The 288,358-nt window shown below is 40.8% G+C and overlaps 3 protein-coding genes and 1 long non-coding RNA gene across 6 annotated transcripts; 2 read left to right on the top strand and 2 right to left on the bottom strand.

Moving 5' to 3' along the window:
• Positions 1-8,102: 8,102 nt before the first annotated feature.
• LOC140707741 (uncharacterized) lies at positions 8,103-10,209 on the bottom strand. The gene is made up of 2 exons (XR_013545634.1): positions 10,079-10,209; positions 8,103-9,042 (listed from the first exon to the last, which is right to left on the bottom strand). It is a non-coding gene; the product is annotated as an uncharacterized LOC140707741 (long non-coding RNA).
• Positions 10,210-63,494: 53,285 nt separating this feature from the next.
• On the top strand, positions 63,495-268,412 carry SEMA3D (semaphorin 3D). 3 transcript variants are annotated; one of them, XM_020800516.3, is made up of 18 exons: positions 63,495-64,401; positions 142,197-142,390; positions 167,207-167,367; positions 178,345-178,407; positions 181,118-181,237; positions 183,014-183,107; positions 189,330-189,458; positions 197,492-197,634; positions 213,567-213,681; positions 216,309-216,378; positions 218,894-219,038; positions 239,266-239,488; positions 243,983-244,071; positions 247,439-247,480; positions 249,531-249,688; positions 250,735-250,799; positions 253,688-253,827; positions 264,859-268,412. In XM_020800516.3, the coding sequence occupies exons 2-18, from the start codon at positions 142,240-142,242 to the stop codon at positions 265,282-265,284; spliced, it is 2,334 nt and encodes a 777-aa protein (XP_020656175.3). In that variant the 5' UTR covers positions 63,495-64,401; positions 142,197-142,239; the 3' UTR covers positions 265,285-268,412. The 3 variants fall into 3 exon arrangements, with proteins under 3 accessions (XP_020656175.3, XP_072856906.2, XP_078250360.1); XM_073000805.2 differs by lacking the exon at positions 63,495-64,401 and adding an exon at positions 64,502-65,758; XM_078394234.1 differs by lacking the exon at positions 63,495-64,401 and adding an exon at positions 65,520-65,826.
• Positions 118,079-119,017, top strand: LOC140705790 (uncharacterized). Its single transcript, XM_078394235.1, has 2 exons — positions 118,079-118,525; positions 118,655-119,017. The coding sequence occupies exons 1-2, from the start codon at positions 118,079-118,081 to the stop codon at positions 118,805-118,807; spliced, it is 600 nt and encodes a 199-aa protein (XP_078250361.1). The 3' UTR covers positions 118,808-119,017.
• Positions 133,425-134,564, bottom strand: LOC140707612 (uncharacterized). The gene is made up of 2 exons (XM_073001828.2): positions 134,343-134,564; positions 133,425-134,236 (listed from the first exon to the last, which is right to left on the bottom strand). Exons 1-2 carry the CDS (start codon positions 134,562-134,564, stop codon positions 133,766-133,768), a joined length of 693 nt encoding a protein of 230 aa, XP_072857929.1. The 3' UTR covers positions 133,425-133,765.
• Positions 268,413-288,358: the final 19,946 nt, after the last annotated feature.

Genomic DNA, 288,358 nt, shown 5'->3' with positions numbered 1-288,358 from the left:
TTAGCCACATTCCTCTTTGGATGAGGAAGAGTCTTGTTCCACATCATGTTCCATCCAAGGCAGTGAGAGCTGGCTCTCCCACTTATTTACCTGCTTGCCTGCTTAGGATGGCTTGGACATTGTTTGGCTTTCTGCACCTTAGTCCTTGTCTGCACACAGGGTATCAACTAAAAACTAGAAGAGGAACCATCTTGCAAGTCAATCATCAGTCTGTTTGGAAAAATTTGCTTTTCTCCTTCTCCTTCACCCAAGTCCTCTTGTGTGTGCTTTACAGTGTCGTATTGCTGAATCCGGGACATCCAGATCTTTCTGGTATAATTCCTTTGTGTATTCTTGCCACCTCTTCTTGATGTCTTCTGCTTCTGTTAGGTCCCTCCCATTTTTGTCCTTTATCATTTTCCTTTAATATCTCCAATTTTCTTGAGCAGATCTCTGGTTTTTCCCTTTCTATTATTATTCTATATTTCTTTGCACTGTTTATTTAAGAAAGCCCTCTTGTCTCTCCTTGCTATTCTTTGGAAGTCTGCATTCAGTTTTCTGTAACTTTCCATTTCTCCCTTGCATTTTGTTTCCCTTCTCTTCTCTGCTATTTGTAAGGCCACGTTGGAGAGCCACTTTGCTTTCTTGCATTTCCTTTCTTTGGGATGGTTTTTGTTACTGCCTCCTGTACAATGTTACGAGCCTCCATCCATAGTTCTTCAAGCACTCTGTCCATCAAATCTAGTTCCTTAAATCTGTTCTTTGCTTCTATTGTGTATTCATAAGGGATTTGGTTTAAATTATAACTGACTGGTTTTTCCTCCTTTCTTCAGTTTAAGCTTGAATTTTGCTATGAGAAGCTGATGATCAGAGCCACAATCAGCTCCAGGTCTTGTTTTTGCTGACTGTATAGAGCTTCTCCATCTTCCGCTGCAGAGAACATAATCAATCTGATTTCGGTATTGCCCATCTGGTGATGTCCATGTGTAGAATCACTTCTTGTGTTGTTGGAAAAGAGTGTTTGTGATGACCAGCTTGTTCTCTTGACAAAACCCTACTAACCTTTGCCCTGATTCGTTTTGAATTCCAAGGCCAAACTTACCTGTTGTTCCTTTTATCTTTTGACTCCCTACTTTAGCATTCCAGTCCCCTAGAATGAGAAGAACATCTTTCTTTGGTGTCAGATCTAAAAGGTGTTGTAAATCTTCATAAAATTGTTCAATTTCAGCCTCTTCAGCATGAGTGGCTGGTGCATAAACTTGGATTACTGTCATGTTGAAAGGTCTGCCTTGGATTTGTATTGAAATAATTCTATCATTTTTGAGATTATATCCCAGTAAATAATAACAAATTGCTGAATCTAGAAGGAGAAGGGACTGGGGTCAGAGCACTGGGGAGAGGGCATAGTAGGAAAGCCCTGGCAGCAGCTGCCGCCGGCTCATTTTGCAATCTTTGAAAGGAAAAAAAAACAGAGGGGGCTAATTTCTGGATGGCAGCTTCTCCTTTCCCTCCCGATGGATTCCTGCTCCCAGTAGTTGCAGATGGCATAATTTTAAGTGTGTGATTGTGTATGCACACATAAATAGAAATGTTGAGCAAGAATTGAACAAGTAACTAACAACTCCTTTTTACTGCACACACACGGCACTAAGAATCAACCAAGGGAATCAGGCCAAGTAAAGTTTTTCAGGTGGAGTCTGAAGCCCTGGTCATGGTGCTGTCCCAAAATTTTGGAAACTACAACTCGGGCAGTATATACTATTCTGCCACCATGACAATGACCACAGGATTTCTGCACTGTCTCAGGTACCAGATGGTCATATGAATTATCAGACCCTTTTGTTGTTGTTGCTTTAACATGTGTTGAGGTTCAGCTGCAAGTGGACAATATGCCACTTGCGGCTCCAGAAGCCATACAAAGCAAAGTGTGCTGCTTATATACTGCCCCATAGTGCTTCAAGGACTCTCTGGGTGGTTTACAAGTTAATTATGCACGCTACACATTGCCCCCCCCCCCAGCAGGCTGGGTACTCATTTTACTGACCTCGCAAGGATAGAAGGCTGAGTCAACCTTGAGCCGGCTACCTGGGATTGAACCCCAGGTCGTGAGCACAGTTTTGGCTGCAGTACAGCAGTTTAACCACTGTGCCACGAGGCTCAATACAGATGCATATCAGTCTGGACAGGACTCAGCATGACCCAGAGCCAGCTGTGAGTTTGGATGCCTCTTCATCAACTCCAGTGCACGACTGCTGTCAACCACCCAAAGCCATGGTTCATTTGGTTCCTTTTTGTTGTCTTCAGGGCTATGTGATGTGAGGGAAAGGAGCATCACATATTGGTCCTCCTGCTTTGTCACAGGGGGAAGTCCACTGTTGGGCACTGTGCTTGCAATTTCCAGTTAATTCAGCAGCCTGTTGCGTGCTCTATTATCCGTAAGCCTTCCTTATTATAGTTGTTGCTACTTTGTTTGCTCTGTGTGGCCTTTTCATTGCATTAAACTCCATTCTCATGTGAAGGTTTTGGAAATGGATGGCCTTATTCCTGATGAGTAAATGCTTTGTGGAAGTATGGGTCCATCTTGACTATGTTTAATCACTCTTATCAGAGCCCTTGGGACAGAGTGGACCACAATTAAAAATAAATAGAATAAATGTGTTGCTTACCTACAGGCTGACACAGCAAAGGCTTGATGAGAACCAAACCATGTTTGAGAAATAAATTAGGTGCTGATTTAATTACATTGTGATCCTTATCAGGACCATTTGGTATCAATCACTGAAAGAAGGGGAGAGTGAACTTGGAAGAATTCCTCTTGTTGCTCAGTAAAATCATCCTGTCTCATTTTTGGGTGCATTTTCTGCATTTATTGACTTTGCAGTTACATACCGGCCAGCCCTGTTCATATGGAAGTATCTGGGCTTTTTTCTTCCCTTAACAAAATACATCAGGGCTACAAAAGGGCTGTAATGGCAGTAACATCAGAAAGTGGGGACAGAGTTTGCAAAGTTACTTTTAGAAAAAGAGTTGTCATGGTCCCAATATTTAAAAAGTAATTCTTTCTCCATTTCTCTAGACAAAATAGACACTTTTAGCATCTTAGGTTGTGACAAGCCCAGTGATTTGAGTGATTTGGCTTTGCTGTGGTTTGATTTGCAGTCTTTCTTCTGCTTCCATTTGGTTTGAATGATCACACAGGCAGGGGCTATGGATTCATTTGGAGACGGTGTCCACACTGACGTCTCATTGTGCAATCCACATTTCAGCCCACAGCCTCCTTCCTTCCTTCCTTCCTTCCTTCCTTCCTTCCTTCCTTCCTTCCTTCCTTCCTTCCTTCCTTCCTTCCTTCCTTCCTTCCTTCCTTCCTTCCTTCCTTCCTTCCTTCCTTCCTTCCTTCCTTTGTTCTTGGCTCTGCCAATCCTTTTATGTTTCACATTTTCCCTACACGTGATCTAGCACCAAACTAATGCAATAACTCATTGCCAAACTGATTTAAATAAATAAACAAATAAACAAGCATACATGCATAAGGGACACTCAGGGGCAGATCTCTGGGCTGAGTGTTCCTGCAGTCCTTAAATATCATGTCCCAATTGCCTATGTCACCACTACTCAAACTACAGACAGAATCCACCCTCTCATCCTTTTAGCAGAATGAAAACATTGATCACATGGGGCAAAATCCATTTGAATTCTTTGACCATGAAAAAAGTAGAAGCCCCCAGCAGCAGAGAAAACACTACATGTTGGGAACAAAGAGGGCTGGCCTGATTTGAATGTGATCCGTTTTTTAAAAAATTGAATTCATCTGTTTTATAACCAAAGCAAATTCTGTGGCATTTGTTTATGTATTAATAGCCTTAGAAATACCTGAACGATATAAGACTTTGGCCTCCAGTCTAGCACAGTTTCTTCCTGTTTACCTCATCATTGCCTTGGCAACTGCACCAGAGAATGAGCCAAAAGAAGTGGACAGACATAACACTGATGTATGCAGTATTCCTTTCTCTACCATTCCGTGAAGCCACAAAACTATCAAAGGAAGTAAAAGGATACAGTTATGTACAAACTATGAACTAGTTATTCCTTGTTAATTTACAGTTGTAACACCTTCATCACTGGGAAAATGAATCAATTACAAGTAATGGATTATTTTTAGCTACTTCCAAGATCTGAGCTTGGAAGATCTAGGCTGATGGGTACAATAGAAGTCATTCTCTGAGCCTTTCTCTTGCCCTATTCACTGGTGGTCACAACTGAGCCTTGCTAACCTGGAAGGTTGAAGAACTAACTACTCAGGATGTACCTAGAATGCACACTGAAATCATCTGGGGGAATTTTGGGCTACACTCCTTGTACTCCTTGTTCAGAAGATTATAAATTATGATCAACTACAAAATCTGAATTTCCTTGTGGTGTCAACAAGCCTAAAAAATTGAACCTGCCTCTGGCTAGCTGGGATAGGACAACCAGGTGAAATAAGAGGACAAGGTCCCTGTACTTTTAATAGTTGTGTGGAGAAGAAAATTTGAGCAGGTGAAATTTGCATTAAAAGCAGCCTTGGCTGATGTGCCGTTCACCCTTATTATGCTGAATAGGTTACACATTATTCATTTTCTATGCTGATGTGGTTGAGAGTTGGGGCCACCAGAGATGTTAAAAAGGCAGAGCCTAAGAGGAGAAGGGGGAGTGGAGTTCAGTCAGAGACAGACACTTTGGGAATCTGAGGAGTGATTAGTTTGAGGAGGGAATAGTAACCTGTAAGATAATATAGAAGATTGTTATTGATGCTTGATGAACCTGAAGAAGATACTTATGAATTATTATAGAAACATCTGTAATCAATAAACCTGTTTTATTCAAAAGACAGTGAGGAATGGACCTTCGTCTTTCCTAAGTAAAGCATGTTGATTTAGTAATCAACTGGTGGCAGTGTGTGAAAAGGTGGTTTTTGGTTTTTTTTTAGTTTGCCTTTGTGAGCTCTCTGTGTTTGGAAGACAAACAGGGGCCACGAGGGGCAAACGTCGCAGCTGAAATTTCCACTTCCAAGAAATTATGAAATGCACATGAAACTTCTCCTCGTTTTCATCTGGTCACCTTAAACTGGGGAGAAGATGAAGCTTCCATGTTGGACTGAGGTGAGCTGAAGACTGTAGTAAGAGACATGGCATGTTTGTCCACTTACTACAGAAAGAAAAAGATGGAATCCAGGTTTTCCTTCTAAGGGCTGTGTTGTGCCACTTGTGGAAGGAAAAAGTTCTAGGATCACCCCCTCTTCTTGGGTTCTCTATTAATTAATTAACTCAAGAAAAAGATGCTGGCTTCTATGTCTGCCTGCATGACATCCTGTTCTTCCCTTAGTCCATCACTGGTCAATTCTGAGATTCCCCTCCTCTGACATTTCACATTTGAAGCTGTAAGAAACGAATAATCTTTCTAGACCACCAAGGAAGAACTGTTGTTTTTACCCCCTTCTCTTGCCCTTGACCCCACTCGTGTTAATAAAGTTAGACTTAAGGTAATTTCTTTGGTGATTCCCACCCTTCATATGTTTCTTGTTTATACGTTAGAAAGAGCAGAAAGAGCAGGTCAGCAAGCAAAAGTGATGAAAATGTTAAATATAATACTGCAATAGCATTTCTACAAAGTCATCAAAAATATCCAATGTAAGATTTTAATAGTAAATATTGTGGCTTTAATCAAGCAAGTATGTATTTCCTAATACTTTAGCTTCTCTCTCTCTCTCTCTCTCTCTCTCTCTCTTGTTTAGATTAGATTTACATCATGATTGTAGGCCGAATAACCTCTAAAATTAAGTTCCATAAGAACCGGATGGAATAATCTCCATTTTCAATAAGTAACCAGGAATTTCTGGAGTTCCTTTTTGTTGGCTCAGGTTAGTAAGAAACCTGTCAAGTGCTGTGCATAGTATTAAGCCTGACAGATCAGTGCTTCCCTTGTCTGTGAAAGGCTTGAGTGTTTTTCAAAAATAATATTTACTTCCTTTAGTTATTTGGATAACACCGGGATTTGAATTATTTAGTACAATTTCAGTTGGTATACCCGTATTAATAATAGCATTATTTACTGGCATTGTATTTTGGTGCTGTGCAGCAAAAGCAGTGAATCTAAATAACCAATGAGGCTAACAGAAAGAAGTGCTGGTAGAGCAGCACTTACAGCCACTAGCGAGAGAATCATGGCCATCTCCTTAGTACTACACAAAATTAGGCGGTACCACCAAGAACAAGATTTGGGGAAAAATACAGAGCCCCATTCAACAAGAGGTATACCAAACACAGTGTGAGAGTCCCCAATACAATAGGGCTGGCGTATCACCTTCTGAAATAAATGGGTTATGACACTGCACCACCTAAAGAGCACCTCTTATATTTATATATTTACAGTACATGCAAGGCACTTGACACAATAAAACATCTAAGCCATTTACTCTGAAGACCATCACGTTACAGTATCATTACATTCCATACCACAAGACCATTATTTCCAGATTTACAAGTTACCTGGCTGACTCCCCAACAAAATGTGTATCTTGTAACCAAAGCTGCAAAATCTGAGTGCATCAGATTGATAATAATCACTCAAAGGTGAAGATTCGTAGCAGCCCAGACTCCAGAAACATTTTCCCACACAATGGTAGAGGTTTCAGTGATGCCCTTCATAAGGTGGATTATGATTCTTTCACATACAAATAGTTTTAGGAACGATGGTTGTTGTAGGTTTTTCAGGCTGTTAGGCCATGTTCCAGAAAACAGCATGAAAAACCTACAACAGTCATTGGATCCCGGCTGTGAAAGTCTTTGAGAATACAGTTTTAGGAACCTTCTCCTACCCTCCAAATTTTGTTTGAGTTTATCTTTTATATTTTGGGCTGCCTTTCTGTAGTAACAGAATGTATTTTAACTTTGTACATTGCTCTGTAAACACAAGGGGCAGAATCCTGTCACACCATAATCAAGCATAAAGCTCTACTGGAGGAGCATTGTGAGCTCTCTCCAGTTTGCCATTGAGCAAGCCAGGGGTTACTCCACACTGAGACCAATGGGATAAATGCTTGTGCAGGCAGGTACTGAATGCTTCTTTATATAGGCCTGAGAAAAATCCAGCCACTTACTCAATGGACTGTTGCGCAATTAGACTGGATGGAGATGCTTGTGCATACCACCTTGGAGGCTTTCGAGGACAAAGGTGGGATAAAAATATTTTGCATGAATAATAAATAAATGAAAGAAAGAAGATGGATACATTTGTGAAGGAGGCCTGACTTCCTGAAATTCCACTCACATGGTACTAGGTTTTGTGCTGTTGTTTTCTGACCCAAAAGGGAAATCATTCAACCTGAGAAGCATTTTTTAAAAAAATTTGAGAGGTGCGCTCTAGGACAGACTCCCACAGATGCTCTAAAAGAGTCATAGTTCTCGAGTAAGTATACATAGAAATTATCTGTGTGCTACAAAGGTTAGGAGAAATCCCGTTAGAGCAAATATGGGCACCATGTGATCCACAGGCTGCATGCAGGACCACAGTGCCATTTTGCATTCCCTCAACATCACTAGCACACCAAACACCTCTAGGCAAAGGTTCCCCTTGACATTTAGTCCAGTTGTGTCCAACTCTAGGGCGAGGTGCTCATCCTTGTTTTGAAGCCGTAGAGCCAGCATTTGTCCATAGACAGTTTTCCATGGTCACATGGCCAGCACGACTAGACACCTTCCCACCAAGGTGGTACCTATTTATCTACTCTCATTTTTACATGCTTTTGAACTGCTAGGTTGACAGGAGCTGGGACAAATGACAGGAGCTCACTCCATCGCATGGATTTGATCTTATGACGGCTGGTCTTCTGACCTTGCAGAACAGAGGCTTATGAAGTTTAACCCACAGTGCTACCACATCCCTTAAACACTTCTACTCCTTTCCAATTTAAAAGCATTAAAAAGGATGGGGGAGGGGAAATACTCAAAATGGGAGGAGTTTCACTAAATTTTGAGGAGGGACAGCACCCCTGCAAATTACTCCCATTTCGTTTTAAATCAATTTTAGCGTAATTCTTTGTAACTAGGTGACTCAAGGAGACTTTTCCAAATAAAAAAAACCACACACACTTTTCCCCCTCTTTAATTCATTTCTCAGTTAACAAGTATCCATTGTAGCAACCTTTACAGCACAAAACATCTGTATTAAATGGTTTTTTTAAATGAATAAAATAAAATAAAGATGCAAAATGGTTTCTTTAGCCGCAGCCCTCCCTCCTAGACCTGATGCTCTGGGACTGTGGGCCTCCAGCTGCTGGCAAATCTGAAGAATGGTCCTCAACCCCACCACGATCCCCTGCTGCAGTTTTAGAGGAAACACATGTTCACAGGTTCAGTCATGCTCCAAGAGAACAAGCTTTATTTCTGAGCAGATGATACGTAGTTGCTTTTGCCAAATAGTTGGGTTCTGTGTGGTTCCCTTAACTTCCTGGTTCGTGTTATGATATTCATTGTTTACTAGCCAACGGAACAAATAGTTATTCATACAGGGAGGAGGACTTGAGGAATTGTAATCCCAAGGAGTAACTTCTCCAAGCTCTAGATCAGATTGTTTATTAACCGGAACCATTCATCTGTAAAGAAAGGGGGCGAATTTTCCCAGAGTCTTCAACTGAGCATCCAGGATGGCAGAAAGCTATGCAAAACACCACATGCTAATGTGCAGATATACCCATCGTTTCAGTCGGTTAGCCCTGGCGCGCACATCTTCCAAATGGGCTGAATAACAAGTACGTCATTTGGCCAAATTCTTCCAGTCTCCTGGCAAGAAGAAAGAATTCCCTGAGGCACCTGGCAGCATAGGGAGGCTTCCTTGGAGGTAAAGCTCTCCACAAGTGTTTGCTTTCTCCTTTCTTCCTCACAGAGTTTTCACTCAAGAGCCAGAATCCCTCATGCTCTAACTAAGGTCCAACGTACACAGCCAGAGAAAGCAGACAGTACGGTCCTCCTTCTGGGATTTCAATCTGCTTCAGTATGAAGGCAAGGCATCACACATTTGGTCTTCTACCTAAAAAAACAACAACATGGGAGTGAAAATGCCAGTCTAAGTCCCTTTCCTCTGACATGCAATATTTTCCACATGATCAGCACACCCAGGACAGAGCTGTATTATGAACAAAGCAAAGCAGAGTATGCTGCTTATATACTGTCCCATAGTGCTTAAAGCACTCGCTGGGCAGTTTACAATTTAATTATACAGGCTACACATTGCCCCCCCCCCCCACCAGCAAGCTGGGTACCTATTTTACTAACCTTGTAAAGCTGAGTGAATCATGAGCCGGCTGCCAGAATCCACTGGAATTGAAGGCTGACTGTGATCAGAATTTTGACTGTAATACTACAGTTCAGCCATTATACTATGAGGCTCCTCCAAACTAAGAGGCTGCCCTATCATCTTTACAAAGTCATGCCAACTTCTCCTGTCCGCATGGTTTTTAGCATATTAAAGACTGAGTAGCATTTTGTGTCTCAAGCCAAAGAGATCTGTATTCTTGCTTAGTCATGAGGCAACAGCAAAAAATAAAATAAAAGGGAGGATTAATGTATAAACTAATAGGAAAACAAGAAAGTAATGAAATTGATGGGCTGGTTCAGAAGAGTTCACTGTACTTTAAGAGAACTTTCAGCCAATGACTTTCAACCAGTGGCTCAAGCATGGAGCAGGTTTGAGATTCAATGACATCACTATTTCATTTAAAGTTCAACCCTAATGAGCTTCTGGCATAACATGAAAGTAACTAGATGCTTTCCCTTATTCATCCAGTTTATTGAACATCTGCATGCAAATCAAGTGCATCATAAAGAAACATTATCCCAAGGCACATTTGAATAGGTCGTTACAGCTGTTTTGGGATGGGCGTAAATGTGGATTCTCTGTTCATTCATGAAGCTCACTGAGTTGCCCTGGGCTTTTCTCAGTTTACAATATTGTTAGGAGTTTTAACATATAAACCCATGTAAAATATTCTTTGTTCCTTGCAGTAATGATAGAGATTCAGATAAAATAGAAATAATTATGTGCTATCAAGTTGATGTCAACTTACAGCAACTCTTTCCAAGGTTTGTTAGATGTAGACTATTCAGAAACGTTTCTTCTGGGCATGCTCTCGGACCATGAAGCTTGCCCAAGACCACACAGGCAGGCTCTTCTCCTACAAAGAACAGTGGGGAATTGAACTCCCAAATACTCCAACTCACTGAGATGTCCAGCAAGCTAAAGATTCAGATACCAGAACTAAAATCAGTGGTGCAGCTAGGTAGTTTGAAACAGAAATCTGAAGGACCGAACCTTTTGTGTGTGATCTGTCATAACTCAAAGGTCATTCCCCTTCAACAAACACTTTCAGGATCCCTACTGGTCAGCAGGAAGAGGCTTATTCTTCAGTCAAACATTTCTGTGAATCACCTATTTTATTTCACATATATATGAAGCTGCTGCATTAGAGAGTTAGTATACTGATGATACCCAGCTCTTTTTCTTCTTATCACGGTAGATGGTCAGATGCTGGACCAGTATGTAGATGCTGTAATGGACTGGTTGAAGGCTAATGGACTGAAGCTATATCCTAATAGCATGGGGGGGGTGGATCAGTGATTCCCATGTCCAACAACTAGATAGGTAAGCTGTTTGGGACATGGTTGCACTTTCCTTGAAGAAGCAGGTATGTAGTTTGAGAATCCTTTTGGATTCGCATTTATCACAGGAGTCTCAAACCATCTGGAAAACTTGGAATGTTTTCGCCAAACTTTAGTTAATCTGCCAGCAACACAGTAGTTAATCTTAGGCAAAGTAGTTAATGCACTGGCAAATTCCTATCTAGATTACTGCCATGCCCTACAAGATCATACAGAAGCTGCAGCTAGTGTGAAATGTCATAGTTAGATTGCTGTCAGTATGATCATATAGAAACCATAATAGCCCATGTTAGAACAAATCAGTCTTAGGAGACACAACACACACACATTCTCTCAGCCTCCCACACATAGACCCATTTTTTTCTTTCTTTTTTTTTTTATGCTGAGGGAATTTTGTTCTCTAAAACCAGTTTCAGTGATATTGTAAAAGCTGCCAATGGTCATTTAGTTGAAATTCAGAGTGCTGTTGGCTGCTTTCAAAACCCTAAATGCCATGGAACCTTAGTACCTGAGGGAGAGGCTTTCTTAAAAGATGCTCCATCTCATGGAATGTCTTTGTGCCTCTCAATGTTGGGAGAAGTTCACCAGGACGAGACATGAGAGGGCCTTGGAGCTATATCACTCTGGTTGAGATATGTCTTTATCCTGGAGGTCTACATGGGACCAAAGTCAGCTTCATTGCAGTACCATGTTCATCCAAGCACGTGTGGTTTGATGACCATAGGCTAGATTTTGGTCTGTTAGATTTCAGGTCCTATTTTGATTTTGATTGTTTGGATATAGGGCTAGGTTGATAGATCGATAAACCCTATGTTCTGTTTTTCCAACCCAAATTGCTCATCTTTAGTTGTTTTTCTTCTCAGAGGAGCTCTTATATCTTTTATCATTTTGAAATTTGATTGGGAAAATACCCTAAAACAGCCAGAAAGGAAAGAATTGTATTCTCTTTTGTTGCACTGATTATGAAAAAGAAATACAGATACATACGTGGGGGACATTCAATGGGCTTCTTGCATTACATCAAAGGATCACCTATATTTTATGAAGGAAGAAAAAGTGTTGTAATAATATGGAATGAGCTGAAGACATGGTACATGAAAGAGAACTAAATAAGTTAGATATTATAGCTCCTCAAATGTTATTTGAGTCCTGTTGAGACTCATGGGTCTGAAAGTGAACCATATGTTCTGTCAGGCAACTGCCTACTCTAAGGCAGACTCTCATTAGAGCTTTTACAGATCAACCCACACCCTTTTAGATTATCCATGTGCCACAATCAGAAAGCAGAAACAAGCAGGCTGCACCATGCCAGAGCTGTCTTCAACGAAACAATGCTTTAATAAAACAGATAGATCACACAAGGGATTCAAGCCGTTGGCTGCTACTGGCAAGGCAAACCCAAACTAATGATAAATCTCAGCCTGTAAATGTGATGTGGTGGAGTTTATATATCATGTCTGAGAACTTTGTTAAAATGCTAGGAAAAACTTCTCCACCACATCACATTTATTACAAACTGAGTTATATATATATATAGCTATAGAAAGAGAGAGAGTTAAGAATGTCCAAAGTACATTTTGCAAGCAGTCCTTACAATCATTCTGCAAGGTGAGGCAGGAATGCTTCCTCAAAATTGGAAACCTGGGGATAAGTAATCTAACCCCAAATTGTTTGTTTGGATTTTGGTTCAGATTTGAATGGAAAAACTCATGTTTCACAACTGAACTACAATAACATACCTCCAGAGAAATCCAGCCATGTTTGGGTTAATTCTCAACATGAACCTGCCACCCTCAGAGGAAAATATTTTGGCTGTCTGGGTCATTTGCCACAGAAATTAGCTGCATGAACACACTTGTGAAAAGACGAGACAAGAAATTACAATGGATGCATAAGAAGTGTCTGTCCAGCAGATCAAAATTCGAACATATTTAGAGTTATAAAGTCACTAAACATGGCTATAAAAACCCATTTTCTTTACAGAATAAACCCAGTTGGCTTATAGGTCTGATGTTTCAAGTTTCACAATAATTCAGTTCATGTAAATTTTAATGAGAACATTATAAGGCAGCCATGTTTATATAATGGGCAGTCAGTTTAAAAATGTTACAGAAAACTGATCTTCCAAATGAATATCAGAATGTACATTAGGTGATACACCATACAGTTGTGTGTGTATATATATATCCAGAAATACATTAAGATTTTTTAATCGTGTGCAATTTCAGAATAGGTGGATTTTGTATATCTACTGTTCAGATATCTAATTCCTCAAAGTCAATAAGAAGAGACAAGGTATCCCCTCTTCCATGATGACCAGGCAGATTCTTTTGGGACACCTACATCTTGAGCATAAGCCAAAAAATTCTCCTCCCTTTCCTCCCAGTAATTGGAGCACAGGGTCAGGCAGCCTCTGATAATGGAGATAACATGTAGCTATCACCATAACCACTAGAGATGGGGACGACTCACCATTTTGGCGAGTCGTCCCACTTTGTGAGTCATCCAAAGTTGATGGCTCACGAAGCATGAAGTTGCCCCCATAAAGCAATGAATAACTAATATATTTGTCGATTTGTGGGGGGTTATTTAAAAATAAACAATCTTTGCAAAGGGCGGCCTGGGTTCCCTTAGCCTGCCTTAAGGGAATCCAGGCTGCCCTTTGCAAAGATGGTAGCTGCAGCTTCCCTACCCTAAATGAAGCCAAAGCCACCATCTTTGCAAAGGGCAGCCAGTTTCCCTTTTTACATGCCGTGGCAGCGGAGGCCTGATGGAGACCTCGGCAGCAGCAGTGACGATTACGGTAAGGGAGTGTTGGCAGGGGTGGGGGATAAAGTAGGGAGAGGAAGGGGGTGGGGGTAGACTGTGTGGGTGGGTAGCCACGTGGGTGGGTGGCTGCTGATCGGCCTGCCAATCAGCTGAATGAGTTTTGTATTATAATTGTTACGAAGGGACAAATAAAATGGGGAAATATTCATCCCTTCATATTTGTGGGGTCTCTGGAACCCACAAATATGAAGAGACGAATATTTAACACATCTGCGATTTTCCACAAATATTGTGATCCATTTTTTTTTTAATTTGTCCCCATGTCTAATAACCACCAATAGCCTTATTCTCAATGTATTCCTCTAATTCTGTTTTGAAACTAACTGTGCTGGTTGCCAGTGCCACCATCAGCAATTGTGGTGTATCATCTAACAAACAACTCTATGGTGTATCATCGAACATAAATTCTGATATCCATTTGGAAGATCACAGGTTTCTGTTACATTTTAAAAATCCTTTATCTAGCAGTCTAAAATGCCTACGCTTTGCTTTCGTTGTTTTAATCACATTGCTTTTGGTGGTTTATTTCGCAGCTGCTGACCTGGCTCTGCTATCTTGCTTTGACCTTCACTACTTGGTCTTTGATTGTAACTCTTTATTGTATTTGCCTTGGGCTAAGACTCTCTAAATTTTGGATTTTAACCTGCCACTCACCTTACCCGGTGCCAACCACAGACTCCTGGCAGCAACACACCCATCCCTTATGAAGTTGAAGAAAATTATATGTCACATAATATTTGACAGACTGCAAGAACAAATGTCTGATTGTCAGTCAGCCTTTCCTACTTTGATCCAAGAATTTCTGATCACCACCCACATCCAACTACCAGGGTTTGTCAGTCCCTCCCCTGAGGCACACTGTTTTGGCATTGTAGAATGCAGCATTGTGTGGAAGGGAAATCATGCCAGCTCTGCAAGGGAAAGCTTTTATTTATGTATATGAGTGAACACAATATATTATGGAAAGATCTTCAGCATTTATGAACTGTATTCTAAGAAACAACCACCTTGTCCGACAGAAAGCAATTTATACTTATAACCCTCCTTTGCGTGGAAGAAAGAAAGCACCTTATTGATATGATATTCAGATCAAATAGATCCTTTTAAAGTTGTTGGCTTGGCTTTCAAGCTGTTAACTCCAGGAAGTTCTTGAGAGGAAAATTTCCTGGTCCCTTGAGGCTACTGCACTCTCCATAAGCCTCCTCCAGAGAATCAAAGAAATCTTCTAAGCAACATTGTTGGGTGGGGGGTTGCAAATGGAGAACTGCTCTGAACTACATGGTAAATAAATGACAGCCTGACTCAACATGTTGGGAGGAGTAAGTGATGGAAATACTCTCCTTCAAAGGTGGTAGTCTGCTGTTACTCTAGGTGAATTTATTCATTTACTGTATTTATTTATTGCACTTATATGCTGCCCATCTAGACATTGTCTACTTTGGGCGGCTCACAACAGACAAAATAAAAACAGTTAATATATGTTAACAGTTTTACAGCAATATACAATGAAAACTATAGATCAAGATAAGAAGGAGAAAATTAAGTAATATAAAATTGTGTATATTATATAACTGATGGCCAATGTATAGAGAGTAATGGCTAGACCATGGACAAGACTCGGGAGACACGAGTCCAAATCCCATCCCCCGTGGCAATGGAAATCCACAGGAGCCTGTTGATGGTAAACCACCCCTGAACATTACACATACTTTGAAAGCACTACTTTTATGTATGTATGTATGTATGTATGTATGTATGTATGTATGTATGTATGTATGTATGTATGTATGTATGTATGTATGTATGTATGTATGTATGTATGTATTTTATTATTTTATTTTATTTTATTTAAATTTGTATTCCCCCCTATAGTGCACACACTCTCTGGGCATTTCACAAAATGTTAAATAACATGTATAGAATAATACAAAAACCAATACAGCAAATACTATAAAATAGATAAAACCCATCATTAGCTAAAACCTATATTTAAGTAGAATTAAACAATTTAGGTTTGATCATCCCAGGTGTTTATAGCATTAATAACAGGCAGCTTTAAATAATACTGCTTTAACTATTTAAAAAAAAACCTGAGAGGGAAAGTGCCGGATGAACCTCTACTGGAAGGTTGTCCCAAAGGAAAGGGGCAATGACTGAAAAAGCATAGTTCCTGTTGTTACTGCTTTTGGCCTCTTTAGGTGTCACCATTTTAAACAACATGGACTGTAAGGAGTGGGTGAGATGAGTAGCTGTTTTGTGGGAGAAAGGTTCTGACAAATAGCAAGGTCCTCAATCACTGCTTTATAGGTGATGACCACGACCTTAACTTGGACACAGAAACTAACAGGGGGCCAATAAAAGCATGCCAAGTTGGTATCTATGATCTGACTAGGCACTGCATTTTGGATCCACTGACGTTTTCATACTAAGGTCAAGGACAGCTGTGCATAGAGAATGTTGTAGCAGTATATTTTAGAGACTGCCAATGCATGAACTACAGTTGTTAGGCATTTCTTTTCCAGGGAACAGAGGATATGGGCAATCAACCAAAGCTGATGAAAGGTACTCTTGCCCACTGCAGATATTTGTGCCTCCACAGAGAGATGTGGGTCCATGAATGTGCCCAAGCTATGAACCTGATTCTTCAGGGAGAGTGTAATCCCACTGAGGCCAGGTGAATGTCCCTCTAACTGGTCCAAAAATCCTCCCAACAATAGAATCTTCATCTCCATCCATGTATTGATTTCAATTATCCAGAAATATGTTGGGAGGCAAATTCTGCCAAGTATGGCCCTTCCAAGAAATTCCTGGCTTGTATGGCTGATAATTTTCTATAAAAAGTGGAGAAAGAAATTAGAGGATTTGCTATCTGTAACTTGATTCTGACCAACAGAGATGACTTGGTGGGGGGAGTGGCAGTAAGGGGAACTCTAGGCGAGAGTGAGCATGTCCTTCTAGAATTCTTGATTTTAAAGGAAATGAAAGCAGAGTGTAGCCACAGACTTCTGCTGGATTTTTTTAAAAGCCAATTTTAAGACTCTCAGAACAAGAATAAGTAAGGTCCCATGGCAGGAGATCCTAACAAGAAGAGGAGTCCAAGAAGGGTGGAAGCTTCTTTTTAAAAAAAGTCTAAAGGAACAACTACAAACGATTCCAACAAGAAAGAAAGGTGGGAGGCGGCCAAAAAAGGCCAGTGTGTCTTCGCTAAAAGCTCAGGGATGAACTAAAAACCAAAAAAGAGACATGTACAGGAAGTGGAAAGAAGGCCAGGCCACCCAGGATGAGTACTGACAAGTAGCAAGGAAATGCAGGGATGGCATTAGGAGGGCAAAAACTGAGAATGAGTTGAGATTTGGACACTAAAAGCAATAAAAAAGCTTCAGGGATGTGAGTAGCAAAAGACAAACAAAAGACATAGTGGCACAGCTCTGCAATGGAGATGGCAAAATAATAACAGAGGACAAAGAAAAGGCAGAGATGCTCAATTCCTATTTTAATTCAGTCTTTTCCCATAAGACAGACAATAAACTTCCAAACAAATTAGAAGGGCAAGTGGAGGGGGGACAGGATTGCAGCTGGAGATTTATAAACAAATAGTCAAGGAATCCCTTAGTACCTTGAATGAGTTCACATTTCCAGGGCCGTATGAACTGCATCCGAGACTACTGAAGGAACTGGCTGAAGAACTCTCAGAACTGCTATCCATTATTTTCTTGAAATCATGGGAAAGGGTGAGGTGCCAGAGGACTGGAGGGGAGCCAATGTTGTTCCTGTTTTCAAAAAGGGCAAAAAAGAGGGACCTGGGAACTACAGGCCAGTCAGCCTGACATCAATCTCAAGCAAAATTCTGGAACAGATCATAAAGCAGTCATTGTGCAAACAATGCAGAGAAAACAATGCAGTACTAACTAGGAGCCAACACGAATCTGTCAAGAACAAATCTTGCCAAACTAATTTGATTTCATTTTTTGATCAGGTCACCTCCCTGGTAGACAGAGGGAATGCTGTAGACGTAGTATATCTTGACTTCAGCAAAGCTTTGACCAAGTGCGCCATGATATCCTGATACGCAAGCTAACTAGGTGTGGGCTGGATAGATCAAGTGTCCAGTGGATACACAATTGGCTACAGAATCGTACTCAGAGGGTGATGATTAATGGGTCCTTCTCTAACTGGGAGGAGGTAAGTAGTGGGGTACCCCAAGGCTCAGTCCTGGGCCTAGTGCTCTTCAACATTTTAATTAATGAATTGGATGAGGGAGTGCAGAGAATGCTTGTCAAATTTGCAGATGACACTAAATTGGGTGGAATAGCTAATACCCTAAAAGACAGAAACAAAATTCAAAATACCTTGATAGGATGGAGCACTGGGCCGAAAGCAACAGAATGAAATTCAGCAGGGATAAGTGCAAAGTACTGCACCTTGGAAAAAGAAACCAATTGCACAGTTACAAGATGGGGGATACGTGGCTCAGCAAAACCACGAATGAGAAAGATCTTGGAATTGTCGTAGATCACAAGCTAAATATGAGCCAACAGTGTGATGTGGCTACAAAAAAGGCAAATGCTATTCTAGGCTGCATTAATAGAAGTATAGTTTCCAAATCCCACAAGATGCTGGTCCCCCTCTAGTCAGTACTGGTTAGGCCGCACCTTGAGTACTGTGTCCAGTTCTGGACACCACACTTCAAGAAGGATGCTAACAAATTGGAACAAGTTCGGAGGAGATCGACAAGGGCGTTCAGGGGGCTGGAAACCAAGCCTTATGAGGAAAGGCTGCAAGAATTGGACATGTTTAGCTTTGAGAAAAAAAGACTGAGGGGTGATATGATAGCACTTGTCAAATACTTGAAAGACTGTCATACAGAGGAGAGGCAAAATCTGTTCTCGATCATTTATTTTATTTTATTTATTTATTAGATTTTTGTCCCGCCCTTCTAGAAATATGTCTACTCAGGGCGGCTCACAATAAAATTCATCCCAGAGTTCAGGACACGCAACAATGGGCTCTAGTTAAAGGAAGCCAGATTTCAGTTCAATATCAGGAAAAACTTCCTAACTATTAAAGCAGTACGAGAGTGGAACAAGTTGCCTTGGGAGTTGGTGAGTGCTCCAACACTGGAGGCATTCAAGAAAATCTCAGATAGTCATCTGGCAGATATGATTTGATTGTATTCCTGCATTGAGCAAGGGGTTGGACTTGATGGCCATGTAGGCCCCTTCCAACTTCACTTTTCTATGATTCTATGATTCTATTGAATGGAAGTTTCTTCTTTGTTCAGTCAGAAACAGAATAATACCAAACTGTGAGAAATGGCTTTAAAAGAGTATTATACAATAACAAATCCATTCAGATGACTTTCTCCCAAGGATCCCATGGCTGCATACATCTCAGAATGTGGATGATTTTATATGTGTTTCTAGAGTGGGCGCTAGTTAATGATCCTCCTGTTGGATCATTGTTTATATGCTGAACTGAAAATCAGTTTTTTTTTCTTATCTGATAGGACTCAGTACTACTTATTATAGGACTATAATTACCATGCCAGAAGATTAATTTGACTCCTGTTCAGTCATGAACAAAACTGTAATTCCGTACCTCCTGAGGCTAATACAGGGCTGACATGAAATAGAATCTAAGAATGTCATATTTACTGGTAAACAGTGGAGATAAGAAAATGCTTGGGAAGCAGAATGTTTTGGAAAGAAAAAGAGAAACACGAGGAGCTTTTGTTTTCTTTCTCCAGAAGGCAACACAGTTCAACTGCCTACAAATGAAAGCAAGAAAAATATGGAGCAATTAAATTTTTTTTAAAAGAACAGTTTTTGATCGTGGTACCGCACCATCTCTTCCCCGCCCCCATTATAACCAACAAACCTAAAGACTGGAAATGCTACTGTTTTGAATCATAAGAGAATAGTGTTGGCATGTGAAAATGATTCCGCACTGAGAAAATACAGCATGAGGCGGTGGAGGGGGTGGTGATAATTACTGCTGGTACTACTGATTATAAGGATATAAATTCTTCCAAGGATGCTGTAGTACAAAACTAAAATCACACAATGAAGCAATGTGAAAGCATGACAACTAATCAAGATATTCCCCACAAATTACAGTTAGCATCAGCTGAGAATGGAAGTGGGGTGTGTCTGAGTGAGGGACTAATCCAGATGGATCTGGCTTGGAGATTGTCTTCATAGGCTTCTCTCCTTCTCTTATTTCTTCTTTCAGGGCAGTTGATATTCTGGTGGTGCATGTCTGTTTTCAGACAGGCCCTCCTTCCAGCCTGGAAGCCTAATTCTGCCGCTGCAAGACATTGAAAAAGGGAAAGCTTTTAATAGGTCTCTGGTAAAGGTCACATAAACACAGTGGGATGAATATGCACTTTCTGTCCTTTCTCCGCTCACGAAGGAGTGGGATTGCCATAGCGTTGCATTCTATTCCTTGCAACTTCACAGCCAGAACTTGAGACCTAAAGTGAGCATTTGTTGCATCAAGGGGCAGAACTTTTAGTATCAACTGCAAATGTAGAAGCTTCCATGGAAGAAGTAATGTTAATCTATTAATCTATTGCAACAACAAAAGCAAAAAGCGTGCTGCTTATATACCGCCCCATAGTGCTTCAAGCACTCTCTGGGCAGTTTACAAGTTAATTATGCAGGCTACACATCGCCCCTCCAGGGAGCTGGGTACCCATTTTACCGACCTCAGAAGGACGGAAGGCTGAGTCAACCTTGAGCCGGCTACCTGGGATTTGAACCCCAGGTCGTGAGCACAGTTTTGGCTGCAGTACAGCGGTTTAACCACTGTGCCACGAGGTTCTTTTGACAACAAAAGGAAAAATTGAGTATAGCGTCTTAAGAATCAACTACGGCCTTTGTTTTGTTTTTTTTTGTTTGTAGATTGTAAGCCATCTGCATTTGAAGAAGAGAGTTAAAGTCCTGGAATCTTGTTCCAAGTAAAACTTGTTAGTTATATTGTGCCACTTGATTCTCTCTCTCTCTCTCTCTCTCTCTCTCTCTCTCTCTCTCTCTCTCTCTCTCTCTGTGTGTGTGTGTGTGTGTGTGTGTGTGTGTGTGTGTGTGTGTGTGTGTGTGAGAGAGAGAGAGAGAGAGAGAGAGAGAGAGAGAGAGAGAGAGAGAGAGAGACACCAAAACCAAGACTGTGACAATTTGGAGACATAATAATAAATGTAAAGACCAATACAGTGGTGCCTCAAGCTATGACCATAATCTGTTCCAGAAGATGGACGTAATTCAAAATGATTGTAAATCGAAGCACCATTTCCCATAGGAATGCACTGAAATGCAATTAATCCATTCCGGCTGAAGAAAAAAAAGCACAAAAAATAACTGCAAGACTCATTGGAAACACAATTAATCCCTTCCGGCCAAAGGGGGTGGGGGGGGAGAAAAGCAATCAAGCGTGCAAGAACCATTGGAAATGCACAGTAAACAAACTGAGCAGATCGGAAATGCACAGAGAAAAAAGGGGGCAGGTTGGAAATGCAAAGAAAACAAAGGAAAAAGCAAAGGAAGCATGCAGGGCCCATCAGAAATGGGGACCCCCCCAAAAAGTAACCAAACTCCCCAAGACCCATCAGAAGTGGGGGAAAAACCCAAAAAGCAACCAAACCCCCAAGACCCTCAGAAATGGAGGGGAAAGCCAAAAAAGAAACAACCCCCCAAGATTCATTGAAAATGGGGGGAAAACACTCGAAAAAGCAACAAAACCTCCCAAGACCGATCGGAAATGGGGGAAAAAAACCCAAGACCTATCACAGCACAGAAACATAATCCCTCCAGCTCAAAACCACGCTGCAAAAACACCCAGAACAGTTTTTGAAAAGCAGAAAACAGCACCTTACCTTACCAGGCAGCCCAAAGCCTCCCTGCAAACACACACTCTCTTTCTCAGAAGCAGGAGGAGGCACTCCCAAACCTCCTCCCACGCACACTCTCTAACTGCTGGGGCGAAAGAGCTACAAAGAAGCAGCCTCATCACCACCTACAGTTAGCAATTTGAATTTCCTGCCTTTTCCCCACCACCACCTTTTTCTGTCCATAAGTGGAAGCTCCGGTTGCAAGTAGAAGCAAAATTTTGTGGCCGGAGTTGGTCGTAACTCAAAATGGTCGTAAGTAGAGACGTTTGTAAGTTGAGGCACCACTGTAAAATGCTGTGACCAAGTGTCTGCCACCCAGACTCTGCTGGGAAGTGATTTTTTGAGCCTGAGGGCACATAGTGGCTATCAAGTGCATTGCTAAATGGAATACTTTTTTCTAAATCAATAATGGGCAAAAATGAAATTTGGATCTATGGTAGATAGCTAGCTGATTTGTAAGGGTTTTTTTTTTAACTCTCAAACACATGCATTTTAAGAACAGTGATAATAACGACATGACCCAAGACTGATGAACGCACAGATACGAGTCTCAGGGCCAAAATGTGGGATCTGGCAATTCTAGTTGGAAAGAATGAGAGATATCTGTAGGTTAATGTTAATATGATACAGTTATATCTTTCTTGTTGGGAAAAGGAAGTAATTGCAAATAAGGAGTTTGTAATCATTTATTCCCAGCTCCATTTTGCCTCTGCATGGCAATTTCATTATCAAGATAAGCCAATAATATCTGTTCTGAAGTAAATGCATCTCAGTGGGACTTATAACCAGATAGCTGGGAATAGGATTGCGGCCTTCGTCTGTAATAAAAACATTGTTAGACCTAATCCTTTAAAATGCTAGTTTTAGTAGTCATCATCATATCTTGTTATGGCATGTGCAACTTCATTTTCCTTCTTCTTTTCCCCCTTTTCCTCTGGCATGGAATTAATTTGGACCTCTTACAGTGAGCAAGCCAAGAAATCTTCCTGTTCTCATTGCATAGACACTTAATGTATTTTTAGAGTTTTCAACCTAATCTTAATGAACAAGGCCGGGAATTAGTTGGACAAGTAAAAGCCTGAATCAGGGTCACCAAAAGGGTAAAATAATCTGTGAATCACTGAGGCGCTGGAGAAGTCATGTTCTCAAAGTTTTGATAAATGGTGCTCAAAGATAGTGAGTGACATTCTTTGCGGGCTATCTCTTTGTGCAAATGCAAAGTAATCCACAAGTTTAAAATTATAAAGTGCTCGACAATAATTCAACTCTTTCTGGGTAAATAAGCTACATTTTCTTAAAAAACTGAATAGTGAGATGCTTGCCAAGTCTGTTAGCAAGCAAGTCAGCACTTCACAAATCTATTTCTTTTATAGGGTGTAGTCAGGTTTCACATAGATAGCAACAGGTGCGCCCCAAAGGGGGTCAGCCGATGAGAAATCTGAAGCTAAAAAATAAAGAGGCAATGCCTCCCTTTTTTGTCATACAGAAAGCCCTGGTGTTATTTTTTGTTGTTGCTCTGTGCCATCAAGTCGGAACTGACTTACAACAACCCTAACAGGGCTTTCAAGGTAAGTGAGATAATTAAGGAGTGGTTTTACCAGTTCCACTCTGCCTGTGAGCTTCCATAATTGAATGAGGAGCCCCAGTCCATGAGTCTCTTCCACTAAACCAAACTGGGTATCCCTTATTTTAAGTACAGTGGTGCCTTGCTTAGCGATGTTAATCTGTTCCGGAAAAAAAATCGCTAAGCAATTTAATCGCTAAGCGATTTTTAAAAGCCCATAGAAACGCATTAAAATTTGTTTAATGCGTTCCTATGGGCTTTAAAACTAACCTTATGCAAAGATCTTCCATTGCGGTGGCCATTTTCGGTGCCTCTAAAGCGAGGCAACACAGCGGGGTGGCCATTTTGTTTTCCAGCGACTATTTTGAAACCGCCGATCAGGTGGCTGAAAATGGGGGCATTGCGGTGATCGCTTCTCCGCAATCATTGCAAAGCGATTTTTTCCCATAGGGGCCATCGCTAAGTGGTTGCTCTGGCGATGGCCAAAACCCCATTGCTAAGCGATTTCATTGCTCAACGGAGCGATCGCTAAGCGAGGCACCAGTGTACTAAGGGCTAAATAAGAAGGCTCATGGTGCAGTGGTTAAACTGCAGTATTGTAGTCAGGACTCTGCTCACAACCTGAGTTCGATCTGGATGGCCTCATGTAGCCAGCTTAGCCACCATCCTTGTGAGTTCAGTAACTTGACTGCCCAGCTTGGTGGGAGGGGCAATGTGTAGCCTGAGTAATTAAATTGAAAACTGCCCAGAGAGTGCTGCATGCGCTGTGGGCAGTATGTAAGCAGCACACTGTTTTAAATACAATAGTAATCTTACCTAAAGTAGGAATCTTTACATAGGCACAAGTTACATTTGTTGTGACTAAGAAATCTTGTTCCTTGCAATGTATCTAATTAAGCATGAGCAGTGTTGGATTTAGCCCTCAGTTTGTACCTTCCTTTCTTTTTAGTAGAGTTACACAGTCACAAAAAGGTGCAGGACATTTCAATGTTATTACACTAAAACAATAAACCACTTCTATAACAATAATATCAAACAGATTAAATGCAGCAATCCCAGCACTGTTCAGATGCTTTGCCAATTGGAGATAGGCTTTAAATGGCAGCAGTAAAGGAGCCTGCCTTGAAAAGGATTTCTGACAGATGTGTTCCCTCATGAGGATATCTCTGCTTCTCTTCAAGAAGGTAACCCCAAACTGATGACTGCAGCACTCAAGAGCAAACTATCAAGGCTTGGCTGTGGACTGCAGTAGGGACCAAGGATCTGGAAACCTGACAGGAAGAAAGAAAGGGAAACAAGTCAAAAGCCAAGTCAAAAAACTAAACAAACAAACAAAACAGAGAAATGCTAACACTTCTTTCTGAATTAAGGTACCAGTGGGTATAGGAAGCCCTATACTCCTTCTTACCCAATAAGAGCCTTGGGTGAGCCTGCAAGGGCAAAGCTAGACTTGAACCTGAAAAATTGTTCACTAAAAGATTGACAGGATGGGGACCACCGCATAAGGCAGTGGCTAGCAATTCTGCCTGACAGAGAAATCTTGCAATGATCTCATTTCAAACTGCTGGGCTTGAGAGGACCTTCCTAAGGACCATCACCACCTTGGGTAGACTGTGGTATAAAAAAGCTCTGTCAAGCTTTGAAATTTTGTATGTATAGAGGCTAATATAATTACGGGGACTATGAAAGAAACCCTCACAATCCTGAAAATGTATATTGTGCTTTAAAAATGAAGCTCAAACAGGAGTTTACCAGAAGTCTCTTCAAAACAGCCAGCTCTCCAGCCAAGTCTGAAAGCAAGGTTAATGTAAACATTGTGCGCAACAGTATACCTTCTGCAGCTAGCTGACAGTTCAATGTATAAATAAATGATAAGAAAATAAAAACAAAGGAGAGAAAAAAGCTCTTAGTGTCCTAAAATGAGAGAGTTAAAATTAGTACCTGACCAACTTAGTTCACAGCACCTTACACTCAAGTAACTTACTATTCCCACAGATGCAGGAATCCAATAAATCAAAATAAAAGCTATTATCTGCTATAGTAGCAATTTGCACACCTCATGTTTTATGAGTATAGTACTTCACAATCCTAGCAAAAGGAACAGAGATTTATCTAAGAAATATTCTGATCATTTACAGAGACTGGTAATTTACTACAATGGCAAAACTGTTGTTTGCAGTTGAAAGGAAATGTAAACAACTGAGATAAATATAAATATAGGGAATCAAGACATACAGACACAACACACTTGTAACACACACTGAATACCAACAATACAGACAATAAAGAGCAGCATCATATAGCAGCAGAGATAATTGTAGCAAAAGTATCATGAATTTTCCTTTATAGATTCAAATTGAATCGGCTGGGCAAGCACCCAGAATATTTTTCATATGTCTCCAATGATATGATTAAAGGCTAAGAAATGTGCTTTCTTTAATATATTCTTTGACATTTTAAAAAAGGTAATTTCTGCTTTTTAGGCTATTAGCTCCTGCATTTTAGAGTGTAATTACATTATTAATTTTTGATATTTTTACTGTATCTTTTATACTCCTGTATTTTAGATTGAAATTTGACTTATGTATTTGCTGGAAACTTCAGTTTAGTCTCACATGCTTTTACGGATTTGTGCCTACAATTTTGATAGATGTTACAATGTTTTTAATACATTTTGAGTTGTTATTTTTGGGGTTTAATTTTTCATAGAATCATAGAAAAGTGAAGTTGGAAGGGGCCTACAAGGCCATCAAGTCCAACCCCCTGCTCAATGCAGGAATACAACCAAAACATATCTACCAGGTGAGTATCTAAGTTTTTCTTGAATGCTCCAGTGTTGGTGCACTCAAGGTAGTTTTATGCATATAGAACATAGAAGCAGTGCAGATAAATAAAGCTTGCAGAAATAGACAAGCTGATATAGCCTGGAATTATTCCAACAATGAAGCAACTTTTACCTTAATACTCAGATGAATTTCAAGATAACAGATAGTAGTTATCTGGTTTCATTCTGGAATTAACCCTAAATGGGATAAATGTGTGATAAATGTGACAAACACAGGCTTCTGAATCTTCCTAAAGATCTATAGAGGTTCTTTAGAGCTCTCTCTATATATACTGTATATATCTTCCATATACACACACACACACACACACACACACACACAATACATATGGAAGACTAGATCTGCATTCTGCAATCTATATACAGTATATATATGGAAGACTAGAGTTGAATTCTGCAATCACATATAATCTTTTTCTCTGGAAGAATTTTACTTCTACCCTGTCTTAGCCTCATATACAAGCATATTCTAATAGTTGAGCCAAAATGCTGTTGAAATGTTTTGTAAAGTGCATATGCATTCATTCAAAGTATCCCAGAGTGGATTTCTTTTGCTTTATTGTTATTGTTAGCATATCAGCATGTATTTTAGAAAATGGAACCTTGAATAATAATTCACAAAGGAAAATGATGAATTGGAAGGGGAGGAGAGAGAAACACACACATTATCAGCTCAGGAAATACTATAGTGTCTAGCATAGATGGTGGGATATTGAGTAACAGAGAATTTTTATGCATTTAAGGCTATTTGCATTGCATGAAAAAATAGAACAAGAAAAGAATATCGTCCATATAAGCATATAAGAGGCCAGCTCTTCAGCTGGTATATACTGTATTTGGTTTATCTCCACTATGATGGCTAGAGCAGCACCAAGTTCCACGAGGTGATGCTTTGAGCAGAGTTGTTACTTGCAGGCATCATAGTAGCATTTGTACTTTTTTGGTGATTTGTCTGCTTTAATAGAATGTTATAGAACAATACAAATGCTTTGCACTTACATGGGCTAATTTACGAATTAGCATTTAACTGCCATCCTCAGTTACATAGCAGGAAAACAGCAGCTGGCTTTTTGAATGCTGGGGTTATTTCTACCATGCCTTATTTATTGTGTGAATGTCCCCAAGGTTTCTGCTGTGCCAGTCAGTATGGATCAGAGTCATTCTTTGAAATTTGACTTTTTTTTTCTTTTGAACTACATATCTCAGAATTGTTTTTGAACAGGTCTAGCCCTCTGTTCCAAAAAAAGAAGAAGCTCCCACCAAGCCCTATGGAAGCTTTCTTTTTGAACAGCATTAATATAGCACTGTCCCACCTCAAAAACACATGCTGTGTATACAAAATTCCGCTGCCATCCCACACAGTGATTTGAAATCATGTGTACTCCCCTTCACCGATATGCTGCAGAGCTGAGAATCAGATTACAAGTTTCCCCATTAGGAGACACACACACTGATACAAAGACCAAGTGATTACCATGTGATGCTAAACTGACTTTCAGTACCCCAATCCAGCTCTCAATTCATTTCAGTACTATAACAGCACCCTTAGATTACTTCTTTGCTAGTCCTTAATTGTTCTGTCCAAATTGTTAGTGGCATGAAAATTCATAGAGGAACAAGCAGTAGCAAAAAAAAAAATGCTTATAGTAGTATTGATGTTGCCAAATGCAAAGTAATCAAACAATGAGAAAACAGGGAAACAGCATCAAAGTAAAAGTAATTAGGACTGCCAGTCAGTTAGAATGTTCATTTTTGGGTCATCACATTTCATTATCCCTTATAAATGCTCAAAACTCGTATTGAATTCTTTGTAATTGAAATGTAATTAAATAAATCTGTTAATAATGTTGTGGTCTGTATGTAGCCCTAGTCTGTGCAGGTTTACTCTGCAGTAAGGGCAACTTTGTTCTGTATGATTTACTTCTAAGCAAATGTGGATGGAATTTCAGCCATGAGTGGTGGTTTTGTTCCACAAAAGAAATGCTGAAATTTTATAGCATATGTCCACCACAAACTGGAAATATGTTGACTGAGATTTCTCCAGAAACTATGTAGATGAATGCCAATCTTTTTTTCCTTTTCTGTATAAAGATTTGTTTTTTATTCTTTGGTGGCTGGATGACGGGCTATTTGTCCTGAAGGCTAGACTTTAAAGGTCATTAAGCTACTATGGACCATGTAATTTAGCAGTCAAAATGCACAGCTAGTTTGACAAATTTTATAGATAATATACTATTGCCTGTCTGGCTGGAAATTACAGAACCACAAGTTTTGATAGCTTGCACCTGCAACATAAATGTACTGGATAATTCAAAACCTGAAATGCTATGTTATATGTACCCAAATAGGCAGAAGCCTCAAGTTTCATTTCCTTTGGAACAAAGCTCCAAATCAAAATTGCCAGAAGAAACAGATTTCAATGTTTCAAAAACATGTGACTTTAAAAAAAATCACCATGCTGATGAATAGAATTCTGAGCCCAAGTATATAAGGTTCAGGATGGGCTTTGTGGTTCAAATTTGGCACATATGATGAAGATGAAAGAGGATGAACATTGGGACAACATGAACACCCACGGGCTGATCTAGCTGGGAGTTATGTGCTATATTCCTAGCCGGATAAGAAAGTGAGCTAAGAAATAGAGATGGGGAAGACTTAAATTGTGTTGTGTTGTACAAAGCTGTCAGCACAGCACCACAGGTGCCACACTGACCCACTCACCATATGTCACAACCCACTGGGGTCTCCATTCTCAAGCAGTACTCCAGTCTGGGCAGGAGCTCAGGCTGCCCTTCCCCATCGCCTCTGGCAGCTGACCACTCTGATGAGGAGGCAGGACAGTGATTCTCCCTGTGCAACCAGTGAATGGTCAGCTGCTGGAGGAGGCACAGAAGGGCAGCCCGAGATTCTGCCCAGACTGAAGTGCTAGTGAGATGGTGAGTGGGTCAACAAGTCTGCGGGGAGGGAGGCTTCAGTGGTGCTGTGCTAAGAGCTTCGTACGATGCAGCATACTTAGGTCGTGACCATCTTTACGAATGAATGCTTCTTTCAATAGAATTACTAGATTGCCTTTGTGAAAAAAATTGAAATACTACCAAACATATATTTGAGAACAAGCTCCTGGAGTGCATTTTGATTTACTCCCCTCTCAGATGCTCAGCAATCTGTACTATTCACAAAAAAAAAAAAAAAAAAAAAGCAAGGCTAGAAACCAGTACAGTAGTTCTACAACAACCCTTCTCTCTTTCAGCTGCCTATGTACAGTTTTGGATATAAGATCTGCTGTATCTGAATAATTCTCAACTTGCTCTGGTTAAAACCATTTTTAAAAAACATACAAGAAACTGTCATTTTCAAATAAGTCTATCCCTCTTAGTTTTCTAAACAGCCAAACATAAATCAAGGATTCCGTCAACGCTCTTGGCAAAGATAAGCAACATTATTGTCTGACTGTTGCCAAAATATAGAGAAATCAACAGTTAGATAAGTGGTGTAATGTTGTTCCTTATGTAAAAGAAAAGAACCTGTAGTATCTGTTACAACAAGCAGAGTTATGTACTCATTTAAAACCTCAGATTGGGTTTTTCAGAGATCTTCCTCAACTGAGATAATATTCTTTAATTGAAATGCCATTTTTAAGTTGACTTTTGGGTTAATATTACATTTGTCCAGACTAAATTGCCTTAATAAGTTTTAGTGGGAGCACATACAGACCACAAGTAAGTATATATCAGGAACAAACTATCCATCTAGCCAGCTCATTAATTCTATCTAAGGAGTGGTGATTCTTATTACAAACAATTATGTATTCCCAAATACTTGGTATGCATGCCAAAGGCACAAAGCCATTTTGCTTTATTTAAAAATACAAAATGGAAAGAGAGGAGGGGTGCAGTAACTGTTGACTTTTCCTTTCTTGAAAACATTGCTTGAGTTACTGTATAATCTAAAAATAACCACAATCAAAAATGCACCCCTTGCACTACCACCGCCCGACCGCTTGCAATTTAATCTTGAATAAATCTAACAGCTAGCCTTTTAAAACTTGTAAAGAACATTGCCCACTCATAGTTGAAACTGTAACATGGCATTCTTACAACTGCTTCATTTTGGATTGAGCCTTAGGTTTAGAGTTGACTTCAAATTGAATTTAGTGGTTTGTGTATGGAAAAAGCAAGCTTCTGTGGAATTCTAAAGGAAGCTAATGTTTGATAAGGATAATGAAATTCCTCAGCCTCCATCTCACGTGGAACAAAATTGGCTGCATTCTAGAATAGAGCTAAGATGGAAGGATGATTTGGCCACCCTCAGCCCAGTGGTGTCATGAGTCTAGTTCTTATTCATGTGATAATCTGTATCTGGACCATGCCAGTTCAGACTGGGGGCAAATGGAGGCTGGCTAGACATAACACTTATGCATAATTGTCTTTTTCTTTTTTAAATCTCTACACACAGAAAACTAATGTGTCAAAGACTAAGCGAAAAGAATTGTTTCCTCTGACATGCAAGTTTTCTGTGAGCGAGGCATTTTTGGTAGGGAATGATGTTCATTTAGGTGAACCCCCAACAGGAGTCCAAAATCATAATGCTGCTACAAAGATTTGTCACCTCATTGAGAGAAGCATTCCCTTTTCTTTCTCAAAATAACAATTATTCACCTACATGCATCTATAAAATTAACTTATTATAACTAACTTGGGTTGTTTCACACATATAGTCTCAAGAGAAGTCTAAACTAGACATGGTGAATGATCCTGATCAAGCCTCATGTTATGTCCTATTTTGCAGGACCCAGCCTAGAGGTCATCCTCAGGTGAAGAGGATTAGTCCCCAAGGCTCTTTCACTTAAAATTTGCATTTTCAATTGCAAAGGAGATTACCATTGCAGAGCCTAAAGGATGAAATAGCCTGAAGGAGTCCCTGGGTGTGTACACTGGGGAATTGCTCAGGGAGATAGCCCATCTGAGGAGTCTGCAGCATAAGGCAAAACAATGCATTCCAGGCAGTCACACTTTGCCTTTATGGACCTTCCACAATCATCCATTGGACCTCATGAACAGATACAACAATGAGTATGAGCCAAAGTCTGAAGGAAGAAGAGTCAGGAGCCCAAGTGGCTTCTGAATCAGAGCTCAAGTACTGTAATGCCTTGTAAAGGGTAGAGAAGCAGAACAGCCTATAAAAACGTCTGCCTCATTCCTGCACCATACTAGTACATCTCTAATGGGATCAGTCCTTTGGTATTAGACTTTGATGATAACTTGATAAAAGCCTCGATAAAACTGGATAGCTTTTCCTGTCTCAGCAACTTTGTTCTGAAGCATCTTGGCCCGCTAAAAATGTCTACTCTTTTGGTAGTCAAGGACATCAAAAGATATCACTCTTTCATGGGGAAATGTGGGAATATGGTGCCATTTTCAAAATAGCTTATCCTTCTAAATGAGAAGGGGGAAGGATCAGTAATGGGATTGACTGATTGGTGAGAGGGGAGATGACCTCTTTGCCTCACCCTTCAAAACTAGATGCTTCTAGAATGTTCAGAAACATATCCTATTATGGAAGTAAAATGAATGGCAATTTCCAGTGTCTTCTGGATTCACAGAACCTGGAGGGATAGGAAACTAGATGTTTTGGAGAGTGCTAAAAAACATTCAGACCTTACTGATAAGATTTACAGGTTTTCTGTTCTCTGAACTTTCTTGCCATTGGTTCCCTCCCTTCTCAAGGGTAAGGGAGTGGTGGAGCTGGCTAGTGGTGTGCCTTTTATAAACAAGACTTTGAATGATAAACCTGGGAATGATTCATGAGGAAGTTCAGCTGTGAAATTCTAAGCCACAGGAGGAAAAATGGCACATGGCATTGGGAGACAACAGTGCAGTGAATGGCTCAGCTTCCTTCAACAAGGATGTGCCAGGAACTCCTGCAATATGTTGTGCCTACAAACACGCACAGAGAAAGAGAAAGATAGAGGGAGAGAAGGAGACTTATACTGAAAATACCTTTTGTAGATTTTCAGTCACACTTGCCCCAGACATTCAATAGAGATGGACAGTTCAACATGAATGCAGATGGTTTCAATGTGCCCCGGCTTAATAAATTATGCATTTTAAAAAGATATCCCCAAAGACTGAAAGGCAGCCAAGCATTAGCCACATTCTAGACATGTTGCTAAAGTAAACTGTATTCAAGAAAAGGATCTTTGTGCTAGAAAATGGAATAAGCAACATAAATTAGATGTGTAGCTTGTGTAGCTTGAACCTAGAATGTTTGCTTTCTGATGAGTATATAAACTTTCACAAATATTAAATGATCTGACAGATACAACAATGAGTATGATCCAAAGCAATCAAAATGAGGGCAGTGTGGTGGAACTTGTCTTGCAGATAAACATGGCTTTCTATAGCAATTTAGAGGGCAGCCACCTCACCTCACCCACCCACTCCCGTTTTCGGTCCGGTGACAGCACAATGAAGTGCAATCAATTTTTATGTGACCACATGACATAAAGCACATTGTGAACCAACCTGGCTCTTTTTAATATTAAGACTGACATTTTTTGGATCAGTAGCTGTGCCTCCTGTTTCCCTGATGTGAGTTGCAACACTCCATTTTAGTTCAGTTTCCACCAAATGGACCGCTTGAACCTTATTTGATCCTAGCCAAGCTGAGATAATTTCCCCTCTCCCTTCTTTTCAAAGTAACAGTATTCCATGCCATGGTAGTCTGTCCTTGCAAAAACAGGAGAGTTCTGTACCACCTTCAAGAAAACACAGCTTTATTATAGTATGAGCTTTCACCATCATCTAGGATCTACTGCTCACTTTTTGCCATTTTCTGCCAGCACTGTCCTTCTGCATTCAACACAGGGCAGACAAACAAATCTCTACGTTGGAAATAGCAAATGGATAACAATTTAACCTCAGGAATAGCAATACTGAAAGATATCAAATACGTGACTTTTATATTTATTCATGTGGTTGTTCATGACTTTGTGTACCTGGGCTCAACCATCTCTGACACCCTGTCTCTGGATGTCGAGCTGGATAAACGCATTGGCAAAGCAGCTACCATGTTCTCTAGACTCACAAAGAGAGTATGGCTCAATAAGAAGCTGACAACACATACGAAGATCCAGGTCTATAGAGCCTGTGTCCTAAGCACACTCCTGTACTGTAGTGAGTCCTGGACCATTTGTGCACGGCAGGAGAGGAAGCTGAACACCTTCCATATGCGTTGCCTCCAACGGATTTTTGGTATCACCTGGCAGGACAAAGTTCCAAACAGAGTAGTCCTAGAACGAGCTGGAATTTTCAGCATGAACACATTACTGAAACAGCGACGTCTACGTTGGCTTGGGCACGTCGTGAGAATGGCTGATGGTCGGATTCCAAAGGATCTCCTGTATGGAGAATTAGTGCAGGGAAATCGCCCCAGAGGGAGACCACAGCTGCGATACAAGGATATCTGCAAGCGAGATCTGAAGGCCTTAGGAATGGACCTCAACAGATGGGAAACCCTGACATCTGAGCGTTCAGCCTGGAGGCATGCATTGCATCACGGCCTCTCCCAATTTGAAGAGACCCTTGCCCAGCAGGCTGAGGCAAAGAGGAAGTCACAAAAGCAACAAAACCAGGGAGCTGGACAGGGGACAGATTGGATTTGTCTTCAGTGTGGAAGAGACTGTCACTCTCGAATCGGCCTCCTCAGCCACACTAGGCGCTGTTCCAAGTCCTCCATACAGAGCACGGTACCATAGTCTTTCGAGACTGAAGGATGCCTAACTAAAATATTTATACACAATCAAGTGAGGATACAGATAACGGAGAAAGTGTCAATGGATTATGCACAGTATTTGTATTACAGAGTCTAAGGAAGCTGATTTCGATCCAATGGAGCTGACATTGAAATAAGATCACTAGTTTTTAAAGTGCTATAGTATTTTGGTTCTGTCGTTTTCTTTTGCCAACATGCTGAGGTAAACTAACAGAGCTACTTCTTTGGAAGCTTGAATCTCAAGTAATGGTTGCTTATTATTTCTATATTAGTATTGTTTGTTATATTATTTATTGTTTGTTTTTCTTGGACTTGAATGAATTTTTTAAAAAAGAGAGAAAGGGAATAAAATAGAATATTTCAGCCTTCTATGACATACAGTTATTGACTTTACAGCAACTGTTAGCGGGCAAAGAAACTTTAAAAAAAGAGATCCTATCAAGAGACTGCTCAGTTACAATTCATTAGGAATGTCCAGGCTATTGCCGAGCTAATTATCTTATTGAAGTTTATTGTGTTATACACTTATTGGCTGGAATCCAGTTCATGGTAGCATGACGTGGATAATGCTGGTGTCACATTGCCAGGAATTATGCCCAGGCAAAGCAGACCGTGCAATTTGATTGCACAATCAGTCATGCAGTTCTGTCACAACCAACTATGCACTGTGCCAGTGGAAATGCTTCATCGATAGCATTTCTGCCTTGGTGCTGTTGTAGCTACCATGTCAAATTATGTCACATAATGTCAAATTATTCCCACATAGCTAAACAACAGGATTCTGGATACTGCACTACAACTTATTGTTTTAACAGATCAATTGCCAAGTCATTTGTGTTATCAGTAGCAGTTTGGTGAATGGCTTAGGTTAATAATGCCATAGTTTTTGCCACTGCTAGTATTTTTGTCTTCACTTTCTCTGATCTCATTGTGTACGATTACAACCCCCCCCCCAAAAGGTGTGCTGTACTGTATATGTATCAGCCCTTCTAGATAACACTTTGTGCATTTGATGAAGTGGGCTATAGTCCATGAAACCACATGTTGTAACACATTTATATTAGTCTTTAGGGTGCTATTGGTCCCTTCATTGTCTCTCCAAAGAATGGCCTTGCCCCTCAACAAACAATATATGGGTGGATCTTGAGAAATTCAGTGAAAACTAGTCACATCTAAGACTGAAACCCAATACAGTACCTATTTACTTGGGGGTAAACCCTCTTTAAATCAGTATGACATATAGTACATCTAAATAAAAAGTGTATAATTACACTGTCAGTCACCTGGTATGGACATTATAAGTGTTCATGTAACAAGGTAGTCAGTGGAATATTCATTTACTGATTTCTTTCGAAAAATCTACTACCAAGTCTCTACAAGCAGTGCATAAATTTAGAGGGAAAAGATCTGATTAATGTATAAAACCGTAAGGACTCTGGTGGATGGAAGGAGAAATTATGTAAGTTCACATAAATGAAAATCAAGATAAGCCTAGCTGAATGCTGAAGGACGAGTACTTCATTGCTTCAACTCCACCAATGTTATGACAAAAGGGAACATATTGCTTCTTCAGAGTCACCTCCTTGACATATGGGCTTTTCTGGGGAATCTTTTCCATGACTTAGACACCATCATGAGGAGTCTATCATACTCTGCCCACTAATAGATCTAGATAAGTTGACCCAAAGGAAGGATACATTTATGCCTCTCTAAGCAACCTGAGGTGATGAGGAAACTCATGGTTTAATATGTACACTATCCATGCTTCTTCAGGTAGCATATTCAATGTAGATGCATTTCTCTCTGGAGCAGCAGTTATGATGGCAATTATATCGCTTTAGGAAACTTTTAAACAAGCTCCACGTTACTTGAAATCAATGGCATATGAATGTAACCATGTATCTTGGCACCATAAATGGAGATGAGTGTCCCATCCCATCTTTGCCTTATATAGGAACTGTGGTTTGGCAGCAGTAGCTTGTGGCAATCTATTTGGCCCCAAAGTACATGGATACGTTTGCAGTCCTATACCACCTCACCTCAGTAAGCCCTCTTGAGTGCAATAGGACTTCTTTCTGACTTATGATAGGATTGTTCTGTAAATGTTTAAATCTCTATAAATTCCATGAAACCAAATCCAGTTTTCTGCCTGCTGGGCTGATAAATTAGACAGTGCTTGTGTGGAACTGATTCTTCTGAGGCATCATTGCCACTTGCTTGTGGCTAAATCCCACATCCAAACTGGGTAGTCATATGAGATGGATGAGTCACGTACGATGTTCCACATCCACATTCCCTTACTAGGAGTTGCCAGCTGTTACTCAGTGACATGCCCAATGATCCCATCCCACATACATAATAAGGGTGCAGAGTGTCTGCACATACCATGAACCATACAGAACCGTATTTTTCTCAGAGATAAGCTGACTCTGGTATTTTAGGCAAGTTTGTTATCGTCAGCCTCATCCTTAGACCAATAAGCCATCCCTGCCAGTTTCTTTTATTTTCTTTCTAACATTTTAAAATGCTCAGGGTGTCCACACAGAATTTAATAGGGCTACGTATGCTAAAAGTGTTAAAGTTAAGACTGCAGCTTGATAGGTGAAGAACATGAAATTGATTTTAATTCATACATCAAATCAATGGGAAAATATTATGTTGATATATTTGCTGTGCAATATACTCTCCTCAGGTCCCACCCTTGCTGTTTTAAGGGAAAGGTAGGAAAACATTTATTTTCAAACTGGCCATTTAAACAGCTTCACTGGTTACTCTAATTGTTGCAGCTGTAATGGTTGTGTGACTTTCATGGTTTTCTTGCCTAAATTGTTTAATCTGTTTTTAATCTGTTTTTAATTATGTTGCTTAACAGCCTTGAGTGATATTTTTAATGGAATGACAGAACAGAAATGGAATAGTTATTTGCACCGTTCCTTTTTGATCCACATTCGTACTCAATCAGTTCACAAATCAGCTGGCAATTTTGAAATAATCACACAGAAAATGTTAAAATAATAATTTTAATATAAAGCATTGAAAACATTTACACTGCATCCTGTTTTTAAAAAAACACATCTATTTAATTGCTTACTTATTTACTGGGTTAATGCTGATTTTGGAATCATTTTATCATCATTTTTGTGAGGCATGGGTCAAATTTGTATGATATTGCAAATAATTTTTATTCTTTTTTAAAATAAAAAATCGTGTGGGGATAAGATAATAGTTTGCAGTGCATCTCAATATCAAGTTTTGATTGCGGATCTTCTTTTAGCTAAGGCTGTGTATAAACCTGCCTAATGATGTGGTCTTGATAGTTAGAGCATGTGGTTTTGTTTAGCAGATATTTTTCCTTGAAAAATGATCAGGTTGTAAGTACCTTAGCTGTGATTCCGGGTGGGATGTACACCACACATACAATCACTGAAAAATAAATAATAAATAGAAGAGCAGAAATGTATCTAGAAGCCACAAAGAGCTTTTCACCCCCCTTTTGACTGTTGCTTAGATGATTATTTGACTTTGCCTCAGCTACATATTTTTATTATTTAAAATGTTACTTCCCAGAGCACAAAGGAGGTCAACATGGTAAACCAAAACAGAGCTGACCATTCTCCATTTGGGCAGAAGGAAAACTTGTTAAAACATTCCATGTTTGGCCAAGTACCACTGGAAGACACTGATATTTTAATCACTATTATTAACAGAAAAAGGGCAGCCAAAAGGATCATGGGGCTGGAATAACTCCACTGTAGGTTTCAGGCTGGTTTGCTTAGCAAAATGATAAGAGTAGATGAAATTTATAAAACTTTGTATGGTGTGGATAAAGTGGATAAGCAGACGTTTTTGTCCTGTTCTTCTAAAACATGTGTTTGTCCTTGGAAAATGAATAATGGAAAATCGAAGACACAGAAGAAGAAATGTTTTACACAGCTCACACTCAAAATATTGCATTCTCTACTGCAAAATATGGTAACGGACACCGACTGTATGACTTTAAAAGGAAATTATACATATTTGTGGCGAATCAAGGTGTTAGGGCTATGAGGGGTGAAGACAAGCAAAGTATGATATTGCATTCATGTCATACTTGTAAACTTCTCACATGCATCTGATGGTAGGTTTCCCACATGTATCTCCCAGAATGCTGACCCAGCCCTTAATAATAAATAATAATTACCTGTCATCTAAATGATTCCAACTTATGGTAACCCTTCTCAGGGTTTTCTAGGTATAAAATATTCAGAATTGGTTTACCAATCCCTTGTTTTGGGGATATTCTGTGACCATGTAGCTTGTCCAGGTTTCCTGAGCGGCACAGTGAGAAACTGGACTTGCAGCCTCTGGCTCCAGAGGCAACAGCCCAACTCACTTATTTAATTTTCTGTTAAAAATGCCGAGGAAGCACGAACTTGATTTTGAGGTCAGAAATGAATCAGGAAAATAAATAGTAGAATTCTATGAAATCACACATGTGTTTATGAAAATTACAACCTTCAAGGAACCCAACAGATGATTTTACACATGGACGTCAAGGGTGGCCCATATAGAAATTGGACAGACTTTATAAGTGGAACACAAAAGCGACACCACAAGCAGACTGAATTGTTAATATCAAGAATTTGAGTAAAGCTGAATACTAAGACAACCATAGTGGCATAGAATAATTTAAATAACATACCTGACAGATTTAAAGACTGTGGAAAGAACAGATTTGGATTCATAGAATCATAGAAAAGTGAAGTTGGAAGGGGCCTACAAGGCCATCAAATCCAAACCCCTGCTCGACTCAGGAATACAAATCAAAGTATATGTGAAAGGTGATTATCCAAGTTTTTCTTGAATGTCTCCAGTGTTGGCGCACTCACCAATTCCCAACATAACTGGTTCCACTGTCGTGCTACTCTAACAGTTAGTAGGCTTTCCTGATATTCAACCAAAATCTGGCTTCCTTTAACTTGAGACCATTATTGCATGTCCCGCACTCTGGGATAATAGAGAACAGATCTCTCCCCTCTTCTGCATGACAGCCTTTCAAGTATTTGGCAAGTGCTATCATATCACTCCTCAATCTTCTTTTCTCAAGACTAAACATGCCCAATTCTTTTAGCCTTTCCTCATAAGGCTTGGTTTCCAGCCCTCTGATCATCCTTGTCACCCACCTCTGAAATTGTTCCAATTTGTTAGCATCCTTCTTGAAGTGTGGTGTCCAGAACTGGATACAGTACTAAAGGTGAGGCCTAACCAGTGCTGAATAGAGGAGAACTAGCACCTCACGGGATTTGGAAACTATACTTCTATTAACGCAGCCTAAAATAGCATTACAATACAATAATAGCATTTGCCATTTTTGTAGCCACATCACACTGTTGGCTCATATTTCACTTGTGATTTACGACAATTCCAAGATCCTTCTCATTCATGGTTTTGCTGAGCCAGGTATCCCCCATCTTGTAACTGTGCAATTGGTTTCTTTTTCCAAGGTGCGGTACTTTGCCCTTATCACCCACTGGGTGAGAGGCAGTGGAACTGTGGTCGGGCCCCTGTTGGATGCCAGCCCTTTCTCAAGGGAGCTGGCTCAACCTTCCCCTGTGCTGGCAGGATCAGGCCCTGCTGCTCCCGGCTGCCTCATCCCCTACCAACACCGGCCACCTGGCCCAGGGGGAGAGAAAGGTTTTAACCGGAGCTTCCTTTGGGACCTGACCGGACGAGCGTGCCTGCTGACAGAGGGAACAAGAGACCATCTGCCGGCCACAGCCCACTGGGTGAGAGGCAGTGGAACTGTGGTCGGGCCCCTGTTGGATGCCAGCCCTTTCTCAAGGGAGCTGGCTCAACCTTCCCCTGTGCTGGCAGGATCAGGCCCTGCTGCTCCCGGCTGCCTCATCCCCTACCAACACCGGCCACCTGGCCCAGGGGGAGAGAAAGGTTTTAACCGGAGCTTCCTTTGGGACCTGACCGGACGAGCGTGCCTGCTGACAGAGGGAACAAGAGACCATCTGCCGGCCACAGCCCACTGGGTGAGAGGCAGTGGAACTGTGGTCGGGCCCCTGTTGGATGCCAGCCCTTTCTCAAGGGAGTTGGCTCAACCTTCCCCTGTGCTGGCAGGATCAGGCCCTGCTGCTCCCGGCTGCCTCATCCCCTACCAACACCGGCCACCTGGCCCAGGGGGAGAGAAAGGTTTTAACCGGAGCTTCCTTTGGGACCTGACCGGACGAGCGTGCCTGCTGACAGAGGGAACAAGAGACCATCTGCCGGCCACAGCCCACTGGGTGAGAGGCAGTGGAACTGTGGTCGGGCCCCTGTTGGATGCCAGCCCTTTCTCAAGGGAGCTGGCTCAACCTTCCCCTGTGCTGGCAGGATCAGGCCCTGCTGCTCCCGGCTGCCTCATCCCCCTCTCAACATGAGCTACATGGCTGGGAGGGAGAGAAGGGGCTTTAGAAAAGTTTTATTTTATATATGTTTTAAATGTTTTTAAATTGTTATTAATTGCCATCAATGAAGAAGAGACCCACAGTGGATCTAATGGAACAGGAAGGGGGGAGGGTGTTGGAGGGGGCAGCCATTGAGGTGGTGCTGGGTAGGGGAAGGAATGGCGGTGGGGGTAGGACATGCCCGCGTAGGAGAAGAGAGGTTAGATATCTTACATCTATCCCCTCTTCTAGTTCTACCCCCAACCAGATGGTATCAGGCGACCATATCAGCAAACCCTCGAGCCACACGGTGCTGTTGATGAACGCCAGGTCAGTACAAAATAAAACTGCCCTCATCCATGATGTAATTCTGGATGAGGGGTCTGACCTGGCGTGCATTACTGAGACCTGGGTGGGAGAGGAGGGTGGTGTTCCCCTCTCCCAGCTATGTCCGCCTGGGTACTCAGTCCAGCACCAGGGTCGCTCAGAGGGTCGGGGAGGGGGAGTTGCTATAGTCTATAGGAGTTCTATCTCCTTGACCAGGCTTCCTGTCCCTTTGAGAGGAGGTCTCGAGGGCCTGTATTGTGTGTTGGGCTCGCGAGACAGGTTAGGGATTCTGTTGGTGTACCGCCCACCCTGCTGCGTACCAACAGTCTCCCTGCCTGAGCTGACAGAGGTAGTCTCGGACCTGATGTTGAGGACTCCCAGGCTGTTGGTGCTGGGGGACTTCAACATCCATGCCGAGGCTGCCTTGACTGGGGCGGCTCAGGACTTCATGGCCACCATGACAACCATGGGGCTGTCTCAATGTGTCATCGGTCCGACGCATGAGAAGGGCCACACCTTGGACCTGGTTTTCTCAACGGGACTGGAAGATGGTGGTTTGGATGTGGAGGGGCTGGTCGTGACCCCATTGTCATGGTCAGACCACTTCCTGGTCAAGTTCAGTCTATTAGCGTCTTCTTCCCTCTGCAAGGGTGGGGGATCTATTAAGATGATCCGCCCTCGGAGACTAATGGATCCAGATGGATTCCTGAATGCTCTGGGGGATTATCCGTCTGATATGGTCGGCGCTCCTGTCGAAGCTCAGGTCACCCTATGGAATAGGGAGATGACCCGGGCAGTTGACACGATTGCGCCTAAGCGTCCTCTCCCTGCTCGCCGAGCCCAGACAGCTCCTTGGTATACTTCTGAACTGCGGGCGATGAAGCGAGAGGGGAGACGGCTGGAGCGCAGGTGGAGGAAATCCCGCTGGGAGTCCGATCGAACACGACTTAGAGCCCATTATCGGGCCTATTTCGTGGCAATACGGCTGGCGAAACGGCAATATTTCTCCAGCCGTATTGCTTCCTCAGAATGTCATCCAGCAGAGCTGTTTCGGGTGGTCCGGGATCTTCTTCAACCGGGAAATCCGGTGGAGGTCCCGGACTGCTCATCAGCTCGCTGTGATGAGTTTGCTATACATTTTGAGGGAAAAATCGCTCAGATTCGCAGTGGGTTGGACTCCACAGTTACTGCAGAATCAGAGGATGTGTCCAGTGCGCCGTGCTTAGGTCCAGTATTAATGGATGAGTTTCAATTGTTGAGACCTGATGATGTGGACAGGGCGCTTGGATCTGTCCGTTCTACCACCACTCCGCTCGACCCTTGCCCATCCTGGCTAATTGGAAGATCAGCCAGGGGGGTTCGCACCTGGGTCCAGGAAGCCGTGAATGCCTCTCTGAGAGAGGGAGTGGTCCCTACCGCCTTGAAAGAGGCGGTGATTCGACCACTCCTTAAAAAGCCTAACCTGGACCCAAGGCTGGTGGTCAACTACCGACCAGTGGCGAACCTCCCTTATTTGGGCAAGGTGTTGGAGCGGGTTGTGGCCGGGCAACTCCAGGCGCTGCTGGATGAAACGGATTTTCTGGATCCATTTCAATCGGGTTTCAGGCCGGGTTTTGGTACAGAGACTGCCTTGGTCGCCCTGTACGATGACCTTTGCCGGGAGAGAGACAGGGGGAGTGTGACCCTGTTGATACTCCTGGACCTCTCAGCGGCTTTCGACACCATCGACCATGGTGTCCTTCTGGATAGGCTGGCTGGGTTGGGAGTTGGGGGCACTGTTTTACAGTGGTTCCGCTCCTTCCTGGCTGACCGTGTCCAGAGGGTGGTGCTGGGGGACAGTTGCTCTGCCCCATGGCAGTTATGTCATGGGGTTCCTCAGGGCTCAATACTGTCCCCCATGCTGTTCAACATCTACATGAAACCGCTGGGAGAGGTCATCAGGAGGTTTGGGCTGAGGAGTCAGCAATATGCTGACGATACTCAGCTCTACCTCTCGTTTTCCACCAATCCAGGTGAGGCAGTTTCTGTGCTGAACTCGTGTCTGGACCTGATAATGGACTGGATGAGGGTTAATAAATTGAAACTCAATCCAGACAAGACGGAAGTGCTGTTAGTGGGTGCTTCGCCGGACAGGCTGGAGGGCCATTTCCCCGCCCTGAATGGGGTTACACTCCCCCTAAGGGACAGGGTCCGCAGCTTGGGGGTGCTCCTGGACCCCAGTCTAACACTGGAAGCCCAGGTGGACTCGGTGGCCAGGGGCGCCTTCCTTCAGCTGCGGAAATTATACCAGCTACGGCCCTACCTGGACGAGCAGAGTCTCATGACAGTCACACATGCACTGGTAACATCCCGCATAGATTACTGCAATGCGCTTTACGTGGGGCTGCCTTTGAAGACGGTCCGGCGATTGCAACTGGTCCAGAATCGAGCTGCGCGGCTGGTGAGTGGTGCAGCTGCCACGGAACATATCAAGCCGATTCTGTATAAGTTACATTGGCTACCAGTTGCTGCCCGGGCCCAATTCAAAGTGCTTGTTTTGACATATAAAGCCCTAAACGGCTTGGGCCCTGGATACCTGAAGGACCGCCTCCTTCCATATGAACCTACCCGGCAGTTAAGATCTAGCCAGGGGGCCCTTTTGAAAGAGCCGTCCCTTAAGGAGGTAAGAGGGACGGCTTGTAGACAAAGGGCCTTTTCGGCAGCTGCCCCCAGACTATGGAATGCCCTCCCGACTGAGATTCGTCTGGCGCCGACGCTGATGACATTTCGGCGCCAGGTCAAAACCTTCCTGTTCCAGAAGGCTTTTAATTGAAATTATATTAGCTGTGGGTCTGATGGCAATTTTAATTGTATTTTAATTGTATTTTAATTATTTTATCTTTTGTTATATTGAATTTTAATTATTGTAAGCCGCCCAGAGACCTCTGGGTAGTTTGGGCGGCATATAAATTGAATAAATAAATAAATAAAATAAATAAATAAATTTCATTCTGTTGCTTTCGGCCCAGTGCTTCATCCTATCAAGGTCATTTTGAAGTTTGTTTCTGTCTTCTAGGGTATTAACTATTCTGACCAATTTGGTATCATCTGCAAATTTGACAAGCATTCCCTGTACTCCTTCATCCAAGTTAAAATATTGAAGAGCACCGGGCCATAATTTAAAAAAAAAAAAAAAAGCAGTTCTGGATAGCAGTTCTGGGAGTTCTTCAGCCAGTTCCTTCAGTACTCTTGGATGCAGTTCATCCAGCCCTGGAGATTTGAACTTGTTCAAGGTGGTAGGGGATTCTATCTCCAACTGCAATCCTCCCCCCCCTTGCCCTTCCAATTTGTTTGGACATTCATTGTCTGTCTTATGGGAAAAGACTGAACTAAAATAGGAATTGAGCACCTCTGCCTTTTTTTGTCCTTTGTTATCATTTTCCCATCTCCATTGTGGAGCTGTGCCACCATGTCTTTGGTTTGTCTTTTGCTACTCACATACCTGAAGAATGCTTTTTTTATTGGTGTCCCTAACTAACCTCAGCTCATTCTCAGCTTTTGCCCGCCCCCCCATGCCATCCCTGCATTTCCTTGCTACTTGGTGGTCTGGCCTTCTTTCCACTTCCTGTACATGTCTCTCTTTTTTTGGTTTTTAGTTCCTTACTGAGCTTGTTGTGAAACCACATTGGCCTTTTTTTGCTGACACCCACCTTTTTTCTGATAAGTTGCATTACTAAACTCAGCTGACCATGAGCTAGAAGGTATGAAAGCAGATCTATTTCCATGGAATAATGCAAACAACAATAACAACAAATGTTATTCTTCTAATCAAAAGAAGAGAAAAGCCTTGATGGATGACTGATCAAATTCTGCAGATTGTTAGCAACAGATGAGAAGCAAAAGAAAAATTTGACCAAAGTAGGGCCACAATCTTACATGCAAGTTTTGAAGCACCTGAATGCAAGGACACAGAGAAGTATTATAATGTGTAAATAAATAGAAAAGGACAAGAAGAAAGGAAAAGATCAAAGACAAAAATTTAAACCTGGATTGGGGATGCTCAGAGATCAACAGGGGAATATATTATCTGGTAAATATAAAATAAAGAAATGTTATGAACGATATACTTAACAACTATATAAAAAAGATGCAAAAAACCCCTCACATTCCTTCAAATCAAAATATTTTGATAAAGAAACTGCAGTTTTGGAAGACAAAGCACACACTACTCTCAGAACACTTCAAAGAATTAAATAAATAACCATTAATACACGGGAGACCAATAAAGCTATTTCAAGCTATAGAGACTAACTCTATCAAAATCCTAACAATAGTATGCCAATAAATATTGGAATGGGGGAAGCAATGGCTCACAGACTGGAAATATTCAATGGATAATCTAATCCCAAGTGCAGGAAAGGCCAAAGACTGCAATAACTATAGGATTATTGCATTAATTGCAACAACCCTAGAGTTTCAGCAAAGTGACAGATTCAGAAAATGAAGAGATACTAGAGATCATATTGAAAATATACATTGGCTACTGGAGCATAGACAGGAGGGCCTGACGTGGTTTGGTCCATAGGATCATGAAGAGTCGGACACGACTTAACGACTAAACAACAACTAGAGCATATGAAAGGATTTCAGAAGAAAAATTAGTGTGTGCCTTATAGATTACAGTAAAGCCTTTATGTGGATCATGAAAAGCTACAGATTGGTTTTTTACAAAATTAATGTTCCACAACATAGATTGTCTTGATATGTAACATATACCATATCTGCTAGGACAGAATATGGAAAAGTAGGACAGTTTCCAATTTGCAAGGTGTTAGACAAGGATGTATTTTATCCCTCTACCTTCAGTCTATATACAGAATATGTCATATGAGATGCTGAATTAGATTGAGACAAAGGAAAAATAAAATTTATAGGAAGAAACATAGCTAATTTAAGGTATGCAGATATTACCATATTATTGGTAAAAAAATAGCAGTGACTTGAAATGGCTACTGATGAGGTGCCAAAGTAGTTTTACAATTGAACCTTAACTAAATGGAAATCAGGAAACAGAACAGAATATTAATGTTGGCAATGAAAATATCAAGATTGTTAGTTTTCTATACCTTGTTTTAATTTTTAGTCTAAAAGGGGTCTAAAAATTAAAAGATATAGAAGGGCAGCTGTGGAAAAGTTAGAAAAGATTTGTAAGCATAAGAATATGTTGCTGAAGACCAGATCCAAAATTATTCATACTACCATATTCCTGATTACCAAATATGAATCAGCGGCCAGATTAATCAGCGGTGTGAAAAAATACCAACGTATTTCACCCACTCTGGCCGCCTTGCATTGGCTGCTCATCCGTTTCCGCATCGACTTCAAAGTGTTGATGCTCACGTATAAAGCCCTAAACGGTTTAGGGCCTCGATACTTGGCGGAACGCCTTCTCCCGCCAAGATCTACCCGTGTCACCCGCGCGAGCCAGGAGGTGAGGTTGAGGAGCCTAACGCCGAGGGAGGCCCGGAAGGAGAAGACAAGAAATCGGGCCTTCTCAGCGGTGGCTCCTCGCCTCTGGAACAACTTACCTCCTGTGATCCGCAGGTCTCCCTCGCTGGGTGTCTTCAAGAAGCAATTGAAGACATGGTTGTTCCGGCAGGCCTTTCCATCATTCTCCTCTTGACCCCCCTTCTTTGTTTTTGTTTTTTGCTTTGTGTATTATATGATTTAATGTAGTTCCTTCTTTTTTAGAATTGTCTGTCTTCGTTGTTTTATATTATCTTTATGGTTGTTAGCCGCCTAGAGTGGTCCGTTTGGACCAGATAGGCGGGGTATAAATCAAATAAATAAATAAATAAATAAATAAATGAAAGTGAAAAATGGAAAATGAAGAAAGGTGATAGGAAGAAAAACTTGTTTGATTTGTTGGAGGAAACTTTTATGGATACCATGGACCACTAGAAAATCAAACAAGTGGGTTCTGGGTCAAATGAAGGCTTGAATTCTCACTAGATACTAAAATGGCTAAACAAAGGCTATTATTTTTGGCCATAATATGACAAGACTTGATTCAGTGGAATAGACAATAAAGCTAGGAAAAACTGAAAGTAGTAAGGGGAAAAAAAGGAAGAGTTAAACTGAGAAGGGCTGACTCAACAAAGAAAGCCATGGCCTTGACTTTGCAAAACCTCACCAGGGCCATTCCCAATATGACCTTCTGGAGGACTTTAATTGGTAGGACATCCATTAGTTGGAAGTGACTTGACAACACATAACAATAGAGATTAATTATATTAGAAGAAAACATGTGAAAAACAGATATGGGGCCCCATGGATCATTCAGATTAGCCTAAAGTCAAAGATGGTGATGAACCTCAACATTATCTAAGCACAGGAAAGAAGACTTGCATTGTTCTCTTCAAAACAAAGCATGAATTAAGACTCCCAATTTTTTTTTATTTTTTTTTTAGCCTGTAGGGAAAAAATGAGCTTCCTCCATTTTACCTGGAGTTCACTCTACTATGTACCCAATGTCGTGCACACTCCCTGCTTTCTAGGCCCTTTCTACTTGTGCATCTTTTTTTGCCCCTCACTTTCCCACCCACTTTCCACTGACTGCTGTGGCTCTATGCTGTAGACAAGGATGCTGATAAAGCCTGTCTTCTCCAAACCACTCAGCAATACCAAAAATCCTGGGAAAACGGAAGAATTCTTGCATCTGAGGCAGAGGTAGTTCTACTATTCAATCAATAAGAGTGATGCCAGAGAAGAGGCCTGCAGCATCAGGGAGGACTGACCTCTCTTATTTTTGTCTCCCATTGAGGACATGGTCAACAAAAATGTTCTGTACAGAAAACTGGCATTGAAAACCACTCAGAGGTATCATAAGAAGTAGAGTTTATTACCAGATGATTCTGGTGCGTGCCTTCACAGCTTTTTATCCACAAGTGTATTCTGCATGTTTTGAATACACTTCAAGGCTCATATTAGCATTAACATATTGATGTGAATTATGAGAGTTTTTCTTATGCAAAAATATAGTTCACAGATTACTGGAATACAGTTGGTACAAAACTCAGTGAATGTGTTATTGATTAGTTACATACATTAGTTATATTGAATTTTATTGATGTTTTCTCTGGTTACCTCAAAGGTAGCTAGAGTTCTCCACTCTTAAGAGAAAGAGAAAGACCCAAGGACATCTGGTGATTTCCATGCTTCAGAGAAGACTTGGACATGGATCCCCCAAGTTCCTGCCCAAGTTTTGAAGTTCTGCAATCAGATTTAATATGAAAAAGCTGCTGCCAAAGGGGAAAATCCAATTTTTTGGCCCAGCTGAATAAATCTGATGAAACCAACCGGATTTACATTAGTGTTATCTGACAAGTACTATTCATTCTACTGAATCTATTCAGGCTTAAAAACAGCATTCTACTTGGGGGCTAAAGTTTAGCCAGCAGTTTAGCCCTGTGACTGTAAAAGGTATATCTGTTCCAAGGGCATCCAAGGGCAAACAAGCAGTAACAGTGAAGAATTTGACTGTAACAGCTCCAGATAAGAAACCCTGATATAATTTCTTATTTCTAGTTATGTTTCCTCCTTGTAGGAGGAACAGTTGCATCCGGCATTGCAACGCAATCCCACATGGAACTACAGTGAAATGTCACGTTCAGCAATGATTTAAAACATGGTATTAGGTATGGCAGAACATTTTGTCCAGCAAGAGCATAAAAACATAAATTGTACAGGCAGTGACTACACCTTTTCATCTTGGTTCTCATTCGTGACCTGCCATAACCTTCTGGTGGCTGTACAGCCATTTCTAATTTAAGAGAGAAAGAGGCACACAACTCATTCTTCACAATGCACCAAGAGTTTTATTAGCTATTCCAAGTTCTTCTGCGTCACTGGAAAAATCTGATAGATAGCCACCAGAGGGCATACATTTTTCCCATTTGATTCATACCTGTTATGACTGTATGAATTAACTTTATTAGAATCTATAGAACGTTTTAAAAAAGCAGGTTTTTTTTCCTGGATTTTATTTTGTTTCAGTTCACCTTAGTGTCATGGGCTACCAAGCATATAGAAAGAAGATGCTATTCTCACATAATGCACAAGACAAGAAGTTTACAACATCATACTATTTGGACGTGAGGCATTAACAAATACATTTAGCCAAACAAGATTCTATAGTTATGCATGCATTGTGGGTAGTCCTTAATTCCAATATTTAAAAAAAAGAAGACAAGCAATACCCCCCCCCCCCAAAACAGCAGTGGAAATTAATATATATGAAAGCCACTGGAAGAAATGTAGTTTTATTTTCCTAAAACTGATCTGTAGGTTTCCTAAATGAACTACAGTGGTGCCTCGCTTTACGATCACTCCATTTAATGATGAAACCCCATTACCATGAACTTTTTGCGATCGCTTTTGTGATCGCTTTATGATGTTTCCTATGGGGGAATTTCACTTTGCGATGATCGGTTCCCTGCTTCAGGAACCGATTCGTCGCAAAACGATGATTTTTGGACAGCTGATTGATGGTTTCAAAATGGCTGCCGGGTAAACAAAATGGCCCCCAGTGTTTTCTGGGATGGATTCCTTGCTGCACAGGCAGCAAAAATGGCTGCCCTATGGAGGATCTTGGCTGGACGGTGAGTTTCCAGCCCATCGGAATGCATTAAACGGGTTTTAATGCATTTCTATGGGCTTTTTAATTTCGCTTTACGACGTTTTCATTCTACAGCGATTTCACCGGAATCAATTAACCTTGTAATGCGAGGCACCACTGTATGTCTGCGGATTCAGATACTTGGAGATTCTAACAGAGTATTTCTTGGTTTAACATGACCAGTTATGTGGTATTCTGCTGTTCAAGATATTTTAACAATGTGCAAAGAATGGCCTTCTTCATATATAAATTGTTCTCTTGCAAAAAGGGAGAGGATTTGCTGCAAAAGTAATACAAAACCAGAGCTGGGCTATAACAAGAAGGTAAAAACAGTGCAAAAATCCAGATGGTTTGGCACACAAGGTTGAAAGAGCACTTCAATACATTTCAATACAGTTGTTTCCATTTTTCATATTTTCCTGTTTTAGGTATAAAGGTGACTCATAAACAATTGTGTAAAAATTGTAGTGAATTTTTGGCATGGCCAATGGAATTTCCAAATCAAATGTAAAGAACTGGCGGCAGTATTTGACCTGGACTTCAGCTGTGTGCATTTGAACTACAAATTTCGCTGTGGCCTTTTATACGAAAAATATATTGCTGATCTTTTGTGGTGGTAAGCAAATACTTTTTATTAAAATATTTCTGGACCAGGATCCTAAATGCATTTACTCAGATATTTGCTCCACCTCTCAAATCATTCAGCTTTCCATATGGTGTTGAAGACTGGGATCTTCTGCATAGAAATGGTCTGTGTACAGCTTATTTACTGCTGCTAATAACTGTTTTTATTTGCACATAGTAGCTGTTCCTGTCAAAAGGAAGCAACACGTTAGAAGTGTGTCCAGCTGCTCACATTTAAGGTGAATTAAAATGGTTTTCTGCAAAGGAAGAGGAGAGTTCACTCTTTTCTATAGGTAGAAAATACACAGAGAAAAGAACGGCAAATGTTACAAGCAGAAAAACCACTATTTCCACTTTGTTTCTCCTTTATGGAGATCTGATTTTTTAAAAAATGGGATCCTTTTTCAAACTAGAATTCACTTTTTTAAAGGGGAGGCAGTAGAAGGGATGTTCTTCTCTTTATTTTATCTTGGTTTGTTTTTCAGTTGGTCTTTCAGCATTCCTAGTCTAGGCTTAAATTTCCCTTTGATTTCTTGATTCTTCTGGATGAAGTATCTTGTTTTCCTTTTGTTGTTGTTCTCTATTTCTTTGTGTTGGTTATTGTAATAGTTCTCTGATTCCTATAACCATGCAAACATTTTTTTTCTAACTCATATAATCATATAAAAAAATCTACTAATACCGTATATAACTTGCTAATCATCGATGTAGTCGCTACTAGTGGGCTAATATAATCCTCCTCTTTCCACGATTAGGGACATGAAAAGAATCATTCGTTCTTCTTTTATCTTCATTTCTTCCAAAATGGAGTTTATAGCAGGGGTTGCTTATGAATGAGTCTGAAAAAGGGTATATTTCTTCCTGCCCTTTAACTGTTGATCAGACATGCTTGTAAACAGCAACTTACTCAATTGCCTTCAGCAAGTAAGAAATTAATGATGTCACCAGAGTTCATGGTTACCCTGGATCTGAGTGGCTCATACCAGTTACATAAAATGTGAGGGAAACATTACAACTCTGAGCACTGCAAAGCATCTGAAGTCTCATGGACCTACCTTAGTTAGTTACTGGACTATATCCAGAGAAGTCATGGCAGGTGTATATCATGGTGCGCTCCCCTCCCCCCCATCATTGTACGTTCCACCTCTGTTTCTCAACCTCTCTGATACTGGAATGCTGCTACAGCCAAGATCAAAGTGCAAAAGCCATGGGAAGTATTGTTGGGATAATCATCTTCAGTTTTCCTTCATCATGTCAGTGCCTTGCTTGGAAAGGGTGGAGAGTGGTAGAGGAAAACATCATGGTGTGGCTTGGATTCTAAATAATATCTATATGCATATGTGTGTGTGTTCTCCCTTCTGGCTTGAGCAACAAATTGTGCATTCAGCTGCTGCTGTTGGAAAGTTCAGTGCTCATTGAGGTATACTCTACCCCTTAAAAAAGGCAGTAGCATAGCTTTCTCTTTATGCAGCGAATCCATTCGCAATACATATGGAAATGACAAGCAATTTTTAAAAACTCCTCAGCAGTGCATGGGGTATTTACACTTACTGCAGAAGGGAGGGATAGTCCGCCCGGTTTCGCACAGCAGCAGTGAAATGGGTGACACACACACACCTTGACACACACACACACTCAATGAATATTCAGGAGCTCCTTCTCCCTAGGAGCTGATAGTGACAAGACGTTTATAGTCACCTTCTACCCGAAAAGGAGAAGGCAAGAGGTAGTGGTAGGGAAAGCTAAACACAGCTTCACAGCTGCTTTCGTCAGCCTTTTGGGTGCAATTCTCCAAGCTTATGCAAGATGGTGCACATCCAGCCCCATCTCATTTGTCTCTGTAAGCAGAATGCATGACCGCTTTGGGCGTCCAGCTGCTGATGTATTTTTCCTCTCCAAAAAATAAATCAGATAAAATTAGACGTAAGGAGGGCCTGGATACTTGTCTGCATCAGCAGAATTGCAAATCTCTCCATCAGAATCACACTGGATAGATTACTGTGGCATTCCTAGTATTTGCACAAATAACGCACATGGTTCTTTTCAACATTTTAATAACAATTTTGTTATTTAAGCTGTATTGATTTTAACATTCTATCCTACATTCCTTATATTCTCCATGTCTTTTGTTGCTTATTATAGCTTAGAAGCCACTGTGGGCAAAAATCTGTTCTCTTATTTCCTTTCTAAGAGAGCCAAGGGCGCTTTCAGGAAGCATAATACATAATGCATTTATCGCAATCACTCGGAGCTCACGCATTGACTGCAGGCAGGGTTCAACCCACTGTCAGGAAGCACAACAACTGTCTAAAGCAAAAGGTGATGAACCTGTGGCACTCCAGATGCTTTGCACTGCGGCTTCCACAGTCCTTTATGATTGGCAATAGTGAGATTTTGGAAGGTGTCATCCAAAACATCTGCAATGCCAAAGGTTCACAACCCCTGATCTAAGATAATGGATACTGGATGTATTAAACCATCTGTATTATATGCTTTCTTCATCCTGATACATCATAGGTTGGAAAGTTCCTGAGCTGGGAAAGGCTGCCTCAGTGGCCACGCTGGCTGTGGAAATCTGAAAATGGTGGCACAGCTCTTAAAATTCTGTTGCTCTAACAAGCAGGCTGCAAGGAGGCCATGCCAGGCAAAGACAGGCTGTGTGTTTTAGTAGGCACAGCAAGTGTGCACTCATTTTTCAGGCCACAGGTCAGATGCTGCAGAACATGTATTTACACGGAGAGCAACCGGGCACTTCTCTGGAGTTGTTAAGCAATGAGACAATGGAGGCAAGGACAATAAAGCCTGCCTTCAGCCCCCTAAGGTAACTTGCTATCGTCAGAGGGAGCAGATGATGTTATCTCCTTATTTCCCACTCAGATGCTCTCAAATCCCGCCCCAATATTTGCTTCTCCCCCCATTCATTCATTCATTCATTCATTCATTCATTCATTCATTCATTCATTTTATTTATTTATTTATTTATTTATTTTATTTATATGCCACCCACTCTACCCAGAGGTCTCTGGGCGGCTTACAATAATTAAAATTCAATACAATAAGATGATTAAAATACAATTATAATACAATTAAAATACAATTAAAATTGCCATTCATTCATTCATTCACTTACTTACTTACTTACTTACTTACTTACTTATACCACCAATCTGGCTTCAAAAGCTACTCTGGAAGATCTACAAACAAAATAAAACAATAATCAACAGTTGTAAAGAAACAACATTAAATTATATCAGCGTGGACATCAAATAATGTTACGGGATCTGTGGAATCTGCAGTGATCCTGGGGGGAAGACAAGTGGCCAGTGGACCACCAGAATGTTGTTGCCAATTTTGTTGTCAAGCCAACTAACTTTTGAATATCCGTGGAGAAAGTCCCATGTTTGCTGTTGGATAACCCAGAGTCTAGAGCAAAGCGTGTGCAAGTGTGTGTTTTTCCATAAAAGATGCACTGTTGATTATCTAGAAGAATGATTGCTCAACATGCTGTTGGGGGTATATGAGACTGGATTGTAAATGGCACCAATACAGAAACTGACCGGGCAATTTATTCTGGTAACAACAGCATGTTCTTTGTATGGATGTCAAGCCAATAATAATAATAATAATAATAATAATAATAATAATAATAATAATAATAATAATAATAATAATAATAATAATGATGATGATGATGATGATGATGATGATGATGATGATGATGATGATGATGATGATGATGATGATGATGATGATGATGATGATGACAAAAACATTGTGGTACCTTAAAGATTAACTGCTATATTTTAATGTGAGTTTTTGTGGACAAGTCTACTTTCTCAGACAGCCCACTTCTTTGTATTCATGTCAAAGGAAAAAAAGAAGTGTATCAAAATACCACATCTCAAAGTTATACAACTCCCTCTACATCAACAAACTGTGCAACTCCCTCTGAGATCTGCACTCAATTACCAAGTTGTTTTAAGGATATACATTCCAGTGATATATAAGGAAAAGAAGTTAGACAAAAAAAAAACCTAGTTCCTCTTTTTAAAGAAAGCTTAATACTCTTACTAGAAGTAATTAAGCCTCAGAAGAGGCATTTCAATCTTGTACAGTTGAAAACAACTATGAGGGAATGGGAAGATACCAAAGACTGTTGTCATGAGGAAGGAGATGTGGCCCTTGCTTCCCATGTCTGCTTTGCAAATTAAGGGAGGCAAATATTGCATGATCAACACTGTGATTTACTGAGTAGAATCCTATTGGTTATTTACACTACTGTACATGCAATGGCAAAAATCGCAGCAACAAATTGGCACTCATTTTAATGAGTTACAATTTGTATTCTTCATCGTGCACCAGCCCTGTGAATTGTTGCAGAATATATACAGCAACTACATAAATAGTGTCAATTTACTCCTGTGATTTATGTCACTACCCTTAGTATGCAGTGTAAATAACCAACATAATTCTGTCCATAGGATTTAGAATTTATCAGGGCTTCTCAGTAACACTAGTTCAGAACTGTGTTATTGACCTCATTTCACACATTCCCATGCAATGTATTTCACATTCTTTGACTCTCATGGGACTTAACCACTACCTGTCAAGTAGCAAAATTTGCTTCAGTGGTGAAAATGAGACATGCCAAACATCAACAGCCTTAAGGAAAGAGGGACGCCATCTTACTTTATATTTATGGGTAAATATGTGTTGTCAGTGCCATATATGTTTTGTGGTGTTATTGATATATTGTGATAACCTACGGTTTTAAGTAATAAAACTTGTTCATTGCATTTCACATTCTTTGACTCTCATCTTCTTCTGTTGAACAAGGATACTGATTAAGCTGGTGTTTAGATGGAAGAATCATATCCTAAGAACACATAACCGATGGAAGAATAATATCCTAAGAATGCATTTTTCATCCATGCATCCTAAAGGAAACGCCATATTGCACATCGTACTGTGGAAAATAGCTGTGGCAGTTTAATAAATGTTTTGAACCTGAGATGTGAAATGGGATCTTGAATATATACACCAATCTCCATCTTGCCGCTTTTCAAATGTCATGGTATATATGGCAGTAGAGGCAAAGGCTGAGCAGCTGTCTGGACATCAGCTGAAAAATTATGCTGTATACACACATTTTCCTGAGCTTTTTCAAGATTCTCACCAGACACTGAATTGGTCACCTGACACCTTTAATGTCATTTTGGCACCAAATGCAAATGGTAAATGCCTTTTTATTTTCTTAGGCTGTTTAATCTGATTTGTTGTGTCTATGCTCTCATATTGCTCTGTATTTGTTTTATTTATGCTGACGGCTTTTATGCTGCTCTTTCAAATTTTTATGTTCCATTGTTTTAAAACACTTTCTATTATAATTTGGGCTGTCACTTCTGGAACACGCTGAAGAGCAGGGAATAAATCTTTATATGTGAATGCATAAATAAATCGCCGACTCTTTACTGCTCTCCCAACTCTCTTAAACTGAGAACAAGGAATAAATAGGGATTCATCCCTAAAATGCAGAATGTTACCCTACGAATCACCTTCAATTTAGATGTCTCAGTTTTCAACACAAATGACACTGTGCTATATTTTGTATTTTTGTCCTCCAAATGAAAACTAATACAAGGACTAAGTAGGATCTTTAACCTGAAATGCACATTTATACCCTGAATGTTCATGCCAAAGGTAATGTTAATATTTGCATGTTCAGTTGACTGCAAACAAAATGTTGTTGATTACAAACAAATCTTCCAGTCAAATGGAACACTAGATATGCTAGTTAAGCCAAACACTTTGGGTTGTTTGGCCAGTTAGAAAAATCAGTATGGTTGATATCTTGCCCTATGGAATATAACCAATTGCAACATGACAAATGTTGGAGGTGCAGTGGTGAGATATATGTAAAATACTGTTTTAAGCAGTAGTTTTAGGACTGCATTTTTATATTTATTCTGGTGTAATACCATTCTCAGAATGAATATAGAAGAGTAATATATTAATAATACTGTACTGTTGTGATTTTCTGAGATGTTCCAGGCTCCAGCATTTGACAATGTTTCACCTCATTAGTAGAGCATATAAACAATGGGTTACATTATGTTGTTAATGCATAATAGAATTAGAGGGCTAGAATCTCAGCCAAATGGCTATTCATCTTCCACTTAAAAATCTCCAATAAAGGAGGGTCTATCACTTGCTGAGATGGTTCATATTTTGTTGAACATTTCTTACCTTCATGAACTCCTAATGTTTAGTGAAATCTCCTTATATTTAAAATTTGTTATTTTAGTCCCTACCCTATGGAGCCAGAGAAAACCAGTTTAATTCATATTCCACTATCTAGTATATTAAGATATTCAACTATCTGAAGATGGCTGTTACATCACCTGTCAGTGCTGACTCATGTTATGTTTGTGGTCTAAGATCCCTAGATCTTTCACACATGTACAACTGCCAAGCCAGCTGTCACCCATATCCATTTATTCTCCTGTTTAACTGCAGAACTCTACGTTTTTCCCAATTGAAAATCTACCTCACATACAAATCATTTATATTGGTTATTCTATATTTGTAGGTTAGGAATATAGATGGGCATGAAACACTTCATGCCAGTCTTAAGTCATTGACACATGTACCTTTTTTCCACACACCCTGCCAGCTCCACTCACCAGCTGGCACATGATGCTTGTTCTCTCCCCATTGCATGATCTTCCAGTCCCAGCAAGAGCACAGCCTTCCTTCTCCATCACCTCCAGCAGATGAGGAGGCAGGGCAGGAATTCCTGCAGCACTGCCTGTGAGTGGGCAGCTGCTGAAGGAGGCGGAGAAGGGAAGTCTGTCCTCTTGTTGGGACTGGAAGATCACATGATGGGGAGGGAACAAGCACCACATGCTGGCTGGTGAGTGAGGGAGCTGGCAGGGTGGGTGTGGGTAAAAGGAACACACAGCACCTATGTGCTGATGACTTAAGACCACCCATCATGAAGTGATTTGTGTCCATCTCCAGGTAGGAATTAGCAACTGGAGACAATAAGGCTATATTTGGTCCCAGTGAAGGGGAGCACAATAAGTGTATATATAGATTTTTTTTTGTTTTATTTTTAATGTATAATAATAATAATAATAATAATAATAATAATAATAATAATAATAATAATAATAATAATAATAATAATAATAATAATAATAATAATAATAATAATAATAATAATAATAATAATAATAATAATAATGGTGAAGCCATATTTGGTCCTTAAGAAGTACCAGTTGATTTTCAAATGCCAGACTAGAGACATGAATGTCTTTCTAAATAGGAAAGGGAAGCTTTGAAGTTTTTACCTTAGAAAAAATGATATATAAAACTGGATATGATAACAGCTGTATAAAATTCTGCATGACATGAAGAAAATAAGAGGGGAGGGATAATGTTTTTTCTCTTTATTTCTGTGGTAATACTGGAAACTGTGGTCACCTACTGAGGCTAAATGGTGGAGTATTAAGGACAAATAAAAGGAAGCAGTTCTTCATATAGCTAGCCTATGGAATTTATCTTATATAGTGATGGCCAGTAAGTTGATAGAGGACAGAACTACCATCGGTTAGAAGTCATGACAATATGTAGTACCAAAAGCATGGAGAACATGAACAGATCTAGCTTATTGCACATGTTCTGCTTGTTGGGTTCACGTATGCATCTGGTTGGCCACTGTTTAATTAAATGGGTGTTTGAGCTTAATTAAATGGGTGTTTGAGCTGATCCAGCATGACTTTTCAAGCGGACCCAGTATAGGTAGAGTTAGTGATAGTTAATAGTAGTAATAGGTGCCAGCAGTTTTTCTTGGGGTCTAGGCTACCACCATTAGCTCCTTCCCTAAACTGTCCCTCTTCTTAAATCTAATTGTTAATCAGACGTTTAGAACCTTAAAGTATTGCTGTTTTCTTAACAGGAGCAAGAATGGAGGCTGGTCAAACTCAGAAAACCCTCAAATCTGATTATGTAACTGATAAGAAAGACTAGCCACATGCTTCACAGAGAAGGAAAAAAAAACCAGATAATACTACTGTCAGAAAACATTTTTGACATTTTGCAAGGATAAACAATGAGATAACGGTAAAACAGCATGCCCTACCAACAATGCTTTAACACTTAACTGCATGCTGTATTTCTTAAAGATAGATATTGAGGATTCACTTTGAACTACTGTACATGTATATGCCTCTAATACTTGCTTGGTCAGAAGGAGTCACTTTTCTTATGATAGCACAGTAATGGAAAAACGTTTCACCTGCCAAACATCTCCCCATGATGCATCTACAAAGAATAGAGAAGCCTTCTTTAGATAACATGTTTGATATGTTTGCAAGTACCAAATGTTGATCTGGTTTTCATGACAGTGCCAGGTACATAAGGATGCATTGTGAACTGCTAAGCGTCACTTAATTGAGCCAGTCTGTATATTTCACAAATCACAATAACAGACAGTTCCTTGGACATTTCCATTTCAACATGCTGATGTGGGTTTATATGTCTGAATGCTCCCACATGAAAACAGTCACCCTACACATAGTAAAACAACATACCAGAGAGGAGGTTTGGCTGAATTCTTCCCCGGACATGCCAATTTTTTACTTGCAGAGGAGTTTTCTTTCTTAAATATATGCAAGCATGTAAACATGTCATGCCCTGGCTGCAACAAACAGTAATACATTCCAGGAAAAGATATGTCACTTGATGCTTAGTGGCATGAAAGTAAAATCTTTTCTCTTATTCCATAAAATAATGCTTTGGGTGTATTTTGATTAAAAAGGAGTTTATCCATTCGGTGTTCTTTGTCATAAGTTAAGGACAAAGAAAAATCAACTTCATGGATCTACCCTGATCAGCTTTTAGAACTTCATGGTTTCTGCAAAATCAAATCTGTATCATCTCTTGTCACTATCTGTACTTTAGATTTTAATTTCATGTGATCTCATTGCCTACTATAGTTCCCTTCTCTGTGTGTCACTGCTTTCTCTCTCTCTCACACACACATACACACATACACTAAGCAACATACATCAGTTTGTGCATATGATGAAATGGCCTCTGAGCCATGAAACCTCATGCCAGAAAAAATATATTGTCACAAGTTATATGATTATTTTTGCTGCCACACATTACAACAGATACCAGCTTGGGAACTGTTGCCAATACAGTACTCAACACCCATGGCATCTGTGATTATTAGTTAAATAGTTAGAGGCCCTCTTTTTGGGCCTCTATGAGCAGTCCCAATTTTATCATAGAAATCACAGTAGCTCAGAAAATAAAATGCAGTAGCCAACTGCAATGGAGGTACCAAGAGTGTCAAGTACTGTAGATCTTTGGCTACAGAAAGCTGCATGACTCCCATCTTTTGCTATGGATAACTGGAGTTCTGTCTTGGGCGGCACAATAGCTCTCCACAGAGACTGCATAAGCAAGTGTTAGTGTCATGTAGTTATATGACGGAGGTCACTATTGATCAGAAATCAATGCATGATTTCTTATTCCCAGAAAGGCTAGACCAGAGCACAGAGTGCTGTCCTCTGAAGATTCCAGCCACAGAGACTGGCGAAACATTAGGAAGAACAACCTTCAGAACACGGCCAAAGAGCCCGAAAAACCCACAACAACCACTAGACAAACACTTTACAAAAGGTGGGTTCTGGGCCAGGGAAGACTGCTGTAGAATAACCCCATTCAAACGATGGTCTCATCATGGTCTACTATTTCAGGGTCTGAGGGCCTCACTACATGAGCCACTGTTTCTGATCTAGAGTTATTTTCACTCTAGAGGAATGGAGTTGGTGGACAGAAGTACATTTAGAAAATGTACACCAAATATCATGTTCTTTCTCAGCTTCATTACTTTTTCCTGTATCACTGGCTCTTAGTTGCAAACACCTACATGCAGGAACAGAGACAATATACCTCCCAAGACCAGCTACTGAGAAATACTGAGGCAGACTTTCTGCTGTCATGTCATGTGTGTGGCTTTCTATAGGTATCAGAACAGCCTATGTGGATAGAAAGATCATTCTTTCAATCCTGCTGGACTCATTGGATGTACACAGCCTCCTTAATCACTTCAGTGATGAAGAGACACAACTCATTCCTGTTCCTTGAGTAACTGGAAGTGAGGAGGTAAACTCAGAGGAAAAACAAGCCTTTTCTGGCCAGAGTCTCTGGCCATACCACACTCAGTTAATGAACCCAAAGGGACTAAGATTGCTCCCCTACTGCTTCCTTCTCTCTCTCAGAGACTGTTTCTGCTACTCTCTGCACACCCTAGTTTGATAAAAGTCTTTTATTAGTCATTAGCTTTCACTGCAGCACTGAGTAGTCATTGTTTTCTGGTACAACTCTATCCCCCACCAGCTGAATTTACAATAAAAATGAATCATATATGTAATATATGCAGTAAAGAGTGAATCATATATGTGCATCAAAGACCTTTTTTTTTGGAAGATTTATCAAACCTAGGGAAAAAAAACCAACTAAACAAAAGCCCTTTGTCTGATGACACAAAAATTTGCTGATGGTGCTCTAGGCACTCTCAAAAATAGAGATGGGTGTGAATTAATTTATTTTTAAAATACACTAACTTGCCAAAATTCTGACATTTCTTCAGAAATGTGATGGTAAACATGTGGCATTTTGAAAAATTATATGTGATGAAAGCCAGTCCAGGTTCAGGGTTTTGAGGATTTAATTCTTAGAATTCTGGCTTTGAATTGTTGCATGTTAAACGAGTTTGTGGTGCAAAAACAGGGTTGCCATCTCTCCCTCTCCTTCTTTCTTTGGTATGTTTCTAATCTACGCTACAGGCAGGTACAACATGATACCCAGCATTCTGGGAATTTGATTGGTGCAGATGGATGAGAATGTTGTCTGATTCATTTTTGATAAGAACTTATTAAAATGTGCAAATTTCTTTGAATGTTCAGTTGACAGAATTTGAGATTTAAAAAAAAAATAAAAATGTAGAGAAAGTGACACTAACTTCCTTTCTTGAAAGTTAAAACTACTGCAATACTGCCGATTACATTTCCTTCATGCTCCGCTCTAAATTTTGGAGTTAGGGAATTTGCTTTACGACTAAAGATATGCTCCTCCACTTTTGTACAACTCTGTAGGGAACAAAAGTAGCAATAATTAATAGAATAATTTACAAATCTCAGTTTTTCTGAGTTTTCCATGGGAAAAAAATGTTTGACAAGGAGAGGAGCCAGAAGCTGAAAAGAGGAGGTGATAAATACTCTTATAAATTCTTCCAGTCTCAGCAATCAGGAGATTTCTTCTCATTGTAAGGGATTACTATCAATACAGGACCCAACTTCCAACTGATAGGGCCAGACCTACAATTAGACAGAATGAGGCAAGTGCCTCTGGCAAGAGATGCTGGGAGACAATCCATCAGGCTAGCACCAGGTCCAGTGCACTAGCAGTTTAATGATGCAAGAACAGAGTCCAGCACAATAGTCCATTGTACACCACCAAAGGCATCACGTGTTTGTTGTGGCATCAGCTGGCGACTCCAATATTGAGGTGCTGTGAATCCACTCCAGGATTATGCTTGTAGTTTGTCGGAATTACAGGAGTTACAACTGTATTTGGGGGACAAGGTTCAACATCTTGTACAGTACAGACTAAAGCCCACAACAGAGTCTCAGCACCCCTGAAATCAGAGCTACCAGCCACCACTGCTTATGTTTTTTTCTTTGTACAATGGAGAAATGAAGCACACTTATGCTTATGAAGATTTTTGCTTGTATAGCATCACACTGGCTGATACCCTGTTGCTTGGCATAGTAAGTCACACTATAGTAGGGCCACTAGGTCAGTGAGGATTTGGTGAGTCAGTTCTATAAGTTCCATTGATTCAAATTGGCCTACTTGAGGAGGAGGCTCTTGAGAGTCCCCTGGACTGCAAGGAGAACAAACCTATCAATTCTAAAGGAAATAAACCCTGAGTGCTCACTGGAAGGACAGATCCTGAAGCTGAGGCTTCAGTACTTTGGCCATCTCATGAGAAGAGAAGAGTCCTTGGAAAAAACCCTGATGTTAGGAAGGTGTGACGGCAAGAGGAGAAGGGGACGACCGAGGATGAGATGGTTGGACAGTGTCATCGAAGCGACCGACATGAATTTGACCCAACTCTGGGAGGCAGTGGAAGACAGGATGACCTGGAGTGCTCTGGTCCATGGGATCACGAAGAGTCGGACACAACTAAATGACTAAACAACAACAACCACAAGTTGTGGCTTACTAATTCAAGCCACTAGAACAGGCCCATTTGAATCAATGCAACCTACAGAAGAGTTGACTCACCAAATTCCCACTGATACAGTGGGTCGATTTGAAGTATGTTAAGCAACAGGATTCCAACTACTGGACTGAAGCTGCGGTTGCAGCCTCTCTGGCTATCCATTTGAATTTTCCAGGCATTCCCCTGTATTAGAGGATACAGAAGTATATGAACATGAACTGACTGAATAGCTCAGTGGTTTAGGTATCTGGCTGTAGAGACAGAGATTGGGAATTCCATTTCCCACTGTGCCTCCCAGGAAGAGTCAGCCTGTGTAATCATGGGGGAGCTGCACCCTAGGAGAAGGGAATGTCTGTGTATTCTCTACCTAGAAAACCCTGAAAAGGGTCACCGTAAATCAGAACCGACGATAGCATACAGTTATTATTACTGAAGTATATGCCAGCCTCCAAGATTACTACTTGGTGGTGTTTAAGAAAATGCCATGTCTCTCAACTTCCAGTCCTTGCTGCCATTAAATTAGAAGGTGGCTCCATCTTGCCCTTTGCATTAGGTGGCAAATTACATACCTTGAGCAGGTTTGCCACAGAAGTAGCCAGCAAAAAAACATGTTTTCTGGCATTTGAAAGGGTTAGGTTTGAGAGCTGCTGATTACAAACCTAAGGAGATCTAAGCTTCATCTATTCCACTGGTTCTTAACCTTGGGTTACTCAGGAGTTTTGGACTGCAACTCCCAGAAGCCTTCACCACCAGCTGTCCTGACTGGGGTTTCTGGGAGTTGCAGTTCAAAAGCATCCGAGTAACAAAGGTTAAGAACCACTGATCTATTCCAAAAGGGAGGGACCAGCCAGGAACCTCAGGACAGCCTTCTTGAATGCTAGGATGGAAGAAAGGAAGGGAATCCATATGTAATTAATAAGTACATTAATTAATGGCGGCATAAGCTTCAGTGGACTAAAGTGCACATGATGAAGTGGACTAATCTGTACCATTTCATCCCACAGAGTTACTTTTTGGATGACAGCCTATCTGCTGATTTCTGGGAGTTGTAGTCCAACAAGTAACTTTTCCAAGTTCTAATAAAATGTCCTTAAACGTGACAAGGTACCTTGGGGGACTGTTGTCCAAAAAAGTAACTTTTCTAAGTTCTAACAGAAGTTTGCTGGAGGATGTCCTACAGCTCTTCGCTCTTTATTGCTGCTTTTCTTTCCAGCCTGATAGAGGAGATGCTAAAAACACAGGGGAAGTGTGTGAGAAACACCCGTGTACTCTTATCACGGGGCAAAGGTCTCTCTAGAAGAACTCCCTGCATTAAGAAAGAGAGCCTTCAAAGTGGCGATCGCTGAGGGCGGGGTTGAAATTTCACCCCAGAAGCAAAACCAAAACAAACAAGCGCGCAAGATGCGCCCGTGTTTTTGCTCCAGGCTTTGGCACAAGAGAGTTCAGAGAGGGTGTGTGTGTGTGTGTGTGTGTGTGTGTGACATTTTCCTCTCCAACTCTGGAGCACAATTTCTAAGTGTGTGTGTGTGTGTGTGTGTGTGTGTGTGTGTGTGTGTGTGTGTGTGTGTGTGTGTGTGTGTGTGTGTGTGTGTGTGTGTGTGTGTGACATTTTCCTCTCCAACTCTGGAGCACAATTTCTGAGCCTAATGAATGACTCCCGTTATTAAATTAGAATAAGCAGAAAACTAAGTTAAGAGCGCCGATCAGCCAAAACGTGGAGGGACTCCCCGCCCGCCTCCGCCAGCTGCCTCGGGCCACCCCGCCGCCGCGGCCTCAGCGCTTCGGGAGCCAGCGCCGGCGACCCTGAACGGCAGGACAGGGAAAGCGGCTTCCCCACAACAGCGGCCGCCGCCGCCGCCGCCGCCCCCGCTCTCCCAAGGGAAGAAGCTGCTGCCCGCTTGCCCTTTCCAGCCGGGCCAGCGCGGGGTGAGCCGGGGCTCTGGAAGGCGCCCAAAGGCGGCCACGGCCGCGCGGGCCGCCCTTCTCCGGGTCGCCGCGGCCTCTCCACGTGGAGGCAACGCGTCGCCGGAGCGGAAAGCTCCGGCCCAGCGGCGGGAGGGCGTGTGTGCGTGTCTCTGTGTGTGTGTGTGTGGGAGGAGAGGCGGGAGTGCACGAGTGGCGGAGGGAAGCGGGCGCGGCGAAAGCACGCCGGGGCAGCTCGCTCGGCCCGGCTCGCCCGTCTTCCAGTCTGGCCAAAAACGCACGCCAAGCAAACTCGGTTCTCGCATCAGGAGTTTATTGATGCCTGGCTTGAAGGACGCCGGACTCGCGCACCCGCGAGGGCGCTTCCGAAGAGGCAGCAGCGGCAGCGCCTCCTCTTCTCCGCCTGCTCCGGAGCTTCCCCTCCCTCTGTTTGTCTGTCTCTCTCTCACACTCACACACACACACCCTCCGGCCCGCAAGCGGAAAGAAGAGCCTCGCTTCTCGGGAGGCGCCGGGGCGCGTGTCTCTTTCTCTCCCGCTCCCGGCCGACGCCTGGCGGCACGGACGCGCACCGACGCCCGCAAGGACCAGGAGGTAAAGGACGCAAGGCTTTCCTGGCGGGAGTCTGTGGGCTTTCTCGGGAGAAGGCTCCGGCTCCCACTTCGGAGCGTGGCGCGAGCGGGGATTCCCCCCCCTCCAAAGAGAGAGCCGTCAAACGCCCTCGGGTTAAGTTGGAGGGGAGCCCCATCGAACCGAGTGGGAGTTCCTTCCGAGTAAACTTAGATAGAATCCGACGAGCGGGGTTTTGGTAGAGAAGTGAAAAGCCGGAATAATAATAATGACGACGAGAGGCATCATAAATCAGTAGTGATGGCAGTAGTATTAGCTAATCGTTAATAGTTATAATTAATAGTAACTCAATAATACCGCTGTGATGTAAGATTAGCTGCAGGAGCGCTGGCTTGCCCGCGGGTCGCTGGCTATCTTTTGACACTTTTGCAGTGTGATTCGAAGCCGCACCTGAGTTTGTGCTCGATCCTGTGCGCCGATTTACTCGTAATGCCGCCGTCCTGTTTTCAGAGGACCATATATATATATTTTAACAAGTGCGTCCCTGTATAGAATCGATACTTTGGGGGCGATAAAGCGAGCACAGGAAAGCAGGGCTGCGATCCTGTGCCTGATTACCTGGAAGTAAACATCCCGGAACAGAGTTGGACTGACTCTGGAATAAAACGTGCTTGTAGTTATATACCGGAGGTCACATATAGGTTTAGTTGGTATAAACAGTGTTTCTGAGTCTGACAGGTTGAATTGCGCCGCAAGAGCTGGCGCTCTCCTTGGCGGAATTGCCAAACCCTGGAGGCGAGTTCAGTCGGATTGCTGTTGGAGAAACGTAGTTGCTTCTCCTCCAACCGAGATGAAACGGAGAGATTATCTGTTCTCGCTACTTCCCCGCCCAGTTTTGTACCACCCGGGCGTTACCTAAAGGTTCCCTGTGGAAACGTTGTGTAAGGTTTCGAATTCCGATCCCGTGTGTACCCTTTGCGCGGAAGTAAATGCGCATGGTTTTCTTCAGCCGGTGTCTTTGTACGCACCCTCCCTGGATGGGTGTGTGTGTGTGTGTGTGTGTGTGTGTGTGAGAGAGAGTCCTTTTATGTGGTTTGCAGCGTTCTTTAATTGGCAAGTCTGGGTCTTCCCCGCAACCTCTATTCTGATTTGTCCTTTTGACTCTCTCACACACCCATTTATTTGTGGAGTCGTCGTGAATTTTAAGGCGAGGGGGCTGGAGATTTAAGCCTGCCCTGTTGGAAGCATCCTAGCTGCGGCGGATTAAATCCCGTCGTTAAACGGTGGGAGATGCTGCTGACGACCTCTTTGTAACCTGGTTCCAGAAATCACCGGAGCAGATTGTCCGGCACTAAGAGTTGGAGCGCGCTGCTGATGCAAGGTGGGCGCCGAAACGGGGAAAAGCGCCTTGGCTGTGCTTGTCACAATTGCTGTGCGTCGACAAACATGGTATAGTCCTATGCGGAATATCGCCTCGTTCTTGCCGGTGTGGTTTGCAGCGATGTTGAATTGGCAAGTTTGGAGGGGGATTCTCCCCCGCAAACTCCATTCTGAGTTGTGGGAGTTCGAGAAATGGGCTTGCCGATCAGCGTCTTATCTCCCGGGAAGGTGTCCGGGTGGCATCCCCAGGTGTTGGGAACTCTCGCTCACCAGTTTGCGAGAGGGTGGATGCCTCTTATGTCCGGCTTCTTATCCTGAAGGAGTGAGGAGACAGAAAAGTGCCGCTTTGTCTCCGATCCCTGGCAGCCCTTTTCAGCTTCTTAGGAACTCCAGTGGTAGCCGGAGATACACCTGGCGAGGGCTTGGAGGAGAGAACAGCCATTCACTGATAGATAACAAGGGAGGTCTGACTGGACTTCTCTTGTCGGGTGTGTATACTATGGGAGAGTAGGAAATCGTAGAATACAGGGGAAGCTGCTCTGGGAAGACAACAACATTTGGGAAAGTTAATTTTGGGTGATGACAGCTGCTGACTTCTGGGCATTTTAATCAAAAAGCAACTTTTCCAAGCTCTGATGGAATGTTGGAGTTAGACTGTGTTATGAAAAGCTCAACGTTATGCTTGCTTCCCCCCCACTCTTAAAAATGTGAGATTCTTACTCTTCATTCTTTGCACAGAAAACTGCATCAACGCATTTCAAATGTAGCTGAGTAAAAAGAAAAACCGGAACTAGAAAGCCCATAAAAAGGATATTAGAACAATATTGTGTCAGACTTCTGGTTTTAAAACCAAGTAACAGATTTCACTATAGCATTAACAGATCCTTCCTGTTGTGTGCTTACTAAAACAAGCATATCCAATACATAGGTACAAAATGTTAATATACAAAATTATTGTGAGAGGTAGGATTCGAATCCTAGATAAGGGTTTAGTGGAAGTAGAAAAATGGCTAATCAAAGAGATGCTCTCCTTAATAATTGATTTTTCTCTTACAGCATGACTTTGCTCACCTCTTTGTGGTTTCCTTCCTCTGACATCCTATGGCTCTGGCAGTCACAGGGGATTGTGGGAGCTGTCCTTGAAAAAAGTAATTATCTCAAGTTTTAGTCTGAAGAAGACTCCTGGCCACAGAGCCCTTTTGCATCCTTAGAAAGGCATGAGCCGCATCTCCTGCATGCCAGATATATGTGTTCAGATGATGCTTACCTGTAGGTGTGAAAAACCTTCACCAGCACTCCTGCCTCCCAGGGGGTTGGAACATGGTTTCCACCTCCTCACTCATGACTGGTGGATCTAGCTGCCTTTCCCACTCTCCTCCAGATTTCAAAAGTCCAATAAAAGAAAGATTGTCAGATTCTATCAGTATCATCTATGCTGCCTCCATGTAAGTTCAGAATGCCATTGAGAAGCTTAGATATTGATTTAGTTACATAGATGTTAAATTTTTCATGGTGATTAATTTCCATCTTCTCTGTATAGACTCTCTGGCTCAGGATAAAACACCTTCCCCCCTTCTTTCTTAATTTGATGGTTGAAGGATGTTTTTTTCTGAATGCCAGACTACCTTTTTGTGCTGCTTTGCATTGATCAAAGACAAGTATGAGGTTAGTTTATCCTACAGAGACAAGAACATCTGAACTGATTTGAGTCTCTGATGGAGGCTCTAAACCTGCCTTAGGGCTACAGCCCATTTCTATAGGAGGTAATGACCTAATTGCAGTTTAAGGGATTAGAAAGGGATCAGAATTGTAGCAGAATGTGGTGTTCCTTTGATTCCTATCTTGCTCTCCCAAAGTGTGGGTCATCACAACTCTTTCTGGTCACTAGCAGCACAACACCTGGATACCCAGCATGACATGAGAAACCCTCTCCCCATCCTGGAAACATTTGAGGGGCTTGGGTATGAGGTGGAAGCTTATCCCTGAAAAACTATGGTCTGACACGACTCAGGAGGCAGTGGAAGATAGGAGGGCCTGTCGTGCTTTGGTCCATGGAGTCACGAAGAGTCGGACACAACTAAACGACTAAACGATGGCGACATACAGTGTTTGCTGTTCAGTTGCAGGCCACTTCCTATTCTTTCTGTCGCTAGAGCTTAAAGGTAATAATGTTAGATATAACTTTTGTTACATTATGGAGTAATGAGAGCACAATGACCTCCCTTTTTGCAAAGACAGAAAGACTGGTAAAGGGGGACAAGTAGATAAGGAAGCTTTTCTCATTTCTTTGGGAGGTATCTCAAGTAAAGCTATCAATATGGTTATCATTTCCCTTTAATTATCTTTGATTTACAATTTTGTAGTGGAAGACTCTTGTCTATGTTTGATTCTGCAGTGCTAATGGTCTATATTAATCACAGCAACTTTAAAAGCAACAGAACACATAATATGGTGTGGAAGCTTTTGTGTTACGCAGGGTAGAGTCTTGTACAGAGCTCACAAACCATTCTGGAGCAGAAGAGCTCACATACTATGCTGTGTACTTTGAATGATTCATAGACAGTATGTAGTAAATTAATATATCTCTCAATAAACCCATTCTCTTTAGGTTTATCTGCTTTGTTTCAGAAATATATCTATTTTGTTCAGAACAAATTTAACCTACTTTAGCCTTCTGGAGTTTTATGCCTGCTGGAAGGCAGAATTTTAAAACATTTCAAATTCAAGGGATATACAAGCCTGAAACATGGACACACTCATTACCATGGAAGTGGATGTCTTGTAGAGCAAGCCTAGAGATGTTTATTCAACATATATTTTATTTCATTGGAAGTACTATTGTTTTCGTAGGGACGTGGTGGTGCTGTGTGCTAAGCCGCAGAAGCCTGTGGTGCAGGGTCAGAAGACCAGCAGTCGTAAGATCGAATTCATGCAACGGAGTGAGCTCCCGTCACTTTGTCCCAGCTCCCGCCAACCTGGCAGTTTGAAAGCATGCAAATGCGAGTAGATAAATAGGGACCACCTCGGTGGGAAGGTAACAGCGTTCCGTGTCTAAGTCGCACTGGCCATGTGACCATGGAAGATTGTCTTTGGAGAAATGCTGGCTCTGTGGCTTGGAAACGGGGATGAGCACCGCCCCCTAGAGTCGGACACGACTGAACAAAAATTGTCAAGGGGAACCTTTACTTTAATATTGTTTTCTATGGGTCTTACTCCTAGGTATATTTGTGTATTATTTCAGTCTACATCTGATTCCAAACACACTTGATTCAAATCACCCTTCACTCTGGGTTTGAGAGGCAAAGGAAAATGTAGTAGAAAAAGGCCCATAGGGCTATAGGTTTATTTCTCCACCTGTTATCTTGATCTGCTGTACCTCAGATTCTTCCACAGTTCAGGCTTGTTTAGGCAGGAATGATAAGGAAAACATCTTTTTTTCCATTTTAATTTGTGCCTGCTTATTTGTTTGTTTGTTTGTTTGTTTAGTTAGTTAGTTAGATCGTTAGATCTTTAGATAGTTAATTAGTTAGTACACAGCCATCTAGCCAAGGCTATTCTGGACAGTTTATTATTATTATGAGTATACTATCTCTGGAGGCAAAAAGGTTGAAACTGAGGCTGTCCTACTTTGGGCACATCATGAGAAGACAGGCTTCCCTGGAAAAGATAATAATGTTGGGAAAGGTGGAAGGCAGCAGGGAAAGAGGAAGACCAAATATGAGATGGACTGACTGCTGGGAATTTCAGTCTAAGGATACCTGGGTTACCTAAGGTTGAGAACCACTGCATTAGAATGATACTGTAGGGAAGATTCCTGCCGGCGAGTAGATTCCTACTCAGGAGGCAAAGCTATTGTTCAAAACACAGTGCAGGCTCCCAAGATCTATCCTGTATAGAGGTAGTTAGGTTGCATTCATGTTGCCCTCTTGCAAGATTTTTATCAAGTGGGTGGAAAGCAGCAGCAACAGTGTTAAGTGGAAACATAACAAATGCTGCAAATGTGTAACTCATTTGTTTCCTTGCTTTCCTGGGATGCAGTGAATGGGCTACATTTTTCATAAGGAAGAGAATGAATGAGCCTTGGAAGTCATTTGGAATGGGAACAGCAATGATTCTATTGAATTTCTGCAAAGTAGCCTTTAACTTTATCTGAGCCATTTTAAACTGTTTAAAATAGAGTTCCACCTCAGACCATAATTCATTGGGGGGGGGACCCTAGATTTTTGCCTGGATTTGAAATACTGTCTAAACATGAGGATGACTGTACTGGAAATAATCCTGGATGATAGCTTTCTTGTTTCTGTTTTTCCCTTGTTTGCTCCTTTTTGGGGGATGTGTCTTCATATTATATAGATTTGCTCCTCACAAAGTGGACACAGCCCAGTTAATCTCCTAACTACTTCCTAATTTCATCTAAGGAAGAACCTTCAGTTCCTTTTCCCATATCTTGGTAAGTAAAAAACTGGTGATTGTCTTGGGATAAGGGAAGCCCCCACTCATTATCAACACTGTTGGTTGCTACTGAAATTTATTTTATCATTTTCTTGAAGGAGACTTTTTAAAATTCATTTATTTCAGGAATCTCTTGGCTAGCAGCTCTTACTCTGGAACACTGCATTTTGTTATTCCACTTTAAAAAAAAAATCAAACAGCTAGTTTTCAATGTAAATCAATCTTCCTTGGGCTATGCACCAAGATTTGGTGGATAGTGCAGGGAAAAAATATATATGAGGGTCCCAAAAATTCATGACATTTGATTCTGCCAGGTCTGCTTCTTAAGGTTAGTTAAATGCAGTCTGCAAGGGCCATTGAGGATGTGGTTTCAAACTCCACCCAGGTAGCAGTTGACTAGATTTCTCTTCTCAGCTCTTCAGAGAATAATAATAATAATAATAATAATAATAATCATCATCATAATTATAATAATAATAATAATAATAATAATAATAATAATAATAATAATAATAATAATAATAATTTGCATTTACTCCCTACTCTCCAGTACCTTCTTTGAAAAATCAGGGCTCCTATTTTGTTTGGGGGAAAGGTAATACAGTGGTGCCTCGCTTAGTGAGGTTAATCTGCTCCGGATTAACCGTCGCTCAGCGAATCCATCGTTAAGTGAAATAAAAAAGCCCATAGGAACGTATTAAAACTGATTTAATACGTTCCTATGGACTTAAAACTCACCGTTCTGCGAGTTTCCTCCATTGCGGCGGCCATTTTAGATGCCTCGTTAGCGAGGCAAAACAGCGGTCGCCATTTTGTTTTAGCGGCGGCCATTTTGGAACCGCTGATCAGCTGTTCGCTATGCTTTGATCGCGTCCGCGCGATCATCGCATAGCGAAAAAAGCCCATAGGGGCCATCGCTGAGCGAACGCTCCAGCGATGGCCCGGGACCTCTCGTTGTGCGGTTTCAGGAAAATGGCGAACCTCCATCAGAGAACTGGGATTAAAATTTAGTCTACCCACTAGGAAAATTAAAGTCAAATTGATAGCATTACTTAGTGGGTAGAAGCAGATGCTTTCTTCAGTTTGCAGTCCTGCTTGGCTGATGTTCAGAGTTCATGTTATTTATTTATTTATTTATTTATTTATTTATTTATTTATTTATTTATTTATTTATTTATTTATTTGACTTCCACCCAGCCCATCTAGACCAGTGGTTCTTAACCTTTGTTACTCGGATGCTTTTGAACTGCAACTCCCAGAAACCCCAGCCAGCACAGTTGGTGGTGAAGGCTTCTGGGAGTTGCAGTCCAAAACTCCTGAGTAACCCAAGGTTAAGAACCAGTGATCTAGACCAAAGGCCTACTCTGGGCCGCAGGTGCTCTTCATGACTATTCAGGGCAAAATGCAAATTGAAGAAAACATATGCCTCCACCCACTAAGTGACACAATTAATTTGGGTTCATTTGGCTTCTCTGAATGGGTAGACTAAATTTTAATCCTAATTTTCTGATGCAGGCTTGCCACATTTCTCTGTTACTTTCCCTCCAGCCAAATAGTTACCCTGAATTTCAAAAGAAAGTAATGGAGGGTTGTGGTAGTAAATGGAGATTATTTGGTGTGTCTTCATTTGAAGAGTTGAGAGGAGGAATTCAGCCCATTGTTACTTGGGGTGAAGTTTGAAACCACACCACCAGTGGCATTTGCAGACTGCGTTTTAAATCACCTTAAGAAGCAGATTTGATACAATAATCTGCCACCAATTTTGGGGACTCACCTTTCTCCCCCCCTGCATTATCCACAAAATCTTGATGCAGAGCCTGAAGAAGACATATGGACACAGAAAGCTAGCTGTTTGCTCAGTTTATTGTTGGCCTAAGAAAAGTATCACTCACTATTGCATTTATATTATTTAAATACCATATAGATTTTTATTTTTATTTCTTCCTGAACTGTGTTCAGTGTTGGGGCATTTTGTTGTTTAGTCATTTAGTCATGTCCAACTCTTCGTGACCCCATGAACCAGAGCATGCCAGGCCCTCCTGTCTTCCACTGCCTCCCAGAGTTGGGTCAAATTCATATGCCCAATATCTTGGTAGGGAATGCATCTGAACAGTTTGAGCTGAAGTTCTTGGCTCCAGTTTTTGATCATCACTTTCCCAAAGTTTGGACATCCTTTACTATTTGAGTTCCTTTTGAGCACGAGCTGTTGGCTTGCATTTGGTTCTGTGGTTTTTGGTTTAGGTCTGAAATCAACACAAATGCAGGTTTAATTTAATATTCCATTTACCCAATTGCTATGCAAGATGGAGGAGTAGTCATATTTTCAATTGAAAAAATGTAATAGTCTGTAATTCTTCATTGAATGGGTTTGACAGCAGGCTGATTATTGTCAATTGGGCAAGCTATAGGTACAATGTGGCTTGGGAAAATTTCCGTCTCATTTGTTCTGCATACAACATTTTGTACCTGCCAGGAAACACTATGGAATTTTAAGAAACCTGCCTCTTTCTAAAATTTGGTATTATCTACCATGAGTCGGGAGTGCATCAACTCAAACTTCACCTTGACCACAATTGCTTGCCCTGCATATGCAAAGAAAGTGCCTAGTATTTTTTGGAAGACATTCTAGCCCACTCCACAGCCTCTGGATGCATCATTTGATTCTTGCAAACCGTCCAGAGTGAATTTGGCTGACAGATGGGTAGTATATAAATCAAGTCAAATCAATCAGTCAATCAATCAATGTGATTGTTGGTTTGTTTTTTACCTCTCCATTACAAAAGCAACACTAAATTAAATGAATCTAAAATTCATGTGAATGAAGTAAGGTAAAGCTAAAGGTTCCCCCTGACATTTTTAGTTCAGTTTTGTCCGACTCTAGGGGGCGGTGCTCATCCCATTTTTCAAGCCATAGAGCCAGCGCTTGTTCGAAGAGAGTTTCCATTGTCATGTGGCCAGCGTGACTAGGGAACGCCGTTTTTACCTTCCCACTGAGATGGTACCTATTTATCTACTCGTATTTACATGCTTTTGAACTGTTAGGTTGGCAAGGAGCTGGGACAAAGTGACAGGAGCTCACTCCATCGCGTGGATTTGATCTTACGACTGCTGGTCTTCTGACCCTGCAGCACAGGCTTCTGTGGTTTAGCCCGCAGCGCCACCACGTCCCTCAATGAAGTAGCAATGCAAATAACTGCCATGGAGCGGGGGATAAACAACATCTTAACTATCACCTCAAAGCCATTACTCTGGTGATCTGTCCACTCAAAGCCTTTACAATAATGATCCTACCAGAGTCACAGAGACAGTCAATCTTCATAGTGTAATAATGTTTTAGCCGTGTTTGGCAAACCGAGGATGTCCTGGACCTCATGTGGTGTGGTCCGGCACGAACTATTTCTCAGCAATCACACAGTGTTCTGACAATAGTGATCCAGCCCCACACTGATCTGTGCCCAAACTGGACCTTTCGGGGCTTCCCTTTTTTGTGGCTGGGTTGGAGTAATTCCTGCGAGGACAGAAGGGGTGCTCTTAAGTGACCCTTTCAGGTGCAATGAGATGTGATTTTTTTTATTTTTTATTTTTTGCTGTCTGATGGCACAGTTAGTTGAATGAGAAATGCCGCACTTGATGCAAATGAGACCAGGGAGTTGGCCCTTGAGAGGTTCGAGTGTTGGAGGAGGCAGAGAGCTGGAGGACTGAACTGGGCCAGCTGATTGTGGGAAAGGACAAGAGGGGGATCGAAGTCAATGGCCTGAATTTTGATAAAACCAGCTAACCAAGTATTGTACTGTAGAAAACCTGAGGCAGGAGGAAAAGCAAATTCACTTTGTTGCCAACTGGGAAATGGTGATCATGAGCACTCGTGCATTAAAACTGTTTCACGCACAATAATCAGCCTCTTTCATCCTCCAGTGCTCCTTATCCTGAAATTTGTCTCCCTGCCTGGAAAGCCTGGATTTGTGTGAGACTCTGGCTGGTTTCTGACAATCCTAGCCATTGGATTGTGATTGCTCTGTCCTAGAATCTTCCCCAGCTCATTTCCCATCTCCAAGGAAGCATGTGTCCAACCGTGACAATACAGGTTTGGCTTTGTGTTAGAAATGTGCAGAAGCCTCCTGACCAACTTCATATCCAAATGAAGGATATTATAAATCAGACTGAATCCACCTGAGTACCGGTATCCTTTAAGTGCCATTATGGGTCCATCCCCAAATGCATAATGTTATCCATGCATTTCCAGATCTCACTTTTAAAAAAAATCCAGTGGGGATGGGGGAGATACCTTACATATGGGAATGTATATGCAACGCCTTAAAATTGTTGACTTGCCCACTCAAGACCCATACAGCAGCAAACCTTCCATAATCACACATACACTTAATCCCAGTATTGTAGTAATATTTCAGTAATGTTTAATAAACCAAGCTTAATGAATGAATGATCAAAAAGAAGAATATTTCAGAATGCAACAAAGTTATATAAAGAGAATTGAAGTCTTTCTTTTCATCGTAAAAATGCTCCAATATATGTATGTATGTATATTCAGCTGTCACTTTCCTTCTGCTCAGTTTGCTGAATTATTCTCCCCCCCAGTTCCCCAAATCAAACTGCTGCTCATCTTTTTAACCCTTTGAGTGCAAAATGGGATGCAAGGGATCAATTGAGGTGCTGCTTCACTCCAGGGGTAAACAGCAGCTCCAGGCTCTATCATGCAGTCACTCTAGAATCTCACAGATACTCCTGATTCAATCAGATGTTGTCCTCTGTCCACATGCTTACTAAAAATCCTCAGGTTCAAAAATCTATGATTTTTTCCATCTATAGTTTCAAGTAGAACAGTCCAGAATGAGCCTAAACCACATTATTCTGCAGATCATAAAGCTTGTCTGTCTCCTAAATAAGAGCCAAATAATCTGTTGATATTGCTGCTTCTAGAATGTTCTTTCATGTCGTAATTACTTGCTCACCTTCAAGAAACCACTCCCACTGAAATTCAATAGCAGAGTATGCACCACATAAGGCTGATGATGTAAGGTGTGGTGTTTTGTTGAAAATTAAACAATTATGTCTTTTCTCTTCCTGCCAGGTCCCAGTGCTCCCTTGGGATCTCTTTTGTTTTGGGAAAGTCTTGGGGGGCTGCAGGATGGGGAGGGGGTGTGTGTCTTTATTTTCCAAAAAAATTCTCTGTTTTATGATATCATCCATAATTTTTGGAAATAGGATTTAAGCTCATCTCTTTTAACTGCACTTCCAAGGAAAGCCTTGCTCGTTCCCTACATCCTCAAGAAGTCTGAGAGATGCTGGATGGCCTGTCCTAAGGTTCATGACAGGATTAGTCACATGATGAATATGCCATTTAAGTAGAAAGTGACCCATTGCTTTTCTGAAGCTCAAACCTTTTCATATGTTTGATACCGAACTTTCTTCAGGGAATCTTGTCATTTGTCGTCGTTTAGTCGTGTCCGACTCTTTGTGACCCCACGGACCAGAGCACGCCAGGCCCTCCTATCTTCCACTGCCTCCTGGAGTTGTGTCAAATTCATGTTGGTTGCTTCGATGGCATTGTCCACCCATCTCATCCTCTGTCACCCCCTTCTCCTCTTGTCTTCACACTTTCCCAACATCACGGTCTTTTCCAGGGAGTCTTCTCTTTTCATGCGATGGCCAAAGTAATAGAGCCTCAGCTTTAGGATCTGTCCTTTCAGTGAGCACTCAGGGTTGAGTTCCTTCAGAATGGATAGATTTGTTCTCCTTGCAGTCCAGGGAACTCTCAAGAGTCTCCTCCGGCACCACAATTCAAAAGCATCAATGATTCAGTGGTCAGACTTCTTTATGGTCCTGCTCTCACTTCCATACATTGCTACTGGAAAAACCATAGCTTTGACTATGCGGACCTTTGTCGGCAAGGTGATGTCTCTGCTTTTTAAGATGCTATCAAGGTTTGTCATTGCTTTCCTCCCAAGAAGCAGACATATTTTAATTTCGTGGTTACTGTCACCATTTGCAGTGATCATGGAGCCCAAGAAGGTAAAATCTGTCACTGCCTCCATATCTTCCCCTTCTGTTTCTCAGGTGGTGATGGGACCAGTGGCCATGATCTTAGTTTTTTTGATGTTGAGTTTCAAGCCGTTTTTTGCACTCTCCTCTTTCACCCTCATTACCAGGTTCTTTAATTCCTCCTCACTTTCTGCCATCACTGTGGTATCATCTGCATATCGGAAGTTGTTGATATATCTTGTCGTTACCATTATGCTAACTTGGGGACTCCAGGGTTCCCAAAAACACACTTTCTTCTGTTCTGGTCTCTCCTATAAATATATAGTTCTTCCATCTGTGCACATGCATGTGTGTCTAATCTTGAAAACAGCAAGCAGTTAAATTGTTTCCAAGTGGCTTGGTAAATGCATAAGCATTACTTCAGGAAGCAGATGTCTTGCCAAAATGACCAACCCTTTAGAATCTTTATTTATGATTCACTGGAGCTTTTTGGTGGGGAGAAGAGATAGATTGCGATTTAAACCAAAGAGGGGAAATTGTTGGATTTCCTGGAATATTTTAAGTTCAGCATTTCCTTTTGTTTTCTTTCTTTTTTTAAAAGGTTGGACAAAAGGCATCACATTGAATCAATGCTGTGATAACTTCTGAGAGCCACACGGGCAATGTGCTTTTATGTATGGCTGATGAAGGTGACCGAGTCATCATTGCACCAGATTTATGTTGATGGATGTACACTAGAATGGTGCATTAGGTAGGATAGACTGGAATGGTGCAAATGCATAAAAATACAGTGTTCTCTAAAATGAAAACACTTTTAGCAACTTGTGACTAACACTGCTTAGCAGTTCACTGATGTACCTTAATTTCTCATCATTTGATTACAATGACTGGTAACAGAACGTGTGATTGGATGCAGATCCAAGCCAGTGTGAGTGAGGAGGGATGTACGTTCATTCTTCAATGTTATTGTTAATTTATTTAAAGGATTTAAAAAGGCAGTTAATTTTTTTCAGCATTGTTGATGCTCTAGAAGCATGTAACCAAAACCACTTGTCTGTTTGCAGAAAGAACTTCCTCCTTGGTTTGTGTGATCTCATCCCTTCACATTGAGATCTAGGGTTAAGATCACACAAACCATGTGTGTAGGTTTAAATTGCAGTACTACGGCCAAAACTCTGCTTACAACTGGAGTAGCTGGCTTGAGGTCTGCTCACCTTCCATCCTTCTGAGAATGATAAACTGAGTACCTAGCTCACTGGGGGAAGGGGGCAATGTGTAGCCTGCATAATTAAATAGTAAACCACCCAGATAATGATTAAAGAACTTTGTTTTTGCTTCAGAGTTAGGAAAACTTTCACACAAATGCTTCTATAACATAGGTATATGACTTGGCCCACAGAATTGGATCTTTTTGTTGCTGGGTGATTTTATTTTATTTTTAAAGGACTGTTCACTAATAATTCAGTGGTTCATTGCAGAGGTTCCTGTGTATGCTCTGTCAGAATGTGGAATAAATCTTTTTTTTTTTTTTGAGCTGTATCTCCTAGAATCCTCAAATCACATGGCCGACGCTCACTGGGGGAATTCTGTGAAGTGTAGTCTGAGAGGTTAACTTTCCCCTGGCCCTGACTGAGTTTTGTTTTACAGCTGGATAAGCTCTCCTGTTCAAAGGTCATTGAGCAAGCTAGCCTTCCTTGAACAGTGGCACCAGCATCGTGCATGTGGCTCCCACCTTCAGAGCTGGCCCTACCATTTGGTGGACTTAAGCAGCCAGCTCAGGAAGCAGTTTCTGGAATGCAGGAAGTGATGGCAAAGAGTTGGAAAGTAGATCTGTGATACAAAATAACCTGCCTTGTTACTGCAATCTGGCAATATCAGTGTTGAATTAAATTTGAAGCCAACCTGATTGGTTGTTTTTTTTTTAAAACATGGAATAGGGGTAGGTTCAGTTTTGTATATCACCTCAAAATGTTTTGAAAGTGGAGAAACCATTAATGTGGGGACATTATATGTGTGTCAAGAATCATCCCTAAATCCCTTGTTTCTATTAGCGTAGGCTTTCTTGATTGGATGGGACATTTCCACAGAGAATTTGCCTCCAGATGAGAAGGAAGGAGAAAAAAAAGTTATTTCATGTCATTGTCTGTGGATTGGATGAATGTTATAAAAATGATGCAAACAAGTCCTGTGAGGCTTCTAATCCTGAAAATTAATAAAATTACCAAGGCAACCATCATTTGTAAAATTTGTGTTAGGTTTGCACAGAATTGTTCTCATTCTTTTCTCTTTTGGGAAGGCCACGAATTGCCTTGCCATCATGCAGGACAAGGAGAATAATTTTGCAATTCTACAAACTTATATGCTAGCATGAGATAATTTACATCAGAGCACCCATTGATCCTTGGAGTTCTCTCGGGCAATTATCTTAGTCACATGTGCTGCTGTTCCACAGTCATGAATACATTTATTTGCTTGGAAATCCTATTAATATCAGTGTAACTTTTTTGCATTCTAGAAAACTGACATTTTTATATATGCTTACTTGGAAGTCAGTTTGACTGTTTCTAATGAAGCATATTCGTAGGAAAATATGAAGTAGATGAGGCTTGAGGCACAACTACTTTGGAGAAAAAGCCATTAGAAAAGGACTTATAGCTGAGTGAATGCAGTTTTAAGTTGCACTGTCACAATTACATTAAAATTACTTTTTTTCAGAATGGCAGAATAGTTGCCTATTTCCAGTGATGATTTCTCTCTGTTACTTACAGTATATACTACTATGTTCTAGTGCAAGCATAAAATGGTGCAGATAAAAGATATTTCAATACCTATGTTGGATTTCTTTTGGGTTGTCATGCAAGGGTACAGAGGTACAGTGCTGAATTAAGTAAGGTTAAATTTAATCTGCCCAGATTATTTATAGTGCTGCTAATAATACACATGGTGCTATTGCCATCATCAGCTCTAACATCGTAATCCGTGTAACCAAATATTCCAGCATGGTTTTCAGCAAGTGTTCAACACTTCTTTTATACAATAGCACAATTGCTTGTGGCTCATCCCTGTGGTTGTTTCACATTTATATGAAAGCAGTCATTTTGGCAGCCATTTGTGGGCTACATCCAGTGCAAGCAGTTTCCCTTATTTAATTGTTTGTTTGTTTGTTTGTTTTTGTTTATTTGTTTGTTTGTTTAACTTACATGCCACCCACTCTACCCAAAGGTCTCTGGGCGACTCACAACAATTAAAATACAATAAAAATACAATACAAAGATAAAACAATTAAAATACAGTGGTGCCCCGCATAGCGACGATAATCTGTGCTGAAAAAATCATTGCTATACAGATTCATTGCTATGTGAGGCAAAAAACTCTATAGGAACATGTTATGGGGGAAAAACTCACCTTAAAGCGAAAATCCTCCATCTGGCCAAACACATCGCCATGTGGATTCGTCGTTAAACGAATCGCTCGTTATGCAGGGCACCATTGTACAATTAAAATAGATACTCTAAAAGTATTTTTCTTTTCCTCTCATGCCATCTTCCCAAATTCTGCTTCAGAGAATCATCCCACTGTCTACAGTAGATTTAGAGGTACAAGGGGGTTCAGGTTAAGGGAAAATTTGGTCTGCCTGGGATCTCTGTCTCACCAGCAGAAGGATAGCATTGGATGCAGCCCTTTGGAATGACACACCATGCTGTTAAAAGTTGAATTTCTCTCTAGCTTTATCTGTTATAAACTTCATTTTTAAAAGTACTTAAATATCTCATCATAAAATGAAAAAGAAAACTTTTATAGCTCCTGTAGAGTTTTATTCTCAAGATGTTTCAATTCTTCTAATCTTTTTTATGATTTCTCAGAAAGCTCTGTAAAATAAATGCATGAAAGTGTTTATTTTGCCAGCACTTTGATCTAAAAGGAGATAACTAGATACACCTACATATTTCAGTGGAAATGTTTTAGCTATGCCTTTGATGCATACCCTTCTCTTAGATCCTCCTGAAGCATATTGATGTAGGCTGGAGTTGATCAAATCTGCCTGTGTGCCCAGAAAAACATGGACAGGGTCTGCTATGCTGTACTGACAAAGCCAGAAATATTTTGTTTTTTAAAAACAGCAGCAATGGCAAGTCTAACACCATTGTCATTTGACCAGACTGTCTTTTCTTTCTTTCTTTCTTTCTTTCTTTCTTTCTTTCTTTCTTTCTTTCTTTCTTTCTTTCTTTCTTTCTTTCTTTCTTTCTTTCTTTCTTTCTTTCTTTCTTTCTTTCTTTCTTTCTTTCTTTCTTTCTTTCTTTTCTTTTCTTTTCTTTTCTTTTCTTTTCTTTTCTTTTCTCTTCTCTTTTTGGGAAATGCTTCATGTATGTGTTCCTGTGTACTACTTTTGCACACACAGGCATATGAACAGGTTTCTGGCACATGTTGGTGTATGCCCTTCTGAGACATGATGGACATGCCTGGGATGAGACTTAGGGCAGAAATAGATGATATACTTAGTGTGCAAACTCCTGTTGCTCAGTTTTGCCTTTGGGAAGCAAATGGTGTTACTCCCAGTAGCTTTCCCCCCATAATGAATGAGTCTCCCCTTGGGTTTTCTGCCTTGAGCAAAACCAGCAGATGTGTGCATGCCTGAAAAGTAGAGACTCATTAATTGGCAATGGCAATGTGCCACAAGTTGTGATATTTGCATTCCACAGACATAACTACACAGGATTTTGGCCAGCATGTTGTTAGAAGTAAAGAATGTGTGTGTATTCTAACAACAGTTTGTCTCATTCTACTTGTTACAAATCAGCTTGTTTTTTATTTGCGATTTGTCTTTGAGAGGTAAACATAGTGAGTCTGATTGTCCAAGCATGGACCTGTGAGGGAAAAGGAAAAAAGTAGCAGGAAATGGACATTTTACTTAGTGATTTGACCCTGCAAGACAGTGTTTCAAGGTAGCAGTGGCCCTTCCTGGAGGAGCAAGTTCAGAATGTGTGTTAAGTATAATCCCTGTCTTGTGGCAGCTATCAGATTTCCAGGTAGTTCTTCATGCCATTTGACATATACTGTACATGAAATCCCTGGGACAGGTTATTTGGATTGTGTACCATCAGCATGCTAATGATACCCAACTTTATCAGTGTTTTCCATCAAAATCTAAGAAACCTGTATCAGTTTTGAAACTGTGCCAGAATCCTATTGGTTATTTATTCTAGTTGGTTAAAGAGTTGCTGCTTTTATTCCTTGTCTCCTACCAACCAAGTCATGCAGCTGATGCCCAATGAGGAACGCCAGTAGTAACTTGTTGCTTAACAGGAGTTTGCCACTGTGCTTTATTCTGCTACATTTGTGGTGGTGTAAATAACCGGTAGGATTTTGGATCATATGTAGTGTCAATAATGGAGAAGATGAGAGTGAACAAGTTGATTCTTAATCCAGACAATAAAGAGGTGCTTGTGGAACTCCTACAGAAACTTCAGCTGATCCACAACACTATGGCCAAACAGTTGAATGGGGCTGTTCATGAGAAATATAATTCCCTTGCAGCAACAGCTTCATTGGTTACTGGCCTGATTGTGAGTACAATTCTAAGTGCTGGTTATCTTTAATAAAAGGGCATGCGTGTTGTGTGAGTGTGTGTGTGCATGTGTGTGAGGGAAAGACAGAGAGATAGAGAGATTTGCCATAGTTCTGAGGCTGTGAAATCTCAATGCCTGAAATTTGATGTTCATACTAAGGGAAATGAGTCTTCAGCTTCTATAACCCAGGTGTCTGATGAAGCTCTCTCTCATTATGAATGTATCTGGGTTGGAAGAAATGAGAAAGGCCAATGAACAGAGGGGAAGGCTGATGAGCAGTGTGGTGGAGAAAAAGACAGTATTGAGAGAAGGCTATTAAAGAAAGACAGGAAAATGAGTAACTTAATTCTCAAGAGATAAAACAGGAGGTAAGCCTCAAATAGTCATTATTTCAGATAACCTGTAAACACTCTATATACTATTTCTGTACAGCGGGACCTCCAGATTGTTCAAAGAGAGCATTGGTTCCCAGATGGAGGGGGATGTCCCCCAAGGATATTTGAAGAAAAATCATGGGGGCATGGGAATAATGAGATCAGACATAATCTTTCCCATTCAATTTGTTTGGTTTCTGCTATTTCTTAAAGTAAAACCTGTTAACTTTCTGCAACAACAAAAAACCCATTATGGCTGCAATCCTCTTGGTGTAACTGCTTGCAGAAGACTGAAGGTGTCATCAGAAGTTTTTCAGGAACATTTCCTATTTCTGTCCTGAGAATTCCTTGGCTCCTGTGTAATCTCTTTCATCAAAAGAGGAAAGATGTGAGAGCCATTATTTGAAATTTTCAATCACAAATTTAGCTTCTGGTTCAGACTAGTTGGTTGACGTTAAAGAAGAAACAGGGAGGTATGAAGGTGTCTCCAAAAGCAAAATGATTGAGGTCCTAAAGTTTGTCAACTGAAAGAGCTGGTGCTACTGCCTAGAAAGACATTGTAGCCTCATTGGTAGGATCCTCTTCTGAACTTTTGGTTCTTGTTTAAATGTCCTTCTGAACATTTAAAAAAAATTTTTCATCATACTTGCTTTCTATTACAATTCTATGGCTAAAATGTTGTGCCGTTCCCCATGTGCAGTGGGAACTATGTCATTAACAATGGCAAATTGCTGTTGATTAAAGAATTCCTTTCACAATTTTGGGGTGCCTGCAACTCATACACAAAATGACAAAGCTGTGTGTGCTCAGAAATTGTCAAAGGAAGCCTTTAATCACCAGCAGGTACCACTGTTGTTGATGTCATTCCCAGTACACATGTGCAGCTGTGCATCAAGGTTTCAGCCTATGTAGGATATTGAGATTGTCACTTTCTCTGTTGTTGAAAAAACATGAAAGTAACGTACCTTTTCCTGGAAACTGTATCTAGTACTGTACAGGTTTTATATTACCTTATGAGGAAAGACTCTGTGTAATATGCTATCAAGCCACATTGAAGTTATGGTAACTCTAGTAGGATTTTAAAGTATGTGAGATATTTCAGGAGTGTTTTTTTTTTACCAGCACCACACCCCAGTGAGTCACACCCCATGGCTGATCAGGATTTGAACCCATGTCCCCTAAGTCCTTATTTTTCACTTTATCCACTACACTGCACTGTGAAAATGAGTGTGTTTACAGTTTTTCTATCCTCAAGGCTGTGCAAGAAGCCAAGAGCTGTGCGTGTTATGGCACCAAAGATACGAAGCTGGGTCATACTGATTATAGCGTAAGATAGGATATGCTTTTCTGCAACTATAAGGTCTCTAGTCAACTTAGGAGACAAATAAGTCTCAAGGACATTAGCTCCTTTGGCTTTCTCTTTCAGCATTTCAAGACAGTAGTGAATATGGATGGTTTGGAGTGGAAAAATAGCTATATGAGATGGGCAGAAAATATAGGAAAAACATTCATTGGCCATATTTTTGGAAATATTTTCTCTTCATTGAATTGTTTCTACACACATTATGTCCGCATTCTTCTTCCCGTGATCTCTGTAAAACATTTAGCAGTGGTAGGAAATATCTGGCCCTTCCAGGTGCTTCGAGGGATTGGTGTGCTACTGGTAAGACAGAGTAATAAGACCTTTTGTATGCAGATTTCTTTTCCCCTTGTGGACAGCTTGGCTCCAGAATAAAAGCAGAACAAACAGCAGTGGCTTTTATTACCTAGTTCACATTATCAGCCAGGAATCTTCCCATGGGCTTAATGTGTTTTTTTGGTCTGGGTCTTTTCATATGTAGCCAAAGTCTGAGGTCTATTGGAGTAGTATACTAATTCCTTTCAAGAGAACTTGTAAACTCTGAAGAACCATGGAGCTAGAGATGGGTTTATTTCCAGACTGATTGATGCTGATGGTCTAAAATAAAGCATGAGTTTCATTATTTCTATGTCGATGAAAAAGAGATGTCTATGAAGAGTTATATTTTTATGGTCCTATTCCTTATGAACGTATGGGTTTTGCCCCTGCAGTAAATATAGGGGGAGATTATTAGAAGCATGGCTCTCTGTATGGTGAAATAGTGCTCCCAGGGCCCCAGTCTCTTTATGATCCCCTGCAAATGTTCTGAAGAACAAGCAGGTTCTTTAAAGGTTCTAATAAAAAAGGTATGATCTATGCCTTCTGGATTAATGTATGAATCAGATCTTATTCGATTTGCATTTCCTGGATAAAACCCCTTTTGAGAAAAAGTAGCAAAATAGGTGTAATATTAAGATCAAGCTAGAATTATGAATGCAACTTCAATGTTTTCCCACCAAAGGCATAATTCTTTCAAGGTTCCATGCCTGGGTGATCCAGCTTGCAAGATGAATTCCACGTAAACTAATCACAAAACAAGGCAAACTGATCAGCAATATGTGGTGGTTGAAACATGCTTTTATACCTTAAGGGAATTTGGTTTCTAATGAGATACTGTGTTTAGATTAACCACTGCACTGAGAGTCAAGACACTTGGAATTTTGAGTTAAAATGCTGTTAGTTCCAACTAGAGCAGCCCAGTTGAATCAATGGAACTTATATTATGTGCTGGCTTAAGTTCCATTCATTCAGTGGATCTACTCTGGTTGGGACCAAATTAGATTAAACTTTCTTTGTTTAAATGCAGTTGTTCAGATATTGTTAAGCACTTCAGATTAATGCAGTAGTATAAGTTAATTTTGTTTCTGATCATGGGGCATTCTTGGCAAAGATACTGGAGTGGCATTGCCAGTTCCTACTCCGGGTGGATTGCATTTAGTTGGAACTCTCCGCTATGTCCTGTCCGTCTTGGGTGTCCCTGCACGGCATAGCCCATAGCTTTTCTGAGTTACTCAAGCCCCTTCGCCACGACAAGGCAGCAATCCATGAAGGGGACTCTTGAGAATCCCCTGGACTGCAAGGAGAACAAACCTATCAATTCTAAAGGAAATCAACCCTGAGTGCTCACTGGAAGGACAGATCCTGAAGCTGAGGCTCCAGTACTTTGGCCATCTAATGAGAAGAAAAGACTCCCTGGAAAAGACCCTGATGTTGGGAAAGTGTGATGGCAAGAGGAGAAGGGGATGACCGAGGATGAGATGGCTGGACAGTGTCTGCAAAGCAACCAACATGAATTTGACACAACTCTGGGAGGCAGTAGAAGATAGGAGGGCCTGGCGTGCTCTGGTCCATGGGGTCACGAAGAGTCAGACACGACTAAACGACTAAACGAAAACGAAACGAGAAGTTAATTTTAGGTCCATGCAGGTTAATGCAGAAGTAAGAGTTGAAGGCAGCAGGAAAAGATGAAGACAAAATATAAGGTAGATTGACTACATAATGGAAACCACAGCTTTAAAAAAAAATGTTTAAAATTTAATAAGATACAATATGCAAAACCACAAATCATTCATCAAACCCCACACATAAACACACATAAACATATCAAATTGTATTGCTAGTTAACATAGATTTCCATAAATCATCAGGCTGGGGTTTTTTTGCTAAGAATATGGAAGCCAGGTATTATAAAACAAGTCTATACTGGAATTGTGATGCTTCAGTCTCTGAGATGCTCTGAGTTTACAACAGCTGGGCAGGACTGTTGAGGACAGGATATTTTGGAAGTCACTTATTGATAGGACAGCCATAGGTCAGAGATGACTTCAGAAGTTAATTTCCTGCATCTTTGCGCTAGAATATCAGGTCAAAAACAAAAGGAAAAAAAAAGAAGGCCTGAGGAAGTGGACTTGTTCATGAAATCTCACATTGATCTACTGTATAGCAGTAAGTTTTTAAGTTGCCACTATGTTTTTGTCTCCTTTATTGTTTATTTATTATTATTTTTTTACCTGATATGCTAGGACAGACTAATACAGCCACCTATTCCAAAATTACTACTTTGCACTGGAAATAATTGAACAATCTAGGAGGCAAAGTCACAGGAGGAAAACACAGGGGGTTATTATTTCCTGGTGGAAGTGGTGGAAGAACCAGAGAATCATGAGAAGAAGCAGTAGCCCCCTAAGATTCTTTGGGTTCACAACAACCATTAGTGATTAATGTATTTCTTATAATCAATGACCTCATCATGAAATTTGGGAATTACTGGTAGAAATTTTAGAGCATGCCACTGTTATACATCCTAGCTGCGATCACCTGCAAATGTTCTACAGCTTGTGCCTTTCCCCTTTCCTATTATCCTAATGTGGGAACAATTTTTCTTAAAAATTAAGTTCTGTGGGGAAATGTTCCCTCTTTCTAGTGGCTCTGCCTTAATGATTCCCTTCATAAAATTTGCCCTGAAAAGATTTTTGTTCTCTTTTGTGTGTGTTTTAAGTTGTCAATTTGGAGATGCTACGTGTTGATTTGCTGAATTCACTTATGGACATTTGCTTTTGTACAAGAAAGGAGAATAGGGTTGGAGGTTGACTGATGAAAATCATAGCTTTACTCAGAAACTGGGAGGTCCATATGTGGAGCATCTGTGAGGAGCAGGCTTTTTGAAATTAAGATTAATGAAGAAAGGCTTCATAACAACAATGCGGGGGACATGGAATGACCTCGGTGAAGACCCCTCTTGAAGTCCTCAATAGGAGTCGTACATCTCTTCAAAGGAAGCTGATCCAAATTGGTCCAACCAGTTTAAAATATGTGATTCAGTCAGCTGAATCCTCATATGAGTTATGGAACAATAGAACTATTCTCACTCATTAATTTCAGCATTTGTGCCTAGGGAACTTTTGTTTTGTTTTTTGTTTTTAATAACATGCTGTCTTGCTTATAGTGGTGATTACCAAAAGTGACTGCATGAGCCAGCAGTTTTCACAAGCTGGTTCCATATTCTCTTAGCAGTGTACCTTTATGTTCTCTGAATATACCTTGTATACCAAAAATATTTTGTCACGGTATAGCTATAGCTTTCAACTGCATAGTTCTTCTGCCAAGCACTGACCTTGGGAAGAATATAGGTGATTCATATTCCACAAATAAGGTAATACTGTAATATACGTCAGTGGGAAGATGATTGATGATGGGAGAATGGGGGTTTCTTATGGTCCTGGAATACAGTAGTAAAGGTGAAAGAGCCACTAGCTCCTTCAGGACTAGACTGCATCATGGCTATTTTGACTTTAAATGAGGTAGCTGTAAGTAATGTTTTGCCCATTCAAAATTCTCCTTCCAATATGTTCTTCTTCCTATAGTTGTTCTCCCTTTTATTTTACTTTCAGTGATTAGCTCTAGGAATCCATACTTTTTTCTTTCACATGATGTGACAGAAATACAGTACTCTAGCTTTCTGCAGTGTATATATTGTATAATTCATTAGTCTGAATTCATTCAGTTTAGTACTTCTTCATTGGTTTTGCTCTTGATCCAGAAAATTCTGAGCATCCAGCAACACATCCATATTTCACATGCTTGTATGTTTTTGTAGCAGATTTTCTTGAAATCCAAGATTCCATGCCATGTAGTAGAACGAAAACACATAGCATAATCTAACCTGAATTAAAACCAATGTTAGGTTTTTGCTGGCCATTACATTTTTGTCTCAAGGAAGTTGCTCCACACTATTATAATTTTTGTTGCATGGCTGTGACCCCACCGTTAATTCAACCAAATTCAATTCTTCAAAAACCCTCCGTTTTATGAATGTGAGATATTCTGCTTCTGTATCCATTATTTAGAATGCCAAGAAATGGCCCAATATTGTCACACACTATTGTGTCTGCATAGCCTGCGGGAAAAAGGATGCCAAGCATAGCAAAGGGTAGCCTGAATGTTGACAGTACCAACAGCAACAGTCAAGATGGTCTACAGGGATAACCTATTGTGCTCACCACCATTCGCAAAGTGACACCACGCAAGGGAAAATCCCAGAAGTTTACTCCTTTTGTCATTCAGTTAACCACTTCTCACCCAAACACAAAGTGATTCTCAGGGTTGTTTTTCAACAAGTGTGAATGGTAATGAGCACAAAGTGCTTGGTGGTAATTTGAATGTAGTGTTAGTGAGTACAAGTTCTTCTTCCCACTTTGTACCATTTGTTCTCTATAGTAATTTTCGTGTTCTGAACAAAATCTTTGCAGGCTCCTTTCACTGTCTTAGCATTAAGCCCCCATTAAAACACAACTGTGAAATGTGAGTGTTGCTTTTTCATACATTTTCTAATAGATCTGAGTTTGTTGTTGAACTTTCCTGTGTTTTATCAGTAATTGGGACACATACATATTGACATGTGGGGTTTCCTGCAATAGAATCGGCATTGTCTGGTCTGCGTATAGAATAGAATTTATAACAGCTGCATGTGTGTCTTTTGTTACTGTAATTGCAACTCCATAATAATGCTGTGTGTCATTGTTGCCCAAATAAAATAGAGCTTGACCAGCATCTGTCTGTGCTTGTCTGCATGCTAGCTAACAAACACTTAACTTGCTTCAAATACCTCAATGTTCATCCTTTTTATTTATTCGCTGCATGATTAGTTATTTTGTTCTGCATCCATAATTCATAACTTATGAGTTCTTAATTTAAATTTCAACTAAGAGATTCTTAGCACTCTCTATCCATCAGGGGCTTGTTCATATTTGTCCAGGTATGACAAATGTATCTGGAAGATATAAGATTGTGTTTTTTCTACTTCTTTTCACATTTCATTGCTACACTCAGTTGCAACGACTATCATCATGCCGACAGTTTTCCATACTAAAGTCCAGTTAGCATCCTTTGACTCTGGCCTCTGGGTTAGGGGCTAAGAGGACATTTAGTCCACCTATGCTTCACAGACTATCTGCTTAAGCTCCTCAACCTGAAGTGGATGGTTTTTCAAGAGAATGGATTCGTAACTGACAGGCCTCAATACATGGTGGAATTACTTAGCCAATACCAGTAGGCTACCAGTTATTCAAATATCTTTTGAATCATGTTTTTGTTTGTTTGCTTGTTTACCAGCAATTCTGTCTTCTTGCCATGTTGGACTTTGTCAAAATATTAAGAAAAGCTGAAACCCATGCTCCATCAAATTTATCATTCTATAGTAACTACAAGTTTTGGAATTTTGGGGGGTGATGTGGTGTAATAAAGGTCTGTCTCAGTAAAATTTCAGTATTGACTCTTGTTCCATAGATTTTGTAGAGAATATTTCATAGTTTTGACTGAGACAATTCTGTAGATTTGATTGAGAAGTCTCAAAAAAAAACCATTAAAGTTATCATATTCCATGTAATACGTGTGAGAAAACATCACTGAGTTCATGAGCTTTGTCATTTTTTGTTAAATTTATTCATACCTATAGATATTAAAATCCCAGCAACAGCAGACCTGTTGAAATGAATGTGTTTTTTTTAAAGGCACCACTATGATTAATTTTGGTGGGTTTACTCTAATTGGGACAACTGAATTTAACCACCCCAGGTTAATTTAGAACATCTTAGGTATAAATTTGGGGGGGAAAAGGTAAGAAAAAGCCCTGTGTCTATTGAAAGCATGCAGAAAAAAGCAGTCCATACTTACATCTCAGCACACACATTTGACTATGTGAGTCTTAACTTCCCACTTTGTACAGATAGAATCTTAAATTCTGTGCATGCCAGTCCTACACGTGGAACGTAAAGATTTGAAGCCAGTTGGTTCTAGCTGGAGCTTGGGATTAAGGTGAAGGTTATGTTATGGAAAATATTTGAAAAGGCATGCTATTCTTAATGTCATATTTGTGCAAAGCCATCTAATTACAAGGAATTGTTCTTATTTATCAGCTGTTAGAGATAAAATGCATGTGAAGGCATTCTGCACTGTATTAGAATTGAATGTGAGGAAGCAATTTAAAAATGTGGCTGTTGATGTTGGGGAGAGCTGTCAAGAGAAAAGCTAAATTTTGATAGCAAAATAATTCTTCATGCTAGCAAAGGACCAAGCAGAACTTCATAGACCTTCTGGCCTCTTCCTCTGAGTACTGTGCTCTGAATGCATCCTGTTATGTCATTATACATTTGGGCTTTAAGGAGAATGTAAATTGATCATGGCTGGACTCCTGCAGGGGTTGGCATGAAAGGGGGATGGGTCATCTGGGGGAACCACTGAAATGGGACACAAAGTCAAGAACCTGTTTCCTTTCATTATGGAGAGAGATAGTTACCATTTATGCACTGTGAGGCTATTGCATCCTGTCTATGGGAAGGCTGTGTAGAGGAAGTTAAATGGGGAACAGCCACTGGAATTTTAATAGACAGAAGGAGATATGCAGAGTGAGGTGAATGTAGTGTAATCAAGGTGTATGTTGCCCACATGCTGTTCCCTAGTTCAGACACCCTGGGTAATCTTGGTGACACTCTCATTGAGTTGAAATATACTGCTGCCTAATGGCAGGCCAATGAATGGGGGAGAATCATTTGGTATTATCTGCTTGGTCTAAAGTGGGGATGGAGTAGTCTTTCTCTTAGACCACTTCTGTATTCTGCAGCAGTGGAGAAGATCTGAGGGGAAAGGAGGTGGGGTTTGCACGAGCTATTGTGATTATGTCTCTGTTATCTGATGCCCTGTCTCACAGTCTGCTGGATATGAGTGCATGCATTTGCAGTTGAGTGGACAAGACAGAATAGGGATACTGTTGCTGTAGTGACAACTTCATTGCTCAAATTTCCTGAGCTAATTATGTTCTGAGCTAATTATGTACCTAATTATATAGTGCAAAAAAATGGTCTGAAGCTCAACATCAAAAAAACTAAGATCATGGCCACTGGTCCCATCACCTCCTGGCAAATAGAAGGAGAAGATATGGAGGCAGTGACAGCTTTTACTTTCTTGGGCTCCATGATCACTGCAGATAGTGCAGCCACGAAATTAAAAGACACCTCCTTCTTGGGAGGAAAGCAATGACAAACCTAGACAGCATCTTAAAAAGCAGATACATCACTTTGCCGACAGAGGTCCATATAGTCAAAGATATGGTTTTTCCAGTAGCGATGTATGGAAGTGAGAGCTGGACCATAGAGAAGGCTGACCACCGAATAATTGATGCTTTTGAATTGTGGTGCTGGAGAAGACTCTTGGGAGTCCCCTGGACTGCAAAGAGAATAAACCTATCCATTTTGGAAAAAATCAACCCTGAGTGCTCACTCAAAGGACAGTTCCTGAAGCTGAGGCTTTAATACTTTGGCCACCTCATGAGAAGATAATACTCCCTGGAAAAGCCCCTGATGTTGGGAAAGTGTGAAGGCAAGAGGAGAAGGGGATGATAGGATGAAATGGTTGTACAGTGTCACTGAAGCTACCAACATGAATTTGACCAAACTCTGGGAGGCAGTGGAAGAAAGGAGGGCCTGGCTTGCTCTGGTCCACAGGGTCACAAAGAGTCGGATATGACTTAATGACTAAACAACAATTATATTCTCAAGTTGATAGTGGAATCCTATTGGCTAACTGTGTTGAAAGATTTCATCATCCATGCCAAGACGACTTTGTCAGAAGTGGTTCAGGGCTTTGTGTCCTCTGTCACACCCATGTGTCTGTCCCAAGCAGTGTTTGGTTCCATTCATGCTGCAGGGCACACAATAGTTCTGGTTTAATATGCTGAATTGTGTGATAATGATATGGATGTGGAGCAATTCTCTATCATTCGATTATTACAGATAAATTTCTCCCCACTTGCATTCAGTTTCATTGGAATTTGAAAGTTGTACAGTGGTGGAGGGCTGATTAACATGATCTGCTTCAAGAGGCTAATGGATGTGAACAGTTTCCTTCAGGTAGATCCTCTCAGCAGACAATTCTATCACACCCCTGTCAGTCTCTGGAATGGGAAAATGGCTGAAATAGTGAACATGATTGCTCTTGAAATGATGTGAGAAGGTGACTAGAGCAATGCTAGTAGGAAAATAGACCAAATCTAGCAGAACGAACCCATTTGAAGGCCCATTCTGTGGTGATGGTGAGGTGGAAATAATTCTTTTTCACCACCATTGCATCTTCAGAGTTGCCTGGTGGAATATTCTTGTCTCTTAAACTCTGGCTCAGAGGAAGACAGTGAAGACCACTAAAGATTGAATTGTGAACAATTTGCATGACACTTTGCAGACAAACTTCTTTGGATTTTTTCTGAGTAGGGTGCTGTAGTTGATGCAGGTCTGACGGGTGTAATTTTGCTCCTGTTTGTCCAATGATAATGCATACTTTTCCATTTATACAGCCTGAGGATGCAAACAGATTCCTTCGATTGGTGAGAACCATTACAGGTATGCTGGACTTTTACCCTTCCTGGCTCATACATATGTAGTGGAGACAATAAGGGGAGTAGAGTAGCGGAGACAATAAGGGGAGTAGATAATGCCACCTGCAGCAGGGCATAGTTCGAGCATTCCTAAGGGAGGCAGTAGGTAGACCACAATTCAAAAAGCCCTCCTAGAATCTCTCTGTCCTGGGCATCTGCTGGCCAGTTAGCAATATGTCATTCTTGGACAAAGTATGGTGGCTTTCTTAGCTCCAGGGGTTTGTGAGTCAAGTGGATCATTTAGATCCACATCAATCTGCTTTAGGCCTGGATAAGGGATAGAGATGGCTTTGGATGTCTTGGTGGATGGTGCATACTAGGAACTGGATAGAATATGTCCTTTTAAGTTCTGAACCTCTTGGCAAGTCAACTGTGGCTCCTTCTGGGTGTCTCTGAAATGGGACTTGAAGGCACTCTTATGTTGTGTCTCTGGTCCTTCTGGAGGAGAAAAGCACAAAAGGTAGTGCTGGGGGAGTACTGTTTATGTTCTGGATATTAGCCTGTGGGGTCCCTGATGGTTCTGTTCTGTCTTATGTTTACCATAAGAATGAAACATCTAGGGAAGATCATCTGGAGTTTTGGTGTTCAGTATGTAGATGGCACCCACCTCTATTTCTCCTTTCCATCAAAATCTAAGGAATATGTTTGGGTTCTACACTGGTGTCTGGAGTTGGTACTGGATTGGATGAAGGTGAACAAATTGAAGGTTAATTCAGATAGAATAGTGATGCTGTTTGGCAGATGAAGAACAGATAAGGGGATAAGGATTCAACCTTTGTCGGACAGAGGTACACCTCCTTGGGAAATTCCGATTTACATCCCGGGTGTACTTCTGGATTCAAACCTAAGCTTATTTATGCCCAGGTTTTGACTGTGGTGAGTGTCCATTTGACATCTCCAAAGGTGCTGTTGGGTCTGTGCAGCTTTCATTTAAATAAAAAGGGTCCATTTAGTGAGCCAGCAAATAAGTTGAAAGAAGAAATAATTTCTCTCCGCATATATTCATGCAGCTTAATACGTTACAGAGGACGATTCGTTTTACATTAAAGGACACCAGCCAAATTGTAAGCATATTTACTGCGAAGCAAACTTAGCTGATGCTGGCCTTGGTGCATGATTCTGTCCCTCTCACTTGATCCAGATGTAAGAACATTACCAGAGGGACTATCTTGGGATCTCACGCAAAGAAATAGTTCACAGACCAAGCTGTTTAGTATGCTTAAATGGATGCACATTTTGGATCGAATTAGAAAGAGGATGAAAGCCTCACTGGAAAGGAACTGTCAGAGAACAGTCACAATAGTTAATGGGCAAAATTCTGATCACATAGTTTTGCTGGTGTAAACAACTGGAAATAATGAACTTTGAAAACAATTTGAATGCTTCCTGTTCCATCTTCCCCATCTAGAGGATGGGGGTGTCTTTAATAGCAAAAATTCACTGCTAGGTCATTGCCATTTTGATCAGGACTGCCAGTGGTGACCTGGTAGCAATACTTAACCATTAAAGGCTGCTCCCCTCCATCCTAAGACTCCCAAAGGCTTCCCCACAGCAAAAATGAGCCCTAGAAAGCCTCAGAACCTAAAAGGGAGGACAGGAAGTTTTCTATTTGTTTCAGATCCAATTTACACTGATGTAACTATGCGAACAGAATTTTGCCCATTATGTTGAAAAGTTTTAAATCTTTAGATTAATGGGTCTATGAGAATAATACCTGTAAGATGAATTTTTGGCCCAAAAACATGCCTCCAAGTGGGGGGGGGGGTCGTCTTATACGCCGGGTGCACTTCAGTTGGGCCAGGAAGGAGCCGCTGTTGCTGCCATTGAGTGAGTGACACGGGGCCACACTGGCCGGGGAGGAAGGCAGGCAGGCGGTCGGTCCGGACGGAGGGAGGGAAGCAGAGCCGGCCATGCCTGAGCGACCAGAGCCAGCCACTGGGCTGCCTGCCACCCCGTGCCACTGAGCCAGCTGCCTGCTCACCCACCCGCTGCCGGAGAGGTGGTTCCCCTCCTCCTCCTCCTCCTCCTCCTCCTCCTCTTTCTCCGCTGCCACCGCCCACCCGGTCGCTTCCCCTCCTCCTCATCGCCGGCCATGAACTTCCAGGGTGGGCCCAGACAGACTCCTGGGCAGCCAGCGCCGGCGCCATAGCAGAGGCATCCACTCTATATTTTGAGTTGAAATGTTGGGGGGTTGTCTTATACGCCCAGTCGTCTTGTACGCCGACAAATACAGTATTTACTTAGCTGGTTCAAAGGAATTATTAGTCACGGTGCTTCTTTATGTTTTTCTTTTACATAGTTTTTTTTTTCAAAATGCATATGTGATCTCTAAGAGTTCTGCAACTCTTGGCTGTTACCTGTGCTTACAAAGAACTTGTGTGGGTCATGCAGAGAATTTCCCCAGCTTTAAAATAAACAGAAATCAGAAACAAGAGATGTTTGGGCCCCAGCTTCAACATACAGTATTTCAAATGGAAAAACACACACACTTCATGAGTTAGATGGTAGATTGGTCTACTTGCATCTGTTGATACTGGAATATAAAAATGAAAACGAAAACCCTGAGAAAATCAGGCCACACTCTCTAATTCTTATTGAGCTTTGATGATAAAATATTCTGCCTGAATAGCAAGACTCCCAGCTACTGCTTGAGATTCATGTCCTTGCCAGCCCAGGAATTCTTGAAGCTGCAGACTTAGAAGAGATATCATTCTTAGCATATTTTTTCACAAAGAGAGGGCAAGGGAAGGAATCTGTGTGTACAGAGATGAAGGAAGTACTCCAGAGATGATTTATAATAAGAGAGAGAGAAATAAGAGAGAGAGAGAGAGAGAGAGAGAGAGAGAGAGAGAGAGAGAGAGAGAGAGAGAGAGAAATACTTCTCTTGTGATGTGATGACTAGGATTTTATCAAGGTTTGTTTTGGAACCTGCCCAAAACTGATGCTTTTAACAACAGCAAAATGTTTTCACATACTTCTCGAATTGTTATAAAGAGTTTCACCTTGGCTGCTTCTTTTTTACACAGCTTTGATTTATCTGACACGCAGAGTCAGTAAGTAATTTAAGGTGCAAAACGTCTCTTTCAAAAGGAGAGAAAATCTCCACCTCTGTTGCATTGACCATGCTGGTAAAATCTGATGGGAGTTACAGGTCAGAAGAACTAGAGGATGGAAAGGTCCACAGCATTGCTGTCTGCGAGTATGTCCTATTCAACTTTGTTGATTTCCACCCTAGAGTTCTAATAGTATCATTTGCTGGTGTTCACAGCCTTGATGCATTTTCCATTTCAGTTTAATGGAAGTATGTTTCTAAGCACATCACTGTTATGAATCAGCCTTTGTATATTTTCCATATCATTTTAGTGGACACACTATTCTAGCAGCCAAGTATTACGAGACTGGGAGTTTGCAAGGCTACAATTTTAAATGTGTTTCCATGGGTGTTTTAAATGATGAGTGAAAGGAAGTCTTCTAACAGATCTTTATGCAGGTGTACAGAATGTTCTAAAAGGCATCACTGGCATCTTTGCCTGAGTAAATTGCACTGGATTTAGTTGCAAGTAGTTCAAGCCAGCAAACACACGTGTCTTCCTTTATCCTGCTGTATATTCATTACTACACATGCCAGGAACTTCATCCAGCTGAGCAATTTAATCATGCACGTCTTCTACTCAGAGTTTTACTATTATGAGAGGAAAATGAGCTATAGTTAGCTCAGTTATTAGCATCACTGGCAAGGTTGCTTGAATTCTCTGCATCTAGCAAACTTTCATATGGTCACAGTAGCTGGAGAATTCAGTGTCACAAAGGTGTATTTATATGTACTACTTACTATTACTACTGCTACTGATGGTGATGGAGGTGGTAGTGATGGTGATGATAAAACAGTTGCCATTAGCTGCTAATTTGCTTCCTGAAATTCAAAACTCAGTGATTTTGCAAACCTTTCACCTCATTTTAAAGACCTTACTCCTATTTATTAGGATTGACCCTTGGATTTGCCTTTTGCAGCAGCAATGCTGAGTTGCAGAGAAGTTGCTTTGCTTTTAGTTGCAAAGCAATGCTGTTGCAAAGGAGGTTGGGTGGTTGAGATCCTGAGCAGATTTTTTAATGGCAAATATTTCAAGGTTCCAGCCTTCAGGATTGGCTCTGTTGGTAGATACTGCCTGAATTCAGATATTATTAAAAAGCAGCAAATTATCAGCTGCTTGGCACAGTGGTAGATTTGGAAGTGAAAGGGACCATCATGTCTTTCTTCATAGTTAGCCTCTGCCCATGAAAGGAGACCATACAATGAAGAACAGTATCTTAATTGTCATAGCATCAACCACAATGTGTGATCAAGTTGATTCTGACCTACTTGGGCTTCACAGTACCATCAGTCTTTTCCACTGGTGATGCTCTAAAACTGTGCAGCTTGCTCAAGGCTACACAGGTTGGCTCTTCTCTCAGGAAACACACAAATCTCTTTGAGAAGAATTTTAAAAGAGGAGAAATTTTGGAAAAAGTATTAGGGATGAGGTTTAGGCTTCTTACATATGATATGATTGATGGTGTCTATGAGTGTTCTATACAATCATTTCACATTCAGCAGACTCCCCAGTTTTACACCCTTCTGTTAGAAGGTAAGGAGAAAACTTAGAATTACATTGATTGAAGACATGGTGTGGAGATTAAATTAGTAGCCAAATTAGTAACTCCAATGAATTGGAGTTGGTATGAAATAAAAAAAAACCCAAGAAATTTAAAAAAAAGACATCAGACCAAATCAACAGTGGATTACATCCTGGTAAAGTATTCTAATGAGTGATTGCTAATAAAAATAGAGTGCATGTAAATTACATCTCTTTATTAACACTGGCTTTTAAAATACTTTTTTAATACTTGTGGTATTGTACATACTGGATGCCATGTGTGCATAGTAGTAATGCCACCCCCCACACTACCATGGCTTCCAGTATGTACTAGTATGATTCCAGTAATGTCAGATGGGATGTATCTTTGCATCCATGGAAGCACTGAGGTGCTCTTCTGTTCTTATAAGTCAATACAAGATTGCTTGTACGTTGACTTCAACTATTTGTTAGGACAGGTCCACAGCAGGAGTTCCTAATGATGACAGCTAGTCTCAAGCACAGATGTGTGAGAATGTGCTGTCTGGGCATGTGGGTATGGATATAGTTGTGTAGTTGATAAGAGAGTTGCACCTCTCTCCTGCTGTTATTTCACCATTCAGGAATGGTTTTCCATATATTAAGTAAGGAGAGTTCCCAACATCACCTCCAACCAAATGACACCACTTTGTGATAGCTATATGTGATGCACTTGCCATTCTTGCTATGTGAGTTAATACGGGGCAGGGGGAGAGGTCAAAAAAGCAGATTTTATTTCTCCACAGTGCTTTACTGGAGTGTGTTACAATTCAACCATGAAAGAGAGATGAAGGATTGCAGAGAAGGTTCCAGTTGGAAAATCTCTTCTCAAACTTTTAAGAACTTGGAGCAGAACCTGAGAATTTTGAAGATGGTCTCTAATTGATAATTTGGCAACACTGTGCAGACATTCTTTCAAAGGTGAAATTAGAACACGATCATCTGCATTCTTTCCCAGTTTGTAAGAAGTATTTGTTGCTTATAGATTCAAAGCCCTCATGTTGTTTTATAATGTTGCATTAGAGCCACATAGATAAGCCAGAATGCTTAGAATCACTGAAGAATCTCAATTTGAAAACACACATACAAGACACAGAAAATGTGAGGGAACTTGAGTGTGGTGACACCAAGTATCATCTACCCCATACAGTATCTGCAGTTGCCAAGCGATCCAAGTTGTATTACAAAATCTTGGAAGCTCTTTTTCTTTTTCATTCAAGTCTCTCAAAGAGCAGTTCCCCTTTTCTCTGGGAGTCACACCTTTGTAATTTCCCCCTTCTCAGGGGCAGCCTAAAATATTTTCCTGCTTTGAGGCAATAACGTGTTCACTTTCTCAAGTCAATGTACATAGCACTGAGAACTAGCCAGTTTATTTAGGCACTTGAGCCTGAAAATTCACCCCACACCATGCAGGATTTAAAAACCCAAACAGAACAAAAACAATTTTCTTGATTTTTCATGGTGCCCAAAATCAGCTCCCTGAGGCAGCTGACTCTCTCTCTCTCTCTCTTCTGACAATAGAGCCAGCCCTCTGTTCTTTTGGCATCATCTTGTAGATTGAGTCTTAGAAATGACGTATTGGATGATAAAAGGTTATCTTAATAATTTTTCTGCAAACAAACAAAACATCATTAGCCTACACAGCACAGAACAGCAACACCTGGAGAAATGACATACACTGTTCTTATCAGCTCCTCTCCCATCTTCACTCCAATGAATTTTAGAAACTTGAAACAAAAGGTGAGAATGTGCTGTGCAAAGCACTGAGCTATTGGAAGGTCTCTAGGAGATAAGACCAACTGTGAATGGTTTTGTAATGGTGGGGCTCCACTAAAAACAATGGGCACGTCCAGACAGGGGAAGTCGGAGCAATCAAGATTGCGGTTGAAATCTTCTTAACTTTAGTATGATTTATTGTATCTCTCAGTTGTTCAATTCACTGCTTCATGTATCCTCTATCCTACTGACATGCCAGAACTGACCTAAGGCACCCTACTTAAAGCCAATCTCATGATGAGCAAAAACAAAGATAGTGGTAAGATTAGCCCAGAGAAGATATAAACCAAAGACAAGGTGATTGGAAAGTAGAAAAGGCTCATGACTGTGCGTGAGCCAACAGAAGGCATCCATGGATATTTCAGAGGCTGCAATTTTGTTTCATTTTGTTTTTCAGAAAGGTCAGCCTTCGGGTAAATAACCCTAGAGCTGGCGATCATGGCCCTTCCAAGTAAGGAGACCCTGAGAGGTGCTGACAGATTTTTAAACAGAGCTCAAGGGACAGGTGGTACAGGGAAAACAAATTCCATTCAGCAGACCTTTAATCTCTAGGTGTGGCTACAATAGCCAAGGCAGGAACTAATTGGGTTGTGTTCAAGGTGGATTCCGTCTTGAGAAGTTATTTGACCAAAGGCAGCAGCTTGATCATGTGTCCAGCAAGTCAATAGCAAAACTTGGATTGACTTCAGTGGCAGCAGGTCAGGGTCTGGGAGTGATATATATCCTGCCTGAGTTGTGATAAACTGGTTATTTTTTTAATCTTTTCTATAAGGTCCTCATTTGTCATTCCTTTAAATGGAAGGGTATCAAAGAACTTTGGCTGGTGGAGTCCAGGCTTGTTATCATCTACTTTGGATTGATAGGAAGAATCATTTGATTAATAGGGCATAATGATGGAGTTTCTTTTGCTGTCCTGCTTCTGTCCACAAAGTTTGTGTTCCTAAAAATGTTCACCTTAATTATCTGATGCTTCTTTGGGGAATGTCTCTCACAATGGATGGCATCCCTTCTTTTTCTCTTCATTCTGTCCCTTTCCTTCAACTCTTCAAAGAACTCTCATTTTTCTCGACTACCGAGTATCAGAAGCTTCCGATTATTCATACGTTTATTGAAAGACATGCAATTAAAACACTGTGTGATCAGAACCTGATCCCAGATGAGCAGTCTATCTTGCCTGGTAGGAAAAAAGGTTGATGCAGCCAGTTACTACCCCTTGAGGAACATTCTGGCATTTCTGAAGATTTTTTTGTTTGAAATATTGTGATTAAGTTAAACAAAATTTCATGCTGCTTAGTCATTCAGCAGTATCCTTTAGCTCAAACTTGCAAGAGATGTTGACCAACAGGCTGAGCACAACCCATGAGTTATATAGCCTTCAAGGAGTTAGACAGTGGACCTGCATGTGTCCTAGGAGCCATGATGTATGACTGTTGGATCACATTTGGCCTAACAAGTAACACACTGTATCGCAATTCTCCATCATTCTTTCTTTCTCTTCTAAATTCCAAGGGACCACTTGCATCACTCTTTTGCTATCAAATACATATGTACATACTTGTCTCATGCTTACTAACAAGAATGAGAACCTGTCAAATTTATATCTTCACCTGTGAGAGAGGAAGATAGTACATTATTCTTAATGAATAATGTCTTTGTGCTGAAAGTGGAAATTCCGTAGCCAAAGCAGGATTGGCTGCTATCTCATCCCATGGAGTTTTAAAAGTCAGAAATGTGAAATAGCTGTTTGAATTTTTTTTATTAATCAGTCAGCCAGCCCTTCTGTGTTTTCTATGTGTGCGAGTGTTTGGCTTCACAAAGAAAATCCTATTTGCAGTTTATACTGGCATAAAGGAAATCACATAAGTCTTGGTAGCAAATCGGTGCTCATTGACAAGGTCCTGGTTGCATTCCTGAGTGTGTATGTATTCCATTATGCAGTCTGATGCCTGCCCAGGAATGTAACCAGAATCTTTTAAATTAATGACAATATGCCACCAAAATGTATGTGATTTCCTTACAATTAGTATAATTCTGAATAGGATTCTGGGCACTCCTGTTTTGCAGAGGGAGTTTGTGCAAATGGCCAGAACATTATTAGTATATTACAAAAAAATATTGTCTTCTTGTACCAGAGATAAGGAATCTTGTAGGAGAGGAGTGAATTCTCAATAGACTGTTTCAGAGTGTCAAAGCGGCCTCGTCATTGGGCATGTCCAAGTTAGTGACATCTTCACATCACTATCCTTGAACAAGCATTTTATTTTTAAAAATCGTATGCATTTTAGCAAATTCCACTAAGTTCAGTGAGACTATATTCTTATATGTTTTCCACATTGAAAAATAAACCAAACCAACCAGACTCAGACCCTTCCAGCAAGTTAAAAACCATCTCAACCTATTTCCTGCTGTGCTTATTTTTCTATCTGAGAGAACATTATTTTGGTTTAATAAATGCAGCAGTGGAATTTCATCTCCTTCTCAAATCCTGTTGAGTCCAATATTCTGCCTCTTCACTCTGTTCTACACAATCTAGAATGTGACTGACAGAAAGCAACAGAGCTGTAAGGAGAAATTTGGTGACCTGGGACTTCACTGCTGTATTGATTAAACTTAGCCACATCAGATCAGCAAATGTGGGGACAGGAGGAAAGAATGCCTTCATCCGAACATGCAAGGGCCATATTAAACCTGTCTGTTTTTGATTTCTTGGTCTTTGCAAAGTGGCTGGAGCATGCCTGTGCATTTAGGGTAATTTTGAGTCAAGGGCCTGATTTTCTTGCCCCGGTTACAACTCTGGTGGGCAGTCTTTAAAACCAACCAACCAAACAAACAACCAACCAACCAACCAAACAACCAACCATTTTAATGCATGTGACTTTTTCATTTGATATTAATATCAGGGGTTCGAATGAAGCCCAATTAAATGAATCATTGCTTAGAAAATTCAGTTGATTTCAGTGAGTCTTGTTCCTTCGCAAGCATAAATAAGTTGCTAGCTTAGTATCACTAAGAGAGTTTCCAAAAGTTAAGGAAAAGAATTTGCATGAGATAGCAAAATTTAACAGGGAGCTGTCCATCTTCTGGTTTTGCTCTTCCATCTCCTTCCTTCAGTTGCCAAAGGTGAGTATGTCTTTTTGAGATGAGCACCTATAGGGGAGCTGCCATTATTTAGTCTGGGAGTTGTCTGCTGAATCCTTTCTCTGTTTTTTGCATTCACATATTTGGTTTTGTCTGTGCTTTCTCCACAAGCAAAGTTTAAACAGTTCCTAAGTCAATAATTTGGCTGGTGATGAATAGGGCTTTGTAGCAACATAAAGCAATAGCCACTAATAGCCAATAGCCTGTGTGTTTTCTGTGAGGCTCAAATTTGCATGTTGATGAGTCTTTTTCAAAGAGGTCTGAATTGAGACAAAGTGAATCCCTGAGAGTGATACTCTAACCCTACTAAATGATGAACTGTTGATAGAATGACACTGAGGTGCCCCAAACAGTCACTTTAGAAGGGTAGGAATGTTGCTCCTTGCTAATCCAAACTAAAAGATACCATTTATTGGACACTGGAAACCTCTGCTTAATAAAATCTCCCCAGCCATCCAGACTTACAACTATACCTTGAAATGCAAGCCAAGTTAAAGCAAGCCAAATGACATTGTGGCAAATGTTCAATATTGTGCTTTCTCTCCAAAGGCATTACAATTACTGGCTTTGTTTTCATTATTAATTTGTGTTGATGTTAACATTTTATTGTGCTTCTCAAATGATGTAGATCCTGCAGATTACACTATGTCTTCTTGAAAAGGGAGCACAATGATTTGACAACAGCAACGTGGTAGCAACAGGGAGAAATGTATCAATGGTGGATAAAGAGATTATAAATATTGAGGCCGATACTGGCATTTTTGTCCCTAGCATTATGTGCTACTCCATATCCCTGGAAAAAGCTAGACTCAACTTTAGGAAAGGATATGCCACATATTTCGAAGGGCCTAATTCAAAGTGCTGGTCATCACCTATAAAGTCCTGTACAGTTTGGGTCCAGGCTATCAGATGGGCCATATCTCCCTGTATGAGCTTCTTGGCACTTAAGATCTTCAAAGGAGTCCTGTTGCCATTGCAGGCACGTTTGATGGGGACAAGATAGAGCTTTCTCTGCGGCTGCTCCCAGTTTGTGGATTGCTTTCTCTTGGGAGTTAGATTGACTTCCTCTTTTATCCTTTTGCCAACAGTTGAGGACCCACTTCTTCCATCATATCTGAGTCCCTAGATGCTGTTTTCCCCTCTTAGTCTTTAAACATTTCAAATATTTTAATTAATTAATGGATATAAAATTATTGTTTTAGTTTAATTGCTGTTTACTGTGTAGTTTATTGTGTTTTCAGTATTGCTGAAATGTGTGAGGCACCTTGGGTTCCCTCACTGGGAAAAAGGCAGCCTATAAATGATACTAAATAAATAAATTAATAAACAATTTAAATGTTCAAAGAGAGCTGATGTTGTACATTAGCAGCAACTTTTTTTTGAATTGAACTGACTTGAGTTCCTTCTCAGGAAGGTATCTCTCAAAAAGACAGGGAATAACAAAAAGTCTGCTGTGTGATGTAATTTACAGTATATTATAGAACAGAGAGAAGAGGAAAACTTCAGTGAAGTAGCACAAATGGTTATGTATTTACATCTTTGCCGTGATGCTAGATCTAGGGACTCGGCCTTCCATCCACATGGATGGTGCTATTCAAATTATTAGAAGTTATTTCATATAAACACGAATACACGTTCTAAACAGATATAGATATGTAGATGTCATCACTCTCTAACACATGGTTGCCTCCTGCCTCATTAGGCAGATGTGCCAGATCATAGTTACTGTTCTTTGGAAATTCCCTGCTATGATAATCCAAGGCAGTGTTCTCTGACCGAAGGGAAGTCCAATAAGAGACATCCATCACCACCTTTACTGCATTAACCATAAACAAGATCCACAGAAAACAGAGAATTGAAGCTTCTGCCAAAGATAAGGGAATATTTCAATCCATGTGCTTTTTCCTTTGCTCACCTTAGGTGGATGGAATGAATGACCCAATTTCCCCAAGTCTCTGCCAAGTTAGAAAGAAAACAATAAAAGTTATACTTTGAGGAATTTGGCCGAGTTTCAAAAGAAGCTCAGATTCATCTATAAATTAGGTTTAGTAACATTTTAAGAACTATTAGCATGCTATTTATTAATAAACTGAGTGAACCTGGTAGGTGGGAGAGAGTTTTCCACCTCTTTCCTTACAGATTTAATCCAAAGAATAATATCCCTGCCTAATATGGATGAGGTTCCACTAGGTCAGGCCTGTTCGGCTAATGAGTTACTGCGCAAAGTGGATGGCATAAAATATAGCTTATTAGGTGCTTAGAAAGACCCTCAATTAAAATCCCAGGCAGGCAGCAAAAACTATTCAACTATTATTTAGAACCTGGCATGCTATCTATAGTTTGAGTGAGTGGGAGGGACTTTTCTCAGTTGGGGTCATGGCCTTTCTGTCCAGCATTGACCAGGTATTCCTTCCAGCTTTTGAAATTCAGAGAGCCTCACCTCTCTGCTGAATGTTCTGTCCCTCTCTTTCATCAGTTGTTTGTTTGTGGCTGTTGGTCTATTCACTTGATTGCTAATATGTATGTAGTAAAGTAAGCAGTATGCACAAATCTATAATTTCAAGCAACTGTTAGTGTGTTTTATTTTTTTCTCTTACAAATATCTCAGAGTGAGTTACTGAGACTTTTAAGTGCCTGTTAATGAGAACGGTATGGACCTTGGGGAACAAGTAGCTATTCTCCTTTGTGAATCTCTGTATTTCTACTGTGTAGCAAAAAGAGCATTTTATCAGAAATTCAAAACTTTGCAATTAAAACATGGATAGGCAGTACTATACATGGCTAATGCGATTTGCATTTGCTCATCACACGCTCATGAGAGGTACTAAATTATCCTTCATTGCAACCTAGTAGAGAAGTGTTCTACTCCACTGATATTTTAGGATGAAGTGTTTGCTAGCTGCATTTAGAAATATTAGTGTTCTCTGAAGTGATAAAGGATGTCTGATTATCCTGGCATGAGCTTTCTCGCTATTCCATTTTGCAAATTAGTTTTGTTTTGTGATCAGCCTTCTAGAGGTAAACATGGCTTTCATTGTTTGCATTGTTCAGGCATGAAATTCTTGAGTGAATTGTGCAGAAATGAGTGAAAGCCGTGATGCCAGTGAGACTGTTTTGTAAATAATTTTCAATGATGGTTGTTGTGGGTTTTTTAGATCCTGGCTGTGAAAGCCTTCATGAATACAATTTCTCATGATGTTGGATAATTACCAGCCAGTCTCTAATATTCCATTCTTGAGCAAGGTTCGGGAGTGTGTTGTGACTTCTCAGCTCCAGGGGTTCCTGGAGGGGACAGATTATTTAAATCCATTTCAATCTTGCTTCAGGCCTGGTTATGGGACAGAGACTGTTTTGGTCACCTTGGTGGATGACCTACGCTGGGAACCAGACAGGGGGAGTGTGTCCCTATTGGTTCTGCTGGACCTTTCAGCAACTTTCAATATCATCAACCATGATATCCTTCTGGGCCATCTCTCAGGGATGGGACTTGGAAGCACTGTTTTACAGTGGCTCCAGCCCTTCCTGGAGGGCTGGCGGATTTTTGTTTGACAACCTGGCTATTGGGCTGTGGTGTCCCTCATGGCTCTGTTTTGTCCCCTATACTATTCGACATCTACATGAAACCACTGGGAGAGGTTGTTTGTTGACTCAGGTTTTGGGTTTGGTATCACCAGTATGCTGATGACACCCATGTCTGTCCTTTCCATCTAAATCAAAGGAAGCTGTTTTGGTTCTAAATCAGTGTCTGGTGTCAGTAACACTGGATGAGCATTGATAAACTGAAACTTAATCCAGACAAGACAGAGGTGCTCCTGGTCAGTTGATAGGTAGATCTGGGAAGAGGGATGCAAACTGTGCTGGAATGGGGTGACTCTCTGAAAACTCAGGTGTGCAGCCTGGGGTACTCCTGGATTCATCTTCAAGTCTGAATGCCCAGATTTCAACTGTGCACCAGGAGTGTTTGCACAGTTAAAACTAGTGCACCAGCTGTGTCTGTTTCTATAGAAGTCTGATTTGGCCATGGTGACACATGCCCTAGTTAAATCTTGACTGGATTATGCTGTACATGGGACTGCCTCTGGATAGTGTTAGGAAACTTCAGAGGGTACGAAATGACACAGCCAGATTGCTAACTAGGGCTTGTTACAGAGAACATAAAATTCCCCTGTTGCAGCAGCTCCCCTGGCTGCTGGTCTGTTTCTGGGCACAATTCAAAGTGCTGGTTTTAACCTATAAAGCTCTAAAAGGCTTGGGTCCAAACTATCTAAAATACTGGTCCTCCTATGAACCTGCCTGGGCATTAAGATCATCAAGGGAATCATCAGGGGAAGAATCCTCTCCCACAGGAAGCCAGGCCAGCACCATCTTTCCTGCCCTTCCACAAGCAGGCAAATACCTTTCTTTTCAGGCAGGCTTTTTTTTAGAGATTGGCCATCTGAGAGAGGTTTTTTAAATTGGAGTGTTGTACACTGTTGCTTTTAGGTATGTGTTTAGTATTGATTTTATTTGCCTTTTTAATATGATACTTGTTTAATTCTTGTTACATATTCATGTATTTACTGTTTTTAGCTTTTAAATGTTGCTCTTTTAATGTTGTAAGCTGCCCTGGGTCCTTTTAAGGAGAAAGGTGGGGTAAAAATATTTTATATGAATAAATAAATATGTTGGAAATACTTTTGATTTAAAATGGGCCATAGAGTGTTATGCTTAATTTCTCCTGAAAAAAATTCTTCACCTGCAAAGAAGCGGCTGTTTCACTCTTAGCACCTTTTCATTTCTTTTGGTAGTGTTTTTTGAGCTTACCTCTGTGTTCCAGCATGATCGGAGTGGTGTGTGTATTTATGTGTGTGTTTCTTTTGGTTCTTTCCCTAGGAGTTTTGGCTAAATTTGGATGGTCCAAAGGCTAATTTCCTGTCTCGTGACTCTTCAAGGGCCACACAGATTGCAAAAGTAAAATAAAATAAAAATGTAGTAACATGCAAAAGAAAAAAAATGTAAGTAGTTAGAAGTCCTGTTTTGGGGTGTTAAGTGGTGCAAATCATTCTGCAGCGTTTTCCCAAGAAGAATTGCTGTTCCTGGAGGCTTCCAAGAGCGCCAATTCATTCTCTTTTTTGCCAGAAAAAGGAGGCCTGTGGGAAGATCAGATGCTGCAAAACCAGCTGAGTGCTCCCAGGGCCCCACTGTGGCCACCCCAGTTCCAAATCCTCCCTAACTGCATGTGCTTCTTAGCACAAAAAAGCTTAGTGGGAGGATGAACAATGTACATGCTTGTTTCATGTGATTCTCTCCATATTATCTCCCAAAACAACCTATAATGTAGGTTCGTCTGAAAGGTACTGATTCAACTGAAACCTTGTATAGTACTGTAGGTTTGGCTGAAAGGACACAATGTAATCTTTTCAACAAGAAGCATAAAACAAACAAAAATCAAAAAAGAAGGAGGACATTTTGGCCCCTTGAAGCTTTCATGGAACATCTCCACTTGGTCAGTCGTAAGAATTAGAATACAGTGGTGCCTCGCAAGACGGGCGCTCCGTTTAATGACAAATCCGCATTACGACGAGGTTTTTGTGATCTCAAAAGCGATCGCAAAACGACATTTTGAATGGGGAAATTTCGCTGTGTAATTTCGCTGTTTTGGGAACTGATTTTCACTTCCTGACGATCAAAACAGCTGATCATCGGGTTTTCAAAATGGCCACCGGGTGCTCAAAATGGCTCCCCGCTGTGTCTAGGAGCCATTTTTCACTGCACAGGCACCCAAAAATGGCCGTCTCTATGGAGGATCTTCGCTGGGCGGTGAGTTCTTAGCCTATTGGAACACATTAACCAGGTTTTAATGCGTTCCAATGGCTTTATTTTCACTTTACGACATTTTCGTTCTACAGCGATTTCTCTGGAACGAATTAACGTCGTAATGTGAGGCACCACTGTACAGAGACAACATGGTAAGACATTCCTGTAACCCTTGTGACCAAGCAGGCTTTCCATTTCCCAGATCCAGCACTTTAACCATTACACTGCACTTGCTCTCTCAGATCAAAGAGTGTAAATTATGCCAAGACAGAAACATATTGTTAGAAATGCTATAGAAAAAGATGTGCTTGATTTTCTTAGAGTCTAGCAATGACCCTTTTAGGAGCTCTTCTCAGGATCTAGGCCCCCCTGTCAAATAAGGAAAGCCTTTGGTTGTGTGCAAAGAAGGATAAAATACAAATTTATTTATTTATTTATTAGATTTATATACCGCCCATCTTGAATGGGTCTACTCTGGGCAGTTTAATTAATTAATTGAGTTGCCTCAAAAGGGAAAGGGGGTGTCCTTATCTGGTATCCGAGCCTCAAATGTGTTCTGCTCACTATTACTGTTGCAAACCTTTCCATATGCAATCAACGTACTCTGTGCCAGATCAAATTTTTTATGTCTGTGGAGCCTTCAAATGTGCCAGGACACCCCAGGGGGCTATATGGCCCCTATTGAGAATGACTGGTGTAGGATATAAACATGCGTAGCATGCAAATCTAGCTACATAACTTGGACAATATGCAAATGAAGCCGCTAACATTTGGAGAGCAGGAATACAACTCTGGGTGGGCCAGCTGGTTGCTTGCCTTGGATAAGTTAATTTTGGCACTGTATGAATGTAATCCCTGTGGTGGGCCCAGTTATAAAAGCAGTGAGTTTTCTAAGATTTTCCCCAAAGTTCTGTAGGCTTGTTGGCTATGACGATGAATTTCCATCCATCAAGTAGCTTCAAGGTATGTTCCATTTTCCACTTTGGTGCTGGTTAGCCTAGATAAAAATTAGTGGATTTATTTTCATCGGTTCTGCACACACCAGACAACAGAGGATACTGCAAAACTCAATGTCCAGGTGCTCTAAAGGTATTCCTTGCCAAAGGCATTATTGTTTATCTTAGGGAAAGCCCTGGGTGCTCTGTCATCAGGCTTCTCATGTGATGAGGAAAAGGGCATCTCCCTCCCTGGTGAGAGGAGGGCATGCTCCAGGTTTTAAATAGAAGGTCCACCCATTTCACTACAAATTTTCCTCTTTGTAGGTTACATCCAAACCTTTAAAAGAGAAGCAAAACTACCTTTCCTGTCTCCATGCTTCATCATCACAGAACAAACCATTCAAGGTTCTAAGAACAGATCAGAGTGTGATTGACCAATCAATAGGCTAATTTACTGCTTCCGAGGAAATCACATCATTTTGTAGCATTGTTCCTCTTTTAGTCTGGCCAACAGAAATGGAGGAGATTGCTCTCATACTTTTAATAGATGTAAGGAAGAAGAAATTTCATGTGAACACCTGCTGAAACTTCCTCTTTTATACAACTATTAATGGGATAAGAGTCCCCCTCCATTTAATGAGGTCACACACTACATTTTAAGTGAGCATCTGTCATGGCCAAATGCCTTTGCACAGTTGTTTCAAGTGGATGATAAACTATCACATATAGTTTCTCTTCAGCTGGCAATTTCCTGTTTTCTTTCATCTCCTTTGCTCCTGATGAGATAACAAACAAATTTCCGATTACTTTGCCCTCTTAACATTTCCTTGATGTTCCTGAGAAGGACTAGAAGAACAAATGGCCTGTACTCAAGAGATAGAAGCAGAATTGGATTAAATTCATTTCCAGGTTCTAAAATCTTTCAATTGCTTTGGACATGGTTTAGTTTCCATTGATGAAGTACCATATGATGTTGAACACATGAAGGGTATAATGTATCACATTTCAGTAGGCAAAGTTTATCAAACACTGTTGTGCAGTCAGTCAACTAAATGCAAGTAATTATTCTCTATCGCTCTGTGATGAAGAGTGCCTTTTTATTCCTTGCCTACAGGGAGATTTCTGTTCCTGTGGGAATATTACAGATACCAAGTGTATCAGCATTTCAGAAGCAGCTGTGAATAGTGACAGCAGGGATAAGTTCTTTTTGTTTTATTTTGTCTCTCAGAGTATTTTGACTCTGCACTTGTTCTTCAACATTTAAAGGTCTCTTGTGAGAATGACGCCATTTTCCCAACAGAAATATAGATAACTATTAATGGAAATTTAACATTCTTGGAGCTGCTCCTCATTTTTAATGGGTCCATTCAGTTTTCTTTTCCATGCCTGGATTATTGTTAATAAAAATGGGATATGTTACCCACAATGATATTTCCCAACCATTCTGTACATTGTCCTGTGTAAGGAAAGACTGATAGCCCCATTAGGCTTCAGTGAAGAATCACGTTAGTTGACTTAAATGATTCACAAGAGGACTCTCAGTGAATAAGACGTACTAAAATAATGATATGAATTTAATTGCTTTCCCCAGAAATTAATAAAAAGTGGCTGTTCTACTCAAAGTACTTAATTTCATCACCCCTGCATTTGCCATTCATTAGCTTGACTGAGTGATGTCCCTCTGGCCCACTATCCTGGGAGAGTAAAATAGGCTAAATACATTTTCAGCCCCAAATGAAATAGAGTCACTAAAACTGTCGAGGCTTTTGTCTGTATTGACTAACACGTTTCATTTCTTTTAGTAAAAGGTAAAGGTAAAGGTTCCCCTTGACAATTTTTGTCCAGTCGTGTTCGACTCTAGAGGCAGTGCTCATCCCCATTTCCAAGCCACAGAGCCAGCATTTTGTCCGAAGACAATCTTCCGTGGTCACATGGCCAGTGCGACTTAGACATGGAACACTGTTACCTTCCCACCGAAGTGGTCCCTATTTATCTACTTGCATTCGCATGCTTTCAAACCGCTAGGTTGGCAGGAGCTGGGACAAGCGACGGGTGCTCACTCCCTCACGTGGATTCGATCTTGCGATTGCTGGTCTTCTGACCCTGCAGCACAGGCTTCTGCAGTTTAGCCCGCAGTGCCACCACACCCCATTATTTCTTTCAGTAGGTATACACTAATTGGGATTATAGTTAGCTTTAACTAGTGCTATCTCACCACAATGTTCTTAATTCTGTAAATGTCTGTGGCGTCCCCCATTTGTTTTCTTTGTCATATAGAGAAAGTCCCAATCTCCTTAATCTTTCCTTCCCTTAACTATCATAACTTTTCTGTGCCCTTTCCAGCTATGTGCTACAGGGCAAGCAGAATAATACTAGAGTTTGTAGAAAAGAAAGCGTATGAAAACTGCAAGAAGAAAACCCAAACTTGTTATTTTCTGTTTGAGATTGCATGTCACACTGTTATTGAACTGATTAATGGCCCTAGACAGCCAAAAAAGTCATAAGGAATAAAAATGTTACCATCCATGTTCACCACAAACTATAATAAATAGGACATGAGGATACTACAAAGAACCACAGGATTTTTGAAGATAATTTTGATTGTTAGAAAGGTAAGTATAACATGAACACAAGATGTTGTTTATAGGAACTTTGGACCAATTTACACATGGCCAACTGCCTGTGGAAGCATAGCATCCCAGTATAGTTAATTTTCATTACAAACCAAGACCATAAGGGGATCTATTTTGTTGTATTATGGGCAGAATTACGTGGGTGCACAGGAAGCTGTTTAATTAGAAATGGTGTGATGTGTTTTAACCAACACTTGGAAATTTAGCTGTTTGAACTCTCATTCTTGCCACTATGGCCCAGAAAACAATATTTTCAAGTTCTGATTCTTAACATGTCCTCGTTTCATATTGAGCAATGATGAGACAGCCCAACAGTGTTCAGTTTTTACTTCTGATAACGCATTCCCACAATCCTTTGCAAAAAAAATTTGACCACTGCTCTGGAATAGTGATGCACAAGTATTTAAAATGTTTTGATGGTGAATTGTCAGGAATGTTGGGTTTGCTCAGCAAACAAATTGATGTAGAAGGAGTTTCTCAAAGATGGAAACTTTGGAAACCGCTGCATTAGTAGTTTGGAGATTTTCAGACATTTGTCATATTTGGGTGTTTGCAAATGCAGTGGATGCTGATTTACAAGACATGTCAAAGTTTTGTGAGCTTTGGAATAAACAATTTTCCATCTGACATAACATAAATTATTCATGAATAAAGTATACATCCTTCCAAGTCCAATTAAGTTTGTTTTCTTGTCCACCATTTCACATGGATAATTTGGAAATCAAAGTGCATTTTGGCTCGTAGAAAGCACACAGCCTTTGAATAAAACGTGTTATGTAGGTTAGCCTTTCTATACAATGTTTAGTTTGGATAACTCTAATGTCTTTGAAGTTTCTAATTTGGTGTCTCCTACTTTTGAAAGCTTTGCTTGAATGAGAGCAGTGGTTACATATTCTGTTGTGATGTTGTATTTTGTGGTGGTTCAGCTCTGCAGTATTTATACTAACAAATATTCAGTTCATTTGTTTGGGTAGATGTAGTTTTAAAAAGTAGCATACGAGCTCCATGTATTATTTTGTGATTAGTATCTTTAACCACTACTTTTCAAGAACAATTTAAAAGATTTCAGTTATAGAATATTTAGACAGGCCACCTCTGAACAAACAACACTCTGATATAATAATGCCCGATAATATAACTTTTATCAAACTCCCATGCTCCCTGTTTTTATATTTTTATATACTTTTTAATTCTATTTATTGTATTGTAATTTTATCCTCACTACACTTTATGACTTTTGATTTGTTTCCCCATGTATTGATGTTGTTATTAGCTGTTTTGCTGCTTTGTTGTTTATGTTCCATGTTGTAAACCGCCAAGAGTGGCCTTGGCTGCCAGATCGGTGGTATACATATAAATCAAATCAAATCAAATCAATCCAAATCATTCAATCAATCAACCAACCAACCAACCAACCAACCAACCAACCAACCAACCAACCAACCAACCAACCAACCAACCAACCAACCAACCAACCAACCAATCAATCAATCAATCAATCAATCAATCAATCAATCAATCAATCAATCAATCAATCAATCAATGAGTGTAGAGGTAATTTGCATTTTCATCTAAGAAATAAACAGATTTCTAGAAAATGTTATTAATGAAAAACTAAGTTTCAAAAGGAGTAAAAGATTTGTGAACGTTACTGGGTAGGACCAAATAAGATGGTATGCTATGCAAAACAAAAATTTGAGTTCACTATTACATGAAGCTGGTTGCAATTTTATGATCTCCACGTACAGATGACTATAAAGCTGTAACTTTTGAAGGTCTATTCATTCCAGCCATAAGGGTGAGTTTGCTTGGCCCGCCCACAGAATACACACTGCTTTCAAATGATGTTATGCCTTGCATAAAGCCATCATCTTTTGAAAGTGATCTGAATGAACTAGCATGGTGTGTTTGCTTAAATAGATACCATCAGTTTCACCTGAAGTTCAGAAGTCTCTCAGTGAATTGTTTTTGCCAGATGAGGGATGGTCGGGGTTGCATTTGAAATGTCTTCCTCTGAAGCACTAAAATGGCTCAGACCAGCAATGTCTGTCAGGGGTTTTGAAACTGGTTTGCCACCCTTGCCCTGTGTAGGAGTCAGTTTGCCTTTTGTTCAGTTGAATATATTCTACATGTAACTTCATGTACACTCTAAACTTCTTGAGAAATTTACTCAGTTGGATTCAGACTAGTATTCAATAGGGTTGCAATTGTATTGGAAGATGGGACCAAGGGGGCATTTATTTCCCATTTCCTCCTTCCTATGGCAGTCCTCCTGTTCCTCTGAAAAGCTGGTGGAGCATCAAGTTTGGATGATGTGGCACTGGAGGGAAAGAGGTGGTTGAGTGAAATAACAGCCCTCCTCTCACCAGCAGGAAGCCTTAATCCTTTCATGAACTGAAGAAGTCCTTCCATTCATGGAGAGGCGTGCCTGAATGCCTCAAATTGATCATATAACTCATAGCTTTCAAGGTGCCTCATAGTATAGAAATATTTTAGATCCAAACTAAAAAAAAAAATACACATTTCTGTCAGTTGAATCTAACCCATCCATTTCTGGCCTCTTTCACTGGAAGTGGATCACCTTCTCTAGATCAACTAAAGGCATACACATAAGTGTGGTTATGTATGTTTTCAACCGCATTTTCAGTGTAGCTAACCAGAAGTAGTAATGACTTGAACTGGGCTGTATGTTTGTTGTTCTTATGCAGTATTCTATGTGAATAAAATTTAATTTTGGGCTCTGCCAGATGGTAAGGCTGAAATGGAGCTCTCTTGTTCTGTGCCTGATTTTATTGGCATAGAATTATTTTTGAAAATACTAAATGCTTTTGGCACATATGTGGCAAACTGGATATAAAATATGAATCATGTTCATTTGTTTTTAATCCCTTTCTGTAATGTGTTGTTCCTGTTTCCTCTTGTACACACAGATATGCATCTCCCTTTGAGTTTGAACAAGGTGCAGTTTAACCGACACACATTTTCTTTAATGTATCTAAACGTTACTGCCAACAAAGAGCGGTGATTTGTTCCGTTGTATATTGGACTTGGAACAGCTTCTCATAAGCCCATTGTACACAAAGCAGCTTGTAATTGTAGCATATGAGTTTGCTCCTCATCCTTTTGTATTTGATATGTCCCCTGGTTTTATTACTTGTTAGGTAATGAGTTCTTAACATGTGCATGAATGCCAAGGAAATTAATTTTCAGTTGGCATCCTGGTTTTTGACTGTTGCTGGAATTGCTGATTGCTTTATGTCCCTTCAACATGTGCTCAGCAAGCTCTCAAAGCTGTACTGCATCTTAGTCTAAACATTGATAAGAGGAGAGGCCAAGCTAGCAGTTTAGTTCACTCTGATTCTGGATCTAGTCGATTGGATAGACCAAGAAGTAGGAATTCTTAGCTTTTATAAAACCTGCATGTATTCATGAGTAGTTATGTAAAGAATGCTCGCTAACTTCTTCATTTTCACTGGTTGAGGATGTTTTGATTTGATAAGAAACCCCCATGAGGGATTTTCAAGACACCTTGCTCCCAGGCAAGAGCAAGACAAGGAGTGCTGTTGTATTTTGTTTCGCTTTGCTTTGCTTTTGCTAAGGCCTATATAACTTATGCAAACCAACTGTACAAACCTAAAGCCTTTTTCTTTGCACTCACAGAGTATGAACACATGTGATGAGCGTAAAACAGTGATTTATCATTAAAAGAACCACAAAACCTACTCCCGTACTTCTATTCTTCCAAAGTCCATACACTAAAGTAGCAACTGTCACCATTTTGCTCAGGTTGCACCAGTTGCTTTAATGCAATGATTCTTAACCTTTTTCAAGTTGTGACCTCATTTTAATAATAGCCAAGTAACCTGCAAAATCCCACATACACAGTGTTTTCACATAAAGGCAATGGGGTAGAGTAATCCCTTCTCAGAAAGTAGAGGTTTCTTTCTTCCCTAAAGAGCCTGTTTCTCTCTCTCTCTCTCTCTCTCTTTCTCTCTCTCTCTCTCTCTCTCTCTCTCACACACACACACACACACACACACAAACGCGCACACGCACACACACACACAGACACAGACACATACACATACACACACATGCACGCACACCAACTTTAATATCTGGCTTCAAAATATAAAGGAAAAAAAATCATATAACAAGGGTTAAAACACATATAAAGCAACCTTTCACACACACCCCAAAAAACACTTGCGACCCCCTTGGGTGTCACAACCCCTAGATTGGGAAACACTGCTTTAATATGTTAGTTCTGTTATAGTGCTCTTTGTTTCAGTTTTGCTTACTTTGTTAAAAAAAGTTACCTTTCCCCCACATGAACCTGGCTAATTGAATACCAAGCATGATCCAGTGAGAAAATCACCACAGTAAATCCTATTGATAATCTGTCTTCCTAGGCAATGAAAAAAAATAAAAACATGATTTAGTTGCTCTGTGTAAGATAATCATTCCTAAATGGAGTGATTATCTTACACAGAGAAATGGATTCCTAAGCGTCTTGTCTTACAATTTATCGTTAGGTGGAATCCAGACACACTTACAAAATAATTTTAAAAGAAGGAATTAATCGTGGGTGGGAATGTACTTGAGTGCAAATAGAAATGGGTATACTGTAATGAGCTCTTCTGTAGATAGCTCCTCTTAAGTGTTGGGCACAATCCAGTAAAAGCTTGTTGTGAGTGCGTTCCACTGGAATCAATAGGGCTAAAGCACGAGAGCTTTCTCTGGATCGTATCAATTAACTATAAAAATGTGAATCCAAAACCAAGTTGGACAAAGCATAACAACTCTGAAAGCATTCCTCTTGGCTGAACACATAGCTTTCTCAATAGCACCTCCTAATATTAGGAGTTAATAGAAGAAGAGGGGAGTGATAACACAGTATGAACAAGGATGTTTTACTCACCCCCACCTTCATAAGCAGAGAGAAAATTTTGAGGGATGCCTTTTATGAGGTTAGTATCCTTGTGGGGAGAGAATAGTGGTGACCTGGGCATTCCTTGGATATGGACATTTTCCCCAAAACAACAACAAGTCTTGTGGCTGGCTTCTGTACACTTGATTCTTCAAATACAAAATCAGTGTGTGTGTTTTTCTCCCTTCCTTCAAATTCAATTACCTTTCTTTGCCCCTTCCAAACATATGATCATAGTACATAGTGTGTCATAGCACATACACACACACACACACACACACACAGAGAGAGAGAGAGAGAGAGAGAGAGAGAGAGAGAGAGAGATTTAGCACTCAAGGATATATTTAGATGTTAAGTCTTCTATACATTTTGCTCACAACTGTTTATGTGGTACAGAATCCTGCATTATTTCTTTGTTCTCTAATTAGAGGATTTTCCTGTAACAGGCCCTTGATCAAAGGTTTTCTCTGAAATATCTGCTTAGAATGCTTCCACAGTTCGAAAAGACCTGAACAAAATAGGCCCTTTGGCTAATGGAAGCCCCCCCCCCCCCGATTATTTGTACCTCTCCAGTTCTGCCCGTTCATGCATCTGTGTGAAAATATCAAAAGTCTAGCCGATTCCATCAAAAACTGTGGGAACAGCAGACTGCTTCTCTCACAATTATCTGCATTTTTCTTCCAGGAGTGTAAAGAATACTTACTAAATTTCTTATTCCCATTTATTTAGCCCAACTTCTTTGCACAATAGTTGCTCTCACAAGACCAACAGGAAATACACTGGCTCTTCTTAGATGAAGAGAAAAATGATTGTTTTTATTTCTTCCTACATATGAGAATGAGACAACCAGGTTTGCATCCCCAGGGTCTCCTCCCCCTGGATTCAGAACTGCATGGTGGCATTAGCAGCAACTTGCAGTTAGCTTTAGCACTTATGCTGCATGGCCTGAACTTGCTATGGCCATGACACCTTTCACAAGAAAGGATGTGTTTTGTGGTGTCTCTGCTGAATTTGGCTGCATAGACACAGGCACATGTGTGCACACACCCACACACCAGGGATGAGGGGAGAGGACAGTAGTAGGGTAATGGTAGCTTTATTCAAACTCAAATTTGACAGGAGCCACGCCCCCTTTTGGACCCCCAGCAGCGGAAGGGGAGGGACTTCCGGCGTCCACGCTCGACCCAGGCCCCTTCCGGCGGAAGGGGCTGGTCGAGCGGTGACGTCGGGGGTTGTGGGGGTCACCGTGGGCCTATAGGGGTGTATTCCTAGAGTCTGGGGTCCCCCGTGACCCTAGGGTGGCCTGAGGATTGGTCCCCGAGGGGTTGTGCCACCCCCACGGCCCTGTGGACCAATGGGGAGCGGTTGGAGGGGCTTGGCTAGAAAGGGTGGCCCTAGGGCATGCCCCAGCATGCCTTTAGGCCCTGCATGACGTCAGGGGTTGTGGGGGTCACCGTGGGCCTATAGGTGTCTTTTCCTAGAGTCTGGGGTCCCCCGTGACCCTAGGGTAGCCTGAGGATTGGTCCCCGAGGGGTTGTGCCCCCCCCACGGCCCCTGTGGACCAATGGGGAGCGGGTGGAGGGGGTTTGGCTAGAAAGGTTGGCCCTAGGGCATGCCTCAGCATGCCCTAGGCCCTGCAAGGGTGGGAAAGTCCCAGGGATTTGCAGAGAAGCTATAAACTTGGTTCGGGACCCTTCTGCGCGCTCTTGCGGCTCTTTGCAAAGGTCTTGTGGCTTTAAAGACATGGCTGACAAGGAGAACAAAGCTCCCGAGGCATGCCAAAAGCTTGCGGGAAAGCCCAGGAGGCGTTTGCATCCCAAAGGCTACTATTATGGGCCTGTGGGATTTTCCAAGCCGTTGTGTCCCTTAGGAACTCCTACAAGACTAAAGGATAGCCTTCCCAGAGACCCAGAAAAGTTAAGAAGAAAATGCAAGTCTGCAGAAGACGTATTTGTATTTACCGCAAAGCCTAAGCAGAAGCCGAAAAACACAAGAAAACCGGACTGCACCCTGATGTGGGGTGATGATGAAGATGCTGAGCCTCAGTGCGTTGATGGCGAACAAGGGATAAAAAGAGATTTACAGAAGCCGCCAGGTTTTGCGGAGATTGACGATGGTGCTGAGCAGCAAATGTTGGCAGAGGCTCCAGACGAAGGCTTTGAGAGTGATAAAGAGAACCAAGTCAACCTGGTAAGACCAATTTTCTTTTTAAAAAGTCTTATTAAGGGTTCCGTTATAAGGGCTTTAAATGCCATAGTTAAGGATTTATGCTAGGGCCTTTTAAAAATGCCTAAAACCTTGTTTCATTTTCAATCACAGGGTAGCTTGTTTCAAGCTCAAACACAGGAGGGACCTGAACATGGTGGTTGTGATGATGATGATGATGATCTTGAATGTGACTGTGGATATTGGGCGCACAGAAAGGCCCTGAAAGCGGCAGGTTGCATCCCTTCAAGAGAGAATACTTCCTGATTGACTATATAACCTGCAAATATATCCTGTATTGTGTGTGTGTGTGCTTCTACCTGTAACTTCGGCTGTATTGCGTGTGTTTCTACCTATGTCTTCTGTAAAAGCTAAAATGTCTGCCCTGTATTTCTACGAGCACTGAGATTTAGATGTATGCTTTACAATATTCTTGTAATATACTGTCTTTTAATAAAGAGTCTTTATTGTACCATACATTGCTCATATATGTGCTAATGGCTGAGCTGGATGCACGGGGGAAATTATTGCACAATATCTATTATACACCCTCATCAGCGGGGAGTTTTGGAGGTCTGAAGCCTCTCTTTAGGGAGGCCAAAAAACAGGTGAAAACCTTGAAACTCGGAGATGTTTCTCGATGGCTGTCCGACCAGGATGCCTATACGTTGCATAGGCCTGCTAGAATTCATTTTAAAAGAAATAAGACCGTGGTTTCCAAAATAGATGATCAATGGCAAGCAGATTTGGTTGATATGCAACAATATGCTCGGCACAACAAGGGTTGCAAGTATATTCTGGTCTGTATAGACATTCTTTCTAAGTACGGCTGGGTAAAAGCGCTCAAAGGCAAAACAGGCAAAGAAGTGGCCAGAGCCTTTGAAGCCATTTTCAAACAAGATGGAAGAAAACCTGACAAAATACAGACGGATCGTGGCGGTGAATTTCTAAACAGACCTGTAAGCGGTTTATTCAAGAAATGTGGAATACAGCATTTTGTCACCAATAATGAGGTCAAAGCAGGGGTTGTTGAGAGGTTTAACAGAACATTAAAAACAAAAATGTGGAGGTATTTCACGGCTAATAACACCTACAGGTATGTGGATGTATTACCGCAGTTCCTTAAAAGTTATAACCATAGCCTTCATAGAACTATTAAATGTAGGCCTGTAGATGTGAATCATCACAATGACATGGTCGTCTGGAAAAGAGTCTATGAGCCCTCTGTTGGAACCAAAAAAGAAGTTCCAAAACTCAGAAAAGGGGACCGTGTGAGGGTTTCTAAAAGGAAGGGTGTATTTGATAAGGGCTATGAACAGAATTTCACCACCGAGATATTTATTGTGGACCGTGTTGTAAAAGGTACAGAGAGACCTGTATATCAGCTAACGGATTATGATGGGGATGCCATAATCGGGACTTTCTATCCTGAAGAACTGCTGAAGATCAATGACAGGGAAGACCGGTTGTACAGAATTGAAAAGATTTTGGGCACAAAAGGCCGAGGTCGAAGAAAGCTCCACCTAGTCAAGTGGTTAGGTTGGCCTAGTAAGTTTAACAGCTGGGTGTCAGCCTCAGAGGTTTCTGAGGTCGTATAGGGACAGAGAAGCAAAATGGGAGATTATGGTTTTTACATCACACTACCCAGCAACGCCTGTAAGAAGGTTTTTCCTCAAAATACAAATGCCAGCTTTACGACAATGTTGCCCAAGCCCTTAGATTTGATTGGTGTTTGGGAAGTTGGTCTAGCAGAGATACAGTATCCTCGGAGCTGGTACACACTCCTGAAAAATACCCCATTTTCAATTTCTGAGGGTACAAATAAATGGATCTTTCAGTTACACAGGGGCTATTACAAGGACATTCCTGATCTTCTGAACAACATGAATGACACTATAAAACAAGCTATAGATCTACAAGAAACATGGTTGGCCTACGACCCCGTCATGGGGAAAGTTAGATTCACAGGCCCTGAAAATTACTTATTTTCAGCGGGTGCTGAGTTAGCCCACATTTTGGGGGCCCCCCCGGATGTGCCCGTCAGAAAAATACCGCATGCTGCAGACCTTACTGGGGGCTTCAGTTCCTTGTACGTCTATACAGATATCATCGAGCACCAAATCGTGGGCGACCATGCTGTGCCTCTGTTACGCTGCATCCCCGTCAAGGGAGAAACCTACGAATGTGTTACAATTACCTACGACAAACCGCATTACGTGTTGATGAGCAAGAACCACATCAACACTATAACCATTGAAATAAAGACGGATCAGAACCAACCCGTGCCATTCACTCTGGGGAAGGTTGTTGTGCGGTTGCATATACGTCCCAGAAAAGGCTGTGTTTAGGAAGAGATCAGAAGGACGCTAAAATGGTGGTGTTGAAAGACTACGGGGATGTTAATGTTTATAGAGCGTACTATAAGGCCCAGGCAGGGCGTGGCCTCCCCGGTTTTCACGGATCTGTAAACATGTACGGAGCAGGACTGGGGGGCATTTTTCGTGGATTGTTCCGAAAGGCCGTCCCCCTCTTGAGGAGAGGCTTTGAGTTTATTAAGCCCCACATTAAGACGGCCGTACATAATATCGCCGGAGACGTCGCGAGTCATGTTATGAAAAAAGTGAGACCCCAAGAAGGCTCAGGACTCACGTACATGAAAAGAAGGGGTGGAGTTAAACGAAAAGCGGGGCATCTACGCCTAGGTCCACCTAAACGGTTAAACAGCGGATTGCCTCCCAAAAAACGTCAGAAGCTTGAGAACAGGAAGAAGAAAGCAAGCCGTAAGATAAAGGGTCTGAAGCGGTGCAGGGGAGACATATTTTAAAATGGCGTTCATTCACGGCTCCTCTGAAGAGTGTGCCAAATCTGAATTGGATATTTTTCAGCTATCACCTACACAAACCAGCGTGGAAAGCTGTATGTATATAGAGGTCCCTCCCTTAGCAGCGCTAACACCCAACGGCCAAATAGAGTTTTATATAACTGGTAACAGTGAAGATTATATCGATTTAAACAATACCTTGCTCTACGTGGTGTGTAAGATCACAAAAGCAAATGGGACAAACATCGCTGTGGATGCTAAAGTGGGCTTTGTAAATTATCCCATTGCCTCGCTCTTTAGCCAACTGGACGTTACCCTTGGAGATCGGCTCATCAGTCAGAGTAATAATTGCTACCCCTATAGAGCGATGATAGAGTTGCTTATGAATTACGGCGCTGACAGCTTGAGCACCCAATTTGCGGCGGGCGGCTTTTATAGAGATGGTTATACAGCCATGGAACAAACCACCGTCGCCCCCAATACCGGAAACTGGGGTTTTCGAATGAGAGCAGAACACACCGGAACCAGCAAGAAATGGGATCTGATGGGGCCGTTGCATAATGAGCTATTTTTTCAGGAGAAAATGTTACTGAACGGCGTAGATGTGAAAATCAAACTTACCCGTAGCAAGGACATGTTCTGTCTGCTGAGTGGTGATGCTGGTGAGCACTACAAAGTGGATATTTTAAACGCCTCTCTGTTTGTCAAAAGGGTGAAAGTGTCCCCAGGAGTTCGCATAGGACACGCAGAGGCCCTTCTCACCTCTAATGCAAAATACCCCATTGAACGCGTGGGCATGAAAGTATTCAGCATACCTGCAGGAAGCCTTGTGTGCAATCAAGAAAACCTTTTTCTGGGGCAGTTGCCTAAACAGCTCGTCATAACTTTTGTCGACAATGAGGCTTTCAGTGGTGCATATGACAAAAACCCTTTCAATTTCCAACATTTCAATGTTAATTTTATAGCCTTGTACGTTGATGGGGTACAAGTTCCAGCAAAGCCCCTCCAGCCTGATTATGCAAACGGACTATGTATCAGAGAGTACATGCAGCTGGTACAAACATCAGGGAAAGCCATGAAGGACCAAGACATTTTCATCACCCCTAACGAATTTCCACACGGATACACCCTATATGCCTTTGACCTGACACCGGATCATGGCTGCTCAGAACATTATTCTCTGATCAAGACTGGAAACCTTCGAGCTGAGATCCGTTTTGCCCAACCCCTAACGGCCACTATTAACATGCTCTTATACGGGGTATTTGACAATGTGATTGAAATCAGCCATAGCAGAAACGTCCTATTTGATTACATGTGAACATGAATACGTTGCAGCTATTAAGCGTGTTACAACGAGATAAGACCTTTCTAGATGTGTACCCCTGCGACCTGTTACCAATGAACCTTATTACCAAAAGACCTACCGGAATAGTGGTGAACACCCATCCCCACACGATGCCTGGGGAGCACTGGCTGGCCCTCTATTTACCAGCTGAGGGGCCTGGGGAATTTTTTGACTCATACGGCGTAGACCCAGACAACCCACGGATCCCTGAAACAATTACAGCTTTTTTATGGCGTCAGGGCAAAGAAATAATATTCCAGAAGAGACAGCTACAAAACCCTTCGGCAGTGACCTGTGGCTATCACTGTGTGTTCTTTTTACAGAACAGAACAAAAGGTCTGCCGTTTGACCAAATTTTAAAGTTGTACTCAGAAGATGCGACCGAAAATGACCGCATGGTTGTAGAGTTTGTCAAGAACAGGAAAATTCAAACAGCACCCCGATCCTGCAAACCGTTTCATCATATTCAAGCCTGCGGCCCCCAGTGTAAAACATAAAATGTAAGCTGTGCATAAATAAAATAAAAGACAAAAGTTAAATGTTTTATCTGTCTTGGTGTTTATTAATGTGTTTTATAAAGTGAGCCATTCAGGCTTCTTGACTACCGGTCTCACAGGTGTTGTTGGAAGCTCCTTGACGTACAGCCATTCTGGTCTCTTGAACTGTTTCTTGGGCCGGACAACAACCGCCGTGGCAGACGGAGAGGAAGAAGGTGTTGCTGCTGATTTCATCGCTTCTAATTGTTCTCTAGCGGTTGAATTCCCCACGATAGACGTAGGGATATTCAGTTCGGCCAGAGCTTTAAGAAAAACATCCCACCCTTTGGGTTTTCTCTTATCAGAAAGGGCGGTAGACTGGGTGATCCCTCTGACCAGGTCCAGAATATTAGAGCCAGGTAAGAGCTCTCCCCGGTACTGGAAGGACCCTTTGTCATCCCATGAAGAGATCTCTTGATGTTGCCTTAATTTACTTAGCAAAATCTCTGCATTTTTCTTGTAACGGTTGGGAAGGCTGTCTAACACCTCTTGAATAACAGAGGGTAGGGACTCTTGAGGGGCAGGTGGAGAGGGGAGAGAAGCCGAGGCTTGTGGAGGCTGTGGCATTGTTTTTTCCATATCCTCCTGCCTGGTCAGCGCTAAAAACCTCTGTAGAACGCCGTTGTAAAGCTTAGCTTTTTCATACTCTGGCAAGTCTGACCTTAAGAGAATTTCTCTCATCTCAGAATCCAGGCGTCTGACCGTGGCGGACCTGATGTTTTCTGGTACGCCCCTCAGCTCTTGTAGCTGAGCACTGGGGACCAGATACATCTTTTCAGCATATTCCATTACTTATTAGTTAAAAGACTGGTTATTAGAGGTACAGCAAAGCCCAATAAGGGACCCAGGAAACCGCCAGACTGCTTCACCAGGTATTTTTTCCTCCGTAGGGGGACCCTCTTGTTACTCAAGGTTTTAATTAGTGTTCGTTTCTTCTTTAAAACACGTACCTGCTGAGGTGTTAGAGCTATCTTTCCTTTTAAAGTATTCAGAGCAATTTCTGAAATGGCCGTGACCAGATCATCCGAGGCAGCACATAAAATGGCTTTTCTCTGTCGCAGTGGGGCCTTAATAAGGAGTTTCAAAAGCGGGAGGTTTCGCCTTATACATTCAGACATGTTAACTGGTTGCCGAACAGGCGTCAATAAAGAAAAGGGCTCAAAGCAACCGTCTTTTGTTACCTGAAGCAGATTTCTTCAATGTATAGACCACAGGCCAGTCAGGAGGGAAAAGTCCTGTTCTCAGTCTGTAAGGTTCAGGAGTATTGGCATTTAAATCTACCAACAGATAACCGTGAGGAGGTCTTGTCGCATCTGCAAATGCTTCCATGAAGAACTGTCCGTTTCATGGATACATCTGACGGGCTAGTGTGGCAATTTGCTGCTTATCCCTGGGATTTTTAAAGAGGACTAAAAACTTGGCGTTCAGACTAATGCTTCGAGCGGCCCTTCCCTGTGAAAAAATGTTCTGAGTAATTAAAAAAACACTTACGTTCCTGTGATGCACATATTGTGTAAATAACTTTTCCACTTCCTTATTATCAGAGGCATACTGCATCAAATCGTCCAAAACCAAGAAGTTTATTGTAGTTGGGGGTAACAGAACATCATCATCAAACTTTTCCGGCAAACCTTCTACAAAACGAATACAGGGATATTTACAGAGAAGAGTCTTATATACAGGTTGCCAACAGCCATAACACCAGATAATATTTTCAGGCATGTCAGAAAATACATTGCGCGCGTTGTCCAGCATATTTTTTATAAAAAACGTTTTTCCACAACCGCTCGGCCCTGCTAGGATAGCTGAAAAAGGATGAACCCACAACATCTTCAGTTCAGTAGCCATAAGGCAGGGTTTTAAAGTCTTCGACAATAACTCTTTTGTCATAAACCACCTTTTGAGTTTTTCTTAAAAGCTTTGTATGAATCAACCACTGGCGCTTATCTCTAACAATTCCTGGTTGCTCTACCACTATTTCACGGGATGAACCATCTCGGTTGTCAGAATCGTACGTAAAAACCAAATCCCTGAGACTATCAAAATTAATTTTTTCAGAGTTAGCAACATTCAGTGTGATCCCTTTGACCTTCATGCACGCACTACCATCACTGAGTTTATACCCATAAGTTTTAGGGCCTCCGGACACATATTCTGTAATGTGCAAGCCTTCAGGAACTTCACTCGTGAGGTCCCCCAGGTAGTCCCCTAAGGGTGGTTTCCATTCACCCTCCCGTTGTACAAAAATGACAGAGTCTGTATCGTGATAGAGAACTCTATCCTGCAGTTTGTCAAGCAGATTGTAAAGCTCCAGACGTGCATAAGCAGTGGTAAAGCAGGCTATGAATTCATTTTTCCTACCCTTGGTGGCTAATCTGTCAGCCTCATGTTTCCATGTCACACAGACAGCATCATCCGCCAAAAATTCAAACATTGACACTGTGTAAGACTCTGAAAATAGGAGGTTGAAATATTCATCCGGATCTCTGACCACCTGAGTGTTAGGCAGATTCGTTCTCTGACCAAACTTTCCCCACAGAGAGTTTAGAAACAGTTTGGCTATCTGTCTTTTTGCGGGGTTTACAGCAATTTTATCTTTACGTAGGGATATCCCCTCTTTCTTTTTATAATCATCAATATATTTGTTTTTATCTCGTTCGCTGACACACCATGCGGGATAGCCCGATGCTTCCTGTTTGTGGCGAAGGTGTAGCTCTATGTAATTTGAAAACAGGTCCGCCGATCTGCTTTCAAAATGCCACACCTCAAAGATTTTCAAAACCTTGTACCCCTTTTTTATGGCAACGTTCAGTTCGATAGTACACCAGGTACCCATCAAGGCTCTCTCCTCATCAGTATGTTTACAAGGGTCTCTCTGGCGGCTTTCTGCACAGGTGGCACACAGCACAAACATAAGTTTTCCACCAACCCTGGTGGGCAACACTGGAAAAAAGAGACCTCTTGGTGGTGATATTTTCGCCTTTACGAAACCAAAGTATGCAGACACATGTTCAAAATTCTCAAATATGATTTTGGGGTGTCCCAGAGGATACTCTTTAGTTTTGTTGACATAGGGGTAAAGGCTGGTAAAATCATAGTAAAGAATCTGCTCTTCCGGTTTAGCTCTGTAGTACAAACGGATCGCGTTTGTACGACCCCCAAAGAGAGCTTCCCTAGGTACTAAGGGCTCTGGAAAATCAGCTGAAGCAAGGTAATTTTTGACAGCGCTGTCGCTTCTTACCATCTCTTTCCATTCATGCTCCCAAATTGATCTGACTTCAAAACCCTTGCTTCTCAAAACGGCTGTCCTTTCCTGTGTAGCATTGAAAAGAGCCCCATAGGTTTTTCCTAACAGAGGATTCCAATCCTCAGAATGGTAACAGAGGGCACAGCCGTGGAAAAAACATCCCAGGAACTCTAAACATATGCCCCTGCCGTTAAGAACCATATAACCATCTACATAAAGAGAATCGATACAAATTTCTCCACCATTCAAGGCGTGCTGTACCCTGGTTTTTTCTTTATGGGCAATATAAGACAGCCACTGTATGGATGCAGATGAATAGCGTTTGCACTGGCGGTGATAGTTGTCTGGATGTGGGATTGCTATTTTATTTTTCTCCAGAAATTTGAACTTGTACATGCTAAGACACACGCCAGCTAGGGTGGGGTATTGAAGAGGGTCTATGGCAAACCATTCATATTCCCCGTCGTACCCTTTCACCCTCTTCTTTGTCAGGGTCATAATTTCATGGCGATACTTTGTGCAGGCCTGTACCAGGATGTTAACATCCTGCTGGCAGTAGGCAGCCAATTCTCGCTGCAGGTTGAAGGTTTTTGTCTTATTCTCCTCATGCCACTTTAAGAAAGCCTTCTGCTCAGAAGGCATCATGTGTTGCACTCCATAAGCTTCGGGTGGTGGTAGGGGACCATCATACTGTTCATTTTCAGGGGTGTTGAAGTAATGAGGGAAATAACCCTTAGACTCCTGCCTGAGGCCCAGGCATTTGGGTAATTTTGATAACCCCATTGGTAAATGACATAGAGAATCCATGAATTTTATATCTAGAGCCGGCACGGCTATTGTTATAAGTTTTCCACCTTGAGTAATAAGTTCTACCTCTAGTTTTTCTTTGACTAGCTGATTGAGAATGAAATATCCATCATAACCTTTTGAATTATGGGCTATAAACGTTGTGCCCTCAAAAACCCTCCCTTCTGTGAAAGTCCGAATAAAAGCCTCGATGCATGACTCGCCTCTGAATTCCCATGATTTATCATAAGGCCATGCCTTTTTTTTCTCACCTTTTTTCTTGGTGTTCCCAGAGTCAGGCTCCACAATGCTCTCGCTATATGAACTGTTATCATCATCATATTCTTCACTCTCCTCCTCCTCCTCTTCCTCCTCAGCATCCTGTTCAAGGATATCCTTTATCCAATCGGGCACCCCCTTTTTCACAGAGGCCTCTTTTTTAAAGTGTCGCACAGTCTCACCCCAAAAAGATCTGGCGTAACAATAATTGGGGATGTGTAACCCCGTGTCTTGTCTTGATTCTATATCATAAAATATATAATGGGTTGAGATCTTTGGCTCTTTAAGTGGGCGCATGAAACAGAAGTGGTTTACCTCTTCTCCCCTAGGAGCCCAGCAGATATTACATACCCTTCCTATACAGTCCTTTGTGAAATGCTCTGCATTTTGAAAACGACCGCAGTCCTCACAAAACTTTCTATAAGTACAGGGTACCTTGTTCTCTGCCGCCAGCTTGGTGTGTAATTCTAAGCATTCTCTCGACCTGCATTTCATTTTGCAACACTTACACTTCTTCATGATGTTCACATTAGAAGCGCAATCTTTTCTTAGACAGAGTCTACAGAAAAATATACAGTCATGAATATGAGAGTACAATTTGTGGCAATATTGACAGTAATTACGAGCCCCAAAGAGTCCCTTTATATTAAGAACTCCGTAAAAGTGATTATCATGGAGAAGCAACGTATACGTTTGTGTATATTTGTGTCCTTGTGGTTTAAACAAGCCCCAGCCTTTGTCGCCATAGTGTGCAATCTGGATATTGACCTGTAAGTGGTCCTCAAAAAGAGGGATGTCAGACAAAGAAACTTCTTTGTCTACAGGCCAGTGGACTGCCTGATACAATTGCAGAGCGCCATGTGCCAACTCTGCATCTGTTGGAACCTTTTTAGACATTACACGAACTAAGCTTGCTCCAAAGCATAGTTTACTGTTTACATCAGTGAAATCGATTAGATGTTTCCTTTTCTTATTTATAATTGCACTATAGGGGATAGAGCGTAAGGCTCTTGGGCGGCTGCCCCCCCTAGGAGGTCTCACAATGGTTACAACTAATCGTAAAACCCCGTCTAAACAAAGTTCCATATTACTCTGCAAAAGATTTGCTAAGTTGGAGAGAAACTCATCAGCGTCTAGAGCACCCTCGACCTTTTTCACTGAAAAGAGAGGCCTCTGCATGTTCCCACCCTCAAATCTCAGCTGCACACAATCGCCAGGCTCCAAACTTTCATTAACAACATTAAGAACATCTTGAACCGCAATATGTAAGGCTGAAACGGCTTGTGCATAGCTTGTCACATGTTCCAGATTTACGAAGCGAAATTCTTGCGCTATATGAATGGTGTGGAATCTTTCATTTTCCCACCCCCATCTATTTGTGATTTCTGCATACACCGGGGGGTTTTCTGCATCATGTTCAGGTGTCTGCAGCGAAGAGTCTGGAGGGTGTTCTTGAGACTGTGTACAACTAGAAGGCAGAGAGCCCCCTGGTGGATATTCTTGAGACTCTTGGTTGTTAATACCTACAACCCCAGAGTTCTCAGGTGTCTGCAACGCAGAGCCTGGAGGGTATTCTTGAGGCTGTGTACAACTAGAAGGCAGAGAGCCCCCTGGTGGATATTCTTGAGACTCTTGGTTGTTAATACCTACAACCCCAGAGTTCTCAGGTGTCTGCAACGCAGACCCTGGAGGGTGTTCTTGAGGCTGTGTACAACTAGAAGGCAGATAGGCCCTTTTCCTACGTGCAAGCATTTTCTTAGCCCCTCGTAACAACTTAACAACTCTATTGTGCCAGTACAGTTTCGCTGTGATTGGTTTCCTCCCCTTTTTTTTCCCAGGCTGATGGCCAGGGTGCCCCCTTCTCATTGTCCCCCTTTTGGTTGTCTGTTTTACATCAGGATAGCCTAGGCCTATTTGAATTTGAGGGGACATTGCACAAGAAAAATGATCCATGTTTTTAATAGCATCACAGATGTTCTTCATTTCTGGCATTTCTATCATAAGCTGATCTAGACAATCTTTGGCTGTGTTAATCATATTGAAAATCATTTGAAAATTTTTATACCAACAAACAATTTTTGAGGTGTATACAGCTAAAGCATTTCCATCAATTTCAAACGACCCCTCTTTTTTCCTACCCTGCAACGCTTGAGATTTGGCAGATTTTTTTCCACCATCCCCACAGGAGGCCTTGGCTCCATTAAAGGCCTGAGGATTCCACGGTTTGCTGCAGCCAGGTCTTTCACCAGTAGCCGGTCCCTTCGTCATCTGCGGTTGTGCTGAGTTTTTGCTCCTATCCCCACAGGAGGCCTTGGCTCCATTAAAGGCCTGGGGATTCCACGGTTTGCTGCAGCCAGGTCTTTCACCAGTATCCGGCCCCTTCATCATCTGCGGTTGTGCTGAGTTTCTGCTCCTATCCCCCCAGGAGGCCTTGGCTCCCTTCAAGGCCGGGGGGGTTGCTGATTTGCTGGTACCCGGCCTTTCGCCATCCTTGAATCTTTTTGGGGGAATTGCCATATTCTGAGCTAGAAAAGAAACAATGGGTCTTTTAAAGGGGGGGGGCATTTCAGCTCTCTCTCTCTCTCTCTCTCTCTCTCTCACACACACACACACACACACACACACACACACATTTGTTTTAAAGGGAGGACCCCCCCCGTTAAAAACGCAGGCAGATAAAAAGGTCTTCCCTGAAAATGTACAGAACTTACTCTGATCAGCATTCACTCTTTTAAAAGTATAACCACGAAACTGGACCCTGTCCGTCCTTGGAATATTATAGCTGGTTGATGGTACAATAGGATCATTTTGTGCAAAATATTCATCATCCTCATAGCGAAAATATTTCTCTGAAAAAGATATAGTATTTCTAAATCAGTAGGGTTTTTTTAAAAAGTTAAAAAGCCCCCCTTAAAACTCATATGTTAATGCTCTTACCCAGTGATTCGCTGGATAATGACCCCTTTTCCTGGTGATCCCCAGCTGCAGAGACAGAGGCATGTTAGAACAGTCTTGACCATTGCAAAGAAAAGCATATTTGACACCCCAGGGTTTAGACTGCAAAATGAACACTATCGAGTCACAACTTTATTCTCTTGTTCGTAATTATCTTGAAATTAGTTTAAAAGAAGCCGAAAATACAAGGGCTAAATCAGAAATGAGCAATCATTTAAAAAATATTGACACTTTCATTCAAAAACATTTTGAAGGTACCGTCGAAGATCATTTAAGAAAAATGCAGATTTCGAGCCTGACTGAACTCTGTACCGCACTTGTTTTAACTACACAATACGTTTTTCAAGAAAGAATTACTTTTGGGAGAATATTTACAACATTAGCCTATGCCTCATGCATGGCAAAAAAGCTTGAAAAAAACACAAGACCTTTGGAACAAAAAGAAATTGATTTTCTCTCAAGACAAATAACAACATGCGTAACTGCGCAAGACAGCTCTTTGAGCTTTCTGAATGGTGATCTGGTATGTATTTACACAATATTCTAATGTAATAACATCTTATGTTTTTCTATTCTATAAAATTTTTCATTTCTTTCTCTCTCTCTCTCTCTCTCTTTATTTTTTCAGAGAGGTGAAATAATGAATTTTCTAAAACCACGATCAAGAATTGCTATATTTTGGAACTGGCTGCTGGAACTTGTGTTACCTAAAAACTATTTCTCTGGCATGCAGTAAATAATATATATATTTAGAAACTCTACGCTGTGTCTATACATTTATTTAAAAAGAATATTTACATTTATTTAACAGGTTTTAAAATTAATCTATCTCTTACCCATTTCTGCACGGTTAATCTGATTTTTAATGCGTAACTCTATGAATGAAAAAAACAAAACGTAAATGAATAACAATTTTTAAAAGGACAGTCCTATTTTTAAAAAAGTGCTAAATCTCATAATATTCAGCTGAATTTGTTACTCACCTGTGGTATATTGGTCAGCTTCTGTGCAGTTTGAGGAGGTGTGATAAAAGGGTCTTTTATATATTTTTCAAGGGAAGCAAAAGATTTTTTTTCTGATCCTCTCCTTAAGCCTGTTAAAGGAGAAAAACATCTGGCAGGATGTTGATTTGCAAACCTACGCAATTACTGTGAAGCAACAACACCTCATTACCACATCATTTAAACGGATGCACGTCATTTAAAAGGAAATTATTGCCAATACACAATAAGGGGATGTTGATTGGAAAGATACACAAATCTCGTGAAACAACAGCCTCTCTCTCTCATCAATAACTGTTTGAAAGGAAATGATAAGACAGGCCTTTGGTATCTCAGCTGAACAGAGCTGTATAGTATTTGTAGTCTCAATCTGACTTGAAAAATTATTGTGGGAAAAGCATAAATGATTTATTTTTCACCTCACAGCCAAACAGAGCTGAATCTGTGTAATATATTACATTTAAGGAGATGAATTTCTGTAGACTTAAAGTTAAACCAGCTTTTAATTCAAACATTTATTCTCTGTGAAACTTTTGTGACCCATCCTGAAGGTGTGTGGGGTGGGGGTGGGGGTAGTTTAAGGAAGCAACACCATTTAAAGTTAGAAAAAATACTATTTTGATATTAGAATGCTAAGCAAAAAAGGGAAAATGAATAAATGATTTATTTTTCACCTCACAGCCAAAACAGAGTTGAATCTGTGTAATATATTACAATTAAGAAGATGAAATTCTGTAGACTTAAAGTTAAACCAGCTTTTAATTCAAACATTTATTCTCTGTGAAACTTTTGTGACCCATCCTGAAGGTGTGTGGGGTGGGGGTGGGGGTAGTTTAAGGAAGCAACACCATTTAAAGTTAGAAAAAATACTATTTTGATATTAGAATGCTAAGCAAAAAAGGGAAAATGAATAAATGATTTATTTTTCACCTCACAGCCAAAACAGCGTTGAATCTGTGTAATATATTACAATTAAGAAGATGAAATTCTGTAGACTTAAAGTTAAACCAGCTTTTAATTCAAACATTTATTCTCTGTGAAACTTTTGTGACCCATCCTGAAGGTGTGTGGGGTGGGGGTGGGGGTAGTTTAAGGAAGCAACACCATTTAAAGTTAGAAAAAATACTATTTTGATATTAGAATGCTAAGCAAAAAAGGGAAAATGAATAAATGATTTATTTTTCACCTCACAGCCAAAACAGAGTTGAATCTGTGTAATATATTACAATTAAGAAGATGAAATTCTGTAGACTTAAAGTTAAACCAGCTTTTAATTCAAACATTTATTCTCTGTGAAACTTTTGTGACCCATCCTGAAGGTGTGTGGTGTGGGGGTAGGGGGTATTTTAAGGAAGCAACACCATTTAAAGTTAGAAAAAATGCTATTTTGATATTAGAATGCTAAGCAAAAAAGGGAAAATGAATAAATGATTTATTTTTCACCTCACAGCCAAAACAGAGTTGAATCTGTGTAATATATTACAATTAAGAAGATGAAATTCTGTAGACTTAAAGTTAAACCTGCTTTTAATTCAAACATTTATTCTCTGTGAACCTTTTGTGACCCATCCTGAAGGTTTGTGGGGTGGGGGTGGGGGGTAGTTTCAGTCAAACATCTGGCAGGATGTTGATCTGCAAACCTACGCAATTACTGTGAAACAACAACACCTCATTAACACATCATTTAAACGGATGCACGTCATTTAAAAGGAAATTATTGCCAATACACAATAAGGGGATGTTGATTGGAAAGATACACAATTCTCGTGAAACAACAGCCTCTCTCTCTCATCGTTAACTGTTTGAAGGGAAATGATAAGACAGGCCTTTGGTATCTCAGCTGAACAGAGCTGTATAGTATTTGTAGTCTCAATCTGACTTGAAAAATTATTGTGGGAAAAGCATAAATGATTTATTTTTCACCTCACAGCCAAAACAGAGTTGAATCTGTGTAATATATTACATTTAAGGAGATGAATTTCTGTTGACTTAAAGTTAAACCAGCTTTTAATTCAAACATTTATTCTCTGTGAACCTTTTGTGACCCATCCTGAAGGTGTGTGGGGTGGGGTGGGGGTAGTTTAAGGAAACAGCACCATTTAAAGTTAGAAAAAATGCTATTTTGATATTAGAATGCTAAGCAAAAAGGGAAAATGAATAAATGAACAATGTATGTTCCATTAAAAACTCTTTATTAAAAAGCACATTTTATTACAAGGAAAATGTATAGTATTTTGTTTTTTGTTTTTTATTCATTCATGCATGCTTGGACAGCAATAATAATGATCCTTGTGTAGTTCTATTGTTGATTTAGCAATGTCTAGATATTTTTCATCTGTTGACCTCAAAAGTCTTTTTAGCAATTTATAGGAATCCTCTGAAACTGACAGGCATTTAATAATATTGTGTATGTAATTTACATTTCGATTTGTCATACAGAGTATCTTATTTCTGAAGGCTGCAAGCGTTATAATGAGGATAACTTTTTTATAGCAGAGTTTTTCACATATCTCGTTCAACATCTTGGAATAGTCCGCTTCGTTCCAACCTATGCACGGGTGCGCTTGTTGTGCACAAATATCTTCCTGGCATCCATAGCACTTTTGAATCAGATGTTCAGACAAAGCGTCTTTTAGCATTGCGAAGAGACAGGCCCTTGTAAGGGCCTGCATGTCCTTGTGTTTTTTCAGAGAAACGCCTCCGGCTTGCAAGTGCTGCATCTCCTAAAAATCAAAGAAGGGTTTTAGCACACAGAATAAGCATCTATAGCACACCTAATAACCATCTATAGCACTCCTCTACCACCACCTTTTCCCACAGGTTACCTACCTGCGTTTCAGAAGCTTTCTCATTATAACATGATGATTCCCCATGATGACACGGTCTGACAGGGTCTTCAAGACGTTTTAATGCTACTGGAGGCCCATTTTCACTGTCAGAATCTGTGCTCATGTAGCGCTTTCTGGGTTTGGCAGCGTCCATGGATGCAGCGGCCTTTTGCTCCTCTACCTTTTGGCCTGCCTCGGGAGCTTTGTTCTCCTTGTCAGCCATGTCTTTAAAGCCACAAGACCTTTGCAAAGAGCTGCAAGAGCGCGCAGAAGGGTCCCGAACCAAGTTTATAGCTTCTCTGCAAATCCCTGGGACTTTCCCACCCTTGCAGGGCCTAGGGCATGCTGAGGCATGCCCTAGGGCCAACCTTTCTAGCCAAACCCCCTCCACCCGCTCCCCATTGGTCCACAGGGGCCGTGGGGGGGGCACAACCCCTCGGGGACCAATCCTCAGGCTACCCTAGGGTCACGGGGGACCCCAGACTCTAGGAAAAGACACCTATAGGCCCACGGTGACCCCCACAACCCCTGACGTCATGCAGGGCCTAAAGGCATGCTGGGGCATGCCCTAGGGCCACCCTTTCTAGCCAAGCCCCTCCAACCGCTCCCCATTGGTCCACAGGGCCGTGGGGGTGGCACAACCCCTCGGGGACCAATCCTCAGGCCACCCTAGGGTCACGGGGGACCCCAGACTCTAGGAATACACCCCTATAGGCCCACGGTGACCCCCACAACCCCCGACGTCACCGCTCGACCAGCCCCTTCCGCCGGAAGGGGCCTGGGTCGAGCGTGGACGCCGGAAGTCCCTCCCCTTCCGCTGCTGGGGGTCCAAAAGGGGGCGTGGCACCTGTCAAATTTGAGTTTGAATAAAGCTACCATTACCCTACTACTGAGGACAAGAAGGAGACTGTGCTTGTTGTGCACTTGGGCTTGTTGTGCTGCTTAGAGCAAGAAGGAGCATCAGAACCCATAAGACTTCTTTGAAGCCCAGCTGGGGACTGGACAAAATCACTGTTGAGATGCCTACCAGCTCTACTATTCTATTTTGTATAACATATTTCCACACACAATACTTGACTTCTTGTGTCGCACAAAACTTGGGCTGTAAAATCTCATGATCGATCAAAATTCATGGCTGTTGTGACATCTGCACCATTACTGCCCATATAAGGATGGCTGGTGGGGGAGAAAACACTGTCTTCCCTTTACCACCTGCGATCTCCCCACTCTACCCTGATCAAGGGAGTCTTGGAATTTGGAATTACCAGTCTTACGTACCTGTGAGCTGAAAGCAGCATCCAGGTGGTTTTGATATCCAAGGAGGAATCTGAACGGCAAAGCTCATTCAAGACATAAATAGATTTTACCTCTGTCAAGATGAAGTTTTCTTCCAAGTGACAAGTTTGTCTCTCCTTTTGCATTAGATATGCAGTTCTAAGATGATGATTGTAGCAGGCCACTCTCAAGCCTTTACCAATCCAGGCCTATAAGAGTGCTCACTACTTTTCACCAAAAACTTGCTGCTACCAACCTATCCTTATAATCAAAAGGACAAGTGTTTCTTTCAAACAAATAAAAGGTTTATTGATTACAAGAAATAAAAGGCGTAAATCACTGTTATAAAATCAAGTTGTCAATCACTGTTTCTCAGACACTAGCTCACACAGACCTTTCCCTCACTGACAGGCACTTTCTCACTCTATCAATCACTCTAATCACTCATCTCTCAAAACTGATCACCTCTCTCACACATCACACATACCTTATATAATCCAGCTCCTCCCCCTTCTGCACCACCCTCCGTCCTCTCATTGGCTGAGGCTCCTCTGCCCAGCAGTGACGGACAGGTGAGAGCAGAGCTGAACGCCACAATGATGATGATGATGATGATGATGATGATGATGATGATGATGATGATGATGATGATGATATAGCTTAGGTGTGTTTCATGATGGAATTGTCATCTTTTCTGTCAAGCTTCTGTAACGTATTTTGTAACCAGCAGCAGTTTGGTCATGAATGAGCCACAGTGAATTTCTGATTATATTGAGCAAAATAACTGGGCAAGTTCTCTTTTTCATGTCCCCCAAGTCAGTGAAAACATAAGAACATACATTTAATTTCTTAAGCAAACAAACAAGCAAGCAAGCAAAACCCAAAGAAGAACCCAGAAACCCACTTTGGGTCAACACTGAAGTTATATTTAAATATGGAACTCCACAGAGTTTTTCTTTTCTTTTTTTAACTCAAGAGGAATCACCTGATCTGTCTCATGAACACACCATGGGGGGAGGTTATTAATTCTCTCCCCAGCTACAACTCCTCAATATGCTGTCCATGGTGAAAGGTTTGGGGAAAGATTTGACAGAAATAAGACTAATAAGGAAATAATTAACACATATCGGAGCTACCCTTTGGACTGTAATTCTGATCTAGAACAGCAAGCACCCCACAATTAAAACTGTATAGTTCTATGTACTAGGTATTGGATGTAAGTTGTAGATTAATCATAAACTCCAAACGGTACATCTCAGGAAGACATGTAGGTCTTTCCCCCAAGAAACGTCAGTGGGACAAACTGGTGTGATCTCAATGTCTTAGTGTATTTACAGCCATGCTGCTTTGTTGCCGGTGATGTAAGGCATGGGGAAATCCTAATGTGAGGATATCATGTAGCAGGCCAAGCTATTTCCTGACAGCTCTTTTTTTTTCTAATGGAGGTGCCAGAGATTGAATTTGGAAACTTCTGCCCACAAAACATACACTTTGCCAATGAGCTGTTGTCCCTCCTCAGCCAAAAGAAGAATAAGTCAGAAAAATCTTCCTTATACATGAATACATTACAAAAAGGAAAGAGCAATTGCGGTGATTTATTTCTGATGTTATTTGGAGGAGACCAAAAATGATGGCCTCAATTTTATTTGATGTTGAATTCCCCCGGCTTCAGGGGTGGATTCCAATAATGAGCAGTAGGGGGAATCTAAAATCAGGAGGTTATTTCATGGTCATAAACTTGTGTCTTGCAAACAACAGACATATGGGCTGTCTATCGTTTATAAGCCCCGCAGCTTCGATATTTTTATTCCAAAGTGCATTGCACTATACCTGATGCATAGTCCTAAAGATGCATTCTTCACAACATTCCTGGCAGTGTCTCATTAATAACTACTTTAGAACTCTCCCTGGATTCAATCGATGCAATGTAATAATCATAATGTGAACATTATGTCAGTCATGGTTGACAAACAAAATTTACGATTGAGTGGCAGCCCATGTGCATTCTGATTCCAAGAATCTGAAGAGTGGCAGAAAATTCCAAAGTCTTCTTTGAGTGCTGTGTGTTCCATTTAGCTTTCAAATTTAGCTGAACGGTGCATGCCATTTTGTTCATGTGTACAGCTTCCCATTAGCCATAGAAATGCTTCCGTTGCAATGTGAAATAAATTACAGTTGGCTTCAGGTCTGCAGGTCCACAATAGCTTTGGAGTAAGCCCTTTTTAACAAAATATATTTTATGATTATGGCCCTAAAATGATTTACTAGAAAATACTGAGTTCAGTATTTGTAATAACACTCAACGAGATCTTGTAGTCTAGCTTTCTAAAACTACCACTGAAAATGCGCTGATTTTTCAGGGGGCCACATTAAACATAGCAGGACCTATTTATAAGTAAATGTGGGGATTTTCAGATTGCAATTATCAATTTAAAAAGCACTTTGCCAATTTCATTTTCAGAGGTGCACTGACAAAAAGCAGTTGGGGCAGCACGAATCTAAGAGCTTCATATTCTGAGACTTTGCAAAGTCTCAGAATATCCCATGACTGCCTGAAGCTGTGATTATCTTTCTTTCTTTTTGATTTATCTGCCACAGGTTATCTGTCTGTGACCCTTTGGCAAGCTGGTTGTGACCTTAAATGCTTAATATTTTTCCTGATATTATGCTCAGTTTAAGGATGAACGATAACCATAACATGCAATACAGTACCTGCAATCATAAAATGTGTGCATTTGATTCAGCTCAGTGAAAATGCAACTAGGTGGGGATTTGTTCCACTGTTTGGCCTACTTTGGGGACAGGCTGGTTCGCTTCTTTTACTGGTGACCAATATAAGTCCCAGCACAAATCAGTCCATCCCCAAGTGTTCCTATTCATTCTTTTGGGGCTCCCAATCAGGGGCTACTGTTTTTTTTAGATACATGTAGGATCCTTTAGTTTTGGTTTCCTGGGATTGGACCAAAATGGATGGTTTAAGCTTTCAATTTCTTAGAATTGCTAACTGGCTTGTCTATTTAATGATATTGGGAAACTGAAAACTTCCTCTACTCCTCTATCAGCACCAGATAGGCCAGTGCTGATAAACTGCACCTTTCTTGTTACAGAGAATAAATTGTAACTCCTTTGCCTACTGATGAGCCTATTTGGACCTTAAGATTCCTAGAAGAGTTATTTCACTTGGCCCCACCTCCATCCCTGGTATAGACAAGAAAAGATGTTCTTGATGGCTGCTCCCAAGCTATGGAATTCTCTTCCAAGGAAGTCTAGGCTTTTCCCTTCCTGCTGTTCTTTTGCCAGCAGGGAAAACCCTTTTTTTAGTTTAACAGGATTTTTGGCTACTGATAAGGGCCTTATAATGATGCGTATTGATTCATTGCTGGTTTTTTTCTTTTAACCGTTTGAATTTGCTTTGAATGGTTTACAAAACACGTTGTATTTGTTCTTAAATAATTTATTGATCTGTATTTGTTTCTGAACAATTTACTTAATACTGTTGTGCTGTTATAAATTATTGTGCTTTTAAGCTGAAATCATTTCCCCCCCAAATATATATTGTAAGCTCCTTGGGTCCCACAGAGGAGAAATTCGAGGAGGAGGAGGAGGAGAAGAGAGAGAGAGAGAGAGAGAGAGAGAGAGAGAGAGAGAGAGAGAGAGAAGATGGGTAGTGTGATATTGCAGAAATAGCGATTGTGTGACATTGGGTGTTCTTAATGTTGTACCAGGCATTATGCAGTTCTCTGACAAAGAGCCCTATTGGAAAATATGCTGATTCTGTATCTAGAAGTAGTATCCCACCAGAAGAAAAGGTGGCCTGTTTATTCTAAGCTTGCCTGGATCCACATTTGACAAATTGGTTTTCTTTTGTTTTGTAACGATCAGGTGGGAGATAGCAAGAATCAGTTTATATATCTGATATTTGTAAAGCATATAACTTTGAAAGATTTGTATGTGATAACATTTAAAGAGAAGGAAACATGCATTTATTTTTATGTGTGACCTGACCCTTTGGGTCTGACAGTGGGTGCACTGTCTTGATAAAATCCCTGAAATTTCTTTCGATGTCCACCACCCAGCCCTGCACCACTGTGTGTGGTTATTTCCCAGCCTATCTTACAAGGATTCTCAGTGGCAATTAAGACAACTGCCGAAAAAATTAACATTGTATCTGAAACTGTGTTTTGAAAATTTTTGTCTGAGGCAACTCTTTGAAGCAACAACAGCAACTGCAGCAGCAGCAACATAAAAGAGCTGGTCTTTATGGAACATAAGGGACAGCTCTTCATTCTGTGTCAGAATGCTGTTCTACTTAATGCATGGTGATAGAGGCAAAGGGCATTTCCTAAGAATGAATGACCAGGAGGTTGTTCTGTGTCATTGACAAAACTAAGCATTAATCTCCTGGAAGTGCTCAAGAGTTCAGGGTTTTTTTTGCTCTCAAAAGATGTATGCAACAACAAAAATAATCCGAAGATACTGCCGTCCAAGACCAGCCTTGTCTGTAGTGAATGAAGTGAAAGGATCAATTGGCCTTGTCTAGCTGACCAGCTGCTTTATGCATAAATGGGGCCTCTTGTGTTTTCTTCTGAGTAAATAGTACTTCTAAATAGAGAGGGGAAAAGTGATGTGTACAAAGGACCAATGTCTGTAGTAAACAAAAGTTTTATCAAATTGAGAGGAGGAAATGTAGCCAGATCCAGTGTTTCCTGTGTGCTTGCAAAGAGATCTGTTATTACCTCTTTAGATTTCAATGCCAATCTCCTCCCTGGCTCCACATTTATAAGCCTTCTACTCTATGGAGAAGATTTATTAACAATCCAAAGGCTTTTTGGTTGCCTGAATTGACTAAGCATTCATCTATATAGCCTCCTAGCTCCCATTTATTATCTGATCAATGTGCCACATATTTTTGTTGCCATCTATCACCAGAACAGCAATAGAATAGTAAACTGTTCTCTCTAAAGTAGGAATTGGGGACCTTAAGCCCTGGGGATGAATCTGGCACTCTGGGTTCAAATTTGGCCTAAAGTGCAGACCACCATATTGTGTGTCACAGTTTGTGTTCTGGATATATATTCTATACTAGCATTTAAAAAGGATCTAAATATAATGTCATGGATTCTCAGGTGAAGCTAGAAATTGATACATTAGTAAGTGAGAGCATCCTATAGTCAGAAGCATTGAAATTATCCCCATCATTCTGCAATGCCTGCTGGCCGTTTAGAGAGCCTGACGAGTAATGATGGTGGTTTCTGTTCTAAGCCCTCCCAGTTGACTGAGATCTCCCTCCCTATGATTCCTCTTCCAAGTGTCTCTACTAGGGACGGGGAAATGCTTTCTACTGCATTCATTTTTTAAAGAAAAACTCAAATTCTTTCTGTTCCAAATATGATATCTGTGACTTTTGATAAATTATTCAAGCATGAACTGAAACAGTTTTTTATCCGTAGGCATTAATCTGGCTGGAGAGGTAGAGTTGTTCCAAGAACAGAGAGAATTATGTTTAAGTTCCATGTCATAGATGAAAACAAAGTGCTGCTCTAAATAAATAGATTGCCTTCTTTCACTTTCCTCAGACAGCAGCCTAATTCACCACTAATGTGGGATCCAAACCTTGCCTTTTAAGAGATAATCACTCAACGCTCTGGGCCTAAATGGATGACGGTTTTGATATTTTGCACATCCTATATTTTTAGTCCTTCCATATATGAATAAATTTTCAAATGCTGGAAAATTATTAGAGAAAAAATGAAATAACTCCTCACCCCTAGTCTCCCTGAGAGAAGGACCAAGGTCTTAATGGAATTAAAGGAAGAGTTATAGAGTACAGTATTAGCCCATTTTTTGTGTTAACCAATATATGCACAATGCTATTTTGGAAATAAGTGTGCCGAAAACATAAAGCCTGGAATCCAATCAGAGTGGATTTGAATTGAATCAAATTGATTATAATAGCCATATGTGCACACGTAAGTTACTAAATGGATTCTGATTCTTTATGTGCATGGACATACACACACTACTTTTTTTTAAAGGGGGGAATCAGGAAAGTATAAAGTTGCTAGTGGAATTGTTGGCGATAGGAATACTATGCAATTCTGTGCTCATTTGTTTGGAAAATAATTCTCCCTCTTTTGAGTAGAGCTCATACTGAGGAATGTGTCCACAGAGTTAGGTAGGATTCTCACTACCCAATTTCTATATATAAAATCAGGGTATATCAATCCAGAAGAAGCATGCATCAAGAAGATGACCCGGCAAATGACAGGCTGGATCTTGCATTAAGTTTGATGTGGCCAGTGCTCACGAAGTCAAGTCCTACCCAAGAGAGTAGGCAGGTGGCTAATTGCAGGGCCGATTCAGCAAAACAAAACAAGCTGGGCCAGCTCCTCTTTTCTCCAATCTCAAATTACTGATGCTTATACTACATAGGACTCTTGATTCATGTCATAAAATGGTTTTCTGCCAAGAGGTCTCTCTTTAGCTAACCCTTGCCTTTTTCTTTGCACACAAACCCCTTGCTTCTCTTCACCAACTTAATATGCAACAGGTGATGATGATTTATTTTTTTCTTTTACAGATCTCTTTTGGATTATTTGAAGAAAAGAGACGTTTTGTGCAGCATGAGGTCAAGAAGAATTTCTAGAGAGGGAATTAGAATGACATCTTTCCAAACACAACATATATGTGCTGTGCTATCCTTGGGAATGCTTCTCTTACCCATTACCGGAACATCAAAACAAAATATCCCAAGACTTAAGCTCTCCTACAAAGGTAAATATTGTCAGGTTCCTCTACCCATTGAGATAGAAGTAAGTCTTAGTGAACACAAAATGCCATGAGAAGACATATACAGCAGTGGTCCCCAACCTTGGGCCTCCAGATGTTCTTGGACTTCAAGTCCCAGAAATCCTGGCCAGCAGAGGTGGTGGTGAAGGTTTCTGGGAGTTGTAGTCCAAGAACATCTGGAGGCCCAAGGTTGGGGACCACTGATATACAGAGCTGCATTGCTACTGACTTCTGCATATTATTGTTCATGATTTGTTTCAGTATTGCGAAGAGAACACATCTGATGTCATATTTTCTGAAGTTGGTAGACAGGGCATCAGATGTTTTGAAATTTTCTGGGCCAAAACAGTATTTTCAACAATAATGTTTGTTTGTTATGAGGAGGAATGTGCAAATAGTCTGGTAGTAGAAAACAGTTTTCCAGATTTTTTTTTATGTATCCCTAGTTGCTAATATTACAGTAAAAAGTTCTTAAAATCCTTATAAGTTGCATACATGAAACCTCTTGGATAAAAACAGTTTCACATGAAGAACATGGCATGAAAATAGGACCATAAGAATGATTATGTCTCTTGTGATTGTTGTTAAAAGGTCTGAAGTCCTTTGAATCTTTTTGAACACTCCAAACTAAATGTAATTAAGTGTAGTTATTCACACTCTTTAGAGAATGGCTTATGGTATTGTCTCCATGCCCTCTGGATATGTTCCATATTCTGCTACTAGTTCTAAGAATGAATCATTTTGCTTGAAAATAGATTTAAAAGCCACCACAATTGTGTGACTACATTGAATATAGGGAGTTTGCTTGACATTGGCCAGAATCTTCTTGCTAATTTATTCCTCTTAAAGCGAAATAATGCTAAGTGACTGCAGCAAATTGGTAATCATTAATGAAGTGCAAGTTGTGTGCCTAGGAGTGCAACCAGCATCTCATTATTTATTGTCAATCTACTATTGCGACTTACATAATTTTGCTTAGACGAATGTAAATTGCCAGTACAATTATGCATTTTCCAATATGAGACCAGAACAAAAGTTTTGTAAGTTCTGCTGATGAATTTTAGGAAATCATTTAACTCTGCAAAATTAAAATACTTTTTCATAATAATATGGACGCAGGCTGGGAGGTCAAAATAAGAGTAACAGCAATGAGAATCATCTGTATTTGAGGGTAATGCATTAACTTTGTGATGAAGTACCTAAAAATTATTTGTGAATAAGGGAATTATTGGCTGGCCTATTTACACAGGTAGTGGGGGACACGTTGCATTCTGCAAGCATCCAGGATGTTTCCATACACATATAGGTGCTTGTAAGAAAGAGTGAATACACATTGATTGCCACATTAAAAAGAGATTGCTGCATGTGTATCTTTTGGTTGCACATAAAGCTGAATGTGCAATCTGTCTGCTCCGCTTTGAGTGCTTGCATTGCATTTGGGTCAATGAAGTTGCTCATGGAGCCTATATCAATATTTAAAATAAATGAATTTTTGCTTGGTGAAACATCCTGAGTTATATTTTAAGGGACGTGGAAAGTCTTATGATGAAATATGTTTAAGAAAATTTGGGATCCCAGATGCTGTGACCAAAGGAAACAATTGGAAGGCAGAAGCAAGAGGAAGAAAAGGGGGGTGGGTTTAGCAGAACTGGATAATGCATCGTTCTCATCATCTTTTCTTTCATCATTTAAGATACTAAATAAGGAAGTTTGGAGGGGAGTTTTAAGTGCCTGTTGCATTCTCTTTCTTGTAATTATCCAATCCACTGTTTCCTGCAGGGCAGCTTCCCACTTGGTGACATCAGTAGTTTACATAGCAGCTGAACTAAGAGTAACCTTTGAGTGACTCACATCAGTTTCAAAACACTGTAAACAATTATGAACTCACCATCTCTTTTTTGCTTTTCATAATGGCAAAAGGGTCTCAGTCAGATGAAGGGCAGGGTGAGTGGGGAAGAACCACACACATCTTCTCTAAGAGATACCATAGTAATTTTCAGATTCACTTGGCTAAATCCCAGTAGATAAGTTGGGACTTGACTGGTGGAAAGAAGCAAGGAGAGAGCAAGAAAACTGAAGAAATGTGTATGTGGTGTTTCTCCCCAAAGGCCTAACCAAGGACATTTAGTGATGACCAGTATACATCAGTGTAGACCTCTGATACCTTGTTCTGCATAGCACTCAAAGAACCAACTACAAAAAGACAAAATAAATGTTGAAAGGTGTAGGCCAAATCCTTGAAAAACACAGGGGATAGACCATTGAGGCAAAACTGGACAAGATGGTGGGAATGAATCAAGATAGACATCAGGAATACTGCTACCTTTAATGTAATGAGCAGAGTCTGGGAAAAATTCATCTTCCAGAATGTGTCAGCCCAGTCAACAGATTCTGGTGCTGCATTACAAATGAGTTCCTTTCCCAAGCTCTGATTGATGTGTAGGTCAGCTTGTCATGGCTTGTTTCTGTTCTGATGTAGTCAGCTTTTAATGTTTTTCAATATGAATGTTATAGCTCTCCTGATTTACCACTGTAGCAACAAGGCCATCTCTCTTGGAGTAATCATTGTTGTTACTTTAGACCTCAGCTTTGAACCAGCTTCTTTCAAGATAGTTAGGCATAACTATAAGATTGTCACACCCCTTCCCTGTACAGCTGACATTTCCCATCAGCTCCTAGCCTGTATAGCCATCATTGTTACAGGAGATTTTTTTTTCAGGTACATTAGAATCCAGACAGGTAAAAACATCACCTCAGGAGGAGATGGGAAAAATATATGTTTTCTAATCTTCAGGAAATAACATTCTGATGTTTAATGGTTCAATATTACTTCCAAAAATGTCACTTGTAGAAGATCAGATGCATAATTTTGCTTAGACCCCCTGTTCAACACAAAAGTGGCCATTTGAACACCAACATGCTAATCCTAATGTTTTATTTACACATTCTGAAATTATGCAAAATTCCTTTATTATGGATCAGATAAAATTATGCAAAATGAATCTGACTATCAAAGAGAGTAGTACAGCTGCTTGTGCTGGCAGTAACTACAGAAAAATCTGATATATTCCCAAATGAAGATATTAAACAAGATATGCCGGGTGGGCAGAATGATTTTATTTTCTCCTGCCTGTGTATGATACAGCTTGCATTCTAAATAATGTTTATATATTTTTCCAGAGCTTCTTGCATTGCTAACTGCTCTAACAACCAGCTGTAAAAATCACAGAAATATAGAACACAGCTCCTGAAACCAAAACAAACAATATAAATTTATATGGCCCTGGAAAATTAAAAGCCCTGTAGCCTTTTTGAATTCAGTAAGTGAAAACAAAGCGTTATTCATGAATTGAACTTTGTCCTTATGTTTTTCTCTGTCCCCATTTAGGGCAAGAGGCTGGACTCATCAGGGTTTACCAAATCTGGCACTGTTTAATTTTCTCCAATTTTGCTTGTTGTGTTAAACAGTTTGGAGTTAAGTGGCCATAATAATTTGGGGGCAGGTTCTTAGCAGAGTTCATGCTCCCCATCCTCAAAGACTAATTTGGTCCTTGTATACAGAGAGAAGGCTGCTTCTGGTGGTATGAACTATCCCCATAAGCCAGTCAGGTCCTACTTTCTAACATCTGCCTCTGGAAAGTCCTACCTTTATTGTGACTTTGGGGGATATGTTGGGGGATGTTGCATGAGCAACTTTATCAGTCTGTACTTACTGCATGGGCACCCCATGGGCCAAGCAGGGAGGTGCTCTTTCCTGAAATTTGGAGATGAGCTCTTCCCCATAAACTACCTATGACTAAGGGCACATATGCATTGGCATAATAGCTTACTGTTTGGATTGCTTTTAGTTTTGTCTGTTTTACAGCATCCACACATATTTAGACTTAGTGGGATCCATCCTGCCCCCTTTTGGAGCTGTCCTGCTCCTTTTTTGGCATAGGAGTAGTGCAACAGGTGTTTTTTTTTTTTTGCATGATTTGGAGCACTCTATAGTCTGTGCAGATACATCATCCACACCAAAATACAGAAGATAGTGCATCTCAGTCTCCAGAATGTCAGCATTTAAGTGTAACATGAATCGAACACACAGGCATTCAAACACATAAATGGAAAGCACACTATTCTTTCTTTACTATGCTCTTGCACATCCCCAGATAGGAAGCACTGCAAGCAAGAACAGTGGTTCAGTTGGGTAATTTTATACCCTGGGTTTATTTTATTTATTTATTTATTTATTAATTTATATGCCGCCCACACTACCCAAAGGTCTCTGGGCGGCTTACAGCATGGTCTGTTTGTCCCCCCCCCCCACCTTGCCACTCTTTTTATGACAGTGTGATTCAACTTGTGGGTTTGCCAGGTCTGTTTTGACTTATTCTGGGATGTGGGGCCCTGGACATTTACACCCTGTTAGGAATACATTGCCATAGAAGATATCCTATCAAATGTTTAACGTGGGATTAAGTGTTCTCCACTCTGAAGAACAGTGTTCCACATCTTGCCTGCAAAGCTAGTGAAGGTGATTGGATCAATGACAGAAGAGTATTGAAAAGGACAATGTCTTCAAACAACTTGTCTTCAAATTCAGCTGCCATTAATTTGCTAAAACACAGAACAGCCACCTTTGACTTTTAAAAGGTGCATCAGCTGAGCAGTTGACCTTGATTACTTATGCTACCTTAAAGTCTCAATGTTCTCCTTTCTTCAGAGTGGGTGATGTAAACCTACATGTTCCTATGGCTTCTGTCCCAAAATGAAAACATCCTTGTAGCTGATAGCCTAGATGTCACCTGTCCGTCACTGTGGAACCTTGGCGGGGGAGCCAATGGAGAGATCAGAAGGTGGGGCCAGGAGAGTTGTGGGGTTGGGGAAAAGGAGAGGAAAGGAGAGGAGGAGTGCTGGGAAAGGGTGAGAGAGCTGGAGGCTTGGGAATTGGGCCAGGAGGGTCAGAGATAGATAGATAGATAGATAGATAGAGTTAAAAGAGTGATTTGAAGGAACCAAACCTTGTTTAATATATGTGATTTGTTTCCTGTGATTTATACTGCAAATTCCAACTGATTATTAGCCCCACCCTGTTCAATAAACTGATTGTGTTTGGCAGCATAACTGTCCAGTATTTAATTGATGTTAAAGAAATAACATCTGGTGGCAGCGTGAGGAGGAGGAAGGAGCGTGAGCCTTTGTGAGGATGAAATAAAACAGGGGCCACAAGGGTGAATGCCACAATCCTCTTTGGTCTTTCCACATCCCTTTTCTAAGATTGCCTTTAAAAAAAGGCACTGCTCATAAAAACTGTCATTAGGTATGAAATAGAGAGTCAGATGTCACTTTTTATTCTGAGAAGAGGCATGTTAAAGGCACACAAGATTGTCCTCAACTTCAACTGTGGTAAGCACAGAGGTTTGCTCCTGAGTTTTTGTATAGGCAGGGAGAGACCGGAAAATTCCACCAGGCCTCAGGTTGAATTTATGCCTTAGTATTTCATGCAGGTAGCTAGGAATTTAGGATGGCAGCATCCCCCATGCCTGGGGCTGATGTTGACAAGTTTGATGCTGCTTCTGGATTTTTTTTTCATTTTGCTTTTGAAGGATGACATTACTGCCAAGGAATTTAAGATATTTTCCCAGACTTACTTAGAATATATCTCAACTGATTAAATTATACTGGTTGTTTTCCTGATAAACAATCTTCTGGTTATAAGATCACAGCGCCAGTGTATCTATTACAAAGCAAACTAATAAAAAGTCTGGGTGGGTACTGCATTTGCTGGTTCATGAAGATGTTTTTCTAACAGATTGGGCTTGTTCAGCTTGTGACCCACTAACCCAACCTTTCTTAACTGAGGCCCTTCTAGATGTTTTGGCCCTCAACATATACAGTATAAGCCCAAATGGTCACACTCACTTAATAGTCAGTGATGACAGAAATGGTAAGCTGGAGGAAGTGAGATCAGGTGGACCAAAATAGGTAACGGATGTTGAGAATGCATCAATTTAAAACCAGCCTATCAGCCATGTGTTGTTGCCTGGATCTTGGTAGAAATTCTTACCCATCTTTGAATCCTTTTCCTGTTATGATCTCCTGCCGTGGGACCTTTCTTATTTTTGCGGGCCTTGAGAAGAAACAAGATGTCAGGAATGGTTTGTGGGAGTGGTCTCCCTCCAGGTTTTGAGAGGATATCCTCCCCCACTGTATTTACAAATTCCCTAGGCCTGATGGGTTCCTTCACCCTTCCCATCCACACACATTGGTATATCTCTTCATGCTTGAGTGCGAGCACCCATCCACAATAGAAACTTTTGTGCTGCTAACTTGAGAATGTCTATAGGGTCTCTCTGGAGCTGCTGTGGAGGTCATAAGTCCCCCTCTTTCCTTGGAGTCTGCTCTGTGTGTTGAGAGCTTCATGTTCCATGTAATAGGTATTGTGGCAAGTAGAGGGTAATCTCTCCTGTTCAGTCAAGCATGCCCCTGACTATATCTTCATTCCTCTTATATGCAGGCACCTCCTTTACTGCACCTCTTTTATTCCCTGCAAACTTTGCATAGGAGAGAGAATTACTCAGAGTTGGTATTTCAGGGTTCTATGAAATATAAGTCTCCCCTTCCATGGTGTAACATTGTGGTTCAGCACCCATTTCAAGTGATTTGAACATTTGATAAGAGCTTGTACTGGATCAAGAGTTCCACTTTTATATTTTCATGAGGTAGACACAGAAAAGCAACCAGCCCCACCCTCACATTTTTAACTGCTTTAGAAAGAAGGATGGCTTTGCTTTATTTGGCAGCCACACAAGAAAGATAAGCTGCTTAGGAACAAGGAAACCTGTCCGAGCCCACGGCCTGGGGTCTTCTTTGTAATAACAAATGTTTCGGATCGGATACATTTTCATTTACGATGTTTAAAGCTAATTATTTGGTTTGGCTACATGGTGTTTGTGAACTTGGCCTGTGCCTTTTTCACCAATATTATGAAGTCACAAAAGAGCATTTAATCATCTTTGTAATGATACTTCTTTTTCTTCTTCTTTTAAAAAATCCTCTTATTTGTGCAGCTGTGCCTTTGGTCAAAATTTGTTTGGAAATATCATACAAGACTGAAGTGGTAGCTATAAATGCTCAAAAAGAATTCTTCTGTACTTCAGTTAACCTATGTTGTGTGCTGTGCTGTTCCTGGAACAGACAACATCATTTTAAAATAATCCTCTACTTCTAAGATGCCTGAAGTTGATTTTTTTTGTGCAAGGTCATTAGAAGCAGTTTTGCTTGGCTGCGATCAAAAGAGTTAATTATTGCAGGCATGGCAGAGGCAAGGGAGTGTGTAAAGCAATTGCTCCACTTTTGATAGGGCTACGACTAAACTACATTTTCGTTTCCTTTTTGTCTTCCATGAAATTTGATTTAATTTTTATCTTGGGTGTTTGTAGAGTTCTCTCAAGGTCTGAGTAAAAGACTTTCTAGTTAGATTTTATTTACATTGACATAGAAGAGTCTGTCATTTCTGTATTCTCCTGTTATTGTTTGTTTGTTTGTTTGTTCAGTTGGTTGGTTGGTTTTATTTAAATCACTCTCTTGTTAGGTCAGGAATAATATATGTGCACACTTTGGTAAATGCTAACCGAAAACTAAATACTGAAATCAAATTCTTGACTCTTTTGACCAAGCAAATTTAAAAAGTACAGCATGGAGAAAACTGTGTGGTTGTACCTGCATCCCATCTGTTTTACAAAGACAAGGGGAAAAAGGGCTTCTCGGGTCTCAGAGGGCTGGCTAAAGACATAGGAAAGCGCTGTGTTGTTCTGGGTCTCTAGACAGAGAGACAAATTTCCACATGAATTGTGCTGGAGGAGAAGATGGGTTGATTTCATTGTATATGGCAGGTTTAGAACCTGGGTGCTCATCTCTTCCCTACTATCAACTGGTGTCAGGAACCACTTGCTCAGTACAAAGGCGTTTGCATGACACACGTTGTTTATTAGGAAGTGGTGCAGAAAATCAAAATTGTCTGCTGCTTTCATGCCTACAGATACAGTAGTATTTTGCAATTATTGCTCAAGGGCCTTGCCTCCTGCTACATCACAACAGCCACCTTTTCATCTCATGTTTTGGCCCTGTAACATCCGGGAGTGGGAAGCTGCTGACCTGCAACCCCAATGGCAGCACTCATTTAGCTGTAACATGGTTGAATACACAGGTATTCAAGCACAGACGTTTAGGAGCTAAACATTCAATATTCTCAGCCCAGAAAGACAAAGCAATTTCATTGCTCTCCCATGTGAATTCTTGCACTCTTGCGTTCTTTCCATTTTGAATAGGAAGGCTTTTGTGTAACTTATTATTGTGTAATTGAATTGACATGAAATCCTCACATGTGCCTGTCTGAGTGAGTACATTCGTACCTAGCACAGGTAGCAGGAACAGCAGTACTCCAAAATGGAAGCTGCCAGATGCTATTTTCATTTTCTGCAGTGCACTGGCATGCAGCATTTGTTCCCAATGTCTTGGATTGTCATAATTAAAATTAGTGCAGGCTAAGCTTGTAGATTGACATACCGGGGGTGGAGAGATTAAAAATACTTGGTGGCCCCTGGTAGGGTATGGAGACATGCCAGCTGCCCTGGGATGCTCCTTGCTGAGACTGTATGTTTGTGTGTGCACTTTCTTAGTGTGGGCATTTTGGATTGCAGCTTCCAGAATATCTTAGTTATCCTACTGATAGTGGTAGATGAAGAGCTGGCAGTGCTGGACCCAGTGTTAGCAATGTTGCTGCACACTCTATTGTGACAACATATGTAAATAATGGATATATTATTGGAGTGAAAGCCTGAAAAGCAATGTTTCTCACTATCAGTCATCTTTTAAAATCCTCATTTGACTTTTTCATTATCAGAGTGTTTGCTGATGCTTATTGGTACAATGGTATATGTACATGTTATCCAGAGGTGGATAATAATGACCTTCCAGATGTTTTGACCCTTTAGTGCCAATCAGTATAACCAATAGTAAGGGGTTATTGGAACTGCAGTATCAAAATATCTCACAGGACATTTTCCCACCTCCATACTCACACGTAGCAGCATGTAATCATGGTGGATGGTTATGAAATATTCTGCAGTTCTGCATGTGTGATTTGAATGGCTGCATCAGGTGGCCATATTATTTATGGATGTCATTGCCAAAAACAGAGTTGACAGCAACACTGTTCCTATTAGCAAGGCCAGATCCAGATCTACTAGCTTCCCACCTATTACCACCAACTGCAAGGCCCACCCAAATATGCCACAGTTGAACCAGTTAGTTATGGAATAGATTTTGGAAAGTGATGTCAAAATGCACATTTTTAACAACATCAGTTTTTCACTGCGGGTTTAAGACAAGCAAGTGGATCAAATAGAATAAGACATAGGTAGATGAGGAAAATATTGTATGAACCATATGTATCATGATAGGATATGCCAGCATGAAAGCTTCATTACAATAGCATGATTTTGCTATACTGTATTGTTACTTTATGTAACAATGAATTATGTAACACCCAAAACATTAGGCAGTGCTATTCTTTTTTATATATGCTATTCTACTGTCTTCAGCAAATCTTAGAATCATTTACAGAAGTCATTGCAAAAAGTATAGTCAACTGCATCATTGCTGCCATTGAAATTAAACATTTAGCAAGTTGACAAGAATATCCTTGAACAATATTTTTCACTGTTGTCTCTTGTAATTGTTTTACAATCTGTTGTTGACGTTTGAATAAAGAGTGAGATCATAAAAATGCTGCACTTGTGACACCATCCATGATGCCTTCGAAATGTATGCATTAAACTGTTAGAACTGAAAATGGAGTGCATAGCCCGTGGTATTTGAAGAGGCCCTGAACTTTGCTAACTGTTATTCCTAGTTCTCTATCATGTCCAGTGTAGCAAACCATCTATATATCTGAGATGACTTCCAAAAGTGGCTGGTGGCATGGCATAAAGTCTATTGTCTAAAGTCAATAGAAGGTCAAAATTCCTCTTGACATGGTTAAGTTCTGGGGATAAGCTCAAGGTTATATTCTGCAGCCTAAAAGTAGTTGTTGGGATGATGGTCACAGAGTGTGAGCCTTAGAGGTGGACACAAACATCCCCTTCCCCACATCTTCAAGTTCAAGGCAGAAACTGTGCTAAATGAGAAAATATTTAAATAGGCACAGGAATACCAGAACTTGTCAGGTGGGACCAAAGATATTTAACCATGCTTGGCCAATGAAAAGCATGGCATTCCATCTTCTAAATCTTCTGTTTCCATGATCAGCATGGTTATAGAACGGAACTTAGGATAAAGTCAAAATGTGGTGTGCTCAGAGGCTCTTAAAAAGATCGCAGTGAATGCAAAGAAGTGTAGATATAATTTCCTTTCATTCCAGCCATATATTGTAAGTCCGAGCCATTCCCTTCCCTTTCAATATCTGTTTTAAAGTCAGGCAATTTCTTCCATTGCTTGTGAGCCTAACATAACTGTCTTTCAGTAACATATTGTACTTTGGGGGACATTTTATGAAATGTGAGACCTGGATCTGCAAACAATGCATTGAGTGCTGAGATTCAAGAACTAGATTTAAGTTTGGATGTGGAAAGCTTTTGGGTTCTTTCCATCCTCATTAGTCTACCGTACAATATCTGACACAATTTGATATGATTCAGTGTCTGTGCCTGAGAGAGACAGGAGACTGAAACAGCAATGAGTTTGTTGAAATATGCTAGCCTGTAGAGGTTCATTAATCTCCTACTTTGTTCAAAAGAAACTCCTGCAAATTATACCTGATAACAGCCTGGAAATCCCAGTGCTGTTAGCTACATTTGTCAATTTTTCCTGCATTGTCTGCCAACTCCACATTTTTAAACATTAATTTAACACACTGCCCCTCAATGTTAATGCTGTCTGATTCAGAACTCTAAACTGGTATTTGCAGTGTTTTATTTAGAGAGCTCACAATCAAAGCTTGGAAAAATATGTTTTTGAAAGAAGAAGAAGAGGAGGAGGAGGGGGAGGAAAATGATGATGTCAAGATCTTCTGGGATTTCTGGATCTAAACAGACACCTTGAACATAACACACCAGACATATTGTGTGTCTGGATCATTGACATTGCAATTCTAGGGGATGCCTGAGTTGAAAATAAAGAATTAGATAAACTAAAAAATACAGAGACCCGGCAGATCTATTGTGCTGATATTTAACTGATACTTAGGCTTTTGGTTAAAACTTGTATATGTTATATAATATCAGCCACTATTTTTATAATTTTGATTGACTGCGTCTGGTATTTTTAATAATGATGGTGACAACAATGATGACGAAAAATGAAACTGGGGAAAAAAATAAAGAAAAAGATGAAACGGTATCACACCTCATCTGTGAATGTCCAAAGATTGCACAAACAGATTACAAAGTTAGACATGATAAAGTGGCAAAATTAGTGCGCTGGTCATTATGCAAAAAATACAACTTGCCAGCCTCCAAAAACCCGTGGGAACATCGGGTAGAGAAGGTGTCAGAAAATGAGGAAGTCAAGATCTTGTGGGATTTCCGGATCCAAACAGATAGACACCTTGAACATAACATACCAGACATAGTAGTAATAGAATGAAGAAAGGTCTGGATAATTGACATTGTAATTCCAGGATGCCAGAGTTGAAAATAAAGAACTGGAAAAACTAACCAAGTACAGAGACGTGGCAATCGAAACATCTCACCTATGGAAGAAATACACTTTAGTGATCCCCATAGTCATTGGGGCTGGGAATAATATCAAGAAACTTCACACAGCACTATAAGCAGTTGCAGATCTCAGAAATCACACCATCAAAGCTACAAAAAACAGCAATATTAGGAACAGCATACATACTGCCCCGACATCTAACAGATACTTAGGTTTTTGGTTAAAACTTGTATCTTATATAATACCAGTCAATATTTTTATACTGTTGGCTGTGCCTGACGTTTCTTAATGATGATGATGATGATGATGATGATGATGATGATGATGATGATGAAGAAGAAGAAGAAGAAGAAGAAGAAGAAGAAGAAGAAGAAGAAGAAGAAGAAGAAGAAGAAGCATCTTGTCAGTTCTGACTTATGGTGACATTTTCCGTGGTTTTCTAGGTACAAAGTAGTGATAAATGGTTTACCACTCTCTTTTTCTGGCGGGTGTTCTGGGAATGAGCAGCCTACCCAAGGCTACAGAGGTGGGCTCTTTTCTCTGGAGATGAGAAATTGAACCTCCACCTTCTGGCTCAACAGCCAAATACCCAACTCACCAGGCTATCCAGTCAGCTATCTTTTGGTCTGTAACCCCCCCCGCCCAATACTTCAGCCAGTGTGTCAAACTAATAATGGGGTGGCTACAGGATTCAGGACAATTGTTGTTGTTTAGTCATTAAGTCATGTCTGACTCTTCATGACCACATGGACCAGAGCATGGCAGGCCCTCCTGTCTTTCAATGCCTCCCGGGGTTTGGTCAAATTTCTGTTGGTAGCTTTGATGGCATTGTCCACCCATCTCATCCTCTGTCGTCCCCTTCTCCTCTTGCCTTCACACTTTCCCAACATCAGGGTCTTTTCCAGGGAGTTTTCTCTTCTCATGAGATGACCAAAGTACTGGAGCCTCAGCTTCAGGATCTGTCCTTCCAGTGAGCACTCAAGGTTGATTTCCTTCAAAATGAATAGGTTTGTTCTCTTTGCAGTCCAGGGGACTCTCAAGAGTCTCCTCTGGCACCACAATTCAAAAGCATCAATTATTCAGCGGTCAGACTTCTTTATGGTCCAGCTCTCACTTCCATACAACACTACTGGAAAAACCATAGCTTTGACTATGTGGACCTTTGTCGGCAAGGTGATGTCTCTGCTTTTTAAGATGTTATCAAGGTTTGTCATCGCTTTCCTCCCAAGAAGCAGGCGTCTTTTAATTTCATGGCTGCTATCTCCGTCTGCAGTGATCATAGAGCCCAAGAAAGTAAAATCTGTCACTGCCTGTCTTCCATATCTTCCCGTTCTATTTGCCAGGAGGTGATGGGACCAGTGGCCATGATCTTGGCTTTTTTGATGTTGAGCTTCAGACCACTTTTTGCACTCTCCTCTTTCACCCTCATTACAAGGTTCCTTAATTCCTCCTTACTTTCTGCCATCAGAGTGGTATCATCTGCATATCGGAGGTTGTTGATATTTCTTCCGGCAATCTTAATTCCAGCTTGGGATTCCTCCAGTCCAGCCTTCTGCATGATGTATTCTGCATATAAGTTAAATAAGCAGGGGAACAATATACAGCCTTGTCATACTCCTTTCCCAATTTTGAACCAATCAGTTGTTCCATATCCAGTTCTAACTGTTGCTTCCTGTCCCACATATAGATTTCATCAGGACATCAGTAGTTCTCAAAGTAATTATTCCAAGTTGTGTGAATTATTGTTGAATTGACCAGTGGTACTTTAGAATTAGATAATTTTCTGATGGGACAGTATGGTGTTTGTAGAGTATACACTTTTCATGTTGGTTCAGGTCATTGCATCTCAACTCTAAAGGAATTTGGGTGGTGGGACCAAAAAAATGGTCTCCATCAGGGATCTCAGAAAGCTGTTGCCAGTCCGATTAAACAGACAGTGTGGGATGAACTCTATGTAACGCAGAATGATGTGTTTATGTTCACAGTTTCCTGCTGTTTGCCCTTTGGCACTTGAAATATACAGTGCTCTAGAAGAGTATAGTGAGTGACTTGTTTTGTTTTGTTTACTGGCTTGCTTTACCCCAGACTCTCACCCCTCCCAGCAATTCCCTTGCATTCTCTAAAGCTTGAAGGTATGCCAACATACTTGAGAACACCACATATGGTTGTTTACTGTGTATGTTTCCCATAATTATACCGGTAGTGCACCCTCAGTGGTGCATTGTAAACAAGGCAGGAGTGTTTATCACATTTTATGCTGTAAATTTTCCTTCCTTCCTTCCTTCCTTCCTTCCTTCCTTCCTTCCTTCCTTCCTTCCTTCCTTCCTTCCTTCCTTCCTTCCTTCCTTCCTTCCTTCCTTCCTTTGTACTTTTCATAGAACAGCATGCCCCAGTGAATTTTGAGGGTGTCCATGTGTCCAATTTCATATGTTAGAGCCCTGTGTTTGAAGAGCCACCAGAGAATAACCATAAATGTATTTGAAGGGCCTTGCATTTCACTGACTATTTAGTCAAATGTAGTTTAAGGATAGAGAACACTAATATGGCAAAGCCAGAGGCACCGTGAGGTTGCCCATTTACAGTCAGCACTGAGACAGCAGATTAAGCAGATCTATAGGTCACTGAGTCTTAAGGTCCCACACATATCCTTATGCATGTAAAGCTTATGCAAATCTACCTTCTCTTCTCTGTTTTGGCAACCTAAACTAGCACTACCAGTGAGCAGTGGTCTAATTTCTAATAATTCTATTTCAAACACAGAAAATCTATCTTCATGTTGTAGAGAAATAAAAATATTTAGCAATTGGCCAAAGAATGACACACATGGGCGCACAAATGCAGTTCTTGCAAGCTATGCACTCAAAATTCAGTTAATACTGAAGTATAACTAAATTTGATTTGTGTTAATTGTTATGCACTGTTTTCACGTAGTATTGTTTTTTATCAAAGGTACCATAGAAAATACTTACTCTATTGTCTCTGCCAGCAAGTCTTTGGAGATACAGTACTCTCTTTTCTTGTAGAATGAGAAATGACTTGAATGGTGTGTTACTTTGAAATAAGTAAATGGTATCTTCTGCTTTTTTAAAATTATGGTACCTTGATTGAATTGGTTGAAAACAGGTCTTAACTCAATGTTTGCATGCACGTTTATGTTTGGCTGAGTTGAATTAGCTGAAAGAAGATCTGGTTTTCATCGGTACTTACAGAGTGAAATGGATGAATGAACTAGATGAAAAAAGTCAATTGTGAGTATCTGGATATTACTAAAAATAACAATTTAAATGATCAGTGCTGTCATGTAATCAGTGTGGTGTTCCACGACAACACATTTCTAAAAGATTTTGGGAGAAAGTAACCGGGAATTAGAGAAAGCCTTTGACTATGAATCTTATCATTATTGTCAAATAATAAAAGACTCTGTATGTCAGCTTGAGAGCACTTTGGGATTGCTTTTCACATGGTCCTCAGAATGGCGGCTATGCATGATACAAGTCTGTTTTTTCTTTATGGCATCAGCTTGGGGGACATGCCCCCAGAATCTTTTCTTTTACAAATCCTTCCCAAGGTTTCCATGTGCCTCCTGCCACCATGTAGAAATACGTAGTTCCCTCAAGGACCAGGGGTTGTTTTTCACCTGTTCTGACCTTTTGCACACTTGCAGAAGTAAAAGCAAAACAAAATGCATGGCAGGGGTGGAGGGGCAATGCTTTGCAAATTGTTCGGTGGAATGGAACGGGAGTACTTACCATCTGTCCATTTGCCCCCAAATGAACCAACAAACCCTTAAAAATTAGAGAAGTGGCAAAAACATTGCCCACATCCCACCTGCTCTCCCTTCTTAGATAACAGTCTTTTTGGAAGTAACAAAAGTTACATTTTGTGCACCCAGTGATATTTTTAAAAAAAATGTAAAAGGAATGCCATTACTGTATATCCTTATAACCTCCAAAGTAATGTGCTGCAGGTAATCTTTTTTTCTTTTAAGCCGCTATTTCAAAGCTGTTTTCCATAATAAACTTTTTGTCATTTTTCTTCTTAACTGCACTTCAGTACTAGAATAAGTTTAATTAACATTATTGTTTTTCAGCTTTTTTGCAAGCCACCTTGAGTCCCAGCCCTGAGAGAAGGGTACCATATTAAATAAATAAATAGAACATCACATGCAAACTGGATGACAGGCCAAAAATAAAATAAAAGTTAAAAAATAAAGACAAAAAAAAGTGTTCGCACCTTGAAGACTAGCTGCTATGTAGGTCCAATTGTCCACGAAAACTCATATTAAAGTACAGCAGTTAGTCTTTAAGGTGCCACAATGTTTCTCTCTTATTATTTTATTTTTATTTTACTTTTGGCCTGATATGCTAGCACAGACTAATGAAGCCAGCTCTTGTAAAATGCAAATGGCTGATGGTGCAGTGGATTCTGGCCCAGCCCTCGTGTCAGGTAATATTAGATGGATACACTCTGTTCAGGTTATTATGAGTTTTTATCTTATCCATCCAGGATGTTGCACATGTTTCTCCACCTACTTTATCCTCACAACAAGTCTTTGAGTTGTAATAAAGTGAGTGACTGATTCTCAGGCTATCTTATGAAGAACTTTTGGGCTATCTATGGGTGTGCTATAGCAAACACTTTAGTCATTGCACATGTCTAGCTGGATTGATTACAGTGTCCAGGGATTGTAGGGAACGGTCTAATGGATCACTCTTTTCATAAATCTCTCGAGAACTTGAACATTTCTCTACATTAAAAGTGGAGACACTCTTTTTTGATTCTACGGATAATTGTTACACTCTCTGTTGGAAATTGACACCCCCTATACTATGTGTGTTAAACTTCTAGAGTGAGAGTTGCATTGCTATCACTCCCAACCAACCGTACAGGGTCTACATCTTGTTTAGGAATTAATCCCATTGATCTCAATGGGGCTTACTTCTGAATAGGCATGTATAAGACTGCACTCTCACACCTCTCTGGGGGAAGAGTTCTGGAATGAAGAAAAGCCCAATGAAAAGACCCACCTCTTCCACTGGTTGACCAAAATCTCACAGATGTTACAGTGTCTGAATTTTAACATGACTTGAGAGATATCCCCGTCCTCTGTCTGAACTGTGTATTCTTTTTAAAAGAACAGTTTATGTATATGACAAAACACAGGCACCGGCAAAGCACGGATGTGCTGGAAGAGTTCTGAACATTGGGATGTCCTCATAGTACTTGCAAGCATGGAATGCTGAGACATAGCCATTCTTCAGTCTGCTTTAAAATGTTGTTGTTATCATGCCTTCCAAATAAATGAAACCTGTTGCATTCTGCCACTTAATATAAACTTTTGGTAGTTTCTACTAGGAGCAGACTTGCCATTCCCCAGGTTGAAGCAGTTGCCCCAGGCAGCAGAGTGCACCAGAACTGCCACCAGTGCCCATTCTCTGCTGCCTGACCTGAGTGCTGCTGTTGGCTTATTTCTCTAGTTCAGTAGTTCCCAACCTCAAGACCCCAGGTGTTCTTCCCCATTAGCTGTGCTGACCAGGGTTTCCAGGAGTTGTAATCCAGGAACATCTGGAGACAGCTAGGATAAAGAAGGAATACCGCCCTCTTTACAGACGTCTTAGGGCTCGTGATTTAGAAGAGTGCTTTACGCAGAGAAGAAATGCCATGTGAAAAGGGGAAAATCATTGCAGCAATTTCCTTGAACAGTTGTGCTCGGTTGTATATTTTTGTGGTTCAGGAGTATTGAGTCCATTCAGTGTGCGTGTGCCTTACTTTGATCAAATCTGCAGATTGCAGTTGCTGCTGGGCATGTAATTGCAGTCATCTGGATCACATGGATGAAAGAATGAGATGGAGACTGCTGACAGTGTTCCGCCAATGATTAACACAAGCATTGTTCAATCATAGGGAACCTTCGCCTCATGAAAGCACATAAGAACCATTGTGCCAGAACAGATACATCAAATTACATCTAGTCTGGAATTCACTTTATACCAGCAAGAGTCAAGTGTTACATAACAGCACTGATGTTACCTGTCTGTCATGGGTTTGGAGGGAAAGTTCCATCCTATGGGGAGTGGAAGGCGGGACATCAGGAGGAGGGGCTGTACTGTATAAATATGTGATGCCTGTGTGGTGAGAGAAGATGCTGGGAGACACACTGTGAGACACTGTGAGACACTGGGATGTGACGAAGCAGCAGCTGGGAAGAAGAAGCTGTTGTGGGAGTCTGTGTGTCAGACAGGGTACTTCTGTGTGTCAGAGTACCAACCTGATAGGTTCAGGTGTCTGTTGGGTAGCCAGAACTGATAGGTTCAGGGTCTGTGCTTTAAGTTAAGGGTTCTGGGTGAACCAAACTGTATGCTTGTATGAGTGAGAATAAGCCACGTTACTTTATCCTATTCACCTGATTGTTTATTTTTCCCTGTGTGTATTTAAATAAACCTTATTCTTTTTATTGTTTAAAAATCCATCCCTGGTCTGTGTGACTTCTTACAGGGAATGGTTGGTGGCAGCTTAGTGTAACTGTGTGACATATCCCAGTAGGTCTGGGTTTGTCACATTGATTGGTGTCCAGCGTGTGGGATACGACTGGTCCAGTTGTCCAGCAGTCCAGCAAAGCCTTGGCAAGTGTGCCCAGAGCAAGGGGGGTCTAGTCAGGGACAGTCTGAGGCGCGTAGGTAATCTTCTAGGTGTACCTCACGGGGAGGTGCACTAGTAGAAGAACGTGCCAACTGGGGAGACTTAGATTAAGGTGCTCTGAGGCAGCCTAGTTTTGGCGGGAAAACGCTGAGGCAAAACTGCGTAGCAACAGCGAGCTAGCTTGCCAGCTGAGAGGCCCAGCAGAGGGGGGTAGGCTCTGACTCGATACTGTTGCAACTTTAGTGCTGAAGAACAGCAGCAATCTCTAGGGAGAGCTGGTTCTGAGGCAAAAAGGAAAAAAGTGGTCGTTTTATTTTGAGGCTTGACTTTTTAAAGTAGCCTGTTCTGAGGGGGGGTTATGCCCTTGACTCGAAGCCAAGTAGCAGACATGAGTGAAGTGAAAGACCCCCAGATTGACCAAGGTTCTGAGGATGAATTTGGCTCAGTGCAAGGTGACAGCACAGGAGAGCAGGACCCAGAACTCAGAAAAATGCTCATAGCCCAACAGCATGAACTGAGGATGAGGGAAATAGAAAGGGAAGAGAAACAAAGGCAATGGGAAAAAGAAGAAAGATTAGAGAGAGAGAGAATGGAGAGGGAAGAAAGAATGGAGAGAGAGAAAATGGCGTTTGAATTAAGAAAATTGGAACTGATGAACCAGAACAATAATAACAATAGGGATTCTGAGGGAGGCCAATTATCTAAAGCTGACCTGAAGAAATTCCCTGTGTACCACAAGGGAGATTGTCCTGAGGTGTTCTTTTCCTTAGTGGAAAGAGCGTTTGTGGACTTCTCAGTGAGGGAAACTGAGAAGATGACCATCATGCGATCTTTAATCAGTGGTAGCCTGGCTGAGGTTTATGCCGAGATGCCTGAGGAACTGATGAAAGATTTTGCAGAGTTTAAAAAACTGGTGTTTGCCAGACATGGGATAAATGCAGAGCAGCTGAGACAAAGATTCAGGTCCCTCACTAAAAAACCAGAACAGACTTTTACCCAAGTGGGGGCCCAATTGGTGAGGCTGCTTGAGAAATGGCTATCGCAGGAGGGAATAGAGACCTATGAGCAGCTTAAAGACTTGATAGCCCTGGAACAGTTCTATTCAGTCCTGCATGGGGAATTGAAATTCCAGGTGAGGGAAAGGAAACCGAGGTCTGTGGCAGCAGCCGCAGAGATCGCAGATTTTATTTCCCAAATAAGAAAGCCCTTGGGTGAGGGGAAATCTGTGGGTAAACCCAAAGAAACCTACAGCAAGTACTCTCAGGGACCAGGGAAAAGCCAGCAAGGGGGAGGGGCCCATGGTGAAGGGAAGCCCTCAGACATGAAACAAAGACCTCAGATTTTGGAGGGAAAACCAAAACAAGATGAGAGAGAATCAAAATACACCAGAAAATGCTATTTCTGTCAGGGAAAGGGTCATCTAATCTCAGAGTGTGAGAAATTAAAGCAGCTAAAAGGAATGGTGCCTCAGAATTCTAGGGGGACCAAGCCAAAAGCTGTGTTCTGTGTCCAGAAAGAGCAAGGCTCAGTGTCACAGAGGGAGCCTGTTGCCATGGCTACTCAGTCTGGAACAGCTACTTCTGCTGATCAGGCTGAGGAAAATGGTCCTCTTATAGAGGTGAAGCGCTGCTTGCTGGTGAAAACAGATTCTCAGTTGTTTGAGACAGCAGGGGTGGACGTAGGAATACTTGACCGTCAGTATAGGGGGCTGCGGGACACTTGTTCCCAGGTAACCCTGTGCCATCCAGATATTATTCCTAGGGAGTTTATAATCCCAAATGAGAGCATAAAGGTGGCAGGGATTGAGGGGCAGGTAATCTCTCTGCCAGTAGCAGAGGTACCTGTCAACTTTCAAGGCTGGAGGGGAGCTTGGCGGCTAGCGATTTCATCGACTCTGCCAGCAGCCGTGCTCGTGGGAAATGACCTGGCTGAACATGTGAAACGGGTGCTAGTGATTACACGCTCACAAGCCACCACAGGGACAGTTCAGGGGGGTAATGATGAGCCAGAGACGGAAGCAGGTGGGGGAAGTTCAGAAGCTGTGGTGGAAACCTTAACCACAGACAGCAGATTTGGACAGGAGCAAAAGGCAGACGCCACTCTCCAAAAGTGTTTTGAACAGGTGACTGACGCCCAGCTAACACCTGAAACCCCAGTGAGATTTCTGGAGAAAAAGGGGATTTTATATAGAGAGACCCTGAGGAATATCTCAAAAGGGGGAGATGGGATCAGAAGTCAGCTGGTGGTACCTGAAAAGTATCGCCCCATGATCTTACAAAGGGGTCACTCTGACATGTTTGCTGCACACTTAGGGGTGAAAGGGCCCCTTGATTTGATCAAACAAAATTGGGAGCAGATCACCCAGGATGACCCACAAGACGTTGTGACTTACATAGACACCTTGATGAATGACCTAAAGCGAAATCTAGAGCTGGCAGCAGAAAACCTGCAAGCTCAGAAGGTCAGACAGAAAACATGGTATGACCACAAAGCTAGAGAGAGGCACTTTGACCCAGGGGAGGAAGTGCTTTGGCTTAGGCCCTGCAGAGAGAATAAACTGCAGCTCAAATGGGCAGGACCATATAGGGTCATTTCCAAGATGTCAGACCTGAACTACCTTATAGAGCAGGAGGAGAACCAAGCAAGGAGGGTGGTTCATGTGAATGCCCTAAAACCCTACTACAGAGGTGAACAGAGGGTTTTATTCGCGATAAAAGCAGCTGAGAGTGAGGAAGCTGAATTGCCCTTCTGGGAGGGTAGAGGGGAAGTAAAATACAACCCAGAGGAGGTAAAGATCAGTCCTGCACTCACCCAAGACCAGCAGCAAGAACTAAAAATGCTGCTTAATAAATATCAACAGGTGTTTTCCAACAAGCCGGGGATAGTGAAGGGAGTGATGCATCGGATCCACACAGGGGATGCACCCCCGCAGGCAGTATCCCCATACCGAGTAACGGGACCCTATAGGGACAAGGTGCGGAAGGAGCTGGACGAAATGCTGAGGGAGAACATAATCGTCCCCTCTTCTAGTCCTTGGTCCTCTCCGATAGTCCTTGTGGACAAGCCTGATGGGAGCATTAGGTTCTGTGTCGATTACAGGAAATTAAACCGTGTAACCACTCCTGATGCCTACCCAATGCCCAGGCTAGACAACCTGATTGAAACCATAGGGGGTTGTCGGTTCATCTCATCATTGGACCTGGTAAAGGGATATTGGCAATTAAGAATTGATCCCAGGGATCAAGAAAAGACTGCCTTTTGCAGCCCTTTTGGTCTCTATGAGTTTCGAGTCCTGAGCTTTGGTCTCAGAAATGCACCAGCCACATTCCAAAGGCTGATGGACCAGACCTTGGCAGGGCTCAGTGACTTTACAGTGGCCTACATTGACGACATAGGGATCTTCAGTAATACCTGGGAAGATCACCTGTTACACCTGGAGTTAGTGCTGCAGAGGTTAAGTGCAGCAGGGCTAACAGTAAAGGCCAGCAAGTGTCAGCTGGGTAGCCCAGAAATAAAATACTTGGGTCACATGGTAGGGGGAGGAATGATAAAACCCCTGGAGGCCAAAATAGAAGCTGTTCGTGATTGGCCTAGACCCAACACCAAGAAAAAAGTCAAATCATTTCTTGGGTTGGTGGGCTACTACAGAAAGTTCATCCCGAGGTTTAGCGAGATTGCGGCTCCGCTGACCGATCTGACGAGGAAGACGGCTGATGACCGCATCCCGTGGACCAGCGACTGTGAGGCGGCGTTCCAGAGGTTGAAGGAGGCGTTAATCAACTATCCTGTCCTGCGTGCTCCAGACTTCGACCGGGAGTTCATCATCTACACCGATGCGTCTAACAGCGGGGTAGGAGCAGTTCTGTGCCAGGAGGATGAGAATGGTGACCAGCATCCAGTGTCCTACCTGAGTAGGAAACTTCAAAAAGGTGAGAGACATTTGGCAACCGTGGAGAAGGAGTGTTTGGCCATAGTCTACGCGATCCAGAAGGCCAAGCCTTACATCTGGGGAAGACATTTTATTCTGTGTACTGACCATTCACCATTGCAATGGTTAAAGACAATGAAAACCCACAATAGCAAACTTATGAGGTGGGCTTTAAACTTACAGGACTATGACTTTGAAGTGAAGGTGGTCAGAGGGTCAGTGAACTGTGTTGCTGACGCCTTATCAAGAAGACCTGAAGAATGAAGACGGCGAAAGAAACATGGACTATGTGTATATAATGATGACAAAAAGTTAATGTACCTGATTTTGAATTTGGTTTGTATGAATAAAGGTAAATGGATGTATTGTATATGGTAAATGTTTAAATGCCTATTTGCTTTGTTTAACTTAGAGTGTAAGGTTAAGTAAGTATAATATGGTATGTATAACTGTTGTTGTATGTTTTATTCAGGTTGTTTTTTGGTGAAAAGCACGTTAGCTTTCCCCCTACAAAACAACTTATAAAGAGGGGAGGTGTTACATAACAGCACTGATGTTACCTGTCTGTCATGGGTTTGGAGGGAAAGTTCCATCCTATGGGGAGTGGAAGGCGGGACATCAGGAGGAGGGGCTGTACTGTATAAATATGTGATGCCTGTGTGGTGAGAGAAGATGCTGGGAGACACACTGTGAGACACTGTGAGACACTGGGATGTGACGAAGCAGCAGCTGGGAAGAAGAAGCTGTTGTGGGAGTCTGTGTGTCAGACAGGGTACTTCTGTGTGTCAGAGTACCAACCTGATAGGTTCAGGTGTCTGTTGGGTAGCCAGAACTGATAGGTTCAGGGTCTGTGCTTTAAGTTAAGGGTTCTGGGTGAACCAAACTGTATGCTTGTATGAGTGAGAATAAGCCACGTTACTTTATCCTATTCACCTGATTGTTTATTTTTCCCTGTGTGTATTTAAATAAACCTTATTCTTTTTATTGTTTAAAAATCCATCCCTGGTCTGTGTGACTTCTTACAGGGAATGGTTGGTGGCAGCTTAGTGTAACTGTGTGACATATCCCAGTAGGTCTGGGTTTGTCACATCAAGTACCTCCAGAGGCCTTACAAATCCTTTGTAGAAGCAATTGAAGGAAGACCATAACATTATGTGGTAGTGACTCCTGTCATGGAGAGAGATAGTTACAGGTCCTGAATTTACTGTCTGTCAGTTTCCTTGAGTCATTTGAGTTCTCATTAAAAACAAAAGTAATATTAAAGTATTAAAGGTCAGCCCTGTCATGAGGCAGGGTGAAAAAATCATGACAGCCATCATAGCACATGGTTACTTACTTACTGTGATTGTATTTTGATTGCCAGGGAATGCAAAAAATGCAGGTAAGACAATCTAAAACAGGTATCAAAATAACTTGATTGGGCTTGAGTACTACCTGGGCTCAGCATTACCATAAGTAGAGGGAAGCTGCTATCTTAAAAGATGTTATGGTGGCAGTAAGTGTCAGAGAGTGTATGCAGTGGTACCTCGATTTACAAACTTAATCTGTATTGGAATGGCGTTCATATATCGAAAGGTTTGTAGGTCGAGGCAAAATTACCCATAGGAATGCATTGAAAACAATCTAATCCGTTCCGGCTGTTTTTCGTTCTTATGTCGAGGCGCTGTTCACAAGTAGAGGCCTTACTTCCCATAGGAACTAATGCAAAGCAGGTTAATCCATACTCTACCACTAGGGGGAGAATTTTTCTTCTTCTTTTGACTAAGATGAACTTATAAATGAAAAAAACCTTTCCTGCCCTTTTTTTGACCTAAGTCGAAGCTCCGTTCGCAAGTCTAAGCAAAATTTTGCAAACGGAGCTGTTCGTAACTCGAAATGTTCGTAAGTAGGGATGTTCGTAAGTTGATGTACCACTGTATGTGACATGGCTTTTGCTATGAACTTCTTTAAGGGTACATGGTGGAAGATGTTTTTCTGTTGGAAGGAGATTCTTCCACCCATCTAGTCATCTTCTGTATGTGGTATGTGTGCAGTGTACTGTTTTATCCCTGGTCTCTGGTGGCGAACTATCTTGGCTTACATTGGTGTTCACCAGATGTTGGACTGCAACTGTCTTGGCCATAGCCAGTGTAACCAATAGTAAGGAATGCTGGGAGTTGTAGTCTGAAAACATCTAGATGATTAGACTTGGCCTCCTGCCACTGTTGGCCTCATATCTGCTTGTACAGCCGCATGAACACAAAATGTCCTAAGAACTTCAGCTCTTTGCCATAAGGAAGCATTGTAACCTTTTGACCACTTCAGCATGTGAAGCCCTATAAGGAACAAAGGGTTCCTGTGAAAACTTAAATGTGCTCACTTACCCTCACCCATTCCTCTGTTGCCATGTTTTGTAGGATGAGATCTTGTTTGGCCCAGTACATTATCTTAACCAGCAAAGCTCCTGCGAGGTGCATATATTTACAGAAGACACAGATAAGCCATGTGTATACATTTTTTAACTATAAAGATTTTTTTCCATTCTCTCACAGACTTGCTGCTCTCCAACAGCTGTGTTCCATTCCTGGGCTCGGCAGAGGGGCTGGATTTTCGGACCCTGCTGCTCGATGAGGAAAGAGGTCGGGTCTTACTCGGAGCAAAGGACCACATTTTTCTGCTCAGCTTGGTTGATTTAAACAAAAATGCAAAGAAGGTCAGTTTATAGTATGCCTCTATATTTATACAGTTCCACTGATAAAATTTGTTTTTAACCGGTCTGCCTCCCCCGAGTGTTCACTGGGTGAAGAGAATGTCATGCATCGTTGGATCAATTTAATAACTTCACCCCCACCCCCCGTTGTTCCATGGTTTGCTTTTAATAAACTAAGTTTGTCAGCATGTGTGACCTCCTGTAGCAGCAAAGCAATATAATATGACAAATATCACTGGACTTCTGCCCTCTATTGAGCTAGAATGTAAGCAAAGGGTAACATCTCTTTCGGTCTCCCCCCCCCCCCCCATGTATTATGACAATGAGTCCTAAGTGAAATCACTCTTCACTTAGCTATATTCTTAGCATGTCAATTGACCTTTCTGCTGGTTTGAGTGGCCAAAACATTTGACCCTTTACAGTAGGCACTCAGGCTTTATCATGTTTTTTTTAAATAATTCAGTTTCTCTCTCTTTCTTTCTTTCTTTCTCTCTCTCTCTCTCTCTCTCTTTCTCTCTCTGTGTGTGTGTGTGTATGTGTGTCCTTAGGAGTAACTTCTTAGACCATAAATTACCACACTTTATCCTTCCCGAGTTTTTAATAATGAGCCTCCTTGGATCAATAATTAAAGCTGTTCAGACCCCTAAAGCATCACTTAAGATAAACCAGACACTTAATGATTCAGTAATTAGTATATTTAAAAGACAAAATCAGCTGTATTGTTTCCCTTGGGCCAACATTCTGAATCCAGTGTACTGCACATTTTGTCTTCATGCCTTATTCATATTAGGAGCAAGTAATGAATGGCTATGAGAGTAAGAAGCTGACACCAGTTGACCACCACAGATTGAATTGCTATTAGATGATACAAACCCTCAAAGGCTTTGTCAACACAAGCAACCAAAGGAATGAGGTGGTGGAATCCTGAGGTGGTAGAACAGAGGGTATTGCTTCATGCTGCAGGTGGTAGCTAAACTGAGGGAAAGCTTCTAGCCCAGACTGAACCCCATAGTACTAGTTTTCAGTTGTTAGTGTTCAGTAGTAGAGCAAATATATGATCTTCACTAGGACTCTCAAGTACTGCAGTCCATTCGACCATTCTCCTCCCTTCCACAGGCAGAAAAGATCCAGCACAATGCTTTTTCATGTAAATAGTTCAAAAATTCAGCTGAGAATTATTGGGTAATGGATCAGAATTAGCAAATGGAGAGACAAATATCTGAATGTGGGATCAAATCACAACTCTGCATTCAGAAATAGCAGCAGTGGAGCCCATGATTTCCCTGAAAGAAAATGAAGCTTACTTGAGGCAAAATAACTGAACAGTACACTTTTCTGCCCTTTAAAAAATGATCCTTCCACCTTCCCCCAAAATGCACAGAAACATGTTTGTGTGTACATTTCTTCATTGATTAAAACATTCAGTCATTTAGACTGAGGAATGTCTTATAGATTAAAAGGCATACAAAAGCACGATGTATTCATAGATCTATGTTGGAACAGAGTTTGCTAAACTCTGCTTAACAGAAAGCTGGCAGTACGAACAGTGTATGATGATGGCAGTGAACGTTTTTCTTTTCTGTCAACAGTTTAAACCATGCAGTATGGGAACCAGATGCTTGCATGATGATAACCCTTTTAAAACACAATTTTCATATAAGATGTCGGTATAATTGTGGAAAATCCTTTTATATAATAAAAAAGAGTGTTCTGGGTATAAAAAGGTTTATTCCACTGCCACCCCACCCTAGAAAAAAAATTAAGAGAAAGCACATTTAAAAACAAACATTTTTGCTGGTTATTTCAGATAGCAGATTCAGATTTCATGGCAGGGAAGGGAATACATGCATTTAAATTGCTCACTTAGGCTAGAGTGCCAAAGAAATTCATTTATATCCAACTGTAGTTTAATTGAAACAATCATGGAGGGAAAACAATAACATTGAGTCTTGTGGCACCTTAAAGACTCTCAGGCTTTATGCAGCATATGCTTTTTTAACTATAGCTCACTTCTTCAGTTGCAGTGAAATGCGGTGCCAAGGTTACTCAGTAAATTCCTCATTCTCATCAATTTAAGCTTATAGGATGAGAAATCTTACCCCCCCCCCATAGAATGCTACTGTTATTTGTGGAAAATGCATCCGGTGCCCTTTCTCTTTTGGAAACAAAGCATGCATCCACACTTCAAGCACAGGAGGGACTAGTTTATTGCTAAGAAAGATGAAAACACTCAATCCACTGCTTCACATTCCTCAGTGAAAAAAGCATTCACCCTGGTCTAGGGCAGTGCTCACAATTGTGTCAACTGTGCAGTATTGTTAAAACTGGCCAGTTCTTGCCAATGTGAGAACTACTTTGAGACTGCTGGGGAGATGCCTTGCCATTTTTGCAATTGTGATAAAGAATACTATACTCCCTTATCTTTGCATTCAAGAACCAAGACCAATGAGAATTCACATACCTGTTTTGTTGTTATGTGTCATCAGGTAGCTCCCAACTTATGGTGACCCTATGAATGAGCAATCTCCCAGACGTCCTGTCCCTGCTACAATTGGCAAAAGCTGAAATTTAGTCTTTAAGATCTCTTGAGACTCCCACTTGCTTTTGATGCAACAGATGCCCTTGGAAATCATTTGATGGATGTGTGGGGTGGAAATCTTCATTTGTGTGCTTGTTTGTTCTTACTCAACATTTAAACAGCATTTTCTGAGTGAGAGAAGTGCCTTCCATATGCTCTCTTGGTAATCATTACAACAGTCCTTTAAGGTAGATAAATATTTTATTTATTTAAAAAGGAACCCAGAGAGCTTACATCATTAAACAGACAATAACAAACAACAGTATAATTATTATCATATTACATCTCAGCAGGGAGTGACAAACCAGCATCCTTAAGGCCACCAAGTTAGACTGGAACTACAACAAATATAGAGATCATGTCTGTTATCCTAAACAGCAGTTCCATGACTCCTTTTCCATATTATATTTAGTAGTATAAACCATATGTCTAGGTGTCGTCATGCTTAGAATACCCCCAGCACCAGCATTAGATCTTCAGAAACTCCATTATAAATAGATTTGATCCATATCTCCTCAAATGTGTAGATCAGAAGATGCAATGTGGTAGTTCTAATGTTACACCAAAATTCTTGGCTCAGAAAATGTAACAAAGTGCTTTTTAAAGTGTGTATTCTAAGAGAAAAATCCCTGTTTTATGAGAAAATACTTAAATGCATTTCTCATAAATGTATGTACCTGAGCAAATATATATATGAAAAAAATTGTAAGTAGGGGGCAGTGAATTTAAGAGTGAACACGGGATGTGGCATAGACTGACTGTGGTAACTGGAGCCCATCCCTAGCTCAGAGGCTGCTGTTGGAGAGCCAGGTTGAATACATAATGCTGTGGTGTAAAAATTATACATTTTGTGTCCCTTAGATATTTTTGGGGAGATGTAGATTCAGGACTGAAGCATATACTAATTGGTTAATGGGAGATGGGAGATCTGAACTGCAGCTAAGTCTTTGAGCCTCTGTGTCAGAACATTCTGTACATTCCAAAATACTGCTGAAATAATGGAAAACCAACAAGAGGCATGCAGTTTCAAGTTCAATGTTTCATGCTGAAGAGACACCACACGTTTTTCCTTGCTACAGATATTTGGATGGAGCAAATGCTTGCAGCATCTTGAAGCCAGTAAACAAACATGCAGGCAGATCTTCTGGTCAGCTTCTACTGGTCTTGGTTTCCTTTGCTTGTGCTTAGGGACTTGTGGGGATAAATTACAGCTTCTGTTTACAGTTTTCCAGCTGAGGCTGTCTATTCCTGATAAGCTTTTCTCAGAGGTTTATCACAGGCCATCACTACAGAGCAGCAATTTTTAAGTACTATAAAAGGTAAGCTGCTATTTGCACTTCTTTTCTCTCTGCCCTAATCCCAAAGGGATGTGTGGGTGCGCAGGTCTTTTGGCAACCCGCCTACCTAGTAAAGAACCACAGTGTGGATTTATAGGTCTGGTTTTCAGAATGTTGGTTCAGAGGGCCTCCCTGACTGTCCATCTTTCTCTTCAATTACTCTTTGTAGTCACCCCCCCTCACAATATCCATAACACCCCTGCTGGTTTTTGTGTATATCAGACTCACTTAAAAGACTCCAGTGCTTGAAAGGTACTCCCCAGTAGCAAATAAGTGTCAGAATGTGGTGTTTGTGCTGTGTGGTGTTTAGACTGACTGTGGTTTGCCTTGGCTAGGTGCCACCCGGCTTTGCTCCAAGCTTCCCTGTGTGTGAGGGAGTGAGACAGGATGGGAGCTGCGAGGGCATGAAGTGTCTCCTTTGTGCTCCGTGGAATTTAGAGTCATCTGACAAAATAGGTTCCTCGTCAGGTAGCCCCTAGGGACCGAAGCAGTAAATTAGAATATTAAACTTCTTCCTCCGTGTGATGCTAGCGTAAATGCCTCTGAAGCAAGGTGACTGGGAAACAAGGCTCTTTGACACTTTGATGGATACAGCAAGTTAAAGTGGGAATTGTGCTTGTTGAATAAATAAGATGCTTTTTATCCTTTAAGTTCCCTAAAGTAAATATGAGTTCTACTGAGCCTTATAAATCTAGTGAAAAGAGGTGCATGCACAAAGATGATTGATCGCCTGGGAAGTGCTGACCAAGTGGTATCTAAAACAGTGCCATTAATGTTGCAATATTGATATGCTGAGCTTTTTAGGAGTATTATCAAAATATACAGTATAGACAACAAGTCTGTGTCAGAGGTAGTTACAACAACCCACCCATGTTGTGGTCTGTGTCATTTCCAGCTTGCTCACAAAATTACTCCCAAGCTGATGATACTTTTACAGTGACAAAGTAGGATATGGTTAGGGGACTGTTCCTTAAGTACCAAATGTGCATGAACATGTGTATGCATACACATGCGCATACTTGAAGTATAGCTAGCTGCATATTATTATTATTATTTTTTTGGAGAGGCCACACTACTCAGGAGGGTAAGTGAGGATTTCAAGCTATTACGGTTATCACTGTGGAATTGCTAGTGAGATCCACCCAAGCCTTCTGTCATGTGAATGCTATCGAGGAGCAGCAAACGTTTGACCAGCTGCCAACATTCAGGCACTGGGAGTGCTAGGAGCCTTCGCCACATCTGGCCAAAGAGATAACTAGATCAAATTCCCAGGACCCTCCTTTAGCACAAGCTGTTTGCCTCTCTCACTTGACACAGAAATGATAGATCACAAGCTGTTGCTCTTCAGAGCATCTTGGGTCTGAAACGTGTGTTTGAGAATAGGAAATCATGTCCTTAAAAAGAAAAGAGAATATTGTGAAAAATATTCTATGGACTCAAAGCATTTTGGGTTTGAAAATTCATAGTTAGGAACAGGAAATTCATTATGCTCGCCTCCTCCTTTCTTTTAAAACAGAATTGTGTAAATTCTTATTCTGGAGATGTGTTTGGTATATTTTCCCATTTCTTTTTAAGGTTCTGTTATATGCAGTTTCTGAAAGTAATGAACAATCTAGAGATGTTTCTTATACATGTGATTAACTAAGGATTATGAAAGCCAACTGTAAATCAAAGAGGGGAACTGTTAAGATCTACAGCAACAAAACACGAACACAAATCAGATAGTTACAAAGGCATGGGATTTACTTCTCTAGAATAGAATAGCAGCATTTTTGTCTTGATAATTCATGTCTTGATAATCAGCAATGTGATCCTATACATATCTTATTATGTTCAGAGTGTCTTACTCATAGGGACATGTGTGTTGCTAGAGTCCTCAATGGTATGTCCATCAACAACATCCTTAGTGCCCACCCGGCTTCTTGCCTTGCTTCATTTATTGCATCATCATCATCATCATCATCATCATCATCATCATCATCATCATCATCATCATCATCATCATCACCCTGTGCCATCAAGTCAATTCTGACTTATGGCAACCTTTTTCAGGGTTTTCTAGATAGAGAAAACACAGAAGTGGTTTACCATTCTCTTCTTCTGGGGGGTACCCTGGAGCTGGGCAGCTTGGCCAAGGCAACAGAGACTGGCTCTTCTCTCAGGAGTTACCACAGGGAATTGAACTCCCAGCCTCTGGCTCCATAGCCTGATATCTAAACCACTGAGCTATCCAACCAACTAGATTTTTACATAGGCTCCAGCATTTTCTTCATTTGTAAGAATGTATCTGTGCCTCACATGGGCCCCATTTTCATTCTTAGAAAACAGAAATTGCAGAATAGCACTGTGTTGTGAAGAAAGAAACAAGAAAGAAAAGAGGTTACAGAATTGGGGACAATATCATGGTGAACATGGGGTTCAGAGGGAGATTCTCTGGACCTGGGATGGGTAGGTAGGAAGCATCTTGTACACTAGAGAAAATGACAGAGAGCCAAGGATATTCTGTACATATGCTGGCTGTGTGTTGTATTTTGTTTTGTTTGTTTGTTTCCTTTGCTTTGTGTGAGGAATATAAGCTGGACTTTTTCTATAAGTAGCATGTGTTCTGTCTAAATTTTGTATGCATGACTTACCTTTTTGTAGGTTACAGTTATATTGTGGGAAGCTATTGTGTCTGTCTCTCTTTTTCTGGACATTACGAGTTTGTCTTCTGTGAAATGAATATTTTGTTGTGCTTTGTGGGGCAAATATATGCTTTCACATATTGATTTCAGATGCCAGCTTTGCTTTATAGTAAAGTCATAATACACAATATGCTAACCACATATAGCTTAACATCATTTTCAGTTTTACTCTAGCGTGAGTGTCTGCAGTGCCATGAATGAGTGTGTGGAACTAGTATGTGTGGAGTTGGAGGTATAAATCTTCATACCATCTTCTTTTTTTTCCCTAGTTTTTTTTAAAAATCACTACTCTGTCCATTTAAAAAAGAAAGGGGACATAAGTTAATGCCAGTGAGAAATAGCTGTGAAAGAATTTTGATTAATGATATGTTAAACATAGAGTAGGTTTTGTTAAAAAGACAGTTGAGGTGTTCTGAGAGAACTTTAATGCCATCATCCCACAATACAGAAAGTCATTCCAACATCAATGAACATTATCCTATGCAACTCACTGCTAAATATAAATTACTTTAAGTGCAGTAGTATCTGATATGAATAATTATTTCATGAGTTTTGACATTCGGACTTGAGGACTGTATACTTAATAACTGTTTTTGTAGCATCAATGTCCTACCAATAGTACTGAGTATAGGCTAGATAGCATTCAGTATGAGTAATTTAACTTTTATTCTTTCCAGATATAGCTTATGTGATGTTTCAAAAGACATGTCATAAGCAATGACATACGTATAATTAATGAGAGGTAGTCATCATAAATATACTGAGTTCTCCTTCAATGTAATAACTGTCTGGATTGTGTGACAGTATATATGTTTCCTCATGCTACAGATGGTCAAGTAAGGCATAAAAAGTGAATATACTCCCTATGATTAACTCATTTTCCTTCCCGTAATGGTATATCCTCAGAGATATATGCTTCAGGAGTAAATTGGAAGACACGTTGGTTATGCGTATCCTTATGCCAAATAGACATCTCACTACTTGAGGAAATATCACTAGTTGTCCAGTTTCACTAATAATCAGCCAGATGGAAACATGCAGTCAGTATCTGAATAACCTGCCAGTTTCAGAAAGAAAAAAGGAATATTTGGGTAAAATCTCTGCAACATACATAATTAGCAGATGCACACTAAGTATTCCTTAAGCAGTAGTATGGCTGGGCAAGTCCAGAGTTCAGTAGTAAACTATATGCAAAAGGTCTGAGGTTCAGTACCTTACATTCATGTGGAACAGTGATGGTTTTCTATTTGAATCTTGTAGATCCTCTGCCAGTCAATGTACAGTCTACCTTGTAAACAACAGTGAACAAAAAGTTATACTTTGCGATAGACAATGAAGATATATACATACCAAAGTACTAGACACCTTAGGTGATTGAATGTGAGCCATTTAATTGCTTTTTAGTCCTGAAGAGATTCTCTCTTCAGAATGGGTAGAAAGATGAAACTCTTGTGGCATGCCTACATTATTTGAAAATACACGTGGACACAGATACATACATGCTTCTCTAAGCATTTGCTGTCAATACATAAGGAATGTTTGAAAAAGGAGATGTTAGATGGTTAAATGATTCCCTCACGTTTTTAGAAGGGCTCTTAAAATTTTCCTCAGCCTGTGTGGTGTGAGTTGATTGACTTATTTGGATTGAGATTCTAGCTGGTACAGTTACTGATTTTCAAAGATCTTATCTCTTTTAATTGACATTTGTTGCAATAATGTTTTTATAGTAACAGCAGTGGGCTGCTTTGGATAAGGGGGAAATGTGATAACAGTGTTATAATAGTTAAGCCAAATTATGAATTAGTTTATTCTGAGGTTTTATGAACTTCTTAGTTACGAGAATTTGTTCTCAGTATAGTTTTGTATTCATATACAAACCCTGAATACAAATAAAGCACATGAATTAATTTTACATAAAATGTAAAAGGTGAATGTGTGGATTTGTTCTGTTCTTTAGTCATTTAGTCATGTCCGACTCTTTGTGACCCCATGGACCAGAGCATGCCTGTCTTAAACGGCCTCCTGGAGTTTGGTCAAATTAACGTTGACAGCTTTGGTGACACTGTTCGACCATCTCATCCTCTGTCGTCCCCTTCTCCTCTTTCCTTCACACTTCGCTAACATCAGGGTCTAGTTCTGTTCAAAATACATGTGATCAGAGGTGCGGTGCAAACCATCACATTTTTGTTTGCTTTGATTTATATTTTGTCTTTCTCAAAAAAATGGAGACAACATGATGTACTCAAGGTAAGCAGATAAAACAGATTATGGTATCAAAAGACAATTAATTAAGAAAATTATATTAAAACAAAATGAAATTTAAAGAAAACATTAATTATTTACCATTAATGTAATTTTACATAAACCAAGTATGCAAGTCAATTCTAAAGACTCTTAAATCTTATTCCAGTAAGCGAGATTTACATTAGAAGAACTAGGGATGTGAAGAATTGTGATAGACTTGCTTATTATCAATGAGGCAGGCTGTCTTGATGTGCCAAGCTGTCTGTTGAGAAATTGATTACTCCTGTGAGATTGCTTCCTTCCAGGGCAAGATTGAAAGAGGGTTTTTTCCCCCCTCACTGTTGAGGTTTCTGCAGATTGCATTAAAAAGTCTCAAACTGAGTTTGTTCTGCCCTCATGAAGCAAAGCAGATGTGCACGACACAACAGCCACTGAAAGACTGGATAGCTGGTCAAAGATGTAAATAACCCATCTGCTGCTTCTAATTTTTAAAATGCCAGAAAACTGTGTGGCAGCTATTGTAGATCTGTGCAGTTTGTACAAAAATCATTCTCACATATGTATGCCAGAAAATATCTCCAGGTCTCATAGGTGAGAAGGAAAAAAAATGTAGTCTCTTATTGTCACAGAGAAGAAAAAAAGAGAAGCAAGAATGTTCATCCCTAAGAAAGGCACACTAAAGTTTAGGGTGGTATATACTGATTTGTTTATTAAGAAATGGTTTGTTCCCGACCTTATCTAAGGAAGGGAGGGCCTTGTATAATTTTTTTTTTAAATACATGAAAGATGGTTTAAATTAAAGAAAGCAATAGTGGGCAGCAAGATGAACTGCCATTTTTACTGTCTCCATGCTGTTGCTTTTATCATGTGGTCTGGGCATCTGATCTCCTCCCATCGAGGCCATAAGAACTCATTCCCATAAGAGGAAGGTGCAAAATGATATCCTGAAATGATATCATTCTTTTGAACTATGAACAGCTCTTGGTAACAGTCCCCTCTGTTCTGAGGTGTTGTTGTCTTATAACTAACACCAAATGCTCACTTTTACTTTTCTCTTTGTCCCCCTTCTCTGGTCATCCCTTTGCTTTTTCCTGTGTTTTTTAGTTGTTAGGAAGGGTCTTGGAGTCCAAAGTGCCAAAGAGGGTTGACCTCTAAAAGTCTGTATCTGTCGTGGCTTTAGCAGAGTCTGAATTTCTCTGTCCATTAAACAACAAAACAAAAGTAAAGAAACTTACTGTGATGGTTAGAGACTAGTTGCTGTTTTCACCTGTCCCTTCTCATGGTACCACATGAAACAGTTTACTGGACACAATTGTATGGCATTGCTAACTCCTGAATTCAGGACAGGTCATGTTACCATGTTGCCAACTTATAGTCATTGTTGACAGTTGCTCATTATCAAGTTTCTTATGGTGTTTCACGGCTTTAAGACTGTCCTGGAGCTGTAAATGTATACTGTATGTTGGAATCTGACTTGGGGTGGGGGCACAGTTTTTTAAATCAAAAATTTGGGTAGAAAAGTAATCAATTTAGTAAATACTTCTAAAATACTGTAAAATAAGAAGTCCAGACGCTTTCGTGATTGTCATATTCACTGGGTTACCTTAAGGAAACCATTTTCTCAGCTGCATACGGGAGGGGGGTGCTCTGTGGATAAGATGAAAGAACACTCAAATACACTGAATGCAGATGGTACTTAGATATTTGGAAGAAGAGTGGGATGAATATAACAGGCAAATAAAAACAGGAATTTAAACTCAGGCCTCTACACAAAGACCCTGAAGAGTATGTGGACCAGAATCCTGGGTAAGATACGGACATTTCCTGTAAACCCCTAAGACACATATACTGACTTTCCACCTTTCATAGTATCCAGTAGGCCAATTTTCCTGCATTCTAAGGAAGAGGCGACTGGGGAATCTGAAAGGCTTAATGGCAGTCCCTTGCTATCTACAGGGCGGTGCCTCCTAGGAGGGAAGGAAGGAAGGATCAGAGCTGAATTGTGGCAGAAGTGCCTCCTGGAGGAGGAGCAAGATTGCAAAAGTGACTGATTAATAACCAAATATAGAGAAATGTAGTTTACATCAAGTATTACGAAATCTTCTGATGCTAAAACCTTCCTTTAAATATGTTACAGATATTTTGGCCTGCAGCAAAGGAGAAGGTGGATTTGTGCAAACTAGCTGGAAAGGATGCCCATGTAAGTACCAGGATGATATAAATGCCCTTCATTTGTTTTGGTGCTGATTAAAATCTATACACAGTGGTGCCTCGCTTAACGATGTTAATTGGTTCAAAAAAACATCGCTATGGGAAAACATCGTTAAGCGAAACACCATTTCCCATAGGAATGCATTGAAAACCGGTTAATCTGTTCCAATGGGAATGGATTGCCATCCTTAAGTGAAAATCCCCATAGGAAACATCACTAAGTGAAACAATGTTTCCCCCAAGGGAAAGCCATTCAAAAGCCCTGAAGCCGGCTTCAGGGCTTTTGAATGGCTTTCCGATGTCTGTTTTCGCTCATTTTTAAGTGTCTTAAAATGTTTGAAACCTGTTTTAAATGCTTGGATTCGGTAGTGCACCTTGTGAAACATATGCAAACTTAATTTGGTTTTGTTCTGAGTCTTCGTTAGTTTTTGGTGATTTTTTGTTTTCCCCATTTAAATCCATTGAAGGAGGACAAAGATGCACCCGGGTAAGACTGGGAAAGAGTCCTGAATACTCTTTGAGATGAAGGGATCGGCAAACCAATTTTCAGCTATCAGGCTGCTTGTCGTTACTGTCCTAAACTGTTCTGACCTTTTAATTTAGATTTTAATAAAAGAAATTCACAGCCATGTCAATGCTGTGGTCATGTTGGACACCAATTCTTCTCAATGTTTCTGTTCAAACAACATTCTAACAAGAAGTAGCATAGTTCATAGTATGGGGTGTCGCCATTCTGCCCCACCACCTCCCAAAATCACTGTGTCTGGAACTTTGCTATATCCTGAAACCATTGCCACCTGAATATACCACCCTGAACTGTACAGTCTTGTCTGAAACTCAGCAAGGTCAAGCCTGGTTAGCACATGTGCAGGAGACCATGAGGAAATACCAGAGACCTCTAGATAGGATCAGGAAAGAATTTTGCCTTGAAACCCTGAAGCACTGCTGCCAGTCAGAGTTGGTGATACTAGCTTATATAGACAAGGATTGAAAATCAGTATAAGGTAGCTTCTTGTGTGTCTGTCACAAGAAGCTTATAGAAAAACAGCAGCCTGCTGTACCATTGGCAACTCTGCCAGTAGCAGCAGAGATTTTCAGTAAAGAAAACAAATGAACAAAACATCACAGGTAATACTCATCATTGATGATGGCAAGCCCCCCTCTGTCCCAACCTGCACCATTTTTGAAGCTTTCTTCCTTTTCCAAGTTATTGTTGTTATTTTTGTTTTTATTGCCCCCTTCTCATTCTACCTGATTCCCCTTTTGTGAGGGAGGACCTCAGCTTAGTTGCAGTTTTTAAGTTGAGTTTTGAAGGAATGTTGGCAGAGGGCACCTGACTAATAAAGAATGATTGATGCTACCAAAGGTAAATTGTTAATAAGCCAGGCTTTCATTCTATTCCCTTTTCTAAAAAGGATCTTGTAATGGGTTTTCAGAGTATTGCACTGAACAATGATGTTTCAAGGATGATGTGGAGTGAAGCAGAGCAGAAAGGGTGATTAGACAACTTTGGGAAGAGTTCGTATAGAAGAGGTGGAGGAGTATCCATTACAGAGTGGAGCTTACAGGTTTCCATCATTCACTGTGAGGCCTTTGAAGTGAACAGGGATTGTAATTTCTGTGGATTTACTGTTTTCATCTATTTCTCCTTTTGGAGGGGGAGGCAGTGTGTGCTAGAAATGTGCTGAGCACAGCATGAGCACTGTATATTAACAAGGAGACTTCTGAATTAATATTATGGCTATTATTTGGCAGCTGCAATTAATTAAAGACCTGTGATGATGCTAAGAGGTTGACAGAGATCTAAGGCAGAAAGATCTGGTGTTACTCGAATTATAGATGGCAAACCACTTTTGTCTAGTACTTGAATTGTTAGACTGGCATATGAAAAAGCAGGGTTTTAATTTACACAGAACCATGGAACTAACTGAGTAACTATGAAGTAATCATTATCTCAACCTGACCTATAGAGTTATTTTGAATTTAAACTGGGGAGGTGAGGGACCACTCGGGGAAAGGGGGATATAAATGGCACAAATAAATAAGCTGTGGTCCTCCTTAAGCAAAAGTGTCCCTATTTCTCCTCACCTCCACCGGTTTCCCTTATATCATTTTTCCACCAATATTTGGCCCATAATGTGGTTCTGCTTGGACATTTCAGACCATAGACCTCACAAAGCAGAAACTTTAATCCAAATCATGGTTTGAGATGTCAAAGGGACAACAGGCAACCTGTTGTTTTGAGTAGTCATCTGTTCTTGTAACATGAGCAAAAGCAGAGATACAGTTTATTTTCTGTCCTCTGAGCTTTGTAACTGTGCAGATACCTTCCTGTATATGTGATGGAGCAGTGGTTTATTTATTTATTCAGACACAGAGCCAGGCTGTCTTCAGTTCAAACTGGGGCTTGGCAAAGCCTCTACAAACTGTGGCTTGACAGTCCAGATGCTGAGTCACAATTAGGCTAAGCTATGTTTGCTGTGAAAGCTGGATGCTGCAGAATACTTATTTAAAAAATAGTACTCCATAAGCCTCTTCATAGGGTTCCAAGCTTTAACAAACCAAGTGAAATTTTCCTAACTTATTAATAATCTTCCTATGCTATGCATTGGCCTGGTCAGTTAATATATGGATTTCCAACATGTACATTTTCCACTGTTAATGGTGATTAACAATTTCTTCCTGTCTTTCCTCAATAGACAGAATGTGCCAACTTCATCAGAGTCCTTCAGCCTTACAACAAGACCCATGTTTATGTCTGCGGTACGGGAGCTTTCCACCCAGTCTGTGGCTACATAGAACTGGGAACACACAAAGAGGTAATTTAATCCATTCCCAAATGGTGCATGACAAGGAATGGTTGTAACTTTCCCTAGCATCCATCATTTCCTTGAAAATACAGTCTATGCCATATAAAAAATGATCTGACAGTCCTTTGTACAAACAACAGGGTAATGTTAAGTTTTTACCAGTCATGTAAGAACTCATGTTCTCACATATTTTGATGTGTGCCTATTGCACGTTGGCAAACTACTCTGCTAGATTAAGGTGATTAATATGGTTCTACATGGACTCATTTTTTCTGATGATTAATTGTGTAAAGGGCACATTTCAGCTCAGATGACTTAATGGACCTTTCCCCAGCAGGGACTGGGAGTACGTTAATGAAACCCCAACAAGTCCATTGAAATGGGTAGCGTGATGTGGTGGGTAGAGTGTTGGATTAAAAGGCAGCTGTAGTTCAGATCCCTGCTGGACTGCAGTTTTCAGTGGCCCGTTGTATTCTTTTTCTCCCAGAAGGTTGCAGTCAGGACCGATTGAATGAGAGCTGTAAAATATATCATACACGATTTCTCCAGAAATCAGCAATACTGCTGCTAATACTAGTAATACATAATACAGTACTATTTAATACACCACTGCCATTTAGATTGCTGCTTCTACTGTTAATGTTAACTAACTCTGTTAGATAGTAATAGATGATAGCTGTCAGAACATGGGAATAATTGTATTGATCTACCTACCCTAGAGTTGAAATGTCTTGGTCATCATTTCATTGGGGCAGGAAACAAAGCAAAGCAAAAAACAGGAGAGAAGGAATTTATTTTCATGTTCATAAAACTGAGTACAGCTTCTCTCTGCATAAAAGCCAGATTGTCTTGTATGTACAGCACAATTGTATTTTCAAAAGCCAGGCTATTATACTTTTGGGAGGAGATAGTGCTGAAAATCTTGGTTTGCTGGAGTATTGACTCTAATCTCCTGTTGTGGAAGCAAATCCTGCACATGTTCTTCTGTTATCTAATGAGTTTTCTTTTCCTGCTGGCCAGCCTTTGAGACTTGCCCACATCTGCAGTCTTGAATCTCTTCGGAGAAACTTCATATCTGGCTAGTAATTGCCTGCCTTTTAGCTTGGTTTTGATCTATCAAAAATTGTCGCAGAAAGGGTGACATCATGCAGTGAGATTACAGATCCAGGCAGCAAAGTGGCCATGCCTTCTGGTTCAGTAAACATACAGGTATAAAAGTGTCCTATTGACTTTAGCAGCAATAGTCAGGCAAGATAAGTTCAAGGCAGTTGGCCCACAAGAATCTGGATGGTAGAGATTGGAAGAGCAAGGTCAGCCTTCAAGCTAGGATGTCTGTCCATCAGTTCAGTTACAAAGATAAGAGAAGCCTTGAATATGTTATCCTATTATGTCTGTCATACAAGTCTTCAGAAGGATGCCAACATTCATTTGGTGCTGCTAGGCTTGTGATTTCGTCATGAAGTTGCACTGGGCCTGTGCAGAGTCTTCCTAGAACACTTGTTATAATTTTGCCTGTCAGAGTTTTAGTTTTCCCTCCTTTGGGCTGAATTTTAAGAGTTGGACTCACCTTTTAGTTTCAGTGTGATCAAAAAAAACATACAGTTTAACCACTGTAATGACTGGAATTGTCTGAACATAAATCTGTGCATGAAAGGAGATAACTGCAAAGAAAACCAGAGACTTGTGATTCATGCCAACTCCCTTTCATATATGAACTTCTCTGTCTGAAATCAGACAGGCTCTTGCCTGTAACTCTGACATAATGAATATGTCCTTTATATGCAGGATGTAATGTTCAGATTTGATGCTCACAACCTGGAGTCTGGTCGATTGAAATGCCCCTTTGATCCTCAGCAGCCATTTGCATCTGTGATGGCAGGTAAGATCTCAGTTTCTGTCCTGATTTCCCATTCAGCATAACAGAAGCCCACTACATTTAAGAAAAACAAATGTGATGGTCCCTGGTTCAAATCCTCCTTCTGCTAGGAATTAGATGATTGGCACCTCATTTTCAGCATCAGCCCCATCAGACTGAACATTTGGTGTAATAATGCCAGTGTATTTTACAAGGCAGAATGACAGCATATCATGAACACAAAGGACATGCTGTGAATGTACAAGGATCACACTCATAGCATGGTTTTATAGGATGCACCAGAGCATAACATCTTAACCAGTGTGTTTGTAAGATGTTGTCTAGTGCATCCTGCAAATATTTCACTGTACTGCAGCTTTACACATAGCTATAGGCAGGAAAGATGCAATTAATACTCTGAATTGAGAGTAGATTTCACTGAATATAGCAGGACTTTCTTCTGCAGAGACTTGAGCTGTTAGTCTAATTTAAGTGCATGAGTGGAGATTTGCAATAACACAACCGTAATTACTGGGTTCTGTTCATGTAAATCATAAATCTACATTCATCCTTATCTTTATAAGCACCTCATAAAATTTCTTCCAAAGCCATAACTTAATAGCAGAGCAAATGCTTCACAGGTATATTATCCCAAATTCATTCACTGGCATTTTGAATGTAAATGATCTCATGTTCTGGGAAAGGTTCCTGCTGGACTCCTTGAAATGCTGCTTCTAGTCATTGCTTGTAACACTGAGCTGGGAGGTCAATTTACTTGAGCTACATGTCTGCTGTAACCAACATAGCACTTTCTCCATGTCTCTTGATTAGGGATGGATAGACCTTTGTCAGTTCCCATTTCTGTCTGTTCTGTATTTTGCCTGGTGTAAGTTTGTATCTCCTTGTTGTTTGGGAGGGTTTTCTTTTACTTAATTTTTCTGCACCTCTCTCTGTATATATGCATTTCCCATGTAATTTTGCCTGATACAGACATTTTTGTGTGCAGTTAATACAATGAATTTTGGTATGTTGTTTTCACTAACATATACAGTTTGCTTATATTTTGTCCTAGTATCTACCTTGTTGCATGCATTTCTGACTGAAAACTAAGTCATAAATCCTGAACGATAGCTCTGTTTGCAGTCACATGCATGCAAATTAGGCTGATTCACATAAAATGGGAACTGAACATTTCTCGTTTATCTCTCTGCTTGAGGTATATTTGTGTGTGAATTCCTCAGTGCTTGTATCTGACAGAAATACTTTGAAAGCATTCATGTGGAAGAAAGTCCTGTTTATTAAAGATTTGCATTGTTAAAATACAAGCTTATGACACCACCTAAGAGTGTTATTATCAGCCTGTCCTTTTCCTGTCCTTAAATCATAATTCGTGAAGCCAAATAACTTGCTGTCATGAAATGTGAGAATAATCACCTTACTTCAGCACTCACAATGACTACCTGGGTCATGGTTATTGTTTCATAGCTTCTACTCATTTTCATTTAACTTGTCCATCAGGTTTTGCGCCTTAAATAAGATAAGAGGGATGCACCATGACATTTTTATCTGTGTTTCTTTGAAGGCTTTGTCACAGCATTTATAAAAAGAATATGACTCATGTTAGGTCTTTGTTCTCAGATAATGAGATTGATGGATTCTAACCTTGACCCCTCCAAGGGCCAAGACGTCCATTATTAAAAGCACAATGGGGTTGTCTGTCTTTGGATGTCCAACCTCTTTAAAATGGCCTTAAAGCATTCCACACAGGATTCCTGGAAAATTCGCCCTATCTTTCCTTTCACTGAGACAAAGATGATGATATATTATAGTGCTTTGCAATTTTCTAAGATGCATTTCTTATTGAACTGTCACAGGGGGAAGCTATTTCAATAGCTGCATCAGATATCTGATGTTGAATTTGTCTTGATCATATACTACTTCTTGAAGTGTGTTTCTTGTGTCAAAGATATGGTCTGAGACTTGAACTTGTTTAACAAAGTAGATTTAAGACTGTGCTTGCTCAGGCAAGTGAGAACAGGCCTAAAACTTGTGAGGTCTACTTTGTGTATTTATTTTATTTATTTTTTATTTTATTGGATTTATACCCCACCCATCTAGACCAAAGGTCTACTCTGTACTTCACATGTCATTTGATTCCTCTGATCCATAGACCAAGGCCAGCTGCAAAATAATTGTTTGGAGAAGTAGAACCAAATGTAAACTGGTGGTTGAAGCCTGGGACCACTTACCCTTACTCCATGTGCAAAGTATTGGACAGCCTCGTCGTCTAGTCGTTTAATTGTGTCCGACTCTTCGTGACCCCATTGACCAGAGCATGCCAGGCCCTCCTATCTTCCACTGCCTCCCGGAGTTGTGTCAAATTCATCTTGGTTGCTTCAATGACACTGTCCAACCATCTCATCCTCTGGCGTCCCCTTCTCCTCTTGCCGTCACACTTTCCCAACATCAGGGTCTTTTCCAAGGAGTCTTCTCTTCTCATGAGATGGCCAAAGTATTGGAGCCTCAGCTTCAGGATCTGTCCTTCCAGTGAGGAATCTGGTTTGATTTCCTTTAGAATTGATAGGTTTGTTCTCCTTGCAGTCCAGGGGACTCTCAAGAGCCTCCTCCAGCACCACAATTCAAAGGCATCAATTCTTCAGCTTTCTTTATGGTCCAGCTCTCACTTCCATACATCACTACAGGAAAAAACATAGCTTTGACTATTCGGACTTTTGTTGGCAACGTGATGTCTCTGCTTTTTAAGATGCTGTCAAGGTTTGTCATTGCTTTCCTCCCAAGAAGCAGGTGTCTTTTAATTTTGTGGCTGCTATCTCTATCTGCAGTGTTCATAGAGCCCAAGAAAGTAAAATCTGTCACTGCCTCCATATCTTCCCCTTCTATTTGCCAGGAGGTGATGGGACCAGTGGCCATGATCTTAGTTTTTTTGATGTTGAGTTTCAGACCATTTTTTGCGCTCTCCTCTTTCACCCTCATTACAAGGTTCTTTAATTCCTCCTCACTTTCTGCCATCAGAGTGGCATCATCTGCATATCGGAGGTTGTTGATATTTCTTCCGGCAATCTTAATTCCGGCTTGGGATTCCTCCAGTCCAGCCTTCCACATGATGTATTCTGCATATAAGTTAAATAAGCAGGGAGACAATTGGACAGCCTACATATAAATAATAATATAATAACCTTTCAACTGCAGGTCTGGAAGGGACTCCATGGATCATCAATTTCAGCCCCTCTCAAGGAGGCCTAGTGGGGAACTGAACTCCCAGCCTATGACTCCCCAGCTAGAGATCTAAGCCACTGAGCTATCCAGCATAAACTGGATTAAGACATCCAAATTGCAACAGGTCAAGGATTTTAATAAGTCCTATTCAGGCATTCTCTTTTAAGAATAAATCAACATGCAAGGAAGAGGAGCTTGCTCATCCCAACTATCCATTCTCACTCTGCTCACATGAAGAGTAGTTGTTTAGAAGTGAAGAATTTCCTCTGTACATGGGAATTTTCAATGAGTGTCAGAATTCTTAACTTTCAGAATTCTTGGCTTTCACGCAGAGAGCCTTCACATGTACACTAATTACAGGGTGGGCATAGTTATGTCCCTTCCTTTCCACGTGTCTCTTTGGCCCTAAAAATAGAATGTTTGAATCAGGCTGGAGAAAAGTCCATACCTTGCCAGAAAACCAGCACATAAATCTAGTCAAAAGCAGCCAATGATATTCTCATTTTACACGTGAGTGTCACAGGGGCTGAACAAGAAACAATTAATCCAAGGCCAGACACGAGACAAGCAATTTTAAGGAACAACAGGTTGCTTTAATATACTTAAGTACAAAGCTCCAGGCTTTGTCTCTGTGTATGTGTGTGTGTGTGTGGGGAGGGGTTGTTGTTGAAGCTCCAAGTGGATTTTTGAAAGCAGACCAAGTGCATCTATCAGAAAGAGTCTGTTTCCCCATTTTCAGTTCAAGCCTTTTTTGGCTCTAGTTAAAGTAATAGCTTCTGTTCCAGAAGTAAAGGATTTCTGGGTTTTCAAAATTCTCTCTCTTTATTTGATGTTGAGAATGAGCTGAAGTGCCAATCTCTAACATCCCTGCAGCCCATCCATGATGGGCTGTAAGGCTAGCCTCTGCAATATCCATCATGCTGGCATTACAATACAACAACGTCTTGGGGTGGGGGGCACCCTGCTACTGTATAATCACAGATACTATAAACCCTACTAGCACAACTTGGCAACATGACAGAAACATTTAGGATGGAGGTGAGCCAAAGACAGAGCGCTGTTTATCCTAGAGCTGACATTGAAGAGTTGTTCATCTCCTTGGCCAGACCCTGATACACAATTATCGAGGACCAGCTGAAATTAAAGCCCTCTGTTTGGCAACTGTTGTCACATAAATAGGCTGTTTTATTAGCATGCAGTGGCTGACTCTGTGGTTTGTTCAGTTTTTTGTCACATCACCACAAGTATTTGGGGAAGGAGGATTTCATACTTGACATGAAAGTATTACAGTAACTTTTCTCCACCACTTAGATCTGGAGGAGCTTAAAGCACACTCAGTGTTGCAGTGGTAAAGTATAAACCCAATGCTTAATCTTTAGCTGTTTGTATGTGGACACGATTACCGCAGCAGTGGTCACACACACTGGTGAACAAGCTGTGTTCAGCATGGATGAACTCCAGAACAGCTAGATATGAGGGCGGGCTTAGACATGCAAGGTATACAAATTTATCATCCCAGTTCTTCTGAGGTATACGGAAGAGTGTCTTAAAAACAAATAAACAAACATCACTGTGAACTTGGTTGTAGGTGGATATAGCCAGCATACAGCGGCCACATGCAAAGGGGAAACAGGAGTGCAATGTCATAGTTCAGGAAGGTTATGTATACTGAAAAGATGAAGAGGACTAGAACTAGTGGACAAATAAGTTCCTTCTTTGGGACGTCCGTCCTCCCATTGCCAGAGGCACATTTTTTCTCCATCAATCAGTCTTACTGAGACTTTTTGGCGTTCCTTGAAATTTCTTCAGATGCTTTCATGAGGAAGGTCTTTTAACTTCACTGAAAATGGTAAGCATCTAGATAGATCACATGGAGGAAAGATGATATGTGAGTAAGCCTTCAAAAAGGATGGGTGATAACTGAATACTATTAACTAAAACATATCCTGTGGATAGTTACATCAAGAGTTTGCCTTTTTTAAAGCCTTCACTTATCAGCTTTAGAAAGGGCATCCAAGTGCATCATTTTTTCATGCCACTGTTATTGCACTATTTCATGTCCATCTTCTTTTAACAATATATTTTCTCCATATGATTCCTAGGAAGTAACAAATGTGCAGGAGATCAAAGAACAAGCTGAGTGCTGAAAGGCTCTTGTCATCAGGAGTTAAAGCAAGGATGGGCTGTTTCTTTTAAGCCTCCTACTTTATCCGTCAGTGAGCATGTCTGTCAGTTACAAGACATTAGTTACACTATTCATACTTCATTGTGACTTTTGCCTTTCAAAGTGTGTTGTGATCACTGTATGATGGAATCTTTTGGTCCCAAAATTAACTTTTAAAAATTAACAATTCCTATTTGTTTTTTAAAAAAGAATCAGAAGTCTTTGATTGTAAATACAGGGTCTGTTTTATAGAAAAGCTTTCTTCAGAGACCTCTACATGGGAAACTGGAACCATGGGTTTTGCTGAAAAGGGGATCTGTGGATTTATCTTCCCTGTCATACTTTCATTACTGAGTAGAATTGACCTTGTGGGTCTTGTGTTTTTGATAATTCTACGTTGTCAGCTGCTACTTGTTTTGAAGCAAGACTAAAGGGGAAGTTGCCAATCCTACCACCCAAATCACAGTGGTAGATGGGAGATTTAGTAGCAGGGGGCTCAAGCCATAGATTTCCCATCCCTGGAAAATATGCCTCTCTATCTGAAATGCTAGTGGCTGAAGAAGAAAGCCTGTTGCCTTCATGTCTGTATTGTGGTCTTATGAGAACAATTTGATTTTCCACTCTTTAAAACAGAATGCTAGAGTAAATGGTCTGATCCAAGGAAATTTTTATTAAAATTGGAAGCTTATCAACTCCAGAAAATAAATCAACTTCTGCATTGTTTTAAGACCGCATGACTGCATGGCTCTTTTGGGAAGAGATATACAGCAAGAGAAAACAAAAACATAGCCTCTGTATATCTCTCTGTGTCCACAGTTTTGATTTCTGTTTGCTTTTGTCTGTAGATGAATACCTCTACGCTGGGACTGCTTCTGATTTCCTTGGCAAAGACACTGCTTTAACACGTTCCCTAGGCTCATCACAAGACCACCATTACATCAGGACTGATATTTCTGAACATTACTGGCTCAGTGGTAAGAGGCTAAGCATCCTGCTGTAGAATGTTTTTTTTTTAATTGTTTTATAGTCCAGAATCTGATCTGCTGTATAGTATTAGCATGTATAAAATTGCAGGCATCCTTGTGTATTTTCAACCAGAGTCTGAGATCATAACTTGACTGTAAGTGGAGATCTTGAAAGTTGGGTGGAATGCTGCCCCATTCTCTACTGTGGAAGAGGCAGTTTCACATTGGACATGCATGTCCACTGTGGTATCTCCAGTTTTGCGAGCAACAAATTACTGATGAAGTTAATGAGGACTCTAGGCCTGAGATACTCTAGTGGGTCAGGCAGATGACAATGGGGAAAGACGCTTCAACAAGTATCGTGGGCCCAAACCGTGGAGGGCTTTATATGTGAGTGCCGAAACCTTGAACCTGATCCAGGACCCAATGGGCAACAGTGTGTATGTGAGCCAGGACTGGAGCGATACAATCAATTTTGCTCACACCAACAACCAGTCTGGAGCTGCTGAAGTCTCTAGGTCAGTCTCAAGGGAAGCTCCATGTAGAGAGCATTGCAGTAATTGACCAGGGAGACGACCAGAGCCTGTGCAAAATTCCTGAGGAAATCCTTGTCTAGGAAGGGGCAGAGTTCCTAAGCTGGGTAAAGGCTGATTCCAACACTTCTGCAATCTAGAACTCCCAAGAAAGAGCCAGGTTCAGAAGAAAGCCCAAATTATGAACATGGCCCCTGAGTGGGAGGGCAAGGACATCCAGTTTAGGAAGAATCTCCCAAACCTTTCAGAACCCCCCCCCCCAATCTGGTCTGGATTCAGTTTGAGCCTGTTAACCCTGGTCCATTCCAGTACAAAATCCAGGCAGTGTTCAAGGATCTGGACAGCATCCTCTGCAAAGGTGGTAACGAAGAGACAGAGTTGTGTGTTGTCAGTGTCCTGGTGGCACCTTACTCCAACTCTGCTGATGACTTCCCCCAACAGCTTCACATAGATGTTAAACACCATGGGGGATAGTGCCAACCCCTGGGGAACCCTATACCTTCAGGTCCAAGGGGCTGACATTTCATCCGCTAGCTGAACTCTCTGGACACAGTCCTCAAGAAAGGATCAGAACCAGCTCAATGCTAGGCCTCCAGTATCAGTCTCCAGGAACCTGTCCAGGAGGTTGGTTGATGGTATCAAAAGCCGCAGAGAGATCCAAGAGTACCAACGGGGTGCATCAGCCCCCGTCAGTTTCCCTTAAAAGGTCATCCTGCAGCGCGACCAGTGTCATCTCAGTACCCTCTTGAGACCTGAATCCAGACTGGAATAGATCAAGGCAGTCCTGCTACTCCAGGTATGTCTGAAGCTGATTTGCCACCACTCTTGATCACCTTGCCCAGGAATAGTACGTTAGTGACTGGACGGTAGTTGTTAAGGCTGTCTGTCACTAACTGGGGCATTTGATGATGGGTGGGACAATAGCTTCTTTTAAATGTGAAGGGAGGATTCCATCCCCGAACAATGGGTTAATGTTTACAACCCATAACCCCCTTAGTGGATCTAATTAATCATGCTCCACAAGGATCCAGCGAGGAGGTGGTAGGGCTACAGCTAGCTAACAGCCTGGAGACTTCCTCCACCACTACAGGGTCAAACTGAACCAACTGAGTGGAGAGAGATGGGGTAGCAGTAGTCACCACCGGATCAACTAAACTACTGATGGAGTTGAGGTCAGCATGAATGGCCTCAATTTTAATTCTTAAAAAGGGTGCAGACTGATTGCTCATAAACTCAAAACATGGCTGTAAATGGCCAGAACTGGTAAGGTTATAGACCACTTGGAACAGTTCCGCCTGTTGGTTCACAGCCTCACCAGTCATCCAGATACTAAAAGCCTTACTAGCCCTTTTTAGGGCATTGGTATGTTTATTGGCCATAATCTTGACACTATCCGTATTTTGAGCTAGCTAATCTTTTCTCCACCTTCTCTGTAGCCATCTCCATGATAACTTCATAGCTTGCAGCCCCTTGGTATACCAACGGGCCTGGTGAGCTATGAAGTGGAGAGGGTGTTTGGGGATGATTGTGTCAGCCACCTGGGTCATCTCCAGATACCACCTATTAACCTGGGCTTCAACAGTATTGTCTACCATCTCAGCTGGAAGCCCTCCCAGAGCCTCCCAAAATTGATCCAGGTCAAGAAGCCTGCGAGGATGGACCAATTTCACATGTCCATTATCCCTCCAGGTCAGGGGTCACTGTGGACAGGTTGAATCTCAGTAGGAAGTGATCTCTCCATGACACTAAGGTTACTTAATTATAATTAGAAACACCTAGTTACTTTTAAAATTCATTTATTAAAGGTATTTTAAGATATATTTAGAGTAATTTAACATATTTTTTCTTACGATTTATGTGATTTGTTTATCAATATGATGTGGCAAGAAAAATATTCTTTGGTGATGCAGTATCAGAATTGGTCACCACAGGAAACTAGAAATTATCTCCATGTATTTAATTTTTTTGGCTCAATTATATGTTAATAAGTTTGAACACAATGAATTACTTGCATAGTCGGAGCAATGATAATGATAACAGCAGGCTAGCAATTGAGAAGTAATAGGTAATTCAGCAAGTTCATTCTAAAATATAGCATTCTGAACTCCTGCCTGAGCACTTAATATCAGGTTAAAATTATAATACGTAGAAGACCACCCCCAGAAGAAGGGAATGGTAAACCACTTTTGAGTGCTATTTACTTAGAAAACCCTGAAAAGATCATCATAAGTCAGAATTGATTTAGTGGCACACAGTTATATTATTATAAAGGACAGTTACTTAGGATGAGGCATACTTGAAATATAGGCTCAAAAGTGAGGCAGAGGAAGGAGCCATGGCTGTTTTACACGATGCAGAAAAAGTAACACCTTACCATAATAGTAATACACAAATATTGCCCCTAGCCAGAGCTATATATTCTGAAACTGATTGTATAAACAGATACAATGGTCTGTGCAGTTACGTGTTATGCTGTGCAGCAGGGATGTGCTTCCCTAGTCAGAGGAATGGGGTCTTGAGAGAGAATTGCAAGTATGAAAATACAGTCTCAGAGCTGGATAAGGACAAAGTTAGAGTCTCTTGAAAAGAGCACAAGGCAGGCCAGCCTTATTCTGTGCACCTTTTATTCATGCACACAGTAGGTTTGGAATCCTGTTCACATCATTAGTATGTTGATATGATCTTTGTTTGCAGCCATATCTAGAAAAATTAAAGACTTATTTTCTTGGGCAAACTAGAATTTCAACTTCACAATCTTCACACTCAAGGGTGTTTCTTCAAATGTTTGTGCAGACCCTCTGGATGTTAAAGAAAAGGTGCATCCAACACTTGTATATTTTAGTTGCACACCTGGCTGGTGCCTGTTAGATATTAGAAAATGCTGCATCCTTGCATAATGCTATCCAAGTTATTTCATACAGTTATTGTGAATATTGGAGAACATGGTGTGAGTAAGGAGAATACTCCAAGGAAAAAATAGAAATAAGTTGCTTTAGAAAAGGAACTTCACAAAAGGCATAATGCTTTGTTATTCCTCTGTCACTCTGAACACAGTAATTTTGCATATTTTTGAAATTAATGTGTGTTTTTCTTTGTAGTTAAAAACAAACCCCATTCTCTGGATTATTTGGAAACACTGGACTTGAACTCCTATTCCCATAGATAGAATATCTCTCTATTTGAACATAAAAGTACATATCACGCCTGTGAAGAACAACTTAAAAACCACTAAGGGAACATTAAAAGGGCTTCCTAAATGGAAGTACTGCTTTTCTTATTCCTATTAAAGTACATCTTAAAAGCTAGTGAACTCTTTTCAAAATAAATTCCCTTATATACATGCAGTGGTGCCATGGCCAAAACCACACACATAGAAATAATGACCATTTTATACACAAACCTTGAAGTGGATGTTCAAATGTGTTTCTTTTGGCCATTGATTGTCTCTTACACTGAGAACATGGTACCCCGCAATTCAAGTTTGCTGTGTGGCTGTGATGGGTGAGTGGCAAAGCAAGGCTTTTCTGACCATAAGAAGATTGAGACTTCCTACCATTGCACAGAAGGCTCTTTGTGCATCCAGTAACTCAGCAATACATTCCTCTCGTTTTCCTTCTTCCTTTACTAATATGCAGTTGCAGACCCACATTAAAACAAGAACAAAATAATAAAATAATTATTTCATGTTCTTCTTCTCTGACCGTCATTATGCTTTTTAAACTTCACTAAATACTTCTATTTTCGCAATATGCGAAACAGCACTTACAGGCATCCCATGTTCTTCTGACTGAACTCTGTTCTAACTAAGCCTCGGTGGATCAGACTATTTTCTGTCTGTGTCAGTTTCTCACATGTTCGTATATTTGTTTCCCTGTGAACCTTTGTCACTATTTATTGTACATACTTCATGCATCTTTTATGGTGAAATTTGTATCTTAATTTGCTGTTGATGCATTTTTGTTTCCAAAATTGCATCATAAAATGTGAAGGTTAGGTTTATTCCAATCCAATCTGCATACTAAAGGTACAAATAAAATTAGTTTGTTTTCAAAGGCAGATCAAGTTGCCTTCTAGACTCTAGAGCGTAGCTAACATAAAGTACCTTGAAGTCAATAGAAATAGCTGTGAGAGAGCAGATCCTGCCCCCAGCAGCTTCATGGGATACTGACATCTTTGCCATTGGTGTGAGTAATGGGAAGGCTCCCTGTGAAGATGCCAAGGATGGTCTCCTGAAAATCTATAGCAGTGTATGCTTAAAGAAAATGAAATAGAGTAACTACAGACAAAGGCCAGGGAAAGAAAAGGTCATGATTAGGAATAGGGATGCAAAAATCTGTGTTCTTCTTCCAACAGTCTTGATCTGTTCCTGTTTCCCTAACAGGCTGTGTCCCCCACCCCACTCTGCATACACATTTTCTCATACATGCATGTTTTTATGTTTCTTTGCTTTGAGTAAAGTGTTTAAAATATCCATTTTCATCACATAGATCTGTGCATAGCTTTAGATATCTCTGCTTTCCCCTCCAGAGGCACCTCCTGCTTTAAAAAATATTTCAGTTTTAAAGTCAAGATGTGGCCTTTTCCTTTGGCAGTCTTAATAGGTAGCATTTTCACATGGAAAGGCAAATCCAGTCAATTTATTTTCCATTCCTGCTTCGGAGCTGCTGATAAAAACTAGAGTAAGATTGTGCAACCGCTTACATCTCTGCTCTGAAAGGAGAGTCAGGGAGGAGCTGAAGCGTCAAAGCTGCTTGCTAGCCATCTTCCTTCCATTTGAGACTGCAAGGAACCATCATCTGAACATGACCCCCTCTTTAGCACTCACACACTCACAAGGAAATTACTCTTCTCTAACTTCCCCAAATAGGGAGCAATTCCAGTCACACCAATAACACAGGTGTATTTTAGCACAGGAGTCAGCACTTCTCCTGCCTGGAATTCATAGAAGAAAAGGTACATTAAATGTACTTAGATGAAACAGACACCCCTGTATTACAGGTGTAGGAGCTGGTCATGAGCAGACAGGCTTGTGGCAGAAATCATGCTGCAGATGTAGTGTCCTGTGAATTGGCTCTAAACATGGACACATTTAAAATAAGTGAAGAAGTCTGTGTGCTTAGAGCATGAAAAATAATACAAAGTGTGCTGTGAGAATTCTCCAAAAGAAGAAGTGAGTGCTTCATTCCTTTATTTCGTGGTTACTCTTCTCTGGCAGGAGATTAGAGAAGCCTATGGAGAAAGGGCCTCTTCAATTTACCTTCTTCACACCATTGCTTTGGAGTTGAGGGATATTAACGGGGGGTTTGCCCTGTTAGCCCTATTGAGTGGCAGCAGTTTAACAACAACAACAACAACAACAACAACAAAGGAGAGGTTTCAATTTGAACTCAGTTATGACTCTTATACCCTGTTCTTTCATGTTCTGTTTCTGTAGCCCTAAAGAAAGACCCTACTATCAGTCTTACGCAGACAGTATTCCATGGTTTGAAAAATTGTTATTGTTACTTTGGCTCACATCTCTCAGAATTCCCTAATCAGCATTGGTGGGGTCTGGCAGCAATAGAACCAAAAAGTAACTTCTACATGCTTTACTCAGAACTCATTTAGTGGTAGTACAAAGGGTTTCAAGACACACGTGTTTGTCTGCACCACCTGTGGAGATGAAGCTCCACCCATCCCTTAGATGTTCAGGAACAACTTCTGAACAAGGAGCCTATTCATTCCTTGTAGATGCCTCAATTGACTCCGAACTCCAGAAGAGTGAGGAGTGAAGAGGATTCCTGTGAACCTGCACTCCCTTTGCGCTCATATTGACCCACTGCACAAGTAATGTCTACGCAGGACTTTTGTATGTCTGAAATTTGGCCAGAAGCCTCAAGTTGAATTCTCTTAGAATGTCTGTACAGTTGAAAAAAAGTGAAGCCAAAGAGATTCCCAATGTTGTAATCATGTTCTGCTCTATTAAAAACACAGTATTAAAAATGGCATAGTGTTTGTATATTTAGCTCATTCTGGTGTCGAGAAATTGGCTGGTTATATTTTTCTAATCAAGGAAAACACAGATGCATAAACATATACACACATGAGATTAAACCATCCATTCAATTTTTTGGCTTTACATGAAGAATGGTAGACGTTTATGTAATTGAACAGTTAGCATTAAATTGCTTGATGGAATGAGGCATCCTTCATTTAGGAGTTTTTGAAATGATATGTTAGTATTAAGAAATGCCCTTTTCACTATAAGTTGAGTTAGCTTATAGCTCCAGTGAGCATCTCTGTTGCAGATAAACAGCACACTCCTATTTACATAGAGAAGGTCCCAATTTTAATCCCTGGCATCTCTTGTAAAAAGGATCCTAGGGGACATAAAATAGAGAAAAGATTTCTGCTGAGACCTCAGAGAACTACAGCCTGTGAGACAAAATGTGTCTGTGATGGGTCCAGCGATGGGCTGATTTGGCATAGACAAGAATTGCTTACAGCTCTCACCAGTGGAGGAGACCAGAAGCTAGGCCTCATCTGGGTCTGGAAAGGATGGTGATGCCCACCTCAGTGGAAATTGTGAGATATCTGACATGTGCAGACTCTACCTCAGCTCTGCTATGTCCCACAATTCTTCCTAGAACAAGATACATATTAATAGTCATGAAAGTGGAGAGTATTTAAAGGACTTTCTAGGGAAAAAATATAGATGATGGTATGAGAGAGAAACAAAACAAAATAAAAACAAAGGAAGAATAATGAGTAAGTCAAGAAGAACCTAAACAACAGTACAGTCATTTGTGAATATTCTTTGTAATACTTTAGGATTTCACCTCTGTGGCACTGAAGGCAGACTTCCTTAGACATGTTTTTTCTGCTGTTTTGGTTGACTGATTTAATTTGATGACTGAGTGAAGAGTGACAATTATTGGGAGAACACACATCTCTGTCAGTCACAGTTCTAAGTGTGTCTCTTTCTGCCAAATTGTACACAGGCATAGGGGTGGCTTCATAATTTTTCCTGGAAAAGTACAGTGAATTCATTCATTTATTTGAAAATGGATCTTTAAACATCATCTTGTTAGCTTTTGTACATAGAGCGGGACATAGCTTTTTTTTTTTTTTTTTTTGCCTCAGGAAGCGAATGTCTTTGGCCAGGCCTCTGTACCTGTGTTTTTACCTTAATATGCTGTTGTGTATTAGAGCAAGTTGGGAGTAATCAATTACCTTGCTGTTTAACATTTTGATTGTGCTCTGTTTTGTCTTGCATTCTTCCCTGGCATGTCTTACATTCCATTACAATCTGAAATATGGACATAATGCTGAACTGTGGTTTTAGACAGGAACCACAAAAATAGGAGAAATAGGAGCTGGGCTAGTGCAGAATGTAAGGGTGACCCTTTGCTTCACTACTGTTAAGCATGAGTAAATGTTAGAACTGTACTGGTTACTGGTTCCAGTATCTTGCATCTTCTCACAAGGATTGGAAAATATAGTCAAATTGTTATTTTCCCCCCTCTTTAGGAGCAAAGTTTATTGGAATCTTCCCTATCCCGGATACATACAACCCAGATGATGACAAAATCTATTTCTTTTTCCGAGAAATTTCTCAAGATAGCACCACCTCTGACAGAACTATCCTTTCCCGAGTTGGCCGAGTTTGTAAGGTGAGCAATTGTGTATTTTAGTAAAGTGAACTCCATCGCGTCGTTTCCTTGATAAATACTAATTGCCCCAGGGAGGAAATTACTTCCCCCAAAGTGCTGTCTAGTCTACATATAATAATGTGGATTACTAATGAAGTCTAGAATTCTTGCAGCCTGTCCTTCACTGTTGGTTTAATAAGCCAGCTGGCATTTTGGAATTCCAATATTTTCACAATTGATAATGAAGTTAAATAGTAGCCAATTTAATTACCAGTCACTGAGTAGTGAGAGTCTCGTTCTCATTTCACAAATCATCATTAACCCAAACAAACTAATCTGGCCTTGTTTTTGTAGTTCCCTGGTATGTGTTTGCCCATTTGCTTTTCACAGGGGTTGGTCTGTATTCTTTCACCTTTCCAGTACCTGTCATTTGCTTATTTTATTTACCCAGAATTCCAATGCTTGTGGTTTGCCGTTGTGGTTTCCTTGCCTGTAACAACCTGCTTGCCATATTCCCACAATTTCTGACCACATCCACATTCTCGGTAATGCCTTTAGACCTCTAAGGCTGCCTTTGGTTTGCATTTTTTTAAACAGGAACCACTTCATTCCACATAAGAAGCTACTTCTGAAATGGGGGTGGGGGTGGGATTCCCACTGCATTTTTAGCTAAGAGGGGTGTCAGGTTTTCTTGGGGGGAAAAATCCCAGCATGTGCCTAAAACAACACTTGGGATTGCAACTATATGTGTGCATTGTGTTTTCGGCTTGAAGATAGCAGAGCTGAACCAATTTTTCTCATAAAGCATTGTTTTTCTGAGAAGTTTTCTGGTTTTATCTCTGCTCCCATAACAACAGACGGCTGTTTTTGCATGGTAGGGAGGTAGGGTTTTTTTTTCCTGTCATGCCACAGAACTCTATATCCAGGGTACTGTGAATTATATAAAATGGTGGTCAGATTTGTGGATCAAGCTTGGCCAGTAACCATGGGTATTGTTATGCAGGGTTTTTTCCATATACTGTATCAAGGAGGAAGCTATGGGTAATTAAAAATAAGAAGGGAACATTTCCATACTTACAGATATACTAGACAAGAAGTTGGGGAAAAGAATTATATTTGAAACCAGGAGAAAGTTAGGCTCATTAGCTGCAATTAGAAACATTGTTTTAATTTGTGATTTATTAGATTAGATTTAGATTATTCATCCTTAAATCTCAAGAGACTATGGTAACATGCTCTGAATGGAGGACTTGGAACAACATCTAATGTGGCTGAGAAGGCCTATTCAGGAGTGACAATCCCTTCCACTCTGAAGACAAATGCAATCTGTCCCCTGACCAGCTCCCTGATTTTGCTGGTTTTGGGACTGCCTCTTTGCCTCGGCCTGATGGACAAGTGTCTCTTCAAAATGGGAGAGGCCATGATGCACCACGTGCCTCTAGGCTGAATGGTCAGATGTCAAGGTTTCCCATCTGTTGAGGTCCATTCCTAAGGCCTTTAGATCCCACTTGCAGATATCCTTGAAACACAGCTGTGGTCTCCCTCTGGGCGATTTCACTGCACTAATTCTCCATACAGGAGATCTTTTGGAATCCGACTATCAGCCATTCTCATGAAATGCCCGAGCCAACATAGATATTGCTGTTTCAGTAATGTATACATGATAAAAATTCCAGCTTGTTCTAGGACTACTCTATTTGGAACTTTGTCTTGCCAGGTGATACCCAAAATGTGTCAGAGACAACACATATGGAATGTGTTCAGCTTCCTCTCCTGCCATACACAGAGGGTCCAGGACTCACTGCAGTACAGGAGTGTACTCAGGACACAGGCTGTATAGACCTGGATCTTGGTATATGCCGTCAGCTTCTAATTAAGCCATACTATCTTTGTGAGTCTGGAGAACATGAAAGCTGCTTTGCCACTGCATTTAGCCAGCTCGACATCTAGGGAGAGAGTGTCAGAGATCATTGAGCCAAGGTACACAAGTACAAGTGTTTTATTAAGGTCAATGAATAATGTACAATTATTTCTAACTGGTGAATAAATTCATTTTTGCCTTTAAAATGCTATAAGACAGCCCCTCAAACAGAGATGCCAAAATCACAGAGAAGCTACCCTGACTCTCCTCTGCAAGCCCTGCAGGTCTAGTGAAGTTTGAGTTTCAGATGTCAGAGTTATACATACACTGAGCAGCTGGCTTGGGGAAACCAAATCTTCATCAAACCTGGAGGGATTGTAGAGTCAGGGGAAACTTCTCTGTGATTTTGGTCTCTAGATGCCTGGGGGGCTGTTTTTTAGCCCAACAAATCAACAAATCAAAAATTACTAAAAATTCATTGATTCATATTCATCGGGTGAGAATGAATAGAAGAATTAGCAATATTTGACAAATTTTGCAATTCATTTTTTAATTTTTGCCCATCTCTAATTGTAACCATAAACTATGGTTTTGTCTTATGTCAGAACCAGCCTGGTATAAGAAATCTTCACTACAAGGTCTTTATTTCCCTCTCTCCACTGAACAGTGCTCTCCGAAAACAATTTGTTACCTGAACTATAGCACCAAATATTATCTCTCCAGAACAAGGTGCCCAATATTCAAGGCTGATTAAGTTCTTTGGCCTACTGAGCTCCCCTAGGAGATGCTTCTGGGCAATAAACAATTCAGTAATATCAAATTAAATAGAAACCATTTCATTCAGTCCCACAGTGGCTGCTCGAAATCATCATTTCGCTGTGTCTAATAGTAGGGTTAGCCATGCTGAGATAGCTATCCTTTCAAGTTTTTCTGAATGATGTTTTATCACGTGGTTGACTCAGACATTATCACATGCTATATATCTACAACAGCTGGACTATATCTGTTCCACCAGTATTGAATCTCATTAGTCCAACCGACTGGATAATCATTTGCAGTTGCGTAGGTGAGTGGGAGGCAGTTCTCTGGGCAGAGAATGAGCAGAACCTAAGTCTTCAAAGTTCAGGGAAAATTGTTAAGTGTTTTAACCAATTTGCCATCAGGACTCAAATGATGCTGCATCTTTGGGTCAAATTTATGTCAATATATTCACATTACCTTGTAATTTGACATTTCAAATGACCAGTTATTCCTGCTTAGCATTCCTTCACTTCAAATTTCTTTGAAAGAAAGAAAGAAAGAAAGAACTAACCATATACTATTTAGATGCAGTTTTTAAGCTCCAACTCTTAATTCAAGTTTGTGTCATGTTTCACTCCGCGTACCACCAAGGGGATAGAGTTATAAATTGCGAGGAAGTTCTTTCAACATTCACAATCAGGCTGAAATGCATAATTTGTCATGACAAATGGCATTTGTGATATTTTGCTTTTTAGGAAAAGAAGTTATCAGCAGCTTATCTGCAGTAGCCAGCAATTCTTATTCTGCTTGGGGAAAACTAGAATGTTCCCACTAATATCAAATGAAATAGTGAGAAGGCCTTTGTTTTGGTTTGGTTTCCTTTATAAAGGATTAGGTATTTCTAACACTAGTCAAAGAGTTCACAAACAACTCAGGTTTGAAAGTGTGTCAACACACTGCTTCATAAATGATGCATGATTCGTGCACATTTAAAGAGGGGACAACTGAATCAGTCTGTTTGCATCCTATGTCGTGTTTATTCACTCATAAATCCATATTACAGTATCTCCTTTTCATATTGATCTAAGGTTTTTTTTAAAAAAAGGACCATCTATTTCAATTTTCTTAATTGAGTGGTAACCATCTAATTAGGGTTTATATCGTATGTATGTAACTTCCCATGGCTAATAGCAGCTAATCAACAAGGTGCTGGAACATGTCTCAGTTGTGTGCGTGGCTATGTATTCAATTGTGTCACCAAGATGCATCCCAGTGCTTTGCCAATTTGCTGTAATTAGTCATGACAAATTACACAAATCTTATATGAACATTTATTTATTTATTTATTTATTTATTTATTTATTTGTTTGTTTGTTTGTTTGTTTGTTTGTTTGTTTGTTTGTTTGTTTGTTTGTTTGTTTGTTTTGTTTTGTTTGACTTCTATACTGCCCATCTGGCTACAAGGCCGGTCTGGGCAGTTTACACTTTAAAAAGAGATACAAAAAATAAAGACATTGTCAAATTACAACCATCAGTGATGGGTATCATTTGACCTGAATGCACCTTATCTTTACTGATCTTGGAAGCTAAAGGTAGCCATGCTTGGCTAGTAGGTGGCTGGGAGACCACTGGAGAATCAGGGGAGAAGCTAAAGCTTAGTGGTGGAGCACATGCTTTGGATGCAGAAGGTCCCACATTCGGTTCCCAAACATCTCAAGCTAGGGCTAGGAAAAATCTTTCCTGAATCCCTGAAGAGTCACCACATGTGTGAGCTAACTGTACTGGATGAATGGTCTTACTCTGTATAAGACAACTTCTCATGTTACACTTTGGGTAGAATATTTACTTATTGTAATATATCTCAACATGTGAGATATTCCACAATGTCTTACATATTGCACAGTATCTACAATATTTTAATAATGGCACTGTTCAAATAATATATTAGCAAAATTATAATTTGCCAAAAAGAAAGAAGCACCAACCCACTCCCCCCAAAATCTTTTTTTTTGGTGACGCTGTCTGAAGATAGTAAAAGTAATGAGAATCAATCAGAGATGGGCAGCATGTGGTAAAATCGCAAGAGGATTTACTGCTGTTTATCCTGTGCCCTGGTCCATCAGACTCTATCCCAATGTGCCAAAGTAGTCACTGATATACATAATCCAGATCCCCATCCCAAGTCATTTCCAGACTCTTCTTTTATGGGAAAAAAGGAGATTCTAGAAACCTTCATTTCCTTATACTTTGTTCATTCATGCCAGGACAAAAGCTATGCTGCTTCCTGGTTGTCTTGCCCAGACATGTTGTGGAATATGCAGACAGGAACATACCTCTTAATTATTTTTGTCCTTTGCTCACTGATCCGGGACTAGTCTTTTGAAAAAAATGTCCTGCAGTAGATACTGTTGGGGGTAGTGTTGGGGGTTTGCCAAATAAGCACCTTTTTAAAATGGCATTTCCCACGCACTTTCGCAGACAGTATCTCATGGACTTTCAGACTTTTGGATTAATGATTTCTATCAATTCAGAGCATCAAGAGATGACATTTAAAAAGCAGATGGTCACTGGAGTGATCTCATTTCCGCGTCTGCTATCCCATAAACATCCAAAGCAGGAAACGCTCTGCACAGACTTGCCAGATGTTAGAGTTTAACTTGGATGGCTTGCTTTGTTTTTCCCATCATGGATCCCTATAGGGCAACATCTACTGTCCGGGTTGTGGTGTAGCAATATCTGACAAATCTGTATGTTTATGTGCAGTAATATGAAGTATTGCAGATTATACTTATAGGTTATGATAAATTCTTTGGCTGCTAACATGCCTTACCGATTATGAGATAAGGGGCTTTCCATTACAGACTTAACTAAATGTGCAGTGGGCCCAGAACAGGTCTGATAAAGGAGTACATCTACACATGAATAGGGACGTGGTGGCGCTGCAGGCTAAACCGCAGAAGCCTGTGCTGCAGGGTCAGAAGACCAAGCAGTCGTAAGATCGAATCCACACGACGGAGTGAGCGCTCGTCGCTTGTCCCAGCTCCCGCCAACCTAGCGGTTTGAAAGCATGCAAATACAAGTAGATAAATAGGGACCACCTCGGTGGGAAGGTAACAGCATTCCGAGTCTAAGTCGCACTGGCCATGTGACCACGGAAGATTGTCTTTGGACAAAACGCTGGCTCTATGGCTTGGAAACGGGGATGAGCACCGCCCCCTAGAGTCGAACACGACTGGACAAAAATTGTCAAGGGGAACCTTTACCTTTACCTTTACTACACATGAATGTCTAGACTTTGATGTTCATCAGTCATGTCACAAGCATGTGCCAATATTCTTAAATGGCCAAGCAGGGCCAACATCATTAGCAGATCAGTCCTCTGCTAACTCCTCCTCATCCTGAAAATCTGATGGCAGCCTAGCTTCCTGATCCCAGCTGTTCAGGACACAGAATGCTTTGAGGGCTGGGGAGCCTCTCCAAACAGGGGTAAGCCTCCCACCACCATGGGAAAATAATATTGTGGAGTGCAAAATGAGAATCAACCTCTTTTTTTGGTCAGGAGTTCCCTTTTCAAATGACTGCGAGTAGAGGCAGAGGGAGAGTCCAGATTCTAATGTTCAGAAGCTGTTGGAAGCTGTTGCAAGTCTGTGTCATCCCAGAAAATGAGAATTATCTTTCCCAGGTTAGCAAGAGATGGGTTAGGAGTGAAAACTATAGTTTACCAGTGAGGTATTTGGCATGCCACAAATAATTTGTTATTATTTCATTCACATTATATTTACAGTAAGTGGTAATTTATTATTGGTGTGTTTTTTACTGAGTTAAATGCAGTGGAGGGCCAGAAAGCATACCCAGAATCATCCCTGCTTGTGCTGTTTGTTAACCCCTAATGAGATGTTGAAGGAGAAAGTTATTTTAACACAGACTGAGATTTTGGCAATATCTGCATTCAGGCAGTTTATATATAACTGTAAATGCTATAGTCCCTATAGGTACAGGAATACACTCTTGCCCTTCCCTTAATCTGGGTACACTACTCTTGTGCTGCTATATATGGGAGATCGCCATGTGAGTTAAGACCCTGGAAAATTTGCCTCTCCATGCACAGAGAGCCTCCACTGATAGCTGCGGATTTTTTCTTCAAACTTGTCGCTATCTGTGTGCAGGAGAGCAAAAGTATCAAAATAGAGGGTGTGGACCTGAATACTCCCCTCTAACCATGGTAACTGTAAAGAGATAATCAACATTTGACTAGTACTGCTGAACAATTGAATTATGGAGGGTGCGGGAAGCAATCATGAATAACCTACAATAAATATTTCACTCTCTTGTGTTGCAAAGTGAAACATAAAAATGGTCCAATAAACTGAATGTGTATACCATTCTACTTTCATTGTTGTTCGTGCTTATCACAACCAATTCTTTCTACTGACTCGTAACTGACCAGATAAGCGGGATATAAATAGAATGAATGAATGAATGAATGAATGAATGAATGAATGAATGAATAAATAAATAAATAAATAAATAAATAAATAAATAAAGACTAAACTATATTCCACAAATATTTTGTGAATATTTGTATTAAGGATACAGTCAACCTTTGACTTACAAACGGCCCTACTTACGAACAATTCGACTTACGAACTGCTCCAATAGGGAAATAGGGAATTCAGCTTGCAAACTTCCCCCAAATTATGAACAGAAAAAGTGCCTCCCTCCCTCCCCACCTCTCAGCTGATTGTAGAGGCTTCCGGAGGCTTGCTCAGCACCTAAAAAGGTAGGGGAATAAAACTGGAAATAAAAAATGCTGCTTTTCCCTTGCCCTCGGGAGGCTTCTGAAAGCGAGGGGAGCAGAGGGGGAGTGCAAGGGCCCCCCATGCCCCCCCTGCTTTCTGAAGCCTCCTGGAGTTCTGGAGGCCTCCATGAGGTCTCAGTGAGAGTTCTCTTCTGAATGACTCATGCTCAGGTGCACAAGAACAGGATAGCTGCTGTCTTGTTGATCTTAGAAGAGTCAAGAGTCTTTTAATCAATCAGTCCTGCTAATCTTGCTGCACATATGTGTTTTCTTCACAAATTAAGAGACACTGATTTTATGTAGAATCATTTCGAACAAATTGCAGAATTCTTGATGGGAAATTAAAGTTTTGTTCTTGCAACGAAGGTGAAAATTTTCAAAGAGACCACTGATAATTAGACAGGCTGCCTCAATATGTCAAGACTGTCTGTCTCACCAAGAACAATAAATTTTGTGAGTAGTCTCCACAACCCTACTGTTGATCCAATAATGAATATGTATCCCTTTCTAGACAACAGAAAAGACCCCAGACTCATCAATGCCAGGATTGTAGAACCATGGCTGAACTTGCTTTGATGTCCTCTAGAGAATGTCAAGCCCATCAGTTCTCTTCCATAACACACAGCCTCAGGATAGTTCAAGTGCCAGGCTAAGGCAAATATTTGACTCAGCCTAGCTAAAGGAAGTGGAAATAAGACCAGATGGAGGCCTAATCTAACACTTTAAGCAGTACAGTATTAAGAACCTAGTTTCTGCCTTCATCTGTCTCTTCATGGTGCCAATAGAAGCAGGTGGCTCTGTGAAGTCTCTCACTGATAGGACCCTCATCCTTGGAATGCACAACTGTTGTCTATCTCAGCTGTCTGCATGATTGCCATTGTGTAAGCAAATGACACAGCATGCAAATGACAACCACAGTCTCTCAGCAGCATTCTCTGTTCATCCTTTGTTTCAGTGGAGCAAGTCCATCTTTTACTCCCACAAACACTCGTCTTCCCCTATATTTCTTCATTTTGCCCTTGTCCAGTTGAGAAATTTCCAGGGGGGGTAGCTGTGTGAGGGTTTTACTACCAAGTGAGAAAAAGGAAAGTTGACTCACCGTGAAGTTGCATCTGGGAAATATCATTTCCCTGGGTAAAATCAAGTTAACTGGTCACACAAGGAAAGAGAAGGAAATTGACTAAACAGTCTTGTTTGCAGCTTGTTAACATAGCTCTCCTATAGCCCTCCTCATCTGCCGAAGGCAAAGTTACAGAAGAACTAATAAGCTGAAAGCAAGCCGTAGCAATTTCCTTTCCAGTGTGAATGGATGTGCTATGAAAAAAGTAGAAGCCTAAGCAGTGGAGCAAAAACCTATGGTTGGGAGAAGGACTCTAGGCTGATTTGCATTCGCTTTTGTGTTATATGGGTAGCGGGGGGCAGGGGAATGAGAACCAGACTACCCCAATCCCATAGCATTTCCCACATTTTCTGTCAGTGGAGTCACACTCTCAGTTTGTTGCAACAGAGCCACTCTTGTGGCACCTCAAAAGGCTGAGGCCGTGACTACAGTGGCAAGCCGCCCAGAGACCTTTGGGTAGTGTGGGTGGCATATAGGTTAAATAAATAAATAAATAAATAAATAAATAAATAAACAAACAAACAAACAAACAAACAAACAAACCAAAATAAAATAAAATAAAATAAAATAAAATAAAATAAAATAAAATAAAAATCAAATTAGAGCAATTGGGCTTTGGCGCAACTTGATTCACAGTCTATTTTACTATTAGGCGAATAGAAGATCACCTAATCTTCTATCCAGATTAGGTGATCACACAGAGGCCACGGATGCTTTCAGTGCTAGTGTCCACAGTGACCCCTTGATCCATTGCAGTTTCATCCACAGTACAGTGCACCTTCCCTAGATCCCACCCTTTGTCTAACTCTGGGTCTCTTTTTATTTTTCACTGTAAAGCTGATGGGCTGTTTAAAGTGTTACATGGCACAAGACAAAAAGGGAGAGTTTTCCAAAGTTCTGCATAACATGTAAATGCACGTACACATGCCACAAAATCACAGTAGTCTGCTATAGTTTATTGATATTGTTTCTGTTTCATTCCAAACTTTTGTCCATGCAGGGGTGATCTACCACTAAACAGATGTGATAAGGTGATCTGGTTTGTTTCAAAAAATGAAAATAAATATTTCATGGTGCTTAGGGAGAAAGATCACAGGGGTGGGTGTTCCCATTGTCCAAATCATAGCGCCCAACTTAGTGCATCACCAGAATACCATCCACAGTCACACATTTCTCCCTTTGGAGATTGAAACAACTGATTACATGGGAAAACACCATTTAAATCACTCCAGCTTGAAAGAAGTAGGAGCCCCCTCCTTCAGCAAGAAAAAACAAAACAAAACAAAATGCTGGTTTGGAAGCAAAAAGGGCCAGGCTGATTTGCATTGCCCTTTGTATCATGTGATCAATTAACAAAATTCAAATGCATCTATTTTACTTCCACAGCAAATCCTGAACTGTTTACCTCTGTAGTCATAACCTAACAATTATTATTTCACATAAACATTTCTAAGCCACAGCCCATTTCTTCAGAAACTTCCATGAAATGTTGTGACAAAGAGAATGTGTTCATCTTTAACATACCATGAGCCCCTTGTGTGGTTTTGTTCATATAACTCATACTAGAAACATATTTTTTGCATTGTGGGCTTCAATTTGACAGTGTGGAACAACCCCAAAAATAATTCTGAGGGAAAAAGCATTCTGGATGTGATGTGGATGTATTTTCTAGTCTATGAGCTAGGTTTTTCCACAACAAGCCCCATAATACTATGCTTCTGATGTGAGAAAATTATAGCTCTAAAAATGTAATGGGAAATATGTGAGGCTGTTCAGCAAAGAGTACTAAAATAATCTTCCCCACACCATTCATAGAAAGGCTTATTCAGTCAACATTCTTTGCACTTTTCCTTCAGTTACTGTTTCCACTGCTGTAAAATGTCTACTGTACCAAAGTTCATTACTGTTTTATTCATAGGATATACATCTTAATTATAATAATTTTAAAAGGGTGCTAGAAGGTGGCTATTTTCACAGGTTTTCCATAATCATATTCTTTTATTCCTTCTTACATTATAGATCTTTGTGGATTTTTTCCATAGCTGAAATTCAGTTGGTAGTCCCAGGTAAATGGCCCATTAATTTAATTAGTCTACTCTGGTTGGAACTACCAGTTGAATTCAGATCTCTGTTTCCCACAAGGTAATATAACATCTTCTTGTTCAGCCAAAATTTCTGATGTCTGTTATTATCCTTAATTTATGGCCTTTGGCTCTCAGCCAGGTTTGCTTTACGCTCGCCTTCTTGGTGGCTGAGAGAATGTCCAGAAGAAGACATAATACATCGAAGTGATGGATGAAAATTTCATTTTGGTTGGTTTTGATAAGAATTTACCACGAGTTCCAAAATTTTCAATATTCAGAATGGAAAGTCTTTAATATATTAAAATATATATGTTGGAAAAAGCAAAACTCCCAGATTCATTCATCCAGGACAAGAAATATGAGCTCTGAAGATCTGGATGAATATGACCTTATAGGGAGATTTAATTAGGATTGCCAGCCGGGCTTTTCTGACATGCTCCTCATTGTTAATAGTTTAATGGCAGGCAGGTACAACATGATCTTCTCCTGCTGGAAATAATAACTTTAGGAATTTAACTAGTACAGGTGTGAGCAGTTTAGTTCAATTTCAGTGAGTATTTACCAACATACTTTACTTGGGATGCAGGAAATTTGAGATACTAAGTAATTTTATGTTAAAGAACCAAGTGATGACACACTTGTCAATCCTGCACCTTGGTGGAGTCTTGGCACCCCTAATGAATTTGGAGTAAATGGATTCCCGTCCTCAGAGTTCTCACTGCTTGTTTGCTCTGAGACTGTCTTTCAGTCTTATGTCTGTTGTTGTTTAGTCATTAAGTCATGTCTGATTCTTCGTGACCCCATGGACCAGAGCACGCCAGGCTCTTCTGTCTTCCACTGCCTTCCGGAGTTGTGTCAAATTCATGTTGGTTGCTTTGCAGACACTGTCCAGCCATCTCGTCATCTGGCGTCCCTTTCTCCTCTTGCCTTCATTCTTTCCCAACATCAGAGTCTTTTCCAGGGAGTCTTCTCTTCTTGTGAGATGGCCAGAGTATTGGAGCCTCAGCTTCAGGATCTGTCCTTTCAGTGAGCACTCAGGGTTGATTTCCTTTAGAATGTATAGGTTTGTTCTCTTTGTAGTCCAGGGGACTCTAAAGAGTCTCCTCCAGCACCACAATTCAAAAGCATCAATTCTTCACCGGTCAACCTTCTTTATGGTCCAGCTCCCATTTCCATACATCGCTACTGGAAAAACCATAGCGTTGACTATGCGGACCTTTGTCGGCAAGGTGATGTCTCTGCTTTTTAAGATGCTGTCTAGGTTTCTCATTGCTTTCCTGTCCCACACATATATCTCTCAGGAGATAGATAAGGTGGTCAGGCACTTCCATTCCTTTAAGAGCTTGTCATAGTTTGCTATGGCCCACACAGTCAAGGGCTTTTGCATAGTCAATGAAGCAGAAGTAGATGTTTTCTGGAACTCTCTGGCTTTCTCCATAATCCAGCGCATGTTAGCAATTTGGTCTCGAGTTCCTCTGCCCCCTTGAAATCCAGCTTGTACTTCTGGGAGTTATCGGTCCACATATTGCTGAAGCCTACCTTGGAGGATTTTGAGCATAACCTTGCTTGCATGTGAAATGAGTCTTATATCTATATGACAGCAAAGATGCCCTCCAATGATGGAGTTAATATCTCCAAAAACATTACAGCAAATCCTGTTAACTGCACACATTTCATAGGAGATGTTCATAGTGGCAGGGACTTGGTTTTCTCACATGAAAGCACTGTAAGTAGTGATAGATTTACCGAAACAAAGTACCATAACTAGGGAACCACAAATGTAATGGTGCATTTAAAGTAAATAACCTGGTGGAGCTGAGAGAATTAGAAGGGATGTCTTTGTAATTTTCAACACAGGACAGCTCAGGGGATTTATTAATGCTGAATGTTTTTTTTTTTTTTTTTTTTTTTTGGTAAAGTAGTGTTTTGTAACTGGAAGAATCTGATTTCTTTCTTTCTCTCTTTCTTTCTTTCTTTCTTTCTCTCTTTCTTTCTTTCTTTCTTTCTTTCTTTCTTTCTTTCTTTCTTTCTTTCTTTCTTTCTTTCTTTCTTTCTTTCTTTCTTTTTCTTTTAGTGCTGTTGGCTAAATTACATCTGCAGGGAGAACTCAAAAGATATTTATGATGCCAGCTTCTCTCTTTTTGATTTTCAGTTATTTCCTGCTGTTCCTGCCAGGAACTCACTTTGATCGGTGCTTTTGCATAACTTGCCATGGGGCACTAATTAATAAGCAACTTCTTCAAATTCCACTTGTTGTCTGGTTTGACTTATGCAGCTGTTTGACATATTTACTATTTTTAAAGTGCAATGCATTTGCATTTCCTAATGTCCTCCAGCTTGATTGATGCTCCCCCTGCCCACCCACCCCCAAGCCTGTGCTTTCAGCTGTTATTTTTTTCTTGGTGTGTGTCATCCTTAACAGTATGATTTAGGACTGGCAAGTTGCAGATGGTCTCTTAAATTTTTTTCTGACATCTGTTATTTTTATTTTAAAATGACAAAGCTGTAATCTGTATAATATATTCATGATATTCTGTTAGTGAAGGCTACTTCTTCCATTATGCAGAAACAGCAGGAAGGAAAATATTCACACTTTCTTCCCAGTTCTTGCTTATATCAATATAGGAGAAATGCATTTATCCTCCACTGTAAGATGAACTTGTTTCTTCAAAGGTTCATAACCTGCCCCAAGTCTAAGGGCAGTGTGTAAGTAATAAACCACTTTAACTCATATTTAGGACAGTCAGCATAATTTAAATAGTTTAAAATAGTTTTTCCGTGTGTCTGCTAAGGTAAACTAAAACTCAAAAAGATATTATTGCCCCCCCCTCCAAAACTTTGGTGAACAATCACTTTTTGACTTGGCATCATATATTGACTAATGCTGCCACCAGTTAAGACCTCCAAATGGAGGAGATTCCACAATGTGATTTCTTCTCAGTATCAAGCTAATGCAAATTTCACCATTCATTTCTTTTTTTCCCCACCAAGACACGAAATGTAAAGAGAAGAAACAGTGCAAGGGATATCAAAAGAAATACATTGCCATTTACTTGCTAAGTCCCTCAATCCTTCATCAATTCTGGATGTTCTACAGCTAGGCTTCACTTTAGTGCTTCCTTGGGCCCCCATCGGCAGTTGCCTGCTCAGGCACTGTAGCAACAGGAAGATCTTCTGCATACTTTAAAACCAGAGATGGCCAAATTCAGCAGGGCCATGAACCTTCACTCTGGGCATCACTGCTGAAAATAGCCTTTCAGTACCACAATGGTCAGCATCCTCCTGATGAGGAAGGCATCTTCAGAGAAGGCACTACTGGGATAAAATCACGTGGCTCCTTATGTTTCAGTTCCTACATTCACGATTCCCCTTTCCTTATGCTGTGGGCTTTGCTTTGCCACCAAATATGTGATGGCTGGGTCTGAGGGACTGCATCTCCAAATGTTGAACATGTTGCAGGTTGGGACACTGGTATTTCGAATCTCACAAAGAGAAAATGGTTTGGGGAAGCATTTCAGGTTTTGATAAACAAATAAATGCCCAATGACTACAGCCTGTTTTCTGATAACCAAATGTAAAAGCATATTTAGTGCCACACTCACATACATTTGGATTGGACTTTTAAAATGTTAACATACAGTAGGCTGATGAAATATATTTTTAGTAAGCAGCCTTGTGAGATTATTCCCACTGTTATTGCCAAAGAAGAGCATGATGAGGGAGACAGAAAGTTGTTTCTGATGGTCTACAAAGTAGCTATTTTCTAGTTCTGTTGTTATTGCAAGTATTAAGGGGCTTCCCATTTTTTTGCAATCATTTTCACAGGCATAGCTGTATGAGATTATTGCATCAAAAATTGTTCCCTGTATGAGCTCAACCATCTCCAGCAAGATAGTATTGTGAGAAGTACTCCTCAATTAGGAGTGCATTTTTCACACCTTTTGAGAGAATAGCGAGATTACAAGTAGAGTTACTACAGAATTGTTCCTACAAGGGAGCATTGAGACAAATTTCTTTGGAGCAAATAAGTGCTCTGACCGAACAGCCAAGATATTTTTTTTTTGGGGGGGGGGGGCAAAATATTTTATAACACTAGACTATTTGTCAGATGAAATTCATACCCTTAGCCGGGACCCTTGGAAAACAGTAAAGCAGATTGTTAGTCCTACCGAGTGGTGAATGTCATTTGATCCTCACCAGAACTAAGTATCCTGTGGAGACCCCAGAGCTGATGGTGAAATTCTCTGTACAGTAAGTAGACCAAGTGAGGCCATGGATCATAGCTGTCACTTAATTTGTCTAACATGAAATTTGAAAGCAAATTTAAAGTTTCCAGGTGCAGTTAGAGAACTGACACAGTTGGGTAATTTTAGACTCTGAATCTAATGGTTTTTATGACTGCCAGCTCCTTTGGATGGCATTGCTTATTGTATTGTTTATTTTAAAATGTGGTAATCATGCCCTCCTGCTGTTGCTTTTGAAGCCCTCTTTGTTCCTTCTTGGGCCCTGCTCCTTTACCCAAAAATGACCTCATGGCATGATGAACTCTGTTCCAAAAGTGCCATCTACCCTGATGGCATCACTGGATGTAAGAGAAAGCAAGGCAAGAGAACTTTGAGTGCTTAGCTCTTCAGAGTATGGCTTTGAATCCTTAGGTCTAGCTTTTCATTAAGCGCAATGTGTATGTTCCCTCCCCACCACAATGGGATTTCCTCAGAAATGAGTAGCAAAGCAACTGGCCTAGCAGGTAAAACTGCCATTAACTTCTAGTCACTCATACAACAAAACATGCTAAATGCAAGATGCAGAGTTGATGAAAGTCAAATCTTTTACAGCTCGAGCAGCACCTGTTCATCTGGTCATGTTCTGCTTGCTGTGTGTGTGTTTTATGTCCTTCCAAAGGAAAAAAAGGACACTACTTTTGTACACAGACAGGGTGTATTTTGTGTAAACTGTAGGGAAAAAATAACAAAAAAATGTATATCCTTATGGTCTTGTACTGGAAATTAAATTTCTATATCAGACTGAATAATTCTTGAGTTGCTTTGTGAATATTTTTGACTTGACTCTCACTTATAACTAGTGCTAGTACCACAGGCCAGACAAGTGATTAGTAAAAACAGTCACTGCTGGTGCTGGAGAGGGAGAGGGAGACATGAGGGCAGGAAAAATGGTGGTGCATGTACCTGTGCCGCCGCTGCCCGCCCCCGCCCCCCCCAGTCTGCTGTCTGAATAATGGGGTCATACCAGCAGAGCCAGTTCTGTTTTCAGCTGTTTCCAATTGCTTAGATAAAAGTCTTTCTTTTTTTTTCCAAAGGAAATTAAATGAACTGCTTTCTTTCTAATCAGAATGACATGGGAGGTCAACGAAGTCTGATAAACAAGTGGACAACATTTTTGAAAGCAAGGCTAGTTTGCTCAATTCCTGGCCCAGAGGGAGCAGATACTCATTTTGATGAACTACGTAAGTAAATTTAAGCAGTAGCTGTCATCTTGTTTTTTCCTCTCTAATCCCAGATGATGCAAGGATCTATGAACTCAATTGGTTGTCTTCAAATACGGCTGATACTGGGTACCAGGAGTAATAGTATAGAGTGCTCATCTGATGACCTTCTAACTCAAGGTTGCTTTCACTATTTTCGTACCTGAGAGTCAAAATCAAAAATCGAAAATTGAGTTGGGTTTTTATGAAGTACCTCTACAGGGTATAAAATTATTAGTCTTTAAAATATTAATTACTGTACAGACCTGTAAAATGCTAAATTCCAGACTTATTGTTCCATATATCTAGCCCTTTAGTGATATGGTTTTGGTAAGACCACACCTGCTATTTTTCAAATGATAGTATTGTTTCTACTCTTCTCTGTAGCTCACATGTGTGTGTTGTGACCAACATGGCTATTTAGATCCCGTGTATATACAGTATCTTCCAACATCTGTTCTTACCTCTTATCTAGACATTTTCATACTAGTCTGATTTTACAAATATTTCCACCCATATGATTCTGGAAATACATTTATGCTACATGGAAATAAACCATTCCTTTTAGGAGGTCCATGTGGTCTATCAAAACTCTTTGAGAAAGAATTGCCCCATGCGAGCAATAGCAAGGATGGCAACAGCCTTACCTGTAAAGGCACAGGTAGCGTTAGTTGTACAGAAGAACATGCTACACAAAACAACTCTTTGTTTTCAGCTTGTATTTGGCAGTTCTGTCTCAGAGTGCAAGACCTCACATGAGCAAGTGCTAAACTTTCTTTTTTCAAAATTGCTGCACATAAGAAATTAGCACATCCACAAAGTTTGGGCTAGACTCCTATTGCTAGCTTACTATGCATAGGGGCATTGTTTTCATGGTATGAAGAAGCATTTAAAGATGGAAGGGTCACCTTATGTTTGAAATTGCAGAGCTCAGAAACAGGTTGACCTTCTTGGTGAGACACAGCTGGCACTCAGTTGGTGGGCACTGATGAGTTACCATGTGTCATACAGGCATGACTCAGTGTCAGGTAAAGAGATATTGCCATGTTAAGTCATACTGTTTACTTAGGCATCCTATGCCTTTTTCAGTACCAAGTGGTTTGGAGTTTCCTTCAATTATGAATCATCATATTCCATTGGCTACTATGGTGTTTTTGTAGGTTAAGTCTTGAAGTTTTAAATAGGAAGGCCAATATCCCTCGTGGTACATGATCATAGAAGGATGATTATTTTAGCATTCTTCACATTCTAGGAAGTTCCCAGTTTCATGCTGGTTGTAAGATTGTACCCAATTGTGTGCTGAATGCAAGATTATTTGCACAATCAGTTCTATGATTGATTGCACACCAGGTACGCAAGACCAGCGGAAGGCTTTCACAATTTCCAGTACAATCTAAACAAGATAATAGCTGCAGAAGGTTAAGCCCTCTATTACCTCTATAGAGAAAGACATAGCACCTTCAGGAATTTTAACTGATTTCTATGCATGTGTAGGCACCAAGGTAGGCTTCAGCAGTATGTGGACCAAGAGCTCCTAGAAGTACAAGCTGGATTTCAAAGGACCAGAGGAAGTAGAGACCAAATTGCTAACATGTGCTGGATTATGGAGAAAGCCAGAGAATTCCAGAAAAACATCTACCTCTGTTTCATTGACTATGCAAGCCTTTGACTGTGTGGACCACAGCAAACTTTGGCAAGTCCTTAAAGAAATGGGAGTGTCTGACCAGCTTATCTATCTCCTGAGAGATGCTTTTGAATTGTGGTGCTGGATGAGGCTCTTGAGAGTCGCCTGGAATGCAAGGAGAACAAACCTATCCATTCTAAAGGAAATCGACCCTGAGTGCTCACTGGAAGGACAGATCCTGAAGCTGAGGCTCCAATACTTTGGCCATTTGATGAGAAGAGAAGACTCCTTGGAAAAGACCTTGATGTTGGGAAAGTGTGACGGCAAGAGGAGAAGGGGACGCCAGAGGATGAGATGGTTGGACAGTGTCATTGAAGCAACCAAGATGAATTTGAGCCAACTCCGGGAGGTAGTGGAAGACAGGAGGGCCTGGCGTGCTCTGGTCCATGGGGTCACAAAGAGTCGGACACGACTAAACAGCAACAATAACAATGTATATATTAAAAAATGATTATGTTTATTTCAGTTTATTCTGTTTTGGAGGTGTGGCTGACACAACTACCCTCTATTGAATATATGGTGAGGGGCAAAGCCTACGTTACATACAAACCAATACGATGTGTTACCCAGAGGCATAAGACTTGTCATACAGTTCCCATAGATTTCCACACTTTTCTTGGCAAAAGAAAATTGAAGGGGTAGAGTATACAAATCTGCAGCTTACTACATACTGTACTGCATTGTACGTGCAGTGACAGTCTACCTGTGTCTGTAGGTGAGGAAAGATGGACTTGTCAGTGAGATGCTCTACTAAGAGTTGCCAACTGGTAAATAGAAATGTCTGTGAATAAGTAAACTGAAACATTAAAACCATGGATTCTTTCCAAGGATTAGCTACAAGCCTTCATATTTTGGAAAAAAGATACAATAAATAAGAAAAATATGTGGAATCCTCACTTTAAAAACAGTTTGTTCTCCATTGCAGAAGATGTATTCCTACTTTCCACGCGAGATGAAAGAAATCCGATGGTGTATGGTGTCTTCACAACTAGCAGGTATATATTAGGTTTTAAGTCTGCATCTGTACACAGGCCAAAAACTGGACACCCTTAGCTGGATTATTCTACAGCACTAGGCCTCAGATTGTATTACCATAAATATTATTTTACCTTTTTGCCACATCTCTAGCAGGAAGGAGTAGGCAGAGAAGCAGTGACTTGCTCAGTGCCACCTAGTGAGATCCAGTCAGTAAGTGGCTATCATGTTGGGTTTAGAGGTTGGGGATCAAGGTTCAGATCCAGGCCTCAGCTATAAAGCACACTGTGTGGCCTTGGATAAGTCACGTTCTCCAAGCCGAATGTACCTCACAGGCATGTTTTGAAACTCAACTGCAATTCTGAGCTCCATGGGGGAAAGGCAAGATACAAATATAGCATATGGCCAACATCCAGGAACAGCACTAAATTTAGTATTTCAAATCCATTTTCTTCCTTCTGTTCTTCAAAATTTAAACAAAAGACCTTTCAGTTAGGCTTTTGGGGTTACCTAAACCAATATTGATGGACTTTGTACGATACAGAATACCAAGTGCCACCCAAGACCTTTTAAGGTGAATGGAATTTGTAATGGGAAGTGGGTTCAGTAGACTACAGTGGTGCCTTGCTTAACGATGATAATCTGTTCCAGGAAAATCGCTGTTAAGCGAAAAGATCGTAAAGCGAAATTAAAAAACCAATTGAAACATTTAAACCGTTCAATGCGTTCCAATGGGCTAAAAACTCACTGTCCAGTGAAGATCCTCCATACGGTGGCCATTTTCAGTGCCTGTATAGTGAGGAATCCGTCCCTAAGCACAGCGGGGAGCCATTTTAAGCACCCGGCAGCCATTTTGAAAACCCGACAATTAGCTGTTTTTGATCGTTGTAAAGCAAAAATCGGTTCCCGAAGCAGGGAACCGATCATTGCTAAGTGAAATTCCCCCATTTAGACCATCGTTTTGCGATTGCAGTTGTGATCGCTAAAACATTGTCGTAAAGCGGATTCATCATAATGCAGGGTAATCGTTAAGCGGGGCATGACTGTATTTAAACCTAGTATTGGTTTAAACCAGCAACTAGTATTGATAGAGGTTCTCTTTGACATACGTAAAAAGAGGTTGGGGTTGGAGGTCCCAAAGGCATCTCACAGCCATGTTGTGTCTCTGGAAATAACAGGGACAAATTAGACATTAAGGAAAATGCATATTCTCTGCAACTGAAATATTTTCCTTCAACAATGGGATTTCTCAAGAGAGGCCTGTCTCAGTAATTAGACTTGCAGAATAAGCTTGTTTTTACTTTCCAATTAACAATCACAAAACAGCACACTAAATGCAATGTGACAAGAATCAAATGCTCTCATGAACAAATGTCTTTCACCACTTGAGCTCCACTTCTGAATGGGTGCTAAATCCATCATTTACTTTGATTCAGCAATTATATCAGTCATACTTCCAAATAACATCCCTGTTTACCACACAAGGACCAATCACAAAATACAGCAAGCTAATTTGCAGGCTTCAGGAGATGTGAAAAATCACACTGCAACAATCAGATCTCTTTCAGAATGTAAAGAATTCCTGCTTCTAATTATGTGTTGTCTGTATGGAATACTTTGACCCATACCTGCTCTATACTGGATGGATTCAGAATTGTCTCTGGCCTTTGGGTTGATGGTCTGCAGCAAGTGCTCTCTGTTTTAATGGTTTCCAGGCTGTTATTCATTGCATTATCCTAAGATTTGGAGCTGAGCTAGGTATATAGGTTAACAGATTACAAACTCCCTAACTGCAGCATTAAGACCACTCTAGATGTTGCATATGATTAGACCCCTGCATATTTTTAAAGGATGCAGGCAGCCATGAGAGTAGTTACAGCAGAGAAAATAGTGGAATTAGGATGGAGTAGATCAATTGTCTGCCCAGTATGCCCTGCCCAACCTTTTCTCCCTATGGGGACAAAGATGGAGGCATATTATAGATAACAAAGTACTAGTGGTTTATAAGTGGAAAGATAGCACAAAGGTGAAAATTAAGCATATACCCCACCCACACATACTAGTTTCCTGGTGCCTTTTAGGGAGGGGTGGATAAGCCTTTCCCCCACCCTGTGTCAATTCTGGGGGATGTCTTCAACCATAAATCCTTTCACTCTGATTTTGCAATAAATAGTGACTTTAATTTTTAACAGTTTTTTTTCCATTTTAATGTATATTTGAAACATGTTTTCCCTCTAAAGACACATTTTTAATATATATATGTTTTTGAGCCAAGAACTATGTTGGAGGTTTTGTAAGTTATGAAATCTGATAAATACCCAAGGTCTAATCCAGAATATGCAGTTTGATGTTCATATTGGCATGAACTGCCAATAGTATTCTTTTATGCAGGACTCCTTTTAAGAGTTGGAGTGTCATTATTTTAAGTCAAGAATGTGTTTTTAACTATCTGTCTTTCACATTATCTGCCTTCAAAACAAGTAGTATGTCAGACCTGAGGTGTGCATACGTCACAAGATGCTTTTCTTTCTCCAGCTCTGTCTTCAAGGGCTCTGCAGTCTGCGTGTATAGCATGGCTGACATCAGAGCAGTTTTCAATGGACATTACGCCCATAAAGAGAGTGCAGACCACCGTTGGGTTCAATATGATGGACGGATTCCATACCCCCGGCCTGGTACAGTAAGTGCCCCCCTTTCAAATTTGACTTTCCCTGTAAATGATTTCCTTCATTTTATTTGCCTGCATGAATAATACGTAGTTTCCTTCCAGGATTTTTAAAATTATCCCATCATTTCTTCCTCATGTTGACACTCCAGGCTGCTGTCCACCATTTTTTTGTAAACTGGCAGCTGTAAACTGAGATAGCAGTTGCCAGACTGCCCATTTCCTTGTTGTCTCTCAAACTCTGCTTTTCAGATCTTTGGCTGCAGTTCTGTGAGGAGGCAGAGATTATCTCAGAGGCATCAGCACCTCGTTCAATGGAATAACGTTTCCCTTTGTCAAGGGTTAAATTATGAGTGCACGTGCCTTAAATCTTCTGGTTCTGTTTTGCTTGAACTGTTTTATTTATGATAATTTCCTTCAATGTTGCCATTAGATTTAACCCCATAGTGGTATAAATTGTTTTAGAACATCTTACATAAATAGAGTTTGACATTTTTTAAGATACAAGAATGAATATGCGAATTACAGGAGAAAAAGAATTGTGCTCATTTTAAGGCATGCTTCTAGCTTAGACTGTAAGTAATTGATGGCCTTTTCAATAACCTGGGTAGTAATTCCAATGCATAGTCCTAACTCAGGTAGGCCCATTAAATAGTGAGTCAACATATGTGTAATCTTGTTGATCCAATGAGTCTATTCTCATTGGAACTACCTTTTGGATTCCAATCTTAATCTGTAACCAGACATAGCTTGTTTATGGGGTAGACCATAGTAGACACATTGGGCCTCATGTCCAAGTAAACATAAAGGATGTGTGAGTATGGATGTGCAAGTATTCATTTAGGGTTAGTGTTTGCACATGAAGGAGGGCTAGTGAATCTCATGGGGGAGATGCTCTGAGGCATGCAGGAACATGTAGTCCCCAACCTTCTTATTGGGAAAGAAAGACTCTGTGGAGGGCTTAGGAGCACTGTCATTGTCTTTGCTGTCAGCTGCTCCCTTTTCCTGTCCCTCAGAGAAGATTCTGAACTCTTAGGAGGGTGTGGGGATGGAAGCCAGGCAGCATTTGATGAAAGTGGAGACCTTCTGCCTGTTGTCCTGCCAATGGGTAATCATTCCGAATCTCTTGCACTGGCAATATCCTCTCTTTGATTGTTTGTGACATCTCTCCCCATGTCAGAAAGCTCCTCAAAGATGCACAGGGAGAACTGTTCTGTTAGACTCTGCTGTTGGGTTAAACACACTGACTGGAAGTAAGTCCTACTGGAAGCACTGGGGTTTACTTGTAAACGAGCATGCTTAGAATCTCAGAATTGAAAGAACTATGGAACTGTAACTGAGAACCCATCTATACTGAGAATCTTTTCATCTTTCCTTGCACCCTTAATACCAGAATGGCAGCCAGGTGTCCACACAATGCAGGGCTAAAAACAATGGAAACAGCATCAAAGAAGGACCCAAAATGTCCTGCCTTGCTTTTCATCACTGGATAATGGTTTATTTTGTTTTGCTTTGCCTCAGATAGTTCCAGGGTACCATCTGCGCATGCGGACCCTAGTGCCATGTTGTTGCATGATGATCCACACAGTTCACAAATGTCTGTCCCAGATTTCCTTATTCTGCTGGTCATTCTCCACCACACCATGCTTTAGTACCCCTTCTGTTTAGTTTTCTCTGAGTACCAGCTGTTCTTTCCTTTGGAAAAAGTACTGCTGAACTGACATGGTGAAACAGATTTACAGATAAAAACATGAAGGTCTGGGAGTGGCAAAATTAAAAGAGAGGAGAGTGAAGAAGACAGGCAAAAAGGGAGTGTGATGTCAGGGAGCAGTTCTAGATGTGTGTGGATAGGGGGTGCTGTAGTCCTCCCACACATTCCCATACAACTAGCCATGAATACCTTCTCCATGGGTGAATGGAGAGGATATTGAGATGATCTATTCAACTATGCAGCAAAAAATATCAGAACAGTTCAGAGCAATCCCAGAATGACTAGCAACATTTTATGGATGAGCTCTGAGAACCAGGGTGGTTTACTGGATAGATTATAAGGCTAGGACTGAAGAAAACTGAGTTCACATCACTGCTTGGTCCCAAAAATTCACTGAGGTATTAGCAATGGTAGCATAGGCCTTGAATATTTCACATACGTTGAAAACCCTTTTAGGGTCCCATAGAGCAGAAGTGGCTTGATAGCACATAACAACAAGGAACTGTCATTGCCCATGATAATGGTATTTTTTTCCCTTTTGTGTTTCACGATGGTTACTGAGCAGATTGGTTTAACAGCTTTTTGTAGATGTCTAGCTCTAGCTCAGAAGCACTGTAGTAAATCTCCAGTAGCATGACAAAAGCTGCTCCAATAGATGTGCGTATAAGCAATGTGAAAGCCACCTATGGGACAGTATTTGTGACACCACTGATTCTTCTCCACTTGCCTTATAGTTTTGGATTGCTTTATTCTATGAAAGAATAGTTGTGTATCCACATAGGCAATCATGCATGTATAGGGCATCCTGCCAACATCCTGGGAATAAGCACAGTTGGACTTCTGTGCTAGGTAGGAGTCAGTTTCACAGCTAACAATACTATTGGCATCATTGCTGAGATTGTGCTACCTGAGTCACATGGAAAGTGAGTGTCTGTGCATTTCCTGTGTCAGAGATTATGCAGGTGCAACTGGTTACTAGTCAACGTTTGTACAGTTTGGAAAGAAATTGAAACCAAAAGCTGTGAGAGTAATAGAACTATCAAGGGCAGAAAATTCTTTCTTCTATAAGGTTCTCAGGCATCTAACAGCATCTTATGTACAACAACTCAATGTGCTATAAAATGTGTTTTCTTTCATTTCTAATTGCCAAAGATGCAGTTGACTTCCTTCAGGCATTTTAACGCTCTTACACAGAAGCAGGAGATTTTATGTTCTGTTCAGCTGTCTTTATCTCTGAAGTCAACAATGCTACGTATTGCATGTGTTATGCGGTGGCCAGATTACTTAGTGGAATGAGAAAACACCAGCATCTCTCTCCCATTCTGGCTGCCTTGCATTGTCTGCCCATTCATTTTCCGCATTGATTTCAAAGTGTTAATGATGATGTATAAAGCCCTAGACAGTTTAGGACCTCGATACCTAGCAGAATGCCTCCTCCCACCTAGATCTACTCGAGTCACTCACTATAGCCAGGAAAGACGGCTGAGGGGCCTAACGCTGAGAGAGGCCCGGAAAGAAAGAACAAGAAATTGGGCCTTCTCGGCAGTGGCTCCTTGGCTCTGGAACAGCTTGCCATCAGAGATCTGCCTGGCACCCTCGTTGGATGTTTTTAAGAGCCAATTAAAGACTTGACTCTTTAGGCAGGCCTTCCCTTCTGTCAATACTTGACTCTTACTTTTACTTAGTCTTTTGTTCTATTTTCCATCTTGATCAATACTAACATTGTTGATTTAATTCATGGTTTTAATTGTTTTATGAATAATTTTATTGTGAGCCACCCTGAGTAGACATAGTCTAGAAGGGCGGGATAAAAATCTAATAAATAAAATAAATTAAGAGAAATGAACCTGCCTTGGACAAAATATTTCCTGTGACACTGTATGTGCCAGAGAGAAACCCCTGCTAACATGCCCCTGATACTGATTGCTTGGTGCCAAGGAACAAGTTGCTTGCTCCTGGCTGCTGTCTGAACATCCTTTGAGTGCCCTCTGGTGTTACTTTAAATGCTTTCCTTAATGAGAAAGTGTGGAATCAAGACATTGTAACATCTGCCTGTTCTTTGGGCTGATTTTGAAGCAACCTGTTGGTTTTTAGTGCAAATGTTTCTTTTCCTCTTCACAGCTGAGCTCCAAAAATAAGAGGTTCTTGGGGTTCCCACCCACTAAAAAAGTAGCTGCACAAGAGAATGCACATTATATTGACTATTTGTATCAGTTGACTAGTTGTACAAATGGGAATGTGCTGCTGATGCATATTCCACTTTTATTTTGATTTTTTCTCCCTCTACACACCTTTGTGCAATAGCCAGTAGATCTATTTGCCAGCTAGGGTTCCCCTTAGTGGGAATGAGAAGTAAATCTGATAGAGCTGACTACCGTTAAAGTTCATGGTAATTGTTCATGTTGGAAATGTATTTTGAAAAAATTGTCAAGGCTGACACTAGACAGTTCTGTTCCTATTATTATTATTATTATTATTATTATTATTATTATTATTATTATTATTATTATTATTATTATTATTATTATTATTATTATTATTATTATTATTATTATTCAGTCTGCACAGTGCAGTTATGTTGATTTACACCCATATCCTTGACTTGGGGAGGTTAGGAGAGGAGCCAGCAGGTGCAGTCCTCTTTTTCCTCCAGCCCTCCATATTCATTTCTGTAAGTCATGAACATCTGCTCAGAGTTTCCAGTTAACTCACGTGCAAGTATTCTGTTTTGATAGAATAATTCAGCACTGCTTCTTTCTCTCCCAGGCACTTCTCTTCATCCCCTTTGAGCCAGCAGGTGGAATAAATGACCATCCCAACATAACAGATGGGAATATATATATAAAAAAGAGAGAGATGGGGAAAGGATACCGCCCACTCTCCTGCGTATTCGGTCTGGCTCTGCAGCAACTGCTAGAATGTTTTAAACATTATCATAGAACTTCCATCCTCCTTAAATATTTTGGGTTATTTCTGTGACAAATTTTTGTCATTGTTTATGGTCCTATGATAGGTTAGTGTGTTGTTTATTTTTCCAGTCAGATTTTTCCTTGGTCTCTCTAGTTCACTGGCCAGTCCCTGTTAAACAAGTTGTGTGACTGTTTGTTTTGTTTTTGTTAAACAAACCTCCTTCTCTTCATCTACCCTGAATGTGTTCTGTGTTTTCTTTCCCTTTCTATATGAATCATCCTTGATGAAATAGCACGATTTTTTCTCTGTAAATCCTGTTTCCTTTCATGCTCGCTTGTCCTTTTAGTAAGTGATGCCAAATCAGAGTCATTGCACTGCCTTTTTGAAAGTCTCTGTATTTCTCCAAATTCTCTTTCCAAGTTTTTCATACTGTCAACAGCACAAATGTGTCGGAGGGAAAATGATATAGCGTGTTTAAGGAAAACTGTAGCACAAGGTGTAGAGCAAACGTCAAATAGAGTTCTGGACGATTCCAGATGCCACCTGAACTAACAGCTTCACTAACTAACCAGGCCTCAGCCAGGAGAGGCCAAACCTCTTTTACAAAAATATTTCTCTTTGCAGAAAAAAAAGATTGGTCCTTGACCAGCTTGCTTCCTGACTGTTTTCCATGTGTGCAAGCAGGTCTCTTGTGACTAAAAACCAGCAAAGCTGGTGCAATTTCATCTTCCTTACATTTCTCTGAGGTTTTCAGCTCCATATGCCCTCCTTTTTTTCTACTTGCAGGTATCCCACTGACTACAGTGAAAAATGTATTATTATACAACAAGTTTATATATTCAGTAGAAATGAGTGAAGGTAAAGCCCTTCATGGTCTTTGCCACATCCAGCTATATGTGGAAGGTGGCAGGATGTTTGGTATGCTGCATGAGAGGGAAAGACGCAGAGCTAGAAAGCTAGCATTTCAAGAAGAATGGTTTAGCTTTCCTTTTGTTCATCAACATGTTTTTCTACAAGTTTTGATTTGCTTTTGTGAGCATGCATTCAGACATGCAGGGCTCTTTCTTCCTAGTCGAGAAACAGCTTTAGTGCTTCCCTGTGATGGGTGCCATCATCCAAAGAACTGACAAACCTAATGACTGGCAGAAATCTCTGGCCAAAATCTCTGTTTCTTCCGGAAGGAAACATTCTGACATGTTGTTTATTAACCAGGCCAAAAAGTGCTTCTATGACATTCTATCTTCCTGTAGGCTTTGTATGCAGTAACCCCAAACCGAAAATAGAAACTGTATAATGGAAGCTAGCACTCCATAATAGATTTGGACAAGCTCCACATGGACATCATAGAGTAGGAATTGAATTGGCCATTAGATATACTCTGGTGGTTTTGGTTTTTGAGTTGATTTGGGTTTTTTAGTGCTTGCTTATAGGTCATAGCATGGGTTGGGATATCTAGAGTGTATGCTCTGCTTCTTGGATATCTCATGTGATCTGGAGCCAATTTGCCCTGGCTTTAAAAGAGAACTTGTAAAAGGACATCTGTGCAGATAAACTTCTCAGATATTGTCCCTCTTTTTCTATGGAAAAAAGCTTCTTAGAGGCGCTTCACTGTCTGTTGGGAAAACTGTTCAAGATGACTGACATTGCTTAAGATCAGTCAGTGAGTAGCAGTGCTCAGCTTGAACTGGTTGATGATCAAGTCCTGTCAGATAATTCAGATGACCAAATGCTTTATCTCCGGTACTTGGAAGCTGTTTCTGTCAGGAGCACATCTGGTTTTATGGCAGTATGTAATCAGTGGTTGATTCAGAGCAATTAGTGGTGACAAACCCACATCCCTAATGTCTTCAAGCAATGGTAAAAGTGTGGGCGTAGTTTGGAATGCTGTGATGGTAAAAATGTTTGCAAATGGAATAGGACTCCACTCTGACAGCCAGGTGTGAACTCTGAGCTTTCCATCCAGGCAATAGCTCCTTGTTTTGCCTTTAAAGCCCACCCAGCTGGTTCTCCGTGAGGGCAGCAAGTGAGAAGGAAACTGTTCAGATACAGAAAGAATAATAAGCTACATTGAGGATGTGCAAGTCCTCCATGTATACATGTAGGGATTTTCTGGATTGTTGCCTGTATATGATCTGGTCCTGAAAAATATTTAGGGTTGAAACAGCATTTCACAATATAAATAGTGTAGCAAATTGGTGGTTTTTTCCAGAGTAGTATCTGAACCATAGCTCTTCACCTTTTTTTCTCTTTTTCTTCTGTTTTTACACCCCTCTTGCCTTAAAGGGATGTGATGGTGCTGTGGGTTAAACCGCAGAAGCCTCTGTGCTGCAAGGTCAGAAGACCAGCAGTCATAAGATCGAATCCACACAACGGAGTGAGCTCCCATCATTTGTCTCAGCTCCTGCCAACCTAGCAGTTTGAAAGCATGTAAAAATGCGAGTAGATAAATAGGTACCATCTTGGTGGGAAAGTAACAGCATTCTATGTCTAAGTCGCACTGGCCATGTGACCACGGAAACTGTCTGCAGACAAATGCTGGCTCTACGGCTTGGAAACAGGGATGAGCACCGCCCCCTAGAGTCAGACATGACTGGACTAAATGTCAAGGGGAACCTTTACCTTTACCTGTCCATATTTTAAATCTTCTTCCAGATTATGAGTGAGAATTTAGTTTGACTCAGAGATGTTTTTATTAAAACTACAAAATTGGCCATATGTTTATAAATATGATGGAAATAACTAGATTTTTAAAACAGTTTAGATTTCAAAGAATGCTGGGTTTGTTCAAAAAGAAAAGAGGAGAGAGAGATAGAGAGCTTCTGTGACTTTTTTACCCCTACATTCAATGCCCTCCAAAAAGTTTAGGTTCGTCCAGCAAGGAGAAAGCTTCTCAGTTTTTGCATTCTCTTCTGGGAGAATGAAATACATCATTGCCATTTAAAGTTGCCACTTTTGTTTTAGTGACCACTTTCCCATCTAACAGCTACGTGGCTGGTAGGCACAGTGTGATTCTCTATGGATCACAAATAGTTGATCAGTGCAGATGATTGGGAATTCTGTTTGGGTCTTTTGAAATAAGACCTGAACTTCTTCATACACAAAATGGAAAGAAATTCATCTTCTAAAATAAATAGATGTGAGGGAATGTGAAACTGGCAAGATTTGTCTTTCCTGTTCCAGATGTGTTGTCTTTCAGCAAACTTTTCCCCATTCCTTTTTTTTTAAGGTCTCCAGTTCTTTCTCCTTTTCTTGACAATGTCCCTAAGTTAGTTCTAGCTTTCTCTAGCACAGTGCATGCCAGTCATCTCTAGTAAGCATGTAGGGAGCCAGCAAAGCACTGCAAGAGAGAAGGGGCTGGGAAGCACTTATGCAAGGCCCCTTGAAACCTGGACCTGCCCTTATCCTGTAAAATGAACTGGCAGTTAATCCAGGACATACTGAAGCAAGTATTTCATGACACAATCCATAATTAGCTAAAGGAATTGTCTGCCAAACGATGGAGTCCATGACTTAAAAGGGTTTGGCCAAATTTATGTGGAATAGAATAAATCTGTCAGTGGGTATTAATCATGTTAGCTAAGTGCAACATCCAGATTCAGAGGCCGGATTCCTCTGACATTCAGCCACAGGGAGGCAAACAGCAAGACACAGCAGTTGACTTCATGTCCTTGCCTCTAGTGTCTAACTGGCCAGTGCTGGGAACCAGTGTTGGGAACACAGAAGGCAAGCTATGGTTCTGAACCAGTACATTTCCTGGCCCTCTATGATGAACTGCAGTCTGGCATTACCGTTATCAAGGACTGGGTACCTTGACCTCCTTGTACTATTATTTAGGGAGAGACTACGAGGAATGCGTAACTCAGGCTGTCGGGAACTCTGACTCACTGGAGGTCAGTGGAAACTTTGAGTTGTCAGGCACAAAATGACACCCTCTTCTCTCCATATTTACCACCATCACAGTTTCCTTATTTGACTGGAATAGGAGAAAATGTACCCATTTTCAAAGACTGATGCAGAATCCTTTGGTACTCCAAATTAACAATTGCCATTCTTATTGTTGTTTTGACTTGTATACCTGCCAATAGGGCTAGAGCACTTTCTGGGTGGTTTACAACATAATGTATTTTTCCATGTATAAAATGACAGTTTTTCCTAAAATAATTGAAGGAAAAATTGAGGGTCGTTTTATACTCAGAAGTAAGGAGGTGGGAAGGATCAAAGTGCTTTGATCCCTGTTTCCACCTCCATGCTTTGCAAAGAAAATGCAGGGGGAAAGTGATTCCTACTTTCCCCCTACATTTTCATTGCAAAACGTTTAGCAGAATGTGCAAAGGAGTTGTAAGCATATTGGAGAGGGTGTGCTTTTCCCCCCCACAAAATGTAATGATTTTGCACACAAAAAATATAACTTCCATGAATTTTGTCATGGAGGAAATTGTACAAAAACTTTCATAACGCTTCCCAGTAAGGTAAACAATGGAATAAGTGAATATTTTAAGCTCTACTCCAGATCTTCCCCTAAAATTTACCAACAGCCCATTTCACTGCAAATCATTTTGGATGAGGTTCATTTCATCTTGGATGTATCCCAGATCTCTGTGAAACAGCCTGCTTTGGTTCAAGATTCTGAGTTCATTTGAAATAAATGCATACCCCTACTGGAAATGGAATGCTAGACTAGATCCACCTTTGTTTCATCCAACAGGACTGTTTTTACATTCCTGTCTTCACATCTATCCTCTTGTGCAGCAGCATCGCTCTAGGCGTTTCTTCCCCAAAGTGTCACTTTCCTGTGCATCTCTGAGGTCAGTGTTTGGCCCACGCTAATGAACATTAAGCCCCATTAGGGACTAGGTGGAGACCACTAGTCTCACATTCCGTTACTGACATTTGTCAGGACATGAACTTACAGTGCTCTAAGAGGAAAGACTGCCTCATGGGCTTGCGTCTTTGCCACCTAGCCTTCTACTGCCCAAATACGTCACCGTCGTCATTTGTAAGGGAAGCCTTGACATCATTCAGAGGATGACACAGACACTGCTCTCTAATTCTGGTGGAGGAAGCCAGTTTTAACCACCAGCACCTAGTGATTGGGAATGCAGCAGGTCCTTGAGTAAATTGCGAAGAAACTCCATATTCTATTCCTTTATTTTGAGTTAACTGTGAAACTGTTAATAGGTGCAAAAGCAACAAAAAGCCTTGTGATGCCTAACAACTAATAGGTTTTATTTGGCATAAACTGCCATGGACTGAGGCCCACTTCATCAGATACTTCTGGAGTCAACAAAAGTTTATGCCAAATAAAACTTGCCCGTCTTTAAGGTGCCACACACCACTTGTTTTGCTGTAGTAGACTCACACCTTTCTCTTGCTCCAGAAATGTTAAGACTTGGCTGTTGAAACTGTTGGGTTTGCCAGGGATAACACTGTACGTTACCTCGACAGTTCTTTTTCTAGTCTCAGTGTTATTGAGTGTTCACTGAAGTAGATTCTGTATATTCATGCCAGCCATGTTGATAATTGGACCCTATCACCATGTTATGTTTGTTTGTTTTCTAAGGGCATGGGAATTTTCAGAGGCATTTCATTACATTTCTTCAGATGTGTGAGCAATTCTTCGAACAGTTTGTTAGGGAAGGATCTCACTAACACAATAACATACTTTCATTCTTTCTGTGTCCTCCTTCCCCATTGCATACTATGGGTTTTATTGTTTTATTTTGCTGTTTTCTCTTGCAAGTGATAACAGCAGAAACTCTGCTGGCAACCTAGCCACCATTTACCCATCATTGTTCCAGAATGTTGAAACAGCAGAAGCATTTAAAAAAATTGCAGAGAAATATCACAGAAAATTCTGTTGTGTGTATCTTTTTATTCTGTCAGGATTAAAAAGAGAGGTGGGGGTGGAGGAGCTTCAAGTGGTGGCAGATCAGCTTCAAGCACTCCTGGATGAAACAGATGCCCTGGATCCATTCCAGTCGGGCTTCAGGCCGCGCCATGGTACAGAGATGGCATTGGTCGCCCTGTATGATGACCTGTTGAGGGAGGCTGACAGGGGCAAAGTGTCTCTGTTGGTCTTCCTCGACATCTTGGCAGCCTTTGATACCGTCGACCACGGTATCCTCCTGGGGAGGCTCTCCGAGTTGGGAATCGGTGGCTCGGCTTTGTCCTGGCTCTGCTCCTTCTTGGAGGATCATCCCCAGAGAGTTCAGCTTGGGGAGAATGTCTCGGCCCCGTGGTGCTCCAATTGTGGGGTTCCACAGGGGTCGATCATCTCCCCAATGCTATTTAACATCTATATGAGGCCACTAGCTGGGGTCATCAGGGGGTGTGGAGTGTTGTGTCATCAGTATGCTGATGATACCCAGCTCTACATCTCCTTTTTCCCAACAGCAGGTGATGCCGTACTGTCCCTCCAGCGCTGCCTGGGGACCGTACTGGAATGGATGCAGGAGAATGGCCTGCGGCTGAACCCAGACAAGACGGAAGTCCTGAGGGTGAGGCCCCCCGTTGTTGGTGACCTGGGTGGCTCTCTCTCATTTGGGGGGGGCGACCCTGGCTCCGGTGAGTGAGGTCCGCAGCTTGGGCATACATTTGGACCCAATGCTCACCATGGAAACACAGGTGGCATCGGTTGTCCGTTCCGCCTATTTCCATCTGTGGTGGATTGCTCGGCTGCGGCCCTACCTCGACACGGGGGCGCTTTCCACCTTAGTACACGCGCTCATAATCTCAAGATTAGATCACTGCAACGCGCTCTATGTGGGGCTACCTTTGAGGCTGATACGGAAACTTCAGATGGTGCAGAACGCAGCTGCCAGACTCCTCACTGGAGTGAGGAAATACCATCACATCTCTCCTATTCTGGCTAGACTGCACTGGCTGCCCATTCGTTTCCGTATCGACTTCAAAATTTTAATGCTCACTTACAAGGCCCTAAACGGTTTGGGACCTCGATACTTGGCGGAACGCCTTCACCCACCAAGTTCTACCCGGACTACCCGCGCGAGCCAGGAGGTGAGGCTGAGGAGCCTGACGCCGAGGGAGGCCCGGAGGGAGAAGACACGAAACCAGGCCTTCTCGGCGGTGGCTCCTCGCCTTTGGAACACTCTCCCTCCTGAGATTCGCGTGGCCCCTTCGCTGGGCACATTCAAAACCCAGCTAAAAACATGGCTCTATGCTAAGGCCTTCCCTCCTGCCAACATCTAACCCAATCTAGTTTATTATTTCTTTCCTTATCTATCTATTATTTATGATTTTATTATGTTAAGCTACTTGATATTTTAGATTTATATTACTGTAATCGTATATATGTTGTTAGCCACTCAGAGTGATACTGATGTATCAGATGGGCGGGATATAAATTAAATAAATTAAATAAATAAATAAATAAATAAATAAATAAATAAATAAATAGGAGACAAACCTCAGAATTTTTCCCAGAAAGATTTGATTAGAGAGTTGTTTATTCAGCTCTTAATACCAACTCCACTTTGATGAATTCACATGGGCACAAAATACTAGTGTTCTGCTTCCTTTCTAAGTCTTGCCCCTCCAATTTAAATTAATGAATGTTGTTGGAATGATTATCAGCTATTCTGTAATGGACAAGAAGAATCATGTTAAAAATCAGAATTCTGTGTAGGGTTCTTAAACTAGAAAAGTTTCTGCAATGTATAATAGCAGAAAGGTGTTGCTTCGGCCACTTTTTTCCCCAAGGGTTACAGATATCCCTCATTTCATCTGTGAATGGTTAGTCCACATAGCTTATGATTCATGGACTCTTGGTGTCTTGCTGGAGAGAAAGTTTTCCTTCCTCTGAATATAGAAAGGAGAAGGAAGAGCTTGTTTTCAGAAGGTTCTGTTTTGGAATAATGGTCTCTGAACTCTTCACAGATGGGTATATTTGCAGAATGGAATCAGTGCCAGGGCAAGATCAAAGTTAGGAAGACAACAAAGAAAGAATTTGAAGTGTCTTGACTAACTTTTTTGCCATTTTTATGGAACTAAGTTGCCTTTAGAGAAAACTGGATTGGAGGCAGCACTGAATGAGTGTGGCAGAGGAGTGAGGCCATGCAAATAGGTTTGAGCATAAACAGGGACTTTCCCATGAACATCTACTTATACAGAGGATTGGTTCCAATTCCTAACACAAACATTTTGGGGTGGGTGAGGCAGATTTCTTGGATGAAATCTCTAGCCGAAGGCCATGTGGCAGAGTGTTCATGACAGCAATGGGCAGTTCTCATCCATTCCCCACCAAGCTATTTCAATGGTAGCCACAGTTGAATTTATGAACCGGAACTCCATAATGGGATGATAGGGCTGAAATAAGCTGCAAACAGAAGATATTCAATAATAAATTTCCACAGTCACATCAACTTGTTGAACAGAAGTCAACAATGAGGCTTATGTCACCTTTAGAACTAAAAAGGCTTGTAAAGCTTTTGCACAAACTTTTGTAGACTTTAACCCCTTCTTCAGATGCAAGATGCATCTGAAGAACTGGGTCAGCATCCTTGAAAAGTTAGCACCAGATACAACTCCTTGGTCTTTAAGGTACATCTGAGACCCTATATTCTCTTGAATATAAAGTTTCCAGCCAAGGGCATTTAGAAACAGCCTAGTTTCTACTAGTGTAGACCTGAACCCAGTTGTTAGTCACAACAAGAGTAGTCAATGTAACTTATGGAAACATTAGCCTATGAAGTTCCTAGTTTGGATTAACAGATGGAGTTAGTCCATGGTTTCTGTTGACAGTTTACAGGTGTTAGTGTATTTACTGCCTCAGTAGCCTCATTCAGACATTGCAAACCCTTTTAAGTGTTAGTGGTAAGTGCAGATACATAGCCTGACTGGAGTTCCTTTGGCCACGATCTTCTAAGATTGACCAGATATCTCTGGAAAGGGTATAATGCTATTTAGTGAAGTTCTTCATACCATCAAGAACCTTATTTTTCAAAAGTTCCCCACTACATATTTCAACAGTTCAGTAAGACCCTCCCATTCAACCTAGAACAGTTAGAGCAGAAAGGTGTTCCCATGCTCCTCCACACACAGAATTTTGTAGAGCCAATATAACCCAAGAATCATAAATTTCAATCCTAAAATCAATTAATAATTTCAGTCATTCCAAGGTGTTTATTTCAGTCAAGTTTGGGATCAAATCCTGGCCCCACCACCTCTGGCCACCTGCCACAGTGGATTACAGTGGTGCCTCGCATAGCGAGGTTAATCCGTTCCGGATTAACCTTCGCTATGCTGAAGCATCGTTGAACGGATCAAAAAAACCCATTGGAACGCATTAAACATCGTTTAATGCGTTCCAAATGGGCCAAATACTCACCGTTCAGCGAAGCTTCGTAATGGCTGGCAGCCATTTTCGCGCCCTCGCCTTGCTTAACGAGGGTGCGAAAACGCTGCGCGCGGCCATTTTGGGCCATTTCCGGGCTTCCGGCGGCCATTTTGGCCGCCGAACAGCTGATCGTCGGGCTTCGTTTTGCGAAGATCGGTAAGCGAAACGCTTACCGGTGTTCGCAAAGCGAATTTAGCCCTATTCAAAAAACGTTAAGCGATCGCATTAGCGATCTGAAAAAATGGATCGCTATGCGATTTCATCGTTATGCGGTGCGCTCGTTAAGCAAGGCACCACTGTACTTTGAATTGTTTCATTGCTGGTGAGAAGCTAGGCCAATACATACAAAGCCTGCCACACATAGCTGTGAAGCACAAAACTGACATTGGACCTACAATCATAGAAATGATTGTGTGTAGAGATGAGCATGAAGTACTTCATGCCCCTTTGTCCTAAGTCATTTCACATCAGCTCAGCTGCCATGCATTCCCTTCCACCACCACCCTCACTGGCTCACCCACTAACCTATGCGGCTGCTCCTTCCCTTCCCATCTCATGATCATCCAGTCTGGGCAGGAGCCAAGACTTCCCTTCTCCACCTCCCACAACAGTTGGCTACTCAAAGGCAGTGCTGCAGGAATTCCTGCTCCGCCTCCTCGTCTGAGTGGCCAGCTGCCAGAGGAGGCAGAGAAGGGAAGCACAGGCTCCTACCCAGATTGGAAGATTGTGCAATGGGGAGGGAAAAACCAACATGTGCCAGCTGGTGAGGGGAGGTGCCAGTGAGGAAGGGCACAATTGTGTGATTTAAACATATCTCTAATTGTGTGATTTAAACCTAGCTGTAACACAATTTATGCCAAAATGTCCCCCACAAATGTTCCATCAATATCACGGATATTCTAGAGATGGGATAAATGTTTATAGGAAGATATCACAGCCACACCACGTGGACACACCAGTACTGAGAGGATTGGCCAAACCAGTCCAGATGTTTCATCTCAGCAAATTTGTTCACAGTGAATTTGAAAGTTGTTGAAAATACACATTTGTTACCTATCTTGAATTTGTAAGGTTAGGGTTTTTTTTTTAACCTGACAGATACTTGCTGCAGCTTGTAAAAGTTATCCTGCTTCCTAATCCCAATCAGGAAGGGGTTCCTGACATATCAAGTTTTGAATCTCTGTTTGTATTTAGAGACATGGCACCCTGCCATAAAATTACCTAAGTGCCTTCAGGCAACTCTTGCCATCCTCTGGGTATTGAAAACGGACGCAAAGAACAGAGATGATTCGGTCCAGTTCCTGGCTTCATATCTAGCATGCCTAATGTTTTCTAAACAGAGCCAAATCTTAAGTGCTGAAATTTATCCAAAACCTGAGTCCTTAACTAAATTTAATTTCAAGATATCTGCCAAATGGTATATTTGGTATTGGAAGAATGTGCTCAGAGATTATTACCTCTTGTTTCTGTTTAAAAGGTCTGTGTCACATGGGGAATCTGCAAACTTAAAGGAAGCATCTTAAACACATTATAAACTGTCTGTTTCTTAGATAGGAGAGGCTCCTCTTTCACAGATTATGTTATAGCTCCACCTGGCAGGAAATATAGAGGAATTATCTAGTTAGCATGAGAAGATTGAGGCTACAATTCTGGAACCGTTGATCTCCACTGGGACCACAGATAAGTGGTTTCAGCATTGTGGTGCATGCTTAGCTGTAATGATTGTTTGAAGGAATGGTAGTCATCAACAGGACGGAGTAGGATTTCTGGTTGCGGTATGTATAGTCCGTGCTTTTAATGAGTCATTGAAGAGCTAGAGAGATTCTGAATTCAGTCTTGATTAATTTCATCTCATAAATTAAGTTCTCCCTTCCTGCCATCATGTGATACCATGCTGTTCCATAATATTAAATGTACTTAAGTTTAGGAGACTCCAGTCCAAATCCCTGCTCCCTCCCTTTCCCAGTAGCATTCTACAGCTTTGGTCTTTCAGCCTCAATTGATGCATCAGTGAAGTTAAAGATCATTCTGTAGACATATGTATCATACACGTCAGTTTCAATTTACTCTTTTGGGGAAACATGAAACTCCTCTATCTGGTATGATTGCCTTATGGAGCAGCATTATAATTGCCTCACCTAATTATCAGAGGATTCATCGCACCAGCATTGATGTAGAGCAGATAGCAATCTATTGGTAGGCCAGGACCCCACTCAGTTGGGGTCAGCTGATGATTCGCCAACATGCCTCTCTCCTAAGATACCTTACATAGAAGCAACTGCTAGTTTAGCATTGAGAAACCCCTTTCTTATGAGCTACAGACTCCTCCATCCGATATGGCTGGTGGTAATGGATGGTGGAAGTGATAGAAAATAAAAAGATTAATTCTCAAATACTAGAATTGGCAGTCTCTAATTTGCAGGAGCATTTGAAACATATGTCCAAGTTTGTCACCACTGTAAGGCTTCCCCTATCCTTTTATCTTACACACGGTTAGGAAAGGCAGTAGGGCTCATGGCAGCAGGAATGCAGTGAGGTCCACTGTAACCAGAGGATGCTGTCTATAATGACTTAGAACTTATGAGAGAATTCTGACTGCACTGAGCATCATGGATGCTTTCTCAGAAGGAGACCTTTATGAGTGTTTATGCCAAGAGGCCAAGAGGCAGGACCAGCGAACTGTGTGATGTGGAGAGCATGGGTCCATTGACCTACATGATGTTGGGGAGACATGACCTTTAATATGAGTGACATTTGAGCCTGTTCACTAGTGAGTCTCTTTCTGTCAGTCACCTGAAAGCCTCTTCATGTGTACACCCCTAAGGATGAAATTCTGGCTAGTCTCATCAGAACATGCAAGAATAAGGAATTGCAGTATTCTCCTCCTTTTCAGTGAAGATGGGGAGGGATTCGTGCAGTCCCAATAAAGTTCTCACTTTGGCAAGAATTAAATTTTGCACAAAATTGCACAGCTTTGCATGAATTGCCCAAAACTAAGACAGCTATTTTTTGAAAAAGAATTTGAACCGCCAAAATGATTTGCTCACAGCTTTCCTAACCATCATCCAGTCTATCCGCGCTTTCTGTTTGTAATTTACATTTCAAAGGGGAGCCACACTAGAGACGTTTTGCAGAAATTGCAGAGCCCCCAGCAGTGGGGGGGGGCTCCTTGCCTTGCTGGTTGGAGACACAAAATTTTTCAGGGCTTTATGGTTCTTATTCAGGTCTTACTCATCAGGAGCCTCGTGGTTCAGTGGTTAAACTGCAGTACTGCAGTCAAGCCTCTGCTCATGATCTGAGTTCAATTTTGATGGTCTCATTCTCTTTAAATGTCTCCAACGTCCAGCCAGGGCTGCAATTCTGTTTAGCTATGTTTCATCCTTTTAAGAGAAGAAACATCAGCAGCTGTGCAAATGGTCACCGTGTGTGGTGATTTGAGATATAACCATATGCATATGAAGTTTAGAAATATTACAAATAATAATTTTTATGCTCAAAACACTGACCTTCCATTGAGCACAAAGGCAGCTCCTCCTTCTTTTGCAAGTTTAAGAAGTGCTGGATAGCTCAGTGGCTTAGGCTTCTGGTTATGGATAGAGTCAAGCATAGAGTCCCATCCAGCTCCACAGTTCTGAGGTGGGGAAAGTGTTCTCTACTATTGTGGTCCCCAACCTTGGGCCTCCAGATGTTCTTGGACTACAACTCCCAGAAGCCTTCACCACCACCTCTGCTGGCCAGGATTTCTGGGAGTTGAAGTCCAAGAACATCTGGAGGCCCAAGGTTGGGGACCACTGCTCTACTAGGTAATAAAGATGACAAAGCAACACTGAAAATAGCTAGTGTATTGAGTGTATTTATTCCCCCCCCCAGTGATCATGTATTACACTGACAATCTGACTACAGCTCTCCTGCACTAGCTTCATCACTAAGCATAATCTTTCTAACGTTATTCCTTATGATCCTATCTATGGCTGAAAGCAATAAAAGCAAATAATATGCTGGCTGCAGAGCTTCTTTCCCTCCTCCCGGCCTGATTATATTTTATGGCATATATTGCCTCAGTTTCTAGTAGAACTCTTCTGTAGACCAATTTTATACCACTCAAGAGCATGAGTAATAGGATTTAATGCATTGAGTCTGTATGTGTTTTAATATTTGCCAAAAGAGTGGTTGTGTTAGTCTGTTGCAGCTGCAGCAATAAAGAGCCTTCTACCTTGAAAACTCTGGGTCTATATGCAAACAAATGCACACACTCAAACATACACAGTCGTATAATGGCACAAGATTTGGCACAACGTTGTTGCATTTCCCACAACAGCCACAAGAGGACAGTGTCTTAATAATTAAGAGCATTTGACTCAATCCAAAGCAACTGGGCAGTTCAGTTATATGTTAGTGACTAGCCTGAACCTATATATTTCCTGCCAGCAATGTCAAAGTAAAAAACCCTGGAGGAAAAATATGCTGTCAGAACTCTGGAATGGGGGTCAAATCAATGGCAGGGACTTACTGAATAAGTCCAATTGCTATATCTCTTGTTGCTGAGGGTAGGAGCAACACAAGGATACATATCAATATATTTAGGGCATTTGGCTATGTAGGACCGAGCAACAACATCCTCCTAGATTTCTAAGCCCATGTTTATTGGATAAATTAAAAGTATGGAGTATTAACTTCTTTCTTTCTTTCTTTCTTTCTTTCTTTCTTTCTTTCTTTCTTTCTTTCTTTCTTTCTTTCTTTCTTTCTTTCTTTCTTTCTTTCTTTCTTTCTTTCAGAACATTGCACAATTCAGAATCCTGGGCACACATGACACAGGCAAAATCAAAAACCTGTAATAGATAGGAACAGGGATTTTTAAATGTTCACATGTTTGGAAATTCTTTCACCCTTTCCCAGTATCGAGTTTTTTGAAGGCTTATTGATTTCCAGGGATATCCAGTGTGGTGTAGTGGAGATAATGACTGACTTGGAGTCAGAAGACCTGGCTTCAGGTCCCCACTCATCCACAGACACTCACAATGTGTGTGTGTATAACTGTTAAAACTGTTCATTAAATATCTTGCTTACCTTGAAAAACGCATTAAGGGTGCTCCATATTTTAGATCTTACATGGTGGCATCTCTCTCTCTCTCTCTCTCTCTCTCTCTCTCACACACACACACACACACACACACACACACACACACTTCCTTTTCAACAAGTCAATTTCTATATCAACATTTAATGCAACAAAGTGCCACTGTCATACTTTAACTCATCTGTTTTATATCCTAAATATTTCTTCTCCTTAAAATCAGCATCTACATGGTAATTGCTGATGATAAGTTAGTACTTATCTTGTGTGAACTCTGTGCTCAGGCCTTTGAACTTGTTGGTTATCACCACAGGAGGGCACAATTGTTTTTTTTTAATTATTCAATTTTTAATTACAAGAAAATAACAGAAAGAAAAATAAATTAAATTATGTGGAAACCTACCAAGATAATAAACAATATGAGAGAGAGAGAGAAAAGAAACCCATATACATAATTTACATCAACTCAAGAAGCATAACTAAGTGTGTGCGCTCATCACTGGGATCAATAGAGGTATTGTTTCCTTAACAAACCAATGCTTATAAAGCCCCACACCCCATTATTTCTTCTTTGGGTAGTCACTTTTCCGCTTTTAATAATACAAAGTCCATAAAATCTTGGTAGATATCAACAATGAGGGTACAATTGTAAGGAATGTATTTGGCATGCTATGTCCTTAGTGGGACAAAAGTTAATATGGACGCAGGACTGACTGCAGTTCTACATGTTTCCTGGATGCAGGCTTAACATTGGTTTTCAGTGAAGATGTTTTCCAACTGAGAGTACAACTGAGTGTTAAATTAAAGGATTTTCTCTCTGGATGCTGAAAGTGATTTTTACTTGTTACAGGCAACCAGACCAAAACAACCCACCCCCCAAAAAAAGATTTATCTGTATGCTAGTAAAGAGTTGACTGAATAGCTCAGTGTGTTTGATATATGGCTAAAAAGACAGAGTTTGGGAGTTCAATTCCCCAATGTGTCTTCTGCAAGTAGCCTTGGGCAAATTGCACAGGCCCTGGATGCCCCCAGAAGAAGGGAATGGTAAACTACTTCTGAGTACTCGCTACCTGGAAAACCCTGAAAATGGTCACCATCGGTCAGAATTGATTTGACAGCACATAATTATTATTGTTATATGTCAGTGAAGAAGGAAAACTTATGTCTCTTTTCTTATGCATTCCTTATTCAGTGCCCTAGCAAAACGTACGACCCATTGATCAAGTCCACAAGAGATTTTCCTGATGATGTCATTAGCTTCATAAAGCGCCATCCTGTGATGCACAAATCAGTTTTCCCCATGACCAGAGCACCTGTTTTTACTCAAATCAATGTGGACTACAGGCTAACTCAGATTGTGGTAGATCGTGTCATGGCTGAAGATGGCCAGTATGATGTGATGTTCCTAGGGACAGGTAAGCCCAAGAAGGAGAGGCATGTCATTCCCTCCCCCTTTCTTTCCTATGCATCTTCCTGCAATGAGAGTTTTATAGGTAAAAGGCATTATGGATTTGAGACTTCAGTCTTGAAGATTGTTGAATGAGTGATGTATAATTCCTGATCTGAGGCAATAACTTCAACTGTTAGTTGACTAAGTGCTCCAGATTGCAATTAAGTTGCCATAGTGGATGAACATATGGGATTGAAGGAGGCAAGATACATCACACCAGTATACCCTCACAATATTATTCCCTGTTGTCCCATGGGAAGGGTTTTAAGAGATCAGAACTCAACCTACATCAATTCCATAAAGTAGCTTCTGGTGATATAAGGAAGCACTCACATTCCTATTCATTTCTTAATTGAGCACCATATGTTCTTTAGAGCAATAATTCTATACCATCAAAATATCTAACTGATTTTATTTCCATTATCCACACTTACGAGCTGATCATGAAACACGTAATCATGGTTTGAAATGGATATGCAAACCATGGTTTGCAGCAGACTTCTGTGTTGTGCAAAGGGCGGTTAAGACGGATTCTGCACCTTCCCAGCTCTGCTTTGCAACCTAAGGCACAGTTATGTGGTATAATCCTAATTAAGGTTCAGGTGCTAAGCCATGACTAATACAAATATAGTTAAGTTTTATAGCTACATAAGGCCAGTATGTGAAACAGCTCTAATTCAGTATTGCTGTTTGTTAAAAATAGATGCCCAGATGCCTGCAAGTTGTGAAACTGAATATAATCAGAAAAAAAAATCAGGAACAGGCCACATGGTTGTGGAAACAGTACAAATACAGAAACAGGTGACACCTTCAATCAATCAACCAAACCATTAAGAATATAAAACAAAAAAACTAGAAAACAAACAAAAAGAAAACAAATAGCAAGCTTTCGATGATAAATCATCTTCAAGGCTGTGCATCAAGTTCTTTTGAGTAGTTCCAAATTTATGTACTGTTATTAATGTCCCAAATCCACGTGCCTAATGATATTGAAGCCAGGTTCACTTCTCAGATGGTGATAATGCAGTATGCAGCTTGTTCTCCCAGTCAGTAGGTGGCAGTCAAGAATTCCCACAGAAATTGGAATTAAGTAGGGTATTTAATTCATTTATAAGTAAGTTTACTGAGGGCAGATCCTAGAAAAGTTACTTTTTTTTTTACTTTGACTCCCAGAAGACCCCAGCCGTCACGGCCAGTAGTCATAATTGTAGAGATCTTTTTTAAAAGTGTCAAGTGCAAGGTCAAGCTAAAAGTAACCTTCCCTTACAGTTAGAACAAAAGCTAATGTAGTGTAGAGGGTAACGTAGTTGTCTGCTCAGTATTCATTCATTCATTACACTACATTAGTATCCCACCTTTCCTCCTGTAACAGCAAGACAGCATGCATAGGTCTCTTTCCCTCATAGACTGAGGGAACATAACTTGCCCAAAGTCACCCAGTGAACTTCATGACAGGGTGGTGAATATGAACCCTGATCTCTCTCACTTCCCTGTCTCATACTCTAATCACTCCATCAAATTGCCTGAAACTGGTATGCAACACACTAGGTAACATTAGGCAAGTCATCATCTGTTATCCTAAACTAATTCATAAGTTCGCTGTAGGGGTAACAATCAGTGTCACTTTGGACTTCCCATTGGAGGCGCAAAGGGATGCAAGTGAGTGTGTAAAACAGGTGTACATTTTCCAAGAGTATTGTTAGTCTATTTACCCATCTATTTATTGAAACATTTCTAATCTACCTTATATGAGCAGATTTTTGGCCATAGAGCTACAGTCAATAAAAACACCTTAAAATTGTCTGTTACAATTCAAACACTTTACAACATCTCATCAGTTGAAACAAAACAAAGGCAGCAGAATCACTAGCCATCTCACAGAAAAACTCTGTTCTGCCCTTCACCAGACCGTAAGGAATATGTACATGGAGAGACCCATTCATTGACTTCAACTCAACGGACTTGATTTAACTCTTCTGCCCCCATGTTGATGGTGCCTTAATATCTCACTCTGTGTAGGCAGATCAAGGTAAAGAAATCCACTAGGCAACCATTTTGTAGAGAAAACTATCATGCCTTACATTGTTCGAAGCATTTCTTCCTCTCCCATATCCAAATGTATTGAGATCCACCGTTGCAATTTTTTCTATAGCAAGATGCCATGGTTCAGGTCTGAGTGACAGAACTGTGTGTGATATCCCCCAAATTGTATCATTCCACCAAATGGTCAAGTATCAGTGGCTCATCTCCAAGATAAGGGGTGAGGGAGCCAGCACCCAAATTTGAAAATGAGGTGCCTCTTTCTTGCCCCCCCATGTGAGAATTTATGTATACATATAATCAGAGAGCATATCATTTAAGCCACAATCATTCTCTCATAGTAGGACTCTGAAAGAGTCTGAAAAGATGCAGCTCATTTTCACTACCTTAGAGAGAAGTAAGAATTTTTTTTCAAATTTACACCAAAATTGTATTTGAAAAGCACCTCTGATATTGTGTGACCAGTCAGTATCTCATAGGCATCGACTCAAAATTAAGTTTCAATGGTTGCAATTCTATGGGTCCCAGTGGGAGGGGGGAGCACATTGAGTGTATTTTTTTTGTTTCTTTTGTATGTAACTAAAAAAATTAAAAAGAAAAGTAAATAAAGTCTGTTGGACAGCTCTGCCTGCGCAGCAGGAATGATGTCATAAGCACTGGCAAATCGCCACTGTACAAAGCCTTCTTTTTGTTATTTCAGGGTGGACAGAATTTCATCACATTGTGTACCGGTTGTGCACAGCCCTAAAATAAAAGTCTTTAATCAGTGGCAAACTGTCACTGCTAATAATGCCAATTCTCTTGTGCAGGCAGATATCACCAAACAGGATTTCAGCCACTGAATTGAATGAGACTTATTCTCTGCTAATTGTTTAAAAGATTCCAGCTTTAGTGTCTCAGATCCACTGGAAACTATCTTTAAGTTTTCATCCACACTTTCTTCAAAGCACATAAATGTCAATTCTATTTTAGTGTTCTTTTGTCTTACCAGTCCACCTTGATGAAATATGTTTGTAATAACAAACATGCAGCATTTTGAATGCCATTCAGTTTATTTTTAAATTCAGTAGTAGGTATTTTTTAAACTAGCCTTGTTTTTTTATTTTTTAATTCAAAGATCTTTTGTTTGTTTCATCACTGCTATATGCATATCTCATGTGTAGCTTTGGAATACAACACAGTGAGGGAGGAATACATTGGAAATAGCCCAGAACAATTGATTTCACTTTTGTTGCTGCAGCAGCATGCACAATAAGGCTTTAAAACATGAAGAGGAAGCAAGGTGTACCCGTGACACTGTGGATAGGAAGGTTACCCAGAACTATTCTGCATGCTCTGAGAGATCATGAGTTGTGGTGAAGTGACTTGAATGAAATGTTTGTCTCTTTCCATCTTTGTGTTTAGTTAAGGATATTTGGTAAATGTTGAACATAATTTATTGGCCCCATTTCACAAATGAGCAAAGAAGTTGGAGGGAAAATAGTCTCCCAAAGGCTAATTCAATGAGTCCGTGACTAATCTGGGATCCCGTTGTTCCATGACGTTATATAGAACTAATGTGACTTGCTGAAATCTGTTTCAGCATACTTGGAGAGCTCCTCCATGGTGATGTGCCTGAAGAAAGACCACACACATGTTCCCTCTTTCTTTCTCATATATCTCAACATTTCTTTATTGGATGAACAGGTATAGCTTACCAATATGTAAATATGTTCAATTAAAATAAGCTACTCTATACCAGGTTCTCCTACTAACAGTGAGGCAGATTCACCCATTTTTGTTTCTGTGTCATTGGCAGCCAGTGGTGTAAAGCTGTGGCGTCCAACTCTTGAGTAACCCAGTTGTTTTCAAATTGAAGCTCCCAGAAACTCTGGCCAGCACTAATAACAGTGTTACCCAAAGTTGGGAACCACTGATTTAGAGGAAGAGTGGGGGAACGCTGGCCCTACAGTTGTTTCAGACTTTAGCTCCCAGAAGTCTTAACAATCTTGGTTAGAAGCAAGGCGTTGTGGGAGCTGTAGTCTAAAACAGTGGTTCTTAACCTTGGGTTACTCAGGTGTTTTTGGACTGCAACTCCCAGAAGCCTTCACCACCAGCTGTGCTGGCCAGGGTTTCTGGGAGTTGCAGTTCAAAAACACCTGAGTAACCCGAGATTAAGAACCACTGGTCTAAAACATATGACAGCCTTTTCAGGTAGAACAGAGAAAAGGCCATACCTGAAATGGCACAATCAGAATACAAATCTGACTAAAACTTGTAATGAGGGCACTTAGAACAGGGCTGCTTTCTTTCATTATCTGCTCCATGTAGACTGTTGTGTCTAAAAGAGCAGGAAGGGGGGGGAATTGTTTTTTTTAAAAAAGTTAACCATGTGCTGAAACCTAGGCACTAATTTTCCAGCAATGTCTATTCCTTTCAGATATAGGAACCGTACTCAAAGTTCTAAGTATAACCAAAGAAAAGTGGGACATGGAAGAAGTGATCCTAGAGGAGCTGCAGATATTTAAGGTAAAACTTCAGCATTGTTCAAATGCAATTTAAGGAAAGCAAAATTTAGTAAATTTTGTGGTTCAGAATCATTTCAAAACAAAAATTAGTTTGTCCAGTGTTACACATACTTTAAAGACACATGGACAGAGAGATTAGTCTTTTTTAGCTATACAGGATTCTACAATTTGTTACTGTTTATGTAAAGGTTCTACAGAAACAGCAAAAGAATTGCTACCGAAATTCACCTGAAGTGATCACTGAGGTGAATTTACAAGCTGGTGCTTGGGCAAAACATGTGCAGTAGTTTCAAAGGAAGTCAAAATTATTTTGACTATAGTAACAAAATTACTCACAATGGGAGGGTGGTTGCATCACACACAACAATGTTTGTTCTGGGCTGTTGCTCAAGATTGCTCTTTTGCCATTAAGGATGATGTAATGAGATGTTCTTGATATATTTGCCATGTATTTGTGTCACGATCCATGATCCTGACCTGAAGTCAGCTTCAGGTCAAACAGTGAGTCTCCACACAGTATTTGGGTAGCTTTGAACTAAAGTGAAAAGCCCATGGCTTAAGCCAGTATGAAAAACAGAATGCAAATTGGCTTCAAGTAACTGTGGCTTCTGAAACTTTGACTGTAGGGATGGAATATTCCTTCTTTAAAAGTTCTTGGTGTCATTTTGCTGCTGCCATGGACACCAACCCTAAATATCACTTTGAAAATACCAAGAGTGCTCAGCAGCCTGCCAAGTAATCTGGAATTTCCAAGCATGTACCAATTTGCTGCATATTTACAACATCACGTCAAAGGGAAAGGCACCATATCAGATTTAATACCAAACAGGGCTATTAGTTCAACAGATGTTCCTCCACATTATAAATTTTACCTCCTTTTTTCTTTATAGGAAAAAAAACACACAAAAGTGCCTGTAATTTATTTCTATTTATACAAAGTCATGCCAGATTTATTCGATTTAGTGTAGATTAGGTCAGTAGGGGGTGGGTACTATCATGTCGTCAACACTTGGAGTCTCATGGAAGGAAGGTTTGCCTTCATGAGAGAGTTAACTTGGGCTCCAAAAGAGGTGACTTTTGTGGCCCATGAGAGGTGATTGCAACAAATGGAGAGCCAGAATGTGTGAATGGACCAACTGGATCAAGCATTGGAGACAGATCATTCACACCAGTATCTGACTTTGTGTTCATATCTGTTGCAACAGAGATAGTGCATACAGCTTGCATGTCTTCAGACATGGTACTTTATAATGAGATACTCACTTTTTTTTTTCATTCTGAAATTTCTTGGATGACTTGTAGCATTTTATTGTTGCTCCCTTTAATGTACTTCAGGAAATTAAGGATAGTATTTTTAAAAAATAAAATTAGCCCTTGTATTCTCTCTTTGAAGCTGCTTGGATAACTCAGTGCTTTAGGTATATGGCTGCAGAGGCAGAGATTGGCAGTTTGGTTCTGCACTGTACTTCCCAAGAGAACAGCTGGCCTGTGTAGCCTTGGGCAAGCTACATAGCCCAAGCTACACATCCTAAGAAGAAAGGAATGGTAAATCCTTTCTGAGTACTTTATACTTGGAAAACCCTACAAAAGGTCTCCATTACTAAAATTGACTTGACAGCAAATAATTATTGAATCATTCTCTTTGAAGGAAGATCATGATTATAATTGTACCAAGTAAATAGTGAGTAACTTTTCAAAGGATCATCAATGCAAACAATTAGTCCCCAGTGGATCAACAACTTATAATCAGTATATAAGAGTCTCCACAAAAATGGTATCAGCTGAGAGGTTTCTTTCCTTCCTGCACTTCACACTAAAAAGATGTGGGAAAAAGATCTATAAAGTGGGTTACAGTGCACCATGAGACTTTTGACATCTGTACTGCCACTTCACATACACTGATGGTGTGAACTCTGATCAACCCACCATTCTCCAAAGGGAGCATCAGAGTTGGGCTGAGGGCAGGTGCTCTGTGGATAACAAGGATCAGAAAAGTCAAGTGAATAACTTCAGCTTCCAGTAATTGCCAAGCATAGATGCACACCCTTATTCATGCCCAGGCAGCCTATGGAGCATGTGCCACACACAGCAGAGGCAGGTAGAAATTTTCAATTTTCCAATGTTGGTATGAGAAGAGACACTATGTCTAAGAAAGATATGTCAGGTGAATTCCATCTTGTCAAGAACTTTTGAACTTTACATCTAAGAGTAACTTCCCTGGCAAAACCTGTCTTCTTGTGACCTTTTGGACTTTAAGTTCTTCACATTGGTACATGCCTGCCAAAATGGTCCTGATCCTTGAAAGCTCACATATTGTATGTTGATTTTTTATTAGTCTATAAAGGTATCACATACTCTTGCATTTGTACACTGGAGGATGAGTATGAACCCAGAATATATTTAAGCTCTGTGATTTTGCCTGATTTCTGTCAGTATGCTAGAGAGTGAATACGCTCCCAAGACTCATGAACCATATAGTACACACACACACACCATTTGGGATTGTGCTTTTGACACACTTCCTGGACAGGTTGGACTGTATTGTCATTGTTGACACATTAGAGTCAACATATTAGAGTTAGGACAGAAACAAACAAGATGGCAGTTTTGCAATTAGAAGAGGACTTACCTTAATCAATGGATGCCTGAATATCCTCTGGCATTATTTTTTTTAATGTTGCCAATTGTAAATGTGTGTGTATTTGATGGTTGGTCATTGAGAGGTATTGCAATAATCATGCCCAATTTGACATTTTTCCAGGAAAAAAAAAGGATCGCAAAACACCCAAGAAATCTAGCTAGACTTCCTATAAGACTTTGGGAGAAATCTCGGGGTGGGTGGGTGGAGAAGCTTTGTTCCCCTTCTGTTTTGTTCCGAGAGGCAGTGCAGTTCACATCAGTACTCCAGAGGTATAACTTTTTGTTGCTTTCTGATTATGAAGCTGCCACCTCATATATTTCTGCCCCTAGCATGGTATAAAACAATCGAAGGGTTAGAAGTTACATAGTGATACCTGGATCCAGATCCTCAGGAGGAGGCCCTGAGTCAGTCCTTGCGCTTTATCTTCTTGACAGGATGATTGTGGTGACAGAATTCTATCAGCTGGCGCTCTTCGAATGAAGGTTACCCAAAGCATCTGGTTGCTAGAGAGATAAAATGTTTTTTTTTTTAATTTCATCAAACAAACTTGCTCAGATCCTCAAAATAATTATGTTTCCTAGAAACTACAGTTTTGGAGGCTTAGATAAAATGAGGAGGGGTTTTGATTGTCCTTCAGGAGAAAGGCAAAGGCCAGTCCTTGATAATAGCTTTGTCTTCTGTAAAAGTACAAGTAGTCTTCACTGTTATTTCTCTATTTATTTTCCAGCATCCATCACCTATCTTGACCATGGAGATGTCCCCAAAACAGGTAATTCACAGTTAGTCATTTTAGAATGAATTGCTTACATTTTAGCGGATGCCTAGAGGTTATGGGTTATTCTTTTTTAAAAAATAATCTAAAGTTTCTTCATTTAAAAAAAAACTTCACTATATTTTTTTTCTTGCAACTCCAGACCACCTTCCCTTCCCTATCCATTTGCATCCCATTCATTCCTTTGGATCAAAATTGTGCCTTCTGATTTAAGTACATATCCATATTAGCCATGTGATATGACATTCTGTTTAACCAAAGAAGGAAAAAGGGAAGGGGAGGCATGGGGAAAAAAGGAGGAAGAAGGCATTGGGGATGCTGTGGAGGTTATATTTGTTCCATTCTCTTACTGCCATTTTGTAACCAAATACAACTGAAATCAAGTTAGTATGTTGTTTTCCTCCCATTCAGCCCCAGTATAAACCTGTATATGCTTATTCAGAAGTAAGTCCCAATGTATTCAGTGGGTTTGCTTTCACAAAAGTAGATTTAGAATTGTAGCAGTGGAACAACTGGAATGAACTTCGTCTGAATTGGGATTCTTCTTTGTTGCTATTACAGCAAACTTGCCTCAGTCTCTAATAAGGATGAGAAGAATACTCAGTTCCTTATTTTTGTTAATTCACACTGTCTTGACACAGTGAGACATCTTAGTAAGGAATGTCTAAGCCCAGCAAAACTCTTTACCTCCAGTGTGAGAGTGAGACAAAGAATACTTATTTTGCCCATCAAGGTTTATGAAGCTTGGGCAACTTGTCTTGGAATCACTCCGTGCATAAACGCTGGCACAGAAAGTCGGGCTGATGGTTAGAAATGGATGCAGGCAATCCATCTGATGCTTCTAATATCTGAAAGTCCAAGCAACAAAGCAGCTGCTGTTTTTGTGCAGTTTGCGCAAGTTGCATAAGTTCCGCATTTATGCCACATGCACTATTTTTATATACATTTATTTATTTTATTTATATCCCACCTTTCTCCCAGTCCAAGGAGCCATGTATTTTTTTTTTTTTTGGGAGGGGGGAAGCATAAGTTGCAAGATTAACATGCAATTAAACATTTAATAATAATAAAATACTGCAAAAATAAAAGTTTTAAGTTTTAAAAAGTCAGAAAAATGACCCATTCCCCTATTAAAATCTCTTCTCTTTGCCACCTGTACAGTTGCTAAAATCCTGGCCAAAGAGAACATTATTTACCAGATGGTGGAAGGGCAATGGGGAAGGGGCCAACCTCGTCTCCTATAGCAGTGGTCCCCAACCTTGGGCCTCCAGATGTTCTTGGAATACAGCTCACCACCACCTCTGCTGGCCAGGATTTCTGGGAGTTGAAGTCCAAGAACATCTGGAGACCCAAAGTTGGGGACCACTGCTATAGGAGACGAGGTTGGTTTACAAATAATAAAAGGGAAGAGCATATGGATGAATGCAGTCATCAGATAGTTCAGACCCACGTAGGATAAAGATTTATAAATAATACCCTGTAATTTGACTTTGGCCTGAAAATTGATGATCATAATTGAGGTGTTGTAACAAAGGTCCCTTATAATGGGTTCTATTCCCTAGTTAGTCTGTAGCATTTTGATCCAAATGAATTTTCTGAACAATCCTAAGGAAGCACCACATATCGCACATTGCATTAGTCTAAGCAGGATGTAACAAAGGCATGTATTACTATAGCCAGATGGGCCATTAAGGAATGAGTGCAGCTGGTAGATTAGCAGTAAATGTGCAAATGAGAGAATTGTCTTGCTTTATATCACTGTACCACTATAGTCTGTTGGTTAGGCACTGCCGAAATGGGTAGCTTTATCCAGTTCAGACATGAACTGAAATAAAGAGAGATTATAGCAACTGTTCATTAATGGCTGAACCAAGATTTCATTAGCTATATAAACAGAAGATTGGATATGCATACAAGTATTTCTGTAGTAAGAGAAAAGAGTAGTTTTGAAAATGAAAAATGGCCAAAATGCAGTTGATACATTGAAAGGGGAGGGGGGAATTGCTTGAAGAACGTTTCTAATTCTTTTGCCGTGCCTGATTTTCAGCAACAATTGTACATTGGTTCCAGAGATGGATTGGCTCAGCTCTCGCTACACAGATGTCATACGTATGGAAAAGCTTGTGCAGACTGTTGCCTTGCCAGAGACCCATACTGTGCTTGGGATGGAAATGCATGTTCCAGATATACACCAACATCTAAAAGGTAAGGAAAGCCAGCCCTCATTTGTCAAGCCTCCCAGTGAGTTCTTAGGACACAGTTCTTACCTGATCTCTAGTGGGTCTATAGAGCTCTCTCTTCCCATTCTGATAGGATACATAGGAAGCTAAAGGGAAGGAGTAATCAAGAATGGGCATTGCCATTTATTTATCAGGACTCGAAAACATCACCTTTTCTGCTATCATTTTCTGTACTTTCATACACAGCTGCAGCCTCCTATTCATACTGAGCAGAAGGAATCCTTGAACACCTTTGCAATTCCAGTACAAAATGCATGATTTTTGGTTACTCACTTAGTATTTATCACCGTTGTGTCCAGGATCCCTTGTCGATCTGTAAGGCATGTGAGATCTGTCCTAGAATCTCATGTGATCTCTTTGTTTACCCATAAGCTTCTGAACCAGAGACTGGAAACCTGGAGGGGGTTAACTCTTTCCCCTTTGCCATTTCCCTATCCTAAGGTACTGCTGTGAGACCAGTGTGGTAAAGTAGATAGAGTGATGGATTAGGACTCAGGAAACATGGGTATAAATCTCCACTCATCCATAGAAACTCAGTAAGGAGTGGCACTGTAAAACTATTCCTTAAATATCTCACATTCATTGACAACTCTAGTGGGGGTTGCTACAAGTTGAGTGTGACCTGACAGCATGTAACACAAGCTGCTGCTGTTTCTCATAGGAAAAAAGAAAACTTACCTGCCTTTTAATTTCTCATCCATCACTGTCACAGACCCAACCAAATCCCTACCCTGTGCTAGTATCTCAGTCTTCCACATTACATTTAATTTGGTTCAGTCCAAAGTATGGACCACCTTCACTGAAACGTATTGTATCTGACTTAACAATGGTGAACTCTGAAAGTTCTGTTTTGATTATATTGCTTCTGACAGCACATTTGTATGTGCAGAGCATTACCTGATTCTGCATAGGACTATGGATACATCACCTACTCTGGGTTCCATTCCTGGCGAGGTAGGCAGCAGGTGGAACTTCCGAAAAGTCATTGCAAATCTTATGGTCTTTTTATAGGCGTGCAAGGAGGCAGGATGTCAAATATGGAGACCCCATCACCCAGTGCTGGGATGTTGAAGAAAGTAAGTACATCTCATGGTTCCCCACCATCACCATCAAAAATGATAAGTAGATACTTGAAGAAAACTGGTTACCTTTTCTCAAGACCAGGTTCTGAGGTTAGAAATGTAGCAGTGCTCTGATTCCTATCCTTAAGCAGAGGCTAGATCCTTTTAAACATAATTTGATACTCAGTTCTGTCCAGAAAGCATGACTTTCACTTCTCTATTATATTTTATTTATTTATTTAAAATATTTATATGCTACCTTTTCCCCCCTAAAACGATCGAAGACAGCTTACACCATTAAAAGGAACAATATTAAAAGATAAGATGCTTGTGCTTAGGTCCTACATGCATAGTCTGGCCATCCTAAATCTGTGAGGAGCAAAACACATTTCACATTGGCTCAGAGATCCTCTATTCTTGGTTGTTCCATTCTAGGACTGAAAGCTAGCACTGAAATTGTTTCAAGCATGAATGTGCTTTTATGGGCCGAGGATCCGTAAGCTGTGCCTACCATTTTTAAGTTTCATAAATTGAGTGAAGTCAAAGTAGCCTCTTGAAACTCACCAGCCTACAAAGATTACTGAAGCAGATTTATGGATGGTTAGGTAGATAGACAGAGAGACAGACAGAGAGATATGGAAGAAATGCATGTGGGGAAAGAGTAAATCCATGTCTAAAAGTGCTCTCACCAAGTGAAACTAATGCCAGAACTTTCTAGCCCCATGCAGGAGGTCTGCTTAGAGAAGACAGCCAACTTAGCAGAACTCCATTTAGGGAAAATCAGGAAATGTGTTTCTGCATTTGTTTGTCTTCTTTCCACACAAAACATATTCAACAAAAATCCAAAATCTTTCATCCAGCTATCAGGTTATCCCAAACTTTTAATTCTTCCCCGGTAATTAAACTGTCCCCATCTTTCTGAGAGACTACTGTCTCTCACAAACATAGCTCTCCATGAACGTGCCAAACTGTCTGGCTCATTCCCCTGGCAACTGGTGAAGTTCTTTTATAATCTGCATTATCTATATTCACTCTTGCAGTTACATTCAGATTTCTCTGACAACATAACATCAATTTTAAAATGTTCAACTCTGTGTATTTTGCTTTCTTTTTTAAAAGAAGGAGAAAGGAAAAACCGCTAAAGCAAAATAATAGGGTTTTTTTACGTTTGTTTTAATATTCCATTCAATCTGCTTTCAATTGCTCTCCAGTTATTTTCATACAGCCCGGTTGTACAGTAAAATAAGAGACAGTTTAATGGGCCCGAGCACAGACGGCTTTAATGAAGACTATAGCTTTCTTTGCTCCCAGTTTGTGGGTTTGAGACCTGACTCAAAGAGAAACAAGTGTTAAGAAGGCAATTTCTGGATTGACCTGTTGTATTAATCAGTTGTGAGAATAAATCAGGACTTAGTTTTTGATAGTGGACGTTGAATTTCTGATAAACACCTTAGCTATCTACAAGAGATCCTTGATTACATATGGGTGGTGAGGTTTTGCCAGCTTTAGCCTCACTTCCGCTAATGTTCTGAAGGCCCCTATAGAACCTAAGCAGATGCAGTTCTGGTTCTCTGAAGATGGGAAGCATGTGGAAAGCATATTGCTGTATCTGCTCCACTTCCACAACTTTCAAAAAGTTCCAGGACGAAGCATGAATCTCTCACTAACATCCAGGATTTTTTCTCCATCGTCACTGTCCCCAGACTCATTAAATGTGGGATATTTCCTGTAAGAAAGAACACACATCAAATTCCAATTTTCTCAACAGTGTAAAGGAAAGCAAGTGCCCAATTTAGACATAAATATGAATTTATTTATTTAAAATATTTTTACCCCACCTTTCTCCTTAAGAAGAATCCAAGGCAACGTTCATCCTTAAGACCATATTTAAAGCTAAAAACAATAAGGATCAACAAATATCACACTAAAATATGGGAAACAAAAGCAACATCAAAACCACGTTCAGAATTGTACAGCACAACTATCCACTCAGACAGCCGGTCACTAAGGGAAAGCTTTCTTGAAAAGAAATGTCTTCACCTGCTTACAGAGGGACAGCAAGGATGGGGGCAGCCTGGCCTCCTGTGGGAGGGAGTTCCAAAATCTGGGAGCAGTGATGGAGAAGAGTCTCTCCTGTGTCTTCACCAAACACACCTATGAAGGTGGTGGGACCAAGAGAAAGGCCTCTCCTGATGATCTAAACACTTGAGCAGGCTCATAAAGGGAGATGCAGTCCTTGAGATAGCTTGGACCCCAGAAGTTTAGAGCTTTATAGGTTAGAATCAGCACTTTTAATTGTGCTTGGAAACAGATCAGCATCTAGTGGAGCTGTTGTAAAAGGGGGCTGTGCAATTCCTGCGGCCAAGCCCCAGTTAGCAATCTGGCTGCCACATTTTGGACCTGATGAAGTTTCCGGACATTTTCCACAGGAAGCCCCATGTACAATAATGTAAGGCATGTGTCACTCTGGCCAGATATGTCCTCTCAAGAAACAGACATAGCTGGTGTACTAGTTTTAATTGTGCAAAGGCACTCCTGGGCACCGCCAAAACCTACTACATCAAGAGCACCATCAAGCTGCACAACTGTGTTTTTAGAGGGAGTGCAGCCCCATCCAGCAGAGGCTGTATCCCTATTCCTTGATCTGCCTGTTGACTAACCGGAACACTTATCTGTCTTGTCTGGATATTTTATTTACCCCATCTAGTCTATTACTGACACTGATCTAGAGTCTGACTTGCTTCAGACGAAACCTTGGTGTCCTGTACGAAACCTGAAGTGCCTTTGGTTTCCTTAACAGTTTCGTGTGCTGCTCTAGGCATCTGTTCTGCATCAGCCATGTTTTTCCCTTGCTTAAAGAAATCAGGGCAGGGTTAATCTTCTGCACCATGTTTGCTTTCCAGGCATTAGTCATGAAACCACTGATGAAAAGGTGATTTTTGGCATTGAATTTAATTCAACGTTCCTGGAATGTATTCCAAAGTCCCAGCGAGCTTCCATTCGGTGGTTTATTCAGCGCTCTGGAGAAGAGCACAGGGAAGAGGTATGTCACAGTTATTAAGGCCAACTTTCCCTCTGGAGAACCTCTAATTCCATGGTCAAAGGCAGGGGTTAATAGAATTTGTAAATATTATAGTTTTCTTTGCCTCAGCTTACATATTTGGCAATGTTCGTATAATGTAAAAACGGAGCAGGGGACTAAGAGGACAATCCCTGTGCAATCAGTGGCCTTCCTTTTTCTATTACATGTTATGTATTAGGAATTTGCTGTTATGTAAATACACAGAGAGAGGAAAAATATGCTCATTCAGGTTATATATGTGGCTCATCATACTTCGGGCCCCGACTCTGGAATAGGATCATTCTTACCATACAGCTTATTTGCTCAAGTATTTTAGGATCAGACTACAGATTATGGGAAATATATATTCTCTGCATTTAGCTAGTTGTTTTCCCCAATGTGTGTGGGTTTTTTTTAAAAAAAAACCAATTAGACTTGTAATTAGATTAAGTGATCTAGTTCTACATTGACTTTCAATCAGAGGCATATGTCTTCCCATTTTCTTATGCAACCACTTCCTTCTCCTCCTCCTTTCTCTATTTCTCCAAAGGCAGATCTATACTGCTTTTAAATGTATCTTAGGCATTCCAGTATTTAGATATGACAATACCACATTTAGCAAGGGGCATGTTGCACTCCAAACACTTTTGGTCGACTGCTGTAATAGACCTTTGAAGTGTCACTCCAGAAATAGAGGTCTGTGTGCTGTTCATCATGACATGCAATACAGTTTCCTGAGGGGAAGGAGAGGGCAAAATCCAGATTAAGTTAACAGGCATTGGGCCCAGCAGGATGTCTCCTGTGCTTCACCTTTAAGGTCATGTTTTGGAATCCCACTTCCAGTCAGAACAGGGTGTGGGGAGGGAACAGGATCTCCGGTAGTACAAGAGCTGTCACCAGGTCATTCTGTCGCCAGTGGGAGTAAAGCTCCCTGCAGTTGGAAGCAGTTTTTTAAAGGGTCATGAGTTAATTGCCTGGCACTCTTGTTTTAGCATCACTAGGGTGTTTGTTCGTACATTTTGGGTGTTAATTGCTGACGTTGTAGGAAGTGTTTGTATATATTGTTGTTCAAATGTGAAAAAAAGAAGAAAGACAGAGGGGGAGACAGGAATTAACATTAACAACACCTACTACATCATTTGTTCATAAAATCTAATGCGCTGAAATAGCTAACGTCCTGTACTCCTCGATTTATTTCTCATTAAATTCCTCTGTGCAACATAATATGCATGATAGGTGTCGGGGTGAAAAAGGCTTGGATGTTTCTGCTCAGTTCTTAGCAGGAGCCTCTTGTAACTTGTAAAAAAGTATTGGAATCACTTGCACTCAACTGGCTTCAACCTGGAATCTGTTGGGACTGCAGCTTTGCCAAACTGCCTTGTACATTTCCAGGGGATGTAACAAGTCATATACTTGAAATGACAGCTCATAGGTTCCTGTTTTGCCTCCTTTTCCTTTCCATGTACAATTCCCAGAGAGGGAAGGGAGTCACAACAAGTTTTTTGGCTGCTCCATCAATAACTAGCTCTTTTTTTCATGTGCCCCTGCCATAGCGTTTGGGGTTGACCAGAGGTACTAAAGCTCCAACAGGCAATTGCATTTGCAAATTTTGGTAAAGGTAAGTTCAGTGCAGATTCCGTAATAATAATTTTTAATATTCAAAGTTAACTCATGTAGATTAGAAAGCAAAAGGCTAGGTGTATTTTTTAAAAACATCCAAATTAGCAGGCAACAGATATGAAGCAGCAGCAATAGGTTGGGCAATGCCAGCCAAATTTCCAGCACATGTAGCAGCAGTTAACAAAGAAGGTACAGCTGGCACTTAGGAGTCACACAGAGCAGAAAGAAACTAGCAATGTCCATAGCACCCCAGTACAGTGGTGCCTCGCTAGACAGTTATCCCGCATGACAATTTTTTTTGCTAGACCTTGACTTTTTGCGATTTCTATAGCGATTTGCAAAACAGTGATTCCTATGGGGGAATTTCACTGGACAATGTTTGGTCCCTGCTTCGCAAACCAATTTTTGCTAGACAATGATTTTGACAGCTCTCTCCGTGGTCTGGACCTAAGTTTTGCAAGACAGCTATTTAAACAGCTGATCAGCGGTTCGCAAAGTGGCTTTCCTATGGCCGATCTTCGCTAGACAACGATGATTCTTCCCCATTGGAATGCATTAAACAGGTTTCAATGCATTCCAATGGGGAAATGGTTTTTGCTAGACGATGATTTCGCTAAACAGCAATTTCAGTGGAACAGATTATTATCGTCTAGCGAGGCACCACTGTACCAGCAGTTGTCCCATGTCCCTCACCCCTGCAATAACAGGACAATCTTTCTGAGGTGCTGTCTTGACAAGCATGGTAGGGCCCTGTCCTCCAGAGACACTGCCCTAAGCAGCACACTCTTTGCTTTAAAGGAAGTGCGTGGTAGAGCCATAGGTAGAGGAGTACATGCAGGCGCCCTGCAAGCCAAAAGAGGTTGATTCCTTTTCTTACTGGGCTGAGAAGGAGTCTCTTTGGGGAGCTCTAAGCAAGGTGGCAGTGAGATTGCGACCTTGCCCACCAATTAGTGTGCCTAGTGCAAGTTTGTTCTCTCTGACATTCTCAGTCCACACTGCTTACACCTGGATCTATAGAAAAACATTTTCCTTAAGGTCAATTTACTATTGCTGAGCTTCCCTGAAGACCCCTTTAAGTAAGAGCATGGCGCACTCTGCTCACAGGACTGCGCCATTCTTCAGTCTACTGCTGCCTTCTGCCTCTTTCATTCTTCCAAGTGCTCTCTCACTTCAGTGTGCTGTGTTTCATGATGTTGGCACAGTTCCCACCCACCACGGGCTGTCTCCTGTTCCCATCTGCCTGCCACTGCTGCCCACTGCATTTGCCCGCTCCTCAGATACCTCTACTGAGTGCTATCAGTAAAGAGTTTTGAACCATAAAAGGCATTCTATGAGCAAAGACACAATGCTTTGTGTTATGTGCTGGTTGTTTTAGGATAACTGAGGAAGTTCTTTGCAGGCAATATGTAAAAGATTCCACTTGATTAAAAGCCACTCTGAGACATAGGAGTAATGGAATCAATTCCATTAGGTATACAAAAACAAAAAGCAAAAACCAGCAGTTATTCACAGGAGAACTACTAAATACAGTGGTGCCTCGCTTAACGATTTTAATTGGTTCAAAAAAAACATCGCTATGTGAAAACATCGTTAAGCGAAACACCATTTCCCATAGAGATGCATTGAAAACCGGATAATCCGTTCCAATTGGAATGGATTACCATCCTTAAGCGAAAATCCCCATAGGAAAAAACGTTAAGCGAAACCCATTGAAATGCATTGAAGCCTATTTCAATGGGGAAAAAATTCACAAAAAATTAAAAAAGACTCAGAACAAAGCCAAATTAAGTTAACGAAGGTTTTATTAGGTGCACTAACGATTCCAAGCATTTTAAACATTTTTAAACATTTTAGAATATTTTAAAAATAGCAAAAACGTTAAGCGAAACAAGGGGACCTAAAACTGTCATCGTTAAGTGAAGCATGGTCCCGAAATCATTAAGCGAAAATTGCCTGTAGGGAAATTGTTAAGTGAAGCACAAGATTGCTCTGAAAAAGCCATCGTTAAGTGAATTTTTCGTTGTACGAAGCAATCGTTAAGCGAGGCACCACTGTATAAGGATATGTTAACATATATATTAACAAAAGTATAGAATCTTTATGACGACCTCATCAAATGACACGAATATGCAGTTTCTTCCTCTTTGATTTAAACTTCCAGCATGTGGAAGTGTTCTGCTTAAGCCCCAAACTCACATCCCATGCTGCAAAACTTCATTAACTGTGTTAAGAATTAGGAGCAGTAATGATTAGAATGAAGGCTGATGTAGCCTAGTGCTTAAGAAGCTTGAGTTGTGATTTAGGAAGTCTCTGAGTCACCAATGTCACCAATGTTGTGAACTTGGTAGCCTTTGCAAACCGCCATTTCAAAGCTTAAGCCCCTCCTTGCTTCAATCTGTAATATGAGCATAATCATGCAAACTCATATTTCAGGCTTCTTGTAGGAATTAGAGATTTTGTACGAAGTGCTTTGAAAAGTATAAGCTGCTGTACAGAATGAAATATTAATGCCGTTGGTAAGGATGAATGACAGGTCAGCCTGTTTCCAATCTGTGTCTGTTTTCCATTTATTCAGAAGTTCATCTCATCTCAGTTTTGCATCAATCTTCAACTTTGTTTTTAAAAATGTACAATACTCAGCATGAGTTTTAGAAGTATTTTTCACACATACATCTTAAAATATATCCTAATATATATAAAAAAATATAAATATGCCTGTGGTTAAAACATGAAAATTGTGTCTTTTTCTAAAAGACATATTTCATATTTGCTTCATCTTTTTGCTTTTACACACACACGTCCCTGGTCACTGCCTTTTATCCTTTCCTTTACCTCCAGCTATCTTTCATGTGATGATTAATGAAGGGAAAGCAAGCTTTGAAGCCACTCTATCTGCAGAGGCAGGTGCACTCTTCAACAGTCGAAGAGCTGATTTGTAATGATGGAAGTTTTCTAAAAACACACAATTCATAGAGGGCAAGTGGCATTGACCTAACCTGATCCTACTGCACATTTGAATCTTCTTTTGCTTTCTGTTTCTTTTTTTTTAATTGCTTTAGGGCTTTTTCTTCTAAAATGCAATGTATAAAAATGGATCTGCAGGTCACACTGAAAGATATGGTTGATGTGACTGGGTATTTTTACTCCTTTGTAATTATTGCAGTGTAAGCCAAATATACCACCATCAAAATGATGATAAAGGAGTACTTTTTCAGACAACAGTGTCATTAATTTAGGGGATTTCCTGTCCCAAGATATGGTGGGAGCTTCTAGTTTTGATACCCTTTCAGAGCAAGATTTGACCAATTCACAGTCTATAGAACTATTGAAAGTTCTTTCTTTCTTTCTTTCTTTCTTTCTTTCTTTCTTTCTTTCTTTCTTTCTTTCTTTCTTTCTTTCTTTCTTTCTTTCTTTCTTTCTTTCTTTCTTTCTTCATTTATCCACCAGAAAGTGGTATATATTAAGTGTCTGAGTGAAAGGTTAAGACATAGTAACAAGTAGGGGAATGCCAGATGGTTTATGAAATTCTAGTTACCTCAGGGAGAAAAATAAAGAGGAAAGGCAGAATGAGTTGTGAGCCTCTCGGAAAACAGGACACCAAGTACATAAGGAAAGGAGAAAACAGGAATGAAGCAGTGCTCAGTGTGTACAAAATTATTCATCCTTTTTTCATATCACAGGATAACAAAGAATGCATAGCTAAGCCACGATTTTGGGCCAGTACACAATAGCACTCCTCCAAAGACTTTGAGAAACATTACAAACTACTCAAAAATCAGCAGGATGATAGACAATCCACAGTAAATTAATCCAATAACATCTTTTTAAGAAAAATCAGTTTAATCAGGAAAACACTCCCATTCACCATTGGAGGGGGCCAAATAATCATAACCATAAAGAAAATATACCACACACTCTCCCAAAACCAAGAAAAGCAAGGAAGCAAATAAAGGTAATACAGTGGTGCCTCGCTTGACGACGTTAATTCGTTCCAGCAAAATCACTGTAGAGTGAAAACGTACAGCAAAATAAAAAAGCCCATTGAAATACATTGAAAACCGTTCAGTGCATTCCAATGGTCTGAATACCTGCTTGTCCAGCGAAGATCCTCCATACAGCGCCTATTTTTGGTGCCTGTAAAGCGAGGAATCCATCCTAGAAAACAGCAGGGGGCCATTTTGAGCAGCCGGTGGCCATTTTGAAAACCTGATGATCAGTTGTTTTGATCATCATAATGCGAAGAATCGGTTCCTGAAGCAGGAAACCAATCGTGGCAAAGCAAAAAAAACCATTAAAACATAGTTGTGAAATGGATTCGTTGTTATATGGGGTAATCGTTAAGCGGGGCACGACTGTAATACAAAGAACTCCTCAGTCAAAATGACTATATGATTGGAAGATTTCTCTCCTCACTACCATATCTTCTTCTGTTCTTTGAGTCCACCACTAGCACACAGCAGCAGGTAAACAAAATTATCCGGGAAAGAAGTGCGGGGGTGAGCAATAGATCCTCCCAAAAATAAAGGGGGAAGAAATGCCAAGGAGGCCTGCTGGCCAAGTTATTTTGGAATTTAGCTGACAAAAGTGTCTTTTTCTTGTTTTTCCTCATTCCTCTGATCCCAAAAGTCCCATCCCTAGTAGAAGGCATGGAGAGAATCAAAAGTAAGAACTGAACTCCTAGCTCACAGAGGCACTGCCATCCTTATTCTCCTTCAGCTTTCGGAACAGTGTTGCTGGTTTTGCTGTTTGAGCTCTCCTTCCAGTGTGACTCTGTCTAACTGAAAGTTAAAGGGTTTGAATTAGAAAAAAAAAAACCAAAGGAAACAGCCTCAGCAAAAACCATGTTTCATTTATGCATGAAAACCAGGAAAAATAATTTCTCATAATACTAGATTTAGTGTAATTTAAGCAAATTGATTGGTCATAAACAATGTGGACAATATAAACAAGAGAAAAAAGTATTTAACTCATATTCATTTCCATAAAAGGATTTAGATGGCTTTTAAGAGAAAAGATTAGACATATTAAGGGAACATAATATTTATTAATATTCATTAACCATGGTACCTAATTGGGCCTTCCAGTTTCCAAAACATTGTACCAGCTCTTCCTCAGCAAATATTCACATCTTCACAGTATGTTCACGAGAAGCTTCTCAGAAGCATCTGGCTGTTCATAAGAGGATACAGGTTTTGCTGAACTTTGATTTCACCTAGCCAGATTCTTCTTACGTTAATCATCTCCTAATTCCCTTAATGTTATCATATATGCTGCATCATTTATCAAATGCCTGCCATGTCCAGAATCAAGTAGCCTCTGTTCTTATCCTACTCAGTTTTTTTCCTTAGATCCTTCCCACCTACCCCCATTGAACAATTTAAATCCTTTCCCCTGAAGTGCTTGTAAATATTAGCAGAGATAACAATGTAATCCTTCTTCTGGAAGTTGCAGTTTATTTCTTTGCTTTAAGCTGTCCGTCAGTTAGTTACATAAAGCTTGGTGAAATAACGGAATGACTTTTAACAAAATAAAGCTGGACCCATTGACATATCCCAAATTTGGACTTGTTTGGAATTTTTTGTCAGGCAAACTTTTTGGTGGCAGCACTAAAGATATCTGGAAGAGTTTTCAAAGAGGTGGCTATATCAGTCTGCATAACATGTGTAACAAAAGGGTTTTTAAATAAAGAATTATGTCCCTTGTGTCTGAGAAGGTTAATTTTGAGCCACAAAACTTCACAATTTTTTTTTGTATTTTTAGATGGCCACAAAACAAAGACAGCAGTTGTCTTCATTATTTGTGCAATGCACACAGATTGCAGTTTTGCGCAGAAAATAAAGAATTTCTCCCCAATATCATTCTCAGCATTGCATGAACAGTATGAAGTGTATCTGTAAATTCTGCACCATTCTTGTGGGCAAGGTGGAGAATGTAGAAATTCTTCACCCATACCTATGAAGGCAAGTCAAACTAGGATTTACATCTCATTCATATGATGTACTTTATTAGCAGAGGTGGATTCTGTTCAGAAATTCCTTTCCTTGTCATCCTAAATTTTGGGTGCATTGTACTTATTCCAGTGAAAAAAGGCTAAGCAGGTCCATAATTCACTAAAGGACTGTGGTCATTTGTTAGTAGCCTTCGGCATCTGGATCTCATTGCCCAAAGTCATATTACAAGTGAGTGGCAGGACAAAATGCAACCCTGGAGCACTCCCTGACTGTCAACCCCATGTTCTGTTACTTGATCACATATCCTTTTTTCAACAGCTGCCTTGTGGTCTTGGAGGCAGTCGATGGGTCCATAGGGTGGCCCAAAGACAGCTGCACATATCTGCCTGAAAACTTGGTTGAGTTTGCATAGTAGCTCACCAGTCTCTGTACGTATGTTAAGGGAGAGGGGGAATTGTCCACATATTTTTCACATAAAGAAACTGTGTACAATCTACTCACTGTGAATAAATTTAATTTAGTCATCTCCATGCCTCTGGAATCTGTTCCTTCTGAAGTTTGCTGGAAAGGCACATGTGTCATTTGGGCAGTTTTCCAACATCATTTTGGCCTCCTTTCCCTTGTCCTATCTTTGTCTTCTACATACATAATTTTTTTAAAGAGTAAAACTTTCAATAGAACCCTGAATTTCTGAATGGCTCAATTGTACAATGAGCATATTTCCCAGTGGTACGTGCTGTGTGTAACTTAATCAGGCTGATTCTTCCATGTGGAGACTTCAGTGTGGCAGTAGAATTCACTATTGTCTCATTCATGTCAATTTCTATTGACATCATCTGTACAGTGGTGCCTCGCATAGCGATGATAATCGGTGCAGCAAAGATCGCTGCAAAGCGATTTCGTCACTATGCAATATTAAAAAGCCCATAGGAATGCATTGAAACCCCTTCAATGTGTTCCTATTGGCTTCAGACTCACCTTTAAGTGAAAATCCTCCATACGGCGGCCATTTTCGCTGCCCGGTAAGCGAGGAATCTGTCCCAGAAAACCGTGGGTGGCCATTTTTTTTTACCCGGTGGCCATTTTGGAACCGCTGATCATTGCTTTCCGATGATTGGTAAGCGAAATAGGGTACCGATCATCGCAAAGTGATTTTTCCCCATAGGGAACATTGCAATGCAATCGCAAAAAGTTAATCGCTATGCGATTTCGTCGTTAAACAGGGTGCCTGTTAAGTGAGGCACCACTGTATTTGAAACAGAATATCTTGTGTGGAGATATTGGTCCCATTCAGTCACCTTGTTTAACATTGTTACCAGGGATAGAGGTGGCAGCTAGCCCTTCTTCCTAACTCCATTGTTTTGTTCACATGGTTTGTGAAAAGGGAATTCATGCTCATATGTAGGCTCTACATATGAGCAAGAACTCATGTTTTTTCTTTGTTCATGCCTGCATGTAGAGCCTACAAACAAGCAGGAACCTCTCCTCTTCAGAGTCACAGGAAAGCAATTCTGCACTATCCATGTTGATGATGCCAGATAAGGGAATGTCTGAATACAGCTCATGTATAGTGGCTAAGAGCAAAAGCACTTGAAAGCCCATACTTTAAATAATATATCTGCCACCAACTGTCTTTAAGGGATATCAAACAAGCAGCAATCTGAATGGATCTGTGCAAGTTAATCCTCTGTTATTTTGTTACATTTCATTGTTCCATCCTCTTCATTCATTGGCAACTACCTACCTTTTTTGTAATGAATTCTGACATTTTTGCCATGCTACCACTAGAATCGTTACTTGAATGGTAAAATGACTGGAAGTAAAACGCTGGCTTCCACATCAGGAAATGTTTACTACATCAGTTACAAAATCCATAAAAGATGGATGTGGTTTTCCCCTTAATTCTAGTAATATGTATTCTGTGTTATTAACAGACCCCAGAAGACAAACTCTATAATAGCTCAGTGATTAAACCATATGAAATGTGTAGGGCAGAAAATGCTGGGTTTTCTCCCTTTGATTAGACACAAATTGTCATTTGAAACAATCGCCCATAATATGCTTTTAGAATAGTGAGTCTAACAGGAGAAAATGAAAGTTTTTTCTGAATCATACTGGCATTTTAAAAGTGCAGCTCTGTCTTCATAAACACTGTGCCTGCTTTAGGGGTACCTGCCTGCTATGGTACCTGACACTTATAGGGGGCAAGTAGAAGGTCAGAGCTAGTGAAAGTCTAAAGGTGAAGCTGAGCACCTGAATGGCATCAAGCTTGATAAGATCACTTGTCCTTACTAGCCACCTTTACCATTAACAGGCAAAGCAACATAGGTTAAACAGTGTCCAGAGGTTGTTGTAGGTTTTTTGGGCTGTTTGGCCATATTCCAAAGATTTTTCTTCCTAACATCCAGTCTCTGTGGCTGGCATCTTCAGAGGACAGGAGTTAGAACTCTGTCTGTGTTCTGGTGTACTGTGTGGGATAGCTGAGTATTTGTAGCTGTGCGATCAGCTTTTTGTCCTTTTAAGGAGATCAGATGATTATGGTGATCAGGGTGTTTTTTGTTATGTGTGTATTGTTGTGATAAGGGGGGAGAGATGATCTGTCACTGTGATTGATGGGTGTTCTTAGCTAGTCTTTTGTGTGCAGTGATCATTGGTCCTTGTGGCTAGGTAGAGTTCATTGACCTTTTGCAGGCAGTATTTTTCAGTGCTAGGAGCCAGGCTTTGTTGAGTTTTAGACTTTCTTCTTTTTTGTTGAAGCTGTGCTGGTGTTTGTGAATTTCAATGGCTTCCCTGTGTACTAACATATTGATTACTGGTGTTGTCCAGTACTTCTGTGTTTTGAAACAGGATTTCATGTCCAGCTTGTTTCAGGGCATGTTCAGGTACTGACAATTTTTCTGGTTCTTTTAGTCTGCCACTGTGGATTAGTGGACCAGGACTTGGGAAGTACCGGTTCTAGTACCCACAGAGCCATGAAAAGGACTGGATGACTTCAAGCAAGTCTCTGTCTCAGGCTGACATGTTGTGAATCTGTAATGCGCAGGAGGAAACATATGTATATAGCCTTGAGTTCATTGGAGGAAAGACGAGTTTTAAGTGGAATAATTAACCAGTCAAATAAATGTAACTTACTAGTCTGTTGCAGCTCAAGCAACATGGAAACCTATGACATCTCGAAAGCAAACAGAATTACTCTAGCACAAGGTTTGATGGTCTTCTGACTGGTTCCTCGAATGCATGGTATATTCTAGAGGTTCAGGTATGAATGCGTAGCCAGGTTTATCACAGCTAGGATTTTCTAGTATAGCCTCACATTTAACAGTCTCATCAAAAGCTCCATGGTTCATTATCTGTCAGTTTCTCTATCATGGACTTTCACTACACTTCTTTTTTTGTAAATTAATGGCATTTTCTTTTTTCACCACCTTCTTTCCTTTCACAGCTGAAACCTGATGAAAGAGTCATCAAGACAGAATATGGCCTGTTGATCCGTAGTTTGCAGAAGAAGGACACCGGGGTGTATTATTGCAAAGCGCAGGAGCACACATTTGTCCAAACCATTGTGAAGTTAAATTTAAATGTCATTGAGAATGGACAGATGGAAAGTTCTCAGAAGACAGATGATGAGGAAGGGCGAGTGCGGGATCTGCAAGCTGAGTCACGACTTAGGTACAAGGACTACATTCAGCTTCTTAGCAGCCCCAGCTTCAGTCTGGATGAGTACTGTGAGCAAATGTGGCACCGGGAAAAGAAACGGCAGCGTAACAAAGGCGGGCCAAAGTGGAAACATGTCCAAGAGATGAAGAAAAAACGGAACCGGCGACATCACCAACCTAGTACCCAACACACTCGGCTTGTCTCTACATAGTTTGCCTATTTTATTTAAAGAAAGGACTTTTTTTGCAAATGAAAATACTTTTGTTACTGTTTTTTTTTCTAGACTCTCCCTATTGATGTTGCTTCTTGAAGAGACCAGTCAATGCTGAGTCATTAATATATATGAGACCACATGGAAGAATACACTAGCCTTTGGGGGTTTTCTTCAGAACCCTGTATAATAATCAGCAATTTTGAGATATGAATTGGGATTATTGTGCTTGCATCTCAGGCTCTGAAGACTTAATTTATATAATTTTTCAATCATTTTGTTTCTAGATGGAAACATATGCCTGGTGTTTGCTAAACAAGTGCTAAATTCTATTACATTTCAGAACAGGCTGGAGATACCTTTAGGGCCTAACACAATGAGGACCAGGAGGACTATTTGTCCCAGGCCTCACGTTAGTAGAGCCTCAAATTTAGGACTTCATATTTAAAATATACATTTCTACACTATTATGACATTTTTAAAAATATAGGGGGAGCGTCAACAAAAATCGAAGTGCCCAAGGAAACTAAGTATTGGTAAGGGTGTGTTAAAAAACAGAAGCTAAGGAAGAGGCCCAAAGATGTGACCTGCTAAACTGTAATTCAGGTGGGCAAGCACGACCCTTGAAATGGTGCAGGCCTGCAGTACCCAGCTGACCAAGCAAACAGAGCCAATAGTAAGGAATGCTGGGAACCTCTATCTAATAACATTGGGATAGTCCTGCTTTACATTCGCAAAGGCTTTCACAGCCAGGATCTAATAGTTGTTCTGGGTTTTTCGGGCTCTTTGGCCATGTTCTGAAGGTTGTCCTTTCTAAGGTTTCACCAGTCTCTGTGGCCGGCATCTTCAGAGGACAGCATTCTGTGCTCTGGTGCAGTTTGTTTGGGAGCTGAGATGCCGGCCACAGAGACTGGCGAAACGTCAGGAAGAACAACCTTCAGAACATGGCCAAAGAGCCCGAAAAACCCAGAACAACCAATAGTCCTGCTTTGCCCACAGTTGTTATGGATTCTGCTACAAATACCACAAGTTCAGTTGTACAGTTGTATTTCCTCAACAATGTCATTAGGGTATGTCAGTGCCCTAAATTGGGCAATAATGCGGATTTATTCATTCTAAGCCCCCATAGCTTTACAGGAAGAAATGTAGCAGTGTTTTTTCCCCATTAGGGTGCAAGTAGCAACAGGTTTGAAGACCTGATGACATGTTGACTCCAATTGGGACTGCCAGGGAATGGTAAAATTTCTAAGAAACAAAGCAGAGGTAGGCTTACAAATCCTATTAGTAAGAAATGGGATTTTTGCCAGCACCAGTTCTGTCAGTCTCTGAAGGTGCCCCCTGTCCCCAAATCCATGTCTTACCCCACCACTATTGCTTTAAGTCCTTTTTTTTCCCCTTTGCATTTCTTTCTTTGGTACAAAAGAGTGATAAAATTAGATCTGCCTGGAAAACTGGAGGGAAGCAGTCTTTTAATCAGCTGTGTATTCTTTGTGCAGAGGTCTTATATATTTTAAAGACTGTGGTGCATTGTCGGAATTATTGTTTTATATTTTTTTACAAAGAAAGAGAACAAAGTCCTAGTGTAAATAACGCACAACCTAGAGATTGGCAGCTTTGCGGTTTTGTAAAATGTTCCTAATTTTTATTTCTCTGCTCTTTTGTAGATTTACATGTCTCTCTTTAGAAATAAGTCCCATGAAATATAATGGGCCTTATTCCAAGGCAGTTGAATAAAGTATAGGGCCACAGACTTGCTCACTCAGACTGAATAGAATTCTGGGTCAGATGCCAGACTGATTTACACCAGCTTCATCTAGGGTATGGTTTAGTGGCTTAATTGAACCTGGTTTATTTCACCAGAAATGAGATCAAGCAAAACTAGCAGCTGATCTTATTATTTCCAAGAGGTTCTGACACAGCACTGCCTTCCTACTAGCCAACATACCCCCCACCGCATGCACACACATAGTTTGCTTTTTCACGCCTTTTTGAGTGTGAAATGACAAATTAGCCTCTTCTTCACATGGAAGAAAGCTTTGATGGATACCAAAACAACAGACTTTCCTTATTTTCTCATGTTTTCTGCTTATGTTGAGAGCAAAGTCTGTGGGAAACCCATGCAGTTGATGCGCTGCTCATTAAAGCAAAGGCTCAGTCCTGGAAAAAGTCATTATCTGCTGTTGTTTTGTATGTGTACCTACATGTTTCCAATTAATAAATGTGCAGCCGCTTTCTTTTCTGCCCTGTATTTGTATTCGGATAGAGATTGACATTTTGAAAATACAAATGTTCATGCTCCACACAAACTTGAAATAATCTTATTGCAGAATTAAATCATGCAGGGATCCTACTTCCGATTGCCCCCCCCCCCCATATAATTTCACATAGTTTCCTGAAAAGGAAATTTGTCCCATTGTATTCCAGGCTCTAATCCCAACGCAGTATATTTCATTAAAAGAGCATTGGGTGGAATTACAGCGGAATTAAATAAAAAACTGAACATCCAGGTTATGATAGACAACGTAGTAAAAACCCTGTTATAGTAATGCATCATGATTGATTTAGCAATTAGAATGAGAGGGGTTAATCATTCAGCACTAGTTTTCTGTACCTGTTTCTTGGATATTTTCATTGAAGAAAGCCCTCTGTGAGCAAAATAGAAAGCAGATCCAAGAAACCTTACAACATGAAACATTACAGGGCTCTTATTGACCACCAATACAATGCCTGCATAAATTTAATTCTGTAGTATAAGCAACATGCATAGTAAAATTTAATTGTCTTGTAAGCACATTCGGTTTTTTAAAAGGAATGTTTTCACTGGAATTTACTTTGTTGCAATATCAGATTAGTAAATGAATTGGTGGAAATTGTAAAAGGATGTATTCAAGATGTGCATGAATTAAGATGTCAAAGAGGGGTGGTATGCAAAATTCTCCTCTCCCCCATGTTTTAAAGTTGTAAATAATAGAGATACTTCATGTAATCATACATGTCTCTTAAATATGTTATATATTCTAACTTATGGCAAGGCACACATGGACCATAACACTGAAGCTTTTGTAGGGGTGAGAGAATCTTATCTGTTTCACTCTCTCAAACATTAAAAAAATGTTGAGTCTTTTCCATCCTGAATGTGTGATTTGTGAATTGTGTAGAAGAAAAATCATACAAGGTTGACGTCAAATACATTTCTAAAGAGCATCATCTTTTGCAGCCTCTGAAAGGTAGGTAGGGATAAGGCCAGATGCAGCTTGACCAGCAATCAGTTCCAGAGTGTGAGCACCAGAGTCAAGAAGGCCTAGCTTCTTGTTGATGTTTTCCTAGCCTTCAGTGTGGCCACCTGGGGGACCATTGCCTGCACAGATCTCGAGGTGCAGTAGATGATCTTGGGGAAAGGTATTCTGCCAAGTAGTGTGGTTCCAAACCATGGAGGGCTTTGTAGGTGATCATCAGAATCTTCATATTGACCCAGGATGTCACAAGCAGCCAATGCAGGCAGGGCAGGACTAGGGTGATGTGGTCAAATTTACCCACATGCAGCACCAGCTTGACAGCCGCATTCTAAACCTGTTGGAAGTCTCCAGCTCAACTTGAAGGGAAGCCCCACACAAAAAGTGTTAAGTTAGTTGATCCTGGAGATCGCCAGTGCATGACCAATGCTCCAAGGGATCCTTCATCTAGGTATGGGCAGAGCTATGCAATAAACCCAGCTGATTATAGGTTGATCTGGTCACAATGGCAATCCGGGAATCCCAGGAGAGAGCCAGATCCAGGTAGATGCCCAGGTTCTGAACACACTCAGTAAGCAGTAGGATTACCCTATCCACCAACTAACCTACCTTTAGGAAACCCATCTTCATTTTGTCTGGGTCCAGCTCACCTCTGTTTGCCATGGCCCATTCCAGAACTGAGACCAGGCAGCACTCAAGCATCCAGACAGTGCATAAAAAGGAGAGAAAGAGTTGTATGTCATCAGCATACTGATAACACTTCATGCCAGATCTCCCTATGGCTCAGCATAGATATTACAAAGCAATTGGGAGATTGATGACCCCTGAGGAACACCACAAGTGAGGGTCCAAAGGGCTGACAACTCATCCCTAAGCTGTACTCTCTGGACACAATCAATGAGGAAGGACTGGAGCCAGCTAAGCACCAAACACCCAATCCCAAACTCTGATAGTCTGTCCAGGAGGATATCATGGTTGACAGTATCAAAAGCCAATGAGAGACCCAGGAGAACCAAGACAGTCAGTCTTCCCCTATAGGTCTCCCTTACTAGGTCATCATGCAGTGCAACCAATGCCATCTCAGTATTGCACCACAGCCTTAATCCAAATGGGAATGGATCAGGCTAATTCTCCAAGTACACCTAGAGCTGCTCCACCACCACCCATTCAATCACCTTGCCAATAAATGGTATGTTCACAACAGGCCTAAAGTTAAGATTGTCTGTTGCCAAATTAGATTATTTTATAATGGACCATATAATATTTTCCTTAGCACATGGGGGAAGGCAACCCTCCTTTAGTGAGGTATTGCCAGTCTACTGACACCTCATTGGCCACTTTTGTAAGCCATGCTGGTCAAAGGTCAAGCAGGGAGGTGGTCGGCCTAAAGCTCTGGATGCTTCCTCCAATGTAATTGGCCCAAACTGAACCAATTGGGCAGAGGGAAGGAATGTGCCAGGAAGCTCCATTGGATCAACCAAATTGCTTGTGGAGTTCCAGTGTTGAAAATGAAAATGGAATGGAATTTTCAACTGTCTGTGCTGGTCAAATTCAGTGAAGTAATTATTGTGTACTATCAAGTCAATTCTGACTTATAATGACACTTTTCAGGATTTTCTATATAGAAAATACTCAGACGTTTTACCATTCCCCTATTGGGGGGGGGGGTGTCCTGCGACTGTGTAGTCCAAAGCCATACAAGGTGGTTTTACTTGCAGGAGGCACAAAGGGAAAATGAACCCTCAACCTCTGCCTCCACAGACAGATATCAAACTCACTGAGCTATACCGCTAGCTTGCCTAATTCAGTAGTTACTGCTATTCCCAGCATGGAGAGGACTTTATGGTACCTACCTGCTATATTTTAAGGATGAGATGTCCGTCCAAAGAAAAGTGGTGGTCCAAGTCCAACATCAGCATAAATGTCTACAGAAGGATTCAAACTTTGGCTATTAAGTGCTGACCACTAAAAATCATGCACCTGAATGGACACATTAATTAAAGCTAAAGAACATCTGGCAGGGAGAACAGGAGGCTTGAGAAGATGTCTAACATCAGCCCTTGACTGGAGGGAAGACAGAGGAGGAAGAGTGTCACCTGGCCAGAATCACAAACCCATTGGCACTTCCATGCAGAGGAAAGTGCTGTAAGGCTGAAGCAGCTCAGTTCAGTTCTGGTTTATGGCAGGTCAATGGATAAAATATATACTCCATGGAACAGAACTGGAATTCTTCCCCATTCCTAGAGTCTAGTACCCACAGCCATTCAAGTTAATTTAGTGTCTGATGCAGAAAAATGATCCACACAGACCTCTCCCTGTCCCTGACCGTGCAAATACAAAAATAACAAATTAAATTATCAAAAACATGTTGCTCTTCCACAATACTTCAACTGTGCTGTCTAACAGTAGGGTCAGGCCTAGAAGGGTGTGAAAAAGTCCTTTGCATCTTTACTCCACAAGAAGGTTGAGATGGGGAACACAGAGTGGTGGGTCCTTGGAATGAAGGACTAACTGGCCAAATGTGCTGCCCTAAAAACTGACAGCTCAGATGAAAAGTTACTTGTTTGGATAGCAAGTCCTGGAAACCCTGTGCCAGCTGGCTAGTTTGGAATTTCTAGGAGCTGAAGTCCTGAAAGTTACTTTTTTTTCTAGATCAGTCTTTTTCAAATCTTGGTTAAGATGTGGCTACCAGGTCACCATTTCTTTACACTTCAGGCGATAAAACTGCTAATTTTCTCCGACAGACTAGGTTTCAAATCTACAGGTTCCCAGGCACAAATGTACACAGTTTCAATGAGTTAGAAACATGGAAGGAGCACTATAATTTTGTGAGCATTATATTACTAGTCTTCAATTTAAACAATAGGAAGTTTATAGACCTCCTATAGCATGAAATGACATCACCTTTCTGTGGTAAAAGGTAGCAGAGAGAACCCTCTAAGTTAAAGGGAGAGAGAGGGAGAGAGAGAGAATGATACTGAAAGATAAACTTGATAGCTTTTTGATTGTTATGCCTTATTGTATTTATAGCATTTCAGGGAAATAGGTTTAGTTCATTTTTTTTTAAAAAAATGTGCTTCACCAGTGTGTTTGTGTCAAACTAAAACACAGCTTCACATCAGCTGTTGATATTAACAGTTTCAAAAATTCCAAGGGGCACCAGAGACCGTGGAAGAAGCTAGACAAAGCAAAAGATGTTAGAAAAAGGAAGAAAAGCTTTCTCAAAGTAATTTGCTTGTTATTCAATTGGTAATGAAGGTCAGACTTAAAAGCTGTTGATTTGGGGGCAGGAACTCTGAGGAAATATGAATTAACTCAAAGAGTTTTAGCAACTTGAGCAGAAGGCTTGGATTATGGAGTCCTGGGCTGGGGGGAGGTGCAAATATGTTCTGAATTCCTACTTAATTTTGCCCATAGCAAGATTAAAAAGTACTGTGCTCCTTCAAACATAAAACTGTAAAGAACTTTTATGAGAATCATAATTCTTACATGACTTTAAAAAATGGTTGCCTGTTTCAAGGGTCTGGAAAGGGTATCCACAGGGGTAAAAAAAAGGGGGAGCAAAGATTATTAATGATCAATAAGGATAGTTGACCTAGTTTCTACACTATTGGCAACACAACGTACCTGTCATCCACCATAACGCAATACTGAACAGAAGCAATACAAATAATAGTATGAGATCAGGTACTCCAAGGCAACCCCAATGCATGGCTCCTCTACCTTGAAGTCTAAGAACACCCTGCAGCATTCACCTGACATGTTAACATTCAGGCTCAGGTCTCAAGGCAGGACTGGCATCATCATCTTGAGCTTAAGAGGCAGGCCTCTCTGAGCATCAAGGGTTAGGTATCTTTTGTATTCTTGCTCCACCTGGTCTTCCTCCTCCACCCCGTCATACCTGGCTGCTCTCTTATATCCCTTACCTCACTGCTTCTGGAAACATCCCCTGCTTTATCAGCTGATCTCACTTTTTGCTCACCTCTGCTCCTGAGCCTTTCCCTCCCTTGTCCAAGTGGAGAAGGTGTCTACTTTGGGTTCCAGTATGTGGAGCTCCTTGGGATACAGACCATCAATTCAGGCCATGTTCCTCTCACCAACATTGCCATTTCCTCAGTCCTCTCCCCTCCCCGATGGTCTGCTAGCTCTCATTCACAAATAAAAAAAGAAAAAGTGAAATGAAATCAATCAAGAGAAAAAGGTTGAAATCCCATACAGGCAAATCTGGCATTGCCATTTTATAATCTAGAAACAGTGGGTTTGATACAGATTTAGGATTCCACTGGACTGCTTACAAATGATTTGGCTGAGATAAGAGTTCTCTTTCTGCCTCTGCTATGTGTCAACCTTCCACACACCCACAAATGCTGTACAACAACCTGGGAGACCTGCTGTTTCAGATAGGCTGAAATTTAGAGAGATAGGGAAAGGCCTCTGACAAGTGAGCAGTTTCCTTCCATCCACAAAATATGTGCTCTGGATCCAGAGTCTACAATTCTGCTGCTCAACAACACTAGCAGATCTGAATGAAAAAAAAAAAAGAACTGGGGGATGACGTCCTCCACTTCCATAATATAGCATGTGCTATGAGTCTACTGAGGCTTGTATATATTATTGTACACATTCTAATTTTTGGCAAGGCAATGCTACAGCAAGTAGTGAATACAGGCGTATGCATACCTGATCTGAAAATACTTCATTGACCACTTCATCTCCTGTTGCCGTTAATGTTTTAACTGGAACCAGGAGGTTTTCTTTAACCAATTATTCCAAAACATCACCTGTTGAGTGTAAAATTCAGGGAGATTGCAAGTGTAAATACAGGTGTAAACCATTTGGGGAGAAAGGAGTCACACTTGGACAAAAAGAAAATTAATCCCAGATGTCTTTTTTAATCTTTTGTATTACCACTTTATTATTATATGTTAACTTGTGTTCTAATAACAACTATAAGCTGCTATAGGTCAGCAAAGACATGAAATCTGTTCAGTGAAGAAGATTTGAAGGTATTGTGAATGGAAGTTGTGGTTCATTTCCATGTGTAATGCACCTAAAGCGGCATAGTTCACTGTGTTATGAATACTACTACCACTATTACCATAACAACTTATTTTTCATGAGATGGGGTTTTCCTCTGATTAAAAAAATGTATTCCCAAGGGCAGAGATGGACTATATGTTGGGAACTGCTGGTCTAGACTCCTAGGAAACAGTTTGCAAGTTCATAAGCTAGTTACCAGGTCAAAAGCATCCTGTTCTCTGAAACTTCAGGGCCTAAGCCTGTGCGCAGAGGGGAATGGCGGAGGGTGGTACTGGAAACAGACACTGGATTTCTGGTTCAGGTGATAGTGGAAACAGACACGAGGGGAATGCAGGTTCACAGGTCAAGACTCTGAGCAAAAGCTGGTCAGCCACAATAGTCAGAACTCTAAGACCTGGCAAGCCACAGTAGTTCAGGTTAGTCTCTTCAGCCAGCACTCTGAGACAGGACAATCCAACTTGGTCCTTTTCTTCTTTTAGCTGCAAATGATTATGGGGGTTGAACAATGGATTGCAGAGAAGGCTAGCACCTGTATATAAATCTGGATTTCCAGATTTCCCACCCCCCAAATTTGCCTGAAATCCCCCAGGCAGAATTCTGGGGGGTGGGAGTCTTAGAGTCTTGCTGCCCAGAGTAGACCTTTGGTTGAGGTGGGTGGGGTAGAAGTCTAATAAATAAATAAATAGAAACCCAAAAGTCCCATCCCTAATCCTATACACCAGACCCGGGCAAAGTGCGGCCCGAGGGCCACATACAGCCTGCAAGCCGCTCCTGTCCGGCCCGCAGACAGTTTTGAACATCAAAACCATTTATAGCTTTTTGTCTAAAGTTGATCAGTTGCTTATCTTTAACATACCACAAAAAATCTCTTTAGTATTTGTGAAGATTAACAAGTTTAAAATAAAAACAATCATAACATCACTGTTTCATTTTATTTTTAAGTAAAGTTGGTTTGGCCTCTGAACACAGTTCAGATTTTTCATGTGGCCCCCGTATAGAAATTAATTGGCCACCCCTGCTATACACTTTTTACATAAAGGCCTGAAGAACCCATTTGCAAAGCTGCTTGAACATCAAAGTTAAGCTCCACTTAGAGAAGTTGTTTGGAATAGCTGAAGAAACAAGTCAGTACCATTTTCAGCTTAAGCTTTCTTTCAGACAAACATTTAGTCAAATAAAGCCAATTTCTCAGTCTTCCTCAAATTTCAGGATTTGGGGATCCTTAAAAGTTGTGCTCCCATTTTTAAAAAGCATACAGTTTGTTAGGCTTTTAATTTCCTTCTTTTCCTCTCATTTCTCTCTTCTCTTCTCTTCTCTTCTCTTCTCTTCTCTTCTCTTCTCTTCTCTTCTCTTCTCTTCTCTTCTCTTCTCTTCTCTTCTCTTCTCTTCTCTTCTCTTTTTCTTTCCCTAACAGTGTGAATGATATAAGCTGCAGAAAACCTTATCCTGTTGCCTATTACTGCTGCTGTGGGCTGCTAGTTAATAGCTTCACCTTTGCAAGCCAAGAAAATCATAGACAGTCACAATTAGAGATGTGGACAAATCAAATAAATGGCTATTTGTTTTGATCTGTTATTCGTCAAGGTTAGCGAATCAACGAATACGAATATACGAATATTCTTTGATGAATCAATCTGTTGATTCATCTTCATTTTAAACAACTGTAACACTGGTCCCCGACAACTTAGAGACACCAAATTTGGAGAAAAACTTCCTCAGATGCTTTTCTATAACTGCTGGAGGTTTGATGAACATTGGATCATGGACCCTTGAGTTATATAGTCACAAAGAGGACCGCACAGGAAAGCTCTCCCCCAGGTACTTAGAGAATCCAGAATCACAATGGAGTTTCCTATGTCTTTCCTCAACATGTCTGCCCATTTTGGTGAAGACTGGATATCAGAACTCTGAGTTATTCACCCACAAATTGGGTCCCACCAGGAGAGTTTACCACACAGCACAGAAGCCCATGGGATTGAGGGAGTTATATTTAGCCCCAACAGAATGAGAGGTCCCTTTGGCAGAGGCATGCATGAGGCATCGAGTTTGTCTTCAGCTCAGCACAACATTACAGCAGGCTTTTTGGCTCTGTCAGGCACTGAGGAAGTTGGCAGCCGGAAAACAGGCTCTTTTGGCCCCATTGGGCACTGAGGGAAAAGGCAGCAGGAAAGAGGGTTTTTTGGCCACATAGGGCATTGAGGTAGTTGGCAGCTGGAAAGCAGATGTTTGGGCCCCATCAGTTAATCTAAAGGTGGTTAATCCACAGGGCCACCGGGCTTTTGGAGCCTGAGCAGGACTACAAACTGAAGCTGTGTGATGGGGTGATGGGGTGACATCTGGACAGGCTTGGGTGCAGCTCAGCCCGGCCCTCTTGGCATGGGGACATCTTGACAGGCTTTGGGTGGGGCAGGGACAGTCCTGGTTGGGGATTAGCAAAAGGTGGCCGTGAAGGTGTGTTGGTTGTTTTTGAAAACAAAAGGAGGCAAACAACACTCATTAGCAGCAATAATAACACAATCAGATGAATTGCTCCACCTCATTGGGAAGGTACTACTAACGGCATTGGTGTTCCGTGTCTAGTCATGCTCACTGCTTGAAGAAGTTGGCGGCAGCAATGTAGACTGTGTTGCCAACTGTGCGTTGACAACAAAGATAGTCCTCAGAGGTTTTTGGGGGCTTGGACCAGCCGGCTCTCTTGGCACAGGTTGAAAAACCAGATCAGGTCTGCAATCTGAAGCCATGTGATGGGGCAATAGCATGTGGACAGGCTTGGATGGGGCAGAGCCCTGCTTGGGGTGTGCCAACATGGCTGGACAGCCCTCTGTCTTGGCACCCAACACTCTGCTCTTGTGCACTTTAGTTGTACAGGAGCAACTATTTATGCATTTTTCTTACCGCTCAGTCTGGGTCTGCCAAGAGAGCTGATGGCCCTCTTCACTTGTTCGGGGGTGCTGGGACCGGCTCTGGGTGTGCCAGCTAAGAGGGTTAGATGGCTCTCTTGGCACGTTTGGGTGACGTGCAGACAGGCTTTGGGTGGGGCACAGCCTGGCCGTGCTGCTACCACAGTGGTTAATCCGCGGGGCTGCTGGTGAGCTGAGTGAATTTGTTTGAGTAGTTTGTTCCAGCTTCTGCCTACCTACTGAGTTGGCATGGGACTGAAAGCAGAGTGTGTTGCCCCATCAGGCATTGTGGTAGTGGGCAGCAGCAAAGTACCATGTCTTGCCCCACTGGGCACTGAGGATGTTGGCAGCAGCAACGTAGAGTATGTTGCCGCAGCAGGCACTGAGGTAGTTGGCTCCAAAGTAGGCGGGAAAGCATGTCTTAATAGGCATCGGGCACTGAGGCAATTGGAAGAAAAGTAGGCTTTGCACATTGGGTGTGTAGTGGCAAAAATCTTTGACATTGATGAGCAAGAGGGTGGCATTTGCCATCAAGGTGGCATATGAAACACAAGCCTCCAGAAAGAATTAATTATTTAGTCAAGTATGCTGTTTTTGACTACTAGAAGGGGCTCGGGTCAGCCCAGCCCTCTTGGCATGGGGAAACCAGGAGGACAGCTTTGGAAACTCAGATGATCAGCTCTGCAGTCTGAAGCCATGCAATGTTGTTGTTTGTTTTGTTATTGATGAAGAAAAGGTATGGTGGTTGTTGTTGGCACAAGAGAAACTCTGCAGTCTCAAGCCGTGCGATGGGGTTGCACCTGGACAGGCTTTGGGTGGGGCTGGGGCAGGCCTGGTTGATGCTTCCATGCCCGGACAGGTTGGATCAGGTCGGGTTGGGGTGCTGAGCCAGAACCCATTTGAAAGCATGTTACTGCAAGTGGATAAATAGGCACCACCTCGGTGGTAGGGTACTATAATGTCGGTCTGTCGGGCACTGACTACCGAACTAAGTTGGCAGCTGGAAAGTAGAGTGTGTTGCCCCATTGGGCACTGAGGCACATGGCAGCCAGAAAGCAGGCTTTTGGGCCCTATCAGGCACTGAGGGAAAAGGCAGCAGGAAAGAAGGCTTTTTTGGCTGTGTCGGGCACTGAGGTAGTTGGCAGCAGCAGAGTAGCATGTCTTGCCCCATCAGGCACTGAAGTACCCTGTCTCCCCCAATATAAGACAGGGTCTTATATTATTTTTTCTGTTCCAAAAAACACATTGGGGCTTATTTTCAGGGGATGTTTTATTTTTTTTCACGTACAACAATCTACATTTATTCAAATACAGTCATGTCATCTTCTTCTGGTTGCTGCACAATGGTGGAGGGTGGGGTTTCACTTCACTGGAGCATATTTTTGGGGTAGGGCTTATATTACAAACATCCTGAAAAATCATACTAGGGCCTATTTTCAGGTTATGTCTTATTTTAGGGGAAACAGGGTAGTTGGCAGCCGGCTTTTGGGTCCCATTGGGGCACTGAGGCAAAAGGCAGTAGATCAGACTCCAGTCTTCTTCAGCAACATCAGATTTGCCTGCAAAGGAAAGTTTTTTGCCCCCAGGAGGTAACTGAGGTTGCTTGCAACTTCCAGCAGCACCAGCAAATGAACAGGGTCAGTGCTATTAACAGCGCTTAATCCACGAGGCTGCGGGGCTGTCGGAAACAGATCAGCTCCACAATCTGAAGCCGGGTGATGGGGCGAAAAAGATGTTAATTTAGAACGAGAAAGCTGGAGATTGCTTGCAACTTGGCTGCTGAGACTGCCCAGATATGATAAAGATAGCCCTTGGAGTTTTGGGGGTGCTTAGACAGGCTGTCCTCCCCCTGGACCACAACAAAATCTACATTATCTTGCAAGATAACAATCATATTGTGGCAGACAAAAGAATTAACAGAATAGAAACATGATGCTTTAATCATGTTTGATATGACAGAGATTTAACCACGGACTATGATTACATGATTGGATCTAGAACTGAACACATTGAGCTTTTCAAACAGGACCATTCTCCAAGATGAAGTAGAGGGTGGAAACTTTTTCTTGATGCTTACAACCTTACGCTGCTGAGAAAGAAATGGCATTGGGAATAATGCTAGGGTTGAAGATAGCAAAAAAAATGGTTCTCATGCTTCTCTCTCATAGGAATGACTATTTTCTCAAGTATTTGCTGTGTTTACCCCACCTCTGCAGGGACCAAATTCAGTTGTTGGTCCCAGTTAGAGAACACTCATTGGATTGATGATACTGTTGATTTTTTAAAAAAATTCCATTCACTTGGGACAAACAATTAGATTTGTCCATAAAACAGCAGATCTGGATCCAACTCAAAGTGCAGTCAGGTGTTTTGTCTTTTCAGTTTTGTTACTGAAAAACAGGAATGCAAAATACTGTGTTCTAAAACCATGCTTTTCATCCTTACGATAATCTTGTATGTATGTATGTATGTATGTATGTATGTATGTATGTATGTATGTATGTATGTATGTATCTATCTATCTATCTATCTATCTATCTATCTATCTATCTATCTATCTATCTATCTATCTATCTATCTATCTATCTATCTATCTATCTATCTATCTAGATTTCTCCGCCTCTCATCTAGACCAAAGGTCTACTCTGGCTGGCATCCTTTTCCGTTAGAAAAATTGGAAGTCTGTTGTTGTTGTTGTTGTTGTTGTCGTCGTCGTCGTCGTCGTCGCTGTGGTTGTCATTTTAAGTAATTGCAGACAAATTAAGATGTGATATTACCAATTTGAGCATTTTATGAATTCTCATTTTGCATCTGAGAGGCTGCATGCTCTCATCTCTATACATTGCCTTCTAGGAAACAAGGCATTTTGGAAAAACTGCTCACCTTGTGTGAACCTTTGTCGACCAACCAGCTACATAAGAGTGTTACATAATGCATATCATTTCTTCTTGAGCAAAACTGGGGAAATCTGACAATGGACCATGTCTGGTGGTTTCAATTTAAATCTCACTCCCACCATTGTCAAGCGCATTTTCACCCCAGGTGTCTGACAATGTTACAACAAGGCCGTGCTTGAATTCTTTTATATCTTCAGTTTCACTACAATCAGGCTTATGTGGTACCAAAATGCTTTTCTTTGTGCATCCCTTGTGCCAAAACCTCTGCTGTTTTCATATAGGCATCATGCTAATCCATCTAATTGTAAATGGATGGTCCCAAATCCCTCATTCTGGGAATATGCTCATACATAATTTATCCAATTAATAGCTCATTTATTTCCAAGATTAGGCTAGCCTCTGTGGTGGCAGAGAGCTGCCAGAGTGAGGGATCTTTGTCCTTGATATTCTTTCCCTCTAAAATCCCTCTAATTCACTATAATTGGACACTGTATTTAAAACAATAAATCAAATAAATTATAAATCATTTTATTTTCTAATAAACATATGGAAAGGTTTTAATACCTCAATTTTTGTGGGGGTGTTTACACATGATAAACTGGGAATATTCTGGATAGAATGTAGCAGAATTTACAAGATAACAAGAAGGGCCCCCAGCAGAAGGAGAAATATCTGAAATGGATAACACGCTTTCAAGTCTTGTCTGATGCAAGTTCAAATTAAGTCACAGCTAGGCAGAATTTAAACCCAAGTCCCCAAATTTATCTACCACTTTTTCAACCCTGGATCACAATAAGGCAAAGACTCCCATGCCGCACATCTCAATTAGAAACCACAGGAAATAGCATGTCAAATAAACCTTTAACTATGAAGGGGAAACAGCTCAGCTTGTGTCCTCTTAGGCACAGAGTATAGTTAATGATTAACCATCAACATGGAAAAACCTTGTTAAAGTTATACTGAGATCATGAATGAGTTTAAATGGATAAATTACGGGCATTCTGCCCTGTAAGAAAATAAAAGTAAGAAATTAAAGATGAGAAATGAAGAATAACAAATGATTTCCAAGCTTGGGATCTGATTTATTCTCATTTGGAGTCAGATTCTGAGGTGCTGAGCTTTTCTCGTGTTGGAATTAGTATGTGTTTCTATGTGCATTCTTCTAAGAGAATGACTATTTTGATGTATTTTTAAAATAGACACATTTCCTCCATTGGGCTTCACGTGCATTTCAAAAATATATTCATTTTTCATGCACATGCACAAACATACTCATTTGTTAGATACATATTTTTGACAACCAGATTGGATTATAAACTTCAGATATGTGGACTTCCAAATAAAAACTACATTCGGTTCCAGGGGATGTACACTGGACAAATTCTGGTTATACATTTTCCCTCCTATGCCTAGTAAGCCAGATCACTGAAGAATGAATGGGAGAAGGTTTTCAAGGAACTGGATGGTGCACAGAGATTGTTTTGTTCTTATGTGCGATCAAGTCACCTCCAATTTATGGTGAACTTTGATTGCGTAACCTCTAAACACTAACAACCCTGCTCAAGTCTACTAAACTCAAGATCATGGCACCCTTTTGAGTCAGTCTTCCTCATGGTTTTCCATGATCTTCAAAGGGTTTTCTTCTTTTCTTGCTGTCTTCAACTTATCCCAGCACAGGCAGGAACACCCTGTGAAACACGGGGGGGGGGGGGACTCATGGTTTGTGTTAAAGTTTTATAAACTGGGTCCCTGATGGTTTCTGTTGGTGAAATTGCTGTAGTCATCCACAACACTACAATCAGTTATCTCATTTCCAGAGCCCATATTGCACATCTCAATCAGTTCAGTTTCCACTGGGTACACAGCCCTACCCTATTCAAATTAGTCTCTTCCCCACCCTTTCCCTTCCGCCTCTTTTTAATTTTTAATTTTGGTTTTTTTTTTTAGAAATGGCATGATGCTTATCTGATACAGTACTAAAACTGACAAGCATAATGTAAACAAATAGAAAAAATGTTCAGAGGAGGGGAGACAACAGGTTCTTAGGATGCTTTAGCTAAGACGACAGCACATCAGTACAAGGCTGGACTACTGGATGGTCTTTGGGATGCGCCTTCCATCTCTGATTCTGGACATGCTTGAAGGAACAGCAGTAACACTTTTGAGGAGTAAGTTCTTGCCAGCCCTGATAGGCACAGTCCCCTGCTCACTCTAGTTTCCATCTCCCCACCCCTCCTTTCTCTCCCATTGTCACCATGGCTACTTTTGTACCAATTGAATGAGCAGGGGGAAAATGCAGGTGGCATCTAGACCAGTACAACTAAATGAAACATCTGCCCTGCCTTGAGTTCACTGGGCAGTGGTGGGAATAGTACTGGTTGGGCTATAAGTGTGAATAAAATTATGCCAGACATTGTAGTACCAAATCATATAGATTAGATGTCCAAATTTCATTTAAATAGTAAAGACATGGATACATACTTGAAACGCTGGCTGAAATCCAGTTATAAAAGTGTGCTACTTATATACTAACCCATAACACTTACAGTATTCTCTGGGTGGTGGCTACACGTTCCACACATACACACAGTGGGCTGGATACTTAATTTACCAACCTTGGAAGGATGGAAGACTGAGTCAACCAGATACCAGAATTCACTGGGATTGAATACAGGTCGTGTGCAAAGTTCTTTACTGCAGTACTGCAGTTTAACCATTATGCCATGAGGCTCTTTAGCCTTACCTAGTATGCACATGCTGCTTTCCAGATTAGTGTTCCAAAATCAACTCACAAACCAAAAACAGCACCTGAAATCCAATGATAAGTTGCAACTAGAGTAGGCCCATTGACTCACTGGACCTTATGGAGGAGCTGACTAACCAAATCCTCTCTGAGGCAATGCACCTACTCTACTTGCAACTTACCACTGGATTTCAGCTGCTATGTTTTGTTTATGAGTTGATCTTGGAACACTAATCTGGAAAGCAGTATGTGCACCCTAGATGAGCATGTTGGACCCAGATTCAGTTCCCCACAAGACCGTCAAAATCATTGGATGACCTTGAGTTAGTCCCTCTTTATTGGTTTGACATCCCTTGCATGAAACCAGAAAAAAATTGCAAATGTTTGGATTATGTAGAAACAGGACTTAGATGACATCTATAATGGAATATAAAAATGGCAGTCCTCCAGGTTTCTGGCTGGACAATGCAGTAATTGGGGTGGCACAGGGAAAAATAGATACAGAAGAAAAATTTAAAAAATTATGCAAGCTAGATGCCAAAGCTATAGGATTTATATATATAGACTAAATTTAACCTCCAGCGTTTCTGACCTGGCAACTAGATTCCGGTAAACTGTCCTTTGTCTATAAAAAAATGAGAGGTAAATGTGATTCTAAATCCCCTATTACCTGAAGACTGCAGCCTCTTTCAGAACTTGAGTCTCACTGTAGATTCTGCCATTAATGGTTTATTTTGTGTTTTTTAAATTGTTCCTTCCTCCGCATTGCCCACCCTAATAAGCATCCTAAAAGAAAAGAGTAGAATATTAAGGAGATGAGACAGGGGAGGAAAAGCAAGAAAATGACTCTGATGGGGTGGATGTGGAAAGGGGTTTCAAAAACCCAAAGCCCCTGTATTCTTCTCTGTCTCAAAAAAGAGAGAGGGCAATAAAGGGAGAGGAGATAACCATGAAACATTTAGGGCAGAAACAGTGCATAAATTTAAATGCCAATTTTGAATTAACATGAACATTAAGAATGTCCCCTTCAATGTAAGCATAATGTAATTAGATTTTTCAAACTTATGAACAATTAACTTCATGTGTTACCCTTCACCATGGCTTTTCAGATCTCTAATAAAGTGGTGCCTTGCAAGACGAATGCCTCGCAGGACGAGTAACCCGCAAGACAAATGGTTTTTGCGATCGCTATGGTGCCTCGCAAGACGGTTTCTTCTATGGCTGTGCTTCGCAAGATGAATGTTTTTCACAAGAACGATACCTCGCAAGATGAAGTAATTCATTCGTCTTGCAAGGTTCCCATAGGAATACATTGCAATTCATTCCTATGGGAAACCACTTTTCACAAGATGAACATTTCTCAAGACAGCGCTACTCGCGGAATGAATTACTTTCATCTTGTGAGGCACCACTGTTGGTATGTGGACCAAAGACTTGGGTGAAGAACTGGGGGAGAGGGAGTGAGCGCATATGCAACAGAAATATAGAATTGGTGACAAAATTGATTTATAGGTTTTGAGAGTGGAGTGCCTTTTTAAAAAACTGGGCCCCTCTTGTGTCTGACTAATAATTTCTCACACATTTGGCCAACAGGATAAATGCTACTGATTATTTTGTCTCTGCAATGTTGGCTGTCAGGTGGCTGTTAAATACAGAGAAGCATAAAATGGAGCAAGACGAAGAAGGAGAGAGAGAGAGAGAGAGAGAGAATACAAGAGAGAGAGAACGTATCTAAGAAAAAAGAAACAAAAAAAGAGTTTTCAAATTGCTGTCTGGCATCATTTTAGCAGTATGTTTCACAAATATACATCGAAAAGGGAAGCCAATTAAGCTGAAATATTTCATTCTGTCAGAAAAGGTTTAAAGGGGTCAAACATAAAAGACAATTAGCTGGTGTTTTGGTCCTTTTTAATTATGAGCCTTTCTGCAAAATTAAAGGAGCACTTGTAAACCAAGAAACTTTTCAAAAAGTTAGTTGTGCTGTTGTGTTTGTTTCTGGAACAGTCAGAACTTTCCAGACTCAGACCTTTGAGTAGAAATTATGAGATCTTGGCCTCTGAGAAATCCTTCTCAAGTAACTAACAAGAGGCGAGACCATAAAACATATATGGATTCTAGTAAACGTATTTTACTTACCATATTCAAATATACCGAAATGTTGCTTCCTGTGAGACATATTGATGCACCTCAGTCCAAGGGTACCCCCTTAAATACCATTAACTATCAAGCTGGTCATTCTACAAATGTTTGGTCCCAGTTGTAATGAGTGCATTCCCAGCTAGATTCCTTCACCCATTTCCCTTGCCCAACAAGAGTGACCTTGTATGTTTCAATGCCTCTGAAGGGATGCATAGGAAGGATAGCTGCTAATATTAATATTTTTTTTGTAAAATATTGTAATAATTTATTGTTCTTAGCTTTTAATATGTTTCATTCTTTTTTAATATGGTAAGCCAACTTAGATCCTTTTTAGGCAAAAGGCAGGGTATAAATATTTTGAATAAATAAACAAATAACAGAACACAAGGAAAGGGAGAAGAGAAATTAAGTTTTCCCTCCCATCCAGAAAAGACAGTCTCTTTCCTGGTTCAGATTATTGTTAGAAAACTATGTCTGTTTTTGTCCAAAATGTGAAACAAAACACCCAGCCAACTGCATTTTTGCCTGAAGGCTGGCCATGGTAAAGACTTGCTTTTTTATCGGTGGATTGTGGAAGGAATTCCATCCTTCCAGTATAAGCATGTTTGAGATCACTAGGTTCTGTTTTCAAAGATGTTTCTCAAATATTATTTTACAGTCTGCATGTATTAAACTACACAGACAGTCTTTTGCTGTCACAAAAAAAGTGTGTGTGGGGGGGAGAAAGGCATATGAGGTTTGCAAGCAAACTCCATCAAGATTTAGGTTCGTGCCCCTTGTAGGATTATTTTCAGCAAAAATATGGTAACCAGCTGCTAACAAGTGGGAAGCAATTTTCCTTCTGATTTCCTCTAAAGGGGGTGGGGGTGCCTGCAGCCAAGGACTTGAACAAGGCTTTTGCTTAAAAGCAGTATACCCCACCAAAGAATAATCAATTATTTTACTAGGAAACTCAGGTTCTGAGTGGGGAATACACCATACAAATCAAGCATGTTTGATTCATTTAATTTGTTCCACCAGAGGTTTAGGAAGCTGGAAAGAGGCCTCCAAGAATTAAGGTAACAGAAGGGAGGAAATGAAGGGAAAGGTGAATGTGAGTGAGCAAATGTTTTTTACTTTTGTTTTTCCTTTTTTGTATAGTGCATTTCTTTTTCCTCTCTTCTTTTTTGCTCTCCCTACTCCATTAAGCAAACGATGCTACATCATTTTGCACTGCAAACATCTATCTATCTATCTATCTATCTATCTATCTATCTATCTATCTATCTATCTATCTATCTATCTATCTATCTATCTATCTATCTATCTATCTATCTATCTATCTATCTATCTATCCATCTATCTATCTATCTATCTATCTATCTATCTATCTATCTATCTATCCATCTATCTATCTATCTATCTATCTATCTATCTATCTATCTATCTATCTATCTATCTATTTATTTATTTATTTATTTATTTATTTATTTATTTATTTATTTATTGTTAGATTTCTATCCCACCCTTTTACTCCGGGCGGGTACCATTAAACATTGTAAATTAAAACAGTTCAAAACTAAAATTCAAAACAATAGTGATTAGTAATGCTTAGTAGTGCTCAAGATGGGAAAAAAAATTATAATAAAATAAAGTCAAGTATTGACAGAAGGGAAGGCCTGCCTAAAGAGCCAAGTTTTTAATTGGCTCTTAAAAACACCCAGCGAGGGAGCCAGGCGGATCACTGATGGGAGGTTATTCCAGAGTTGAGGGGCCACTGCCGAGAAGGCCCGGTTTCTTGTTCTTTCTTTCCTGGCCGCCCTCAGTATTAGGCCCCTCAACTGTCCCTCCCAGCTCTGCTCCCACCAGTGCATGAGCTTCTCCTACAGCTCTGGGGCTTCCACAAGCTTCTCTTCTCCCATTTCTTAGGACCATCCCATGGAAACTAACCAAATGTCTTTCATTTACAAAATGTAGCAACTCAGTGGTGAATGTACTATAAACATAGATTTGGTTAGCAACCGATAAGGAGGGGAAGCAAACGAGTCTCACCCCCTCTGACCTCACATCTACTGCTCTCTTTGTGTGCAGAGTAACCTGAATAGAAAAGTTTCCCTCAAAACTTTGGGTTCCCACTCCTATCTATCTATCTATCTATCTATCTATCTATCTATCTATCTATCTATCTATCTATCTATCTATCTATCTATCTATCTATCTATCTATCTATCTATCTATCTATCTATCTATCTATCTATCTATCTATCTATCTATCTATCTATCTATCTATCTATCTATCTATCTATCTATCTATCCATCCATCCCTCCCTCCCTCCCTCCCTCCCTCCCTCCATCCATCCAACTAGGCACTACTCTGGTAGCTAACAGCAACTGAAAAACACAACTCCCCACCCCTACCTACAAAGACATAAATAATGAGATCCAAATAATAACAATAATTTAAAATATAAAATAAAAGTAGAGGCAAATTGACAAATCAAGATCATATGGGGCGCTTCTATGCTTAGTCTAGGCTCTTCTCTTCTCACTGTCACTCAATCACTCTCCACATGTGTAGAATGACAACAGGATGGAGCCAGCATGCACTCCTTCTCACATGCTTATCCAAACTAGATTGCTGGCAACTCTGAATGCAGCTCAAAGTACTAGCATAGGAAGGGGGAAACATGACTTGGCAACACATTGGAAAAGGATCTTGTTTCCTTAATGTCTTAGAACTGCTGTTTTAGAAGATCTCTGGTTGAAAATAAGCCAGTTGTACATTGCAGCACCTAAAAAAGCGAATATGATACTGGGCAGGGTTAAGCAAAGTGCGCAAATCACATTAAATAATAGTTCTAATCTGTATGTGGATGGCTCTCTTCAAATGACTGAAAAGATGCCATGTAGAACATGGAACAGATGTGCTCTCTGTTATCCTGGGGGGGCAGGATAGAATCAGCAGGTGGAAATTACAGAAAATCAGATTTGGGCTCAGCACTAGGAGGACTTTTCTAACAGTGTCAGGCAGCCAATCAGCAATGAAACAGCCTTTCACAGGAGTAGGGGAGCTCTCCTTTGCTAAAGGCATTAAGCAGAGTCTGGAAAGCTGCCCATCTAGACTATCCTGTCACTACAAGTGGTCCTGCCCACACAAAACAAAGTCTGAACACACTACATTGGATAGGTTGTGTTTGTCACTTTGCGGTAGTGTTGGGGGCAGGGGATTCTACTGGTCATTGTTAAACACTGCTAAACATAATGTGATGCATTAAAAATTCAGTTTGCATGCCAAGAGGAAACAAATTCACTGTTTGACAAGTGAAGTCTCAGCTGACTTTGCCTTGGAGAACAAGAATTGCCTTCGGTGATGAATAAACATCTAGACATTTGGGAAAGCTCCTCTTTTGAACTAACAGTAAGTATTTGCAGAGTTTGAACAAGTTACTTTTTGGGTCCACAAGTTGCAGGATCTCCCAGCCAGCACAATCAAGTTTCAGGCTCTATGTGTACATATTTTGCTGTAGGAATAATGACCAGGGATGGGAATTGTATTTGGCAGAATGCTGAAACTCTAAGCAGACCAGCATGATTTGCACAGGACCATGGCAACCAGGGAGCCGAGGGGCAAGCTGCATATTTTTGTGCAGCTACTTTCCACTGCTTTTGACTTAACAGTTGACTTAACAGTCCCAATCTGTGTGCCCTTATTTGAACACAGATCAGATGAGGGAATTTATATGCTGACCTAAAGATGACCTAACAGGAAAGACCATAGTAATTCCTGAAGAGCTTAGGTCAAACAGTTTCCACATTTCAAATGGGGCTTTACTACATTTTGAGAGCAGCACTCTATTTATTACCTTTCCAGAACCACAGTAAGAACCGTGCATGCTTGCTGCACTTTTACAGAAAACAACCGGTAAACACAGCGATCTGAAGGCGTGATGGTTACAGTTAGAATTGGCTGGACCAAACTGAATTATGTAGTGCTAAGAAGAAGAAGTTGTCTAGAAAGTAAGGCTTGCAGCTACAATGCTATGTAAAAGGTACACAGTGATACCTTTGCTGTGTAAGCCATCTTCTTCAAATTATTTAGACTGTTTCTGGAAGTCACCAGTGAGCCATAATGCTTTCATTACT

This window comes from Pogona vitticeps, chromosome 5, assembly GCF_051106095.1.
Source record: "Pogona vitticeps strain Pit_001003342236 chromosome 5, PviZW2.1, whole genome shotgun sequence".
In the NCBI taxonomy this organism is placed as follows: domain Eukaryota; kingdom Metazoa; phylum Chordata; class Lepidosauria; order Squamata; family Agamidae; genus Pogona; species Pogona vitticeps.
This window is presented reverse-complemented; position numbering and strand designations above follow the sequence as displayed.

Excerpts from the sequence above, each read along its gene's own strand:
- LOC140705790 (XM_078394235.1), top strand. The coding sequence starts at position 118,079 with ATGGCTGACAAGGAGAACAAAGCTCCCGAGGCATGCCAAAAGCTTGCG. Across the intron at positions 118,526-118,654 it reads AAGAGAACCAAGTCAACCTG|GGTAGCTTGTTTCAAGCTCA; the intron begins GTAAGACCAATT and ends TTTCAATCACAG.
- LOC140707612 (XM_073001828.2), bottom strand. The coding sequence starts at position 134,564 with ATGGCTGACAAGGAGAACAAAGCTCCCGAGGCAGGCCAAAAGGTAGAG. Across the intron at positions 134,237-134,342 it reads AGAAAGCTTCTGAAACGCAG|GAGATGCAGCACTTGCAAGC; the intron begins GTAGGTAACCTG and ends TTTGATTTTTAG.
- SEMA3D (XM_020800516.3), top strand. The coding sequence starts at position 142,240 with ATGAGGTCAAGAAGAATTTCTAGAGAGGGAATTAGAATGACATCTTTC. Across the intron at positions 189,459-197,491 it reads TGAACATTACTGGCTCAGTG|GAGCAAAGTTTATTGGAATC; the intron begins GTAAGAGGCTAA and ends CCCCCTCTTTAG. Across the intron at positions 216,379-218,893 it reads GGTGTCTTCACAACTAGCAG|CTCTGTCTTCAAGGGCTCTG; the intron begins GTATATATTAGG and ends TTCTTTCTCCAG.